The following is a 273,323-nucleotide window of genomic DNA, read 5'->3' as shown; positions in this document are numbered from 1 at the left end:
CGGGATTACTGAGACTTCTGATGACTGCTTTCAGGTGATAATGAATCTCTGGTAGCTAAGAACTGATTGCTTGTGCCAGCCTACCCTCCCACAGTTTTCTTTTTAATTTGCTTTTTGTTTTACTCCACAAGCAATGTAGATAACTGAGCAGAACTAGGCAGTCAGTTTTGCTGTAGAAATCAGAGAGCTCTTCATACAGCTACTCACATGAGCCACAATCATTTAGACAACTTTTGTCTACCAGTTGACAAATCTATCATCCTGATCTCTTCTGTTAAGCAAAACTAACATCTTTTTACTGTTGGCATTATTATTCTAAATAGAACAGGTGTGCTTTTCTGAAAGATGGGAAGCTGTTTCCTCCCTGAATCTCTTTCTTCAGCTTTTGGTACGACTAACATTACAATTAGATTCAGTATTTCTGGATTCCTCACTCATGACTCCATCATTTTAGCCACCTGCATATCTCTGCACTTGTGCTTAATGAACTTTATGAACAGTTCTGGAGTAAGCTGTATTTTTTTTTATTTTTCTTGTAACTGTTAGGTTCTAGAGCATGCTAACCACTTGCAGGCAGGACTTCTCATCTGAGTGTTGCCATTATTTCCTGTTTTCCTGAAGAATATCACACAATCTAAGATAGGTCCATGAAGAAAATTGTATGTAAGACAAAAAAGATGGTAAAAACTTTCTGAAGGTAAAAAAGAGAGAAGCATCTGCATAAGTTAAAATTCCAGCACTGCCAAACGGAGAGCATACAAAGTTCTGGCAGTTAATTAGTTATGTTTTGCAACATGTTTGCTGGAAAACTGAGCAGTGTTGAGCTCTCCTAGCTGTCAAAAACTAGATGACATTGGTTCTGTTTCCCAGCTCAGGGCATGCACCCGAGGTGATTGAATCACTAGAAATTTCTGTGGAATAAGAGTAACAGATAAATTCTAAACCAGTCCTTCATTTCCTGCTAGTTTCATTGCTTAGCATACATAGATGCAAACTGGTTCAGAGAAGGGGAAGAGATAAGTAAAATGTTAATGTTGTCTAAATGCTTTATTGACTAGTCTTCTAGTTTCATGCTCTTTAAAATAAGTGTAATGACCGTAGAAATATCATTTTAGATAAAAGGATGATTTGAACTCACCTTTTTAAAAACCATCAGATTTAAAGTGAGATTGCATTTATAAAGGTTTTACATGTTCACTAATTATACAGTCATTAATTCACAATAATTTGCATTATTTGGAGTATAAGAATTCTGCTTCATATCTGAAGTAATCCGGAAAATGGAATTTAGAATATGTGTTTGCATCTTTAAATTCTACTAAATGTATTATGATGCAAACCCAGCAACCAAACAGCCAAAAGCAGGTATTGGCCTGTAGCATGTACCCTGCAGACTTTGTCTGGTTTTTGTGGCTTTCCCCTTCTCAAAGCTGTGTTTTCTCTTAAAGGCGCTGAATTGAAGTATGGTAGTCTGAGTGCATGTTTCAGGTTTCTCTGAAAATGAAATATAAAACCCAGTTTACTCTCTAGCAGAGCAAGACTGTCTTTCAGGGCAATCAAATAACAGTGCAAGATCTTCCATGTAAAGAAATGTTTTCTTCCATGCTTGGGATTCTGCCCCCTCTGATTCTGCCCCCCTCTGAATCATTTGGTTTTAGTCTCTCAGTGCCGTTTTATGATTTTCTATTTAAACAGTATCTAATCTTTAGAGAAATATGTACTCAAGATTTATGTCAGAGAACTTAATCATGACATGCAGTACACTTTCAGTGGGTGTTGGCACCATTTAACTGATAAAATCCTGCTCTTGAGGTAGACACATATGTAAAGCTGTGCTTACATATATGGCAGAGAGGAAGAAAATTCAGTTTCTAAGAGTATTCAGAAGTGGATTGCTCAGATACCAGTAAATTCTCTTACTATTTCAAAACATAAAAATGTTTTTGCAATTACATGCAAGTTCTATGGTGCTAATTTCAGAAATATGTTCAAAGTGTGAATCTTTATCAGTTATTACCAGGACTAGAAAGTATTTCTTTATTTCCTAGCTAAACAGAAGTTCTAAACCATGAGACATATCCTCTGCTGGACATGGATTTTTTCCTCCAGACACATTCCTTTATAGCTGCACAGAAACAGGGTCACAGTGTATTTCTATTGCTATATCACATCACCATATTGGAGAGAAATGTTGGTACACTGTATTCCTGTGCTAAGGCTCTCTCCTGTGTCTGTGGCTCAGCCCTGTTGGTGCTGTGCAAATACACTGAAGGGAACTCTGGTGCCAGTTACAGCAGAGGCACAGGCAGCTGAATCAGCCCAGGCTAAGGATGATCCTACACAGGTAGGGTTCCAAATGCAATGTCTCTCAGCATTACCTGTAAATCATGATAATTAGGCATACTTTGCTAACACTGCATGAGATGCTATATTAGGCCTTGTGAGCAATCGAGTAAATGTCCTGTCGTTAGCAAGCTACTGCTCCTAAATCTGTGGAAAATGCTAAAAAAAAGGTGTTGGTAATTGTTTCCAGTTGCAAAAGAAAGAAAAAAATACTAAGCATAGCAGAACAGACAGAACCAGAGGGACATGAAATAGGTTTGTAAGAATTCAGAATTCCTTCTCTGCCCCTGGCTAAAATCCAGCATATTCAGGAGAATTACTTTCAGTGTCTGAATCTTCTTTTTACTCCATCCATTGAAACTGTGTATCTGGAAAACCTTCTTGCGACTGTTCTACTATTCAGTGATCTCCGAGCATTCAGAACTTGGTGTTTGAACAGAAGACTGTCAAAGGTAATGGGACTAAAATGCTGAAAATGTGTCTCTGTGATAAAGTCATCAAAGAACTATGGATAAAATTTTGACTATATGTTCTGGAGTTGCACACATGACCTAATTGCTAGGTTTTACCATACTTCTGACTGGGATATCTCCTGAAAACACTGGAATGCGATTATGTTAGAATGTTAGATTATGTTTAGATTATGTCAGAAATTTTTTTTCTCTTTAACCTGTTAGTTTTGCTGTAGATAATGGTATCATTTTAGACTGAACATTTCTGCTGAGCTTTTCCATATAATCACTGTTTATTGGTATTCAAATTCAAACAACTTTTAGAGAAAAGAAACATTGAAATGCAGAGAAAAGTTCAAATTTTGTTTCTTTTACACTCATGACTACAATTCATCTCTCTGTGGCCTAAAATTGAAGATGAATTTGAAAATGTGGCCAGGAAACATTAATGGCTAATAGGTCTGCATGTCTAAAAATCAGATGTCCTTCACCTGAAATCAACTGGCTATTAAGAAACCTGCTCCATTTATTGAAAAAAAGAAAATAGGCTAGACTCACATTCTTGTTAGTGCTTTTGCTTTCCAAACTTAATTTGAGTTCTTCATTCACAAAAATGAAAACTTGTCTTCATTTGGTGTGAATTATACCATTGGGAGAAAAGAGCAGCCAAAACAATAAGAGACAAAAGATTTTGAAGAAATCTGTAAAGAACAGAAACCCAATTTCTTTCACCAATAGGTTTGTTCAATGTATTAGACTTTCTTCAGCTAGACAGAACTAAAATAACAAAGCGTTCTCACTTTTTACTGGCTTGGCTGTAGTAGGTAATCTTTTTGCTCTGATTTTCACCTTTCAAATCAGTATATCCTGTAAGTACATGTAGAGTCTCAGCCAAATGAGAATTAAGGTATCCATGCATACCTCAGAGCAAGGTTTTTTACTGCAGAAACTCTTTTCTAGTAAAGTGACTAACTGTCACTGAGTTTGTTAGCAAAGAAAGGATCATTTTCTTCTTCATACTAACATGATGACTTTCAGTACCTAGATCATTGTACAGCCCCACTAATTTGCTGTGGACTTCTCACGGAAATAAGCACTAACCCCAGGCATGGGACTGCAGGAATACATCACACAATATTTATGATAATTTAGGAGGAATATGATTGCCATTATGATAAAAAGCCAGTATTATTGACTATAATAATACTGCATAACCAAGATCAATCCAAACTTTGCTCCTGAACTGCTGCCACTTTACTAAAGCCTGAATTCATAAAAGAGCTTTTGTACATGACTAGTACAAAAAAAAGTACCTTTTAATTGGGGTGAAGTCAGATTCCTATAGTGCACAAGGAGACCTGAATTCTAGATTATGTGCACGTACAGATCTCACAGCTGTATCACTTGTTTGGATAAATCACCAAAATCTTGAATATATTACCTATGACTAGTGAGTCTGAGATAATGTTGGGCTTTTCAACATATGTGCCTGTAGACTCTTGAACTTTCTCTCTTAAGCTGTAAATGGTTTTATGAAATAGAAAATGGACTTGTAGAAATATAGTCTCTCAAAGATAAGCTTTATAGATTCATGTACCTTTTCCCTTTTCACAGAGTCACAAATGGGTCATGTTGGTAAAGGCCACAGGGTGACATCTGGTCCGACCTCCCTGCTCAAGCAGGGGCATCCCAGAGCACAAGGCATTGGATTGTGTCCAAACAGTTCTTAAATATTTCCATATCTCCAGGTTCTACAACCTCTCTGGTCAACCTGCTTCACTTTTTTTCTATGAAATATTAAATTCTTTGTTAGGTTAAGAGTGTGCAAGTTTATTTATTTCGCTTAAATTTGTTGGTGAAATAAAATCTAAATTTTATTTCACCAACAAACCATGTTGGTTATGTGGGTGGAGTAGTAACAATGACTAAATGGGAAATATCCAAGGACTTTTTCACGGTGACTTCCTTCTTTGAACTTTGTACTTGGAAACAGTTCTTGTCAGTATTTCACTTTCTCTCTTAAAGTGGTAAAAATAACCAGAAGCAGAAATGCTTCTTACTTTCTCTATTGAAAATGGTTTCTCAGCTTCCACGTAAGAAAATATTTACAAAATTTATCTTAAAATTTCTGCTGCTAAATGCCTGGCAATGTGTAAAATCTTAATTCATGCAAAAGGAGAACTTGCCTGCCTGGACAGCTGTGAAGTCAGGTAGCAATGATACAGCATGTATGTTTTTCCCAGACACAAGGAGACCCCTACAGTGAAACATCATAACCTAAAGCTCAGCATTGCACAGCTTTCCATACATAGGATTGCTGAATTTGTAGTAATATATATTTATATGTGTGTATGTATAAAATGATGTCACAACTGTTTGTTTGTTTGGGTTATAGATCATCATTTTCCTGTGATTTGGTGTTCATTCAAACAGGAAAATGTGTATTAGCTGAAAGATATTTGCCAGGTGATGAAAAGCAGAATGTGGAGTTGGGGGGCAAGGGGAATTTCTGAAGTTGTAACTTAGTTAACTTTTTTCAGGCCAGTGTTTCCATAAACTGAAATTCCAAATTTACTTCCTCTTAAATTGCTAACTGTTTAAATACTAGGTCTGGTTTTTTTTGTTTTTTTCAGAGATGGATGACACATTTTCCTCTCAGTTCTGTAGTGCCAAGGGCAACAGAAATCTAGTCATCTACAAACTTGCTACACTGTATTTCAGACCATCAGTTTCTCAGGAGATATTATCAGATTATGTCAAGTCACAATTTCAATTTCTCTTTCTTAAGGTACCAATGCCCTTGTTGCTATGATGGTTTCATGTTTGGCAGTCAATGAACTGATTTTATCCCTATGAAGTGAAAGGTCAAAAATAAGCTATATAAATTGTATTTGTTATAATGAACTTTTTTGCACTGTGAACCCAGGTAGTAAATATTGAATGTGTTAGTATTCCCCCCCCTAAAAAACAACAACAACAAAAACTAAAAAAAAAAACCACCGACCCCCCCCCCCCCCCCCCCGCCCCACACACACACACACACACACATGTTTAGGAAGTTTATTTGATGAAGTCTAGTCATTTCTTGGTGTTAGCAAATTAAATGATAGTCCATTAGCATAGGAAGTCAATAAAGTCTTATTGTAAACACTCAACTGAAGGTTAAAAACACCACACAGGATAAGAATTTTGGCACAACCTTTTTCTTTAGGATCATTTAGGATCAAAAGTAATTGCTGAAATAAGCAACATCTTGAGTGCTTTGGATTGTTTTGTTGACCTCTTTATTAGTTATTAGTTTTTGGTGGACAGCAAGCTGTCCGTGAGCCAGCAGTGTGTCCTGGTGGCCAGGAAGGGCAATGGTGTCCTGGGGTGCATTGGGAAGAGCAGTGCCAGCAGGGTGAGGGGGGTGATCCTGCCCCTCTACTCAGCCCTGGTGACACAACTGGAGTGCTGTGTCCAGTTCTGGCTCCTCAGGACCAGAGAGACACAGAGCTGCTGGAGCTGGTCCAGTGGAGGTCACAAAGATGATGGGAGGACAGGAACATCTCTCCTGGGAGGAAAGGCTGAGGGAGCTGGGCCTGCTCAGCCTCGAGCAGAGATGGCTGAGAGGGGACCTCATCAGTGTCTGTGAGTATCTGAAGGGAGGGTGCCAGTGGATGGGTCCAGGCTCTGCTCAGCGGTGCCAAGGGACAGGACAAAAAGCAATGGGCACAAACTGATGCACAGGAAGCTCCACCTGAACATGAGGAAGAGATTCTTCAGAGTGCAGTGACCGAGCACTGATTGAACAGAAGGGTTGTGGAGTCTCCCTCACTAGGGATATTCATTGAGTCTGGACACAATCCTGTGCCATGTGCTCTGGGATGACCCTGCTAGAGCAGGGAGGTCAGACCAGATGACCCCCTTTGGTCTCTTCCAACCTTATTCATTATGTGATTTTGCTTTCACCATGATTGTGAAATTGCTATAATAATTTGTAAAACCCCCTTCTTCAAAGTATATTTGAATTGCATCACCATGTTAAATGAAAATATCCCTTTATCATACTCGTAGTGCAAACTGACACATTTGAGTCAGCAATTTGGCAGGTAGAATGCGTTTGGTGACAGTTGCTATCTGGCATACTGAAAAATTCATTGAGAGTGAGGCTTAACAAAATCAGTGTGTTTCAAGTCTTTCAGGAAATATCTAAGGGATTATGACTGAAGCAATCTTTTGTGCAACTGCACTTACTGCAAGACAGAAATAACTTTTAAAAATAAAGATTTAGAGGAATTGAAAAGTTTATTTTTCTCCTTGTGGATTTTTTGGGCCACCGGGGATTTGGTCATAATATTGTTAAAACTGATAGCAAAAATCCTCTATTATCTTGTGGGATCAAACCCAAAAGAAAATAGAGTTCTGTGAAAATACCAAACTGATTATACAAATATAGCAAATGTAAGTTATGATAATCTTGATATAGTTGATTTTCTAATAGTAGCTGAGTATCTTTCCCAAGGGCTTTTTTGATCTCTTTGGGGCAAACCAGAGTCTCAAATGTAAAATTCAGCATATATCCTTATTACAGTTTGTCACAGCTGAAAGTCTTAAGTAGAAATAAGGGCACTGATTACTATAATCTATACATTCATCTTCTTTCATCTCCAGTTCTCCTCTGTGAGTGATATTAGTCATCAAATAAGACTGACAACTAATCTTACAAGATTGCTGTTTAATCCCTCAGCAAGTTTCCATTTGATACAATTTCAGAAAAAAAAACCTGGTAAATCTGAATTGTTGTTATTAGATGTCTAGAACTAACTGGTTTTACACAGCCAGAGGCAGAATTATCTTTTTATTCAGGTAAAAATAACATGTTAAATAGTCAGAGTTCTGTGTACCTGCCACAGAAGTATCCCCCTGAAGGATTTAATTCTTCTGAGTAGTGAATTGATCATTTAAACTGAACAAAGGATTGGGAGTTTGCTGCTCAGCATCATAATAGGAAGAATGAGAATAAGCACAACTAGCATTCATTCACATAGTAATCAAAAGCTGTTATTTATTAGGGATGCTTTTGAGCTACTGAGTCAGAAAGAAATTAATTCCCATTGCTAAACCCATGATGTCATTCCAACATTTGTGATCATTGGTGCTAAGAGGGAAGAGGTCAAGAGAATTCCACATGAAAAGGGATGTGTGTACGTTGGGGAGAGACATTTTCTAAATCAGGAAAAGGAAAGACCATATACACAAACATGAAGCAGTTTCCATGGATGGATTTAGCATTGAGAATATATGCAAACAGTGCTATAATTTTTAGTCTGTGTAAAATTATTTTTGATGGAACAACTGCTAATAAGGCTTAGGCTGCACAACTGAAGGAGCAGAATAATGCTTGCAATTGTTCTTTCTAAATAATTCAACATCAGTAGTCACTTTCAGGGAACAGCCTTTATGGGAGCACTCAGAGTGTAGAAATGTCATCTAAGTACAGTTAGAAAGGTTAGAAACACCATCATCCCCATATTGGCTCTGTCAGTGCAGGAGCGATAAAGAACACACAGCAAGCAGGAAACATGTTAAGAATTTACCAGCTGCAGCAACTGTTCTGTCAGAACTTCAGTTTCTCTTCAAGCTAAATACCCAGCTCCTTTTTAAAGGAAATGGTAATGAACAAATCACTTTTGCAGAGAAGTCACATGCAGTGTCACAACCAGTAAAACAGGCTCTTTATCAAATCCCCTCATAAATCTCCTTCCTAACAAGTTTACTTTTGCCCAAGTCCTCATCTGAACAAATTGACTAAATAATCTTTGGGGAAGAAAGATGGGTTACATCCTCTCTTCATTAAGTGTCTAACTTTAGACAGCCTTTCATGTCTTTAAATGGTCCAAAGAAGTGAGCTCAGACCATCCATTTATTCCTTAAGAAGCCCAGTTGTCTGTCATATGCTCCCATCACCTATCTGCAAGTCATATGTGAGATTTGGCCCCCAGACCACCTCTGAACTGCACTCAACATATGGCAAACCCTTTGACAAGCAACTCCTTTAGGCATAGTTTAAACTGTATGCACATAATTTTTTATTTCTTCTTCATCTTATAGAAAGAATTTGGAAGTTGAAGAGTTTTTCATAAGTACTTATTTAAAATAGAGTGAAAGTAGCCATCTGTCTTGTTTCAGTTTTATCCTGTTGCCTTATTAACCCATGTTTTATGCTACTGGCTATAAATACTAGATAGAACAGTACAACTAAAAGGGAATTTAACAGGGGAGATTAGGTAAATAAGAAAAAACATAGCAGTAGGAAAAGTGAAAATGGAAATAGAAGAAAAGACTGGGAGACAGGAAGGGAAAGAAGGGTAGAATGGGGAAAAAGAAAATGTAGAAGCAGTGTACTGTTGTTGCTATTTACAGCATAATGTAATTAACTATTCCATAGCTCCCCATCCACAGAGAAGCTGGAACTATTTCAGCCCACTTTTCATATCTCTACTACTTTGCAGATACTATTAAGCTCAAATTAACATGACAAATGAAAAAAAAAACGTTTATTTCGGAATGCCTAGACCTCACATATGACAAGCCCAGTAGCTAGAGATGCAAATAAATTAAGAAAATTGAAAAGGAACAAGAAAGGCTTGAATAATTGCTGCCAATAATCTGATTAAAGGCTTGAACTCTCTCAGCTTGTACATGTAAACTTGTACTTTGATTCAGTATAAGACTCGTCTGCATGTGAGAACTGTATGATTATATAATTAACCAGAATTGCAGTGATACTGTTACGTCCTCTCCCATACAGGGAGAGTTTCATTCCAATTGCATTTTAACCCCAAGGGAGATCTCCCAAAATCCCCAGCTCAAAGAGCTGCTCTCCCTTTAAAGCCTGGACCAAGTCCAGTCTAAAAACCTATTTCTTTGCTAAACAGTTTGGAGGTTGTGGGAAATATTTTTCCACACTTTTATGTCTTTATTTTTTTCAAAATGAACAGTGGGCTGTTGTTAAGTGGCAGGTGTTCATAGTGGCAGGCATGTGTGACGCTAAGTTTTGTTTTCAGATATATAAAACAATGTCCTATTACCGTATCATACAGACTCTCCAGGGGAGAACATGTACACAAGGCAAAACAGTAGATTTTGAGACTGGTTCTTTAAAAAGGCAGAAGGCAGATTTTACAATTTGATAAAGTCATGGCACTCCCAGTAAAGTAAAAGGAGGTTATATCTCACATCAGAGGACAGAACATCAAAAACTTCTTTTTCCTTCTGCTTACCAGTACAGACAAAATGAACTCTTCTCAAACTGAGAGGGTTTTAATAGGAATGGAATTTCACTGCTGTGCATTGAGATAAAGATATAACCTCAGGCTCCTAATTTAGAGAAGCATGTGAAAGGGATGAAAAGAGGCTAAAATTATCATTATTTTATTGATACATGTTATAAAACACAATATTTTTGTATCCAGAGTAATAACTCTGGGCTGTAACTTGTGGTTTTCCTCTTCTCCATTTCTTCTTGTGGTGGCATTGAGCTGCATGTAAGAAAACTACAAAGAGTACATATTTCATAGGTTGGACCTGATGATCTTCAAGGTCTTTTTCCAACCTAGTTGATTCTGTGATTTCATTTTGCTAGCCTTTGAACCCTTCTTTGCATAAGTGCATGGGAGTACCTAGAGAAACTTACCTGCTTTGGGAAAGCAGAAAATATTTATGAAAATAAAGGCAGCCTTGAGATACTCAAAGTTTGTATTTTTTACTTCCCCATTCTCAGCCCAAGGTAGCCAGTGTCATGTTACATTTCCCAAATATTCAGCAGGTGCAGCTGGCATAGAATAGATAATGTTCCTGAAACATTTTGTTTTAGGTAAAGTAGGAACTGGCCAACTTTCATTTTCCAATAAATCTCACAATTTTCAAGTATTAGTAAGTAGGGAACTGAATATCACAAAGGAGACTAGCAGCTTTACTGGAAGAGCAAATCTTTGGCAGAGAGGAAAGCACCATTTTCCTAACACAGAAAGTAAGCACATCAGGAAAATAAGCAGAGGAAACATCCACTTTTACTCTCAATATAAGCATAATCTTGTGTCTTCTGGAAAAGTGATACACTATTATCCCAGTCATCAGGCACAACTAATTAGCAAAGGCTGTGATGGTAGAGTGGTAGAGTGACACAATTTTGAATAATTTTGGAGTATGCATCTGTTTGGAGACAAAATTTCTGAAATAATACTCATGGAGTCTGGCTACCTGAATGCAGAGGGAATTCTTATGAGGCCATCAAGCTAAATTCTGTGTGGTAAGGTGTGGATATCTGAGTGTTTAAATGTGCTCCTTAAATTCCAATTTAAAGTCAAAATAGGACTCTTACCATGGTCCCCATAATAATCCCATCAGCTGGGATATGAAGACAGTGATCCTGTAATTTTTTCTAATGCAGAGTTCCATGGACAGTGAGACCATTGTGTGGCTGCAGGTGTCATGGCCCTGCACAGATGTTCCCGGGTCCTGGTGCTTCTCCTGGTCTTCTGCAGAGTCCTGTCTCGGCTCCGCTCTCCCTGTCTCACCTCCAGGCTTTATAGGAGGTGGCAGATTTCCAGTTGCCATGGCACTGGTCTTGTGAGCAGCTCTCCCTTCACCACACTGAAACTGCTTTGTGTTATTGGGTGTCAATCTTTTAATCTGTTTGTGTTGCAGATGTTTATAAGAGAAAAGGGCAGAAATTTTCAAAGCAGTGATACATTTCATTTTGCAGTGTTTGTACGACTGAGATGAATAGGGGGTTTGGAGGTTTTTTTGGAGGGAGTTTGTTTTGTAGATTTAGGTTTTATTGTGTTGCTTTGGAGTTTTTTTGTCCATGGATTCCTCGGTGTTTAGGAATGAAATATATTTAGATAGTTGTAGGGAATAAGCTGCACAATGAATTCTGCATGCTCAAAGGTGTGCAAAGAAGACCCACAAGCAAAATAGCAGATGTTCCTCTGGGATGCACAGGCTATGCAAAATCCTCTCAACACTTCTGTCTTTTGTGTCACTACGCAAAGAGTTAGGGGAAAAGGAGCAGGAGAAATGATGCAAGGAAGAAATTAGGATGCCACTCTTGTGTGTGCTCAGAATTGCTCTTTCTGGGGTCAAGAAGGCTGTCAGGAAGGCTGTCAGGGAAGCATGTGAACCTGTGACTACATGTACCCAGTATTGCTTAAAGAGCACCTACCTTCTGGGGACCACAGGCAGTAGCCTGGACTAGAGGTTGCAAGAAGGGCTGCTCAATAGCCCAAACCCCAGTTCCAGTGGGCAGCACTCAGGAAAAGCTCAAAAGAGGAAGTGTGATGTTGTGTCCAAGCTGTTACTGCTTCTGAAGACATGAGGCTCTCATGGCTAGAAAGACAACCAGAAAGAGTTGATGTCTACAAGTAGCACAAGGGACATAAGCTTGTACCTTCTGCAGGCAAGCCTTGGTTAACAGAAGGGGTTGTGTACAGCTGTAGCAAAGTGTGTTTCTCCAGTAGTACTTCTATATTAACAGCAACTATGTGGTCTCCAAGAGCCTCAGTGAAATGATGGAAACAGATGGAACACGTCAAGGTTTATGAAGAGATAATCCAGTTGATCTCCCATCTGTAAAAGATTTTAAACCCTTTAAGTTTGTAATCCATTCCAAGAACATGATGCAGAGCTATCATTTTTCCTTGCAAAGGATACATCCTGTTGTCTGAGGCAGGCAGTCATCATCTAAAGGTCAAATAATTTGTTGGGAATCATCAAGTACTATTCTTATCAGATTTTTACAACAGGAAGTGACTATTATAGGTTTCTTGATTGATGTCCAGAGAGGTGTCTCGCTGCTGCAAGGTGTTTTGCAATTACATTGAATTGTCTACCATGACTCTGAAATTAAGGATTTAATGTAGTGATCAGAGTGAAATTGCTATCTACTGGGAGATCTAATTAGATGACTGCTGTAATAATTTTGATCTGTTTTGTAAACAGCTATGTTTTTTACCCACATGGACTATATGATTTGGGTATGTCCCACAGAAATCTGCTTCACACTTTGAAACAGAATATTTTCATTATTTAAAATGTTTTATTTCATAATTTGTTTTATTTAAGCATTGGATAATATCTTGCCATTTCAGTTTCACTGTTCCTTTTCTGTGTGCCATAGGAAACATAGTCAAATAAGGTATAAAGATTCATTAGATGATGGATGATCACAGCTATAACCAAACCACTGGATTATCATAGAGGTCATAGTAAGAAGTCCTAATCATATTAAAAGAAGTCCAATTTTACAATCAAAGTGAAAGGCTTTGACAAGCTTGACATTTTCCCCTATCACATTATTGATAATAATACTGAAGTATAAAAGGCAAAATACCAATGTCTAGTGTTAATAAATTTCTTTCAGATTTGTGGGTTATATTACATAGGCTTTCTGGTTTTCCATTAAAACCAATAGGGTTTTTTCTTTGACACCAGCAATCACTTGTCCCTTGTGATTTCTCTCCCTGTTTTCTAATCACTAAGCTACCTCACGTGTTGAGCAAAGCAGTGCGGTTACACCATTACTCTGCCTAAGTAAACTGTACATATAATTGAAACAGAAAATGCTCAGTAATAAACTGCCACCTCTTCTGTTATAGAAAAAGAAAAAAATAACTCGAGATACTGTCATTACCCTTGCTAGTGTCATGACTTCTGTTCACAGCTACCATTACATGATGATGATTGCTGCAATTTAACTGCTGGGAAGTTGTGTTACAAGGCTCACATTTGTAGTGGGCTGTTGAGCAGCTTCATAGCACATTTCTTTCTTCTCTGTGACACAGAACAATACAGAACTAGTAGTGCTATTAGTGTAAATACAGCCATTTCCAATAAAGGTAGCATAATAAATGATTCGCAGGCCTGCTGGCAAAGAACTTTCAATTGAAGGCACACAAGTAAATAAAGCACAAGCCAGAAAGGCATCTGCTCACAGGTGGAGTACTTCCCAGAACAGATGGGTTTTCAGGACCATCTCAAAGAAGAAAAGGAAATGAGAATAAGTTTATTTTTGGTTGGTTGGTTAGTTTTGTTTTTTCAGTTTCTTATTAATTGGCATATGCAGTATTTTTCATAAAAATTATGAAAAGGGGTGAAGTAGGAACTGAGCAACTCATTAATCTCTGACAGAGCTGTGAATTTGGAAAAAGGTGAATAAAATAAAAATGCAGATGTATGGTGATAAGTTGTCGGTTTGTGGTGAATTTTCATGTGAATATAATTAAACTTCAGCAGTAGCTCTGGATCTCACGCTTGCTAGTTTATTCAGCATTTTCCTAGATTATGCTCAAGTTCTGAAATTAATCAGAAAACCAAACTATTTCACTGACTTAGAACAAACAGAGCTAAAACTGTGGTGTTCCTGTAGGTCTGCTTTGGTAATGATCACTAATTGAGTGTCAGGGATGCTTCTAACCAAGATTAAGAGAGGATTGTTACATCCCACCTTTATTCTCCTAGTAAGACACACAGTGTATCTTTTGCAGGGTCATAAGAACAACACATTCAATCAGTCAATATGAGAAAATAATTTCTCAGAGAAAAGAGGAAATGTGGGAGTTTCAGAGCCAATGCTGTTTTTAGCTGGGTTAGATAGTCAGAAGTATCCAAGGAACCAGGAAAATAAGCTGGAGAAATTCCCTGGCCACCCCCTATGGGGGCTGCAGTGTGGCATGGGTAGTTTAGGAGGAACAGCCCATGCCCTTCTTTCTTTGGACACCCTGGCAATTTCAGGAAGTAATCCATCTGCTACCTACATACCCTCCTACTTCATCCCAGCTTGAGAACTGTGAGTGAAGAGCAGGATACATGTTTAGGAATTATGATAAGTATTTCTATTACTCTTTCTTTGTAGGTGTTGCACTTTAAATGTCACTAGCATGAAGCAAGTACAACAAATCACTAGTGTGTCACAAAGAACAACTGTACTTTACAATTTAAAATACATAATTTTCCTAATACATTACTTTTGTAGCTATGCCTACTACCTATGGAAAGAAGGAGTTCCCTGGGGGGAAAAAAATCTTTTCAATGTGATGTTGCTTCTGTATTTATATTGTAGTTTGTATCTGGGAAGGGGAGGATACAGAGAAAATATGGGAGAAAGGGAACTATTTTTTTGTTTAGCATGTGGAGGATTTTGCTTTTTTTTTTTGCAAAAGGCCAGTTGTTCATCACAAATGTTAACTATTTCAAAATGCTGTGGACTGGAGACCTCAACCATTTGCCCAAAACACAACATGTTTTAATAGCATTCACACAGTTACTGAGCTTTACAGAAACAGCAACCAGTGCTCACCAGCTAACCAAAAAGTAACCTCTGTACACGGAGGCGAATATAAAGTTTTTCCACATTTCCTATGGGATCCTTATCTCACAGCTAATCACACAGATCAAGTAAAAATGGAATTTGATTGACGTCATTTCACTCTAGAATCTTAATGTGGCCAGAAAAATATATGCCTAAGAAGTTTGCTGATCTTAATTGTTTCTGTGATCTCTTATCTCTATACACCTAAACTGAATAAGAAAAATAAGGAAATATACTCAGTAATATGTCCCAAATAAATTCTGCCTCATGAAAGCTGTATGTAAAGAGTAAGGAAAATTAATTGTCCTTCCCTAAGACAATTTGTAAATGAAGAGGCGGTAATCCTGTTTTGCTATTTTTCAATTAAACTTTCCTTTGTTTGGCACTATTTCTAACATATTGGATGTGGCATTGTGCTGAAGAATGCATTTGTGGTAAGAGGAGCATTAAGTGCTAATATTGTATAAACACAATAGCTCAGCAAAGAGGAGGTAAAGAATATTCTGAACTGGAAGGGACCCACAAGGATCATGTGTTAAAGTAGCCAGCCTTTCTGCTTTAAAATGTTAAAACCATTCTTAGAGTTATAATTGCTATAAAATTAATATGAGATTTCCTACTGTCATTAACCCTCATTAGCTCAACAGTATTTCTTATTTGATAATTAATCCTGTGTACAGTTTACAATCACAAATCCTCTGGTAGTATATAAATGTATTTTACACTGTGGAGTGCAAACTGCAGGAGTCCTCATACCACTTTAAAAAATCTAAATGTGATGCCGTCTGCTTCATCATTTTTCTCAGGGAAGCACTGCTTCTCCATGACCCAGGCAATTCTGTACTGTACTGGGAATTATGGGCTGCTTTACATAGGACACACCCATGTAAGTTTGCAGCCTAGCATTACTTGGGTCTGCATTTTTGTCATGACATTTCTCTTTATTTTTAAGTTTGACTTTTTATTATCAGTGACATCACTTACTGTACTTCCTTGTTTTAGCTGAGAAACTGAAGTACCAATGCAGCCTGGAAAAAGTTGTTTCTACCTTTCCAGGCTGGGTGGGAAGCACAGTCTCACAAGAACAATGAGTCCTATTTTGGTATCCAAAATCACTTAAGTAGGTCAGGAGGAGATCCAAACCTCTGCATTGTATTTCTCAGAATAAGGGAATCACAGACTGGTTGACACTGGAAGAAATCTCTTGAGGTCATCTAGTCCAGCACTCCTGCTCAATCAGGGCCACCTAGAGTGTTGCTCTGGATCTTGTCCAGTTGGTTTTTGAATATCTCCAAAAATAGAGACTCCATAACCTCCCTAAGCAATGTGTGCCAGTGCTTAATCAACCTTACAATATAAAAGTGTTTCCTGATGTTCAGAGGAACCTTCAGTGTTTCAGTTTTTCATTGTCTTTCAGCCTGTCACTGAGCATCACTGAGCCTGGGTCCATCTTCTTTGTACCTTCCCTTGGGATGTTTGTATCCATTGATGAGATTCCCCTTCAGCTTTCTTTTGTCCAGCCGAACAGTCCCAGATCTTCCAGTTTTCAGTCATCAGACACTTCTAGTTGCCACAATCAAGGATTTTTGGGAGTGGCCTCACAATGGTATCACAGCATGTGGAACTTCTGTAAGTCCAGTTTAGTTAAGTATTCCCTGATATGATTCTCTTACAAAAAGGGTACATCTCTCTTGCTCCAGATTTCTGCCATGGTCTCTGCAATCTGAGAACTCCAAAGGCCATCCTCTCTAGTACAGACTGAGCATCATTCAACAATTCAGCCTTTTCTATGTCTTGCATAACCAGGCTTCTTTTTGCAACGGGCCCCTACCTTTTGATCATCTATGCATACTTATACATATACATACATATACTATATATACTTATTATATGTACTGATTAAATGTACTCACCCTTCTCGTCTTTGACATCCTTGCTGCATTAAAGTCCGTTTGGGCTTTTGCTGCCCTAATTCTCTCCTTTGATGTTTGGACAGTACTTCTGTATTCCTCTGAGTTTATCTATCCTTGCTTCCATCTTCTGTATGATTCCTTTTTGTGTTTGAGTTTGGTCATCAGTGCTGGCCTCCTGGCATTTTTGCCTGGAGGCACTGCTTTTGAGTTTGGAGGAGGCAATCCTTGAACATTAACCAGCTATCTTGGGCCTGTCTTCCCTTCAGAAGATCATCCCACAGTACCATTCTAACCAGATCTTTGAAGAGGCCAAAGTCTGATCTCCTGAAGTGTTCTCATCTATCTTCCTTTTTATCCTCCTCACTGGCCTCCAGAGCCTAAGTCCACAATCACATGGTCACTGTGGGCAAGGCTGCTCTTAAAACACTCAATCACACAGAGATCTTAAGACATTCATTCATGACACTTTCAGATTCATATTTCCAAAAAGTCTCTAGTTATTTGTGAATATAAAATACAGCAGAACCTCTTTCCTTGTTAGCTGAGCTGGCTTTGGTTAAATTTTATTCAAAATGATCTTTCAAATATTGACATTGCGGACATATTCTGATTGCTAAAGCCATTCTCTTGTGTGGTCATTCAGATGTCACTCTGGGAGTCAGAGTCACACCATCCAAGGTTTTAGCTGGTGGGACCAAAGCCCCTTTGCAGTGAGTGGCTCCAATGAACCGATGGTGCCCTCTTTGACTCTCTCCACACCTCACACCCACAAGTTGCTGTTCCTGGCTTGACCCTGGGTTCCCACAGCAGAGAGAGACCCCTGGTTCCTCTAAGTAATAAATTGAGGAGAAGCAACAAAATAAGAGCACAATCTGGGTGCCCCAGATATCCCTGAATAAAGGAATCCCTGGCCCTCGCAGTCATTACACACTCTCTTCACACACCCTTCATGTTCTTTTCATGTGCCTCTTGGTCCAATGGTTTAATCTAGTCTGGGGTCCTCTCCCTGTTCACTGTGGCCTGCAGAGGCTCTGGGTGATGGCTGGCATTCCAGGACTGTGCCCTTTGTTAGGCAGGAGGTCAGTGCCTCTTCAAAGCTCGTTGCTTGGGGCTGCAGCTGTTTCCCACCGGCCAGGGCACAACCTGCAGCCAGTGCAGAACTTCAAGCTACCTGCACTAGGTGTGTTCTGCAAGATTGATGATCTAGAGTAAGTTTAATTTCAAGATGTCATGTTAGTAGATGATTGTAATTGTTGAGGCAGATCAAGTCAGTGTGGGGTGCTGGGGGAAGCAGTTCCTGACAGGAGAACTCACCAGTGGTACTCCTTGTCACAGGCAAAGGCAACCAATCTCCAGCTAATTGTCTGTATCTTGCATCTGCAGGACCTTACTTCATGGGACCTATGGGGCTTAAGGAATCTTTCCAAAAATCTGTGTTTAAAATGATTCTTCAGCTAAAGACAGAAATAAAATGGCAGATAAAGGTAGTAAAAAGAGAGGGAAAGTGTCATTTCTCTAACGCAGGAATACATTATGACTGCAGAATGAAAGAACTATATATGTGAATCAAAGCAATATGTGCTTTTAAAATTTGATACAAAAAAGATTAGCTAAGTAAGTCTGAGCCTTTTTCAGTGGGTAAGTCTGCTGCCTCAAGAGAATTCACTGGTGGCCAACAATCCTTCATTAAATAAACCACTGTTGACCTGGGACAACGTTATTGTATTTTACAATACTGATAAGCTTGTCAGGCATAAACTACCCTAGCTGTGTAGGTGCCAAGCAAGTACAACAAGTAAGCAGCTCTTTACTTCTCTGAAAGCAAAATGGATATCCAGATCCAGTCTATAAAAGGATACACTTGAGGACTTTTTCTCATCAGGCTTCCAAGAGGCTATTTTTACAAGGAAAAAAGTTTTTAAAGTAGTCTAGTGTGATGTTTATGTAATCAGCATCAGTTTGTATTACTTATTTTTCTAGTGGTTATTTGTTTTAAAATAAATTTCCTGTTAAGACATGTAATATATTTACGTGAAGATATTTCTAGAAAATGCCTTTTCTGCCCTGGCCCCAATGTTACTTTGATTCTTAGTTTCACATCTGTCAAAACTGACTTATTACAAACTACTCAAATGATTGCATTACTTGGACTCAGGAGGAAAATGTATTTTGCTATTGCAGAAGAAATATTTTATGCGTTTTTTGGTCTAAATAAAATACTCATCTCACAATTATGTGAATACAGGAATTGAGAAATAATAATATGTTTGAAAATCAAACTGGATTAGAACAAACCCTCTAGAATCAAAGTATGGCTCAGATCAAGAAAACTTCAGATCAGGTTATTCAAAGGACAACTTACATATTCTTGTTTAGATAAATGTGAGATCTAACCCCCCCTGTATTTCCATGTGAATTGATACATGCAAGTAACCAAGGTGATCACCAAACCACAGCTGAAATGCAGCAAGTAGATTTATTTCATTAGGTCACTAACAGAAGAGTCCCTACACAGCACTGTGCTGTAGAAACACAGGAAACAGGGTTGCAGGCACAGTTAGGCTTGGTCCAACCCCAGTGGGGCAGGGGACCCACTGCCTGCCCCAGGACACCAGTGGGCCTCACACACGTGCAGCTCATCACAATGCTCTGCTTCTGTGACCACCAAGATTTTTGATCTCTTTCCCAGCAGGACACTCAAGACAGTCTGTGAGAGGCGCCTCTTAAATTTCTGATAGCTTCTATATTATCTCTACAGAAGTTCTGCTTCTCAAAACAGACTGAGGATAATCAGCAGTAAATATGTGAAGTTTCTGTCATGGATATTCTTAACCCAGCCACAAGGTCACTTTGAGCAAACCTATCATCCTCCTCATCAAATCTTGCATTTTTAACCTTTTCCTCCCAAAAATATTCCTCTAGTTGCCAAATGCTGTATTAACTGAGATGAAATATGTTTTCAAAATACTATGTGAAGTGAAGGACATGCGTGAGTTGACACAGGCAGGCAGCCAGAACAACCACAAATTCACGGCTGAAATGCAAAGAGTAAGTTTATTTCATTACTTTGCTAAGCAGGGTGATCCCAAGGCAATGCCTGAGCAGAGACAGTCAAGCAGGAGCACAGGCACTGTCAGGCACAGTCCAAGCTGGCAGGTGGCAGGCAGTGGCTCTGCTGTTTCCACCAGTTTCTCAAGGTCCTGCACACATGTAGTTTACCACCATGCTGTGATTTCCTCACAGTTTTTTGTGATCTCTGAACTTTCATCCTCTTTCCCCCAAAACAGGATTCTTGAGCAGGTCCATGAGACTGCCTCCAAGTCTCTCCTATGCCATCCCTACACAGAAATTCTATTTCTCAAAACAAACAGAAGATAAACAGCATTGGTATAATATATGGGGCTCCCCACACCGTCGTTCTCCAGGCCTTGTCATTCTCAGCTGCAAAGTCACTTGAGCTAATCTACCATCTTCTCATTATTCTTCCATTTTTGACCCTTTTCTCCTAATAGGAGAGATTTTATAGAGTAGCCTTACATTTTGATTGATTTCTTTTTAGAAATACCAAAAATGCAATTGCTTCACAGCATAAATAAAAATCCAGGTCCACAGAAAGTACTGTGTTGGATCAGATCAGTGTTTCAGCTCTGACCAAGAAGTGCTTTAAGTACCTCAAAGGGACACATTGACATGGTTATCTTTGGAACAGTCTGTTGTAAATCATACTATTCAGCAATCTGACTCATGCCCTCAAAATGTGAAAGTTCTTATGTTTTTAATAGTAACCAATCTGCAATGGTGGATGATCATATTATTCATATTGATAAGGGCAGTAGAACAGAACAGCATTTTACTCACTTGATATGGGTGGTAGAACAAAACAACATTTTTTTCTTATCAAATGAAGGGAACATTGTAGCCTTGGAGAAGCAGACAAAACAGAAGTCATGCAAAACGTGAGCAGGATGCCAGCTCAGCTATGCAAGGCTGACAAAGTAGAAGTTGTGCGAAACAATGATATTGCACTTACTCAAAAGCAAAGATCAAGAACAGCCACACTGAAATGACACTATATGCTGGAGACCACTAAAGAAGATCCCAAAAGACCATATAAGGAATTCCAACAAGGGACATGACTCTGTAAAGTAAAGTAATGTATATACATGAAGTAAGCAGTGGTATTTAATGAATTTGTAATTAGCATATATGACAAAAACTGTGTTTACCCAATGCTAGGGCACTCAGTTAAAGAAGATTAAGAATAAAGAAGATTTCTGATTTCTAATACTCCAAACTACATTAGAAAGTTTCTATCTGGCTGATTTCAATATCAATATAAATGCATAAAATCCACCAAATCTACAGCATTTTCTGGACAGTCTCTCCATTCAAATCAAGTGAAAAAGACAAAGTAAATACATCACCTGGCAGAAGTACCTGAACAACTTATTTTCTTTCAGTTGCATGTCTATTTTTTTCTTTTCATAGGATCATAGACTGGTTTGGGTTGTGAGGATTGTCCAAGACCATCCAGTTTCAACCTCAATACCTCTTGCGTTTTCTACCTGTCCTGAAATTAAGAACTATCCAAAACTTACAATAATTTGTAAGGAACATTTTAGGATGTGTCCTACTCCTGCTACATACTGTTAGATATGTCTGAAAACAGGAACAGTAGTTTTGTGTAAGAGCACATTACCAATATTAACTAGAAGTCACAGCTGTGGTGATGTTTCTACTGTGTTCTGAATTCAGCTGAGTAATGTCCAGCACACCATAGGTCAATGACATTAAAATCTACATTTTGAGAGAGAACACTATAATATTAGGTAACTTAGCTGACTCATTACTTTCGAACAGTATAGGAATTATTGCATAAAGAGAAAATCTGTGTTACTTCTATTTCCTCTGTTTTGATCTGGTATGTAGGTGGCTTTGCTCCTTGTCCTCCCCAGGGATCAGCTGGGGCAGAGACAAGCCCTTCATGCTCTTGGAGCACACACCTCTGTTTCCAACATATAAGGTCTGCCAAGATACCTAGAGGCAGCAAAAGAAAAAACTAGGACAGATTTCAGAATTGGCTTTCAGAGAACTACCATCGTTCACATTGGAAATCTCTAAAAGGGGTAAAGGTGTTAATTCTCCTAAGGGGGGGAAAAAAACTATTACAAAGGGCCCAGCGAAACCCTCTAACTTGCAGAAAAGGCATCAGACTGGAAGATGGAACAAACCCTAGAAAGGTGAAGTTTGCAATTTTACAAGCAAGCACGAAGAAAAATTCACACTCTTAAAACTTGCCTAGCTAATATTAGTTATATCATCTATTTTCATTTTCAACTGAGTTGTGTGGCTGGACATGAAAATAGTGTGAGGGGGAATAAAACCTGCAGAAGGCACATTTCTGCAGGCTGTGCTGTGCTGGGATGGCAGGAGCTGCCCTTGGGGTGGTGCTCTGGACTCTGCGGGAGGCACTGCCAACGCTGGGACAGCCAGGGGCTCCCTTCCACACTTGTCATCAAACACATCTTCATCCTTTTTTGTTTTCTGCTCAGAAACTTAGCGTGGTCTCTGGTATAGTAATTTACCGGTCTTTTTCTATAGGTACCTGTTTGGTTAGCAGCTTTTTACCACGATCAGTGGTTATTTGATATGAGATGTACTATTATTGCTGCAAGACTGACTTCTCTGCTCCCATTTGTCTCATTGCTGACAAGTAAATAAATAAAAGAGTCTGGAGAAAATGAAACTAAGAAATACTTCTGTGCAGTGTGGTGCTATGCATGATCCTTCTTTTTGTTCCTGGCTGAGTCATGGAAAGTTGCTCTTCTGTTTGCTGGATGGAGGGGGAGCAAGAACTGAGAAGGATAAGGTTAGCCAACTACCTTTCATTTCAATATGTTATATTTCCTAATTATTTGTAACATTTGCTGGGGGGAAAAAAGCTTCTTTAGAGAACAGACTTTTCAAGTTTTTCCACTTTTTATCATCTCACCTTTTTAGCATTGAAATTCTAATGACTTTGGAGGTAATAAGTGTCAGGTTCCCAATACTTCCCCATACTTCTGTTACATTGCAAAAGCAGGAAATATTGTGTGGGTACAAAGGGTGCAAGAACACAAACATAGTTGTCTAAGCACTCTCAGGCTTGTGAGAACAATAGCATTTCTCTAGACTAACTGATCGTGCTGTGTGTACAAAATGCTTTCTTTGTCTCCTAAGTACCTACAACAAGAAACGGAACAAACTGTTTATCGTCTGAGCATATTAGTGTTAGCATAGTCAATTTTTCTGTGTCAGAGCAAAGCTGCAGCTGATTCCACTAGAAACACCTTCCTGCCCACACATTAGAGAAACAGCAACTCCCTGGCCCAGAATGAAGCCCCAGGTTACAGTTTTCCAGCACAGAGTATCTTTGCAGTTGAGTTGGTGGCAGTTGTTGTAAAGCACCCCATAGACTGGAGGATGTCTTAATTCTCTATCAGGAGAGAGCTTCATTCTACCTGAGTACAGAAACAACACTAATGTTTTTACAATTTTCTGCTTACTTTTGAAGTCTGCCACATTGCCAAAGCACAATGATCACCTTTATTTTGTCATACAAGATTCTTCCTTTCTTAATTAAAGCTTTTTTCAATGTTTTCCTTCCTTCCTTCCTTCCTTCCTTCCTTCCTTCCTTCCTTCCTTCCTTCCTTCCTTCCTTCCTTCCTTCCTTCCTTCCTTCCTTCCTTCCTTCCTTCCGACACTTCCGACACTTCCGACACTTCCGACACTTCCTTCCTTCCGACACTTCCTTCCTTCCTTCCATCCCTCCCTTCCCTCCCTCCATCCCTCCATCCCTCCCTTCCCTCCCTTCCCTCCCATCCCTCCCTTCCCTCCCATCCCTCAGTATTGGCAGACATCTAAGGCAGAAAAGGCTGATCTGTTCATAGCAACTGAATGTGGATACTCATCTTTCTTGATTATTTTTTCTCTAACATCTGAGATCTGATGTACTGGGAAATGCTGCAAGCTTATAAACATTTTTCAGTGTGTCACATTTGTCTGCCTGGGGGGAAAAACGCTTGGCAGGAATATTCATTGAGTACTCTTGAGAACTTCCTCCACTCTGGAATTCAAGATTTTTCTTGTTTTCTTTCCACTGGTGAACAATCCACCCCTCAAATAATTCGTAGATGCTTTTCTATTGGGACAATACAGTCAGGATACAAATTACTAAATGGCTGGGGGTTCTCTCTTTTTTTTAATATGGCATAGCTCTTCTTCATGGCTCTGAGAGCTTGGATTTTCTGATAGGACTAGATCCTGCATTTGCTTTGTCTTGGTTACAACAAGAGCCCCTCACTGCAGGAAACATCCCATGGAGCAGCAATTCTGTCTCACTGCAGCTCTGGGCAGGTGCCACATTAATTCACCCTCCCTCTTACACAGGGCTAATGAAGAAAAGTCTCAGACTCCTTCCTGCTTCAGCAAGGAATATTGCATATATGCAATATATCAATTACCCTATAAAATTTTCTGACAAGTTTTGTCTTTAAAATCTAAAGCCTTTTTAAAGGTTAGTAGATAAACACCTCCAGTGATCTTGGGCAATAATTTAACTTCTGTGCAGGGCACATACTCTGGCATCTCCACAGCTTCCCAATGTCCCACTTGGCTTTTACAAGGTTGTCCCATTTCATAACTGTCTGCTTTTTATCACATGAGCAAGCTGATACATCCTCCTGTTTCCCATCTGGTAAATCTTGCTTTCAGAAAACCACAGCACAAGAAGCATAGTGCTGTTTTCCTTGTCCTTTGGATATGCACAGACAACGTCCTCTCAGTGTGGGTACATGGTGGCCTTGGTGACCTGGCCAGCCTCCAAGCCAAGAGAGACTTAGGAAAGCTTTTGCAGTATAAGTCAAATTAACTGAATGCATCACAATTTCAGATTGATTTTATACTAGTTACTTTGAGATCTTGTTGTGACCATCCTGGACTGCCTTTCACAGCTGTTTTTCATGACTTTTCTGATCTCCTAAAATAGCCTGAGATTTCTTTTCTTTTTTTTTTTTTTATACAAATTCATTTGCTCAAGGAAGTCTGTATCTCAATCTTGTGTCCTTTGCATGCTACTCATGCAAAGGACGTACTTACTTTGGAAGATGGATTTAAATATGTGTAGCAGTATTTTCTCCTACACCTTAAATTATAAATGGTCCTCCTTTGCATGGAAAGGTTTGGCCATCAGATCATGTCCTTGACCCTTTTTTAACCACAGGAGAATTTATGATATACTCATATAAAGATAAAGAAAATGTAAAGAAGGACAGTTCTGCCCTTTCCAAACTAATATCTATGTAATGTTCCTGTCTTTCATTTTACCATTAAATGCATCATGTTTTCTTTCATCTGCTGTTGGTATATTGCATTCAGCAGATTTTGCTATAGGCTAGAAGTTATATCCGTGACATAGGTATCTTCTTATATCCTTCAAGCCAAGTCTCTATTTCATGACATACATGACAAAACCCCTCACCAACTACTGTTACATTGAGCTCAGCAGTGACGTCCCTGTAAATGCAGTGGGAGTTGTTACCAGACAGGCTGAGCCATGCTGGGAGGTCCTGGAGGTATGAGGTGTAAACAGCAAAGAATTTCTGTGTATTTATGGTTTTATCTTGCCACCTAGTATTGACAAACCCTTCTTTCTTTTTTTTCCTTCTTTTTTTTTCTTTCCCTTTCCCCTGCCCCTCCTCAAGACCCTTTGCTACTGACAGTGGCAATTTAAATCTTCTGCAAGTTTGAAAACATAGGCTTTTTAAATAGATTGCTAGTTAAATCAAGATATTACTCTGACTTTCAAGTATTTGAATGCATTGGGAAGAACACAGATTCAAAACTATTTTCTGTAGAGGAAGAAATTATGGAATTAAAACTTTACTTGATTATAAATATGAGTCTATTTTTTAACAGTATGAAGGCTTTAGTGTAGATATGACATTTAAGGCCCGAGACAAAAATAAAGGACAGCAGTAACATCTCATAAAAAAGCAGAGCAAAATGTAAACTGAGAAAATTACCCAGTATTTCAGCAGGTACCTACAAACCAACAATTTCTTAAAGAAAATGCACCTGGTACACGTGACACAGAAGGAACATTAATTTTAAGTAATGCGGAAATTAAAAGGAATTCACCTTTTCAGGGAAACAGAAGAAATGTTTTTTTAAGTTGTTTAAATTAATAGCATAGATGAAGTTAGATTTGAAATTATTTGTTTTCAGTTGGTTTGTGGCTGGAAGAATATTCCACTTAGGTCTAATTATATTTTTCCTTGGGTTTTGTTGCTCTTGAACAAGTACCTCATTATATCAGTCTTAAAAGAAACACTAACAAAAATGAAGGGGCACTAACTTGTGTCATAGAGTTAACTAATGACAATAAATTCACAAGTATGCAGCCAGAGTCCTTTGAGGACAGGAACACAGGAGCACACACCTGTCAGACAGCTGGGCTACCAGATCACAGAATCAAAGAATACACCAAGTTGGAAGGACGCAGAAGGATCATTCAGTCCAGCTCTCAGCCCTGCACAGGACGCCACATGAGTCACACCATGTGCCTGACAGCATTGTCCAAACACTTTTTGAGCTCTGACAGGCTGTGACCACCTTCCTGGGGAGCCGTTGCGGTGCCCAGCCACCCCCGGGTGTGTTTGGCCTGTCCTACAACAAAGGAAGATACAAGAATGGGAAACTGCATAAGGGCTGGATGATCCATGAAGAAAAATAGGTCTAGTATGTGCTAAGCTCTTTTACAGGGGACACATACAAAGCCAGAAGTACTGCTGTCAGGGCTTTCTGAAGGAAAAAGCAACATGCAGGGAAGGCCCCTGATCCCATGCCCCATGAGAAATATGCTGGGACATCCCCTGCTGATCAGATACATCCTCAGCACATCAGTGGCAATCTAGTGTGGAAACAAGAGGCCAGATGTAGCTGGATTCAGGGACTGTTTACTTGATAGAATCAGAGGAAACTCTCATGTGACATCAATGATCCTTACTGTAGAGAGCTACTGCTGGCACATTTTAATTGTGCTGTAGAAAGTCGAAGACGTATTTTGTCAGAAGACACCCCCAAGTGCCCGAGGTTAGGCACTGCATGGAGGCTTTTCTATAGGAGTAGGCAATATATCAATTACTCTGTACAAGGTTTTTATATTGCAATTATCACTGCAATATATCAATTACTCTGTACAAGTTTTTGGCCTTGCTGTAATGTATGTGTTTTTTACAGCACCAAAACAAACTAATGGCATTCCACATTTTTAAAATATGGATTAATTTGAAAACCCTTCAAGCCCCTATAGTTTTCTGAAATACAATTGGGAAAATGGAAGAAAACAGAAATGAAGCTTCCAGGAATTAAGTACTCATAAATAATTCTAACATTTCAGGTTAGAATCGTGTACTTTGACTGTGTTTCAAAGTAACATATTCCTAATGATAGTCTAGCACGGTGTCTATCTACGCCATTCAGTTGAAAAGTTGGCTTGCTTCATTTGGGGGCCCCTACAGCATACTGTACTTTGTGCATGAGGCCTGCAGATGCACAGGACCTAGTTTGACTGAGAAGATCAGCTACTAATTTATTTTACACTCAGGAGAAAAATTATGGTGGACCCTACCAAGGACCAAAGGCCTGTTCAGACCCTTTCAACTTGGAGCAAATCACCCTAAGGTCCCCTTTGCTCCTCCTGTTCTTCTTCCATCTCCACATGCTCCTCTTTCTCCCAGCTGCTGTGCTTTCAGCCCAGCGGGTCCCAGCGCCCGCTCTCTGCTGACCCTACTGCCAGGGCACGGATGGGAGCGCGAGCAGCCACGACCCCTGACCCACAGGCTGCCCCTTGCTCAATGTCCCCTCGCACCTCCACCCCTCCTCCTGGGGAGGAGACTCAAAGTAAAACTTGTATGCTGAGACAAGAATGATTTAATAAGAAAAAATAAAGCAAAATGCAGTAATAATGGTATATAGTCATGATAATAAAAAGGGAAAAAAACAAGTGATGCACAAATCAATCACTCACAACCCACTGACTGATGCCAGATCCTGTTCCTGAGCCCTGATCATCTCTCCCCCTTCTGGGCAACTCCCCCAGTTTACACACTGGGCCTGATATCCTATGGTGTGGAATGTCCCTTTGGGGACTTTGGACCACCTGTCCCAGCTGTGCTCCCTCCCAGTTTCTTTTGTGTATATCCTCAGAGACAGAGCATGAGACAAGGAAAAATAAGTCCTTGACTCAGGATAAACATGTCTTAGTAAACCCAAAACATCGTGTGTTATCAACATCATCCTCAGTCTGGAATCAAAACACAGCATTTCAGCAGCTGCTGAGAGGAAATTAATTAACTATACCCTGGCTGAGACCAGGACATAAGGCAAGGTCAGACTTGCTTTATCTGTATCTGCAATAAGCATCATAAATGGGTTTTCATTTTGTGAATTCTGAATTTATACCAGTTGTTATAATTTTGATAGAAAATTTTTTTCAGGTTAGTTTAATGTGGACAAATAATGTCAGATCAAGAACATCATGGGACACGTTTCTTCCAAGAGAAAGAAATTTGTTAGCTGTTAGGGCCAAACACAAAATGAAAAAAATTGAAACAGCTTAAGAAAACAGAAATGGATTGCAGGCTTGAGTTGGTGAAGTTGACCACAAAGCATGTATTGGGAAAACTAGGGACCTCTTCTGTCTATCTAGATAAGCTTTTGCTACTCTGATGAAGTTAAAAATTAGCATGGCTTACTGTTTGTCTTGTAGAAGTCAGTAACAAGTGTGACATAATACAACTGTCTGGGAAATTAATTTTTCTTCCCCTTGCTGGCTCCACTGGCTGGAGTGATGAAAGATGATTCTGGTAAAGCCAGAAAACACTGTATTTTTACTGAAGGAAGCCTAAACCATGAGCACGATTAGTTTTCTCCAGAGAAACTATCAAATTATTCTAACTTTAATCTTTGAAAAGTTTCCAGATTTTATCTACTAACAGTTCAAATTATCCTTGTAAGTCTCCCTTACCAAAGTAAAAAAAAAAAAAACAAACAAGCAAAAACCCAAATTTATTTGAATTTCTGTAATGTATTACTATTTCACAGTTTGTTTTTTTCTCATTTAAATTCCAATCTCATTTCTCTTTCTTCTTTGTCATAGAAGAGAGGGGAAAAATTCACAATAAACTGTTTTACATCCTTTAGTGTCCATGTTTTTACTAGATAAACACATCCTTTCACAATAATAGAAATTATCCTTTCACAAAAATAGAAATCATTAAATCTATGGGCAATATTGTGATTTAGCTAAAACATTTATATTTTTTTCAATATCAGTTGATGCACAAATGGAGTATTCTGTTTCTTAGCTTCCTGCCTACATTTTGTTCATGTTGCAGGCTTCAGGGTTGCTGGTGTAGTATGTATAGCTAAAATGACTTCATTTTACATTCTCTGATTTGCCTGGCTTTAGAAAGTAGGAAAAAAGAAATTCATCCAGTGTTGTGGAAGCAAAATAGTTAATGTCTCATAGGCCTCTACCAGTCTCCTTACTTAAGACACATTTGCAGCTAAGCGTCTTGCCAGTCAGCAGAGTTTATTTACAAAGGAGTGGATTATTCATAAGAGGAGTAGATAATTTGTAAACAGATGTACTGCATAAACCCTACTTATCTGAAGGAATTAAATCTCTGTTTTAACCTACCAGATCCTGCTTATCTGACACAGTTTTGACAAAGAGGGAGTTGTATAACCTGCATGTCGGGTGTTATCAGCTCTGTGTCTTTCTCCTTCAGACAGAGTTCTTATCAGCAGCAATGGTCACTCTGCCATCCTGTTTTCTCCTATAGCTGTAGTGATAAAATCCTTCTGTTCTAATCTGATCTAAATTGTGTTCCAGTTTTTTCTGCAACAGAGCCTAAAGAAACCTGGAAACAGGAAAACGGTACCTGCTCCTCTTAGCTCACAGGGCCACCAAAGCCACCATGACTTCAAATTCTACCATCTGTGTATCCCCTTTTATGAGCTGTTCTTCTTTCTTGCAGCCTAAAGTATTTCTTTGATTTTTGGTAAGAATGCATTTCTTGATGTGATTTTTTTTACGTGGTTTACAGAGTACTCGGGGCAAGGGAAGAGTAATCATTGATAGTACATACTTCTTTGTATTACATACTTCTTTTACTTCATTTGTTTCCATTCTTTTATTTTCTTTGGGGCCATGTTGCACATATAGCAAGTTATAAATATACAAAAAAATTAGAGGATGGCTTTTGGTAATGTAATGCATCAAAAAGTCTGCATTTTCTTAATGGCATGAGGCAACTTGTATTGAAAGTCTCATGGAAACTAAGATTCTGGGAACATATAAATAGAAAGAGGCCTGTAATAGTAAACCCCTGTAGGACACTGTACTTGCTTATAAATGGAACAGCTTTAACCTCTGGAAAGCAATCTGCTCCCCACCCCATCCTGTGTGAGCAAGGACGATGGCTATGTGATATGGTAGGTAATCTATATAGATCATATTACACTGTTGTTCTCTAGGCGGAGTTTAGAAGCCTTCCGGGACATTCTGAGTATCTCAAAACCTCTATGAAAACTGAATAAACAAATCACAATAACATTTCAAAGTTTGAAGCAAGGAGCAGAGATATTTTTATTTTGAAATAAAATTGATTCACCCATTTGCACACAAATTGTCATATCCACCTGTTTGGAAGCTGCTAAACGTGAATTCCCACTTAGTCTGGAGAGAATTACCTGAGGTAAGGCAGAGGAAGAGAGACTCAGCCTTTGGTGGGCTCTTCACATTTCCACAGTTGTCACTGCCTGGGTGCCCTGAGAAGCTGCAAGTGGATGAAGCTTGATGAAGTTCTTGTGTGAGTGCCACCAGCAGCTGTCAGTCTCATAGACATTTTGCTGGCTTTGTCTTGTAGCTTTTCAGGGAGGTGTGAGTTGCCAGATATGCCTGGAAATGTCTACCCCGGCCATAGAGATCTGATGGGGCTTTGAAACACAGGGATGGGGCCTCGGTGGCAGGTATGAAACATCGGTAAGAAGCAGAGGGGTGGAGTTGGCAGTGGCACTACAGTAACCCCAGACACGTGTTCTTGGGCCACAGTGCTCCTGAAGAGAGCACTGGGTGAGGATGGCCCATTGTGATGTTACCTGGTGCTGGATAGTGTTTTCTCCCAGGTAACTGATGTCGCCAAGGGATGTACTGCTGTTACCAGATGATAAATTCTCTACACCCAGTGAGCTAACACAATGCATATTCTTCAAAATCCACTGCCCTGTGGAACTTCACAATGCCCATTGTGTAAGAAGGAGAACTGGAAGTCCACCAGCCCCAGTGTTCTGCCAGTCTCACTTGGTGTCAGTCAGCACTGGGGTCACCCACCGGTAAGGATCACCAAAAAGACCCCTAGGACAGAAGAAAGCATGCATAACGGGGAAGGAAAATGTGCTCATGATTTTGGGGAAATTATCATATTTATGTTTATTTTGGAAAAATCAATATGAATATGTATGTAAAGTACAGTATATAAACATAGACTTTCCCTAACTCAGCATGCACAGTGTTTGGAGGAGATATCCCCTTGCACATCCAGCCAAGTAAAGAATTCCTGCTTCTTCATGAATACTGGTGTTAAGGAAGTGGGGTTTTTTGCTGAATTTTTTGCAGCACTGACATGTTCCTGAGTGACAGACTGTGATGTTGGCTACTGACTTTCCCCAAGTGATGGATTGGTGCCTTCCTGCTTTATCTGGCTACTGAGTCTCACCCAGTCAATTCTTGAGGGTTGGAGCGTTGAGTGAGGCCTTGGTGCCAGTGTTGTTTGAGGGGAGATTTTTATTGCTGGTCTTAGCGTCCAGCTCCAGGTCCATCAGAGGAACTTCCTCAGCCTTGACAGGTTCAGGCAGCTGAGGCACCCAGGAGTGCCAGGTATGATTTTGTTGTTCCCTCAAAGGGAAATGCTCCCCAGCTGCAGACCTGCATCTCTGCAACTGATCCCAGGCAGATGTTCCCAGACAGAAGTCTTCAGGGCCAGGCTGTGTTCCAGAGCCCATCACTCCATGCCTTATCCTCACCACACCCTCGGCCATCCTGGGGTTTTGCTTTCTTATCAGCCTGCATTGCTTGGTGCAAACTTGCTATAGCTGATGCCTTGTGAAGGCTGACCTAGAGCAGAGATTAGACAGAGTTAAAGAATAAAATAGGTATTTATTAAGAGGACAGATCCACCTTGTGCAGCACAACCCAACAGATCCATGCAGCACAACCCAAAATGGCCACAAAATGGACCACAGATCTCAGGGTCTCACACTTCTATAAGTTTTGGTCCATTAACATGTTGTCCAATAGCAACTTTAGCCCATGAAGTCCCATCCTTCTTGTTTTCTCTCTTCAGTCCACCACTGTTTATGCTCTTGGGCCTGAGATCTGGATCAGCTGTGCTTGGGTCCTCAGCTAAAGAAGCAATTGTTTTGATTATCTACTCTGTGAAGAGAGCTTACTACCCCTAATATGAAGCCTACACTCATGTAACAAAGCAGAGCAGAATCTAAAAATATAAAAGCTAAAACCTGAGGCACCATAGCAGCAACAAGATCCCTCCTACACAGAGTCATAACCCCTCTCTGCGTCCTCCCCAGGGCCATACTCTGCCAGGCCAGGAGCCCAAAAAGTTCAGCAAGGGGGAGGCACAAAGTCCTGCCCCTGAGGACAGGCCCCTCCAGGCACCTGCACATTCAGCTATCCAGCAGGACACCCAGCTCTGCAGACAAAGCCCTGGAGGTCGTGCCAGGCGCCAAGCTGATCATAAGCCAGCAATGTGCCCTTGCCACTAATGATGTTCTGGACTGCTTTAGGAGTTTTGCCAGCAGGACGAAGAAGCTGATCCTTTACCTGGAGCACTGCATTCAGTTCTGAGCTCCCCAGTACATGAGAGCTGCACGTGCTGGACAGAGTCCAGAAAAGTGCCATAAAGATCATCAGGTGACTGAAGCATCTCTCCTTGGAAGATAGGCTGAGCAAGCTGGGATGGTTCAGCCTGGAGAATAGAAGGTTTGGAGAGGATCTGATCAATGTGCAAAAAGGCCTGAACCTAAAAGGTCCTAAAAAAGATGCTGCAAAGAAGATGGAGCCAGGCTCTTTCCAGCAGTGTCCTGTGACAGGAGAATGAATATTGAAGAGCAGATTGGGCATGATTCTGGTAAGTGGCTCTAGCTGTCTCTGCTGAACCAGAAAACAAGATGACATCCAGAGATCCCTTCCAAGCTCAACCTTTGTGTGATTCTGTGAAAGAATTTATGTAAAGAATCTAGTCTAATAATTTCATTTTGGAGATATTAAATAGGAAAATAAGGAAGGTAGCACAGTTCTGCTTTACTTATGCTTGTTAGTCATCTGCAGGACACATGCTGGAATGTATGATACAAGTCCAGTTTCTGCTACTAGGTAAATGACTGAAATCTAGGACTGCTAGGAAAGACTCCAAGCCATTATGCTACGGAATAAATGTTTTCTTTCTCTTCTGCTGATTCTTTTCCAGTTGAAATTCTTCTGTCTTCTCAACCTTACTTTTTACTTCCCAATGTTGTCCTTGTTTTCAATGATAAAAACCACAACCTTTAAAATAATTTATTCACAAGTAACAAAATCACAAAACACTATTTCTGTTATTAGAAAGAAACCAAATCTTCCCTCTGCTTGACCCTTCCTCCAAGCCATTTTCTTCATGTTCTTCTTCTCTAACAGATGAGTCATGTTTTCAGGCTATCTGCTCCATAGTAATCTTCCTCCCTTTTCAGTGTCTTTAATCTTTTTCTCCAGTCAGGATGATAGTCCAATCTTTCCATAAAGTGCCAGGGTACTCTATGACCAGCTCAAAATTATGTCCTCGAAATGGAGTAAACAAAATAAAATATGCATGTAGTATGCAAATTAAACAAAATCCATAACCTTAACTAATGCATTCTAATCTAATTAAATAATGCTGGCTATTATGGATTTAAAAAAAAAAAAAAGACACAGGGAGAAAAGTAATGGCCTATGGATTTTCTAATAACTGAATGCCATAATTATGCATCAGGAAATATTCATATATATATAAAAGATAGGTCTAATAAAAAGTTTAAAATACACACACAGGAATCGAGCCATCCACATGTATTCAACAACCTTTTAAAAAGCTGTCTAGCTTGTACTTTTGAGTTTCAAAAATTAGGAGGTTGGTCCACATGATTTAAACAGTCAGTCAACAGTGTGTATGTTTTCATTAATGTAACCTTATCTACTTCCTCAATCAAGTGCACTGCCACTGCCACAAATATAGTGTCCTTTTTCAGCATTTACATTGTATAATAAGAATGTAAACAGATTTTTTGTATATTTGTATGACTAAACTCTAAAAATGTGTTAATCATAAAAGGCTTTTGTTCCTGTTGCATAGACTACATGACAATGCTGACAACGGTACTGCCATGTTTGCTGTGTACTGTATATACTGTATTTAGGAGCATATGGAAACATCACTAAGTTGTTTCTATTGCACTGAAACAGTAATTTCAACAGATTAGTCCTTTCCCTCAGTACAACCCTATGTCTTGCTGCTTATCGTCCTTTTAAGCATATAAACCAGCAGTGCATAATTGACTTCTTAATCTTTTAACAATTAACTCTCAATACAGACAGCAAATACACTTTGTTCCAAAATGCAGTGTCCAATTCCCTTCCACTCACATGCTCCAACGCAGCTGCAAGGCAAGGAGCTACAGATCTGGGGACCTGTGATATGCAGGGGACAGAAAGGAGTCTTTCCCTGTGTGTCTAGGCCCGCAGTCACCAGTAACACACTCTAGGTGTGGAGCTTCAAGAGAACATCTGCTCTGAATAAACAAACGTTTTCAGACAACCCATGCAACCTTCCTGCAAGGGACACACAGGGGCAGAAATTAACTGATTACATACAGGACGTTAATCAGCATACACAGGAAAAAAGGTTGGTAAGCAAATACTTTCCTTTCTCATTCAGATACTAGAAAAAGAACTGGGTATAAAATTGGCTGAATTATAATACTGGCTTCTATTTAAAGATAATTTCTTATTTTCCATAAAACAATGTCCCATGCATGCATCAGAAATCAAATCAGAGATATCGTTTTGTTTGCTTGCATTAAAATTTTCTGAAGCTCTGCTTCAATCAGAGAAGCATCTCTATCTATTCCTACTAATTATATGGTGATCTTCAAAACTCAGATTTTGCTGCCTATTGGTTAGGTTGCTTTTAGCAAAGGTAGCATGTTGTTTCACTGTAACAAAGCTGATGGATTACTTGGAAGACAGAGTTCTTACCATAATTCTTGGTAAATATTTGAGCTCTCTGTATTTAGAATCCTTCCCTGTTTGTCATTATTCATGTGGTTGCCAGAAAATAATGAAAAATAGTCCATTGTGTATTTTGATACCACTGACTACTTCCTTTTGAATTTTATTTCATTTTCTAAAAAGGCAGTTAAGAATACTTAATAAATACTTTAAAATATCAGTTCTCATTAAAAGGAGATGTTTTCAATCCTTGTGATTGCAGAGGAACAGCTGAAAAGAAAAAAATAAATGGACGAAGAAACCAGAGAGAGTAAGTAAACAAAACCCTGCTTTTCCCTGCTTTCTGACTCTATGGGACAAAAAAAGCCATGACAAACCAAACCTAGTGAGTTTGGTTACCCATTTCAATTAATTAAATTGAAAATTTGTGCTTGCAAATTTTAAAACAGAGGTTGTGTGACAATCGCTCAAAACACTAAGTCTTTTAAAGTACTATTTCCATCTTGCAGAGCTCATACGAAAGAAAGTCTTGTAAGCAGATTTAAGGTCATTGTAGCATTAACTATGAGGGCAGTTACAGAAGGTCTGTTTCTCAGGTATTTCAGAGACATCTCAGGTGGCCAAGAGAGTTAGGACATGAAGGCATAGAGGCCAACACACAGGGCTGTTCACATTCCCCTGGGACTGGAGAGCATCTCTGGATAGTCTCGCTGAACTTTAAACCACTGAATGATTTTTGTGCTATTGCTCTCTCCAGTACATTCCTTGTCTCCAAGAGCTGCCCTTCTTGCACAACCAAAGCTGCAGACATGTCGTAGCCTGTGTCTCAGGTGGCAACTCTGTTGTCCTGTTTTCCTTTTCTCTAACAGAATAACGCCCCATCAGAACCAGGCAAAGAGAAAGGGAGTTCCAACTGAGAAGAGCTGGCAGTCAGTTTCCATCGGATTAATACTTCTTTGGCATAGAATGCTCTCAACAGATAAACAGATTAAGACTAAGGACTGGAAATAACCAAACTGCACATTAATTAAAATCAGGCTAAAGGAATTAATCGAGTTATTTTAAGATAATTGCTCAAATGCTCTTTCCAAGACTTCAGAGTAAATTTACCAAAGACAACATGAGAAAATATCTTAGAGCATCCAAGGCTGGATGGAGCTCCGAGCAACCTGGTCCAGTGTGAGGTGGTCCTTGGCAGGGAGGCTGAAATTAGGTCCCTTCCAACCCAAACCGTCTATGATTCTGTAATTCTTTATGGACTTATTGGACTAGGTTTATTTCTGACCATGCTGAGATAAAAATCTCAATACATGTGCAAAAAAACTCCACTTCATGGAAACTTGGTGAAAATAATGCAAACAAGAGAAAACACAATAAGATTTCATACTTTGACAGACAGCCTCTAAAAAACCCAAATACACCAAACAAGCAAACCATGCTGGAACTTGACAGTAACTTAGTACCTGATATTGTGAGAAGGATACAAAAGGTTTGGTTAGACTGCAAGTTAAGCATGCATTTAATTCCTCCTTGGAAACAACTGGTTTGCATTTACAGTGTGTGATTTTTTTTTTCAAAAGTGTTATGAATTTTGTCTAAATTTGAGAAAACATTTCCTTTTTCTGAGCAGCCCCTTCATTTGGAGTGTAATTTAACTTTCTGTGCACGTACTTTTGTGAATGCTTTGGACAAACCTTTCAAGCAATAATCAAAAGCAAGCTTGGTTGTATTGCCAGAATACTGCAGTCAAAAGCAAGCATCAGGCTTTTCATTCCAGGCATACAGCAGGTGACAACAGTATGACTCCTGCACTGCAGCTGGCTGTGGGACTGTAATCTCTCTCAGAGAGATGCACCCTCTTTCACAATAGTCACTCTTTCCTAAAATTCATTCCTTTTCTATATGTTCTATGTTTTTCCCTTTAATTTTCTTTAGTTTCTGCTCCATAAACATTATTTTGAGCTAACAATTCTAAAACAAGGGCCTTTCCAATCACATTCAAGTGTGAAAAGGGTGAACCAAAACTAATCCTGACACAGCTTTGAGGACTAAATTTTTTTCCCTTTAGCCTGCTTATTTTTCCCTCTATTTTTACTTTGAGTTCTTACTTATAGACCATGACTATTTTGGTAATAGAAGTAATATAAGAATGCTAAAAGAAAGCTAGGGCTGAAACCTAGTCTAACATCATCATCCCTTTTACTTATTTTCTCTTAAGATTATGGGTTTATTGGTTCAGTTTATGAAGTCTGCCAATTGGACTTTACCTGGAGTGAAATTTACTGGTTGATTCATTTCAGTGAATCTTGCATGCTTGCATGTGGCAAAGAAAGCTGAGCAAAGGTTTCCAAGTCATAGACAAGCCATGGCACTCAGGAGGTCTTCTGTTTGTGCCCTTGGCCATTAAACAATAACATTCTGAGAAAGGCAGAAAGGCAGTGAAGGAGCCATATGAGCTAAAACAGAGGGCCTTTTAATGGCACATCTATTGGAAGAATAAACTTGCAGCTACTTCAATTGTTTCTTAACATAGAAAGATGAGACATTTGGCCAGAGAGGTAACACAGTGTAATCAAGAAGATTTCAAGGTAACTAAAAATGTCTCTTTACAAATTGAAGACTTCAGAAATTGATGGGTTTAGAATTTTTGTTTAGAACATTAAAACATTGTACCTCACATGCTTTAACTTCATTTGTATGTTTATGTGCAATTAATGCCTGATGCTTTAATTTCTAAGCTGCTCTTTTAACAATACATTTCATATACTTTATGATGCATACAAGATCCTGCTTTCTGCAAGAATTCCCCTGAATTTTACAAGTATATTAATTGAATATTGTTTAAAATGTAAACAAGCTTGAGGAATATAACAAAAGTACAGCTTGTCAGTAAGATATTTCTAAACTACAGGGTGGAGGTCATCCCATTTAGAAAAGCTTCTCAGATTGCTGAAGTGTTGCTGAATCATAAATTGTGACATAAGACATTTCAAATATTTGTAGTAATCATGGCTGAAACTTTAAAAAGGAGACTGGTCAATGCTATCAATATTATGTTCAAAGGATTTTGTATGATCTTCAAAACTTCTCCCCTATGACTGTTTGAAAATACAACAACTAATTTTTGCCTGAAATACCTTACAGAATTAATAATTTTTATGCTACAAAGGTTGTTTTCCAAACATCAGCTTGTGTTTGTGCACGATTTTTTTTGAGACTGCAGGATGCTATTGTAAGTAATGTAAATAATATAAATATTGCAAAGTTATTCACCAGTTATTGCAAATGCCAGAAAATCCTGTGGTGAAAACTGGATACTTCAGTAGATGAAGAAGTTTCAGAGTATGGTGCCTGCAATTTGTGTATGTTCAGTCTGTTGATCAGACTGTTTAAACTTTTGGTCTCAAATGGTCTCAAATTCTGTCACACCAGAAAATACAACTTAGGCAGCAAAGAACAACATTTGGTGCATCTTACAGGTATATGGCACATAACAAACTTTCATGCTATACATATGATAGTATATGCCTGACATGTTTGTTTCCACCTTTTTTTAGGATTTGCCATGGGATAGTAAAAAAATCTAGACATAGTTTTGATTACAAGTTAAAAATCCTGCGCAATCCTTTATTTACTCTTAACTCCCTTCTTCTCTTTTGTGGATCGTTTATTCTAGTAAATCCCAATAAGGTATTTTAACAGTTCTCAAATTAACTGCTGGAATTGTAATTACCTTGTTAACTTTCATTCTGTGTCATAAAACTCAGTGTAAATTATTAAAATGCATGTATTTTATACATCTGAGATGACTAAATCTATTATTGCCCAGCTCCAAGCATGTTATACACGTGGATTTCAACAGTTGCTGGAGGAATATTGGTGCTGTGTGTCTCTCTGAAGATCTTTCTCCCCTATTTCTGGGCAGACCTGATCTATTTCTTGAGACGGAAGAGGTCAAAGGCAACAGTAAAAAAGTGGGCAAAAAATGGAATTCTCTCCATAACTGACCTTTTCAGGCAATCAGTGGAAAAAAATCCCCACAAGCCATTCCTTATCTATGAAGGGACAGTGTACACTTATCAGGATGTGGAGAGGAGGAGCAACAGGGTAGCACAGGCCTTCCTGCACTATGGGAATCTGAGAAAAGGTGACACTGTGGCCCTGCTGATGGGTAATGGACCTGACTTCATCCATGTCTGGTTCGGGCTAGCCAAGCTGGGCTTCGTCGTGGCCTTTCTCAATGTCAATATCCGCTCAAGATCTCTCCTGCACTGCATTAATACATGCGCAGCAAAAGCTCTGGTCGTAGGAGAAGGTAAGTTCTGTGTTGTGTTTCACTTACTGCTCACTTTCTACTGTTTCCTGCTTTTATCAAACATAGGAAATCAGAGCCCTTCAGAGCTGCAAGCTCTTTATATATACACACACTTAAAAGAGGGGAAGAAAAGGAGGGGAATAATTAATTAAGGAAAGAGATAGTGTTGTCTAAAAAGGAGAGAAAAGAGATAATGTCTACATTTCAAGAGTATAAATCCCATGCAATTAATTAGTAGAATTAAAAGCTTAAATCTGAAATTCTCCAAGGACAAGGTATCAGCAGCAATAATCATGCATCAGCAAGAAAACAGCCTTGGAAGATACTTTAGCATAATTTGATTTCCATTTTTATTTATTCGTTTATGTGGCTTATATAAAACTTCACTTACTACAGGAAGACACAGATTCCCTTTGTGATTTCCTTCAGGTCAAAATACCTGCATAAAAATTTATGTTACTTTATAACTACTTTAAGTAGCGATCCCGAGGTAGCATTGCTTGAAGCAAAGATTACAGTGCAAGGAGCTGCAATTTCATCTCTGTTTATGGCACATTATGCAATACTAGGCAATTTATGCATATTCTACTCCTGTGTTTTCATCTTTTGTACAGGTTGGCAGTAGTACCATAATTCCATATGAATCTTTGAGGGTTTGCTATTTGGTATACGCACCAACTTTTGGAACAAATGTGATTAAATTAAATCTTATATACTAGCATCATCAACTAAGTTCATGGTATTTTACCAATTAAAATAAAAGCCACATGAGAAATATAGGAATCTTGAACATCACGATGATTTTTTCACTGTGCAGTATGCAGGTCTGCTCTCCTATGCCTGTGGTAGGTTTATACAGTGGTATGATATATCATTTCAATGCTAGTAATCAGTTCTGCAGTTGTATTTATTTTAAAAATTACCACGTGTTTTTTGTTTGTTTTAACTTGGCAGATTGTTTAGGACCAATAGAGAAAGAATTTATTTTGAATCTCTTGGAAAATAATGTTGCTGTCTGGATGATGAGCGCCAGTTCTCCTTTCCAGCATGTTCACACCCTACCAGACAAACTAGACAAGGTGCCTGATCATCCTGTTCCTTCTCATCTTGGAGCTGTCACTGACACAAGAAACACAGCTCTGCATATCTTCACATCGGGAAGTACAGGTGAGGATATGTACTAACAAAGTACAGCTGCACCTCTGAAAATTAAGGCAGTATAAATTAAGCAAAAAGACACAAAAAGACAGAACTTGAATTTCCAATTCAAGACAGGGAGGATTGATTTACTTAGAAGCACAGTATACTTTAAAGTGTTTTTGAAATTACATAAGAGTGTAATTTCAGTTACTGAACTTCTACATAAATACTCCATGGCTGAAATTAATTTCTTGAATATAAAGCAAACAAAGTCAGTCTCTAAGAGTTGCTCAGAAAGGAAGAACAGTGGAACCTCTGCTTATGATTCTGAAATAGGAGTTAATTTTAGAGTGGAAGAATGGGGAAATCCATCCACTAGTCAATCCAAACAACTTCATAGAAGTTATTTGTATTGCAAGTAGAAGCTGAGTGACAGTGGCTCTCCAGAGGTTTCCCCATTCTCACTTTCTGGCAAGGGAAACCTGCATGTATATTTGACCTGCACATGCCTGTGAAGGTCGTGGACTTTGTCCCCCAAATGAAACAGACATGGCAGGGGGGTTGGGAATACATTTTACATTATCCCTTCCAACCCTAACTACTCTATAATTCTATGTTTAAATAGAATTACAGGCAGAAAGAGTGAAGGAGCTGAGAGGCTAAGGGGATATACTCATAAAACAGCAAAGCATAGGACAAAGACTCAGAAGAAGAGAATTCTCCGTGTACATTCCCAGCATAATTCTACTTCAGCAAAATTATTAATGCATGCAATACAATTGAAGTTATTTGCTCTTTCCCTTTGACAGGTTTCCCAAAAGCTGCTATCATCACTCACCGCAGGACTCTGGCTGCCTCCTTGGCATTGACTCAGTGTGGTGCAGTTTCTCAGGATATTATATATGTCACTCTTCCCTTGTACCACATCAGTGCTTCTCTTCTTGGCATCAGTGGATGCATTCAGTTAGGTAATATTTACCTTCTATTTACCTTCTAGTGAAGTTCCATTAACTTGACAAGGCTATAACATCTTAATATTAGGTGAATAAGTGCTTGGTAACTCAAATATTATGTTTACCAAAAATCTGTTGTAATTTTATCATTTTTATCATCTCCCCCATTTGCGGACAATATCTAAGGTATATGCACAGTTTTGAAGCTTAGAACATACACTAATAATTGTATAAATCCAGCATAAAATGACTTGAGGTCTGTGTATTGTTAGCATCACTGCATATATTCTGTAGGTTTAACCTGAAATCATCCTCCTACCCTATGCCAAAAGTCTGTAAAGGCATTCACACAGGCATCTGTGGTTGATTTGTAGTGTCAGAAGATACAAATGCATTGTGGAAGCCCAACCTTCTGAATAAGATTGACTAAATGTGTTGTGGAGCTTTTTCAGTCTCTTATTTGAGTAAGACCTACAGAGTTAGATTCATCATCTCAAAGTGAAAAACATGAAAAAGGACAAAATCTCCCCTTCTAAATTTGATAATGGGAGTTATTTGTAGAGAGCTATCAACCAGATATTTGCCAGGTACATCCTCATTTTCTATCATTAGAGTCTTGCCTAGATGCTGGGTTTTGGCACGCCAAGTATATAACTGGAGTGCTTTAAAAGACATTTCACTGTTTGGTTTATTCAGGAACAAGGCAGGCAGGCATGATGGCTCACAGTAACTGCTGGCAAGACTGCTTCTGCTTAACAGAAACACAAAGGGGATGAGAAAATGAGTGTGTGAAGAGGTTTGAGGCTATGAATTTTCTTGGGACAGAAAATGTAGGGTAATGTCTTTTTTAGGTGTTTAGATAGAGATCTGGGAGTCTGGGATTTGAATGACAAAGCTTTGAGGAGGGTGAGGCTGAAGAGCTCTGAAAGGTTTCAAGATCAGGGAGGAACAGGCAAGAGGGAAAAAGAGGAATAGAAAGGTATTCAAAATTTGGAAGGCCCTGGGAAATGTCATACAGGACAAAGACGACTTGGGCAAAAAAAAAATTTTGAAAAGATAGAAATTTGTAAATTTTTGACTTACAACACTTAGGAAGTGATAGGGTGGCAGATATGAGAGGGTAGAATGAAGTGGCTTTTGAAATTGAAAGCTCTAAAAGAACATCAGGGTCACAGAAAAGAAAATAGTTTTGATTCTCAGTTGTCAAGGAACAGAAAAAGGGGAATGAAAGGGAAACAACAAAGACAGCCTGTTTCCTTTTCACCACTTGTCACACAAATAGAGAAGCTGCGAGCAACAATTTTCCCCATACCAAGATCTTTTTTTGGAGTTAAACTAGCTCATGATCAAGACAGAAACAAAATGTTTAGGCTATTCCTAACAATGAATGATCATTAAAAGATTTGCTTTTGTTGCTTCTGTTACTCTAAGGTTTTAGTTACTACTCGTAAAAAGAAACAAGGCTTAGTTGTGCAAGTTTCATTTAACAGATGGATCCTGTTGGAAATAGCTTACAATTTATTTAATTAGCTGAATTTATCATTAACTGAATTAAGAGAATGACAAGTTTTTTCTTTCTTTTTTTTTTTTTTTTTTTTTTTTTTTTTTTTTGTTACAATAGTGGTAGAAGACAAGTGGTTTATTTTAAAGGTTATTTTGAAATTTCTTACCTGTTTTCATCACATAGGAGCGACCTGTGTTTTGAAGAAGAAATTTTCTGCGAGAGACTTTTGGAATGACTGTAGGAAATACAATGTTACCATGTTTTTATATATAGGAGAACTTTGCCGCTATCTCTGCAATCAGCCCTGTGTAAGTTCCATTTGCAAATGCAGCTTTAAGACATAGCAAATCTGAAAGTTAGATGGATTCACTGATTTCTGAACAGTGTAGTATTTTCAATGTTTGATAGCTTTTTACAGCGGTCCTTGTGTCTTGTGTTCATTGCTATTACCAATAGCAATCAAGTTTACACCAGCAAGTGCAGTGGTGACAAAGGAACGAGCCTGGCAGGACAGGACACGTACCCCGACACTCACAGAAGTGCCTCTGCAAAGCCAGGCTTGTTGGCTTTTCATCTGAGTGACCAGCAGGTCACAACAGGTCAGTCAGGAAAAGGTGTAAGCTGTAAAAGCTTCAGCATTCACAATGACCAAAAAGAGTTCATACCAGATTGAATGATTTAACTATTTCAGTGCTCTGCTCCAAAGTAATTGTTTATCAAGAGTGATCTAGTATGTTCAGTATTTAATGGATGATAGTTAATTTTTAACTTTGAAACTAATGAATGAGTTTTTATTAAGTCTTTTTCTTAGAGGTCTTCCAAAGGCACACTCTCTTACATGCCTGTATATCAGATGATGGATATATCTCCATGAAGCCAAAGTACTAACAGTATGGTGCAACCCCCCTGAGATAACAGTCCTAAAGATCATGACCAGGTTTGGAAAAAATTAAAATGTCACCAAACAGTGACAAGTCTGAAAATGCTTACTAAGTAGCAACTCTCACTTCTCAATGATAGCTTGGTTAATTTTTGGGACAGCTCGGTTAACTTTTTAAATTTTATGCTTGATAGTTAGGATATTACTGAAGGGAGGTGACAAGAAGTATTCCTACATACCTCAGAAAACCTCATGTTCAAGCACAAAGTTCAAATGATCTCCAATGGTATTGGTCAGAGATTAATGCAAGGACTAGGAACAAGAAAATATCTGAAAGAATTCTCCAGCTGGTTTGAACAGAATCTTATTATTGGGTGGTCTGGATGTAGGAGAGGGATCAAAGACAAAAAGTACTAAAGGGTACAAGAAGGATAGCTGTTGGCCAGAGCTCAAGCCTATACAAACAAGCCTGAAACACAACTCAAGCCTGGCCAACAGCAACTACTGTATCAGTAGTCCATGGATCAGGAAACCAAAAAGGAATAATTAGCTAGGCCAGACCAGTTGTGTAAAGGTTTCTCCTGCAGGAAAAAGCAATGAGAACTATATTTTCATGACTCAATAACAAAAATTTAACAGAGAACAAATAGATACTTAACTGGCAACTGGTAAGAGGGAAAACCAGAGGTGGCCTGGGTGAGTTGAGGGAGGTGAGGTTGCTAACAGGAGTGGATCAGGTACATCAGGAGCTCTGTCAACATCACGTATCTTACTAGGCTATGACCACATATAACATACAACCAGATGTTATATGCATATATAATATCTAACCTCTACTGTATCACACAGGTTCATCTGCTATGAAAGAAACCCATGCAGGGTAATAGGTCTGGTATGGTTCAGGTCTGGGACTGAACATGCTGGACCTGTTGGAGTATGCTCTACATCAGGCACAGGGTGTCTGCCCTTCCCTCCTTTCACTGAGCATGCCAGGTCTCACAAACTGAGAAACAGCATGGATTTGGAAACTAGGAGGCACTTGGGGATTTCTCCATGTGGACAGAAACTCTGTGACTGAGTATGTCAAAGAATGTTTTTAAAGAGAACCATGTAACTTTTAAATAAAGACATTTAAAATTCAAGGTAGTTCAGGAAAATGTTGCAGATCACACCTGTTGAACCGGGCGTGAACCAAGATAAGAATGTAAGAATAACAGTTTCTCCTATTGCTTGTAATCTGTCAAACTCTTGAGTTTTACTTCAAGTCTTACAGTACCACAAAATACATTAGGGAAAAAATCAAAACCCGTCATTTCATCCTGAAGACAAAGTGTTGAAGAAGGGACAACATTGTGCATGAAGGAAGTCTTCCAGTCAGCGTCCCAGCTGGTTTAAAATTCAGTTGGATTACATACATGTGACCAAAAACATTTATTCCTTCAGAGTTACCATTAAAATTGCAAAAGAAAACACGTTTGATTATGCAGAAGTAGGGAATATTAAACTCCAGTTTCACTGCTGTGTTTAACAGTGAGGTTTGGTCTCCATTACAGTTATGCTGTTGTGGCAAATAATTTATCTGCCATAAAATGCAGTTCTGGATCAAATGAAGTTGTCTGCTAATACATAGTTCACAAAACAATTTTATGTGAATGTTTTTGAAAGTCAAAAGTTTGTGACTCTGCTAAAACATTTCAGTGCAATTACAAGGCAAAGTTCCATCTTTAAATCACCCTAATATTATTTACAAATCAAACATAATTTTACAGTTTTAAAGATTGGAATAACGCTGTAACAAAACCAAACCAACCATTTATTTGATTTGAAGAAACCGTTCCTGTTGACCTGAAATAAGTTTATTTTCTGCTGACATTTAGCCATAACAGTAACTTAATTACTCAATCCCAACTACACCTCCAAAAAAGTGAGGGCTTCTGAGAGTCTTGACCACAGTCCTATGGGCAGGGGGCTGTGCAGTCTGCTCCTATGCCAAAAGCACTTATGCAAGTAAACTTTTGAATAGTTTACCACAATAATTGCATCACTAATACGTAACAAACAACACATTAACAACTACATTTTGACTGCAGATTTTATTATAATCTTTTGATGAATTTGGATTTAAGATTAAAAATGAACCTAATAATATGAGTTATTATAGCTTTGAGTTATTCTGCTGCTTTTTCAGGTTCCATAAGGAACATGGCAGATGTGAAAAATTTTCTACCAAGTATCATTACAAAAAGAACCAACTTTTGTGTATCACAAGTGTTTTCTAAGGCACGATTTTGTTGATACAGGAAAACTTCTCTTTTTGGTGGGAAAGGAACTTCCATTCTATGGAAAATGGCAATTCCTTAAAATCCATTTATTTACAGCTAAAATCTTTTAAACTTTTCAATATACGTCCTCTTTATAGAGTTCATAAGTGAAAATTCAAAGAATTACAGAAATAAAGTTTTCACCCTGCAAAAGCCCCTCAACCTCAGATCAAGATTGCTTTTGCTTTTCTGTTTTATTTTTAAAAAATCAACAACAACAGCAAAAAACCCCATACGGTGAAGTATTTTAGTCAAGGTGGCAGTTCACAAATAAAAATTGTTCTGTTAGAAAGTACTAGGTCAATTTTAGGTATTTAGATCCACTTTTCCCAGCTACAGGATGTTTCTTTTTGTGTCTGTTCACAGAAAGAAGAGGACAGAGTTCATGAGGTGCGCATTGCCCTTGGAAATGGTATTAGACCTTCTGTATGGAAAGAGTTTCTGATGAGGTTTGGCCCAGTTAAAATATTTGAATTCTATGGGTCCACAGAAGGAAGTCTTAGTTTCCTGAACTATACTAATAAAATAGGAGCTGTGGGCCGTGCTGGCATCTTCTCAAAGGTAAGGATTATCAAATCAACCAACCAACAAACCTACCAACCAATTAACCATACAATAACTTTAAAAAAATGTAAAAGGCATGGGAAAGGCAGAAATCGTAAAGAACAGGAAGGAAGAAAATGCTTCCTTCTTTCCAGATACAATAATAATAATAATTGGTTCATGAAAACAGAAGCCTTATTCTTAGCCACTTCCTTGACTCTATTCTCTGTACATGTATTTTGAAGCCACAGTAAATATACACAATGAGTACATAGAAGCTTGTGTACCCAACTTTTCCCCTAAAATATATTTAAAAAACCCCAAACTGTCTGTATAGAAGTGACTACCCAAAGGACTGGGTAATGACAATTCTTATTAATTGCTTACTAATCATCCTGAAAATTCACATATAATAAATGATAAGGCCAGAAACTAGTTTTGATTTGACTTTTTGTATTAATCAGGAGATAGATATTCCAAAGCAAACTTATGCAAATTTGTTCTTTGGCTGCATCTTCACTCATTAAAACTAGCATCACATTTTCTCTGAAATAAGATTAACAATATAAAAAAAAATCAAAATTCTCAGCAAATAGAGGAGAAAAATACTAATTTCAAAATATCTAAGCTATACCTTTACAAATACAACCACTGTTTAAACTCTCAGTGTTTCTACCATAAAAACACCCTGACAGTCCCAAATGCTTTTCCAATTTGTACAGTTTCTGTGACTCATGAACATTATACAACAATGAAATAGTATTCAAACAATACTAAAGATTCAGATCAGTTAAGATCAAGACCAGATTAATGACTTCCAAATGATTTCTGCTTTATATCTGAGATGCCAAAAATGCCTTGGCATGATGATGATAACAACTCTGCAAGACTTTGAATCTTCTAGCAATCTTAACCACGTGGATGGAGGATTGAGGCAGGAAAGACTAATCAGGTCATTAAGTTGAAAGTTTCCATTTGCATCTGTCTGGTGTAATTTTTGAGATGTCTGTAAATTTATTTTGGATTTTTTTTTTTTGTCAGAGAATCATCTTGATTTGCATTCCAGCAATATTAGAAATGGATGGCAGTTTTAAAGCAAAACTGACAATTTGATCAAAGGCACTTTATCCTTTGTATAAATTATTTGAATCTGACCCTACTCTTAGACAAGGGCTTCTTTTTATCAGTAAAGGAGATGAACACTCACCTTTATATGTATTCTTAGTGTTGCTTATCATGATATGAACACTTTCTGACAATTGCCTCTTAGAATACTGTCAGTTTATTTCAGGCTGTCTCAAGTCTTCAAAAGTCAATAGGGACTATTCATTAATTCAAAGCAATTCTTATCCAATCTAGAAAATTAGTAAGAAAGAGGTGTTTTTAAGTATGCCTATGTGCTTTTTTTCTTTTTTTTTTTTAGTTTCTACATTCTTTTGAGTTGTTGAAATATGATGTCTGGAAACAAGAACTTATAAAAGACGAAAATGGAAGGTGTAAGAAAGCACCCATAGGTAAGGAAAAATATTAGTTATCTGTTAACTAACAGATAACTCAATTTAGAGGATGAAATTCCTGTAAGCTACAGATTTTTGACATACACCTAGAACTTGAAAATAGAAAAAATTGGAAAATAGATCCAAACAGAGATCTGTTGCTAATATATGCAATAATATATCCAAATATTTATAAATTAACCCAAAATAAAAAATTACAATAATATTAGAACATTAGTAATATTTGGGACCCATAATATTTTTATTCTCACTTGAGAAGAACTTGTTCCTATTCCTGGAAAAATCAGATTTTTTAGTGCTTCTTTTTTTTTTTAATAAAAAAAAAGATACAGTAATTCCCAGCTATGTTGTGCTCTGAGGCCAGATGTTTAAAGATGCTTTCTAAGTTTCAGATTTAAAATTCTGATGAAGAACAGAAAAATTTCAAATTGTGGATCATATTTTTATGATTAGTGACAAAACCAGATTTATCATTTTAGTACCTAGAGTTTCACAGATTTCCCAAAATCCTACTTAAAATGGAATACTCCACCTCAAAGAGTTGAAGCTCCCAGACTGAAAATAAGGTAGCCTCCTAGCTGAGAATATCCTTGGGAAAAATCCCCAAAACTGAGTCTCACCAAAGACAGCACTGCATTTATCAAAGCCACATCAAATATTCATGTGCCTGTGTACACATGCATGAATCCATCTGCGTCAAAGTTAACTGTTGTGGGGAAAAGGTCTTTAACATCACTGGTTTTAGTATGTAGATTTAATTATCATAGAGATAAAAATCATGAAGGTAGAAGAGGAAGACCTAAATGATAGCAGGTTATGATAATGTCAGATCTCAATGACACACAGTAGTACTGGTCATCAAATCAGCAATTATTATTGCTTATATTTGATAATATAACTTGATATATTATGATATGATATAATTTTTATTATTTTATTTTATGGTAGTAGTACTGGAAGAAAAAAGTAGCAATCTTCTATTTTTTTCTGATAAAATATTATTTGCTGACAATATCCAAATAAAGAAAAAGATTTTTTTTTCTTGAAAAGAGCTTGCTTCCTCACTACAGTCATATTAGAAAGTGCACAAAAAAATATTGCGTTCTCAGTGAAATTGATAAAATTCCCAGTTTCATGACACAACTAGAAAAATTTTGGAGATTACACATAATTTTTAGGTAACTCTGAAGCTGTTGCTGGATGCAATGTGAGATAGTAATGACAGTAAATTCACAAAACGGACTGGACAATCCTTCTGTAAAAGTGACTAGGGGTTAAAGCAACTCTGTTTTGTTTGGTTGTTCTTTTGTTATAAATTATGCATGGTATTTGCAGCAATGCCAGCTCCTCTTCTGAAAGGTAGTATGAGCTTTCATTCTATTTTCCATATGGAGTGTTCAAAAAAATGAAGAGGATTAAATTTAGGACGCAGAAATACGGCTATGAAGAAAATTATTTGTTGGAAAACATTTCCTGACATCTTCTGAAGGAGTAAAATAAATGTTTTTCGAAGATGGAATTATCTTTAAATCTCAGGAGCACATTGAGAACAAAGCCAGTAGTTATCACAGATAAAGAATAATACAAGAAACATGTTTAAAGGGCATTCTGAATCAATTCCAGTGCAGTCAATGGAAGATTTGTCCTTGTTATAAATAGGACTTAGGCAGCAACAAGGAGTGATGCCCAGTAGGGATATGCTTCAGACCACAGAGACCCCCTGATGATCAGGGGCACACATTGTGGATTACAACTTGTTTTGTCACACCAGCACACCAGTGCTAAGGCAGTAGCACCCCTATCCTCTGGAAAACCTCAAAGCCCTCAAAAATCTTAGATACTATATATTTTGCCTCTACACATATTGTTTGACTACCATCACCCTTTTCTAATGACATAAAGATAAAGGATACACAATGATAAATCATCTTTTCAATGGGTAAATGCTTTTACCAGGTAAGTGATGTACAACACACTCCAAAGATCTCTTCCCTGTGGTCCAGATTTTTGGAAGAGAAGGACGCAAAATTATGTTCCCTTTTCCACTCACCCATTTCTTCTGTTCAGGGAAGAACTAAGGAAATGTAGCAATAAGACACATAAAACCGACGTGGCTTTCCAAAGGATTTTTAATATGATAATTTATGCTCCTAATAGCTCACTCTATATATGTTTAGATATATGTCTCCCTCTCTCTATATATATAGATGTCTGTACATGTTTCCCCTTTTCATGGCCTGCAGGTAAACCTGGTCTTCTAGTTTTTCAAGTTACTGAGGATAGCCCATTTTCTGGATATGTTGGAAATAAAGAAGCCTCAGAGAAGAAACTCCTGCGTAATGTGTTTGTGGAAGGAGATGTGTATCTTGACACAGGGGACCTCCTAGTGATGGATGAGGATGGGTTCCTCTACTTCACTGACCGGGTGGGAGACACTTTCAGGTACAGCACAAAGTTAAGAGTAAATCCATGGAAGAAATCACACAGATGCATGCCTGGATGACACAGGTCAGACATGATGAATGTCAACTTTGAAAAATTCCAATATGTTGGAGTGCACTTTGGTGGACTTGATTCCTATCCTTAGTGATTTTGTTTAAACAAATTTGGCACTTCTTGTATCACTGGGTGTTCAAATATGACGGCACTAAACCAGGCAATGATTCTTCAGTTAAGAATGTCGCCCACGTTTAAAGTAGTCCTCTGTCATGTATAGAATAAAACATGTATAAGCTAACATCTATATTAATATGAGAAATTTTTTCAACAGGTGGAAAGGAGAAAATGTTGCTACTTTAGAAGTTGCAGACGTCATTGGTATGATGGATTTTGTCCAAGAAGTTAATGTTTATGGTGTAAGCGTAAAAAGTAAGACATTTCCTATAGTTTAAGAACATAAAAGCAAGAGAGTAATTTCTTACTGTAACTTTTCTGTTCTTGCAACTTCATGCACAAGTACATGTAAGGATATAAGAAGTTTCAGCTTGTCAATTCAGGCTTTTCTACAGTTTTTGAAATTTCAGTTACAGTAAAATGCTGCATTTAATAAACATGACATGCTGAAATTTTGTAATGAATGGAAGAAAAATTTGGATAAATTAAAAATTTTAACAGAATTGAGACATATGAAGCGAGAAATACAAAGTTATGAACTACACAAGACTTCTCTTAGGCTACAGGCTTTCATCTGAAAAATGGTAAGATAGAGTATATTAAAAGATAACGTCTGAAACCACTATCTTATGAGTACTGTCCAAGAACACATAGATTTTTTTGTAATTGGAATGTTCTCAATCACATATGATGCTTCATAAAAATATAAAATATCATGCTGAAAAGCTGTAGGAAACCAAATTACAAAATTTTAAAAATTCTCAGAAGATGACGCCATTGAAGAAACAGGTGAGGAAGACAAACATTTTGTGATGCCGAGTAACTGTTCATTATTTCCTTTGGAGGCAACTAAAGTCTAGTATTAAAAGAAACTAGTCACATGAAGAAAAAGCTGTCAAGAGATAGCACTCAGAGATGGGAAACACAATGGGTTCAAGGAAAGAGGATACATAAAAATAAAATTAAAAGGCCATCATCTGAATGGTTGATCAGCAGGTGGCAGTCATGCAGTGCATGCAAATAAAATTGTGGTCTAATATTCAAACCATCTCTCATTATCATCTGCAGCTGGAGTTGATGGGGGCTCCTCGAAAGGGTTATTGCTACCTCAGGCAGTAAATAGCACATAAAAAAATGCCTCAAGATTCACATCAATTTTTGCTTGCAGTGTCAATAACATCTAGACAGCATGGTCTTCCATATTTCTGTATTGACTTGAGTCTCAAATAACAAACTTCACAGCATATCACCAGTTCAGTAACAGCAGATTCATTTTCAGGAAAAGGAATACCCATATTTTTTCTTTCCAGTGCCTTTAGGCAGACCTCAAGGCTGCTCATTTTTTCTGAACAGGTTTAACTGTGGCAGTTGATTTCTTCCAACTCAGATATTTTCTCCTCTTAAATTTTTTTCTTGTGTTTCAATAAATAGAATGCAGGAACTATGTCTGGTACATAATTTTGAAAAGGGTTTTGTTTCAGTTTGCATGTCAAACATAATTTGATGCCTGTAATTTACTAGGAATCACTTACCTTTTTTGTCACAAATTTGTCTGTGGGACAGAGTACAAAGCACTCAGCACTGCCTTTACAGTGTACAATAGGCATTTAACTTTATATAGAACAAGTAAAGTCTTATACATGTTCATATCCATTAGTCTTTGTATGGTTGTATTCAGGTTCTCTTTTTACTTAATGCTCCCTCTGATTTAATTAGTCATCATATTACCAGTGTTCAGGTAGGAATAAAACCTAGCAGGCAGTTCCAGCTACAGAGAATTCCCAATAAAAAGACATCAGTGACATTTTTTTAATTGAATAAACTCACTGAAAGTAACTTTTAAAGTTCTCAAATACCATGTATAAATAAAATAAGTAAAGTAATAAAATATCATAAACCTAATGAATAAAATATCATATAATTTATACTCAGTGATGTCTGAGAAAACAAGATGGATATATCACAATATCAATTTACTTGTTCTAAATATTATTGAATACCCCCAAATGTTACAAAACGTTCATATATGCTCTTACTTGTCATACTATTTTTCAATTTTTTTTAGATTATGAAGGAAGAACAGGGATGGCAGCTATTGTGCTTAAACGTTACCACAACTTTAATGGAGAAAGACTTTATAAGCATGTTGAGGCCTTCCTTCCAAGTTATGCCCAACCACGCTTTGTGAGAATCATGGTAAGACAATAAGGTGTCTGCCACTTGTATTTATCTTCTGTCTGACTTGAAAATTAGTCACTTCAACCATGGAATGCAGAATGCATTTTACAAACAGTTCAAGTAATTGAAAACAAAAGGAAATAGTACCCTAAATTACTGTTCCTATGATTGCTATTATGATGAATTTTAGCAAATATATGATGAATTATGTTTCTGTTTTGTGTTATGGATCCATCCATACCTAAGAATCCTAGATGGGATTAGTAACTTTGCTGTTGGATTTTGCTTCAAAGTTCTTTAACCAGTGTCTTCTTCTAGTCAATAGAAGACTAAGCAAAGATATGTGTAGCCTTACTCATAAGAGTTCTTCTTACAACGGGGTGACATGATCCATTTCAAACCTTTTCCTGATGTGGCTGTCCTTGAAGTGATTATTATCCACTATTACTGACAAGGCACCAAGGAAATACTGGGTTATTTACAACAGATAATAAAAGTTTTATGGAGATTTCCTAATGTGAGACTTAAAATGCATTCATATGTTTTAAAGAACAAAAGCAGAACGGGGATACCATTCTTTTTTTAACATCCACCTTAAAATACAAGGATTGCACCCCTTGTGAGCACCCCACAGGCTGATCTGCCACCAAGCAGGAGAGCATGAACTGCAGAGGGTAGGAAAAGGCTCCACATTGCATCATCTCAAAGTTTGTAGCTCACAGTTTTCTGCTGTTAGGGGATGCTGAGAGGCAGTTTTACTTTTCCCTAAGTACTGATAAATAGTCAAAAAGGTTTAAATTGAAGAATTTATAGATTGAGAAAACTTTTTTTTTTCACTAACAGATTACTGTACTAAGTAAATGTACCTTCACATGCAGTAAGCATAGGTTATATTATCTGTGGGGCTTCAGGACATATCTGGTGTCTTCTGGGAAAAGCTTTTGGAACAGATCTGTCTTTAGAGTTCCACTAGATTGAGCAAATCTATACAGTGCTCTAAGGTTTATATGTGTGGAACCAACCTGTTTGCATTTATTTGTTCTCTGACTAAATCTTTTTTTAGGTAGCTGAGGAGGAGCCAAAGTAAACAAAGTTTCTAGCAGTACTAATTAACTGATATTTACATGTGTGCAAATTTTTATTAAAGGAAATAACTTCAATTTAAAAAAATCAAAATGAGAAAAAATTGTTGTTGCTTTATAAAATGTCTTAGGGGAGTATAGCAGCATACTTCAGTATATGCTGAACTCACAATTTTCTGTTTGGAAGAAAATTTATTCCCTTTTCTAGGTCCTGAGAAAGAGGTCACCCTAATCAACAGTGACAAATACTTGAAATTCTCATGCAAAATTGGATTAAAACCAAAATCACTCTTGAAAAATTTTCAGTAGTCCTTATGTAGGCTTTTTCTAATATAACTTGCAATTATGGTTGACTGGTTTTGTGCAAATCAGACAGACTGATTTTCTGTTCTCAGTATCTTCCACTTGATTCTAAAAGAATAGCAGAGGCATGGGGACAAGGATGCAAAAACCCAGGGGACTCCAGGGCTCTGTTATGTTTTCCACCTGAGTTTTTTTAACTTCCTTCCAACAAGAACTAAAAAGTGGATCTTTTCAGCATGGGAACTAAAACGAAATGTTCACTGTATTGAAAACACGTATAAGTAATAACAATGCTTGAGAACAGTCTGTTTTAAACTTTTCTCTACATGTAAACAACATTTGAAAGGCGAATTATTTATCTACCACTTCTGCTCAAATACCCCAACCATTGTGTGCAGAACAACTTGTTCATGAATTGGCATTTTAATAATTGCTGTATAGAAACTCCTTATGCACGCAAATAAGACAAGAGGGCATTTAACATTGTCAGGTTTAATGTTTTAAATTAAGTTTAGCAGTAGGAAATCAGAAGAGAGCCAATACCACAAAATCAGTCAGCTCTTTGCAGAGTGAACCACTTGTTCCATACTCTACTGATTTTGTGGTGGACTGCCCTAAGGAAAGTTAAAAGAAAATTGCATATATTGAAACAGAAACTTGCTATCTTGTGTGTTGCTTTAGCATGAAAATTAATAAGAAAAAAATATTAATTTAGATTTAGATTTAGATTTAGATTTAGATTTAGATTTAGATTTAGATTTAGATTTAGATTTGGATTTCACTGCACTTGGGAATCTGATAATTGTTTAACTGAAGAAATTGTATAGTAAATTGTATGATCTATTTTATTCAGTAAGTACATCATAATTTCACTCATATAGACTGAAACGGAATATTGCGCCTTATTTGAATTATTTCTTTCATAGGATGTTATGCAAACTACTGCAACTTTCAAGCATCAGAAAACACATCTGGCAAATGAAGGATTTAATCCAGAAATTATATCCGAACCTCTGTATTTCATGTATGAACCTGCACATTCTTATATTCCTTTGACAAGAGAGAAATACCAGAAGGTGGTTTCTGGTGAAATACGTCTATAAAGCATAGAAATAAAATTAATCTATAATACAGAAAATTTCAGATATACTCCTGAAACCACTTCAGGAGGAGTCACTATGCAGTATTTGTTTTAAAAACACAAGGTATTAAAATTAATCTTATGGTATTAAAATTGGTCACTTCCAAAGATACAGACACATAACAACACCTAGTTATGTGCATTGTGTAGGCTGCACTGCATCTGCTCATATAATTTCCTCACACATGGGCTTACATATGCAAATTTTTATTTCACATTTCTCACTGATTCAAATTATTTTTGTCTGAGCCACCATTATCTTAAACTAGCTGAATATTTTACACACGTACATTTTATTCTGACTCTGCTTTTAAAATTAATAAATAATTAGATCAATAATGTCCTAGGCATTAATAAAGTGAGCCATCAGAAACATAAGCAAAATACTGCACAAGCACTGTATGTAGATCTGAGTTCAATATTTGACAATTATACAATGTAATATTTAATTGTAGTATTTTATGTGATGCTCTACTTCAGACTTTTATGGAAAATAAACATTCAGTGATGAAATATATTTGTAGTATTTAGTGTACATTATTTTCGACAATTTACACCAGAACACAGATTATTTGCAAAAATTCACACTCAATGGTACACTATCTCTTTTTTAACTTACCAGTTGTCATATTCCTGAAGCTGAATTCTCATGAAAATAGGACAAAATTTACTATAGCTTCTAGGTTTTACTTGAAGTGAACATCTAGAAACTCTTAAAAAGAGCTAGAAAGTTTCAAAGGCAGAATCAAATCAGAGAATATAACATTAGCATACCTGCTGGATGTACTTTCCTTGAGTATACCTATCTGGTTTCATTTAAAAATCAAACAAGTCTTCACTTACATGAGGGAAAACTTCCCTCCTGTACAATTCCCTGAACTTGTGTGACCTTTTGCCCGGATTAATAAAATACCTGTACAATAAAGCTAATGCTCATCCCAGTTAGAGCCTTACAGACTTGCATGATTTCCCCAAGCATAAGACTTATTTTTTCTCAGTTTTCAGTATGGGCTATTACTACCACTGCTAACTCTGCTACCTCTGCCATAATGCAGTGATGCATGGCAACTGACCCAAACACCCTTGGTGCCTTGTAGAGCACAGGACACCAGCAGCCCCACACCACAGGAGCCCATCACCTAAGGTAAGGAACAATTTAACTAACAAAGGAACTCTGTTATGATCACAAAGGTCCAAACCCCTTGGTGACACCATGTATCTCTCAAGATCCTCTGCCATTCCACATCACAGAAGTGTGTGTGACAGAAGCAGATGCGGCTTGAGGTCTGGAAGGCAGTAGGTGTGGGCAGAACTGGACAGATGGCATCCAGCACACCAGACACACCTAGGGCACACCAACATCTCCTATGAGACATAGGAGCTTGGAGTGAGAGAAGCAAAATTGTAAATAAAAATCTTTACTTTTAAGAATTGTCCATTTGTGGACTAGGAAGAGTACTGAACATAATACAGGTTTGAGGAAGGCCCAAGGAATTTCAACGGTTTGAATCCATTATGGGACTCTATAGCACCCCAAAAATACTCCTTTCACTAAGACAGTAAACTTCTGATGTCCTGCCCAGTTTCTGGGAATCCTATTATCAAGAAAGGAAGGGATTGGTCATTCATGACTGTTGAATATAGTGGTTTCTCCAACTACTTCTACTGTGGTCTTCTAACACATGAAACAATAGTGCTCACCTAGAACTCTTCTTATAAGCTGACACAATATTTCCAAAATGTCAATAATTTTCAAAACATGACAGAATATTGAGACAGCTGTGAATTGGCTATAAATAAAATACTTGTATTTTTCCTACCATCTAAAGGTTTATATAACTATGCATACATGTAACACTTAAACATGTAGAACATTAAATTTTATGAGGATAAAATATAACTGCCAAATAACTGCTATATAACTGCTGTTACCAATACACTTGATTAAGTTTGTAACATTTACAAAGCTCCAAAAGCCTCAGAAAAAAGTGTCATTTTCTCCCTTTATTTGTATTAAGAAGATGTCCTACAAACTACTGTTTTACTGCCAGCTATTTCTTCTTTTCTCCTTCACCTCTCTACACTTAATTACTTCCCAACATTCATTCTCCAGAAAAGGTTAAAATAGAGCACCAGACAATGATCACATTTACGAGGATCTAAGCAGGAGATGGTTGAGGAATGGGTCTCTTACACCACAAAATTACTGTGGTTTCAAGATCCATACGAAATGTCCCATGCATGTGCAGAGAAGGATGACTACCTATTAACTCTTAAGCATCTAAATCCTTTTCTTCCTCCCCTCTTGTTATCAGTTATTTTTTGAGCTTTCAAAAGTAGTTTCCTCTCATTTCCACAGAGCAGAAAAAAAGGATATGAGAAGAAAACTAAGAAAGTGAACAACTACTTTTGCTACAGAATGTTTAAAAAGTAACATTTTAGAATATAACCCAGTTATACCAGTTAATAAAGTGGTCTTCCATATAGAAGACACAATTGGAGAAATCAATGTGAGGGAAGAAAAAGAACGGCAACATTAAATGAAATATGGCTTTAATGCTGATCATGTACTTACAAGGCTCTCCAAGTTTACAACTCAATCCTATGAGCGGCTATTCCTCTCTGGAAGGGCAAACTTTTTTAATGTTAAAGTCCTAGATCAAATGTTCCACAAAGCAGAATGCAGATTATGCCTGCTAGTCTCCTATATTACTCTGAGCCAAGACACAGAAGTAAGTTTTCATATTTGACAGCTACTAAAAAATGAATTGGGATACTATTCTCCACATACTATAATAAGTATAATGTTATATATTTACTATATATTGTATAATACTAAATTTAAATAAACAGCTGACACTTCAAAATTTATGATTTTTTAAAAGAAACACAAACCATCAACAATCTCTTACATCCAAAATGTGTTATTTAAGACAAGTTCTTTCTTTTCCCTCAAAAATTTGAAGTATCTCACTTCTCTGGTGCTTATGCTACTAAAAAAGCAATGTAGTTCCCTAAGGTATATTAGTCAGGTTTAGAGTTAATGCAAATATATATACATGTACTATTGTATTATCTGGATATTAAAAGGATAAATGTCTCAAACCCTCTCAAAATGAGTTGTTTGTTTTTTTTTTTTTTTTTACATTAACAAAGCATTTCAGTATTTGGTGTATGTTTCTTTGCTACAGTGAGATTCTATAAGGAAATTTTTCAGTTTTATTCAATCACATTTTTTTAAAAAAACTTCACTCTGAATTTCACCAAAGGAAAATTAAACTCCTTTATATTTCCTTATTGGCTTATACCATACTCCAGGCAATCAAATTGTTTTGAAGGGAAATTGAGCATAATAATTACAGCACAATAAATAATTAATGGCACTGTGGTATGAGTTTATGAGTTCTACATATGTCAAGAATAAAACAGATTCCAGGTAATGGCATGTAACAAGAAGCCAAATAACAGATGCATTTCTTGTTATACTTTGGGGCTTTATTACTTAAAAACAAATATCACTACATTTAAAATATAAGAGGCTTTAGAGACTTTCAGAAATAGTCTTTATTACCTCCTTATAAAGGTTTCTTCACAACATGAATTTTCCACTTGGAAGTATGTGTTATGTTAGCAGTTTCAATCCTATAATAGCACACCATTTTCCCCAGACTTTTTGTCTTATTTGGTGTGGCACATGGTAACCTGAACTTAACAGTTCAGTAGCCTGTGTGGCACTTACTGACCCATGCATGCAGTTAATTTTATCTTCACTGATGATAGAAATTACTTTACATTAATTGAAATAATTAATTTCTTTGTAAGCCTTTCAAATCCCATGCTACTTACGTTAAAAATATAAATAAATATGCATACATCTGCATTGGATAAAAGCCCTGAAAGTATAGAGAACAAAAGTACTGAAGGCAAATTTAACCTATCTGCTATCTATAGGGGCTAAACCAGCCACCTAAACTGTGGTATTTTAGTATCCTTGGGATGCATGATGCTTTTACATAACACTGCACACTTCTGTTTCATTTATTTCAGTATGAGCACTTCATAAAAAAAAAACCAAGATGGAAGACTTCGGTAAGAATGTCACAGAGTGGATACTTCTAAATGCTGGTTATGGGACATAAGTGTAGAATTGCTCTTTAGCTTCCTGAAAATTTCAACCTTGAGATACATTTTGAAAGAGATCTATATATAGACAAAAATAAAACTGTTTAAGTATGAACACTGAATTTATTTTAAAATATACTTTTTAGAGAAATTAATACTATTAAATACTGGAAATCATCAGTAAGGCAAAATGAACACATAGTCTTCATACCTGGGTGAATAGCATCTCAGAAAGAAATAGTATTACATCAGAAGGGAGGAATCTAGGAAATTACTACTTTCTCACATTTAAAAATAAGTTATAAGACTTCTACTAGGAAACATTTTACACTGGCATTACATTACTTTTTAATTATTAATTTATAATTTGCTAAATTACAGGGCATATTACACTTCAGGCAGCTAAATAAATCACCAATAAATCACCAATCAATCACTCTTACTTATTTCCTAACAAAATAATTCTGAATTTTAAGGCTTTGATGTTTACTTCCAATAAGGTAGTTGAAGCCATAAAATACACATCTATGTAAGATTAACATTAGGGGATTTTAAAGAATGCTTAGATGTATAGGTTATTGGACATTACTAAAACTATTTGAATGAGCCTCAAAAACTGTAAGTATTTCTATTGTTTCTCCTACATGAAAATCAGACACACAAAGAAACATCAGCTAAAATTGTCACTGAGCGCTTGAAAGTATGACAGGACATGTGCATGCAGAAGGACATATTTCAGTCCACTTAATTTCAAGTGTACTTTGTCCCATTAATACTGGTCACCAGTTGTGGAGATGTTCCTCAGGAAGCAGAAATCTTCTTCTTCCTCTCTTGGATTTGAATGGATGCTATGTGTGAATCATCTATTGAAGGTAAATGGGCCTCTCTAAAAGTTAATAAGTTTTATTCTCACTACAATTTGGAGAAAGACAAAGCATACTACAAATTCTTGTGCTGGGGCACAGAACTGCCCAGTGATTCTGCCTCTTTCCTATTCCAATATGTATATAGGTCAAACTCAACTGTATTTCTACAGTTTTGAACAAAAACTAAACCTTCTAATTTCAAACTTAATGACAAAAGGGACGAATTGATTGTATGTGGTGTTGTTGGGTTTCTATTCTATAAACTCAAATCACAGAACAGTATCACATAACACCTTAGAAATTTGGCAGAATTAACTAGAAGAGTTTTCATTTTCTTGTTCCACTCTTCGCTATCTTAATTGTATTCTTTTTAATGCAGTAGGTGGCCAGAAGTGAGTGAGTGAGTGAGTGAGTGAGTGAGTGAGTGAGTGAGTGAGTGAGTGAGTGAGTGAGAAGGAGTTTGGGCTGTAGCTTCTTATACTATTTTTGGCTAACAATGAACTTTCAGAAAACTTTCCAGGTTGACTTCCATTTTTCTGACTTACAGTAAGGCAACCAAGATTATTTTAGCAGAACAACTGATGAACTGTATTAATCCTTCTGGTTTACTCCTGCAATAGTCAGGAAGTATTTTCTGATCTTTATTGTTGCTTTGCACACCCAGTCATTCACTCATGTCATGTATCTAATTCTGAATTCTATTACTGTTCTATTGTGCAGAGTCTAAAAAAGAGCAGATATTCCTTGTTGACAGGGGAACCAACATTCATTTTTAAAACAGACAGGTAAAACCCATAAAGCAGCAGTAGACATTTGAAGCACTTTTATGAGCAAATGAATAACCTTGTGGTCCTAGCAGAAAAGGCAAAAAAATCTCATAGAATCTGGCTCTGCAGAAGATACCAAATGTGCAGTCCTAGCTTCAAAAAAGAATTGCTGTAGGCACATGAAAGCATAAATGTTTACTCAAAACATGGAAACATGACCATGCAATTCTTCTTCTCCATGTGACTCTTCTGAGTTCTGTCTCAAAAGTGCCTGCAGGTGGAATACCTCCAGCTGTAATCTGGACAAATCTCTCTAGCCACTTGGAGCCAGCTTTCACTTAGGAGGCTTCAAAGAAAACTGTTGCTGCAGAAAGAGGTGATGATTTCCTTTGCTATTAATCTATTTTTAGCTTGTGCTGTGGTAGAATATCAGGGTATGACAGACCAGCATAATTTTTTTCTAGAATGAAAATGGAGTAATCCTGTGAGATATGTTCCTGCACAGAGAAAAAAACCCCAAACAACAACACAAACAATTCCAAAATTTACAATATAAATATCTATGATCAGACTGTGATATATCCTAGCAGAGTCCAGAAAAAAATCATAGCAGAGAAAACAGTACTGATTGAAGGCATGTTTTAACAGATAGAAGATTAGCACAGGAAGTATGGGCAGATCTGGGGACAGAGAACTTAATTTTTCCAGTTCAGAACTGCATAAAATTAGACTAGAGGTTTTGTGTGCTTTCATGGAGGTATCTGAAAAAAATAAAGAAGGTCTAAATAGTGACATCAGACCAAGCCACCTACACCTCATCAGTAATGAGATTTGGAAGGGTATTACTGTCTTCCCATTAAAAAATTCTGTGGCAATTTTCAAGTTTGGTACCTAAGATTTCCAAGAACTATGAAGAGTTTTAGTGCTGGAATAGACTGAATGGGCAGAGCACAACAGTAGCTTTTTAAATTAATTAAGCCTTAGCTCAAGAAATGGCACAGCATGATCAGTTTCTTGGTTTCCAGAAATAGAGGAGATGAGCTGGATGTATGACAAAGTAGTCATAAAGTAGATAAAGTTGCAAGAATCAATGTGGCATTAAGGCAGAGCCTGGCCTGAACAGGACTTTTAAAGAGAAGGTCTTTAAGTTTAGGTGAAAGAAAACCATATAGAAATGCCCAAAGAAACAAACGGCAACCAACAAGAAAGTACTCAGATTGGTAAAACCAGCTCAGTAGCTCTGACACAGTACATTTTTGTCTTTAAAAATACATTAGAGCATAACAATAATCAAATGGAGGGTTCATCTGGAGTAAGTGCTCCATTTATAGAATATGGTTAGCCTCTGATCCATGATTCCATAAAAATTTCAGATTCACACATCATAAACATGTTTCACTTAAAACCACAAGAGCTACAGACTGAAGTTTTTAAACAGAGACTTACAGGATCCTCAAGTAAAGCATGGTAGTAGACATTAGAGCAGAAAAAAGTACAACAGTTCAACAAGACACGAGTAAGCATTTTTCTTTACATAAGAGGTTTTTTTATGCAAGGATCAGGTGCAGGAGGTGCAGATGAGATGAAGTCTCCAAACTGGCAGTCTTTCCATGAAGGCAAGAAACTCTGTTATTAATTAATTAGTTCTCCCACAGCACTTTTGCAATAATCCGTCATACTTTCCTGAGTAAAATTTTAACTGATAAGTTAAAGATCTTTATATGACTAAACCCAGGCAATTGCAGTTTTCTTTAGCAGTGGTTCAAAGGCCAAGGATAAACATTTAACCTTATCATGACTCATTTTCTTTGCAACTTTGTGAGGCTGTTTTGGGGGAACCTCTAGTTATATTACTAGCAGTGATAGCCTGCACAGGTTTCAGTAGAAAAATCTTCTGTATCACAACTGCTCATTCTATGAAGTTTCAGACATTAAAAAAAATGTTTTTAAATAAAGTGTAATTCCACTCCTTTTGTTGGCAAGAGAAGTGTACAAATTGAGGCATTAAAAAATTTATATATGATTGTAACATTAAAGGCTGTCACTTATGAAGCATATTAAGACCACCTGCTTGTGTACATTCCCCTCTGCAGGTGGCTGGCAACTATTACAGAAAATAACAAAAGTTGCTAAAGGAGCAAATATTAAAGGCAGGAGGTAGGGGGCCTGAACTTCACCTTTAAAAAAAATCTATATTTTTACTTGCAAGGTTTTAGATACTCTTGAAATTGTATTCTTCAGCAGTAGTAAATCTATTCTCAATATAACAAGATAAGAAGCCTATGTTATTGCTATTTATTTTTTTAATATTACAACCATTACCCTAACAGGGCCAAAGCTGATTTTAACTGTAATTCAGCTATGCTTTTGGTTTAGTTCTTCATACTCACAACCAGGGTTAAATTTTTAAAACTGCACAGAAATTAAGCAAAATATAAGCCAGGGTAAAGTAGATGAATGCAAAGAAGAAAAATGAGAACTACTATAAATTACATAGATTTTAGAAATCTCTGACAACAGAACGGAGGACATCCAACTGCAGGCAGACACCAGAAAGAGAGGGGTCTTTACTTCAGCTGAGGTTTTGGAGTAAAATGAAACACATTCCTTGAAACTATATTATTGTCCAATATAACTTCAACTACTCAACACTTTTTCAGAGCATGCCAAATGACCAGTGTCTAAAAGGGGAAAAAAACTTCAGAATTTACACAGCAGTGGGGATAGAAGAATGGAAAATGTGAGTACTGCTCAACTCAACATAATTAAGATCAAACATGTAGCTTTCTTAGACTATTCCTTACATTCTTAGAGGCGACACCAAGTAGGACACTCTGTAAGGATTTGTTCAATAATAGTAATGAAAATATATGAAGCTAGAAAATAGTCTCTCAAAGTCTGGAGACAGTGTTAATTTCTGCATCTCACAATGATGAGGTCATCAGCAATCTGCTTTGAGTGCTATGTGTATAAGCAAGCTAAAAATGTTTGTGTGCTAGCACAGCTAGGTACATGTAGAGGCTTGAGAGTGAGTTGGACTACACTCTACCCCAAGGGACATTGAGACAGAGTGGGCTGCTGTTCATTTTAATCTGCTCTGTAGAAAATCGATCTTCAGCAAGAAAGAAAAAAAAAAGGCAAATATAGACAGTATGTCAGGGAGAGAAAGAAGTTATCTAAACTTTTAGGACCTGGCCAGTGCAGGAAGCCTTGCAAGACATCCACATCCTTCCACTGAAAACAGCTAAGGAAAGCAGAACAATTTTTTAAAATGCAGACCTTCTGCTAGAGATCTCATGTGGTTCTTTGTGAAAACAAACAAAAGTGCTCAGTGTGTATTTGAAGGGAAGTTAGATGACTTTTTGTGTTGTGACATTGTCTTTTTCTCTAGGAAAGAGAGTAATGGGGTGTGTACCTTGTGCATACAGATAAAGTTTACTGGGTGAAATGTGCAACTCAGGCTGTTTTGCAGATGAATACAAAGTCCAAGAGACACAAGGATAAGAGGTGACCATTTGGAGGTATTTTCTCCTGTGATTTGTACACTGAACTTTTAACTATTGAACACAATGCGAACAACGGAGAATTTCCTGTAAGGATAGATTGTCATTTGATATTTCTCTTGTGTCCAGCTAACATGCCACTGTACAGTGAAGAAGGCTGCTGCCCAACCTGCTATGGTGACTTCAAACTGGCAGACAGCGCAGGTTGCTTTCACTGTAGCAAAATCCCAAGGTATGACCTTGCTGAAGAGCAGTACTGGCATTTAAGGGCTTTATGGCTGGCTTTGCTGACATTTAAAAATGAAAAGCAGAAAAAAGCCAAACTGTGAGGCTTGCCTCTGCACTATCACCAGAATAGGCCGGGCTTACTTAAAGCTGATTTGTCACATGTCGCCTTTCCTCCTATGTTTTTTAAAACTTCTGTGCTTTTCATAAAACAGTTCACTAGCAAGTACCTATTTCAATGGATAGCAATCTGCATCATCATGCCAAAATTACCTCATTGGCTTTGAAACAGCTACAGCATCTTGCACACAGATTTGTGGAGTGAAAAAAATGTGATTAAACCAAACGGATACAACTGGGAAAAGCAGGCTCAGGCCACACAACCACTCTTCATTTTTTTCTAAAGTTAAAAACGTTTTGTGTTTCTAGCCTAAGGTTAAAAGTGAGCAGTATTTGTGTCCTTGTTAGCTTCTCTGCTTCTGACTATTCTTAACCTAATAAAAAAAAATATAGCTGCTCTACCAACCCCCTTTTCTTTAGCCTTATACCAACACAGCTATGAGAATACAACTGCAGTATTGGAAGAGTAGGACAGTTCCTCCAAAACATCAAAAATGGCATTCTAACCTACTCTACCAGGTCATTTAAAACAAAGACTCCTCCTACTCAACTTCACATAATTTCAGTTTTTAAAACTGCTGTTGCCAGATGAGTGTGTACTATAATACATTCTACCACCAGAGAGGAAAATCCAAACCACTTACTTTCCTACCAGCTGATTTGGCTTTCCTTTTACTTGGAACCACAGATCTGGAGAATAAAGCAAAGCCACAGCTGTTAATAAGAGGCTGAAAATCAATGTTTCCTTCTCACATAAGCAACTACTATAAGAACATGAAGTGATTTGGACTGGAAATGAAGATATAACATATATGGGATAGGATGGCAACAGTCCAATATATTTCAAAATGGACTTCTGGGGGGAAAGAAGATGTGTGTGAATAGGAGGAAAATCAGTGTTTTAGAGAAATTCTTACTACTGCATGGATTTTCTATGCTGACTTTCTTACAGAATTACTGCGTTCCCCAACGCTGATGGTTTTCATCATAATCTTGTAGTAGGTTTCCCAATGGAACTGCATTTATGACGTGACTTCTTCCACCAAGTACCTCCACAGTATTCCTCATTCTACACATCAACCCCTAATTAATCTAAATCCAGTAGTTTAAATAGTGTTTAATCACAAATAGAGAGTTTGAATTTATTGCAAAGTAAAACACAATCCAGAAGTGCACTGGCAAAAAGGACTACTTCTGTCTTCTTTAGGATCTTCTTGAGCTACAGAGAACTGAAAAAAAACCAGAGAGCATTTACAACAGAAATTTTCCACTTGTCTTTTAAAGTGGTTCAGCACTTTCAAACTATGCCAAAGGGAATAAATAACACTCAGCAGGTAATCTACCTTAAAGGGACAAAACAAAGCAATTTTTTTAGCATTGCTGGATACATAATAATACACAAGAGGATGCTCTTTATAGCCCCTTACTATGAAGAACAGAGTCTTCACACAAGTGTATGGAAGTGCTGTTATTTGTTGTCAGTATGGTCCGACAGCCAAGAGAATAGACTAAGCCTTAAAATTGTTCCTTCACATTTCTGACAATAAACAGTTCTAGAGCTGTTAATCATTTAAGACTTATCTTTACAAATTAATTAATTTTGAGAAGGACTAATTTTTAAGCCATGATTCTTGAGTGGATTTTTTTTGTTAGATACTCCTAAAGACCTCATGATCACCCTGTAACTGACATTATTCTGTGGATTTCATCACTGCCCCTTCAGTAACAAAGAGGAATACAAAATCATGTGAAGATTTAGAAGTTCAAAATAAGGCAGTCACCCCCATAAAGCTCTGCCTAAAACTGAAACAACTAACATTGCTAGGAGTGGCAAAGGAAAGGAAATCCAAGACAAGAAGGTTAACTTTATCAATTACAGTTCCTTTAGTAATAGTACAGTGCAACATCATCAACCAAAATACAGCTACTTGTACATAATACAAAAATAAAGTTTTTACTGTGCTAGGAATTATGTATTGAGCTTAAAGAGTGATGTATAACATTTTCTCTTAAATAATATGGTCAGGTACACTCAGCCAAATGGATGTACTAACACACTCTCTTTGAAGACAAACACATAAAGAGCAGTTTCTTAGTTCAGTGTATCCATATATCATTCCTCAGCTAGGATTTGAGAGCAAGCTAAGCCTTTCAAGTTTTCCCTTTGCTACTGTTCTTTATCCATAGCACAGCAGTTCTACAATCAAATGGTGAGTTGAATTTTTGACAGTGGCATTTATTAGCAGATACAGAAAAGTATTATTCAGAACAGCCTAAGGCACCATAGTTTCCACAACAGACCCAAGACATCACTGGCAAAAATCAATTTTAAAGGCAGCTATGAGTGCTCAGCTACAGTACCATGATGAACAACAATCTAATGTTGACAACATTCTCTGGTGACTGGTGTGGCTTCTGTTTATTCTCTAGAAGGAGTAGTAAAATATATGATTTTAATGTTGCTACAAATCTGAAGAATGCATAAACTCTTAGCAAAAAATTTTCTCCTTTTATCTCTCCTTTTTAAAATTTCAATCATCAATCTTGCAAGACAATTCTTTTACAGACTTTTTAGAAATAGTTTCCAACACATTATATAGTAAAAAGCCCACTAAATTATTTCTCTTCTCCTTTAAAAGATAATATATTGTCCCATGTCCCTCTCTCCCAAATGTATTGTATCTGCCTCTGCTATCAACACCACTGGTGAACAATTCATTTAAGCAAAATTAAATTTTCTCCTGAAGTCCTAAAGAGCAAACATGAACCCTTGATTTCCTCAAGATCTCTTCCCTAATAATAGCCCATGATACTGGCTAGAATTTAAAGCAGTATGAAGTGAAACTATCATCTTGACAGCACCACCTGCCACAAAGACCGAATCAGCTACCTTGCTAAAACTCTTCTAAATTCTAGAGTGAAAAGTAGGATTAGAACAGGACAAGGAGTAAATTCATCAAATTTCACTACAGAAATTGTGCGTTCCATATTGAACATTGTAGCTCAGACAGAGAATCACAGCTGATATTTAAAGAAGTACTTTGAATTTTAGAGTATGTCCCATCACATCCATCAGAGGGTGATTCAAAAACTTATGGTTGTGGCAGTCACTATAGCTAATCTGCTTCCATTCACCAAGGGATAGAAAAATTTATCAGAGGAAAAGAAGACTTGGTATTGAATCGCACATTACATACTTTTTTCAAACTATTTTTCAAATTACTATCAACTCTCATCATACTCCTTCCACTAATCCATCACAGAATAGTTAGGGTTGTAAGAGACCTTCAGAGATCATCTAGTCCAACCCCCACTTGTATCCCCATATTTCAGAGTAGGACTGTCTGCAGCTACTTATAAAAAATAATCAATATTCTTTATAGTGTTGATACATTATCTAATAAATCCCCAAAGGTTTTCATTTGTGTATTTATCTACTTGGTCTGCCAAAACCTTGGCTCTTACCTGCACTTAGTGCAGAGTGTTGATGAGATTTTTCTGTGCCTTACAATAATGTCAACCTTGAAGTCAGACATTTTATTGCCAGTGCAGTAAATAACCTCAAGATCTCCCTATGAAAAATATCAGCAGCACATAAAATGCAAATAGGTGTCTCACTACCTATTTTCCTTTAAGATGCAATGAGCAGCAGTCTTGTTATATTGTTTCTGCATCTTTTACGCCTGAACCTTAAAGTTTATCAGCTTTCACACTTTTACTCATATTTTGAAATTAAGTGAAACACCTCTTCAGAATTAAACTACACAATCATGTGTTATCATATATTCAGTCAAGTGTGAAGAAATATAATTCAGATTCTAGCAACACAATGAGCAACAGCGATTTCTTCCATCTCAAATAAACTTAAAATAAATAATTTCAATTAAAGTAACAGCTTCAACCATAACAGCTGTGTAGCATATAAAAAATCAAGAACTATAGGGAATTAATCTTACTATTGTTATCTATCTAAGCACTGGAATTTTCTGAGTCAATCAATACCAACATTTTCTAAGCTAAAACTCAGATCTAAGAATGACACAGAAAATGGGACATTATGGAACATTAGGTTAAGAACAGACATTCTTCATTAAATGAGCTAACCACACCTCATGATTACAATTAACTTTGGTCATGTTCTAAATGTGCTCAGATCTCCAAAGACCTGGTAACATTAGGATACATCATACATTGTTTATCTACAACCAGTAGTACAGCCTTCTAGCTCTTTTGTATGACTAATGATGACTCAACCAAAGAAAACAGAAGTCATCTTGTATGGTTGGTTCTGATCTCAGTCACCTAACAGACATATGACACAAAAGTATCTATGAGAGCAGTGCAAATACAAAAGCTCCATGACAGGGAAGAAAATAAGAAAAAAAAAAAGAAAGAAATAAAAAAAAAAAGAAAATAAAAAGAAAAAAGGCTGTATGGCTTTTCTCAGCGATTGTTTACTATTTTGCCTTCTGGCAGATGAAAAAAATTATCTTCTTTGAGTTTAAGATGTTCTGGTAGATCTAGCTGTCTTTTTGCTTCTTCAATATCTTCCTGAATTGCCGAAATGAGCGCATCTGAAAAAGGTAAGAATAGGAATATTTAAAAGTTTTTCTGTATTCTGAACACAATAACAAGTGAAAATAAGGCATCACAATATATCAAACAACAATCACAGAAGTAGAATGTAACTATTGAAAGGCAGAATTCTCTGCTTTTAAAATCTTTTTTTTTAACATGCTAAAGTTGCATTTATGCCTGTTACCACCACTATCCTCTTCATTTGTCAAAAGACATATTAGCAGCTCTGTTTCAATACTAACAAAACTGCATTTTAAAAATAAATTAGTACACTTGACTTTCATGACAAGCCCATGATTTTAACATTACTCCCTAGACAAGGGAAATAAAAGTGCAGGTTTTTAGTGTGATACATAAGAAGATGTGGGGGTATGTCTTTTTTGGTTTTAAATTACGAAAACATTTTACTGACATTTTAAAGGTTAACCAATAAAACATCTCAGGATGGAAGGAGGTACAGTGAAGACACAGAACTTGCATGAGTAAGGCAAAAAAGAAACTAGTCTGAGGGAGACCTTCATACTGACCTAAGGAATCAAAGTTTTTTTCGGGTCGAATGTATCCAGTTATGACTATACTAAGAATTTCTCCATAAAAGTCTTCTTTGAAGGTGTGGATAATGTGTGTTTCCTAAAGGAAGAGAAGTAAGTGGACAATTACTATGAACTTAAAGAGTTTATTTCTCTCTCTATAAGCATGTAGGCCTAATATCCAACATTCAAATTCTGCTTAAAAGACAAAAAATAAAAAGGACATTTAGTACAGCATGTATAATCCAAAATAAAAAGGCCAGGGCTTTAGTTTGTATTAGGAAGTAGAATTGCATTCTGCATGGAATTAAAAAAATTACTTCCTTAAAAAGTGTTTAAAGAGAAAAGGAATGGAAAAAAAAAAAACAACAAAACCAAAACAACAAAAACCCCCCTAACCAAACAAAAAGACCCAACAAACCAATTAAAAAAACCCAAAACCCACACCCCTAGACATCAGGAGCCGTGCTTCAAAACTTCTCAGAGTTAAGATTTCCAAGGCAGGAAACGTTAGTGTTTCATCAACAAGTGGATACATTAAAATAACTATGAAGATTTTGATAGAAGTAGCTGCCTCAAGGAGAGCTTCTACACCTATCCCCTAAGGGAACTGAATGATAAAATGCAAGAGCAAGTCCAGACTAAGACACAGACCTGACACTCAGAACTTTTTTATGCATATCCAAAACAAGCCAACCCATAGCATCTACCAGCAGAGCTATTATTTGGGAAGCTTTTAACTACTTGCTCAGAAAAGTTATCTGCAAAGAAATTTTTAAGTATGGATTTTCCAAAGACAAACACTTAGAAGTAGAAATTCATGAAGAAATAAAATTGTTTTCAGCAAATAAAAGAGAGCTTTGCAGGAAAAGCACCAGCACTTGTCAACAAAAAACCCCACAGCTGTTACAGCTCAGGATTTGAACTTCTCCATCCTTACACCCTTATATGCCTTCAAGTATTTATGGGGTACCTTAAGCCGCAGCATCTTACGTATCCATTTCATCATTTAAGAGAAGAAGAAATTCATTACAAATTAAGCTGCCCCAACATCTCCTATATGAAATGCAGATACATTGCAGAGAACAATAGATTATTGCTATGTTCCAGCTTATGCCAGGGTGTCATAACCAGTAAATTCTATGTGTTTACCAAGTTCATGCTTAATTTGTTATCAGCAAGTTAAGCTACCATCATTTCAAGTACTATTATATTTTAATTTTGGAAGTAGTTCAGAAATGGTGGAATGGAAGAAAGAAAAACTTTACTCAACTTCCTCTGCATACTCTCTGGTTACAGAGAGCATATTCTTTTCAGAATATAAATATTAAATAGATAACAAATGTATTTCCAATGGTACACAAATTTCTAGATACCATTCATCAATCAAATTCTGTGTATCTTGTTAAAATTAATCCAGTTTTTTATTACAATAAAAATCCCACAAAAAGCAAAATTCTTACCACTGATTTCTTAATATTCTTATAGAAGGGATTCCATCCTATGCTCACAACCATTTTATGCACATCTCCATTTCCAACACAGGCCCATCCATAGTATATACCAGTAGGGATATCAGATGGAAAGCTTTCAACTACTTGCTCAGAAAAGTTAGCTGCAAAAATTTTATAAAGTGTAAGTGACTTTGTGTAAATCAAGTATATAACAGGATCTTCAAGTACTTAAAAGCCAAACTCTGCCTACATACTATTTGCAAACATAACACTGGTGATGATAAGAATAATGAGACGGACCATCAGCAAAGTATAAAACAGCTTCATAAAATTTAGTTGCTGTGGCAACACCAGAATTATTATAACTCCTACACACACACACACACACACTGTATTGTATAGTTTTCTTTCTCTTCTGCAGTAGTAATTAATAAATACATCATACATACAGCCAGAACACATTTCATTCTTAGGACAATTACCACAGCTTTACCACGAGGAAAAACGAGAGGGAAAAAGTCAACTTTCTTCTGCACTATAAAATAGCATCTCAGAACTACTTATTAGTAAAATATTTACTGATGAAATAAACTATGTAGAAGCAAACGTAATCACTGTTTAGTCATCTGTCAGTTTTGCACAAGTTCCCTTTCAGAGGCATCTGTGGACTTGAGATTTCCTTTGAAAACTATGTATTTACAGTAAAATAAAATTTCCTTTTGGCTAATTTGAATCTTCTCTCAAAATTACTATCCTACCCCTATTTCCAAGCTGAATAGATCTCTTAATGCAAGATACCAAACTGATTTGAAAGAATGGTTACCAAATTTTTATAAAAGCTCAACAGATAGGTACAGCTTTCTTTCCCTGCTCCCTAATACCAACACATCATTTATAAACAACCAGGAGAAAAATGTGAAATGTTCTCAGAAACAGATGTGAGAAATCCGGCACTACAAGAGTGGTCTTATAAAGTTTCATGTCTGTTAGATGTAGTGCAACATGACTACTGACTTCAGTGTGTGCTTAAGAACACTCAAAATTTTCTTGCAGTATTCATCTGCCTGCATTTAGACACGTGAAACAGAGATGGGCGATAGGAAAATATATTCTCTGTAGGCCAAGCCCACCTGCTCTGTTTCAAACTCTGCTTTATTCCCCTAAAACTTTCTTCCTTGCAGCGATTCCCAATGCCTACTCCCTTTCCTACTCCTATCAGAGATTTATGCGAAGGGATATTTTCCCAGGCTGCCACACGAGAACGTGACACTCATCTACATCCTGTATATCGTGACGATCACTAGATGAGAAAAGGAACAAATATAAAGATTCAGGGAAGCCTCTTTACAGACGGGGGTGCAGGGAATAACAGAAGGGAAGGTGCGAGAATCTAAGCAGTGCAGGAGAGGGGGAAGAAAGGCGTCGGGAAAACGCTGGTAGGTAATAAGGCAGGGCCGTTCTCGGAAATCGCAAATCATAACAAAAGCTCAGCCCTGCAGGGCGGCGGGGCGGCCGCCGAGGTCAGGCGAGCTTAGTCACAGCGCTGCCGCACGGCTGCGGGGCAGGAGCACGGCACGGCTCCGCCCGAGGGCCGCGACACAGGCCGGGGCTGCAGAACCCCGGCCCAGCCCCTGGCCGGCGGCAGCGCTCCCGGGACCCGGCGCGGACCCGCAACCCCACGGCTGGGCCCAGCCCCGCGGACACCCTGCCCGTGCAGTTCCGGGAAGACGCGCCCTCCGCGCCCGCTCACCGGTGGGGATGCCCAGCTCCTTGGAGCCCCTGCCGAAGCCCTTCACCACCTCCCCGCGGCAGAAGTACGGCAGGTGCCTCATGGCCCTGCGCTGAGGCGCCGGCGCCCCGAGCCCGCCGCGCCGCTGCGCCGCTCACCACCGCCCTCCGCACGGGGCGCTACCAACGACAGGGGAGGAACCGCTCGAGCCGGCGAGCCACGCAGCGCTCCGCGGCCCCTGCCCACCCTCCCGAGTGGACGTGCCCGCGCCGCATGCCCAGTGTGCCCTCCCTCGCCGGGGACGGCCGCGGCTGGGCGGGCGGTGCCTGGTGAGGGCGGTGAGCTTCGCCGTGCGCAGCCGGGCGGTGTCGCTCGTCGGTGGCAAAGCGCCGTGACCTGTGCTCCTGCCCGCGGGGTTCGTCACACTCTGCTCTCCGAGGGCAGCTGGGCCTGGCCCGTCCTGCAGTTTCTTCGATGGAAACTGCAGTGACTGCTGCGACTGCTGTGCTCCCGCTGCGCTCCCGCTGCCACAGCCCGACCCTCTTACCTGAAAGGCTGCAGCTTGCACCCCGCGCCCACGCGTGTACATAGGGATTGTTGCTCCCTTGGTAGCCCTGGATTTGCCTTTTCGCTCAGAAAACACAAAGTGCTTCAGTGCACAGCAGACATTCAGGAAAGCCGCTAGAACAGGTCTTTTTGTGACATGCTCCAGCGAACTGCAGTTCCTTGCTTAAAACAAAAGCAATAATCCAAACAACCAAACCCCAACAGCAAACTAAACTAAATCCAAACAATTTTTACCCAACCTCTGCTTTTAACCAACATGCTCACATCTCCCCTTCTGCCATTACCGTTGCTAGTGCAGGGGTCTCCTTTGCAAAAAAGCACCAAGAGAGCAGTGCTCATTCTATGTTCGCTCCAAGGAAAAAGAAGGGTTACATGAGCATTTCTCTTCCTTCACTTCCTGTCTCTTCACGTTGATATAGCTTATTAATGTATTTAGATGATTAGCACTCTTTTTTCTATTGCCCTGCCTGATCCAACTTAAGTAAATTTGAGGTGGCATGAGTTCAAAATAGTATTATGTGAAAGATATCCATAATCTTGGTAAACTACAGAACAGCCAGCCCAGCAGCAGACGGTCTCTTTGTATCAGTGAAACTATAGGCCATTTGAGTTCTGGAGTCTCATTCAGCACTGCTATGCTGCACAGAAGCATATTTGTGTTTAAACACATAACTGTTATCCAGAAACACCATCCAGAAAAACCCTGAGGTGAACTGGCACTTTCTTCCTCCCGCCACCCCCTTCTAGAACAGTTTCTAATTTCAACAGTTTGATATGAGCCATAAAAATATTTCAGGACTTACGTTTAATTTGGTTTGCTAGTTTTTTAATGTGGAAAAGCAATGTGAACATCTATGCCTTGTGCTTGTATTTAATTATATTCCAAATAAATACCTTTTTAAAATTGGAATTGTTTGGAGAAATGGACTTATATATTATATTATAAAGCACTGACTGTTCATGGAAGCTGTGGACACAAGCTGTTTTATATAAGAAGGCAAAAAAAAATCTAATTGATTTTGCCTCAAACTTATCCTCTTCTTTCCTTCTGTCATTTCTCTTAATTCCCTGCCATCCTTTTCATGATAACATTTAAATTCATTACTTCAGCTTGAGTAGCTTTGACTGTCTTAGGGAATGACCATATGTGTAGCTGGAACTCGCAACAGAATCATGATGGTATGTATGTAAGACAACAAAGTGGAAAGTATCCTAAGTATGCTGCTAGCAGGTCAATTCTGTTCTGCTGTCTCTGCGTGGGTAGAGAATAATGCTGCAAAGGGTGTTTAAAGGTTTTGTAATGGAAGTGTCTTGGATATGAAGTCTAAATCATGAAGTCATTGCCTAGTTGCTTAACTAATGACAGACCATTAACAGTTGACAGTGTGGCCTTACAGCCATTAGCGCTGCTAGTTTATTTTAGCTGAAAAGCAAGAAACGAAAACAAAACCCCTCTATTTTCTGCAATGAGTTCCCTCACGATATTTGTATTCAAGGACATACACATTTGTGTTCTTCCCTTCTTCCCCCTCGTCCCCACGCCTTTTTTTTTTTTTTTTTTTAACAAATCCACCTTTTCAGACCAGATGCTGCTGTTCTTGAGATATCCACACGATGGCATGCAGTGACTTCTTTTTCGGCGTCTGTAGGTTTGGGCCAAAGGTTTACAATCTCAGTAACTGAGAAGACCTTGAGAATTGCTAAGTCAAGGAAGTATTTGTTTAAGAACTATGTGGTTCAGTAATTTCACAGAAGTCTTCCTGACGACTTCTATCTCATTCTCTCAAACAGTTGTAACATGAATAATTTTTATCAGTAATCATGATGGGCTGCTATGATCCAGCTAAAATATTAGCCATCCCTCATACTATGTCCTCATTTTTCTTTTGTTATTAAGTATACTAGATCATATTGGAGAGAGGGATGCATCTTAAGTAGAATTTAATTACTTCTACTGACATTTATAGTAGTTATCTCTACAGTAGAGTTAGTAGACATGTTTCTTCCACAAACATCATCAAATTTTAGTGATGAACATGTCTTTTAGCATTGTCAGTCAAATGAAGAACTATTTGAGAGTTCCAACCTCCAGTGAGAAAACTCAGGTGCTATTTCAGGCAGCTAGGGAAGAACTTCTGTTCCCTTCTTATGCTACTTTAGCTATAGTTATTGTCGGTGAAAAGTATTTTTTCTTTTTTTCTCGAGCCACAGAAACCAGAATAAAGAAAAGAGAGCACGTGTTATGTCACCTGTGTAGAGCCCATGTCAGGTTGCCTAGCTGAACATAAGCATTGAGGACTCATCATACTAACCAACATTTAATGCAGAGTAGAACATACTCTGTTCATCTTGTTTTGCAGTATCACATCACAAGCCTGTGCCAGAGTCCCTGTCTCTTACCTCTGTGCTGCAAAAGCCTGCATTCCTATGCAAGGCTTAAGGTGAGAGCGGGAATATCCTGTTTTCTTCATGTGGTGTGGAAAAATAGCAGAACCGTATCTGCTGGATATCTGCTGGATACCGGAATATTTTAGGGCTGTCCCGACCAAACTGGAAATTCTGGTTACACCAGGCTCAGTGAAATATTCAAGAGCTGACTCAGAAAAGAGTGACATGTAGTAAAACTAGTAGCATTTTAGCCAGTTCCTTGGAAGTTTCCATTCCCAGCATGACAAAACACTCATTGATTCAGGAGTTCAATTCAAGGACGCTCTGGCACTCCTTACTTTTAGTATGCTGAAAACAGGTGATGAAATCACAGATATGTACAAAACACTCTTGCTAGAATGTCTAACAAATACCTGCTTTGAAAGGACTTTTTCTGTATTTTAGTCTGGAATAGAAAACCACAGAAGTTTTCTTTTACTTTTAAAAAAATGATCTTTATTTTTAGTAGTTTGAAGTTTTGTTCTAGTTGAATAGACTACTTTCTTCTAGGAAAAATACCTGCACGTTAGTATGATGGTACCGAGACTGTGTTAGATGACAGTGAAGCAACATTACTATGGATGTCTGTTTAATAAGTCATAGCTGATATTATCTGCTGAACATCTGATAATTACATAAAATTCTAATAACTACCATTGTATGCTAGTAAACTACGTGTGAAAGACAAAACTGGTGCATTTTAGATATTACAGAAATATTACCTAAAAGTGGGAACTTGATGCTTTTTGAAATTTTATGTCAATTCTCAAGAATTCATCCAGCTTTTGAATCCCTATTTCTGGTGTCTTTTCTCCACACCAAATCCTCAGTTATCTCCTTGAAAAATGCAGTGTTGCTTTCAGCTAGCTTCCCATTATCTCTACACATCATTGTATTGTGCCGTGTGGGCATGCTTCATGTTTAGTTTTCAAAAAAAAGCCTTTAAATACATTTTAAGTCCTTCCCTCTTTGCCCATTTTCCTAAAATAGTTTAATAGGTGTCTCAGATTAAATATCTGTAATTAACTGATTAGGTTGGATTATATGATGGCCATCTTAATGGCAGGTGTATTGTCACACCTTTTTTTTTTTTGCAGCCACAGTTGACCCAGATCAAAATGTTTGAAACCAATGTGTCCCTTATTATAAAAGCAACCTTCAGTTAATTGTTTGGCAAAATATTCAGGAGAATCTTATCTATAGAGACTTTGTCAGCACAAAAAATTTAATAAAGGGCAAGGCAGCTCAGGCAGCTTACCACCTTGAAGATAACAAAATGAGATTCTTGTATGTTTGACAGATTGTAGTCCAAAGTATCTTGCATTTCCCAACAATGAACACAAATTGCTATCAGAAGTCTCACAATGGAATGTAGAAGAACTAGACTAGGAATCTAGGTGAGAGGTGAGGAGATGTTTACTGTATTGTCATGATGTTTGCAGATGAATAGATGTTAGGCAACTTGGAGGTCGGCGTCAATGGTGTGCAAGAAATGTAGGAAATGGCATGTAAGAAATGTGTTACAGGATGTAACTGAGATAGATGAGATCTATTAAGAAAGTAATAAACAATGGGACAGGCAATGGATTTTTCAGCTCATTAAATTTAATACCAGGAATAACTTAATTACAGATTTTGGTGAATCTGCATAATATCTGCTTCTCATGAGTTGTAAAGTAAACAAAAATTAGATACCAAAATATCTTCTGACCTAGAACTTAATATGACTTGGCTCTTATTTTCTGCTTTTCGTGGGGAAGAAGAGAAGACAAAGGTGCTAAAGGTTTACAGAAAAAGGAAATCACTCAGAGGGAAAAGCCTGTTAGAAGGGCATAAGCTCAAATTAGAATGAGTATGGAGACAAAAGGAGCAGATATTTGATGTTCATGAAGCTTCTTAATTTTGGGAACACTTTGCAAAATAAAGTAAATCAGTTTGTCAAATCAGTTAGTCTTTACTGCAGAAATTAGTTTCACAACAACATAAAAAATAAAAAGATAGAACCAGTGACCACTGAATTAATTCATGGAAATGCCATGAAGAACAGTACCCTCTCAAACCCACAGAAGATGTATTGCCCCAGTGGTGGGTTTGCTTTTTTTATGTCCAGGAATACCCTGCTTAGGCACGGACCTCTATTGTCTTTACAGAAGAGATTTTGCTAGTTTCAGCCTATGAGGGATAAAAGTTTTTCACCTATGCAGTAACATCAGAAAGAGCAGAAAATGAAAATTATTGTCGTAGTGACTGACATTGCAGGGGGAATGTAATGAAGGAAGTAGCTACAGTGTTTTTCCTTGCGTGCTAATGATAATTTTTAAGATCATTTACTTCTTTCCTTCTCTGGGCTTGCTGTTCCAGCATTTATCACAGAGTAAGCCACAGGTGAGCAAACAAGAAAGATTCTGACGAAAATTTCTCATTGCTAAAAGGAACCTGCAGATTGTAATAATCCTGCTGCCACCAATACATGATGCATGTTCAAGGCATGCCTGCATTTGTGACAGCACTGCCATCTGTATAAGGCAACCACTCCTTCAATGACAATCTTCTTAATATTGCCTATTGAAGAAATAGCCCTAATCATCACTCATGTCTACCACTGCAAAGAAATCCTTCTCTTTTCAAAAGTGCCATTTGAGTGCAAATTTGTGTTTTCTTAACACAGGAAGTATTTGCACAACAGCAATGCAAAACTGCTACCCATAATTTCCTTGATTTTTGGGCTCCATACCATTTGCCATGCACACAATCCCAGTAATCCTGCAAGCAGCCTGTGCGAAACACAACAGAGCTGAGGACAGAAGAGTTAGCCTGCATCAGTCTCCCAAAAATTGCCTCAGTATGGGCAGAGTGCTGTCACTTGTCCTTCATAGTAAGCCTAGCTGGGTGCTGCTCTACTCATTTTCCTAGTCACACCAAAGCTATGAATACAAAAGGCATGTACAAAGAAGAATCCCGGATGTAATATAAGGCTTGCTCTGAATAACACAGCTGGTATGTTTGTTGCTAAATCAATTATTTTGTGGGAATATAATGCTGTGTGCTGCTTCTTCAATTTTCCTAGTTCAGCTGCATCCCAATGCAATGAAAATGACTTATTTTTCTCATTGGTATTTACAATTAAAAATCATTCTTCCCCCCCCCCCCAAAAAAAAAAACACCAAAAATACACCAACAAACAGCTTCCCATCCAAACCAAATAAAACCCAAAACCCCCCAAAGCTCAGATGTCCTTGTTTTAGGACATCTCCTATTCCACTTACTTTCTCAAGGGTATCCTGAGCTGCAGAGGTTCAAAACAAGTTATCTAAATCAGTACTAGCTTTATGTGGAGATGTTCTAACCAGTTTTTCCACATTATTAATATCCCTACCTTCTGCACATGGATTGCTCATTTTGCCCCACACTGTTTACCTTGGCAAAGAAATAGCAGCTAGAACCCATAATTTATGCTACCAAACAGGTTGAGCAGAAAATTCAATAAAGCCTGCTTTACATAACAGAACTAACTACCCTCAAAACTAAGATTTTCATGGCCACCATCAGTGTATCAGACATGTTTAATAAAAAGATCAACATAATCCTTCATTGCCTAAAAAATAAACCAGAGATTCATGAATGCTGTCAACCCTGTATACTTGTACATGTACTTGGCAACCAGAATGTATGAACATGGAACAGATATTTTGTGATATTGCAAAACATTTAATAGTGAGTGAGAAAGGGCACCATATCCTGGGGTGGTTTGAATGATCTTCTACTTCCTTCCTTGACAGCAGAGAAGAAACAGTATTTTCTCACATCAGATAAGTGACTTCAACTATCATTAACTGTTTCTGTAGATAAGTAAGGAAGTGGCACAAAAATACTCAAAATGTTTTACCTGATGCCAAGAATATTAAAAAAAAAACAAAAACAACGGAGCAAACTAACATCCTTTTCTTTTAAGAAGAAATCAAGCCATGGAAGAGAATCTGTATAAATATCTGTTTTGATCCACACATTTGTTTTTATGCCAATTATATAATAAATGTTTACAGCCCATAGTAGGCCTTTAAATAGAATATAAGTTTCTGAATTTGTTGCCTTGTGAAATAACCTGGATTCATAAAATGGTTTGGGTTGAAAGGACCTTTAAACTCCTCTAGTTCCAGCCCCCAGCATGGGACCTTCCACTTGACCAGATTATTCTGAGCCCATCCAACCTAGCATTAAATACTTAGAGGAATGAGCATTCACAGCTTCTCTGGGCAACCTGTTTCAGCACCTCAGCAGCCTCACAGTAAAGAATGACTTCCTTATATCTAATAGATACCAACTGCTTAAAGCCATTACTCCCCATCCTATCACTAAACATTCCTGTTAAGTCACTCTCACCCTTTTTTATAAGTCTGCTTTAGGAATTGAAAGGCCGTTCTTAGGTCTCTCCAGAGTCTTGTCTTCTCTTCTCCAGCCTGATCGACACCACCTCTCCCAGCCTGTCATTCACAGGAGAGGTGCTGCAGCCCTTTGATCATCTAAGTGCCCCCCTTGCATTTGCTACAAAAGGACCATATGCTGGGGGCCCCAGAGCTGGATGCAGCACCCCAAGTGGGGTCTCATGAGAGCAGAGTAGGGGTGCAGAATCCCCCGCCTTGCCCTGCTGGCCATGCTGCTTTTTTTGTAGCCCAGGATGCAGTTGGCTTTTGGGGCTGCAAGCACATGTCGCTATGTCACTTAAAGTTTCTTGTCAGCCAACACACCCAAGTTTTTCTCTGGGCTGCTGTCAATCTATTCTCCTCCCAGCCTGTATTTGTGCTTAGGATTGCCCTGATCCAAATGCAGGATATTGTGCTTGGCCTTGTTAAACTTCATAAGGTTTGCATGGGCCCACCTCCCAAGCCTATCAAAGTCCCTGTGGATGGAGTCCCTGCCCTCTGGTGTGTTGATAACACCACATAGCTTGGTATTGTCAGCAGACTTGCTGACTTAATACCAAATGACCCAGAAGTTTGATATATTTTGAAGAATCTTTGAGAAGCTGTGAAATAACACACAGCATCAGCAAATGCAGTTGCACTTTTTCTAGTCTTCTAGTCCACCACACTTCCCTGTTTCTGACACCTCACTCTCCACATCACTCCTGAATCAACAACTCAAAATCCTCCAGAATGCTGAATTTAGAAACAAAGAAGCAAGCAAATTTTGTAAAGCATGGGGCTGTGACCATTTCCCTGGGAAGCCTGTTCCAGTGCTCAGCCACTCTCTGTGTGAAGAATCTTTTCTTGCTATCCAACCTAAATCTTCCTGGACACAGCTTCAGGCCATTCCTTTGGGTCCACAGAGAAGAGCTCATGCCTGCCCTCTTCCTCTCAGGAAGAAGTTGTAGCCTGCAAAGAAATCTATCCTCAAGTCTCCTCCAGGCTGAATAGACCAAGTGACCTCATCTGCTCCTTATACAGCTTCCCCTCAAGGCCCTTCAACCATCTTTGTGACCCTTCTTTGGACACTCTCTAACAGTTTCACGTCTTTCTTATATTGTAATACCAAAAACTGCCCCCAGCACTGGAGGTGAGGCTGCCCCAGCTCAGAGCAGAGCAGGACAATCCCCTCCCTTGCCCAGCTGTGATGCTGTGCCTGATGCACCCCAGGACAGGGTTGGCCCTCCTGGCTGCCAGGGCACTGCTGACCCACGTTCAACTTGCCAGGACCCCCAGGTCCCTTTCCATTACAGCATCTCATTCTCAGTCTGTCCATACATCCAGGGTTGCCCTGTCCCAGATGCAGAATCCAACACTTTCTCTTGTTGAACTTTATATGGTTAGTGATTGCTCAGACCCCTGATTTGTTGAGCTCTTTCTGCAGGGTCTCCTTGCCCCTGGGGGAGTCAACACCTCCTGCTAGTTTTGTACCATCTGGGAACTTGGCCAATGTTCCTTCCAGTCTTACATCCAAGTAATTTATGAAGATGCTGAAGAGCACAGGGCCAAGGACGGCACCCTGTGCAACCCCACCAGTGACAGGTTCCCAGTCTGATGTCACTCAATTCACTTGAACCCTCTGTGGGCCTCACCAACCTGTGAGCCAGGTGCTCACCCATCCCATGATGGGTTTATTCAGCTGTGGGCTGCACATTTTGTCCAGAAGGATCCTCTAGGAGAAAGCACTGAAAGCTTTACTGAAATCCAAAAAGATTGCATCAACGGACATAAGGGTACTTAAAGATCAAGCTAATTCTGATTTCAGATAAATAATCAGTAGATTAGTTTAAATAATCAGTAGATTTTTTAAAAATCAATTGAACAATAATGGTGTAAGGAAAAATAAATTACAGGAGTACCTCCCTTTATACTTTACTTTTTCACTTTTCATTTTTTTCATCATAACGAAACCACATCAGTTTTGCTCCTGTGGGCTATTTGTCCATGTACATGTTTCCCAGGAATATGGATTTTTCAGTTTCAAACTGGTAAAAAACTAAGTGATTTCTATTCATAAATTCCAAAGCTGAGGTAATTATTTCCTGTGCATTATTTGGTATTATATATAGTGATTTTTATTCAATCAACTTTTGATCCTGAACCAATTTCTGAAGAATCATGACTGATACAGAAAAGATCCTATAACATGTACTTGCTTTATTACCAAATCCTTAATATGTTCAGCATGAACCATCTGGTACTTAATTTTATGACTCTTCACAATTAGAATGTGCAATGCAATATTTTGCTGTGGGAGAATGAGGATTTCTTAAAATCTTTTTTTCTTTGAACATAGCTCTTGCCATGTGTATATACAAAAGGAGTAATAGGATCAATGATACATGCTTGTGTCTTTATTTTTGTGAGAGCACCAGACCAGTTTCCCAGAACTGTCTATCAGTACACTACTTCATACAGAAACCAGCAGCAGTATACCAAAGAAACAAAACTGTCAACTTTGGACCTCGTTCTGAGATTTAAATTAATATTTCTATATTTTTTGTTCAGACCAGCAATTTTCTTGATCATATCTTGAAATATTATTCAGGAAGTGGCTGCAAGAAGCAAAAGTTGCAAAAGATTTGGACACTAATGTCAATGACTGCAGCAATGCAATCTCTATATCTATGCAGAACATTTAATCAGTAAACCTAAAAGCACTTCCCTGAAGAAATAACTTCCTTCTCTATTTAATTCAGGAACTACAGATACAAGAAAATCCATACATAAAGTCCTCTTTTGTCTTGGTTTGCATTAGAAACACATTTTTGCTATTTTTTCAAAAGTCTCATTCCTTTGCTACTGAGAACTAAGTACTGTGTTGATAACAAGAAATTAAACCCTTTATTTTGACAAGGTTCTGACCTGTAACTCATCCTCAAGAGATAAATACCTACTGCTTTTTTGTTGTGGTTGTTATTTTCTTTTTATACATATTTACTTATACCACAAAACACCACTACTTATGTTTATCAGAGCACTACATGATAATATAAGGCTTAGAAATAAAAGGATCAATGGAAAAACCCAGAGATATCCATCAGGAATTTTATCCCTCAGGAAGGTTTACTGAAGCTGCCGGAATAAAAAACCCCAAAATGCGAGAAGTCTGCTTTTTTTCCCACTGGGTTGCAAGGCGCTGTGTTTTGGATTTGTGCTGGAAGCAGTGCTGGCAGCTCAGGGGTGTTTCCATGAGCAGCACCTACACAGTGTCTGTCGAGGTCTTTTGTGCTCCTCACCCCTCAGCGATTTGGCTGGGCAGGCACAAAGTGTTGAAGGGGCACATCTGAGACAGCTAACTCCGACTGACCCAAGGGACACCACCGTTCACATGGCATCGTGCTAAACATATAAACCAAAGAGAAGAGGAATAAAGGGGGCAATGTTTGGAGTGATGGCATTTGAATATCTCAAATGGGGCCCTGCTTTGCCGGGAATGGCTGAACACCTGCCTGCCCTTGGGAAGAGGGGAGCAAATTCTTGGCTTTTCTTTGCTTATCTGCACAGTTTTTGCATTACCTATTAACTGTCTTTATCTCAACCCTTGTGTTTTCCCACTTGTACCCTTCTGATCCTCTCCCCTATCATGCTCTAAGGAAGTAAGCAAGCAGTTAGATGGGGTTTGGTTCCCAGCTGGGGTTAAACTACAACATAAAGAAACTTGTTTTGTCCTGGATATTGAAATTACATTACTAATTGATATATAAATGAAAGTACATGTTCCTCAGACTGTACTAAGGAAAGGTACTAAGTATTCTTGACTTAGAAAGTATGAAACTGTTAGAAGGCATCACATAAGACACAGATTTAAACTTAAGAAAACAAAAAAAAGAAAAGGAGTGGTGAAATGCAGAACATAAATTGACTAGTCTGTAATTAGGACTCCACATGTACCCTGAAGGGCAAAACAACAACCAAACCACTAACTCCTGGGAACATAAAGAAACAAGACAGATTTGGAAACTGCAGTCTAGAAATTCAACAGGACAAGTTTGGAAAGAGCCCTGTGAAAGATTGTATAAAGGTACAATAAAATACACATCCCAGAAATATCCGCCTTTTTGATAAAATTTCTCCATTTCCAAGAATTTACACCATCTTCAAAAGTCTATGGACAACAATGAAATTCCTAATAAAAATGAATTACACTCTTATGCTGCAGTACACTCTAGGAACTACTCAACAAGCAACTGCATCTAGCTGTATAAATAAACTCATTGTAATTTATGGTAATGTGCAGTTTTTATGACTGTGTGATGAGCTTACAGTAAAGTCCCAAAAAGGAAAGAACTCAATCACATACCAGGGGACAATTCTTATTATAGATTCAAGTTACTAAATATACAAGTGAAAGGCAGTCTTGTGTTGCGGGAATTATGCAGCTGCCACCTAGTCCCTGTTAGGAATTTTGCGGATGCCACCTCAACAGGGCTCAGCCCTAGGTTCCTGCCTGAAGGAGACAGGCCACCAATCTGCTGAGTAAATAGCTTGTTTCTTTATCTGACATACAGAGCAGCTTGAGCTGTGTGGTCCAAGGAGGGACCCTCATTCCACACCACACACCCCAGCTATACTTTGGTTGCTGGGCTGACATTTGTCTGAAAAATTATCATGTTCCCTTAGAAATGTTTCCTTGGTTCCTAGACGCATTCTGATTGCACCTGTCACTTTCATCTAGTTTGGTGGTTGCATTAGCTTTATCAAAAGGTTTACTCTCAGAGACGTCTTGCAGCCTAAGGCCTCAAGTACCTTAGCTTCAAGTGCTATGCAAGGCTATTAATCCTAACAATTCTCAACACTTGGAAATACACAGTTTATTATTTCCTTAGGGAATGGAGCACCTAGTCCAGGGATGGAAAATATCAGACTATGAATTTTATCCACAATTGACATGATACAAAAGAGCTCCCATGGGAATACTGGAAAATTCACGTGTTCAGATTTCATCCTTCCGTGCAGTTTCTCAGGAATCACATATACAGTACTTTTATGAACATGTTATATGCAAACTGACTGCCAGAGGGACAGAGAAGGCCATTCTGTTTCCTGCACAACAAGTTTTAGTAAAAAAAATCCTTAAAATTGAAATCTTGATTTCAGCTGATGCCAGTAGAGCAACCATGCTATAAAAAAGGAACCCATAACAATAGAATACAGTGAAAGTCTAACTGAAAACGAATCCAGAAATAACAAAAATACTGTGTTTTTTACAGAATTTACCAATAACATTTCAAGGAACTTTAGGTTCACGGTCCTAAGCTAACATTTATGTTTGGATATGCTGGAAAAAATTGTTGATACAGATTTTTTTTCTCCTGTCTACAAGTAGCAATATGAGACAATATAGCATAAAATCATATTAACTATAGGTCTTATACCAACAGTGAAGCAGCTGTGCCCCTGCAGCCCATGGAAGCCCATGGTGGAGCAAACACTCGCCTACTGCCCATGGAGAACCCCACACCAGAGCACATGGATGCCTGAAGGAGGCTGTGACCCCATGGAAAGAAGCCCACACTGGAGCAAGTTTGTTGGCAGGACTTGGGACCCCACAGGTGGCCCACATGGAGCAGTCTGTTCCTGAAGGACTGCGCTCCGTGGAAGGGACCTATGCTGGGGCAGTTCGTAAAGAAGTGCAGATCGTGGAAGAACTCACAATGGAGAAGTTTATGGAGGACTGTCTCCCATGGCAGGGATCCTACAATGGAGCAGGGACAGACTGTGAGGAATCCTCCCCCTGAGGAGGAAGGAATGGCAGAAACAACACATGAACTGACCGCAGCCTCCATTCCTTGTCCCCTGTCTCACTTGCAGAGGGAAGATAGAGAAAACTCGGAGTGAATTGGATCATGGGAAGAAGCTAAGGGGAAAGGTGTTTTTTAAATTTGTTTTATTTCTCATTAACATGACATTACTCTGATTTAATCAGTAATAAACTTATTTCCTCAAGTTGGGTGTGCTTTGCCTGTGACAGTAATTACTGAGCAATGCCTCCCTGCCCTTCTTCGACCCACAAGCTTTTTGTTATATATTTTCTCCCCCCTGTCCAGCTAAGGAAAGGGAGCAATGGAGCAGCTTTGGTGGGCACCTGGCATCCAGTCAAGATCAACGCACCATACAGCTGTAACAACAGCTTTGATGCCTTGAAAGGCTGAACCTGGAACAGAGACTAGACAGAGTTAAAGGAATAAAGTAGGTATTTGTTACAAGGCCTCAATGGATACACCCTGGGCAGTACAACAGCCTGGCCAGGGCTACACCCAAGATGGACCCACAATGGTCAGGGAAATGGACAACCGGTCACAAGGTTTCACACCTTTTTTTTTGGTCCATTTGCATATTATAGTTAATTGTCTAATTGCAGCTGCAGGTTATGAAGTTCCATCCTCCTTGTTCCTATCTTCAGTGCTCTATTGTTTATACCTTTTGGGCCTGAAACTTTTAATGGTTGTCCTTGGTCTCAAGATGGAAAGAGATTGTTTTGTCTACCTACCTTGTGAAGAGAACTTACTAACACTTAATATAAAGCTCAGAGCTACACACCTAGGCAGCACAGAATCTGAACAATTTGAAAGCTAAAACCCAAGGCATCAGCTTCAATAAAGCGAAGAAGGAAAAATGAAACAAACTTCTCTGGGAAAGCTGACTTGTGAAACCATCAACAGACACTCAAAGGAAGGGCTTGAGCAGACACGGTCTGCAGTCCTTTCAGAAGTCTGCACTTGGACCACCTGTAAGCAATTGTGAGCCCAAGCTCTGAAATCTGTGAAATGTTTCAAAAATGTAAAGAACAAGTTAAACCAATTCAAACATTAGTTCAGAATTCCTGACATATACATACACATAGATCTGCATATATGTATGTACTTATTTATGGTTATATACATAATATCAGTAGTGATTTATTATTTCTTTGGGAGAGGGGACTTTCTAAGACAAATTATAATTTTGATAAATAAGATTTGAAATAGTTCAGAGGGTTGAAGTTTTTCTCATTTGTTAGTGCCTTAGGAGGACCTTGACTGATTCTCCTTCTGCTTAAAATATTGTCTTTGCCAGGCTACACCAGGATGAGCTTTCACCACTCTTGCCAAAGCAGTCTGCAGGAGGAGTTATTCATTCCCCCAACAGTCATGGTAGCAGCTGGTTTGCTTCTCACCTTTTCAGTGAAATCAGCAAGTCATACTTCTTAGCTGGATCAGAATAACAAAAAATAATCTAAATGGTTCAATTTGGTTTATTTGGCAAAGTTGGTGGGATGAGGCGGGAGGCCTCTGCAAGAACAGTTCAGGGGATGCCCTGTATGTGACACAGGTTGTTCCTTACAGTTCCAAGATGGACCCACTGCTATCCAATGCTGAACCTGTCAGTGACACTGCTGGCACCTCTGTGATAACATATTTCAGAAAGTGCAGCAACCACTCTACAGCAGCTGTGAAAGAGAAGAGTGAGAAAAATACGGGGAGAACTGCCCTATGGACACCAATGCCAGCAATGAAGGAGTGGGAGGGAGGTGCTTCAGATGCTGGAGCAGAGGTTCCTCTGCAGGCCCTGGAGAAGAACATAGTGAAGCAGGCTGTCCCCCTGCACCCCCACGGATGACCACAGTTGAAGAGATAAGCACAGGCAGCCCATGGAAGATCTCATAAGGAGCAGCTGGGTGTGTGTTTTGGAGAAAGCTGTAGACAGTAGAAAGCTCTTTCAGGAGGAGGGAGGCTCCTGGAAGGAGCAGCTACCTGGCTATCTACTGCGGAATCCATGCTGCAGCAGTCTATCCCTGAAGGACAGTAGTCCATTGAAAGGACCCACACTAGAGCAGTTTGTGAAGGACATGAAAGGAAAACCAGCACCAGGATGAAGGACTGGCAGAGAGGAGCAGTTCTGGGACAATGACATTGACAATCATCATTCTTCATACCCCTGCAGCACACAGGAGGGAAGAAGTAGGAAGAGTAAGAATTGAAGTGGTGAAACTGAAACTCAGAAGAAGCCAGAGTGACTAAGGGGAAGGTGGTTTTAGTTTTGTCCTTTTTTTTCCCTCTCACCATTGCACTCTAATTGACAGTAAATTAATCTTTCCCATGTTGAGTCTTCTTTGACCGTGACGGTAACAGGTGAGTAATCTCTCTGGCTTTATTCCAATCATGAGCTTTTCCATCTTATTTTCTAATCCTATTCTGTGAATAAAGAAAAAGTAAGAGAGCTGGTAGGCATCTGGCAGCAAGCCAAGGTCAAACTCACCACAGTGGTAAGACAAGAGGCCCCTATTTTACCCAGTGTATGTTTTACAGTAATTCTGGCAACTCAGGGTTGCAATCCACTCCATATTATTTTTGATTCTGTAATTAGTAGTAACTAACTAGTGTCTTGGAAGAAATTTGTCCTAGCATGTGCTTGATCATGCAGTACTGACATAGTCTATTCATATTAAACTTATTTTGAACTTACCTGAAAAATTTGCCTCTCAAACAGTATCAGAATTCTGTGTAAGCAGACAACAAATAAAGTTAAATAGTATTTTCAATATGCATTACACATAGTCTGAGGAAGAAAACATGACCTTCCCCAATGAACTTTAAGCATGAGCCCCTCTTGTCCCTACAAATTAATACTGACCCACATCAGTAGACATTTTGTTCCAAAGAGAAGCACACTACAATGTGCTTTAGACATGGTTTCTTTATTTTCAAACCAAGATAAATGGATTGACATGTCTTCCTTCTGTCAGACAATATTTTGTGTTTAAATGGTTTTGGCAGCTGCAATCATCTTCTTTGGACCTTTTACTTCAGCACACAGTGTTCACATTTTTGGCACACTCCGCCCCCACCCCCAATTTACGCGGAGGCTCAGCCTTCAAGAGTTCGTCTTCAAATTGAAGATTATTTTTTTCCCCTACTCAGGTACGGAGCAAGCAGAATTGGGAATGTAGGACAAGAACATTATGTCTCACAAACTTTACAACAAAGGTAAATGTTGCTAGGGATGTGTACGGAGAAGATAATAAAAATTCCTGGATTGAAGCAACTCTTTCCTTAGAGAAGGCTAATGCAGTAAGATCACACTCTCTTTATGAAGAAACATTCATGCCCTAGCAGGATTCAAAACTGAGGTTAGGGTCTTCTGTCTGTCTGTGGATAGATATTAGGACCTTGCCTCTTTCTAATGTTAGGTCTGAATTATCAGAAGAAATAGATATTTGGGTTACACTTACATGACAGAAAAATTAAGACAAGTAATTTTTTACAAAGGTTAGTAGGGAAGGTCTAATTACAAAATGCTAGACCGCTGCCTGACCTTCCCGAAAAAGGAAGATTTACTTCCTTAAAACTAGTAACTTACAAGAATTAGCAGGAAGCATGAGGTTTAAAAAATTCCCTATCACTTAAACTTTTTATGCAGCATAAAAAATCTAAGGTATTTAGAAACATTTTGTATACTTTGTTTTCCAAGAAAAAGCCTAAAATCCTGGAGACAACTGTCAAATTACAAACGAGATACTAATATCAAATTAGAAAGCGCATCTGTGAGACAGCTGTGCTCCTTATTCAAAATTCATTTAAGCTGTATTCTCCTGCACCGTAACTATGTAAGTTTAGCCATGCACAGAAAACTATTTTTGGAATTTTCTCAAGGTTGTCTGCATGTCCTTGTTTTCACTGGGTTGTTCGTCTTACCTCATCAATCAAATATTCATGCACAAACTGATTTCATTCAAACCAATCAAAATTCACAGCAAAATCGTTTATGTATTTTAAATTTCCCATATATGTAACTTGCTTTTTTTTCACTTTTGTCTTTATTTTGCCTCCAAGTTCCACTTTTTCTATTGTTTTATCTGTCAGTAATTCCAAATTGTGAACAACATACTTTTTTCTTTTGTTTTACAGCTGCCATACAGTCACATCTGTCACTGGCCCGTCACATGGAAGAAAGTGCAGCTTGTGGACCCTGTCATCTTCATATTCCAGACTCAAGGTTAGAAGAGTAAAAACCAGGCACAAACCCATTTCATCTATTTTTTTTTTCAGGAACAGCTAACAAAAACTATCCATAACAGAAACGTAAGTGAAACAGTCCTTGAAATGTCACAAAGCTGCACTAAAAGCATGATGGGTCTCTGCCAGCATGGTCAGCCAAGGATCACAACCTCTGTAATTATGTCAATGAACTCCATATTTTACTTGTGCCAAAACCAGAGAATAACAGACTTCTTAACTTCAGTCCTCTACCTGAAATAATTACACGCAGTAATTACTTTAATGCCCTTCTTTTTTTTCTCTCCATAGGAAGTACTTGTTAGACAGTACTTTGTTAGTGCACCAATATATAGCAACTCTAGTTGGTGGTTCTGCATCAGACAGCTTTGCATCTGTAGCTTTTTAAGTAATTAGGGCAGCGCGGATGGAAAACAGTGAGAGCAAACATCTGCCCCTAAAGCTTACCAAATTCATTCTCTTAAGAATACTGGTGTTCAGCTCTACTGCTTGTACTGCAATTGCAAAACTGTGATCTTTTGCAGGCAGTTTAGCAAGAAAACAGATACTTACATTTATTTATGTTATGATTTATTTTTCTCATTTACATGGAAGCCAAACAAAACACAGTCTCTGTCTATAACCATAAGTTATGAGTAATTGTAAAACATTACTCTTCATGGGGAAAACTAATAGGAAATCTTGCCCCCTCCCCTAGATTTCTGTCTCCTGCTAGAAACTTCTCTTATCATCCTCCGCTGGATGATAACATAAAAGATAAAAGACCATTTGGCATGGTCCTCCATGAACAATCAGAAGTGGACAAGAAGTTCAGGCCTGTAAATAATAGACACGCTAGAAAACCAGCTTTCCCCCCACCCCCATCTGGCAGGAAAAGGGGAAAAAGGGAGAACTGCCAAGCTGGCATACAGCTACAAACTAATTCTTTACCCAGCATGCATATATATATGTGTATACATTAAACATTATCTTGACATGATGATAATTTGAGATCTTGTAGTCCGTTCCTAAAATAAGCTGTCTGATCCATGTGGATGGATCTGATGTGTGGACACAATTCCCTCTTCTGCTGGCAGTGTGTACTAGTAAGAGCCCAGAAAGCTAATCTCATTTTCTGGTTAGCTTTCAGTCTCTTGATCAGTGTAGATGCGAGACCTCTCAATACAATCTCACGATTGCAATGAGAAATGGCCAGGAGACAATTCCATTAAGGGTGTCTCCAGCTGCCAAATGAAGCTGCACGCCAGATAATGCTGATGTACAAGGATTTTTGGGGAGTTCTGTAAGCACTGTTCAAACTGCTGCAGGCTGCACTACTTGGGGTTTTTCAATGAGGCACACGCTCTCTTTGAACTTTCTATTTCCTTGAAATTTAATTTTCTGTTTTCTTTCAAAGTACTTCGCTAAAATAATAAGGGGCTTTCCCCTAAGCTCCACCTTCATCTTTCACAGCTCTCCAAACCCTGTGGACTACGTTTATCGTCAGACAGATATTTGAAGTGACAAAGCGAACAAGAAAGCTGAGATTTCTTCACAATCTGCCTAGACACGTCTTACTCTTCACCGCAGCAAGTTTGGTGCACCTCTTCCCAGCCATGTCTGCTCCCCTTCCTCCCCACCTTCTCTTCCGTCGCTCCATGTTCCCTCACAGAGCTCTTCCAAGCCCACATGCAGCACCAGGCGACTCTCGGGCCGCGCAGTGCCGCCGCAGGAGCCCCGGTCCCGCGGGCCCCTCTCTCAGCCAGGCTGCTACAGCCACCCCGAGCCCGCCCAGCGCCCCCGGGCACCACACGGTGCTGGCTGCGCGGTCGTTTGGGGCTGGGAACACGAGACAGCCCTTCGATCCCATGAGCCGCAGAGGAGTTGGTCCTACGAGCGTTCCAACGTTACCGGTACCGCAGCGTTGAGGAAAGCAACAAGAAGGACAAACAAGCGCTGCCAAAAGCTCCGTGTGGGTGAGCTCGGGGCCGGGCGGGGAGGCAGGGGCGGGAGGCTGGGCGCGGCCGCAGCGCCGGGGAGGGCCGGGCCGGCCGGACCCGCGCGGGGGTGCCGGGAGGGGCGCGGGGCCGGGCGGGGACCGCAGCCCAGGGCAGCAGCCGGAGGCAGGCCGGGGCCGCGCCCGCCGGGGAGGTGGCCGGGCTCCGTGCCTGCCCCTGGGCTGCTCCGCACCTGGCGCTGGGGGCGTACCGGGAGCGGTCCCGGAGCGGGCGCAGCGAGGGCTGGTCTGGAGCATCGCTCTTCCCGGGCGCGGTACCCTGCGGAGCCTCGCAGTATTACTCCGGGAGCCGCCGTATCGTCGGGGAGGTGCTGCACTGGAGGGCAGGGAGACGCATCTGTTGTGTCTCTGTCCTTCCCCCCCCCCCCCCCCCCCCTTTCTTTCCTTCTTTTGTCCCCCACCTCTTTTTTCTTTCCTTACCCCTTTCCCTCTCTCTCCCTCCATCCCCTCCTCTCTCTCCCCCACTCCCCTCCCCCGCCCCCATTTCCCTCTCCCCTCTCATTTTGGCTCCACTTATGTCCTTTTTCTTCTTTCTTTCCCCCGGTCTTCGTATTTCGCTTTCCCCCTTCTTCCCTTGCTTTTTCCCTGTCACACCTTCTTTTTTCTTAGTTTGTTTTGTTTCCTCGCTTTCTGCCTGTGTGCCTTCGGACCTTCCTCCGCTCGCCTTTTCCCTCGGCGGTGCATGCAGGGAGCCCCGGGCAGGCTGGTGGCTTGGTGGGGAGTAACGAGCGATAGATAACAGGGTTTAGGATTCTGATGCTCCTGAGGTGTTGCAGTCGTAGGTTGTGGTGCTTTCTCTCTCTCTCTCTCTGTCTGACTCAATGTGACTGGGAAAACGCTGAAAAAAGTTCTTTTCGGTCAGAATAAAAAAAAATTCAAAAAGCTGTTTAGGAGCTTGTAAATAGTTTTTTGTGGCCCAGGTTGGGTGAGAGGACCGAGAAAGAAGGCTGACAGGAGACTCAGTTGTGCTCTGGCACTTTGCCTTCTTTCAGCGTTGCTGAGAAAAGTGGACTTCTTTGTGGGAAAAAGGAGGAGTGGCAGCAGGAGGGAATTACCATTTTGGAGTCTGCTATTTTAAATTTAATTTTTAATGGAATATGAGGTATTTGACCACAGAGCTGGCAAGAATGAGAGTCAGAAATGGTAGTAAGAGAAGAGGGGACAGAAAATCTAGCTTTTCTGTCTTTCAACTTGAAAATCTTTGTGAAAAATAGTGCAGTGTTTGTAGGTCAAGTTGGAGATCACTTAGATTGCTTTTGAAAGTAGGTGTATACAAAAGAAAATATTTTCTGTCTTCAATGATTAGCTATTCTGCCTATAGTGTATAAAAGTTACCAGCACATGCCTTTCCTACAGAATTTCAGTTATGTGGAGTAATACTCACTTCCTTAGGCCAGAAGAGCCAAAAATTGCTAAAAAACCCGATTAATACCTTTGCTAAGTCTGCCTTCTTTTCTAACATAAACCAAATACAAGGCAAACATACAAGCTAAAGATTTACGGTCTATTTGCTGAAAATACTATGTTCACTGAGCAAAATCCTGCTCTCCAGTTTTGTTTCCATATTAGAAAACCCACTGGTAGCCTTATTAAAAGAGTTAATTTTGGTTTCTTAATAATCCCTCTCAGTTTTGCTTTGGATTTCAACTTAATTAAGTTCTCCCTTTACACTGGTTCATAAACTCCTGAAAGTGGAAAATACCTATCAACCTAGAAATCTTAGAAAAGATGGAAAATGTAGTGCCACAGAAATGTATCCTACCCAGTAGTACAAGTGAAGTAACTTTCAGTGTTAGGTTTACTTGATAGCTCCAGAGACACCACTTTTTGTAAATGCAGCATTATTATACATAGGATAATTGTGGTACTGTTAGAGGAACTGAATAAAACAAACAGAAACCTCATGTTGGAAAACTGTGATGGAGTATCTCAGGAAGTTCACTGATGATTCTTTAGCTCTCTGATGAACTATAACTGTAGGCATTGGCTTTGAAATGCTGGCTTCTCCATAGGGCTAAAGAAAAATCTCAGAATATTTTCTATGTAGTGCTTGAAGAGGGATCCAAGTACTCAAAAATTTGACAGCTTTTTGCTTCTGCCTCCCTTCAGGTTTTATAGATAACCTTTCCTGTCAGTGTGTCTTGTTATGAAATACAGCATTGTCACAAGGCAGCAATGAGCAAAAGTTTTTACGTGGACATGAGGAGAGTAGCAGCTGCTCTCTTCCAGGTGATTATAGGTCCTAGTCTAGAATACTGTGAAAAAACTAGGTGCCTGTTTTACCTTGAAGTAGCCAAAGTGTACGAATTACCTTGAGGAACACCTGGCAGTTCTTCTGGCATGTTAAATTGGCCAACGTTAGTTTAAAGATTTCATTATTTTTTGTTTTGTGATTCATACTTTCAGTGTTAGTTTACCTTAAGGTAAAACCTATCTTTCTGTCCATACTAAGAGTCACAGGCTTCTTGAGGTAGGAACTAGTCACTGAATGACTTTGCCATAACATCTTTACTCTCCTGAGCTGAAATTCCTTACTGTTGGCTCTGTCTGTGGGGCCTCTAAGGACGGACAACATTGGAAATAGTCATAAGGCTTTGAACTGTTCTGCAGAAGGTTTACGTGATACAGTAGTATAAGAGAGTACTAGAAAGGCTAGTAAAACCAACTGCTTTTTCAATTTACAATCTACACAGAGTGTATGTTCATGTGAGTGTTACGCATTTTTTGAAACAGAAATATTTTAGAGCGTAAGATTCTTAACTATTGAATATGGTATCTTTAGATAACCTGGAGGTTTGAATTTATTTTCATCTTTTTTTTAGCTCTGAAAAAACAGTTGTCTACTTTTAGCTACTCTCAGTATTTAATTTCCATGTAGTGGTGGATGTAGCAGTCCTAGTCACGTGTGGAGTTTTGTTTAAAGCTGTCTCCCAAGTTGACAAAGGACTATAAACGCGTTAGGGTTTTTTTTCTGTAAAAAGGGAGTGTATTTTCCCTTTTTTATTGGTTTCCTGAGCAACTCTGAGGGAAAAGCATCTACTCCTGCAGAGTGTTGTAGGACTTGCAGACAACTGTGCTCATATGAAACCCTGCTGCATATGATTTCAGGATTAGGAGTCCCATAAAGGCTTATGGTAAGCCAACTGTGTGGCTTATGACCAGTTCTCATTTTCACTAAGACCCAAGACTCAACACTACCTAACAGAACAAATATGAGTTCTTTGATTCATTTACAGACATACCTACTTTCAAGATTGTGCTGCCTGGTGTTAGGAAGAGCTGAGTAAATGACTTCTGTGTTTGGCAGATCTTTGCAGATGACACTGGAGTCCACTGCAGTCTCTCTTTGTGTTTATGCATGTTTGTGTTTATACAAGCTGCTTACTGCTTTGAAAATCACTTCCTCATCAGAATGAATGTTCTGCCTAACTGCATCTGAATGGAAACGTGGTAATTGTAGTAACTACAATTGATGTGCGTGCTTTGAAGCATTCTGGACATGCCTTGTAAAGTGTTAGGACTTCCCGGCAAATCCATCTCCGTGGCCCCGCTGGCTGGAGAGCTCCCCAGAGGCCGTCTGGTTGGGTGTGTTGGTTGGGCGTGTTGCTGCACTCCTCCTGGCGCGGTGCGAAGGTCCCAGGGGTGGGAGTGGGGCAGCTCCTTCCACCAGCAGCACGCGGCGGTGCCGGAGCAGAGGTGCAGCCGCACGGGTGGGCTGTGCCAGAGGCTGTGGCGTCCTGCCTGCTGCAGCAGCCGTGACCTGTGCGGGCCCTGCGCCCTCACAAGCGTCCTCATCTGTAGGACCAGCAGCTCCAGTCCAGCCTGTCGGCACAAAACCTCCACGCCAGCTCCGGTCTCCCTCCAAGCTGTGGTACACTGTTGTAAAAAGTGTTTTGCTTGGTGCGGGTTTTTCCTTTGTTTTGGAGATTTTGGGCGATTTTTGTTTTGAAGACCTAGGTTCCTTATGGAATTTTGTGTTTGCTAGAAATCAAGCTGAAATTACCTTGGTTTTGTTTAGTCATACCATACAGTTTGTAGACAGAATAAAGAATAATTTTGGCAGGAAAGAGGGAAGTGGGCAGCTAACTCAGCCTTTGTACCAACTTCCTCAACTACCAGCAACGGCTGTAAGTTTCCCCTTTTAATGATGACTGCTTCAGAAATACAGATTTTGACTTGAGGAGAAAGCAGAAAATAAAAAGGAAGTGGGTCACGTATGTAAATTCTGCAGCTGAACCACATTTGAGAGCAAAATGAAGGCTGCCAAATAAAGCATTTCCTCCATAGTCTTGCAAACCATCCTCCACCTCTCCCACAATGGAAAGTGCTGCCTCTGACAAGGTAATTCTCTAGTGTGTGCACTAAGGCTGTGCAGAGGTAAAGCTTTAGTCATGTTAAAAGATCAACTGAATGCAGTCTTAAACTGTTGAGTGTTCTAGGCTCAGTAAGTGTATTAGATGTATTATAGATGAAAGACAACAAATCTTACCCTGTAAAGATCAGCTTTTGTGAATGGGATATGATCAGATTTTAGGAATTTGAAAGTGAGCATAAACAAATAGTAACATACTGTTAAAATGGTCTGAGGAAGAAGCATGCCAGTGAGAGAAATTTACAGGGAAAAAAATTCCACATAAAGATAAGAGCCATGTTAATGTGTAAATGTTTGCAGGTCTCTCATTTTGGTATAATGAAAATGCTGGCTCTGATTATTCTGAGCTCTGAACAATAGAGGAATTGCACCCAGCTGGGTATACAAGGTCTTTCTGAATGGGATTCTTTATCCTAGACTCAACTAAGTATTCTAAAATGGGAGCAGGAAAGACTTCTTAGCAAGCTTTATTCTTTGAAAATTTTAGAAGGTGAAGACTGCCATGGTCAGTTTCAATCAAGATCATCTCTCTCCCTTGGAACAGGGACGGGTTGGTAATCTTCTTGAGTATGTGTTATTTCTCAATGCTAGTGCTCCTATAGAAACTAAGAATAGGATAAAATAATAGTGCCAACAGCCTAAAGAAAGGATTCCAATGTCTATCAGCTAAAGTATCACAAATATTTGAAGTACACTTTAAGTTCTAGAAAAGTCTTAATTTTTAAGTTTGTAGGCAGAATACAGTAATTGAAGGTTAAGCAGTATGACATGCTTCATCCTATGAAACTATATACCCAATGGACACTATCACATATTTAGTCTCCTTCCTCTGTTAATTTAATATGCAATGAATATTATTTTTGGAGGATTAGATTTACTAGTGAAAACAAGCAGGACATCAAGTACAAAAGTGTGTGATAAGTTACAAAGCATGTTAAAACATGTTCTAAATTATGTTGTTGGGTTCAGTGTCACATTGCAAATTAAAAGAGAATTCTGGAATTTTCCTTTAAAATTTTTTTAATTCAAAGTGCAAGACCTCATTGTTAAAATTTCCCTCTCTGTGCTTTCCACTGTAATTGCGTGCTAGCTCACTGGGCTACTTTCCTTAAGTTTTAAATTGTCTTCCAATTTGACTTCACTGTACATGAAAAATACTCTTTGAACAAATGTCCGCCTTCCTTAAAATAAATTAGAAATGTAGGATAAAATACTTAGAGTTGTAATTCTGAAAACTAAGTACACTTCAGAGTAAATAAAACTATGTGATATGATGTTGTTAGTGACAAATTTGTGTCTAGTTTGTGGTCTCTGTTGGCTTGCAATACAAAATATTTGACTGTAGTACTCGTGATTCTCATAGCTGTGCTAGACACTTGTGCAGTGTTCCACACCTTCCTCCCACCTGCTGCTTTGCCCAGTCAGTTTGCAGTGTCATGGGCAAAGTGGTGGACCAATGTGTAGTGTATTACTCTACAGCATTACTGATTAAAAACTCTGTTATGCCATGCCTCAGTTTCTTAAATGCACCTGAGATCTGCAAGTAGCAGCTTACGAGCCACAGTTTAGCAATTAAAACTTAAAATGATACTGGGATAGCTTAAAGAAAATAGGGGGAAAAGGAAATTTTTAACACTGAACAACCTATGGCAAAGCAGTGGAGCTGTGGACACAATACACACTTATTTTTCTTAAACAGAGTTTCTTCCCAGTTTTTATGAGTAGCTGTTATTCTTAGGGCTATTAAAAAAGTTATTCTGAGGCACTATCTTTTTTCTTGAAAGTAGTAAAAGTGTAAGAAGCCTTGTATCTCTCAAGTACTTTATATTTTATAAACTTACAGATTTACGTTTTGGAAGACATTCTCTGTAAACTGTGAGGGCTTTTGCAGTTAGGAGCTGGTTTGAAATTTAAACCTGCACTAAATTATTAGGCAGTGAATTTGTGATTAGAAGTGGCATCTGAGTAGCAGTGTAAGTTATTTAAGGCTATCCTGTTCTTGATAATTTTACCTGCATGAGATAGTACTTTCAAAAAAAGAAAAAAAAAAGACTGAGTTCTGTGATACAGTTCTAGAGTGCAGCTTTCTCAACAGCTACAGCTGTAGCTGCTGCACAACTGCAATGATTCTATTCACAGAGTACTGAAACAGAAAAAAAGGTACTTCAAGAGCAACAGAACTAACAAACAAAAATTATCTAGTGCTTGTGCAGTAAAGTAGAAAATAAAGTTGGCTAGAAATCTTGTTGCAATCCAGCATTGTAGCATGCCTCCACATAAAAGTAATTGCTGAATATTAAAAACAATTATGTTTAAATGATGCTAATGCAATACTGCTGTGCACTTAGATTAGTGCACTTGCAGTGACTTGATAAAAATCATCTTGAGATCCAGGTGGTAAGTATTGCCTTTTACCTTATAAACTTATTTCAGCAATTCAGTAACAGTTTTTCTCTCAACTCTGAAAACTCAGGTGCCCTGCTGTAGTAACTTTTTTTCCCTCGCCCTTCTCATCAGCTCTTCCCTGGTGGTGTTTCTAAGCTCGTATGAAGGATGTTGAAGAGACTGTCTCACATTAAGATCTTGAAAGGCTGCAGGGACTTCTTTGCCAGTGAGAACTAAAGCATGACTGCCATCCAGGAAGTGAGTGGTAAGTCTTAATGATAAGGAAATGTACGTCAACCCTGAAGTGGGCATTAAACATTCTTGTCAAGCTCTAAAGCGTGAATTAACAAGAAATACTTGCTTCTCAGTAGTGTATCTGACTTCAATTTTGTTTTAAATGAAGGTGAATCAGCTCTATTTTCTTACTGAACTTCAGTTTTTACTGTTAGTACTGTGGAAGTTTTATGAAAACTGTATGCTTTTCCCAGTGTTTTTCTATTAAAAATTTATTCATTAATTTTTAATTTTCAACAGGATATTTTTGGCTGAACAATTTAGCTTTCTACTGTCCCTAAATAAAAGTGTAATTATTAATCACTAATTTTTTAAAGAAACCTTTTAGTCTAACAATTACTATCATATTCCATTTTGTTTAGGATTTTTCCTTCCATTTCCCTGAAAAACTTGCCAAATTCCTGAGAAACAAAATTTTTTTCTGAAGCTGTTGAAGCTCCTATGAAGAGAAAAGAAGACATTTTCTTTAGCCCTGCAAAGCTACCTGGTATTTGAAATGCTGAAGAGGAAATTACGGTTTTGCTACAACTCACGCTTCAGGCTTTTCTTGGGTCTAACTCTCATTTTAGTAATAATTTCAGTTTTGAAAGTTAACCAGAAGGAAGACTTCCTAAACCGGAGACATCTGGAGCTAACAAAAGAAGATCCTATTAGCGATGTTAACTGCACCAAGATTATTGAGGGGGATATAGAAGAAATACAAAAGGTACAGCTTGAGGCATTATCAGTGTCATTTAAGAAGCGCCCTAGACTAACAACAGATGATTATATTAACATGACTGCAGACTGTGCCTCCTTCACCAAAACTAGGAAATACATTATGGAACCTCTCAGTAACGAAGAAGCAGAATTTCCAATTGCTTACTCAATAGTGGTTTATCACAAAATTGAGATGCTTGATAGACTTCTAAGATCAATCTATGCTCCACAGAATTTTTACTGCATTCATGTAGACAAAAAGTCTCCAGAATCCTTTTTTGCTGCTGTGAAGGGAATAGTCTCATGTTTTGATAATGTCTTTATTTCCAGCCAGTTAGAGAGTGTGGTATATGCTTCGTGGAGCAGAGTGCAGGCAGACATTAACTGCATGAAAGATCTCCATAGAAGAAGTTCAAACTGGAAATACCTAATAAACCTATGTGGTATGGACTTTCCTATAAAGACCAACAAGGAAATAGTAGAGAAATTAAAAGCCCTTAAGGGTGAAAACAGCTTGGAAACAGAAAAAATGCCTGTTTACAAAGAAGTAAGGTGGAAGAAACACCATGAGATTATTGATGGTAAAATAAAGAACACAGGCATAGACAAACAACTACCACCTCTCAGTACTCCAGTTTTTTCTGGCAGTGCCTATTTTGTAGTTAGCAGGAGCTTTGTAGAATATGTACTAGAAAACAGCAAAATACTGAAGTTCATTGAGTGGGCGAAAGATACTTACAGCCCAGATGAGTACCTGTGGGCAACAATTCAGAGAATCCCTGAAGTCCCAGGCGCATTTTCTTCCAGTGACAAGTACGACGTTTCCGACATGAATGCCTTGGCCCGGTTTGTCAAGTGGCAGTACTTTGAAGGTGATGTGTCCAAAGGTGCGCCCTACCCACCGTGCAGTGGAGTTCACATTCGCTCTGTGTGTGTTTTTGGAGTAGGGGACTTGAACTGGATGCTGCGGAACCACCACTTGTTTGCTAATAAGTTTGACACTGATGTCGACCCTTTTGCAGTGAAATGCTTGGAAGAGTATTTGCGACACAAAGCTCTGTATCTGCAGAAGAACTGAGATGTGTGCTCCAGTTGGGAAACATAAGTACAGATACTCTACTGCTACGTACTTTAACGTGTTACAGCAGTCGTGGTGATGCTGATAAATGGGTATAATGACTCTCACCATGTTGGTCTGGTGCTGCTCATGCCCTGCCTCGTCCATGGACGAGAGGGAGAAAACCTGTCTTGAGTATGCCTTGTGGCACACTGAAGTTTGGAGCTTTAGGTATAAAGTCAGCACGAAAGCCAACTATTGGGAATATTTATTATCTAGAAGGTATAATTAATGGACTTCCTTTGGTTAAACTGTTTTAAGGCATAGAAAATGCATGTTGTTCATGGTTATTCTCAATTATTTTTTTCCATGAATTTAATGAATGCTAACTGGAAGAGAAAGATGAAGAGATGGGGTACAAAGCAGCTGGACTGCACTTCATACTGAATACTAAAAGATCTCAGGAATATAATGTTAGAAGTTATCTAAAAGCTATGCAAAAGGGGATATGCAAAGCCAGCTGTTATCATTTTACTTAGATCTGTTTGCTGCAGTTCTGTTACATGTAATTCTTAATCCTCCTGAAAATTTTGTCTTCGGCATGGAGTATTGAAGAATTCAAATCTTTTGTATTCTTAAAGCACCCTGATATTGTGATATGAAGTTTATACACTAGTTTGTAATTACATCTTCTCAGGGAAACTTCAGTTTTGTGCCTGATGAGATTTAGACTTGTAATTTTCCATTTCTTACTGTATGGGGAGTTTTGCTTTTGTATCCAAAATGGATGAAATTTCTCAAAACTTAAAGAACTGCAGTAGTGTCTAAGTATTACTGGTGTAACTGCTGGTTTCTGCTTTCTGTCAAGCTCAATTGCATTCCAGATTATTTTAACACTAAGTACGGAAAAAAATAAAATTATTTTTTTAAATGACATTGTCTCTTCCTTCAATTGAAGTCCCCTCTGAAAATACCACAAATAATTCCTAATGATGAAGGCCAAAGGTATTTTTGCTATAGTTTTCCATACATGGCTGAAGATAAGCCCTACCTTACCTCCATATGGTCATTTGTTCATATGTCTGTGCTTCTTTAGGTTTAGCTTGCTTATCTGAATTTTAATTCCAATTAGGCCATTGCTTAGTTTAGCTGCTGCAGTGTGGCACAGAAGCTTGGGGATGAAAGGACACTGTGAGGGATAATGTTTTCCTTCTGGATCAATTCAGGTTTGCCATGCATAGTTACTGCCAGCTCTCTCATTCCTGAGATGGCAGTAGAATTCATTACAAGGATTAGCAAATGGCAAAACAGACTAAATTTTTTGTGAACTGTTGCTGCAATTGCAGCATGTGTTTCTTACAAAGGCAGTTTGTTCTGAAGTTTCTCTTACTTACACATTAACATAAGGGACTGCTTGCTGTTGATCATGCAAACAGATAGGGAGGCAAGCAGTTTAATCTGAAATGGAGCCTGGTTTTGCCAACCTCTGCCTTCAGAACCACATGAAAGCTGTTCTGGGAGTCTTCAGAGACTTCCATATTAACAGGTAATTAAAGCCTGTGAGCAAGGCAGTTGAGGGAAATACCCTGTCTTCCCCACCCTCTGACTTTTCTACAAGAATGCTCTTGCAGACAGTTGTGCTTTACCACCTTTGCGTAAGCTACAAAAACGTCACTGCATGTAGTACTGGGAGTGTCCAGGAGGTCATTTTTAGGAGAAAGCAGTTTTTAAGAATTTGCACCTAAAACCAATGTACATGAATATGTTTTGTGATACCGGAACTGCTGACTCAGTTGCGTGAAATCTACTTGTCAGTTAGAGCATCTTTAAGCTACCTCTTTCAGCCAGCTTTGTACTTAGTCATTTGAATAACACCCTGTCTGTATTTCTGTTGTTAATAGTACTACTACTATAGGTGGCAAAGATGCTGCTTGATTGGATGCTTCCATTTTTTTATTACTTCAAATTTTTTATTTTTTTAATTTCTGTTTAGATGGAGTCAAGAGATAATCTTCTGTACAGAAGGAAAAGTAAGAGAGCATAGCTGTTTAGGATATGTTTGCCATAAGATAAGGAAGAATTTCTTCTGGGAAAAGTGAGCTACCAAAAAAAACCTCTAAAACTGACTAGAGAACAGTCACCCTGCTCTGGTAGAATTTAAATGCCCAAGTCACATCCCAGCTTACACCAGCCTTCACATCATGATCCTATGATCCTGTGGGCATCTAGGAGGGAAACTGGTTTGCATTCTGCCTACTGAATAACCCTTTTTTTTTCTTTTCTTTCTTTTTAATTTTTTTTCTGTGGTTTAAAGCTGGTTCAGTTTCTCAGTTCAGCTGACCACTGTTGCTGGGAAGCAATGAGTAGCCACTGAAATTGTGGCTGAAGTACCACGTATGCTACTCAAAGTCCCCTAATATAATTTAATTTTCCACAGCAGAGCTGTCTAAAAGAGCTCAGTGCATTGAAGACACTGCTCTAGTTCAGTCCCCACTTAACACATAAGCATTTTGAGTCGCATTAATAATAACAACAACAACAATTTACTTGGTTTTCTGATTATAACTGTGGTAACAAAGTATCCTGTAATACTAAGGATCACCAGGCTGAAAGCATTTAGGATCAAAGGGTGATTTGATCCCAGAAACCTGATACTTTGGCTTTTATCTCTTGCCTGCCTGAGGTTTGGTTTGACAAGGGAGCATGTGTTTGGCTCTTGCTCCTTCCTATCGAGCACAAGAAAAAATGACAGAAACCCTACAACACTGCAGTTATAATCAAGGTCACCAGCCAGATTACCATTACTTGGTGTATTTTTAACTGACAATTAAAAATTGACCTAGGTCATAACATGAATGCAGTATAAGATGAAAATTAAAGAAGAGGTCATCTACTTCAACACACATGTACTATGCTGATAAGGAGGATTTAATCCCTCCAGATTCTGTTGCCAGTTCTGAATTGCTACAGCAGTCATTAAAAGTAATAAATACTATTTAATATAACTTCTGCCACAATACTTCACTTTTAAAATTTCTATCTTCTTTTTTTGGAAATGATAGTGGTGGTTTTCTTTTAGTCATGGAATAATTAGAAGAGCTGATATTGTAGGGAGTACCTCTTCAGTCAAATAAGGAAAATTTTGTAATGTAAAATGGTTTCCAAATTCCAGCTAGCAATACCATTCATTGTTCGCTTAATGTTTCAGTAATCTAGGTAAGTTTCCACAGTTTTCAAATTATCTTCTTTTCAATGGATCGTTTTAGTGCACTTTAATGCCCTAGACTATAGTGTGATAAATTAACAGTAACCTGCTTTTGACAGACAGCAGCCTTCCAGGTGCCTTAACAGACATGAAAAGCAATAACCTTTAGATTATGTTTTTTTATTTGGAATCAAGCCAGCAGACTTTTTAAGATATACTTACTCAAGTTTTTAAGAATCTAACAAATCTGGTCTTTTAATTTATTTCAAGATGTTACTCTATCTTTCTGGAATATGTATCCTAATTATTCTGTTTTATAGCTGAAAGGAGTTGGTTTTGCATATATTCTTGACATAAAGATAATAGTTTGGATATTTTTTCCTCTTGGTTCTTGGTTCCCCCTTCCTACCTCCTCCCCTTTATTTTTTCACCTGTTTTTTTACTCCCTTCCCTTTTCTGGATCTGACAGTTCTTCATACAGATGTCTGTGCTTGCATCATTGTCTGCCTTATTTGCCATGCCTTATGTACAGTATCTTCTAAGTGGGAAATATCCTGCTCAGTGCCCTCATTTAAATACTGTGACTCTCAAACTGATCTTTGCTGTTGGAGTCTTAAACGTGACTGCATATCTTCTAGGATCTGCCAGTATTTGTTTTAGTTTGTCTGTTTCCTATATCTATAATAGAGCTTGACAAGAAAAAGTTAAGAACACAACCAAATCCTTGAAGTAAAACAGTATAATTAAAAATACATTGTTTTCTTTAAAAAAACTGAAGTTTTTAAAGTTCCCTAAGAAAATTACTAAGTTGTGTAAAAGATGAAAAAAATTCTGGATGGGCCTTGAGCAGATGCCATCTTTTAAAATCCCTATCACCTACTCCAAGACAGGATGCTGGAATTCTTTCTCACTGATACAGATCTAGCTGCGTTTTTAAGTATTTCCTTTGGACCTGGAAACGTAGCCTTCTGGGAGATCTACTCACATACAACTAACAGTTCTTTATTCTGTACCATGAAAACATATTAATCTTGCATATTTTAATTTTTAAAAAATTTTTCAGAGGTGTGATCCTCTTAATTCTCTCATTTAAACAAGTAATATTTCAGAAATCTTTTAGCAGAAAATGCTTAATTACTAAAACCTTCAGTATTTTTGATGAAGGTAGTTTGTCTACAAACAGAACCCTTTATCTCTTTTCCTTTCAGACAACTTGGGGGTGGGGAGCAGAAATATTCATAAGGCTTCGAAGTGTAATTTACTGACTGATGTGTGATAGGGAAAGTGAGAATTGTGGCTTAGCACCAACAGTTATGACTGAGTCTTTAGTACATTTTGGCAAGAGCTGTGTGAATTGCATTAGTGATACTGGAAATAGAGATTCCCCAGTTTTGATGTGAAATCATGTTAGTATGGAAAATGTACTGGAAGAGTGCACATGACAGGTCTGCTGTCATGGTAATGCTCATAATGTCATTTAACAACAGACTGTTAATTCAACGTGTTGCTTTCACTAGGCAGTTAAATTACCCCTTTGAACCACCAGATTATTAGGACAAGCAGGAGTTGAAATGCTGTTGACCTTAATTTTGTGTTAGTCCAAGCCACCCTTTAAGCCTTTTCAAGTTCTGCAGAAATGGCAAACCTGTTTTTAACAACATACCAAGCAGTGATGTTACCCACATGGCATGTCTTTGCTGGGCGTGCAGAACAAGGAGGTGCTCTTAAGAGTTAAAGTATGATAAACCTTGTAAGCCTTGCACCCTGGCACATTCAATTCCTGCTGCTACAGGGGCCCCTGAGAGCAGAGGGGATTTGCTTTTACACCAGAGCAAACCCAGGTGAACCTAAATTGTGACAGTGAGACCAAAAGCATTTATTCTTTCTGCTGTGCCTGTGGCACTGCAGCACTGAGCAGCTGCTGCCTGTGAGATATATAAATCCTCAGCAACGAGACAGCAGTGGGAGAGAAATGAAAAAATAAATATCCAGACTACACAATTAATTTATATCTTCTTCAGGCACTTCTAATAGAAGGCAAAATACAAGTACCACACATACTCTTCCTTCCCTTTCTTCTACTTCCCTCCCCACTAAATTTCATTCAAATAGCTGCTATGCTGGGAAACCCTGCAAACAAAATATTTCTTTGAGATAATGTCCCTGCTCCCTAGGGCAACAGACCTTTGGAGAGCTCTTGTTCTCTTCAAATGACCAAAATCAGAAGGGCCAAAGAGAAACTTCACTTTGTTTTCACAGCAATTACTCAAAGCATTTTCCTTTGCTGGTTTTTAAACATTTCTGCCTGCTTGTGTAACTAAGGGCACAGTGAAGGAGGTTTGTTCCTCCAGTCTCAGTATCTCCAGTCTCATGGGCTTTCTCATTCCTTAAAACACAAGACTTCTCCCACCCTTGCCTCCTTCTGAGTTTCCTACCTTCTTTTCTCCTCCTGCCATGATCTGTGAAGAGAGGGCACATGTGAAAGAAACACTAAGAGACCTTCTAAACATTACTTAGCTGGCCAAGGTAAAAAGTCAAGTTTCAGGGAAACTATTTTCAGATTAATTAGATCTAGCATGTGAGGGGTGTCTCTGTTTCTCAACTTGGTAGCTATTTTTTAGCTTAATTTTTTTAGTAAATTCAGCATTTCAAACCCTCTTAAGAATAATTGCTTTTGCATGTCTGCTTTATATTTGGCAAACTGCATTCCGCTAGGGTTTTATTTTTGACATCACATTGCTTTTACCTATTAATGTATTTAATCTGCAGTCAATATAGAGGACCTGACCTTTGAAGGTTGAATTTTTACTAGCAGCCTGAAGAATCTTCAGAAAATTCTATATCTGCCAGATTGGCAGTGCAGCCATATAATTCATGTACTTCAGTTTAATTTGGATGAAACTATGAGAACACAAACGTATTTCCATCAACTGAGCATCTTTCTAGCATTAAAATAGTCACACATAGCAATTTTTTAAATGTGGGGAAATCCTCCACAAGGCTACTTTCACAATCCGAAGATGAATGACACAGACTGGAATGACACAGTCTCTCAAAAAATTGGAAGTATGCTAAGAGCAGAAAAGACTGAAAACAAAGTGACAGAACAGAACAGAATGACAATCAAAATATCAGAACACTTCACATAGCTCTTTCCAATATGCTACTGTCACCAGTTGCTTTACAGCCAGTGGAGGTTAAAAAGCAAATTTCAACCAGCTGCTCAAGGGAGGGCAGTGATTTAGTGACAGATGATGAGGTACTTGGTGGCTTTCAAGTGAGCTGTCAACCTACCCATGCCTGCAAGCCCGGCTGGTCTGCACCCAAGGGTGCTGAGGATGCTGTCTGGTATCTTCAAAAGGCTGTTCTCTTTCAGCTCTGATGAATCATAGAGACTGGAGAAAGCCCCAAATGGCCGAGGTGAAACAGACGTTGTACCCATCTAAAGGAAGGGCAAATGGAACAGTCTGAGGAACTACAGGATGACTGTCTCATTTTCAGCCCCTGGGGAAAGCATCTCTGAAGCAAGAACCCTTAGGCAAGTACAAGCACACAGGGCAGAAGATGGAGACTGACTAATGATCTGATGATCATCTGTGACAAAATGACTGGGTTTGTGGGTGAGGCAAGAGCAGTAGATGAAGCTGCCCTGGTTGTAGGTGAGTAAGACTTCAGCAGACACGGTGAGCAGCTGGACTGGAGGAGGGCAGCTTTGAGGAGCTGCAGGGAGGTTACCGGGGGCTAGGATTTTTTTACAGTAGTTGCCACAAGTAGAAACAGGAGAGTTTTCAGCTAAAGAAAGTAGGCCTCAGGAATTTCCATGGCAGGGTAACTAAACACAAGCTATCTGGAGAGGCTCTACCATCTCTGTCCTTCATGGACTTCAAACCCTAGTGGGACAAAGCCCTGAGCAACCATGTCTGACCCCAGAGCTAAGCCTGTTTTTTTGGGCAGGGGGTTGAGTTTGGAGACCTGCTGCACTCCATATCATTCCATATAACTGTTTTCCCATATTCTTCCAATAGTTATACAGTAACAAAACCACTCCAGAGAAATAAGAGCCAAAGAAAAATATTTCCAGAGTCAAATAACCTATTACTTACGAACCAAATGTTTTAAATAATATGTGATACCAGAGGTTTGCTGTAACTCATTTTCCCATGTTGCACATGTCCACTTTGTCACCCCCCAAGTATCAGTCCCCACAAAGTCCCAGCATATTGGTTTCCACCTGTTGTCTTATTTTTAACTCAGTATTCCTTTTACAAGAGTACTGCCATGTCTGTCTGGGATTAAATTTGGTCAAATGGTTGCTTACATGAAGACTGTTTCACTCTGAGAGGCCCAGGGTGCGTGCTACATGTAATGTGATGGTATCTCCCCATTACTGGCAGTCACATTTCAGAGGCTCACATAGCCCAGCTGAAGCAGGAGTTTTTTTGAACAATGAAAACATGTAGCACTTTCTGGTTCTGTGGTAACCATCATCTGGCTTTGCTCACACCAACAAATGAAGTCACAAACTAATCCTTTTGCAAGATACAACAATGGGATGATAGGAAATACTTCCTCACTCATTCTTGGAGTGCATTAAGAAGGAAAATGAGTCTGCACTTACTTCCTCACTCATTCTTGGAGTGCATTAAGAAGGAAAATGAGTCTGCACTTGTACAAATCTCACTTTGGACACAAAAAAGAATCTGCACAGGCAAGTCAATCTTATATATATATATATATATATATATCTAAGAAGGTATCTGGCTTTTTGCTACTTAAATATTGTTTAGTAGTTATAATGATGAAGTTGTTACTTCATCAAAGTAGCTGTGATTATGAACTGTAAGGAAAGCAATTCTGTTTTGTGTAATTATTTTCATGTGTACTCCATCCTGCTCCAGAAGGTCTGCATGTCTGGACTTGTGAGGTACTTTTATAAACAACTGCAAGAAAGGCTAGATACTTGCTTGATTGTGTAGCTTGCCATCTCTTTTGACAGAGGCTGATACATAAAATCCACATTATAGAATTTACTATCTCATATATAGTCTAAAAATCCCAAGGAAAATCTTGTCTTGTTGTACATCAGAATATATCAGCAATGGTATTATTATTTATATAAAGGCATTGGGGTTATAGTAGTATAAATGGCTTTTGGCAGAAGGCAGTATTTGGTTAATGGTTGTTAAGTGCTACTCTCTTTAACCACTGGGTAAAAAAAAGGAAAAATAACTCTACCAAAATTATTTCAGTTTCTGCTGAATGCTCTGTGTCATTTGTTGGCAAAGGTAATGGAAGGAAAAACATCAGCAACAAAAAGTGACCATTAAATGGTTTTTTAACATTAACAGCATTGGCTCAGATTTTCTTTCCCATATTTGGTACTGCCAAAACTGTAGGAAAGGACTATGATACAATTCATATTTCATGCTGCTAGCCTTGGCCAATTCTTAAAAAGAAATGAAAGCACCTAATGTGGTACACTGAATAGTTATGTTCAAAATTACATCCATGCCCCACCTCACCTCAAGTTAGAGCCATCTTGTTTCCATCACCATCTTATCTTTGACCTTTGATCCTTCACATGTGCATTTACACATCTCCCATCTGGATCAGCCCATACTGCACAGCTCAGCAACTGATCAGTTTTAAAGTCTGCACAAAGACATATGCTGTAAGCACACTCAGAAGGCTTTCCTTTTCTTCCCCTCCCTGTGTGAGAACAGCACACACTCATTTTTTGAAAGAATGAGGAATACCTGTCGCTGTCTACACAAGAATTTTATCTCTTCTCTGAAGAAGTCAGCAGCTCTGTAATTCCAAGTGTGTTAAAGACAAACCCTTCTCCATACCCTCCACTGCCTGGGCCAGCCCCATGCAGTTGGTAATTTCCCATGCTGGCTGTTCACGAGGTTTGCGAGGTTTGCGTACCTTTTGTGCGTAATCTCAGATAGGGAATCAGGCACATAATGCCAACATGCCTTTGGGAAAACATTTTAAATGCAGCCTACTGTGTACATCTTCACTGATGTTTGCAGATCTTTGTGCAGATACTGCATGCTATTTACACTTTGTGACGGCTAAGGAGGAAGTGTCACTGTGCTTGTCTGATACCACATTCCTTTTGTCTCTCTCTGAGGCTGTGGTACAAACCAATCAGTATCAGAGGCCCAATGCTAAGCTAGAAGGGTGGTTCAGAGTGATGACAAGTCTCAAGAACTGACATCTGAAGAATGCCAGGCAGGAGAAGTCAGGAAAACACAACAAAACAATGCAAATTACAGGAGCCTGAACCCTGCAGTTTCGCAAAGGAAAGTTTATCAACCTCAAAAGGCCTAAGCAAATAAACTTCAGCTGGAGAAAAAAAAAAACAATCCTCACTACCCTGCCTTTTAAACATCTCTAGTTACTAGACAGAAGATCCTCTATCTTTATTTTAAAGATGGCAAAATAAAAATGGTAGAATAAATTTTCAGATTTGGTGTTGAATTAAAATCTGCAAAAAAAGGATTAGGCTGTTGGATAAAATACTCTCAACACTTAAGTATATGTCAAGAGGCCCTTGGCATTTTTCCTCACAGAATTGATGCCAGTGCTGCAGTTCAATATGTAAATCCTGGTTTCAGAGCTGCTCAGTCCACATTATCGCATTATTTCTGCCATAAGAGAGTCCAGCTGCTGGGCAGATTTGGGACTCTGCTGTGATCTAATTCCCGTGGCTCTACAGTGTATTTTATGAATGTTCACACAGTACATTTTTTGTTAGACAGAGAACATCAGCAGAGGCTTGCAAAACACAGTGACTAGGGAAATTGAAATTATCTACATTAACTTAGAGATCAAAAATGTCTTAAAAATATGCTGTGAAAAGCAGAACTAGTGATGAGACTCTGCTTAGCACAAGCACTTGCTTTTTTCCATGGAGCAGGGAGATGGTAAGAAGAGACAGAGGATTCAGCGTTAGATGTGAAGTAGGGAAGTGGCTAGGGAAGCCCATGAAAACCTTGGGAACACAAAAATATAGAAAAGAAAGCAGCCCAGATCTGTTCACTTTTTCTGGAGCCCTGGCAGTGGACACACATTGAGTGGACACATAATGAGAGAAAAAAAGAAGAAAAAAAAATCCTCAGTATGACTTTTTTTCTGGAGTTAAATATTAACATGTCCAGAGGAAGTAAAAGGCAGCAAAATAGCACAGGGTTATTGATTTCAGCGTAAATTAATCCAAGTGCCCTACTGTGGCCAGTGTAAAGTAAACAAATGGGAAGACAGACCACTTCCTCCAAAGAAACTACATCAAAAAAACCATAGGCCACTGCACTAAAAGGCAAGGGAGATTAAGAATATATTTTGTTATACTGAGAAAAACAGAATGAGAAATTAATGTATAATAAAATCATAAATGGACTGAAACTAGAAAAATAGAAAAAACCCCAACAACCCCAAAACCGGAAAACAGGAAGGCTGACAAAAAGAGGAACAGAAAAACCTAGTAAGAGGTAATAATAGTAAAATGGCAGGATATGGTGGAACAAACTGTTCCATTGAAGTTTTGACATTTTAAAAAGTTGTCCATTCTGTCTGTACCCATCCTATCCACCAGAGCAGTGGTGAAGCATTATAAATGACATGATATGGTACTTGTGGGAAACTGCAAGTCTAGACAGGGAGCCCCCTGCACACTGAGGAGCAGCGATTCACACCCCAGCCCCGCTGGGCAGGTGCTGCATGCCAGCCTGGTGGTCAGGCTGTGCTGGGCCACACCGTGCCATGGCACACCGTGCCACACACCGTGCCACGCACCGTGCCACACACCGTGCCACGCACCGTGCCATGTCACACCGTGCCACACACCGTGCCACGCACCGTGCCACGCACCGTGCCATGTCACACCGTGCCATGTCACGCACCATGCCACGCACCGTGCCATGTCACACCGTGCCATGGCACACACCGTGCCACGCACCGTGCCATGTCACACCATGCCACACACCGTGCCACGCACCGTGCCATGTCACACCATGCCATGTCACACCGTGCCACACACCGTGCCACGCACCGTGCCACGCACCGTGCCATGTCACACCGTGCCATGTCACGCACCATGCCACGCACCGTGCCATGTCACACCGTGCCATGGCACACACCGTGCCACGCACCATGCCACACACCGTGCCATGTCACACCGTGCCACGCACCGTGCCACACACCGTGCCATGTCACACCGTGCCACGCACCATGCCACACACCGTGCCATGTCACACCGTGCCACACACCGTGCCACGCACCGTGCCATGTCACACCGTGCCACGTCACACACCGTGCCACACACCGTGCCATGTCACACCGTGCCATGTCACACACCGTGCCACGCACCGTGCCATGTCACACCGTGCCATGGCACACACCGTGCCACGCACCGTGCCACACACCGTGCCATGTCACACCGTGCCATGTCACACCGTGCCACACACCGTGCCGTGTCACACCGTGCCACACACCGTGCCACACACCATGCCATGGCACACCGTGCCACACACCGTGCCACGCACCGTGCCACACACCGTGCCATGTCACACCGTGCCACACACCGTGCCACACACCGTGCCGTGTCACATCGTGCCATGTCACACCGTGCTGCACACCATGCCGTGTCACACCGTGCCACACACCGTGCCATGTCACACTGTGCCACACACCGTGCCACACACCGTGCCATGTCACACTGCCACACACCGTCCCCCAGCACAGCCTCCCCGTGGTGCTGGAGCATCCTGTGGACAGCTCCCACTCAGCACTGTTGATAAAGCCCTGCCTTGTAAGAGGACACAAGAAATTCTGTGGAGAATTTATTTCTTTTTTGGCTGTAGAAATTATGAATAGAGTTGCTTTCTCATTAGGAAATGCTGCAACAGCTTGAATAACTGTCAGGGGTGACTTGCTTGCTCTCTATGTCATAAACAGGGTTCTTGGTAAGAAATACCATCTCGAATGATACTTTACAGGATCTGAGTGGTTTTTTTTTATGGAGATGGCAACAGACCCGCACCTCCAAGGCAAAACCAGAAGCTCTAAAAGGAAATCATTCTAAGGATCTAAAATCAGCACATAGTAAAAAAACTTAAATATAATAAAGCTAAAATCTTTCCACTAACCTCCCCAAAACAACTAACACAATTTCCTCTCACCTGCAAAGTAGTATGTATGCACTCAGTATAAATTACATCAGGCAGTGTAAAAAGATTTGGCAGTAAATTGAAATAAAATCTTTTTTACAGGCGTAAGGGCTTCTCCTCCCTGGAAAGTTAAATTTCTACCTTACCTAAAATGGAACAACTGTTTGTGAAAATCTTTCCTTGTGGAAAATTAATTCAAAATAATAATGTCTTTTTACTTTTTAGAATCTAATTCTGAAACAAGCCCATCCACACTGACTTCTACTAAACAAACAAGTCTGAGATAGCTTCACAAACAGTGCAGATCAGGATGCTCATTTCCATCTGAAAGTCGAAAGAACAGGAAGTTATGCATCACACATCAATCATCTTAAACAATGACGTATCTCTTTGCACAAAGTCATATCCTAGTGTTTTCTCACAAATCATCCATTATCTTGTTTAACCCACAACAGGAAGTCCTCTGGTACTTATGTAGCACTCACCTGGTCTGTTCTTTGGGCCTAAAAGTGAAATAAATTGGATTTTTGCGTTTACTACTACCAGACAGCTAAGAACACTTTTCTTCGTTTGGGAGAACATGCCCTGTTTACTACAGCAATTTTTGAGATATGTAATCCAAACATTTCTGTCATGAGACACACAGTCACTGTAACTAGTATTAGAATAGATTGCAGATACCTCACACACAGTAAATGGAGATCAAACTACTTTATATGTTTATACTGCAAGAAAACAATTTTATCCTCTGTAACCTCAGCACAGGGGCAATTGCAAGATGTCACTCCAAGGTTAATGAACGACAAGAGTACAAAGCAGCCCCAGCAAAGACTTGAATCAGTGCAGGAGATCGCAAAATTCCTTCCTATTGCATACAGACACAGAAATGCACTGTGATAGTAAAGCAGGACTGAGGAACAGTGGTGGAGATGGGCAACACTGCCCTTGTCCTCCTGCTACTGCCAGCTCTGCAGATTCAGCCTCTAGCCTTGGCTGAGGCGACTCTTCCCAGCACAAGGCTCTCCTGGGGCTCCACACACTCCACAGTTTGATGGTGCCCAGTCAGGCACAGGGAGCGCTGGAGAAACACACAGTGGCCTTGTCCCCGGGGGCAGCCACAGGGGACAGGAGCAGGGGACATCCTGTGAAGGACTCAAACGAGGCAGGAGCGCCCCAGGCTGGGGAACAATGTGCTTCATATTTTTTCTGCATTGATGCTGAGTTACTCCTGGTGCGATGGTTAAGATTGATTTATCTCCACTCAAAAATGCACATACCTTGTCAGATTTAGAAATCAGAGAGTTCTAGATATCTTAATAATTAGTTTAAGTGTCAAAATACTTTTTATTCAGCAGAAATTGAAAAGGTTGAGAGTAGAAGTGGGTTACAGCCATCTACTTGTGGCAAGCCAACAACCAAACATATTTTAATTTGTATATCACAGTGCTTTTCCCTGCTAAGCTGCTAATCTTTAACAGCATTGCCACAAGGATTGCAGAGTTGTCTATTCTTGTAACCACAAGTAATGATATGTTAAAACCCACTGAACACTTCTTTAGAAAGGATAACTGACTGACTTCAACAGAGCTAAATAAGATCTGTCTCATTTACCAGAAAATTTTCAAACAGAAGCCTTTTAGCTAACAGGAACCAGGCGCCCTCATCTCACTATTCTTTCACCACTAAAATTTTCTCAAGTTCTTCTATTTTATCTTTATCCTAATTCTTCCAGCATCATGTAGCATCACAGGCGGACATGTGCACTTTTTGCAATGTCAGAATTTTATAAACCTTAAAAACGAGGCATTTAAAAATATAATAGTGCTTTATTTTCACCACATACTTAAAATAATTAATACAATCTTATGCCTTCATTCAGCATAGAGCTGCACAGCAATCCTTATGTCTAGTTAGACACAAACCTGCGCAAACACATACACAAATTAAAAAGCAGGCACAATACCTAGGCAACAAAGAGAGGTTTCATGCACAGTACAATGCATAATTTTTCAAATGCCAAAGATGGTTACACTATTGGTTAAGAAATCCCCAACAGAACAAAGTAACAGGAAGAAGAAATAACCTTTCCCCAATGCCCGCTGCACTGTGTTTTATTTCACATGCAACATTTGATTTCACATACAAGACTGACAGAAGTTTTCCCCACACACTTTCAAGGGACGAGGACATACGAATTTGAATGCTCAAAGCCTGCAAAGGACATTTGTAGGTGAATATGTGTTCACAGAGCTTGCATATTAAGGAAGCCAAGCTGTGATGCAAAAGAAAATCTCCTTTAGCCCTATCCATAGGGATTTACTTGTCTCACCTCTATCTGGAACCTTACTCAAGCAACAGGTAAGTACTGAGCAGCTCAAAGTCAGGCAGTTTTGGGTAGCAACTGAGTAGCGGGTAGTATTTTTGAGGCCAGGTTGTAGAAACAGACAGATGGCAGCTAAGGGATCATCCAACAACAAGGTATCTGAATGGATCTTGCTTTACCGATGTGCATCATTTAGTGGCTCTAATCCAAGGCTAAACTGACAGTCCTCAGAGGAAATACAATCCCAAACCCACAAACATGCCATGCCCTTTACACCTATCTCACTTTGAATCAGTAAGTATCTTCTAGTTCAAACATGTTTTCCTTTCACATTTCTTCAGTCATCTGTTTATTAGCCTTGTTCTGGACACAGGAAACAGCTGTCTGGAACAAACTGGTCTCGGACACCATCTCATCTGTCACCTCATCTGGACTGTTGAGGCCACCTGTAATGCATTTTTGGCTTCAAAAGTCACACTAGTTGGCTGTGGTGTGGTGCACAAGAGGACTTTAGGCTAGCCTAGATGCTACGGGTAATTTTAATTCCACTTGCTTTAACTGGTCTTAAGCTTTTCATCTTCCTTTGTCTTTCCATACTAGTAGCCTCAGAGAACACTAGGTAGCTGAATTTCATTCTTCACATATTTGAGTATTTGCTTATTCCCAGCTCCCTTTCTCTCCCCATCTGGTAATAAATGATGGGAAATCCTGACAGCAGTTGCAATACCTTTGGGAAGTTTGATGGCTATAATTTGTGTCATGTATATTACCCACTTGTAATTTGTTATGATGACTGATGACTTATTCAAAGACCTTCCAGGCTCAACTACTTGCAGTCTAGCACTCTAATACTCACAACAACAGGCTGAACAGAATAGGGATTCGTCCCCTCTCCTGTGCAGGTATATAAAACAATCCTATTTATAAATCCAGGGTAAAGAAGGATACTTGCAGATGTTTTCTACAGAGAATAAGATCAATAATTTGACTAACTCCATCTGGGTAGCAGTACTTTGTTTTCATCAGGCTTTGTGCCATTCATAAACTGAATTACTGTGCTGGTTTTGGCTGGGGTAGAGTTAATTTTCTCCCAGCAGCTGATATGGGGCTGTGTTTTGGATTTGTGCTGAACATGGGGTTGATAAAACAGAGATGTTTCTGCCATTGCTGAGCAGGGTTTACACACAGCCAAGGTCTTTTCTGCTTTTTGTGCTCCAAGCCAAGGGAAGGAAGCTGAGGAAGCTGGGGGTGCCTGCAGGCTGGGAGGAGACACAGCCAGGACAGGTGGCCCAAACTGACCAAAGGGATATTTCAGATGATACGGCATCATGTTCAGGGTATAAAGGGGGGGAAGGAAGGTGGAACAGGGGTATGTTGGGACTGATGGTGTTTGTCCTCCCAAGTCCCATCTCCTGGGGATGGCTGAATACCCACCTGCCCATGAGCAGGGCTGAATGAACTGTTTTGCCTTACCTGTGTGTGTGACTTTTGCTTTCCCTGTTAAACTCTTTTTATCTCAACACATGAGTTCTCTCGCTTTTACTCTTCTGATTCTCTCCCCAGTCCTGCTGTGTGGAGCTTGGCTGTTGACTGGCGTTAAACCATGACAATTACTCTCACAGCAAAAGAAAAAAACCCAAGAGAAGACAGAACTTAACATGACAGAAAAGAAGTATCAATATTAAAGAATTAAGTAAATTTAAAAAAAATTAAGGGCAACCATGAAGAAAGGTCATGTAATGGCTTTAAATTAAAAGAGGGTAGATACAGTTCAGGTATTAGAAAAAAATTCATCACTATGAGGGTGGTGAGGCACATGAACCAGTTGCCCAGAGAAGCTGTGGATGCCCCACCCCTGAAAGTGTTCAAGGACAGGTTGGATACACTAACCAACCTGGTCTAGTGTCCTGTGGGTAGGAAGTAGATGATCTTTAAGGTCCCTTATAACCCAAACCATTCTGTGATTCTGTGATATGTGGACATTTGTGAACTGAGACAAATCTGAGATAAATAATTCTTGCTTTGTTTCTAGTTTTTCCATGACACTGCATCTGGAATATTGTCATCAGTAGATCAGGACAATTTCTTTATCGTATGAAAAAGGTCTTGATAAAGCAGTGGTCAAAAAGAGCTTCATTTTGCAAAATGTTGTTCACTTCCCAGCAAGTTTTCCATGAAGCATCTGACTTGTATATAGCACTTTACAAGATTTACCCCAGATCTGTCTCTATTGAAATCAATCCTATGCTATTTTTCTTTTCATTGTGGTTTTTTTTTTCATTGTGGTTTCATTGTAAATGGAACGTACCTCTGTAGCAGTAATTCCTGTTGCACTTCCTGATGAACAAGTACAGTTCTGGTTTCCCAATATGCAGAAAAGGACCTGTCCTGCATTTAACCTCGTTAATGAAAGCTGAGAAATAACTGTTTTTCTTGGCTGAACATTTGGTTATTAGTTCAGTCCACAAACCATAAGGCATGTTTGTTTAAGGCTCAATGGAGAGTAGAGGTCAGAAAAAAAATTAATTCATATTAAAAAATGTTTAAAGTTTAGACTAATTTTCATGACAGATAGGGTTATGAAAAAGAAAGAAGACCTGTTTGGTAAGTTACAAACCAAGAGTTATCAGGAAATTCCAGATCCACAGATGTTCCATGAGTGCCGGAAGGGTCACTCTATTTTCTTTAACATCCTTTTAGCTTTAAAAGGGATGTAGTAGCTTTTTGTATTTATTAACCAACATTCACAATTCACTTTTTAAGCTGTGGGGAAATGCTATAGAAATGTGCCTATCTTCTTAAATATTTCGTTGATCTAATTTTTAACAGAGCACTCTGTCTTTCTAGGACAGTTTTTTTCAGATATATATTTCCACGAGCAATGAAATTATTTTAATGATAATCTCAGTGCTAGCCATCTGTAACAGATCATTTCACTCCTTAGTAACTTCACTGGCTTCAGTCAGTGCTTCTGAATGCTGCTAAACAAGCTGACTGCAGAAAAAACAGAATATTTAGATTTAGCCAGGCGTTAAATTTTAAGCCACCATAAGTTACTTTATTGTCCTCATTACAAGGTTACTTTATTGTCCTCATTACAAGCTAGTTCCTTTTCTGTACACAAAACCAACTCCCACCCCAAATGGTCACTCAATAGTAGCACTTCAGTCACAAAGCCATCAAACTGGTGATAATCTTGGAAGTCTTTTCCAAGTGAAAGGATTCTGTGAAATGGCCCCTGATTATCTAACACTCTGCAGCTGTCCAAAAAGCTGCAGGGCCATGGCACAAACCTGCTTGCTCTGAGGCTCATCCCAGCACTGCCACTGCCTCCACAGCTGCTGCCATTGCCACATCTCTTCCCACTCCATTCTCAGCAGGGGCAGCAACACAACACCAGACAAGGGCAGTAGCACTGGTGATGCCAGCAACAAGAAGGAAATCATGGACAACAGCAGAGCTGAGGATTGGAGCAGCAGCAGGGGTGCCCAGAAAGGAATGAAACTGAACCTAAATGTGAAATAAAGTGCTATTTAAGTAAGCTTATAATCAGAATCCAGCAAGCTGCAAATGGGCTTTAACATTAATTGTGCACAACATAATATACTACAGTATATTATGTTGTGCACAATACAGTGGTTTTAAATATACTTGTTTATAGCAAATAGCAACTACTTCTGTCACAACTTTAGTAAACAAGAGGCAGTCATGGTGCCCTTCAAGAACAGGGCTGTGTCATGAACCATCCCAGTTCTCATCTGCTCACTGACACACTGGGCTTTCTGAAGTTTTTGTACCTTAATGTGAAACTTTTCTTTCCTAAATTTTTAAAAAACTCCACCTATGTTTCTGCAGAAGCTTTCCTGGATACCTAGATTTTACTTCTAGGTTTAAACCATAGGCTGCCCATTATTTTGTCAGGTCTACTCTCAGTGAAACTGTCTGGAGGAAAAATACATATTTATTATGCACTATTTCCCCTATAAGGGATTAGTCATGGCAAAGATGGGTAGCAATTGTATCCTTTTCAGTCATTTTGGCATCCCACCTGTCTGTACTTACACGCAGTGCCCTGTCATGCTAGGCTGTTCAGGGCACGGCATCACAAACATCTGCCACACGCTGCGATTGTGAACCCTCCGAGGAAACAGGAGAGCCAACCTAATAGCCAGCACTGTTTGGATGCAAGAAATAACACCCAACTTTCTGCTCTGGTTTTGGTTTTGGAATACGAGTTCTCCGTGTCCAATCCCCACAGGATTCAAAACAACCACAGACTTTAAAGCAAGCTGCCTGAATTAGCATGGGCACCCCTCAAGAAATGCTTATCACATTGAGTGAATTCTCATTATTTTTCATCTGTTTTCATGGAGTAGCTCAGTTTTTGTAACTCTCCTTTTAAATATGTTTAACATTTGTACATACCTTGGCTCTCCCAAGTCTGAGACTCCAGCCCAGACAGCTCACTTCATCCATCCAAAGGGAATTCACTGATGTAAAGGGCGTCTCAACTAACTATGATGTGATCCTAAAGTCACTTCTCTTCACTTCAATCTGGAAACGAGGATTCAAAGCAATGCAATTATACAGGCCTGACTAAAATGACACAGACTTTCCTCCTGTCTAAATGAATGTGAACAAGAGTAAAACTGGAGAAAAATAACAGTTCTGTTGAAAAGTCCTGAGCACATGCCCATGGAAACTTTTAAGAGGCTAATAAATAAGACCATCTGAGTGAAAGAGGCTTTTATACTCAGCTTGAGACTGCAGTGGGTGAAACTGATACCCAGCCAAATTAGTATCAGGCACTCTCAACAGAACTGAACTCTCTCATTTCGTAGTAGTTACTACTGTTCTGAAGTAAAAGCTTTAGCTAGTGTGTGATTAATACTGTACACTGATTTGGTGAGAGCACCAAATGAATAAAAAAGGATTTAAAAGGTAATTGTATCTGCCAGCTTGAAGAACTACATTCCACATCTGATGAACAGAACAGCAAACAGAAGACAGGAAGTCTCTGAAGAGAACGCCAGCTAACTGTGGAAAAAATGTATGCATACCAAGAATGTCTGGAGGCAGGTACTGAGATAAGTAAGCCAGCTGAGGCTGCCTTTATGCTAGTGAGCAGCAGCAGTCAGTGGGCTCACCCTCCTACCACAGCCTCCAAGACAATGCACTCGCCTTTTAAAATATTGCTGACTGTTAAAAACAAATTTAGAGCACATTATAATGTGAGGATACTTTGCCACCATGTGGCATCTTCTCTGCATTTCCTATCTTAAACTGGCTAGTACTTAGAAAAGAAATCATCTATGAATGCCAAGAAACCCTAGAATGGATTGTTTAATTGTATTTTCACACTACTGAGGTTACCCCATTTACAGCAAAGAACAAAATACACATGTAACTTTCTAAAAATTATACACCAAAATCCCTGCAGAGACATTTAACCTTCAAAAGATGTTAGCTGTCCACTCCATCACTATTGAAGTTATGACCAGTGTGGCTAGAAAGTAAATTTAATTGGTTATTTGGTCAAAGTCACAAAAACGAAAGAAGCAGCACTCCAGATGTAGTAAACTGAATACATGAAGCAAAACTTCATCCTAGCATTCATAGAAAGAGCTTCTGGTCACCAATATAAGTGTTCACATTTTAGGAAATGGGAGAGGTTAGCAGGTTGTTTTCAGCTGCACACAGTTGCATTGACTCACTCTGATTTTTTTTTTTTTTTTGTCAAGATGAGTATACATATACTAACTTGTACTACTTCTCAGGTACTCCCCACCTACCAGTAGTAGAAATGCTAGCAAAACACTTTAGGGGATGTTAGCTTTTCTATTAACAGTAATAACAGATCGCTCCTCCTGTCTTTGAAATAGAGGATTGTTAATAAAAAGAATGACTAAATTGTTAGGGGACTGCAGTAGGACTAGATGACCACATAAAAATAACAATATGATTCACCTCTGAGCTAAAAGAGTCTGAGTTCACTGCTCCACTTAAGCAATCTCTTCTTAAAAAATGTCAAAGTAAGTCTTCAGATTAGTAGGCAATTTGAAATACACTGTGTTTGTTTATCCAGACTACATTTAATCTGGTGTTAAGCACAGTGCTGTGTTACCTAATTCACCTTTGCTCACTGGAAGTGTAAGCAATGGAACATGGTGGTATGCTGGTGATCATCAAAGGCAGGTACAGCTGCTCATAAATGCAGTAAAGCATATTGCTGACAAAAATGACAAGCTTTTTTACTCCTTGACCTTACTTTTTACCTGAACTTTTTCTCCCACCTTGTTAAAATGCTACCTTAAGGAAAAGAGGAAGAGGAATCCATCCTCCAGAGCCTGAGACCAAGGCAAGGGGAAATCTTGTAATATTTTCACACAGTTACATTTTAAGGTTTTGGCTTAAGCTGTGCTATCCCATTTGTTATGCCACTGAATAGCTACAGACCTACTTATCACACAAAGATTTTTTAGGAATAGTAAGAATAATAATTTTATAAGAATAATAATGCTTATCAAACACTGAGGCCTTCACAGGCTGAATACTGCCAGTGGGTTTGGATTTCCACCAATGTTCCTCTCCCCAGAACAGAAGCAAAAAAATAAACATTAAAGGACATTTAATAGAAAGGGTAAGGAAGCAAAAGTGAAGGTAACACACAGAATAACTGGAAAACTATGCAGCCAGTTTCAAGATGTGAGACTTCTGAAACTGAAAAAAGTCTCACTGGGGAAGGGCGGAAAAACCTGCAACCAGACTTTTCCTAGGGGATTTATGTACCTGTAGAAATTGAGCCAAACAGTTTGAATTCAACACTGTTGCCAGTAGCCACCACGGATTTGTTACTTATTGCAATTTCCCCACCTCATAATGACCTGCTTGTCCCAGGCAGAAACACAGTTCAGCAAAACTTCAAACTTACAGGAGCTCGGTTACTTTTATTAAAACTATTTCCTGAGCTAAATCAAATTTTATCAATACTGGGTAATGTCTCAAATGAAGGTGTATAAGAAAACCTCATATATAAGTCTTGCAATAATATTTTTACTAGGTAACAGACTATTTGTATCACTCAGACCAGTTCAGGACTAGTTTCTACCAAGCAGCAGTTTTCTCCTTCAGGAGCATCGCAGTAACAGGTAAAACAGTCTTTTCCATGTTTCACTGCAGCTGGGATAGAGTATTGCATTGTCAATAGAACAGCCAGAGAATGTAGGTGTGTAAGTGTGCTGGCCCTAGGCTGTTATTTTGCTTATGCAAATAGTTACAACCTCTTGCACACAGTCTCGGAAATGCAAGACCAGGAAGAAGGCTAATCCAGAAGGCCAGAGAGCCCGGGGGGGACGGGTGTGCTGCGGGACAGCGGCAGGAGGACAGTGTGCGGCCAGGCAGGAGCGAACTGGCAAAGAGCTGCTCAGACAAAATGCTCTCTCTAAACAGCAGCCTCTCTGCAGGCTATCTTGGGAAGCAGAAATCGCCCAAGCCTGGTGAGGGAAAGGCATTTGTTACCATAAGCTATGAGCAGAGTAAATTAGGCTTCTGTCTTTCTGAGCCACTGCATGGTCTTGAGCGAGAATTCTTAAGAACAGGGAAAACCACATTCCTTTAAACATGTATTTACTTCTAAACCATGATCTGGCTCTACAAGAAGAAGCTACCAAAAAACAGACCCGGTCAAGTTTTCACTTTTCTTGTTAATATACTCAGAAAAATCTCATCTTCTCAACCTGGGTCTCCAAATGACTAATTTTTATTTTTGATTTTCCATCAGCACCCAGTTTCTAACTCTTGAGTGATCTTGAAACAGCTAACAGAAATGTCTCTCTGATGAATCTGTCTGCTGATTACTGCAGCAGTTGTTGACCACTATGTTCAAAAACTTGTGTTTCCCAAGCCGAGGCACTGAACAGGCACCCTATAACACCTGCATGCTCAAAAAAATGTGCAAAGTCAAAGCTTAATAAATATTAAAAAAACTCACTGGAGACCCATAGAATTTCCAAGTTATTAATATCAATATTCATATCAATATTGATGTTTAAATAATCTGGAGTTTTCTAAACCCATTTAAATGTTTTTAGGTTTGCCCCTTTTTTATGACGCAATTAGACTTGTTTGCTCTCTTCTCCTCTTTCTTTTCTAGCAGGTGTTGTCAGGGATACTTGTGTTGACTTCCTTATTTGTGTTTCTTTACTCAAGACAATGTCCAGGCACCCAGCAAGCTCAGTAATTTACAAAAACAAAATCCTAGGTGACAGCAGCACAACATAACTCAAGATTCTCTCTCACAACTGCTGCTTTAAGTTTTAGCTTTCATATTCTTCCGATTCTGTGCTGCCTAGGTGGGTGGCTCTTGCACGTCTCTATCAGTCCTCACCAGTACCTCTGAAAGGCTGTCACACATCTGCTCCTCCGTGCACGCCACGAGGATTGGCGGAATGACAAATGAAGCTGGTTAAACCAGGTGCCAGTATATGGGCAGGCTCCTTGTGGCCTCCATGGCAGGAGGACACCTATCACGGGGGAAGCTCTGAGCACTTGTGGCCTCCATGCTGCTTCTCCCATGGGAAAAGAGGAGGTCCTGGAGCCATATGGGCACCTCATGGACTTCAGATCTGGATGTACGCAAGTGAAAAGAAACCAAAACAGGCAGACCCTCCAAAGGTTTTTCTTCCCCTTGAATTTATAAAATCTTCCTACAATTCACACTAAGAATGAAAAAAAAAAAAAAAGGCAAATAGCAGTCAGATATTGTGTTACCAGATGGTGAGTTATCACTGAAATAAAGTTAAAACTAAAAGGACCACAGACTCTGCATTTTTGCAGAGTACCTGAAGAAATTCACAAATTTATTCTGTTGGGCATAAAAATGGCTGTATCCCTGGGACAGCTAACCTAACATCCAGCACATCATCAGGCAGCTGAGCAACAGATGCAGATCTTTCAAAACTTGAATGCAACAGAAAAGCTGGAATGCAGTATAATCTTTCTCAACTCTGGCTTTGCTCATAAATTTATGCAGCTATACGTATGCACATATATTTATTAACATGTGTCTACTGTAACACATCATATCACACCTGTTTACCTAGGTGAGCTGTCACCACTCTGTTTCATAATCTTTCAGCTTCAGGTCACCAAAGACTCTGAGAAACCTTCCTGCGCTTCCTCAAGATTCCCACTGCACCACATTCCTACTTCAAGAGAAGGCACTTTAAAAAAGTGCTGTGTGAATCAGAAACATGGAAAAACTAAGCCATTCATCAATAGTAATTACTCATTTGAAGTTGGCATAAAGTTAGGAAGCTTATAAATGGAAGAAGTGCTGGTGAATGGCAACAGGCAAGTAAAAACACCTAATATGGATAATTTTTATTACTAGTAGTATTACTATTTTTACTAGTATATTAGTAGTAGTAGTAGCAGCAGTAACAATAGTGATAATTATTATAATAACAACAACTTACCAGGCTAAGCAAACCAGAGACAAAAAATCCAGAGTAAGCTATTAGGAATGAAAAGAGTGTCTCTTCTAGGTTCTATTCAGCATTCACAAAAAAAGCCCATCTTTTTCCTAGGCTGTTCCTGCTCACATGAGAGGAAAATAGAGAACCAGCTTTGCAAAAAGTGCAGCCGCTGAAATCACAGTTGAAAATGAGAAGGGTATCTAGGCAGCCTCAGATGAGTAATTCTGAGGGGACTTTACCCCTTTGTCCCTGTCTGATTTGGCACAGCAGAGTGCTTTTACCCCCCACCACCTCCCCAACACCACCCACCCCCTAGGACCTGCTAGACTGGGCAAGTCAACAAAATTGGTGACAACATTGTTTCTGTGGGTTCACATCACTAGCCTTATGCATTTTTACTCCCTTCATACTCTGGCAATTGAGAAAGTGCTCCACAGCAGGTACTGAACCTGTCTGACAAGCCTCCCATGAACTGAAAGTTCAGAACACCAACAGCATCTAGACCAGTGTCTAGCTGACCACTGCCCTGTTTAAGGCACAGCATTTTAAGCTAAACATGCCTGAATTCAGATTTAGCAGGCCAAAATTACGTTTATCAGCAGTAGATGGTTTTGAGCTGGCGTACTGGTTTTGGCTGGGATACAAGTTCACTTTCTTCATAGTAGTTTGTCTGGTTCTGTTTTGGATTTGTGGCCAAAATGACATTGATGGCAAACAAATCACAGAACCACAGAACGGCCTGAGTTGGAAGGGAATTTAAAGATCATCTAGTTCCAGCCTACCTGGCATGGACAGGCACACCTTCCACTAGAGCAGGGTGCTCCAACCCCCATCCAACCTGGCCTTAACCAGAGCTGGGGCATCCACCACTTCTCTGGGCAATCTGTTCCAGTGCCTCACCAACCTCCCAGTAATTTCTTTTAGTCACTGCTAAGCAGGCTTACACAGAGTCAAGCCACCTTCTGCTCCTCCACCCACACCGAGTGCACAAGGAGTGGGGAGGGGACGCCACTGAACCCAGCTGATCAAAGGGATATCACAACCTCACCATAAGGCAACAGCAGACAGAGCTGGGGAGAAAATGAAGGAAGGGTTGTGTTCACAGTTTTTCTCTCCATCTAACGTGAGCTGTCAACGAGAGACACTTCTCACAGTTACTGGGTGTCACAGCCTCAGAATAGAGATTCCAAATCTCCAATTACTGAAAGTAAACAAAATTCTATTTTGAAGGAACTTTTTCCAAAGAAAATTGATTCCAGAGAAAAGACCAGCAGCCAGTACCTATGAATCTTTCCTCCTGGGAGTACAGTGACCACCTGGATAGTCTAACCTTATTGGTGGCCCGTGTTCTGGGTTCATCTGCTCAGTAAGTATGATCATATCAGTGATGGAACTCCACCAAAGCCAACTCTTCTACTTAAAGAGTATCAGACCAAGGTCAAGGTCTCACTAATTTTGCTGCTTGATCCTAAAACCTGCAGTGTTCAATTCACTTCTCTCACCATATTGATTTTCTTTCCTGTTCCAGTGGTAATGCAGTAGGAAGTGAGCCAGCAGATAACTGAGGTCTTTTACTGCTGTATAAATCTATGCCATCATATACCACTGTGAGAGTACGCCTCAGGAGATGGCAGCTTCTTGTCTGAGCACTGCTATTGATCCCTCAAGTAATATGAGAATTCTCTCCTGAGGCGATAAGCTTTCTTTTTTTATTATTTTACATCGCATTTCTGGTCTCCATTTTTCCTCTTTGGCATAGTTCATCTTCTATTCTGTCATTTCTCTCCTGGAGCTATTTTCCACTATGAAACACCATGTTCCATATGCCCCCCTACTGCATCTTGCTCTTTCCTTTCTATATTTAATTTGTTTCCTAATTCACACTTCTGACGTCTTCTGACTCATGCTTATTCTGTGCAAGTCACTAAGAAATGTGCAAAACTTGATTTTCTAAATTTGTGCAGCATTTCCCATTTCTTCAGCTTTCTCCCCTGTGCTGTCTACACACTGGCTGAATGAGTTTTATTCTAAACAGAGTGAACACCAGATTAAGCCACTTATCACCAGGTATTCTATAATTTCTTTAAATAAGGAGGGCAAGTAACATTTGGAACAGAGCTCACTTGTGCTTCTTTAAAGCAACAGCTCCAGGCAAACAGGCCTGCTATGCTTCGGGACCTCTCCCCAAGGAGAATCAGAATTTGGAAGGAGACTGGAGCCTCAAGCAGAAAGCTGTCTGTAACCCTACCCTCCCCCAGTCATTTCCCTGACCTGTCCTTCTTTCCCCTAGTTTTTCTTTCTCTGACTGATAATTTTAGCTGTGTTCCTTATTCTTACTTTTTACATCATAAAGGCCAAATTTCACATTAATATTCTATGTGTTCTTTTGGCTGACTGTTTAAGACAATGTTTCTCAGACTTCAAAGGGATAAAGGTAGAGATGAAGTTTTGCAGAGATGAAGTTTTATGGTCTTAATGGCTTAACACAGGTCTGTGCTAGAAAGCCAGCACTTCATTTTGGGAGCCACTCTCTCATGGAGAGAGTCTATTTTGCATACCAGGCCCCAGGGAGCAGCATGGGAAGTACTCTGTGGATTATTTTCCTATCATTGCTAAAGGCTGCTTTGCTTGCTGCCTACTGAAACACATAATAGAGATAAGAAGATAAAACTTCAACATGGCATATTTGAATTTTCTTTTAACTGATTATATTTTAGCAGTGAGTTTGTACTTAAAAAACATCTAAACAGACAATGCTGAGAAGTGAAACAAAGGAATAAATAAATAAATACTGAGAAGTGAAATAAAGGAATAAAAGGAACTGTGGCTTGAAATGCTTAGAGTCTATCAGTTTTTCTGATAGACTAGATACTGTATGAGAAACACTGCACTTTTTCTTTCTGCAGTAGCCCCCCACAGAGGCCACGGCTGGTCAACTCAAACACAACAGGAACCTCATTCTTTGGAGTCAGTATTTACTCCTAACACTGTTCACAGGTCACTACTGTAGTGTCAGGACAGGCACATGGTCGACTGGTATGACCCTCAAAGCATTTAAAAATTATTCCAAAACAGTGCTGTGCTGCATTCAAACTACTTGTTCATAATATATGATATTGGCTTGAAATGACACTTCTTCTGTCTTTACAATCCAAATATGATGTACTATAGTGGTGACAGAGTACAGAGTACAGAGGCATTTTCACACCTAGCATAATTCTGGTTTCAAGACCAAAATCTTCATCCTTTGAAACCAATAAAGACCTTGCTAATAATGCCAACATATATGCACATACTAGCACACAAAATTGATTTTTTTCTAATAACAACAGTATTCATTTAATTAAAAATTAAAAAAAAAATTGCCTTTTGATTCCTATTTTATATAAAAGACCAAGACACTGGATTTTACAAAATGGAAAAAAAAAAAAAGGAGATTGCAAATGTACTTGTAAAATCAGTAAATCAGTCATGTGTGTTTTTCCTTAAAAATACTAATTGCTGCAGGATCAACCAGCACACATACATCAAAAAGCATACAGCACTCTGCACTTTTAAATGTGCTATCATCTAATAAAAGTCTTGAGAGAAGTTCTGTCACATTTCCGCAAAGCTACATTTAAGAGGGTTAACTCAAATGCAGGAAAACAAGGAATAAAAAAAAAACGTGCCAAGCTTAGGCTGTAGTTCCTTTCAGATTATCAAATTTAGCAGGGCAGAGCACAGCCCTACAATTCTACTGCTTGGTCTGAATGGACAAACCAGAGTCACTAAGACTGCTGACAGAATTCACACTATGTGAGCAGTAAGTGACCACTTCTTCTGAAATGGGTGAATGTTTCTAGGAAAAACAAGTGTAAGAACAAAGCACATAATTTTTGAAGAGACTTCAGTACCTTTGCAAAGTAATTTTTTGGGAGAACAGTTTAGTTTGCATTTTGTAGCGGTTGGTCTTTTGTCAAGCAAGGACTGCAGAACTGTAAATCATGACAGCGCAAACAGGAACAGCTGACATTTTGACTTCACAGTGCCATCCTCTGGTCTTCCTCTGAGCACAGGAGATAACTGACCCCGTGGCAGCTGCATTTTGTAATGGGAACAGCGTGCCAGAGGGGTTGCATGACTGGAGGAAAGGGACAGCAAATGAGAAAGTAAACTGCTGATGTCCTGATGCTTGCTGAATTGGCTTCATCTGTGCCAGGCAATACAGGGACACCTCTCTTGTTCCTAGAAATTAATACATTTGGCTGCACAGCCAACACAATCTGACCTGTCAGGTATTCTCACTAGTAGGAAACTGAGGGTCACTTCTTACACTTAAACTAGTAATTTGAAAACATCTGATAAATCTCCAAACATATCAGAAGTCAAAAAACCTATTTTCAACAAGTATGAAAGGTTTGTTTAATCTAACTTCTTTGTCTCTGAACAGGTCTAGGAGCACGCACAGAGCTGCTTTCAGGTGGGTGGCAATTAAGAAGCCACAGTTTCTTCATGCCCTTTAATCTTGTATTTGGAGCCTACTGGACAATGATCAGGATAGCTCCAAAATCAGCCAGCTGTACTTAGTGGCAGTACAGATTGGCCCATTTGACACAGATGTAGAGTGGCACGTGGGCACAATGTACGAGGGAGGTGAGAGGATTCCACGTCCACCAGCAGCTCTGACCCCTTCCTTCAGTGAAGTCAATCAGGTTGTTAACCTGCTCAGGGTGGTTTCACAGTCAGTCTCCTTCTGCCCCATAGCTTTTGACCTTCTGACATATAAGATGGACGGACTGTCTGTGGATTTGATTTTACATAATAGCACAGACACAAAATAGAAAGAAATTTAAAGAGTTCCTTGTGCTTTCTTTCAGGAACAATACTGCTAGTATCAACAAAGCCTGGATTTTAATACATGGAGATGGGGAATAATCCCATGAGACACAAAACTGACTCTGTTTCAGTTTTTGGAAGGACAGACAGAGAATGCAAAATATAACAAAATATTTCTATACTACAAAAAGAAGTGATCTAAACCAATCAAGTGCACCCAGGGAATAAAAGCTTCTGCAATGTGGAGTTGAAAGGAAATATGTCCAGTAGTGGGTTGCAATTCTTTATTTCTGATTCATAGGTATATATATCCATACAATGCTATTAGATATCCTTGTATTGCTTAATCTATAATTTAAGTCAGCATAGGTATTTTAGCAAAAAAATTTGCAACTACTAATTTATATTTCATCTGAGCACTCTGATACACAGTAGAAAAAATCCATATATAAAAGCTTGTATCTGTGCAATACATACTATATTTCTCTTTCAACAAACTACTGATTTAGTAATATTGATATGTTATTGTTAGTATAACATAGAATTGCTTTATCATAACATTAAAAAACTTTTCAAAATATATTAATAAGCAAAGATAACCACACTTTGATCCTGCAATCATTTTTTAACTATCACATCAATGCCCCATTTTGTTTTAACGTGCCATCTGGCTTAAACAAATTCCTTTCATCTCAGGATGCCACCATTATTATCTGCCCATAATAATAATATTAATTTGTAACTTTGCTGCTTAGTAATTTCACACAAAGCAAGTAGAATTAAACTCAACCCTGAGCTGATGTCCACCATTAAAATCACAAATCTCTTATACCCCACATAGGTCTCAAAGAGTGAATGAAGATTTGTGCTGAACTTCTGCTTTGTGGCGAACTTCTCTTCTAGTGGAAACTTTTCTCATCTATTGTGTAACACAGGTCGTGTGGCTTTGTCTTCAGAGGCTTCAACTACAGGTCTACAAAAGATGCAACTTCATGCTACTAAATGCTTTAATAGTTTAGATCTTAATGAAGCTTAATTAGCATCTGGAAGTCGATACAAATATTAATCTGTACATAAAACATTATCCCCAATATACTAAGTGACAGCACTTTTATAAGGCAGACACAAGCCAGGATTCAAATATCTGAGAAAAGGTGGACACTGACAGACTCTAGTTTAGGACAAGGTTACAGAGCAGCAACAATGGTCAGCAGGATTAGGCCCTTCCTTTGTGAAAATTTACAGAACTGACAGAAAGATGTCATACAGCAGACTAGCAAGTAGGACAGAGACACCAGCACAGAGCATATCTTGATTTTCACGTTGGCCGATAAGAAAGCACTCTTCTGCCCTTCTGACAATTCTGTCAGTCTTCATTACAATGGCTGAACAACTATGCTCACCACGACAGACACTTGCTTCACTGCTTGCACACTACCTTGCAAATACAAGACAGAAACTGACAGACTTGGAAATGTGCAACCTCCCCAAAAAAACCAATTAAACTTTTAAATGAAGGACAGAACAGGACTTTCAGTTTAAATCCTGCTGAAAAAATGAAGGCTCATGCTCTACTGACTCTGCTTAAACTTTATGCCCCAAGAATTACTTTGCTTTTTTTCTCTTTCATCAATAATTCTGAACTGAAAGCAGGACTAGAGTTAGACCATACTAATGAGGTGCAACTTATCTTGAATTGTTAAGTCTAAGGATTTTTTAAAAAGTAAAGAATGCACAGATGTAATTCTAGGGCATACAAGAATCTTGTGAAAAAAAGGTAGTATTTCAGAGAGTATGTAATAATAAGACTTCCATTAGGACTTCCCAAAAGGCAGGCAAGTCAGCAGGTTTGGAAAATGCCTATGTGTATTCATTAGAGTAAGGGCAAACATTTGTCATTTTCTTGACTCTCATATTTTTAAAGCTGACAAACAGAGATCACTAGATAATTAACTTGCACACTTCTGTAAAAGAATGATCTGAGAAACTAAAGCTATTTCCCAGTAAGGAGTAGGACTTACTGTAGTATCTTTTTTGCAAATAAATAGGACCCCAGCAAACAAAAGATGCTTAGGGTTTTTCCATTTTTATCTTTTTACTGGTGTGTTCTGTGACACAGACAATAAATACCATTATAAGACCTATTTTTATCTAATAGAAACACTTGGAGCAAAACTTTAACAAATCTTCCTAACAAATGAGTATGGCTTCCAGCTTTCAGCTCCCAGTAGGAAATAATATTTGATTCATATTCAGAGAATTAATAGCCTTTACAATTGGAGACAGGATGTCACTTGAAGACTCATAACTTTTAAAAAAGTGTTCTGGAAGATACAGACTTAGAAAGCAGGAATAAATTAATGCTCCAAGGACTTTGGAATATATGAAAGTAATTTACAGGATTTGCTGCTTTGAGGAAATTATGCCTAAAATAAATATACTAAACGGAATTATTAAAATAAAGTTAATTTCAGTTACTCATTCATCCTCTGGGAAATCTAACAAGACTAATTATTATATTTTAGTATATCACACTTTTCTCTGATCAAACAAAAAAGTCATTTAATGAAGACAGAAAGACTTTCAGACCTCAAGAAACACAAATTCATAAAAGCATGAATAGTTTGTGTTGGAAGGGCCCTTAGGAATCATCTAGTTCCAGCCCCTTTGCCTTGAGCAGGGACACCCTTCAGGCTACCCAAAGCCTGATTAAACACAGCCTGCCAAACTCAAGGAAGTCCTGCATAACTTCTAAAGTTATTTTTAAACAGCAAAGTTGCTGCTGCTCTGTGACACAAGCAAACTAACACTTATTGTAACAACAACTATTGCGTTCAGCTAAGCATAAACATTAATATGCTGAAGACAAAAATTAAAAAATCCCCATCCTCATTGACCTATTCATGAGGCACACTGTTGGTAAAATGGAATCCTTTCAAACAGAAATGGCACTCACAGAGAAACCAATGCTAGATGATATAGCGTTCCTAATGAAAACTGTTTCTGAAAACAACAAAAATAACTAGGACCCAAAATTCTGCTGTTACCATGGTCATAGGACTGGCTCTTTTGGTCTTCTTGAACTGCTGAATGACAGGGGAAACTTATAAACCAAACAAAATTGACCAAATCACTTATTGTACAGCGTGGTTGTGATTGTCTGGGTGATGAAAATCCATGTGAACCCTCTTCTTCAAATGCCTGGCAATGGTGCTTCTTATTTCAGGGTCATGTCAATCCTGTTTATTAAAGACAAAATGACAAAGGACAACAACAAAAAATTAATGAGTGCTCTGAAAACAGAGCTAGTTATTTCCCCAATCCTGAGCTCCCACAAAGTGTATAGTAGCCTTATCTCTCATTTACTTAAATGCAGTAGTGAGAAATAACTTGCATCTTATGTACATCTATGAAAGTACACACTTTAGTAAGTTATGTTACTGTTTTATTGGAATTAACAACTACTTTTTCAGCAATTGCAATTTGAAGTGTATCACGTGTGGGAAGATCCACTGGTGGAATGACACAACAGTGTGGCAGGAATGGGTACTCCTAAAAACATACCTAAGCGTACAATTTTGCTACACAGTGCAAAGCACATGGCATCAAAACTTTAGAAGTATTCTTTAGAGTAAGAAGTTGTCTTCATAAATGGTGCCCCAAGATACAGGCTTCCTTAAAGAATACATAATTCAAAATTTCCTCAAGATTTATGAACTGTTACACAATGGTTCTTCCACTATGAATTATTTCCCAATATTTCTTTTAAAGTCATGGAGAGGTGAAAGGAGTTGAATAAAACAGAACAAAAGGGAGCATGATAATGGACAAAAGCCTTTGGAACAAAATGAAAGAGACAACAGAAGCAAACTAAGTGCTGGGCAGACTCCAGAGGTGCTTCAGCAGAAAGCATACAGAAAAAAAGTCTGTGTAAAACAGCTGTTCTCAGAGTGAAGGGATTTACATAGGATGCTATTTCCTGAAGAAATGACACGACAAATAAGAGATATGATCACTGGAAAACTATTGCCACTTCTGAAGACAGATTCATATTTATGCAGAGAAAATAAATGCCCTGAATTAACATTAATTTGGCCTTAACTATATTTATTTAACATAAATGTAAATTCTCTTCTCATATTGCTTTTTGCTGCCCAGCTTATTGTTTGAGAAAAACAGGAAAGCTGTTCAAGCCACAAAAGGTCAAAATCACGCACAGTCTTCAACATGTCATTTTTTGTCCTTATGTCATCTTTTGTTCCTACTTTGAAAGGCAGTTTTCATATTGACTCATTATAGAATAAAACAGTGTCTGAGAAAAAAAGAGATGAAGTGAAACATGAGTTCAGGAATCAAGAATTTAGCTTATGGTTATAACCTATGTATAAGCTATCAGAGAGTGATAGCTTACTAGAGCACTGCTTGGGTTTTTTTGGTTTTTTTGTTTTTTTAAGTGAAAACCAAAGCTTCAATTTATTTATGCAAATTTTTGCTACACACACTGTTAATTATTTGCCTGTTTATTAATACTCATGCTATTGGTGGAATCTTTTGTTGAGGATTCAGGTTTACTGCAGAGTATTTCCCGCACAGAGTGAGACGGCAGTGATTTCTGTATTTCTACAGACCCATCAGACGGGCAGGGAGAGCAGAGGCCTCAATCCCTCTCCCCTGTGCAGGGACACTGGCCAGGACACGAACTCCTCCTGCTGCAGGGCTGGCTCTCCTGACACGCTGTTCCAGCAGGGAATTGCCAGCGCTCCTGCCTCACACTGCATCTACAAACACTCCCACTGATCAACAGGAAGAGCAGCACTGCAGGGTTTTCCATTTCCATACTACAGTTCTGGAATCAGACAGAGCAACTGCATACCAGGGGACTGACACATTCCCATTTCCAAGGGAACAACATCTTTGAAAGGAAAATACGTAAAGATGCTTGAGATTTAACCAAGAAAATAATTATAAAAGAAGCTGAGAAGCAGAAAAGCAAAGAGAAGGCACATGTTAAAAGTATGGCCCAGAAATCAAAGTAAAAGATAAGACTTTTAATCTTTGAATGAGAATAGCGAGTTTAAAATTTAGGATAATGGATGGAACCATCGTCACTGTGATCATCCTCCACTTTTTCTATCTGTTTTTAATATAATTTGATCAGAATATTCTCGGGCTAGCAATTATATCTCTCTCTGCCTGGAAATGATTAAGGATGCCTCAAATACATTCCTAATGCAACACAAATATAACAAATCTTCAGTATATAACACATACATAAAGTATATAAAATATAAATATAGCAAAGCTTCAATACTTTGTCTGCTTGTACCATGTTGCTCCTGAATATTATCATAAAAGTATTTAGGTCTCAAAAATGCTTTAAGGAGTCTACCCAGCCTCAGTTCCCAGCAGTATGTTTGTAAAGTAATGTTAAAATGTAATGACAGTATTAGGCATAAATTCTTACTCCTGCTCCACTGAAGCCATTTCTGGATCATTTGAGAGGCAGCTAGTTCTGGATACAAGGAAAAAGATGAGTAAACATTTTTTCTGTGTTGATTTCTTTCTCTTTTAAAACATGACATCAAATTTGGGGACGTAATAACTAACTGTAGTGAGTACCTTTGACAGCACAAACACATAAATGTTGTTGTTTTTAGGAATCTAGGGATCTTAGTACCCACAACACACATTAGTTTGAGTAACAAAGTTTTAAGGTATTTCTTTAAGTTAGGGAGGGGAAATGCACTACAGTGATCTCATACATCCAACAGTAACAATAATCAGTGATGCCTCATGTGAATATTTCATTCCCCTTTCACTTGCTACACTGCTGTCTCTACTATTTTAAATGCAATAACAAAAAAGCAACTTTTTTCAAGAGTTCTCAGTGCCATGTGCATATGTTTATATGACAACATTGCATATACAATGCATTTGACAATGTCTGAACAGAAGGGATAGAAGCTGTATTTCAAGGGGGGCTAGGCCTTTTAGTTTAACAAAATAGTCAGGGGGTATCAGATAACGTGAATTTATTGTTGAATTTATTGCTTCTGAGGCAGTGTTAACTCCTGGAATCAAAAAGCAGTGGCCACTGTTTTAGGTATTTCTCTGTAACTGTTTTAGAAAGTGACCTCAGAAGAACTGAAGAAAAATGCGTACTGCAAAAGAAGGAACTTCTGGAAAAAGTACAGCAAAGCAGAAGCTGTAAATTGAAAATCCTGAAGTGCATAAGCAAAAGGAAAGTGACCGGAAAGAAATTTCAAAATTCAAAATCTTTAGTTACAAAAACTGCAAGGGGGAACGCTATACTAGAACCAACAGACACAGACTTCTCCTCAGAAATTTGGTGTACAATACTCACATGAGGATAGTGCATTGTACACTTTCTAAAGTTCTGCTAATGGAGTCATGGACTATGCACTTCTAAAGGGTTTCTTTGGTACTGTACACCATACTTCCACATAAAGTATCTGATCACCACGTGCCCCTGTTTTATTAAGTAACCACAGACAATATAATATTATTATCAAGTATTAATTCCACAGCCTATCCAGCTAACATTGGAAAGACAGAAGAATTTACCTACCTATCTCAACTGAGATACCTAACCCTGATTTAATGAACTGTAAAAAAAAAAATTATAGAAAGAACTACCTCTAAAAACTGTATAAATCATCTGATATAAGAGGAGAAGAGTAGAAAATGTTTAATGATCAATTTTAATTGAGTATGTGAATTCAGTCATTCCCATGACTATAGAAACAATCACCAAAAAACCGCAAAAAAAATTTTTATAGTGCAAGGGTATGATTAGTTATTACTGAGATCCAGCAGTACAAAAGCAGTGAGAGGGGAAGTCAATTCTCCAATGGGACAACTTACACAGTAATCGAAACTACAAGCTGCCTGTTGTACCAAACACAATGTACTACTGCATTCAAGCTACTCCTGTGAAACATTATAATGCCAGGATTCAGCTGAAAGCTATCTTACTTAGCTGTTTCTGAAGCTTCCCTCAGCTCTTCATCCAGTCTGCGTGAGTAAAAGTTATTGATATAAAGAAACAGAGAAGCAAGCAGAGCATAAGAGTGAAGCAGAGCAATAGCAGAGCAAAGAACAAATACAGTACATGCTTTTGTAAGGCACCCAGTATGATTTAGGGCTAACCCTAAAGCTCTTCAGTTCAGTACGATACTATTTATCCCTGTGCTCAACCCACCTTAAATTTGTAAGTCCTTATTTAGCTCACTTGGAGGCAGAGACAGAGAAGCAGCAGGGGTCTGAGGCATGCCCAGTGGACAGAGCTGAAAGCATTCAGTTGCTCTATCAGGTAATATTAAACTAGCTGCAGCCTGGGCCAAGTCAAGGACATTTACAGTTCAGTGAGTTTTATTTGCAAGGGAGGCTGATCTCAACAGCTTGAAGGGGAAAGTAAGATGCCATGTCTTTGCAAGTCCTCTCTCATTCAGCTGTTGAGGTCGCCTGCAGGTGAAAGGCTGTCACACAGATTCACTATATTATGAGCAGCAGCATGGGCTAGAAAGCAAGTTTTACCTCATTCTTCTCTTAATACACTTATCTTCATCATACCTTACAAGATAAGAATGGATGAAGGAAGAGAAAATATGTACACGTTCATATACAACAATCATATAGTATTGTGCTTCACTGAAAACTACCAAGAAAATCACATAACCCAAATTCTGGCATAACACCGTGTACTTTCTAAAGGTGGGGTTTTTCTTGCCCATAGGTGGTATGCTTGTTCTTGGCAATGGAGCAATTATGAAGACAAAAGATGAGTTGTATTTTTCTATAGGAATCTCTCCAAATTTGCAGCAAAAGGGGAGCTATGAACTGAACACTGCTCTTCTCCCTGTGGTTTGAGAATAGCCACTCACAGTGCCCTGAACGCACACTGCCACAAAATCTTATTACAACATCCTGAAATGCTTGCCACCAATGGGTGCAATTGCCATCTTTCCAGGTCTGTCTTTTTCAGCAAAATCATGACCCCTCATCTGGCTGCTGATGACGTGAAGCAGGCACTACCCTAAAACTCTTTAAGTACTAAAGTTTCTTTGGTACTACGGCTGTGATCATTTCACCTTTGGTCTGAGAGGTGAATGGACTTTCTGAACACTTTTAAGTTTACAGGGAAAAAATGTCTGCAACACAGATGTGTGTACTGCCACAGTGCAACAGTAAAACACAGCAAGGAAACAGACAGAAACTCTCTGAGGTTAGAAAAGGTAAGGTTTCTATCAAAGGGAATCATAAGAAACTAAAATGTTTACAGGAATCAGAAGAAAATTTGTTAGGGATGTTAGAACATTAGGGACAACTCGTTGTCAGTTGACCAACAGCCTCTGCTCCACATTCTTATCATCACTCCACCTCTAAAGAAGTTACAGCAGCAAATGAACTTCAGTGAAAGTCTCTGTGACCCCTGATTTTGCAACTGTAATTTACTGTTTCCTCAACTGCTGTTGCCAGACCTGAGCTTCCCACCTGCTCCCTGGAATTGCACCAGCAGCTTGACAAAGGAAATTGCTTTACAACTACTGTGAAACAGGTGTGAAAACTCCTGCCTGGGTTGAGGAGATCTATGACAACTGACCAGTCATAATGGAAATACAATCATACTTGCACATCTACTCTTCAAACTACCTTCTAGAATAGGCAATTCAAAACCTGGGACATTTGCTAAAGAGAAAAATTAAAAATAAAATCCTGAACACAAAGTCTTTTTAGTAATGACTACATGAAAACCATGATTTTTTCAGTCATGCTTTCAGTCTTGGTATATCACTTCTTTTTGTTACTTTCAAGTCTGAAAAAAAGTCAGCTGAGGTGAGCAATGCCAATCAACTTCCTACAATTTTTTAACAGATATTTTCCTCTGGAAATGCCTGCATTTACAAAATCTCTTCACATAAGCAGCAAGAACTAAGAAACTATCTTTCAGCATTTGTGAATTTAACCACAAGAACTGACAAGGCAAGGACCAGTAAACCTATAGAATTTTACTGGTCTTCTATTGAATAGGCTATCTTTTAATTAACATTTCTGCTAAAAGCCCTGCATGACTGAAACTTGAAAACTCTTCCACTTAAATAGAGGTAAAAGTTATGAAAAAATACAGCACAGATGATTCCTCAGGAAAGGCCAAACAATTTCCCCACTCCCCTAGAAGTAAATAGTTCTTGTGTTTTGTGTTTCTGGTATACAGTGATGTCCTGCCACTGCGTTTGACAGTGAAATGTCTGAGGAACAACACACAATAGTTTTTAAAAACAACAGGAAAGTGCTTTCTGTTTTTCTTACAGTCCTTAATGCTATTATCAGTTTGTGGAAATAGTTTCCATTAGAACAAGTACGTGCTACTGTACATCACTTACTTGACAATACTGTCTGGTATATGCACATATTCCATTGGAATCATCTCACGAAGCTCTGCCAACGTGTTGACGTACTGTATCTTACTGCTGAACTTAGAGCTGAAACACAGGAAAAAAGGTATTAATTGACTGGCCCCCAATCTTTTATGACATGCTAAAATCAAATGAAGAAATGTATTAAATGCATGAAATAATTGAACATTTGGATATTCATATTTCAATTACAGACTGAGAGACTGGACTATTAATGTTTAATTACTCAAACAATCCACCTGCCGCAGCGAAAAAAGGCTGATAAGAGGCAAGTCCTGTGAGGTGGGATAACACCTTTTATCATGCCAGTCCTCTCTTAGATAATGGCTCAGGTGTGAAAAGTTCCCTGTGGGGAAGAACCAGGACTTTCTCACGGAGCCTGAAGATATTCATCCCTGACATAACTGGTGGAACACAAACGACTCAGCTCTAACATCTTCGAAGGCAAGGCACTTGGGCAGTCCCACCTGAACTTGAGTGAATATAAATGCAATGGTCTCTGTGTTTTATGGGCTTCCCCCACTCAATGAAGACAGTGACCATAACTTTGACAAGACTGGAAACCTCATCACCAAGAAGACCAGAAGAAGAGGACCAAGCAGATGCCAACAGGATCACAGAGTGATGATATTTTTTCTACTTTGTCTGTGTTTGTCATGCTCTTTCTCCTCTCCTCCCACCCACTCTATTTCTTTCTATCTCTCCCTTGTAATTACTGCTAAATAAAAGTCTGTGCTTCAGCATATGGCCTTGTTTGCACCTTAACTCAGACAGAGTCATCTCTCTAATAATTTTAATAATCATATCTTAATGCAGTTCAGCTGATTATGAGCCTACCTGAATCACATTATTAAGCCAACATCGTAAATTGTACTTCCTACATACCAGACAATGTGATTAGTTTTACAGTTGGAAGGAGATGTGTAAAAATTTGGAAAAGATTCAAAAGTCCCTTACAGACTACTTACATGTAAAAAGAGACGGAAAGCATTACTTGACACAGATATAATCATAAACACAGTTATCAAGGGATTGTGATGACTCAGCATTTCTATTTTACACTAATTCTCAAACACAATAAAACCGAATTTCGTCATTTATTCAGAAGAGCATAGATCTGATTGTGTCTATTCTTACTGCAGTGTCTTTCCATATTCTTACAGCAGTGCCTTTCTATCATGAAATAATGTGTTTATTTCAGCTGTGTTATATGATTCATTTATTGTGCTTATAAAATGATCACTTGGAAAAAAGGCTAAATTGTTCAGAAAACACACTTAAAACACAAGGCTATTTACTTGTCTAACCTAAGTTATTTGGCAAGTGTGAGATTATGAGAAATCTTTCTCATTTGGCTTACAAAGCAATTTTTCACATTTAGCTCTGGTTGTATTTAGGTCATCTTATAACTGCAGTAATAGTGGCAAGCTCATATTGATCATATATGTAAGGGTAGGTCTTGAAAAACAGAGCATGTTCTTTCTATTTACTGCTGACCTGCAAGTACAGCCAGACAACATGAAGCCCCTGAAATAGCTCTGAGCAGAAGGTTACTGCCCCTCTCCTCAACAGAGGTATCTTCCCAGTGATGCAAAGTGAGACAACTCACTTTGGGAACGGGAATACATGAAAGTGCTGTGAACAGTTGTTTAAGCTCACTCATTGTGATTTGTCTCTGTACCCAATTAGCATCACTAGGCACACAGAGTGGTCACATTTTAGATGCAAGAATCACCCACAACTGTCCAGTCAAAGCATGGAAACATACAGATTCTTAGCATTTTATACAAATTGTTATCATAATCTGCAGCATCAGCATTGCTATCTAAACTAACCTGGAAAACTGTAAGCCAATCATAAGCTTCTAAAGACGGTGAGAAGGGATTAAAAAATCTTTCAATGGGTAGTTTTTTTTTCCTGAGGATTCTTCTGGGTCCACTAATTCCACTACAGCGACTGATTTCTAATTCCTTCATGTGGGAGTCACTGCATGGGCATCCCAGACACAGTTTCTTTCAGACTTTAGGGAAAGCATGCTGCCAATAGTGGTAACTTTCCCTCATTTAAGTGTTTCTGTCAAATGCCAAGCATGTTTCACCACTTGATGAACCCCTTTGAAATCTAATTTCTTACCTAACACAGCTCAAGTAATTTTTGGCATGAATATCAACAGGGATTCTAAAAGAGTACCTAAGATATATATCTGCTATCTCTAGTTCTTTAATTCTATATATTCAAACAATGCTTTCTCAGTCAAGATGGTCCCACACTCCACTTAAGTATCTTGCCAGTTTTTGAGGAAGAAAAAAGATAGAGCTGAGGTAGAACTGAGGGTATCTCACACTCAGCCACTTACCATTTTGTTGTCTTTCAGGTTTTTGATTTCTACTGTTTAGCCCCACATCTCAGCTGATATACAGTTAAAATTATGTTGGTTCCTTCAGCTATCTCACTGAAATCTCTGCTTGCCTTGTGGCCAATTAATTTCTCACTCTAAAATTCCCACTGTGCCTGTCATGGGTTCAGGGAACAGCTGAGGGCTAGCACACTAAGCTATAGTCACTGGCTTTCAATCCAATCAAGTTTTATCTCCTTACCTCCTGAAGAAAGGGAAAGGAACTCATCATGTTCTTCTATCCTTGGTAAGGGTCCAAATATCTCGTCATCCTCCACAAAAGTCATACTAGCCATGTGTCCTGCCCACCTTTTCAGCTTCTATTTGCCCTTCACTTTCTTCTTGCACCAAGACTCAATCTACCTGGCCAAGATAGTCACTAGTGTTTCTTGTTCCACACTGCTAATCTGCTTTGCCAAACTATTTAGAGTGAACATTTTCTCCTGTTTCGCAATGAAAAACCTCTCATCACTGCTGCTTAATATAGCTACTTTGAATAAATGACTAATGAATTGAAACAGACATGACTTTTATAAAAGACCAAACTGTCATTTATGGGAGCAAATAGGATGGCAACTGAAATATCTCAGATATCAAATACAACTCAGCAAATCCTCCTAACTACTGTTGATAATTCCAAGTATTGTTTCACTTTTACTCTGGTATTCTGAATAGTAACTTTCAGCTTGGTCTTTAAGACAGCACATCTAGAAAGGAGCTCTGTTATGACATTCTGCCTGCAGTACTTTGGCAGCAATGGGACAACACATGTGCTTCCCCAACCCCATGTCACTCCATCAGGACAGAGCACCCTGGGACTGCGATCTCCACAGAGATCTCCACCTGCAGAGTCTTCACCTGCAGACTGCAAACAGAACTCCCCGAGATCTATCATGACACGAGTCATTCTGTGTGGCTTTTGTAGCTGAAGATTCGTCTCTTGCCTGAAGCAACTCTTTTTCACTCGTACCACTTTGCTCCCCTGACTGCACACTTGCCTATCCTCTGCAGTGTGAGATCTTTGAAGTTGGTGACTTTTTTTTTAATTGTTCTACTAATCAAATCATTAATTTTGACAGCATTAAACATTTTTTGAATCCAAATGCATTCAAACACCTCAGGGTGCAGACAGTTCCTCTCGTATGAGCTATGAGCAGTAATGATATTTTAAAAACCCAGAACCACAGCCTAATCTTGTTCTGCAGCCAGATTTTTTTAATAAGGTGATTATAATTACATGCAGTCCCCTTTTCTATATGCCTTTTATCTGGATTCTGAACAAAGGCTATTTTAAGGAACTGAATTCTCAGAACATACACATACAGGTTTAGAAAACCATGCCTATGACTTCCACAACTAGATACTCATACTCACATAAATCACTTATTTTTCCCTTATTTCACCTTCGGAAAGCGAAATTCAATTTCCAAAATCCCAACATGAACTATAAAATGAGCACTATTCAGCAAAAGATTAACAGCCACAGTTAGATGATTTAGGGTTCTTATGTATTCTCAAGGACATAGAAAATCACAGGTATTTGCTACATACCTTATAAAAGGTCGTGTTACAGCCAGAATTGTCCTGATAAACCATGATGGATGAACAATTATAAATGACTTCAAATTCTTCCGTAATCTAAGTAACAAAAGCAATAGTTTCTTAGCAAAACAGAAAAACCACAAAAGATAAAGAAAGATCATACACTGTAAACCCTGGCATACAGGAGCGTTACAGAAATGGACACTATTTAAAATAATGGCTGTGGATCAGACAGGAAAACACTACTTACCGTCGATCAATCATCTGATAACATTTTTTCATCCAACCCAATCCAGGCATCCTTCTTCTTGGTGTTGCTCCATTCAAGTAGACAATCATATAGTCTTCAGCTACCATCAGCTCTAAGGTACTGATTACATATCTGACAAAATGCAGATGTCAGTGAGCATATACGGTACACTACGTGATTGATCCCAAACTAAATCAGGCAGTTGGGAATAAATGAAAGCAGATTGAACATTTTATGACAAGATAGGCTTTTCTTTTCCTTTAAACAAAACCAAACGTTTAGCACTGATCACTATGGTACCTGTAGACACACACAGCTAGAAAACCACAGTCTCACCTGTGCCTTCAAAAATATGTGGCTTCCTCACAATAACAGAGTTCTGTAGTGAGTTTTCAAGTATCACTGGTGAATTTGCTTTTTCTTAAAAAGTAATTAAGTCAGGAGATTTTGCAAGGGAGAACATGGCATCCTGTGAAGTCCTAGGAACTTCTGAAATTAACACTTGAGAAACTTCTATTCACTGTTCTAATCACCAATTTTGCTCAATACAATAATAAAAGGTGTCAGAAGATACTTGTTTATATTTCATGTGATCCTTATAGTCCTGCTATCGAGTCTGTGACTGCAAAATACAAATACTTTGACACTCAAGCCCAAGAAAACCTGTCCATCAACCTGACATCTGATGGAACAGAGCACTCCATCACTTCAATCACAGTGAGCAAAATACTCCCAACACCTGTTATCATACAGTGCTCTTGGGACCAAATGCATTCTACCTAGAGAGCACACTACTCAACTCATTCAAATAAGCAGACAGTTAAATTCTTGTTGGGGACTACCTATGCAGATGATCCACTTAGATGTCCCTACTCCATGTGGGAGTACTCCTGATCATTACAGGAATGTTCAAACTGTTCTCTCTACTATCCAGCCTCAAGGCATGCCTACGTAAAAACTAGAATGCAAAACCACAAGTCACACCTTAAAAACCTGAATGCCTCAGTGCACTCACTACAAAAGGCAGCTCTATCCCTAAGCATAATGGCACCTTTCAGAGCTGTATGGGAATGCCTCACTATCTAATCTGACCCTTAAATTCCTTAGGATGCAATGTCATTAGAAGAATTGTAGGAAATCTAGTTCTCACCAGAGAGTGGTATTTTACCTGGGCATTAAGCAGGCAAAATTAACTAGACCAGTTCCATGCATTTGGTAAATGCCATCCAAATCCCTCCCCCCTGAATGCACTCCACTGCTCATTCTTACCTTGCAGTTGTGCACTCCCTGCTTTTGCCTCACATTTGTGAAGGCTTATGTCTAACAGTGATATAGGAAAGCAAGGGATTGCATGGACATTCTGATGCATGAAGCCTCATTTAATAGCTACTTCAACAAAGCTCCTATTTGACAGGTTATAAGATTATCCCTTCCCACATGGCAGAACATCTAGTGCTTTAAAGGCACTTCACACTGAAACATACAAGTTTCTAAGTGCAAGTGTGTAAGTATGTATTAAAATATGACAAGACTTTCAGTTATGGAACATGACAGTCTAAAAATGTCAAGGGAGCAAGACCTCCCTTGCAAATTATACCTATCTAATAATTTCTCATTATCTTATAATAATGGCAATTTCTTCATTATTTGAAAAGATGGACAGAAATTTTCTCATTGACTAGAACAACTGCCTCACCCAGAAAGCAAAGTGCTGGTTTTGTTTTCAAAGTGTAGTTTTTCAAATTGAGATTATTTAAAAAAAATTTTATCTGTGGACTAGCTTTAATTTGACTTCCAGGCAACCACAAATTAAAAAGTAAATTTTTTTAATGTGGTTCTGCACTATCTACAAAAACTGCTGTAGAAGATGTTTCAAGCATTTTCACACAAATTCATCCCTTCAAAGACAATTTTACAGAATTAGTTAATATAAAAAATAGGAAGAAGATAACTGGAACTGTGAAAGGAATTCAGATGGGAAAGGAGCTGTTGAGGACAGTTGTTAATCAGAAGCTAGAGGTAGCTTATATGCTACCAGAAAGACGCTGTATAAAAAAAGATATTCAGTGGTTTGCAGGTCTCTCCAGATCCCTATCTAATTCAATAGTAAAGAATTACCAAATATTTTAAAATATCAGTTACTGTATTTTTAGCAAACTGTTGTACTCTCTCTCTTTCCATGCAGACCTAGAACGGAAAGAAAGAGTTGAACTTTCTCCTTTTTCTTCTTTTCTTGGAGAGACCCAACTGACTACAAGACTTAAAATAAGCTGCAAGTTCACAGTCAACATGAACTCACATTTTTATTACTACTCCAGAAAGTGACTTACAAAATTGACTTCAGCAATATACTTAAGCCATGTAGACAAGGCTCCTAAGGCTTTCTCTGCAAAGTTAATTTCTCACCAGTTCTATCTGAACAAGGGTCTTGGGTGAAGAAAAAGAACAACTATTGAATGTCAGTCACGGTTACAGTCAGCTTTGTTCCTTACTTATCAAGTTAAAACCACTGAAGTAATTCCTTCTTCTCTTCTAAATCACTGAGCATTGTGTGTATCAGTTACTATAGATCACATTGCATTCTTAGAGGCTCAACCAGGCAAATGATACCAGTTGTTCTGACCACAAACTAAAACACTGAGTCTTGATTTTCACACATAGAGACAATGTTAAAGGCACTGGGTGCCAACAAGTACATCTTCACAGGCTGGAATATTAAGCAGACCTGGGTCTGTGCTCTCAGTGCCTTCTAAGCTGCAAATGGCTTTAAATATTACTTACTGCATTTTAGCACAGAAAACATTGGAATGATTGATTTTTTTAACAGCTGTAAGTGGACATAGCTGCAGGCACTTCAGGAGAGAGTTGCCTTCAAAATTTTGGGCTGCCAAACCAATTGCTATTAGGAATACTTTTCCTGTGATAGATTTGGGGTTATGTATCCAAATTTGTGTCCTGCCCAACTGGCCCCTGCCACTTCTAGCTGAATCAGAAGCAGCTGGAGTCAGGAAGCATAGTTAGAGATGCTTGTGTCACCAATTGCCATTTATCCTGTTTTTAAAAAGCAAGTGTCAAAAAAAGGCCCTGTAACTCCTAAACCAAAAACATGTTCAGGGATACATCATAATAATAAACAATGAACAGTGAAAAACTGTCTAAGCCCCTGCTGACTGCTCTCAGCAAGACCTGGAAATCATTAGTGAAATTGTGTAAAGACTGTAGCCCCAACAAGGTGAAGATATCGCACTCCTTGGCTTTTAGAGAGATACTAACAGTCAGATTGACAAATGCACCTTAATATGGGAAGGTGAGTAGGTAAAGGATACCAAAATAATACCCCACTGGGCAGTTTATCTAAAACTGCTTTTTTCCTTGTCACTCCCCTTCTAATGGCCAAAATTACCTCTTAAGGAAAGACAGGTTACCTCTCACTGCATTATTCTGAGTACTAACTCAAAAGACTTTGTCACATTGCTCACATATCACTCACAGGAAAAGATTTTCCATGACATAGTTGTAATCAGCTCGACTGCTGTCTGGCAAGAAGCATGCCGCAAACACAATGATAGCATTCAGACCATCACCATAGTACCCTGTGGAAAAAAAAAAAGAAAAAGCATTTTTATCTTTTCCAAAAGCTTTTAACAGGATAGTTTTTTTAATCCTGTAATAAAGCCACTATGTGTACTGCTGAAGCATCCCAGAATGCTTCATACTGAAGGTTTGAAAATATATGAACTATTATAAAGTGATAAAGAAGTTGGACAGTCAGCTAAGCTGAATCCTTAAAAAACACACACACCACAACTACTAGTAAACTTTTTATAGTGACTAGCAAAAAAACCCTCTAAAGCTTCTACTTCCAGTTCATTGCAAAAGAGTATGTTCCTGTTTCATGATAGATTAATGCTGATTAATTGCCTCCACAACGCTTTGCAGCTGCCATGGATTTTCTGTATGTATCATAAATAATAAATAAAAAACATTCCTGCATTTAAGTTGAAGGTTTTTGCTTAAAGGATACATGCAATAAGGAGGGGATTTATAAAAATGCCGTAGGAATGGCTGTAGGTAGACAGCACTAGTGATGCAGAGACAGAAGACAGATATACTCAGAGAACATTCAAAAACCTTTTGAGTCTAGAAAAAACAGACACTAAGTGAAAGATTATAGTATTTTTGAAGGAAACTTCAATTCCCCTCAGGAACATGTTTTTATGACAAAAATTAAAGGCTTATACTAACACTTAAACAATCTTTGCAAAAGGAGATTCTAAGACTTTTACAGTGCTTTCTGGATACTGGAGAGCAATATCCAAACCTAACTAAAGTGCTTATGAAATTCAAGTCCTGTTTTCAGCATGTATTCTTATTCAGCTAGATTATTTGGAATTGTGTTGGTTTCAGCTGGCAGAGTGTATATTTTCTTCACAGTGGCAAGCATGGGGCTGTAGTTTTGATTAGCACTGAAATCAGAGGGCTGATAATACAGAGATGTTTTTATTATTGCTGTGCAGTGTTCACAAAGCACCAAGGCCTTTCCTGCTTTTTATACTGCCCCCCCACAACTCAGAGAGCAGGCTGAGGATCCACAAGAACTTGGAAGGGGACATTGCCAAGACAGCTGACCCCAATTGACCACAGGGATACTCCAGACCATACGGCATCATGCTCAGGAGAGGAAGAAGGAGGAAGTAGCAGGGGACATTTGGAGCAATGGCCTTTATCTTCCCAAGTGTTTTGTGTGATGAGGACCTGCTCTCCTGGAGATGGCTGAACACCTGCCTGTCTTTGAGAAGTAGTGAATGAACTTCTTGTTTGACTTTCCTTGTGTGCACAGACTGTGCTCTATGTATTAAGCTGTCCTTATCTCAACCCAAGACTTTACTCATCCTTACTCTTCTGATTCACCATGTGGGAGTCAGCAACTGACTGTGTGGGGCATGGCTGCCAGCTGGGTATCAACAGCAACAGGCAAAAGCAGTATTTCTCTCCCCCTCAGGTTTACAAATAGGGAGAACATTTCCTTCCTTCCATAAATTTAATAAAATTTATATATAAATTTTATATATAAAATTTATATATAAAAAGACTTTATAATAAAGCAATCTATCCAGCTCAGGAATTTGGCAGTAAGAGCACATTATGGCAGGTGCATCCACTAAATTACACAGCACAGTTTGCAGTTCATGGAAAGCAAAACAATTATGTGCAGATGCTAACTAACAACACACAGAAGAAAAATCCACAGACAAATCTAAGCCCTTTTTTCTCACACATGCTTGAGGAGAAGGAATGTTCATCCTAGGGACAAGTGTATTTTAATTCATCACTAAATGCCAATAAAAGCCATTTGCCCAAAATCTCAGCCTAAAGCAAAGAAAAAGATCTCTAAGAAATTTCCCCATCAGTATATACTAAAGACAATCTCAAACCTAGGCTGCCAAATCTACTCTCCCCTTTCCTACTTTATAGCTACCACCTAGGTTCTGCATTTGCTGTTATCTGTCATTTGGTAGGGAGGAATGTGTTGGAGAATTTTGCTCAGACATGGCTTGAAGGAAAAAAAAAAGGGCCATGAAAATATACAGCTGATGGAAAAGTAAAAGGCAGCTGTGAGGAGCAAATTCTCAAAGCCTGTTTCTGTAAACAACAAAGTTCTCAGGCACGTTATGCAAACAGCAGAAGTTCTCAGGTTGTTTTTAATAACAAGTAAATATCTGTCCTTGGATAAGTTTTGGGAAAGCAAAAGTGACAAACATGAAGGCCTTGAGAACCATTCATATCAGGGTGAGAAAACAAATCTTGGTTTCAATAGGAATGTTCAGTAGATCTTTGAATCAAGAAATGCTTGATTTGACTTCCTATTGACTAATTTTAGTCAGAAACTATTATTATTCTTGAGATTAAAGAAAAGACTTCCGGCCCTCTAAACACTCCACTGAAGTACTGCCAAAGGAACTTCATATGGAATAGGCCTTGCTGCCATAATGTAGAAACTGTTTGAGTTGTCCAAAGCTTTCCACATTAGATGCATCAACATGATTTTGTTTCCTTGTATTCAGTCTGCCACTTCATAAATACAGAATTTAATCCAGTCCTTAACTTACTTTGATTTGCCTAGATATCAAGAAAAATTTCCAGTTTAGCCAGCAGCAGGCTGAAATTTATTGTTAGATCTTATACTGTTTGTTTTACAATGACTAAGGCTATTGACTAATAGCAATACAGCCTTCCAAAAGTAAAAAAAAACCCTAAATGCTCTTTATCTTGCATTTGTGATCCAGCAAAACATCAGACATTTAAAACTTGAATTCATATTATTTCATACTATGGGAGTAGAGCTGAATTACCTAGGCTCCCATTAAACACTGATTTTCACAAAAGCTGATATAAACATAAAATTCAACAGTAGTAGGAAATATACAATTTTTACTGCAAATGCATATTGACTAGTTTACAGCACACAAAAATATATAAATAAACAACATTAGCAAGGCCCAAAAGTATTTTGTGTTTGTTTCCTAAATTAAACCATCTTGGTATGTTTGCTAAATTGCATCTGAGGTGTCATCACATTCACAAATCTTTGATGGTAGTGGGGTAGTAGAAAAAGAGTTGAGCCCTAAAAATCTTTAATAATTCTGGTTAAACCTTCTGTACATGAATAGCTGTAGCCTAGCATTTAGCTGCTTTTAATGTAAAAATTAACCATCAATTATTTATGTAATTTTACCTTACATAGGCTCAACACTGAAAACATTTTAACTTCAACATTTTAATATCTTTAACTGATGCTACAGACCAACAACACTGTGAAAAAAGCATCGTCATATAAACTCATAAATCTTACCTCTGAGATGCTACACTGCCTGTCTCAGTTTTTGCAGGAATAAAACTCATCTTAATACCTTGCTATATACCAAGCTAATACCTTGCTTAACAGACAGCAAGGAGTGTCCCCCAAAAATACAGAATCCAAAGATAATCCAAATCTGAGACACCAAGGAAAAGGCACTTAAGAGTAATACTTACCCATCTGAATTAATTTACACAGACGTGTACTAGTAACACTGAAATTATGAATTCTCTGAGGACGACAGGAAGCAGATAAGCAAATGAGAAAATATAGCAAGCACATGGTGCCATTTTCCTCCTTTTCTTTGATATATTATTTGATAGTTATTATGCTGCTGACAACTATAAATGGCAGAAAAATAGCATAATGGGGGTAGCCATATGAATGGAAGCCCCATTGTTTTTCTTTTGCCACTCTGCTTGTTTAGATCTGCGCATTCACATACATCATTCAATAAATCACAGAGCATTGCACTTCCTCACACAAAAGGTTTTGTCAGAACTCAACAAATAAAGTTTTCAAAATTTTATTTTGCTGTAAGTCAAAAGCTTTTTTGCTTGTCTCAGACAGTATTTTACCCTACAATGACCAGACGGCTCCTGACACAAATATGTCAGTATTTGAAAGCAGTATGCTGCTTCCAAAACAGCTTTAAATTTAAAATTCTTATTAGTCATTGCCCCATTGAACTTAAAGCCTGGCTGACTTCAGCCAAAGCTGAAAAATAAATTTTCTCTCCCCTTGTCAATATGATAATGGAACAAAAAATAAATCATGATCAATAAAGTATGAATTTTTTACATCAATTTTAAAAATGCTTACAGCTGCTCCTACCTCCATGAGAAATGACCTTTTTGTATGGTTCAATGACTTTCATATCAATTCTCTGTTCTTGTTCTCCAATAACCACTGTTCTCCATAACCTGTTGTCCTCTCGCTCCTCTTCAGCAGAGTACTCAGGGATTGATTCAGACTCCTCCTGGGAAGCATCTTTAGCAGCAGTCTGCTCTTCTGAAAAGGGGAACTGTATGTATTACTGCCTCCTGTTAAAGCTCTAAATATTTTTGCTGTTACATACATTTGAGATGAATGACTGAAATTAACTGCATTTTTACTGTACTGGTATAAGTAAGAGCAGAATGACACATATTTGAAGTATACTGTTCTTTCTTAAACATTATTCTGTCTCTGCAGTCATAAGAACAGAATTCAAATTGCAAGTTAGTACGGGAGGTAACAGTAAACAAAGACAGAGTGAGATACATAATGACATACACAAGAGTACATAAAAAGCTGCATTCTATTTGAAAATACTAAGATCTATGAGAATTAAGAATAAACTCAAAGGAGCAATTTTAATTGACAAGAACTGAGGAACACAATGTTTCATAGGAGCCCTCAAACCTTTCTATGTGTTGGGTTATCTACAATGTGCCTCTCTGATTAAGGCTTCTTCTTCAACTACTACTAATACAAATTGAAGCATATGATCCTCAAAACACACTAGTTCATCATAATAATTAAAAAAGTTATCTATGAAATCAAAGGAATATGATAGTATACTATATGTATACCACATATACTACATAGAAGGTACAGGCACATATACATACATGTACTAACTATTACTTTGTAAAGCTGAATTCTCCAATAAATCCTACCAATCATTTCACCAGATCTGTAACAAACACCAAGTTTCTCTAACCTGAAAAAAAAACCTAAAAAAGATAGGTTGAGCACAAATTTACTGTTACAATAGGACTAACAAAGTCTGAATTTCTACTGCTGCCTGTCTTGTATTTTCTGTCCATAATACAAAACATTATTACAGAATTATACTGTATATAATATATACTATATTATAGAAGATGCCCCTCTCTGAGGTAGATTCTCTTGTGTGCAATGAAATCTGATTCTATAAACAATTCTCTACTTCAACTAGTTCCTGCATGATGGAATTCTGAAAGAAAGGAGGAATATTTCAACCTCTTTCCTCATTGTCTAAGCAGCCAATGAGTTAAAAACACACTCAAATAAAATTGTATTAATGGTTAAAACAGGGATGGAAAATCAAGAAATAAATACATGTGCAAAAATAGTGTGACCATGTAAGCCTTTTGTTCCCTAAGAACTCCAAATGAGTTTGAGGAGATCTAAGGTTGGAAAAAAGGACAGTCTGAAAAAAAGCGGGGTTTTTCAAGTATAGTATTTCAAATTGCTTTAACAGCTGTTGCTCAGCAGATTATATACTGAGGAACTGAAGAATCTATTCATGCTTTCCCAGGGCACAATGCTCATGATGTTTAACAATAGCATTCAGCTTTGAAATACCGCGTATTCTGTGACACTGGGAATAAGCTTACTAAATGCATAACCCCACTACCTCCAAACCCAGGTATCTTAATGCAATTTTGTTGTCAGTTTTACAAAGGTACTGTTGGTAGCAACAGGAAAATTACACGCATACAGTCAAGTTATGCAAACTTTGGCAGCCCATTCCTGTATCCTGTATCCTTATACAGGGTCTCCACAGGACACTATTATGCAGCTCAGGTACTTTTAGAATAGACAGATGGGATTATCAACACAGCCTACAAAGACTGTCTGGTCAGCTGATTCCTTGTGAAATACAAAGAACATGACTGAGGCAGAGAAGTCTAGCTGGCAGAATTATGAATTATTTTTTTAATAGAAATGGTACTAGACTGCCTCTCCCTGATGAAATAGCTCTCCTTTACTGCCTGGAGTGTTGATTTTGCAGAGGAAGATGCACCAGTGTGAAAATCACAAAGGAAATAAATATCTAATAAATAAAATAATAACCATTCTTACTTTACAAATATGCAGATTGGAGGGAAGGCCTTCACTGATACTCATGTATGGTTTTCAGAAATGAAATTTTTATGTAATCTAAATCAATAATCATAAAAAGCACATTTCAGAGACTCGCATGGCTTGCAAAGGGAATGTTGGAATGTATGGTATTAGTGACTAAAAGCCACAACCCGTGAAATTGATGATCAACTAATCTCTGAACAAGTCAGGTGCTAGTTCAAGACAAGTATTTTAGTATTTCTGCTCTCATCTTCCATGCATATTGCAGTTGTGATAATTGTTCTTCACCATTCATTTGAAAAAATGGGTCTCAGTATTAACTTACAATACAAAGACATTTTTCAGTGATGAGGTGAACTCCTGAGCCATGGTAACAGTCTTGCTCTTCTCAGTTGTCTTTTGCAGTTCAAAGGGACCTTCAGCAGTCTGATCATGACAAAAGTCACTGTTCTTTCTGGTCTCAGCAGATATGTTTTTCTCAGTGTTTACTTTTCTGGGTTTGGCAGCAGTTATAAACATTGAACTGTGGGAGATTACTGGTAACATCAAGATGAGTGCATACCAGCTAATAGTAGAGTACAGGAGTACAAAGAAAACAAAGGCTATTTACCATGCAAATAAGCCATTCTGCACCGGTTCTTATGACTATAATCTTAGCTATCAGATTAACATTACACATAGCCAACTTCTTTTATTGCTGGCTTATTTTGATAATTTTTTTTTGGTCTTTTCTATTCTATTCATGGTTCATCTCAGTCGAAGATATTTTTACTATTAACTATCTAAAACTACACAATTGTATAAATGTCACCAAAACCAGAGGGACCCTGGGCTCTTCACTTAAGAGTTTGGGGAAACTGGTCTAACTTTAAGAACCAAACAAATCATCACATTTAGAAAGCAGGAAAAAAAAACACTGGAAGGAAATTCCATCAATACAACTGCTACCAAAATCACTGGAGTTAAATTTAATTACCTGAGGGTTTAAAGGAAACATCTGTTCTACTGCAGACAAGAGACTTTTTCTCTCACATGGTAGTCACAACAGTCAAAGCATGTGAACCTCTGTGTGTGTGTTAGCTTTAACCTTCACTGTAAAATCTTCTAACTATCAAGCAACTCATCATCACACTCTGCATCTACCCATAAGGAAATCATCCTCCTCATGAGAAGTAACATTAGAGATGCTAATGCACAATAATGCCTCTTTGCCAATACCACTTAAAATAATGCAACTGTTCTTGTATGCTCCCTCCAGGAACCTCACTTGCATTAGGGAAAGTAAATGCATGGGAAAATTCAGTCTGAACTGATCCATTTTTAAAGTTTCTTTCTGCTCTTGGCTGTAAAGTGTTCACACTTGTTTTCCCCTCAAATAGCTTGTGTACTGTTTGTATTTACATCAGCAATTAAAATTCTTACATGTTGATGTTTTATAAGGTACTAGCAAGGAACAGGACACGAATATCCTTCTGAATAAACAGAAGAATATTACTTAACACAGGAGGAATAAAAGTTAAAAAAATAGGAGACAGTAAAAATACCTAAAAATAAAAATGCCTAGCATTGATGAACCCTACATTTATAATGTAGACCATTACCTTGTCCAGCGTATTCAAAAGAGTCAGCTTCATCAGGAGTGTCAAGGTCATCTACATTAATGTCAATTTCATCGGGTGTATCCAAATTATCATCAGACAATATAGACCCTTCACTCTGGTCCAATGAGAGATTGATGTTTGGAGCAGTGAGCTTTATCCTTCTGGGCTGGGAACCATTAAGATCAAGCGAATTGGGAGGTTCTGAATAAAAGGAAAAAAAAAAGAATAAAAAAGAGAAAAAGAACTGTAGCTACTTCACATACAATTAATCTCCCAGGTACTCAAAAACTACCTTTAAACACAGTGGGACAGATCAATTCTAGTAACACCATGACATTTAAGACCACCCAACACAAAATACAAATATTAGCATTAATGTTTAATGAAATGAAACAAAAATCTACAGGAACAGCAAATGTAGGTCAGAGCTCTTAAATTATGTTAAATCCTGAAACACTTTTTTGCAGTCATCAGATAAAATAAGGTTTTGAACATGCTCTGACCCACAATATTTAAGAGCTTGAAGGGCAAATATAAATAATTTGAGTTATGAATCAAGACATTGCTGAGTTCTGGGAAAATTTGTATGAGTTAAAAGCCATTGTAAGTATTTATTTTCTTATGCATTCAGTGCTGATTTACAAATACTTACATGTTTAGCTTTAATCATATAATACCTTACTCAATACAGTAACAAATAAAAAAAATCTCTGAGTCTCTTAATTAGTCTTAAATAGAAGTATTATTCAACAAGACGAGAGCTCGATATACCTTTGCTCCTCGCCTCTGCCTTGTATGGCACATTTCAAGTTGTTCTGCTTAGTTCACTTAGACAGAGGTCAATTATAAAATAAATAACTCAGACTATTAAAACTTTACAAGGACTAAACAAGTGGTAACAATGCCCAAGAGAAAATGTCCCACTGTAATTATCATTTCTCAAGTGAAGAAGAAAATTGACTAAATAAAGAAAACTCAATGCTTTTTTCTTTTTAACATTGAACTGATTCTTTACCAGCACAGAAATATCATTCTCACTGCATAATTAAACGCCACAGGAATAAGATACAATTAAGAAAATAAGCAAGAGCTTTTCTCACCAGGTCTCATCTCCGCAGAACTGGGGCTTTGTACACCCTCAGCTAAGGGAATGTCCATCCCCGCATCCTCTTGTACCAATCTGAGAGGTAAATACAAAGTAAGATCTTAAAGAGATGCACAGATCCTGATCTTATATAGAACTGAAATTTCCTCCAACATAGCCAGTTCAGAAGCCTGAATAAAAAACTGATGTTGCAAACAGCAATATTTCTCATTTTACATAAATGAAGATGGTCTTCAGTTATCAAGCTAATGCAAGACATCACTGCAAGGAGCTGCAGCTACTCTTCGTAAAACAGCACATTCCTAACTGTATACACAGTTACTGTACAGTAAAAATGAGTAGGTTTTCCTTTTTTGGTATTGTGAATCTTACAGCAATTCTGATCCAAACCAGTAATACTGATACAAGTAATCTGTCACACTGAAAAAGTTCAGAAAGTAAAAAAGGGAGAACCAAAACTACATAAAAGATTTTCAAAGACTAAATTGTTGCAAATATCTTACCTAGACCCCATTTTTAGGAAGATACTAAGAAATTATGTTTAACATACACAGTACCTACACACACACATACATACATACAAATATAAGACAAGGAAAAGGCACTAAGTGGTGAAAGTAGCAACAAAGATAGTTAAATGTTTAAAGAAAGTTGACTTGAACCGTTTTTATGTCTACTTGTTATTTAAATATTTTACTAAATACTTGCTGGAAGAACAGTTCAACTGTAAACAAGACACAACATTTTAACACTTTTAGCAGCTACCAAACTATCTAAAAATGTATGACTTCAAGAGAGTTTCATTTACTTTATCATAATACTTGTAGTACTTTATTCTGCACTACTGTTCCGAAATCTGTTTTTTTTTCCCTCACAAAAGCTGAAGAACAGGCTCTTCTCTGAACTTTGACCAACAGAACTGTGATGAGATCAAAGCTAGTAGTTTCCCTGCAATAGCATCAGCTAGCTATGTTTTGAATTATTCAAGTGACTCAGCTGAACAGATCTGAATAGGTGTGGCTTACTGCTCTTGCAGTTTCTTCCTGCCCACACTTTCCCAATGAGGAGGACTACTCTCATTATTTGATTGTGTCCAGACAAGACCCTTTGGTCAATCACTGTTTCAAAGTGGGAGTATAGTTTCTGTGATTTATAGTAATTTCATATAAATTATATATAAATGTGCATACTTAGGGCTGCCAAAGGCTTCACTGTGCCTAAATTGAAATAGATCTTTACATCAAGCCCTGTGAAATCAAATTCCCAGTACAGACCAGCAAATTTTTTGATGAGGCCAGAGAGAACACAGTTTTCTATGAGACCATAGTGAACACAGTTTAAAGCTAAGGTCAAACATGTGTGTGCTGCTCAGCCTTCAACTAAGCCTTGTCTCTCAATAAAAACTGATTTTACTAATTTTGATTTTATCCCCACATACTGTATAGTATGTCACTCATAAACACAGAGATGAACAGCCTAATGATTTTTACAAAATCATTTACAAAATTATTTTTATCAATTCTGGAATATGTTTAATCACTGTTAAAGAAGGCTTAAAACACTTTCTCTTAGGATACACAACAGACTAGTGAAGAAATTTGATGAAAGTATCCTGTTCATTAATAAAATGAAGGCATAAATTTCCTATAAGGTACCAGTTCCTTTTTCTCCCTTACTCTGTACAATTATCTGTATTCAGAAGTACTGACTACCACCACAACTTAAATAGATAATGTAAATAAATCACTGGAATCTTTGGCATTTTTTTGTGTGCGTGGTTTTTATACAATCTGTAGTAAAATATGTGTAATGAAGTCTGATTCATTCACAGGAACTAACTAGAGAGAAATCTTAATTAAAAAGAAGTGCTGTAAGTAACAGCTGGCTAAGGCAAATAACAGTAGTGGAAAGGGTGTGGGGAGAGCATGAATATTTCTAACCCATTTTAAATTCAGATTTGGATTTTATGTGAGGCTTTATTAACCTTTTAAAAATAAAACCATGAAGAGTTATTCGACTAAACCAGCTCAGGATTAGTTAGATGACGACTTATGGGTACTCAAGGGTTTATATTTTGGTTGGAAAGAATACAATTTTGATACTGTCATTCAAACAATTAATTTGTGACATTTCTTACAGCTTTATCAGACCACATGGCAATTCCTTACCTGCACAACCTTTGGGAATTACTGGAAGAAAATATTTGAAAGGAAATATTCAAATCTGTGTGAAAAGTAAGGTAGAGCAGGACAGTGACATTTCAGGCTTTCTGTATTAAAAAGAGACATTTTTCTCTGTATTAAACTAAAAAATTGTTTAAGAAGTAGGATTATCTTTCCCTCTGTATGAAAAGAGCATGACTGAGTTTTATATACTCTATGCCTACAGAAACAGTAACAACTATAATCTGAAAGAAAGCAATTTCCCACAAGTAATTATTTCACAAATTTAGAGCTGCGTAACATTTTTGCAATGCCCAGAACAGATTTATCCTAAATAATGATGTTTCTAGGATTACCTAAGGACTGCTTTTCTCCCTGTGGCATCTTCTTTTTACTTTTTTTTCAACACATATGTACTTGAATTGGTATTGTAGCTTTCTCTAGGGCCTCTTACACTTTCACAACAAAATGTTGAGGTATTTTTCTTCTTTCAATGGGACCACTGCAGCTGAGTTAAACGAGAATTTTTTATCATATTTGTGAAGAAGAGTACATTTCTAGGTATTAAAAGCTGCAGGTGAAACACTTGTTTGAATTTCTTATAAAATTCAGCTACAAGCAGTATACTCAAAAAATATCCCTACTACTGGATTACAGTTAAACAGCATCAGAATTTGTTGAAGAAATTCTAACTTTATCTTGTTGACACAGTCTTTAATGTCAAAAATCTGTACTGTTCATACTGGGTTATTAAATTTGGAAAGTAAGACTCTCTGGTCCTACAAGAACTGGGTCAAAGCAGGAATTTAAACAGTTCAGTTGCCAAAAGCATTGCTGACACTAGGTTCTCCATTTTATCTTCAATTACATAAAATGCTATTGCCTTTCAGAAGCTTTTTAGCACAGATTAGGTTTCCTGGGTTTTTTTGGTTCGTTATTTTTAATTGTGTCAGGTTCTTATGTACTGTCAAAACCAGTCAACATGCTTTTTGGAGAAGAGAAAGTCTGCCTTGGGAGCTAGTCTTATTTTTCCAAATCCTTTGTGCTTTACCCAAAGACATTAAAGATTCCTTGCCAGACACACAGACACACCTTAGGTTCAGTGAAAGTTCTTACTTTTCATATGCCACAGTCAATATTTCACTCATAAATTAACAGACAATACAGGCATATTTAAAATGGTATTTAAATATCTGTGATATTGTGCCCCAACACATGGCTTCAGAATTGCCGTTACAGAGAGAATGAGGAGCATATGGATAAAGATTGTTTTCTACAGACACAGTTTCACATTTTTTGATGGATTTTGAGAGCATGTTCTGCTGAGCAGCTCAGCATCTTGCAGAGAAACTTCTGGGTGTGCAGAAGCTTGCAACAGATCTCAGCAGGAACCCTAGCAATGGAAGTCAGACTCCAGAAACTTTAAAATAGGCAACTGCCTCCTCTTCCTTTCCCACAGACTACTTCATATGCTTTCAAAATTCTGGCTTATAAACCTCCTTGCCTTGCCATAAGGGTGCAGCTTGGAACATGAATGATGTGGATAAAAATATTAAAGAAAGATATATTTTTTAATCCCCTTTTAATGAATGCTTCTATTGAAGAAATAAATTAAGTTACTTTAGAAAGTCCATTCTATTCAGGTATGATTTACTGGATTGATAAAAAAGGATCTCAGAACAGAGGTCAAAGTCAATTAAGGTTTTTTGTGTCATAAATGACTTCTTTTATGTTGTACACAGACCAGTCATTTAAGGATCAGCTGCACTGGGAATCAAGTTACTGATTATTTGCTCTGATATTCAGGTCTATGATCTTGTTCAGAAGCAGCTGAATCCCCCTCGTTTCTCAAAGGCAGATCAGAGACCGATACCAAATTCATTTGAAAGGAGGAGACGCGGGAGGCTGAAATACTTTCCTTTCCCTTTTTGGTTCAGACATTCTAACAGCTCAATAAATTAATAAACTTTAAATAATTCTTAACGCCCTCTCAAATCAGTATTTCTCAAAATTCAAGTTATCCTTCCTGACTTTTCTAGGTACAGCAGTATTCTGCTATTTTGGAAAGAGCAGCTTTGAATATTCACAGCAATATGTCGTAATCCCTATGGGCTGTGTTGCCTCACCCTTGTGTCATCTGTGATCTATCACCAGTTTCCCAAGTTGCTCTGCAGCTATTATTATCAAGAAGTTAATTTCTTTAGTCTAAAACAAGATATTCTTCTAATGCACTGCTTTGAATAAATACCTACAACATGCAAAAGAGATCAACATTAATCCAGTTGTGACTGTCACCACAATTTAGTCAGCAGCTGGACTTCAAAATGTACAAATTTTCTCATTTTCTTTACTCATCATTGCAGATGTTTCATCTGAAGTGGAGCCCACAACTGCCAGGCACTTTTCCTAGACAAGTAAATCATGTTTCCTCCATGCTGTTCCCTTTATGTAGAGAAATAAAGTTATTCTTAAATTTTCACAAGATTCAAAAGTTTTTTTATAAAGTTTCAAAACATGATGAATCAAAGAAATAACATGGATGAAATCACCTTTGTGCATATTAATACATGATTGGTTTGGATACTAAATGTGAAGAGGGGAGATGAAGTGCAGTGGAAAGGTTATTCAGAGGTTAGGCATTCAGGCTTTTTTCATCTTCTCAAATTCCACATATTATGCAGGTATACTCCGGTTTTGAATGAAGTAAGAGTCCTGCTGATAGACCACTTTCTCACTAATTTTGCAGAAAAATTGAGCTGCATTGAAGAATAATGCAGGAAGAAAAATCATAGGTACAAAAACAAGTAGGGGAACTTAAACTCATTGAGTTACTTTTGCAGCACACAGGCAGCACAAAGTTCTTCTCCTTTGAACCCATCCCATCCCCACTCTGTGACACCACCCTTATGCAATTACTGAGCCCAGGAAAATAGAAAGGAGAGCTTGAGGGACTGGAAATGAGAATATTTTCCTTGGAAGGTATGAAAAAGCCCTTGGCATTTATCCAGTAATGCCTCTACTGAGTCTCAGCACAGCTCTGTCTGAAAGTGCTGTAGCATTAAGTGTTTTGCCAGAGTATGCAGTATCTTGCGTAAACCCATCTCTGGCCTGCTTGATGGGTGTCACATAATTTTGATCACCCCACCTGGAAGATGTCTAACTTTTTGTAGACAAAACAAGAATTCCTTCCTACTAAGAAGCAATGAAAAGCCTTAGAAGAACCTAAAGCAATCATTCAAACACTCCACCAACTGCAATTTACATCAAGAATACGTTTACACAAAATGTTTTCTTATTGCTCCATTCCTCTTCAGTTTACAATTATGGAAATACATACAAATTTAGAGCCAAAATATGTTACCAAATACAGGATTTTATGAGGGGTGTTTTGCTATCACCCATCTCTGCAGCTACCTTTCATGGTTTAAGCTGAGCTGGCAGCTAAGCATCTCAAAGACACTCACTTTTTGCCATCCCAGTGGGATGGAGTGGAAAACACAAAGTTAGACTTGGGGGTTCAGTGAGGAACAACACAATTGCTCAACACTCACTGAGCCATGCCAAACTCCATCCCCGAGCCAGGATCGGTCCTGGTTCCCCCTTTGCTGGGAACTCCTCAGACTGTACACAAGGCACGATGTTCTGCGATAGCTCGGGTCAGCTGTTCCAGCTATGCTTCCTCGTGGCTTCCTGTGCACCTGCTTGCTTGCAGGGCATGAGACACCAAAACTGTCCTTGACTTAGGGTAAGCATTACTTAGCAGCCTCTAAAACATCAGTGCGTTATCAACATTATTCTCATACTGAATCCAAAACACAGCACCGTACCAGCTGAGAAAAAATTAACTCTATGCGCCAGTCAAAACTAGGACACTACTCCAACATTCATCTCACCTGATATAACAGAACAGCAAAACCCATTCTGTTAGCACAACTAAACACTTCACATATTATTTAATTTTTAAAAAAGAAACTGTTTTGCTGTTTCACATTTATATCCAAACAGCATATATTTTGCCTTCTTTCATAGACTCCACACTCGTGGCTTGTAATTTCTGCACCATTTCTGTTCAGAAAAGATATTACAGGTTTATAGACCATCACTAGAACAGCATTTTTAAAAAGAACAGCAAATGTCTATTTCCTGCTTTTACTACTTGGAGTGCTCAGAGAAGAAAGTCAGTCTGTCCATCATCTTCCTGTTATAGATGTAACTCCATAAACTGTTATAACTGAGATGTGTTATGTCCGAGACCCTTAACACTGCTGGACTAACAACAAATCCAAATATTATCCACATGTGTTTGAGTTTTGATGCTTGTCATCCCTGGCTACACAGGCAGCAATGTTCTGCAAAGTCAGAGAAATGTTGGACATACTTCAGTAGCAATTGTGTCTACAGCCAATAGGAGATGCTTTAAGAAATACAGTGTTAATATTTGAATTTCAGAAATAACAACTGACAAAATACTGGGCTTTAGTGTGAAGAAACTTTGATGAAAATACACAAGAAGAAATAGAGAAAGAAAGCAAGAACATCAGTCCCCAAAAATCCAAATGGATTGTGCACTACGAGATAAAGAAACCCATGAGCATATGTACCCACTAAACCCAAAATTACTTCCTCTAACTAGTCCCCTGCTACAAAACTTTCAGACAATAAATAAGAATTTATGCAGACACCTATTCAGAGATAAAAGAGACTGCAGTGTGATTTTTTTAGGTTCAGCAGAATTAATGATCCCTAAACTGCAGAAGTGTATGCAACAAATCAAAGTGACATACACTGTGCAAGATTTAGTCAGTATCAATCAGAGATTATGTTTCAGCTCTACCCATATACCAAGAAAATGAGTGTATTGGAAGGAATCCACTCCAGGATATCTAAGACTATAAAAAAGTAATTACTTTTACTCACAGCTGCGTAAAATAATTATACTGTATACAGGTGACTTGTAAAAATGGATTAATTTTATAACCTCCCAAGACCTGAATTTAGCAACCATATGTTAGAAATTAGCAGCGTTTCTATTGCTATTTATTTTGTAGCTCATAATCACAAATTAGTTTAGGAAAAATCTATAGATTGAGCGCTATAATTTATGCATAGCACGAGACTTTTATTCCCACATCTGTATGAAAAGGAAAAGAAAATAAAAAAGCTGTGGTGGTTTGTTTGAGCCAAAAGGTTTATTAATCAAACATCTGTGCAAATGCTAACTCATCATTGTCATACTGCTTGCTGCCTAGTAGATTACATGCTCATAATCATATTTTACAGAAACGTATGTCATTTATGAAAGCCACAGAATAAGCCATAGCTAAGTATTAGCAAAAATCCTAAGTTCCTTGATTTTTATACTTCAGTTTTCAAGTGCTAATATTTTGCTCCATTTTCAGCATGGGAGTTGAATGAAAAGGCTAGGCATAACAGTAAGAGGCAATATTATTTCTATAGAAAAATCCTTATACAGCCACAAGATTTGAAAACATGTTAAAATTCTCACTTAGAGCCACTGAGTACATTTTTAACCATTCTTTATTAAAACATTTCCTAGTTGCCAATCAAATTCATTGTTTAGTGTCTGTTTATATACCCATCTTTTCCCTTGTTCCTCTTTTTTAACTTATACTATAAGCCTCATTTTATTCCAGGGAGCCTGTCATAGTGGTAGGCTCTCCTGGCTCCTCATATCAGATTAAGACTGCTAAAAAAAAAAGTTGGAATTCTTAAGCATATGCTGCTGCTTTCACTGCTGCTAGGTGGGCACACACTGCCTGTCCTGACCCTTTGCCAGCTCCCTCCCTGTGTCCCAGCACAGGAGAAACAGGAAAAGCCATGGAGGGATGCAGAAAGCCATGAAGGGACAAATCCAAGTAACAGGGATAATGGATTTCACTAGGCTATTTCATCAACCTTATGTACATGCCCATGGATCAGGCAGGCCTATGGAACAGATCCAGGGCTCCAGCCTTCTTCAATTATATGTGACTTCCAGACACATGAAATAAAAATGCATCTTAATACAAAATGAGGGAAATTGGAAGTTCCAAACCTAAATGTCTTGCCGACATGGGGACTTAGAAATGCAAGCCAGACTGATGCTGCCAGCAGCAGATCCCAGTCTCCAAAACCACATAACAATTTCATGGCATAAACAAGGACAGAAGGCAATTCTGTAGGTCGTGCTTTTGGAATGCATGCAAATAACAGCACTGTCTCCAACTAGGCCTCCTACAGAGAAATGCAGAACCTGCTGGGTTACTAATACTACCATTTTAATAATATTCTCTTAAGGCAATATTCTGTGTGCAAAAGCAGAGAGTAATAAATTCTAAGGCAGAAGTAACATATCACTTAACACCTATTTCTTTGCTTAGCATTGCACTTGTATACCACCATGTAGTTTTGCCCTAAGAGCAGGGGTTGTTCTCTGTTAGGTGCCTAGATCAGTGCTCCTTAATCTTTACTGTAACAATGGAAAATCAGCAGAATTAACAACACAAAGTTGGGGAGTTTATGTGGAGTTTATGGGTGCTCCTCCATCAATATTGAAAGATCACAAGGTCCAGCAATATGCTGTGTACGTTCAAAGCAGTATTAGCATTTAGAAAGCATGTTTCTGATCTCTTAAGAGATGTTGTTAGTATTCCACAGATAATATTTCACATATCTAGATGATTTGTTAATCAACAACCACTCTTGAACAAACATTACAAATGCAACATGGTAATGCCAGCAGAGAAAGCAGAAATTAAATCAATCTGATTCAAAAGATCCATAAGTACAACCTGAAAATACATTTTCTTTTTAAATGGTATTTTTAAAATTTATTAAGATGCTAGGGACGTGATTCCTACCTTCCACTCTCATTGAGCAATTAATTATTCCCTGAGAAAACTCAGGTTTAGTTCCTAACTTTTAAACCAGTTTCTCTTCCTGAATGTGTGGCTCACAGTGACCATTTTCCTGCCATACTGTCCTGTCAGGACCTATCAGCAGAATACCTGCAGCTCCAAATGATTTAACTGGCATATCAGAAGCACTTGAAAAAGCAGGGTGCACCTTCTACCCAGTGCAGCCATCTGCACTTTCAGGAAGTATGCTAATGATTTGAGAGCAGTTAACAGGGGAGAGGTTGCAGGATCAGAAGCCAAAAAATCTTCAGAAAGTTTTATATTTTATACCCCACTGGATTTGTCTATTCTCGACTGCACTTGTGGAAAATCCCCTCCAACTATAACAATCTACACTGTATCATGCACATTTGTTTGCAAATGAAAACATGCTAAAATGCCTCTCACTGCTCTTAACCATTATTCAAAACCATTAGTTCTGAAACTGAGCTAGTACCTGAACTTCAGTGGCTATTTCTCTTTACCACTCGGTTTTTCTGTAATATTGGCAATTTCTTGCATTGCTTAATGGACTTGGTTCTCTGCACGTCCGGATGATGACATGTACAGGGCTGATGACACTAATTACCATCCTAAACTAGGCTAGAACAAAATGCTTTGACAAAGCATCTTACAACAGCTGAAGTATCTCTTGACCACAAATGCGATGATGACTTTTAGAGCTGCTAATTACAAGAACTCACTTAACATCAAGATGCATAGATTTTTTTTTTTTCATCCATCCATTAAAACATTAGCATTTTTCTAATAATCTTCTGATTTCAAGATCAGCTTTGGATAATATGTTGATAGACAGGAAAAGATACCTGGAAAGTTTTTTTTTATATATTGTATGACTTCTATCTTTTTTTTCCCCTCATACTGCTTTTCTCTGGTCCTATTTATCATCTCATTTCCTATCCTGAAAATATTTCTATTTCCTCAATACCTTAAATATTGTGAAATTCTTTGTCTTTTTTTCTCACATCTGTGTCACTGTACTGCCAAATGTCTATCATCTTGTCCACATAACTGATTTAGAGTGTTCAATGTTATTGTAATTTAGATTCCTAGGTGACCTACTTAGGAATAACCAACAGCTACATTTTCCCAGTCTTGGCTATGGGTGACCTAAAGAAAAGGCTCTGAAAAGGTGTTAATGTCAAACTTACTGCCCCTCAAAGCTGCAGTTGTTGGACATGCAATTAATAGCAGGGGAATTTAATTGACAATGCAGAATACGGAGTGGGAATTTTAGCCAGAAAATTTAAATGGAAATTTCCTATAGAGTGTAAACTGGTAAGTGAAATGAATTCCTATCCATACTGCGAAATTATCAGCTTGGGAAAAATGAATAAGTCCCAAACATGAGCCAGGGAAGGCTCCTAATCAGGGCACACAAGCTCTACAGAAGCAGCTAAACTGGAAAATATGCAAGCTTGCTCTGGGCAAGAGGTTTTAGGAGCAGGAAAGATTGTTAGACCCTGCAGCTGGCAGGCCTAAAAGGCGTACGCAAAGAGAGATGGGAGATGCAGAAAGCCACCAGTTATCTTCAGAAGCAGAACTCTGTCACTGAGTTGGAAGTGCCACAAGAAGCAGCAGGAGGATAAAAAACAGCCCAAGTGTGGGAAAGAGGAGTAATGTCAGTCATAGCAAAAATGCTGTGAAAGAGTCAGAGTGACAGGAAATGCCAGACTAAGTAAGTAATATTCAGAAGGAGAGAAAATGGGGCTCCTTCATCCTCAACATGGCACTTACATATTGCAGCTAGGGAAATACATAGACAAGGTTAGCTACATGCTCTACCTTCAACAAGCCTGCAACGTCGTATTCTGCTGGGCTACAGGCCAGCAGACAGCTCTTTAGAGTCTGCTGCCAGTGTGTAGGACAGGTTTCACCTGATAGCCTAAAATAAAAAAGTCCCATCTGCTGCTGTCATAGGTTTTTCACAGGTGCAAGGCTGTAGATAAGAGCACAAACTACAAGATATACAAGAACTAATAAAGAGTTAATTCTTAAAATCCTGTAACAGCGAAACCACTTTCTTCAATGCCCAAAGGAAAAACAAAGTAGATACACTATGAAATCTGTCAAGCAACTGGAATGTCACTCCCACCTTCCCCTACTTCAGTATTATTTGTTGTTGCAGTAGCGCTGTCATTTTCTAGGTATTTTTACAGGACGTGATAGGAAGTGTCTCCAATACTGAAGACACTACAGTGATTAAAAAAAAAAAGCCTTACCAATTCTCACAGGTGCGTTCAAAATCATATTCTCACCTACTCGTTTTCTCTTATTAAGTTTGCAAGCTGCAACTTTTGCCCAAACAAAGACTGGAGCTTTAAGACAGCGGGTTTTTTTTCATCTGCCTTTTCCTACAGATATATATACAGATTTACAAGCTGTAAATAAAACTGTTCTCTGATTATTGCTGAATTCTATACAGAGATGCCACAAAACTGCAACAGACTGCTTGCAGCAGGACCTAAGTTTTTAAGTAGTGAATGTATGCAAAAACTAGATTTGTCTCTAACTACATGAATTTTCTACTATCCAGATTTATGCAAACCCAAATAAAAAAACCAGAACTAATCAAAGCCAGGAAAGAAAAGGCTACTTTAGATCTTTATACATCCCTACCCCACATGAGATATCAGTGAGGAGTATTGCTGAGAGTGAAAGAATGAACATGGCAGCCCTGGCAGAAAGAAATGTTTCACATGGTAAGGATTGGTGTGCATTGTTCCCTGCTCTGACCTCCACAGTTATTTTAATGCCTCCTGATAGTGCTGCTAGTGCTGTGCGCATCCTCCCTTTCTCAAAACAGCTTTGCTTTCCAAGTAAATATACATAAATCCAGAAATTACATCTCTGCCGGCCCATCCTTCCCTTCCCCAGCCCCCTTCAAAGAATTCTGCTGAAGAAGGAAACAAGCCTGCACACATTTCCTTTCAATGTTGCTTTAAGTAGTCAATACTTTTACATTCTATATATTTCAATGCCTCCTGTATATCACTATCATTCCTATCATTCATGTGCTTACCATACTTGGAACTGAAGAATATTTTCATTCCTTCGTCACAGACAGAAAAGCAAGTAACTGAATGAGCTGAATCAAGCTCCTATAATTAAATTTGCAAAAAAATACTGCCTGCACAAACCAACTTTTGCAGTAATTGAATTTCTTACCACTGAGATTACTGCTGCATCCTTCATCAGTTAACCTTCAAAAATTACATATACTGTTCACTGCAACATTTTAAGAGGACATTGCAAAAAATTCAAAAATCATACGCTTCAGTTGATAGGGAAGAAAACCCCGAAACTGTAATGCCAAGTAGCCTACAATGAGAGCTCTGACAAACAGTGGAGCTACCAGTAATTAAGCACTTCTAAAAGCAAGATATATGCGGCAATGCCCTTTCATCCTTTTTTCCCCATTGTATCCGCAGAGCTAGGCAAAAAAAGCTGAAAATAATCCAGCACATTAGGTGATTGTGCAGTGAAGTTTTGTTTTCTAATTATAAAAGTCTGTGCTCAGACAAAAGAAATCCTTCTGAACTGATGTAAGCTCCTCTCATAAAGAGCTGCAACAGAATTAAAATACAGCTGCCCTGTTTTCAGTAATGAGGTCCAGAGCGCTTTGCATCATGCTGACTAGCATTTACCCTTTTTCTGTCTGAAGTAACTGCAATAAAGAGCTGTTAATCAGAAAATCTTCTGCACATCTGCCGCTTGGAGCCAAGAGATGCTTACCTTCTGAAGACTCGAAAAGGCCTCTCTGCTGCAAAAACAGTAAAGATGCTTCACTGCTGCACTTCAGCATCCCTCGTTCCCTAGCAGTTTACTAGGAATACAGATCCTCCACCATTTTCTTGTCACGTGGGTAGTGGTACTGCTAAATAAGGGTGATCACCTGCCTTCACACAGCAGCTACTGGGCTTTGCTTACAGGCGCACTTCAATGAAAGCAGAGCTGTGCTTCCGCCGTGAAAATTACAATTCTTTTTCACATTCCCTGTGGCGCTTCGTCGGAACATCATCAAACTTTGATGTAGTGAGTGAGCCGGCGGCAGCAAAAAAGCTCCCTGCTGCTTCATTTCACTGCCTGAGGAAAGCTTATGCTGCGACTGCATGACAAAAGTTCCTTTGGATCCAACTTATCTCAGCCCTCATTTCTGTTTGCATTGATGGCTATAGAGTACGTGCACATTCAGACATGGTTTGCATAATTTTTTCAGTTTGCAATTTAGCAATGGGAATGCAGGAGCAAATTTAAACAAAAAAAACCAAAACACCAACAACCACCAGTTCAGAAGGCACGGCAGATTCTGAAAACACAAACTACGTGCAGCAGGAAACAATGCCCACAGCCTGTGGTCCTGATTGTACTTCTTACAGAAAGAAAGGATACTTCTTCCCAGGCAGTGCAGTCTCACAGTCTCATTTTATAAAAATCTACTGTGAGCAGGGTCCCTAAAAAATCCAGGTTCCTCTCCAAATGCAAAACAAGTCCCCACAGCAAGGCAATAGACCCTAAGACAGCCTAACCTTCATCTGGTTTCCCTCTTCATATTGCACAGATCCTCCTGGAAAACAATGACAACTGGAGAAGATTTCACATCAGACTGCTTAGCCAGAAACAGTCAAAAACAAAGAAAAGCCTAACCTAATTTTCTCTTTTCAGTACAGCTCCATGCACAGCTACAGCATAGTGTATATTACAATTCAGTGGCTCCCACCTTGTACTTCATGGTATTAGTAATCCTACAGAGAAAGGGGTCATTATCTGCCACACATGTCCTGGTAAGTCATTCCTAGATGGTATTTTAAAGGAAAACAGATAAACACAAAGCATTTCAAGAAATTTAAAAATCATCACCAATAAGAAAATACACTTCCAAAGAGGACAGTGCTGCAGACATGTCATCTTTGATGTTTCTGTCACCTAGGTGTACGTAAAATTTCCAGTGATGGTGATGTTTCTTGCACTTTTTCAACTGGCCAAGATTTATTTCACTTAAAATCAAAAGTCCATAACCATTAATCATGGACCCTAAAGTCCATAACTCCCGGACTTCCTGTATCTAGGAAATAAAGTTATGAAGTATTTATGTACAATAGAAGTCATTGGTAGCAAGATTACAGTGAAGCTGAGAAATCAGTAATGTGGCAGAAAACAAGGTCTTAATTCTCCACGTGCAGAGTGCCACAGAATATTTTTTAGATTTTAGGATGCTATTGAAGAAGCTTCCCTGTCTGACCACGCAGGAGCCATTCTGGCAGTCACACTCACAGCACCTGAGCTGGGACCCCACACTCACACGGTCAGACCAGGTTTCCTCACTGGTGCAACCCCACGCTTTCCATAGCACAGTCTCAACCCTTAAAATAACCTAATCATGGTGCAACAACAAAAGAACAGCTTGAGCTGGGTGCCTCTGAGGAAGGACCCGAACACAGCAATCTCTGGGCTTTTATGCCCTCACAGTCTGTGCGTGCAAAATTCTGGGGTCACCCAGCAGCATCATCAGCCCCTGCTGTGTCTTTCAGTGTCCAGTCCCTTGCTGGCACAACATTTCCCCATGGTGCCCTTCGCTGTGCAAAGGCCAGAACCAGCTCATGGACAACTCATCCCTAGCAGATGCTCTGCTGGGACCACTTACCTAACCGAGGCTCACTGCCAAAGTCAGGTCTGTGTGAACAGGGTTAAGGTTTCAAAGCTTGTTAACACTTCAGGCTAAAGTCTCTTGTCATTGATCACACTGATTGAAATCTATAATTAATTAGGTCAAAAAACAGTGGTGCTTTTAATAGTGAGAGATTTTTTCATCAAACCGCTAAACCATACTAACAAAGTCCAAGTCTTCTTGCTTTAAGAAAGTGGCTCTATCAGGCCAATCTCACAATTTAATTAAAATTCCAGTACAATTAGTAAATAATAATAAGTTGTGGTTTTTTTCTCTTTTGAAGTTGTTTTTCAGCCAGTGAAGTGCTGTTCTTTTCCTCTTAGCAGGTTTTTATAAAGGTCTTGATATTTGCCATGTAAATATTAAACCTGTTTTTTACAAAAATGAGATCATCAGTACCTTCCTACATGCAACCCTCTCAGTTGTTGCTCCGTTACTTACATGTTTGATTTTAACCTTTCAAGCATGGTCTTTGTGTTAAGTCAAATGTCGCACTTTGTGCTGCCAAGTGGGAGACCTAAGTTCAATTCCCATTTCAAGTCCATAATTTTGTAGGTCAGCAGGAGCTGGAAACATAACTGAACCAACACTCCTGGTCCCCAGAGTGCCTGGAACTCCTTTCCAGTGGATCTGGCCAATTAATAAACAATCCTGATAGAAGTGAAAGATGGCAGCCCCGCAGGTTTCCAAGAAAAAAAGGAAATAGGTATTCAAAGGGAAGTAAATGTTACCTTATTTTTTTCTGACAGCAACAAGATTTTCAAGTCTTTAAGCTATATACAGCATCCCTGGCTGTGCCCAAAGAAGAATAACTGGCATCCCTGGCATCTCTAATTCACTGCCTTATTCTAGCTTTGGGATGACAGAAGAGACATTTTGAGAAAATATTTGGTGAAATCTTTAGTCACTGGAATCAATGTGAATTTCTTCCTGGGTACCACTCTGTCAGTATTTAATTTCAGTATTTGCATGATATTGACTCAAATAATTAACAGCTTTGAGATTTATTTGTATTTGGCTAAGTCACAAAGACAGCAGAGTCATCCCAGAATTCTTATTAATCTTGTAACACATATTTTTCTTTAATTAAATTTGATTATCTTTATTCACTGGCAAGCACAGGGGAGTGTGATGAAAGCAGGCTTTTCTATTAATAAAACACTGGATTGCTTCCTCTACTGGGCAATTTTAATAGCCAGCAGTATGGTAGTGGTCAAAGAGGGATATTTCATAGAGAGGCAGTGGAAGAACTATCTTTTCCAAAACATCATTATACATGTGAGCAGAAAATAATTATTCCTGTTACTTTGAGAAAATGCTAAATGATAAATGAAGCTTTCTTTTGAAGTCTTATTCTAGCAGGTTAAATACATTGTGGTAGTTCTTCAAAGGAAATTTGTTTTCTGCTTAGTTTTCCCACCAGTTTTCTAAGCTCTTCATCAAACTTTCAAAATATCTCTGTTCTTATGTCTAGTGTTCTCACTGCTTCTTGTACCTCAAGTCAATACATCATTTAATAGTATTTTATTCAGCTCTTTCTAACTCCTTCTAATAAGGAAAAGGATAATACTGTCCTACAACAAACCTAAAAGCAAGAATGATCTGGTATACACAGCCACTAAAATACTCTGAGGAATATGCTGGTAAAAACTAGCATAGCCATCTGCAGCGTTCTCCCTCTGCCTCCTGACCAATTTATCACCACCAACCTTCATATAGCTCTGTAAGACAAGACACCTTCTATCAAGCACAAAATTACCTCCCATCTTCCTAAATTTTACTGCTGGCACACCTCCAGCCAGCAGCAGCAAAGTATGTAATCCTGCCCACCTAACATGCTGTATAAAAAGGCATTTCCTTTCCAGAAAGACTGACCTTAGTAATGAGCTACCAAATCTTTTTTACTTTTTTTAGGAGTCCAAAGAAGCTCTAGGGTTTGTTACTTTCGGTGTTTGTGTATTTCTGAGACAAGCTGATGTCTTTTCTCCAGTGTTTTAATACCAGTAAATAGCCTTATTCTTCACTCCCTGCTGAAGCTTTTCCTTGCAGAAATAGAACAGGAGAGGATGGAAGAACTTCACCCCTAGCCATAGACTTCTTTAAAACACCTTTGAGAGTTGATATGTGTCACATTGGGATGAAGGGCAGTGACTAGCAAACATAGATTTTAAGGCACTTCCTCATTCTAGTTTTTGTTAATGCTTTCTGTTGCAAAAACCTTAATTCCCTCTGTGTTGGAATACCAGGCTCTTTCTTGCTCCAAGGTCAGGGCAAATAAATCTAAGGAGACGTTGTTTTTGAAGTCTGAGTCTGAAGTTTATTATCCTTATCTATCATAAACTCAGGAGATGTGAGCTCTCTCTAACAAGTCAAGAAAGTGAGTTAAAGTGGTGTCTATTCAAGGCTATTTAAGTCCCAATTATCCAATAAATAGTTCATATTATTTATGCTTCTAACCCAATTATGATCACCCGAAACCCACAACGCAGACATCTTTCACCCAGTCAGAGAAAACCACCCGGATTCATGAAGAAGAAGGAAGAAGAAAGTGCAAAAAAGATAACTAACCCACACGCAAAATTCTCCATCTTGGCTCCCATATATCATCATATACTAAAATCCCAGATCCAAGTTTTGTCACCCAGTGAGATCACATAATACTATCCAAACTACACACAAACAGTTTCTGTGCTGTCACTCAATTTTTGAAGCCTTTTCCAAGGTGTCAGGTCAAACAAGGTTTTTACTTGGCACCCTTAAATTCAGAAAGCTTGAAGTTTTCAGCCATCAGAGTTCCAACATCCCTTCTCTGTAACAGGCAATTTTATTAGAAGAAGTGGCAGACATCTGCTGGATGTAAGCAGAAAACAATGCAAACTGCATCCTTCACAGACCCTTATTCCACTACAAAAGGAACTTACTTCAGCACAGTACATGTAGGAACCTTTTATTTTTTTCCCTAAACAGGGGCATATGGATATAAAAGGGATTATAAGACATCTACTAAGTGCCTTCATAAATTAATTCAGCTGTTCATTGGCTGGGTTTGAGTTCGAATACAAATGATAAATTTCTTTATTTTTCTAAGATGATAGAACCACAGAATGATTTGGGTTTGGAAGGAACCTCAAAGATCACTTGGTTCCAGCCCACTTGACTGGGGAAGGGATACTTGCCACTACATCAGGTTGCTCAGTGCCCCATCCAGCCTGGCTCTGCACACTTCCAAGGATGGAGCATTCACAGCTATTGTGGGCAACCTGTTCCAGTGCCTCACCACCCTCACACTAAAGAGTTTCTTTTCATCCTACTTTGATGTAAATCTTTGGCGGACTCAGAGCCTGATGACTAGCAACATCAGGTGCCTTCCAGAAATTGTACTGCAACAATCAGAAAAGTCTTAGTTCCTTCTCTCATGTGGTAACACCAGTATTCCTTCACTAACCTCCACAGACTGGCAGCTCTGCTGCATCACATTATTTTAAACTTCACTGGCCATGAAGTTTATTTCAGACTAAAAAGTCAAAAGCTGCATACTGAGTTATGTTTTAAGAAGGAACTTCTGGTTTTAAAACTGTCAATTAAACACATTAAGAAAGCAGTTCTAATTACACACTTCTACCATGTCAGTTGCTAGTTTTTCATCTGTTTATGTAACAGCTCTCATTAAACGGGCATATCATCTAGAAATAATGATTCCCGTATGTGTATCATCATAGTATTTTTTTGTGTGTTTGCTTTGGTTTCAAAGGAATCAAGGGGCCTCTGCGATCATGCTGTGGGCATGCACAGGGATGGCTATGCCTGTTCTCCTAGGAAGCCTGAAGTCTTTACCTAACTGACCAGAGAAATAAGCTTACTACAAGTTTATTGAATATCAGCTACCAAGCAGAGAGGAAACTGAGGGGAAAAACACATTGCAAAAGCAATCTCTATTACATACAAAATCCTCACAGAAGAGGATTTATTACTTTTAATAAAATTAATGCTGGAAGAAACTTCCATTAAAGTTTACAACTTACCAAGAAAAAATCGAACAGGAAAACTTAAACCCAAAGCAAAGGTATATTTTACTGGTTCCATGTTCCCACAATCAATTGTCAATGTGGAAGCTCAATAAGTTAGTTACTTTGCTTTTCTGGGCATCAGTATTAGTAGTGTAAAGGACAGACTTAGCCACTGCTATTGACTTAAAAGGCATTTAGTGTTAAACAACTTCTAAGTAAGACAAGAGAAAAGACTAAACTAGAAGCTATAGTGATGACATATATTCTATACTAAGAATTATTTTATCTTTTTCTTGCAGGATGCACCACATTCCATCATGCATTTAAATTTTTATTGAAAACACAAGAACATTAACATGTTCCAGTTTTGGATTTTAATGTGGGAATTACCCCAAGCAAATACACTAAGTTCTAAGAATAATGAATGTACTGCATGCAAAATTCCAGTGTGAACTATTGTTGAGTAGTACTTCAGGATTTGCCAAAGCTCCTAAAAAACAGCAGAGTTCTCAAAATGGATATAGCAATTTATAGCAATAAGATGTTTACCCACCCATATAAATTTATAGCATATAAATGTTTTTTCTAGTACCAGTCTAAGTTCAAAAATCAGATTTTCTTCCTGAGGTGTCTAAGAGTTATCTGCATCAAAGTTATCTCAAGTTGAAAATGTGCTGGTTTACTTAAAAATCATTCTAAATTAGGTATCTAGAGTTTTCTTTCCCTCTCTACATCATGGGAATTAAGTATGACAAGTCAAATCCCTAGGATGCTGCCTGCATGTAATTAATCAGTATGACTTAGACTGGGCCAGCATCTGCCTGGTTTTAATTTAAAATGCTTTATAGGAGACAGAGGAAATAACAGACGATTTCTTCATGTCAGATTTGCAAGCCTGCAACTAGCCAGCACCTCTAAACAGCTCTTCCTGTTTTCTGTCCTAGTCATTACTGGCTGTGAGCAGAACTGGTAGGCATTTCACGATTTTAAGATTTTTTACTAGAAATGTATGGTTTGTCAAGAAAGAATATTTCCTAATTGAAATTAGTTGTTTTTAATTAACTCCCAGTGAAACCCTGCAGGGGTAACACCAGAAAATGGCTTCCAGGGCTAACAAACAAAGCACCTCCAGGTCAAAGGACATCTCCTTTTCCTAGATTTGCAGATCCTCAGCCATGCTTCCACACAAGAACATGGACACAAAACAGCTACTTGGAAATTTTGCTTGTTTGGCTTCTCTCAGATTTCTCTTTTATAGGAAATTTCAAAATTGACACTTTTCCTTCTGGCATGGAATTTAGAAGCTGAGAGGAGTGGGTGTGACAGAAATGTTGTGCCAACCCACCATACTTTGGCTAGTTTCAATGTCAAGCACTTGATATTTGGTTTACTTTAGGCTCTACAGGTCTGATGAGTACTCGTCTTCTGTTAACACTTCTGAAAATTCCTCTGTCCCTTGATGGTAGCCTGCTGTTTGCAAAGGAAGAGAGGTCAACAACAGAAGCACCCTCTCCAATACACTGCAGTAAATGGCGTCAGGAGGGCCACCCCTCACCCCATCTGATGGCACAGCAGAGTCACTTGGCAGGAGGAATACTGCCAGCACAGAGACTGCATGTCCACCCAAAAGCAGGTCCACACATACTCACTCAATCTGCTTCAATCACCAGTTCACTTCCAACAGTCATAAATGCTCCTCTGCTCTGACTAGAGCTTGAAAATAATCACAAAAATCACAACTTTCTTTCATGCTTTTCCTTCCTCTACAAGCAGCATGTTTTTCTGACTCTGGGCCTTGACTTCCTCCTTTCTTCCTTCTCAACAGTTTCGCATTGGGCAGAGATAGTAGTTCACTTCAATCCCTCCACAATCTCATCAGTACCTGGCTTGGGCCTGTATACCCTGGCCATATACTGTTTCATATTTAAAAGTAGGTAACACAATCAGTGGGACTTCACAGAAGGAAGACAGATTTATTCCTGCAAGAACGTAACCTTTAAGTCAATTGCAAAACAACCCTAATTTGGCTCATATCAAGCGACAAAGAACCAACAATCTGTTTACAGAAAGGAAGTAATACACTGATAGTTAAATAATACTTTGCGTATTTCAGACTTGAAAGTCTTGCCATCTATACATAATGGCACACACCTCAATGGCATAAGTAACAAATGAACAGATGACTTTTGAAAGAAAATAGGTTGCTTTTTACTTACCCTGATTTTTGACTCAATTCTCTGTCACTGCTGAGAAGAACCATTTCCTCCTTCATTTCTTGCGCTGTTGCTACATTATTCCCAAGCCTCTGTTGAGAATTTGCTTCCCATGTGCTATCACCACAAACTACCTGCAACTCTGATGTTCCTGCAATGCCTGAACTCACATTCTCAGCAGCCAGACCATCTGAAGGAGAACAGCTTTCATGTTCAAAAGATTTCTGAAGGGGAGTTTCTACCTGAAATTCTGTCCAAGTGTCAAGAATCATTTCCTGTGCTACAACAGATGCCAGTTCTTCACCAGGATGTCCGGACCCTGATTCTGGCATCTCTGTCTTGGCAGAAATTTCTTCAGGTGATATGCCACTTATTTCATTTTGTCCCAATATAATCCAACCGTCATCTTGCCCACAGCTTTCCTGTGATTTCCTTTCACCATCCATCTTCTGATGCACAGCAGAAGGATTTTTCTCTTCTAAGTGAGCAGTGTCCCATTCAGTCCCACTAACAAGATGATCTTTGCTTTCATTTGAAATGGATATCGCCTGAAAAGCATCCAAGGAGCCTGGTGAAAAGTCTTCATGAGATTCTTGAAATGCAAAATTAATTCTGCTTCTTTCAATGGTATCATTTGTTGCAGGTGTTTTTTCTTCCTCAGTAACAAGGATGTAATCCATCTCCAGTGAAGGTGGGAGCACCTGCATCTTCACATCTTCTTTACTGTCTGTACTTTCCAGTTCAAGGCTCTTGTGGGAATTTCTCAGCTTTTCTTCTCTACAAAGTAGGGAGTCAGTGACAGCTTCTAAAAGAACAGGCAAAGAGAAACTCTTTTTAATTTCTGAATTACTGATTTAGTCACCATAGTATGCTTTAATCAGTACTGTGAGATAAAGCTCTTTTCATTTTGCTTTGCTCTGTTAATGTGTACTTGAATTTTATAACATCATTACCATCATTATTGTTAAAGGTTACACATTAACACGGCAATCATCGCCAAGGCACAAACAATTCAGTGTCCCATAGGCTAGGCCCTGTACAAACAACAGAAATTATATTACTACTTCAGTGTTCAAAAGCTTTAGATTGCCTGTGATGCCTAAAGTTTTAGCTTTCATATTTTCCAGATTCTGTAGTGCATTAGTATACAACTCTGAACTCCATATACAGTGTCTGCAAGTTCTCTTCACAGCTCAGTTAGACAAAACAATCCTTTTCCAGCCTGAAAACCAAGGACACTGTTACAGCCTCAGGCCCAAAAAATGTCAACAACAGCAAACTGAGGAGAGGAGTGGATAGGACTTCATAACCTGAAGCTGTAAGTGGACAATTAACCCCAATATTAAATGGACCAAAAATTTTTACATTGTGAAAACAAGTGACCAGTTGTACATTTTGGATCCATCTTGGGTGCAGCCACAGCTGGGCTCTTGTACTGCCCAAGATGCATCCTTTGAAGGCATTTTAATAAATACCTACTTTATTCCTTTAGCTCTGTCTAACCTCTGTTCCAGGTAGCCTCTCAAGGAAGGCATCATCTGAGAGAATGACACTAGAGCTCTTTCCGCAATAATGTTCTGCACATTCGGGAGACACACAAACTTCTCACTTCACTCAAAGCCTCCTCCTCTTAGGCTTCATAGAAATACTTCCTCCTTTCTCTGTTCTATGTATTTGCCCTGGAAAGCAGATTTTCTTACCATCACATGATCTTCTATCTCCACCTTGTGGTGACTCAGGATCGGTTGTTTCTTTTTCAGATTTTCCTGTCAAGAAATCAGAATGTGGGGGAGTTACTTCAGCCAGGGAGAGCGATAGTACTGAGGTGCGATTTTCCTCAAGACACTCTGTGGATATCTCAGACACCTTATGTTCAGTCATCAGGATGCCCTCTGCACCTTCCAGAGGAGCCGGCAGTGGCAATTGTTTTTCCAAAGAAACACGGTCGTAAAATGGCTGCTGTAACAAGAGCTCACCGTTTGCATTCTCACTGCTGCCAGAGGGTTCAGCATCGAAAGATGCAGAGGATGGAGGAGTACACACCATTGGTGATTGGTCATTGGGTATCTCCTTAAGCACAGGAACATAATTTTCTATTACAGCTTCATATTCTTTTGCTGTGTCATCAAACAGCTCATTATTTGAATCAGATTCATCACCTTCATTACCACCAGGTAGAAAGGACTTGGGAAAGAGTGTCCGTTCATCCTCTGACTTCCCTTCTGCTGCCTCACTGCCTAGCAGTGTCAGTATGTTCATTCCACCACACGTGCCTCCTAGGCCATTAGTCACTGAGGCGTCCCTTATACTATGTTCTATCCCTGTGTCAGAGTCATCCACACATTCTTCTGACCTATCTAGCTCAACACCTGTTATTGCTGTATCATCAATACCAGAATATTTTACAACTTCACCCAAGGCACTAATTTCTATTAAGCTTTGTTCTTCCCTGTCAGGTTGACTGAAATCCATGGGAAGCAAAGGCATTTGAGAGGTCACTATTTGAGCTGTATCAGTTGGTGCTCCTTGATGGCTTGCATTAGTGAAACTTCCATGGAACATGTCTTTCACATCTAAGGATGTCACTTTTATAACTTCACTGGCAATTTCAGTTGACTCAACAGGGTCAAAAACCAGCTTATTTTCTAGACTGTATTCTTCTGGAATTGCAAATTCAGGAGGCTCCTGAGGATTTGAAGAGATACGCTGATAGAATTCACTGGCCTTTACTGGCTCATAGTCCTGGGGGCTACCATTTTCAGAGTGCATCTCATTCTGCATTACTAACTGACACTTCGAGTCAAAATCTGCCTCTTTATTCACATTTGATTTTGTATGAATTGGCTGACTGTCTTTGTCTTCAGGCTCCACTGCAGCCTGAGAAGATGGGATAGAGGCATGCTTAACTCCATATTCCTGGCACACATCAGGACTGCTTGATGACTCTGAACCATTGTCTTGGTCACAGTGACTTAAAATATCAGGATTTTCACCATCTGATTTCAAAGTGACAATCTCCTCAGCATTAGTCCACAGGTCAGGTTCCACTGAAAACTGCTGATTACTTCTTTGTGTGTTATCCTGTAAAATATCTGGGATAAGTGCAGTTTGGGGAACAAATATATTCCATTCTGGGCTTGACTTTTCTGCCATTTCAAAAGATAAGTCTTCTACAGTGAAAGCACCTGGCATGGAGTTGTGCGCTTCTACTCTTTCACACTTGTCTTCCTGCTGTTCTTGAGGAGTGAGACTTGCATTTTCCTCATTGTCTTTTGGTAGATCCAGTACAGTGATTACTTCAACTGGTATAGCTTGTTCCTCATCTGAAAAAGAGTTTTGTGGAGTCAGTTGATTTTCCTGATCTGTAGAAAACAACTGCTCTATCAACTCCCTTTCTTTTTTATCCAGTGTGAAAGAATCAAATCGATTGAACTGTGAAGTGTCTTCATTTATCTGACCATCAGGACTATTGATAGATTGTACTAGTCTTTCGTTTTCTTTTTCATCAGCGTACAGGGGGGCAGGTAGATTTTCATCATTACTTGTATCTGTGAAATGTACTTCTGTTAGTTCTTCATCTTGTGAAGGTAAGCCACAGGAGTACTCTTTACTATTTCCTAGATGATTTGTTACAGAGTGACGTGAACCAGAATACTGATCTTCCAATTGCTTTTCTTCACAAGGTTGTGAACTCCACCAATCTGAACTGTTATCTAGAAAATCAGATGTTCCTACTGTGGATTTTGGATTAGTTCTTGAATCAGCTTCCAATGACATACTCCACCTATCTACAGCTTTTGAAGAATGCTCTTCTTTATCGCCAGCAGCAGAAGTCAATGCAGGATCTTCATTCACTTGATACAAATATGAGTCTTCCCCACTATCTGCTTTTTCATTGAAACTACTCACCTGAGTTACTTCATCAAGTGTTTCACAGGGGCCAGTAGTAGGTTGAGTATGATCAATAAAGCCAACAGACCCATCCTCCTGCAATATCTTTTCGGCTTCAATTGTTTCAGAATTTTCACTGAAGGTGCTTACAAGGACGTTCTCTCCCACCTTAGTTTTTGCACCTAAACTGTCTTCATTAGCTTCAGGACTCGTTGCATTGGACTGGTCATAATCCTCTTCATTTTCAGCTGCTTTGTGCTGTTTGTTTTCACACACTGAATCTTCATTAATCAGTTCTGGACATGCCTCTGAATTCTCTGAATCCTCATTTACGTCAGGACTTGATAAAGAAGATACAGTATCATCATCTACATGGGCATTCCAAAAATCTAAGCTTTTAGGAACTTTGTTCTCTTCACCACTTGTTTCAAATCCTTCTTCATATTCATTCCCAAATTCCTGCTTTTTAAAGGAATCCGCAAGATTTTTATTATTTTTCATCTCCCACACATCCCTGCTTCTTTCATGATGACTAGCAACTGGAAGATCTCCCCACACATTCACAGATGTATCACTTAAGTCAGGACTTGTTCCACTTGAGTGTGTATAATAATTTATTGAATTACTCCACATATTATCTTCTTCCAAATAGCTTTTGATCTGTGTATCTTTTGAAAGACTGCTTGTGGTATTTGCTATTTCAAGGACTTCGCTTGCCTCAGGACTTGTTCCAGGAGACTGCAAATCTTCACATGGCTGTGAATCCCAAGCAGTTTGGGGAAAATTGTCATTAAGCACTGCAAATGGTTCTCCACAAAGATTAGTAGCAGGTTCTACATTTTCAGAGTTTTCATTTCTCCCAGAAGCTATTTCAAGTGAAAATGAATTTTCCACCACAGACACATGTGTAATATCAGGAACACTAACAAATCCAGAAGGATTTTTCTTAAACTCATCTGTGAAAGAATTTTCATTGGTCTTCATCAGTTCTAAGCTATTTTTAAAAGATAGTAAATCAGAATTACAAATGTCTGGAAGGTTAGGAGTCACTTCATGTAAGCATTCTTGCCCTTCTCCCAGAGGTTCTTGTGGTTTATCCATCAAAGGAATTGATATGGCTTGGCCACTACTATTATTTCCAGAGTCATCCCAGACACCTGAGCTTCCAGGTATTTTAGCAGAATTATTCTCAGGATTATCACTACCCTTATGAGAACTTTCAGAAGTACTTTCCATCTTGGGACTTGCTGCATCCTCTGTCACTGTAGCCTCTTTTCCAGCTTCCTCAGAAAGCAGCTGTGACATTTCACTATAATTGTAATTTTGTGGTAAGAGGTCATCCAAAAATTCATAATCTCTGCCTCCTTCAGAAATACTTGAAGATTCTAAACTGTTCTGCAACATGTCCCTTCTCTCTTCCTGGTTAACTGGTTTACTTTGATTGGAAAATGACACATTCTCTGTGATTAATACTTCCAAACTAACACTATTTCTCCGTTTTTCTGGGGAGGTGGCAACTTCAGTTGTTGGTCCATTTTCTTCCAAATCTCTTTTACCTGAAGATTCATTGCCCTCTTGCACTGGTTTATTACAAATGTCATCAATCATCTGCTGCCCACTTGTCACATGTGTTCTCTTACGTTCTTCTCCTTCCTTAGCGATGACAGTGGCATTATCCCAGCTTTCCTCACAACCCTGCTCACTCTGTAAACCCCACGAGTCCAGCTGGTGCACGGAATCCTGAACACCCAGCTCTTCATCAATACTGGCAGTGGTTTGTGCTGCATTCTTACTAAGTATCTCACTCCCTAAGTCACATATGTTCAGATCCAAACCATTCTCATTTTCCGAAGTTGGCGCAGAGGTGTTTGTGTCTTCTACAGGAACACTGCCCACTGCTTCTGCCTCGTCAGCTGCTCTCTGTCCAGTATTTAATTCATTCCGTGATGGCGATAAGTCATTCACTGTTTGATTATATGCCGGTATTACTCTTTTGCTTTCAGATACAGGAAAGTTATTTTCACTGCTACATGTTTCAGTTGAAAAACATAGATCAGCTGTTTGTTCTGAATAAGGGCAAGGTTTAGCAGAAGCAGAAAGAACTGGCATTTCAGAATTTCTTTCTTTTAACTGGGTGATATTATTTAGGGGAGTGTTCCAGATATCTGTACTTCTAGTATTTGAAAAGGGCATATTGTTAGGAGATAACGGTTCCTTAGTTGATTTCTCAAGTACTTTTGACTCAGCCAAGTTTGTGTTCATGAATTTACCAGTAACCGCTCCTTCATCAAAATCCTTGTCCTCATTTTCTCTTTCATCTTCCACATATGTAGGTGATATATATGAATCAGATGTTGAATAATTGGTGTCTGGTGGAGAAACAACTAAATCTTCCGCTATATTTGATGAACTAAGATCCGAGTTTTTATATAAGAAGGTGTCCTCCCAGGGCACCACTACTTCTGTTACTTCTTTTCTGATGTTTTTATCATACATATTCCAGGTATCTATATTTTCAAATTGTTTTGGTCTATGTTTAGGATCACCAAATAAAGGTTTTTCCTCCATGTTTGGCTTGGCATTATTTTGCATATTGTTGAAAACAAAAGTTCTATTTTCAGATTTTCCATGATCTTCTATTGAACAATACCTTCCTTTATCCCAGACTTCTGGATTTTCAATTTCATTGTCCACTGTGATTTCTGAAGAATCTGATAAACCTGTTTTTGATACAGCCCATTCCTCAGGAATATTCACTGATTTTAACTCTCTATCTAGTTTGGGCATGTTCCATACATCTTCTGAGGATTTACCAGCATTTCCTTCATCAAACTCAGTCCAGATTTTGTAAGAGCCTCCAGCTAGCTGCCTACCTTGTCCTTCACCGCTACACCATGCATCTGACATCACAGGTGTTGGTTGGCTGACCTTCCACAGGTCTGTAAAGGTCTCCACTTCTTGCTTTGTCTCATCTAAAGAAGCAGTTTGCAAACATGAATGTTCACTGTTTTTCTCTTGATTCTCATGGTTCCAATTATCTTCTTTAAACTGATTATCCCATAGACCTGCTTTCATATATTCCATTTGCTTTGGCTGTTTTTGGAGGAACACAGAATCTGAGGCTCTTCTATCAGTATGTTCTCGTAGCAAAGGACTTTCTTTAGAATCTTTCCATAAGACAGGACTCTGAAATACAGATTCCTGTTCACTTGAACTCCATGCATCAGCATTTCTGGAATCTAGATCAAAGCCATCCCACCAGCTGCCATATCTAACACGAGAAGGAGAGTAATTTGTGCCCTCTATTTCATTAATTTTTTTTATGACATCTTGTGAGAAAATTAAAGGCTGCCCATTATCCAGTGGTGAAGTATCTACAAGACTATTCATAGGAGTTGGTGGAATTTTTGAATCAGCAGATTTCAACGCTTCTGGTGAAGAAGAATCACCTTCAACAAAATCAATCAAACTTGAAGTTTTCTCACACATTCCTCCTGGATTCTCATCAAATTCAGCCAGATTGTCTTCCTCAATTTTTGTCGTGACTAAGTCAGTTGAATACTTTACTGTAGCATTTTCTAAGAGGTTTGTCTCATCAAGTTTTTTCTTCAGAGTGAGCTGATGCCCTTCTGAGGAATCACTATTGAGAAAATAGTCATCTGCTGGGGAACAATCCACAGAACGAGAAGATGACTCAGATGGAGCTGTAACCATGGGCGCTAGATCAAAATTGAAAAGATCAAAATTATCGCTATTGCTTCCTGACTGAGACTTTTGCTCTTCAGCTACTGCTCCTTCAGGAATAGGGCTGTAGGAATCAAAGCCAGGCAGAAGACTGTGATGTGAAGCAGCCCCTTCTGCAACAGGGCTGTCATCACTAAGAAAAACAGAACTCTCCTTGGAAGACCGGCTGCTTCTAATGGTAGCCAAGCCACTGTCTGGACTTACAAGGTCTACATTAACATCAATGTGGGCTTGCACAGATCCATTTAGATCTTGAGGATTTTCTATAAAATTGGCAGAACTGGGCTGTGGTTCTACATCAGAACCATATAACTCCATAATACCAGAAGATCCTTGTGAAAGTGGAGCACTTCCAGCAACAGCTTCAGTAGAAGAAGTTCTACTGTTTGATACCATTTCTGGTTGCCTTCTATTTATAACTTCCTTAATTAGAAGAAAAATTTGATCGCAGGTCACCGAAGAATTTTCTTGATGATAAATGAGAATTTGGTCACATTCACATTCTAGAGGATTCAGCTCCAAACAAGGATTCTGACATTCTTCTAATTCACAGCAGATCTGTTGAAAAATGGGTTATTTCAGAAGTCACTACAGTGGACATAAGGCACATATTGACTACTTCATCATGTAATACAGCCATACCTATCTCTTCCTATTAACATATTGCTTGGCCATTTCACTGTAGCATCCTTATTACAATCCCCAAATAGATGATGCATTACAAAAGAGGATCAAGACAAAATATTTGCTGTAAGATTGGTCAGAAATTATACCACTTGACTTTTTGGTTCACTTCTGGTTAGAAAATCCAAATAAAATGTTTGGCTGTTTCCTTGAGAAATCTGAGTAAAATTCATGCAATTAATTTGTGAATGTACTTCTAGAATGGGGTAATTATATTAATAAAATAAATAAATGCATTTATATTGGCCTTGAAAACCATGGAATCACTTAGCCTCCCAAAAATCATATGTTTTCAAGACTGACAAAAAGGTTCAGAAAGTTGCCGCTGAGATAGTCTCTTCCATCTGGGGATAAATATAGTTTTTAAAAATGGAAAGCATCTAGCTCTGGAAAAATGTACACAATAATAATAATTTGTTTTGATTTCAGAGTTTGAATTCTTTAGGAATAACATATACATATATGAGTTCTGGTCTTTACCACTTACAAGGTGTTTGCTTATCACTCATTGCCAAAGACACATTTGTGTACAAACCCAAGTCAAAACTGGGGGAAAAACCATTATAACTGAATTGAAAATTCTTGCCCTTTCAGTATTTCTCATAACCTTTTTCTATTAGCTTGGTCTGAAGCAATAATAAATACCACAATCTTTCATTCTCTTACCATATAAATAATGCAGCCATTTCAAATAGCTGCTAAGTTGCTGGTCAACTGTTGCTATGTTTTGAAGTCACTTAATTAATCAACATCTTGATATAGACTACTTAAAAAAACCGCAACATTTTTTTTCCAGGAAAAACATTTGATTCTTTTTCCAGGTACTTACTTGATTGCCTAGCTCTACATTTTCCGAGTATACTGCTACTTGTTGTTTTGTTTGCTTCTGATCTGACAAGCAGTTGGCCAAAATGACAAGTACATCAAACCCATATTTATCTATGAATGCTTTCAGATCACCAATGAGACTCCTGTGTAATATGCAGTCCTGAAAAACATTAAAAAATTAAAAGAAATGTCAGCAACTTTTCTGGTTCTTTTCATCCAAATATGTTGTAAAAATAGCTGTAAATGTTAAAAAGCATCAGCAGGTCTAACAAGCAAGAAAAATCCATTTCACTCATCAAAATAACCATGTACCTAATAAAAATCAAGAACCAGTCCCATAGCACAGTAATGGAAGAACACTAGCATACTAAATGCAGGTTTTGCCTTCCTAAAGGAGGCACCTTCTGCTGGTGAAACATAATTCTTACTTCTTCCTGCTACCCGGTTTTGCAACATTAATTAAAAGCACTCCAAGCTCTAGTGTATACCCATGATAAAGAAACTGGGCAAAGGGAGTAGGTGACTCGCATGGATGAGCATGGAACTTCCACTAAAACTCAGACTCAAGAAAGAAATATATGCAACGTGGAAGAAGGGACAGGCCACACACGGAAGGACTCCAGGAACATCGAGTTGCAGGGATACAACAAGGAAGGCCAAGACCCACTTGCAACTGAGTCTGGCAAGGGACATCAAGGACAGCAATAATGGCTTCTACAATTTTATCAGCAGCAAAAGAAAGATTAGGCAAAATGCAGGGCCGCTGCAGAATCAGATGGATGTTCTGGTGACGGAAGACACAGAGAAGGTAAAATTACTGAATGTCTTCTTTGCTTGTCTTTACTGTTGAGACCAGCCCTCAAGAGTCCCAGACTTCAGCAGTAAGAGAGGAAGGCTGGAGAAAGGAAGGCCTCCCCTTGGCTGTCAAGGGTTGGGTTAGAGATCAGCTAGGCAGACTTAACACCTTAAATTCATGGGATCCATCCACAGGTGATGAGAGAGCCTGGCAGATGTCCATTTGCTGCTTTCCATCATCTCTGAAAAATCATGGAGAATGGGAGAATTGCCTGATGATTCAAGGAAGGCCAATGTCACTCTTGTCTTCAAAAATGACACAGAGACATGGGAAACTACCAGCCAGCCAGCCAGCCAGCCTGCCTCACCTCAGTTCCTGGAAAGGTGATGGAACAGATCATTCTGGAGACCATCAAAAAGCATACAGAAGACAAGGTCATCAGGAACACAGGAACAGTAAGGATGGATTCGCTGAAAGCAAACCAGATTGGATAGACAGATAATCTGATAGACCTCTGTGATGGCATGGCAGGATGGGTCGACAATAGGAGAGCAGTGGATGTTGCCTACCTCAGCTTCAGCAAGGGTTTTTTTTTTCCTGTAACATCCTCAGAGGTAAGCTCAGGACATGCGGGTTAGAGGAATGGACAGTGAGGTGGATCAGGAACTGGCTGAAGGCAGAGCTCAAACAGTCATGATCAGTGCAGCAGAGTCCAGCAGGAGGCCTGCAGTCAGTGGTATTGCCAAAGGATCAGTACTGGGACCAATCCTACTCAACTTGTTTATTAGTGACCTGGAGGAAGGGATCAAAGGCACCCTCAGCAGGTTTGCTGGTGACTCCAAACTGGGGGCAGTGGCTGATCCACCTGAAAGCTCTGCTGCCATTCAATGGGACCTTGATCAGCTGGAGGGTTGGGCAGAGAGAAACCTGGTGAGGCTCAACAAGGGCAAGTGCCAGGTCCTGCACCTGGGCAGGAACAGCCCCAAGTGCCAGCACAGCCTGGGGCTGACCTCCTACAGAGCAGCTCTGTGGAAAAGGACCTGGGACTCCTGGTGCATCACAAGCTGCCCATGAGCCACCAGTGCCCCTGTGGCCAGGAGGGCCAACGTCATCCTGGGCTGCATTGGCAAGAGTGTGGCCAGCAGGTCAGGGAGGTGATCCTCCCCCTCCACTCAGCCCTGGTGAGGCCATTCCTGGAGTGCTGTGTCCAGTTCTGGGCTCCTCAGCACAAGGGAGACAAGGAGCTACTGGAGAGGGTCCAGTGGAGAGCCACAAGGATGATCAGGGGTCTGGAGCTTCTCTCTCATGAGGAGACACTCTGGGAGCTGGGATTGTTTGGTCTGGAGAAGACTGAGAGGGGATCTCACCTAAACATAGAAATATCTCAAAGGTGGGTGTCAGGAGGATGGTGCCAGACTCTTTCCAGTGGTGCCCAGAAACAAGAGAAGGAGCAATGGCCATAAACTGAAACACAGGAAGTTTCACCTCAAAAAGAGGAAGAATTTCTTTACACTGAGGGTGGCAGAGCACTGAACAGCTGCTGGGGAGGCTGTAGAGCCTCCCTACCTGGAGACATTAAAAGCCCGCCTGCACATGTTCCTGTGTCACCTGCTCTCGGTGACCCTGCTGTGGCAGGGGGCTTGGACTGGATGATCTTGAGAGGTCCTCTCCAACCTAAACAATTCTGTGATTCTGTTATACTGGTCTATTGCTATTTCTTGAATAAAACCCAGGTTTTTGTTAGAAAAATAAATACTTAATGAAATTTGTCATGCCAATATTTCATCTAAAAAAACCAAACATTAAAACAATAGTATTGAGAAGCAAAATTCACAAGCTAATTTAATTTTGCAGTCCTTCATATGTATCCATGATGATGTTACCCTACTGCAACTGCAACAGATCCCCTTGTTCCTGCTCTTTGAATTGTGCAAATATTAAAAAAAAAAAAAAAATACACACACACACAAGTAAGAACTGAGGCAAAGTATTTTTATATTCCTTGTATCAAAAAAGTTGTCTTCTTTCACACACACCCCCACCAAATACACAGGAGGTAAACTTTTGTGTTTCCTATTCTCATTAATACTTGGACTAGCCCACTTACATAGGACTTGAAACATAAACCATACATCACCTTTCTCAGCTGAGAACATAATGCACAAAGTATAAATATCTTTTTTCAGCTCTCATTTCTGATAACTAGTGCTCAACAAAGACGTAGAAATTTCAATTTCTCCTTTATGTTTCTGCTGTTTGTATTAAAATAATTTTTTGTCATCTTCTAGCCAAGACTTCTTTTGATGCTGCCAAGCTACACTGGCCTTGAATAAACAGCAGTTCATCATGAACACGGCACAAGTGTATGTGCAGACTGGCACGTTATTCTCCTGCATCGGTCTCTTACCTAATAATTACTGTTTTGATTACAAATATATAAACACAATTTATTAATCTACTCAACTGTGTCCACAAAATGCATCACCCTCCAAGTTAAACTTATAAAGAAAAATCTTGTTTGTCAAATGCTTTGGAAGTAGATTCCTTTCTGCAACTAGAGATTAAGTTTCCCGTTGATGTTTGGATAGCACCTTAAAATGAAGTTTATGTGAAATTCACACAGATTAATGCACCAACAGTCAGCTGCCAGTTTATTGGTGGACATTCATATGTGAAATCTGAATAGAGAGTTATGATGAGGAATTATTCTGAAAAAGCTTTGAATATCTAAACCAGTAAAATCTTGTGAAGACACAAGTACTGGGTAGATTAGAAACAGTTCCAAAATGTCCTTGAGCATGGAAAAGTCACTTCAATTATCCCATTACTAACTGCAGCTGGAACAATTAAAATCGATTCAAATAAAAAAAATCTGAACTACAGCAGATTCAAAACCATCTAAAAATTCCTGATAACTCACCTAAACAATGTTAGTTTATTCTTTTAAAGTAGTACCAGCAACAAAGTTCAGATACTCCCTTCCCAGGCATTCAAACATTCAAGTAAATAATGACAGTTGCAAACAAGTCTTAAAAACTACAAAGGCCATATACTGAAAGACATGATAGATATATGGACTCTCCTATGAATTTTATAACCTAAATTACCAAGAACTTATTACAAATGCTTACAGAAAATGAAAAATTTCTTTCAGAAATGAAAAACTGCAAGTAATTTCAACAGTTAAGCTAGTACATCCCAAATTAATTACATCCATTTAAAATATGCTTTTGATTAATAAGTATAGCCTGAGATATACTGACATAGCTAAACAATGACAAAGGTCAGTTAACTGGTCATTTTTATATTCTTCTTTTCTTGTACTAACATGTGCTGGCTGAAGTATTAGGTAATATTCACATAGTATACAGCAGATAAACAGTGTACATAAATATTGTTAGCTGTTATAATGTTGTTATAATGCCCTCTAAGTATCTTATAAACAAAAAAATGAATTGTTAGCATACTTGAAATATATGTACTTGAAATAAACAGAATCTAGTAGTACATATATTTTGCATAGTTAACAGCAGTGTAACTACTGGAGTAATTTAGTGTCATAACACGTAATAAAATGGTTCTTTTGTCTAACGCACATAAATAGCTTCTGCTGTAACACAGCAATATAATGTGCATTCTAAAATTTAAAAATATTTTTTGTATCAGTTAGGTGAGCAGAATGAGAAAGTTGAAGAAATCCAAAGACTTTTGAAGGAATTTTGAACATGAACTATTTAGTAATTATGTATTTTTGTTGAGAAATACCATTTTATGTAAGTTCTATACTGTTGGGAAATTTCTTTCTCGGAAACTGTATTTTCATTCTTGATTCTCAAGAATTTCTTTTTAAGTTTAACAGATAATGTAACTATAAACATGGATGATCCTTTAAAAGAGGCAAAATATCAAAGAAATATCTGAAGAGAATCTTAACTTCTCTGTCTCTTGCAACACTGATTCATGAAATCAACAGCCAATTACCCAAGTGATCACTGCAAGTGTACATTACACACACTTCTGACTCTTCTAAGCTAACTGTGTCAATATTAACCTGACCAAATTAAGAACAAACTGTCTCTTTTGTTCTTCACACTTCTCACATGGGGAGCACAATATGGCTTTTGTCAGAGGTGCTCCATCATTTTGGCTCAAGGAAACTGTCAGTACAGTTTGGGATTCGTTATTCATGGGCAGATACCCTGATGAGTCTAATGAAGCCTTTCTGCTGACAACTCATTTGCTAAAAATACCCAACCATCACAAAATATAAATGAGGAATATCGTATCCCATTACAATTTTCACAACTGATGCAATTATCACAATACAGAAGTCATACATACTGCTACTGCATTCTCTTAATATTTCATGGTCGGGACTTCTGCATTCCAGTTTATTTCTATGTGATCACTGATAAAACTTTATGACATATTTAAATTGCAATATAATAGGGTAAACACCAAAGATACAGCACACACGCAGAGCTAACAGGCTGTGTGCCATTTGTTGTAAATCCAGCTAATTACTAGAAGCCCCCTCCTTTTAAAAAAAAAAATTTAAAAGAAAGACAAAAGAGTGCAGAAAAATACTCCATTTTTCATAAGGTTTTCAGGTAAAGGTCAGTAAAAACTGAAAGAACAGTATAAACAGTATGATGTATACCACACTCCAGAAAAACAAACAATCATATTTTTTGTTTTATCTCTTTTTTTCTTCTATCAACACCGCTGGTAAAAATGCTCTATTAAAAATCCCTACCTTCTCTGTAAGGAAAGACTGTATTTTTCTATCATGCATTTCAATGTACCAAATAGCAGCTCTTCTGCACAATCTTCTGGAAAGAACAAAAACAGGAGCAAAATCTGCTTTCCTTGTGTCAACAGTTTCCAAAGCCAAAAAAGGTATTAGGTCCTAAACTAAAGAGTAGAAGAATGGGCATCTTTGAGCCTTGTTATCTTGCTCTATGACTGACTACCTAAGTGACACATTCACCTTTAGGTATTCCAAACTTAAGTTGGAATGAATTTGAACTGGAAATACTATAGCATTGTGGAAAGCTCATATTGAATAATGCAATGAGTGCCTATTTAGCACTCACATCCCTTAGTACTGATGATGGCTGTGTTTTTACAGTCTATTTCATTAAAGGCAGAGTAATAAAAAAAAAAAAAAAGAAAAAAAGAAAGCAAAGAAAAAATAGGAATTCCTCTTTAATAAAAAAAAATTAGTAAGCTTTGTTCAATTAAAGTATGTTTAGACAGGTTCATAATGGAAAGAGTGTCTTTTCTACAGCATTGGTGCATTTCATCATAGTATCCTAGCAAAGATCCATTCTTTATGAATTCAGATTGCAGCTAAACAGGTTTTACTTGCATTTGATACAGGCACAAATTCTGTATATTCAAATTCAGGCTTGTCCATTTTAACCTGTGTTTAAGTAGAACTTACAAAGACTCACATGGTTTTTGTGCATTTAGCACAGCACATGATTTCTGGGCAAGACTGTGAAATCTCAATTCATTCATAAAACCTGAGGTAGAAAAATTTTGCTTAGGTGTACTGCCAAACTGCAGTTTCATTATTCCCCATTTACAGAACTAGCTGAGACAACTCTGAATTTAGCACCTGGGGTACAGCATCTTACAGTATCCTAAAATGCATTCTGATATACATGTAACATAAGGATATCATCACGGCCCATTTGGCTTAAAACATTCTTCCTAGAGTTGGAATACCTACCTTCAGTGTCTATCACTGCCACACACCTAAGGAACACAATTTCTTATCCATAAGCAAGGCAGCCCCGCATAGGTGCTGAGGTGTAAAACCAAGTATGAAATACAACAGTGAAAAATGCTCCCCGGCGTCAGTGGGGTTTGTGCACACGTACTCAAAATACATGGCAGCTCAGAAGGGCTGGAGATGAAGCCCTGTTAAGGCACTGCCACTACTGCACAACATAAACATTGAGTGCACTAGCCTAAAGACATTAACAAACAGAGGTAACAGTCTGCACACTCCTGTGTATCTAATCATAGTATTAGAGTGCTGGGACCTCATTATCTAGAAGAAAAAAAAGTTTTGCAGCAGTACAGGAGTCAGAGAATATCAAAGTACATCATGCAGTCTTGTGTAGAGATGAAAGTACTCATTTATTTCCATCTCTAAAGGAAGAAATTCAAAGTGCTTGTAATTTGTCTCATTATTAGTGGATGTTTTCTGTAATAGGAAAACCGTGACTGATAAAGATAAAGCTTCCAGTTTTCTGGTAGTTAAAGGGTAAGTAGTTTGGACTTGCTAAAAATGCAAAGTAAATTAAAATATATAGAAGTAATTTTCAAGTTTAACAGCTTAAATGACACCTTCCTTTTCAATCTGTCTTTAAAACTCTACCTCTGTAAAACAAGTGAAGGGACCAATGAGAAAACTTACAATCATAGCAGTATGACTTCTGGTCCAACTACATAAGTATAGAGAAATGTACTCCCTCCAGATAATTTTAAAGGTTGAAGAAAACATGATTTTTTTTTTTTTGGTGAAAGTACATGGAGAGGAAAGTCTTTTATTTTTAAACCACAAGTATACAAAGCCTAAAAGTAAAGGCAACTGCTTATGCACCATACTTATAAGCAAGGACTCCTCACAGAAAATATGCACGAAATATGTACAAAATTAAAATAAATATCTCCACACTGAAGTATAGCATAGTTTATACAATCTAATAATTATTTGCCTCAAAAATTTAGAGGAGAAAAAGAAGCATTATTTTTATTGATCAATAAGCTATGTGGACATAGCCTGTAATACACTTTTTTTATTCTCCTTTATATTATTCTGTTTTCTGATTCTAGGTTAAGAACTTGCATCTTATTTTTCCATAGCTTGTAAATCAATTAAAAAATACTGAAAAAGACACAACCTATCACTTCAGTTACAAGGTTCATTTAGTCACATACAATATTTGATTTCACTGTTGACTGATTAGCAAGGGGTAACAAGCAAAAGGCTGAATAGACAGAGTGATGAATTAAAACATAAGAAACATCACAACTATACATATACTGACCAGGAGCTGTCTCTTTTAGCCAGCTAAGTCTCAGGTGTAAGGTTATACATAATAATTCATACCTTACAAAATAATCCCCATGCAAACATGATAATGCAAAAACACATTTCTGGCTGTCAAGAAAATTTCTGGCAAAATTAATCAACCATTCATCCATTCAGGCTCTTTGCATATCCTTTTGTCAAGGAGGGAATACTAAGAGATTTCTTTCCTCTTTCACGCGCTCATTGCAATGGTTTGTAAAATCCATCAAGCCTGAGTTGATTTATTGAACTGTCTCTTAGCTCAGCAGTGTAACTATAGCAAATGAACTGGTAACTTCTTAAAAAACAGCAGTGATTCAACAATATCTGGTTTATTTGACTCCTTCTAACTTCAGATTAGCAATTTCTTAAAGGCACTAACTTGCATTATTTAGTACTTCCAGCTGCAATTTTATACCAACACAATTTTGTTTGTACTGCCCCACATTTTTAATATTATGTTTTGACATTTGACAAAAGCATTTTTGATTTATAACTGATGTAAGACTCTACCTAAATCTTCACATCTTCATGCCAGCTAGTATGCTTCTATTGCTACTCAGTAAAGCTTTCAAATTTAAATATAATACTGCTGTGTACTATTATGTGAGCCATCTCCCTCATTAGGCTATGAATACTGAAAACTAATTACCCCCACCTATTTCTTTAATTACACAGACAACTTTGCATGCATACTCAACTGTTTTTGTATTTATTTATTCCCATCCCTAGTAATGAGAATTGTTATAAAAAGTAGTTAAGGCACAAAAGACAGAGATATGCCAAGCCATTTGAAGCACATGGATTTTATTGCTACGCATCGTCCATTGAACCCCATGAAGCACATTTATCACTCACCAGCTTTGCATTTTTCTTCATAAAGATATATGACCTTTGCCTATTAGATTTCATTAGCAGGGCACCATACAAGGCTCGTCTGCAGATGACAGGATAGAAAGCTAAACAACCTCGCCTGAAGGATTTGTGAGAACAAGCCCATCTTCAATCTTTGTCCCTGGGAGGCACTTCTAACACCTGCCAACCACAGCACTATCATCAGAAAAACATTTAGAGATTTATCTTCAGGCTGGTGATTATAAGAGATAATTTGTTTGGAGTATGGATAAAGTTGGTCTAGCATAAACAAACTACAAGCTCAAATTATACGACGAACCTCATTAACTATTGATTTAACCACTGCAAATCCATGAACAAATGTTGTATCAAAATGTTAATTCTTCATGAAAATATAATAAAAAACAAAATGCCAAGGCAGGATGGCAGGCTATTTTCAGTGCACTTTTAATGTTTGCAGCTTAAACTGGAAATGGAGATTTGCTTTTTTTATAACATGGACAAGACTATACTATAGTGATTTTCTCTTAACATGGAGTTTTGTCTGGCAAGAAGTGCTAGATCTTTTCAGTTACTGCCACTATAGAGGGATGAAGGAGTGTTTTCTCTCCAGCTTTCAGGAACACTTCTTTTGTTTTGAGACAGCAAGACTAGATGAACCATTAGAAACACCTTCAATAGCAAGAAGATAGAAGTATTATAAATGGATGCCATCACAGCCAGACAGACTGAAAATTATATATTCATTGATACTTTCTATATTACAGATATCACACATATCCTATGTTCCACAACAGGAAAGGCCTTTCTCCTAATCTTTGAAAATTATTTAAACTCAAGCTTAAAATAAACTCTCTCAGTCTTCAGCCAATAGTATATTTAAAAATAATACAGCTGCATTATTCCTGAGGTCTATTTTTGAGGGGGAAAAGTTGGGGCTTTTCCTTCTTTCGTAATACAGCGGCATTCAGGCCTGTCCCCTCTTTGGTAACAGAGAGAAAAAATGCTGTCAGACTTCCTGCTGTAATCCAAAGAGAAGAGCCACAAAATATTTCCACCTGATGTTGGTGGAATATGGCCTAGGAGAATTCCACTGCACCAGCTCTGACAGCAACACAATTCGTTAATATGCCCATCCTGAGAGCTCATTTGTGCAGAGAAGGTAGAAGGAAACAAGCAGACCTCTTACACTCCAGCAGTCTAAACAAATAATTCAGTGTGACTTGCACTTAATAACAAAATATCAGTACTTTTAACACTATTATTACTGTAGAAACAGCAGACATCCTTTGAAAGGAACTCAAAAACTTTCAGGTAAAACATTCAAAATAAGAAGAAATTGTGAAAATATTTTCATGGGATGACATTATCTCTCATTACTAATAGCCTCTGGACAGGAATGGTATTGATTGCAAAATTATTAGTTTATCAGTAAAAAAACTAAGGCAAAATGGCATAATCTCCTGGGGAAGACAGTGTTCCTGACCCACCAACATAGCCATTCAAAGTTACATGGCAATTTTAGCTTTTCCTTTTACTTTTTACCTGTTTTTTCCCTTGTCAACTCACAATGTTACTTCAGGAATAAACCATAGTTATTTAACTATTAAAGCCATTTCACTCCATATATATAGACAAGAAAATGATGCTGCAAGATAATTGATAAAAAATGTTAAAAATCAGCTGATAACACATCTAAAGAGCCATTTGTGCAGAATTCAGTTACATCACTTCTAATATATTCTAAGTTGTTAATATGTCATTTTTTGATTGTTTCATCAAATTTCAGTAGTCAGTGAAGTTTTCTTTTTCATCTAGCTACATCTTTGCCTTTCTAAAGCAGCTGTTTGATTCCTCACAGTCTTTTGACTGCAAATAATTTTTCTCAAAAAATTTACTTCTTTCATTAATGCTCTTGACTCCAAAATACTATTTTCTCCTACAGGTTTTCTTCCTCCAGTGCTGAAAATTCTTGACTTACATAATTTTTGCTTTTGCTATTACTTGTCATGAACACTCTTGTTCCCACTTTCAACTTCTCCTTCCTATTACCCCAAATCTCTCTAGATGCAAAATACAGTTTCACACTGAGGTACAATGCTCTTTAATTACATTTCAGTCTTTTTTATACATTTATCCTTTGGTTCACAACAAATGCTCCCTTTCTGCACCACAGATCCACATTTTGAAAAACAGTTTCCCTTCATATGGGAAAATTCAAACAGTAATTATTATCTTTAGATGTTCAATTTGCAAGCCTGAACAAAAAGGCCTATTCAGAATTTCACAAACTAAAAGTTAATGGAAATCCTCTCACTGACTTCACAGGATTTGGCACATGCCACATGTAAGAATTCTCCCAATCATATCCGTGGTGATATTCATAATATTGCATAGGAACTCAAATTTAGCAAAAGGCCCTTCTTGGAAGTAAAAGTTCCCTGCTAAAAATTTAATTTAGAAATGCATTTTCAATTATTTTGATTAAGTCACTTTTGCACTGTATACTAAATCACTGGCACTTTGGTTGACCACCCATAGTGTCAATATGGAGCAACTGTCTGGAATACAACTGAAGACAAAAAAGAATTCTTCATTCAGTTTATCTCCCTGCTGTGGGAAGCTGAACACCTTCCTCCAAAATACATGAACAAACAAGGATCAATGTATTCCCAGTGCAATTGGCTTTAGCCTCATCTGCAGTGAGCCTAACTAGGAACTAGAAATTGAACAGAGATGGTCAAAGGCTGTACACCAAACTTTTCCACCCCCAAAAAATTCCAGACAAGAGTAGCAATTCAGTTTCTTCTAATTAATTTAAGTTTCCTATGGATTCTTCTAATAAGCACTTACAGTTATGCAAACAAAATGCCTTTAGCAACTCGTTTGTTAAACAGTCAGCTCCTTCAGAAGAGAAAACAGTCATTACCAACAGAAGCAAAACAGGATAAAACAAAGTTTTTTGCTGATGCCTGCCAGGCGACTCACACTTGTTTACCCAAGGCTGAAGTTAGCTGTGGCACGCTTGTCTCTGTTTTACAGTAACTAAGAGGACAGCTTTGCTACTGAGATGGTTCTATTTCCTGAGAACCAAGTACAAGCTTTCTGTAAGGCTGCTTTTGGAACTACAGAACCAAGTTCTCCAACATACATGTTTTCTTCAGGTTGTATCCTTCAGGAAGGTATTCTTTGCTCTCTCACTAGACAAACAGAAGTGAAAAATGAGATGCAAAGCAAAAGAGTACCCTAAAATTTACCTGAAGTAACCACTCAGAGACACAAGACTGCTCTGGGGATTCTGGCATGTAAATCCAGTTAAACAATCACCCAAAAGAACTGGAATACATTTCATATTGTTCTAGTTCTACTTGATACTTACATGAAATACTCAATGTTTAAAAGGAATTTTATGACTAGGAGTTTGTCAAAAAATAAAAAGGTTTTTTTGCCGATGAACAATAACACGGGGATTTTGTTTGGGTCAGTAAACAAAAATGTGCTTTAAGCTTTAATATTACAGGAAAAGTGGCATGCAAAATCATTTTGTTCCAATACGTTCAGCAGCCAGGTCAATTAATTTCCATAATCTTCGGCTGTATCAGTACCGCCCCTGCAGCATAACACAAGTCTCAAATGGGCTTTACCAACTTACTGGCAATCACACCATGTGCACTAGTGACTCCAGCTAGCACAACTGGCTCTGCTCGCACCATTACAGCCTTCTTCCATTAACTTAAATCTTGAGCCAAGACTAAACATGTGCTTACTCTCTGCATCATGACTGCAATCACTCATGGAGACTGAATCATCTTTCTAACACACTAGTAGGTACTTCTCAGCAATAACGTATTATCAGGACCATGTAGTAGATGCTAAGTAATAAGGAAAAGGCTCTTCTAACAACACTAAGAGAGTGCATCATTTAATAGTGTATCTGCTACATTAATATAGTTTTAGTCCCTTGCAACTGTGTTAAGAGTAAACAGCAGTAACACAGACCTACAGCTCCCTAAGGGAACATACCAGTATCATAACGCTTAAAAAAGACGTAACTTAAAACATCCAAATTGCAAGACACAATGGTCCAGACCTAAAAGAACATAAAAGGCATGGTCTTAACCTCTCTTTATCGTGAATCACAAGCCCTGATGTTTCTCCGTTAAACAAAAGGAACTGACCATAGTCCTGCTGTATTCTTCACGAGAATAATCTTTTTACATGTAATGTGTGGTTTACCTTCACCACTATGCATCCACCAGGAAGAAGACGGAGAGTAACGACAGGAAAGAGTACAAGACACAGAATTCTTTGCCAGATCTTTTAGCAAACAGCTGCTCACAGGTATCAGGGAAGACAGAGAGGATATGATAAAGAAATGGAGAACAGATATAAGGAGAAGGACAAAAACAGGGTACCCTTTAATTTGGCTCATGAGTTGATACCAAAATAATACTCGTAGAGAATTCTCTGTTAGGTAGAGTTCATTGAGTAAACATTGAAAAATACAAGGTAGAGGAAGAAACAGGAAAGCAAATATGTACAATAGCAAGTATTACGCAATCTGAGTATGAGCATTACCAATGAAGGGAGCAGAAAAGAAATCTTGATTAAAAGACATTTAGACCTGATTTAATCTTCCTTTTTCACCCACCAGATGGTGCCCTTGCAGCATCCACGAACAAGCTAAGTCAATCTCTACTTCTGTCTACAGTCACCGACAGGTCATTCCCTGTGTTCTCATACCTGGTTCTGAAGGGACAGTTTAGCTGTATCCCTGACACTTGAACTGTTCTTAAAAGAGGAGACTTTTCAGATAGTTCTTGGCATACATATTTTTCAAAATCTCATTAGAAGTCTGACTAATTTTAGTAGCAGCATGATCTACAGGCCATACCTACCCCTATGACAGCTGGTATCCGCTGTGGTGTATGGATCTGTGAGCAGGAGAATGACAGTTTGGCATCAATTAGGAGAGCACACAAACTCTTAGAAAGCACTGGAGATTTATTTTGTTGCCTGAAACATGGTTTCTAATCTGGAAATACTTCATCTCTGCAGAGCTGTGTGTTTCTCCCACAGTGATGGAGAAAGCTTTGCATCTGTTCAGGTTAATGTGCTCCTGTTTCTCTGCTGACATCTAAATTCAAGGATACACAGCATTCTTCAAAGCTTGATTGGCACACAGAAGTAAAAAGTGTACTCAGTGTTAATCTCCTAGTCTATTATTACTGTCTTTCATAATCTACATATATTTTACAAAATTCTTTAGTAAGAAAGGCTGTCAGAGCAAATGATGCATCAAATTCAAACAGGCCATCAAGATTGCTAATGGATTTTAATAGCAGCTATTACAGCATAATGGTATTTTCCCAACAGCTGTTTGTTTATAAAATTTTCAGTTTACAAGACCTTTATGTCCAATCCCAGGAGACATCCGTCAATTCATTTATAATCATTTGGTTCAACCTACATGTAAATGCTGTCTTATTTGCACTGGGTGTGATTGTATATGTGTAGAAGACATGAGCAACTACCACAGCAATGAAAATGCTGGGGAACTTCACAAACTAAACTAATTAGTGTGTGCCTTTTGACCTTAGCAGCAAATTAAAGTGCTTTACATGTTTCTTTCTTCCCACTCCTGAACAGCTCATTGCAACTAAGGAAGAGCTGCCTGGATTACAGCCTATTTTATGTCCCAAACTGACACATGATTATTTGTTTAGTTCCATGTAGCTGCAGCTGTTAAAGATTTTAGAACATAGCACATAACTGGGCATAACTGGAGCAACTGGCCAGCAAACAATGGCTCAATGTGGCCTGCAGAAGTGGCAGAGAAGCATTAGAGGAAAAGTATCTTGACAGGCTTACAAAGCTTGATCTGATCTGGAAAACCTATCAGACACAACACCCATAAAAGCATGACTAAGATTTTTTCCCAGGTTTCTGATGATTTGGTTTGGTTTGGTATCCTGGGGGCACTTTTTGGTTGGTTTGTCGGGGTACTTCAGTGTACAAGTACATATTTTTTGGTATCTACTAGACACAAAATCAAGGAAATTTGGACCCTGGCATGCTCTTTCTATTGAGTCATATTCAGAGACGAACTGTGTGAAATCAGTGGGATTGAAAAAAATTATTCAGAAGATAACTAAAAATGGGAGCTAATTATGAACTGAGGAAAGAAAAATTGATAAATTTATTGAATGAGATTTTTTGATGCTGCACACTTAGAGATGGCTGTCTGTCCAGCTCTCTTCATGATTCTCAAGCTGCCTATGTAATATAAATTTCTGAGTAAGAGTTAATACTGAAATCTGGATAAATGCCTTTAGTATGTTTACTAATGGGTAAGATTTTTCTAGAAACATCTAGAAGTAAATAATTTTGCTTCCATGGTGTTAGCAAATACCCTACTAACAACAAGCAACTGAAAATTTTTAAGGATATAGGACAAGACAGAAAGACACACACTTCACCTTAAACACTGCCCTCTTTAAACAGCAGATGGCTCTAATTTTCCACAAAAGAAGGCTACAACTAAAATTTTCAGCCAGGACTCTCATTTCTGTCATACAGGAATAGAGGAGTTATTAGGCTGCAAACAGGATATGGATAAACAAGCTGTTAGGTGGGTGCTATTTGTGAGCAGCGTTAGGTAGCCACCCTACAAACCAGCAGTCTTCATCCATACAACAAGTACTGTCCTGGGTAATTAGCTTATAGTAAATGTCAATTACAGCAGGCTCTGTAGATTCAGATTCTACATCTGTGCCTGCTCTGTAGTCTGATATGCACTTAAACATCTCAAGCAACAACTGAAATTAGTAAAAGAAGAATTTTTTTTTTCTTGGAATGCCTTGACATTTATGGTGCTTTACGTGAGATGCACCATCCTTTCCTCCTAGTCATTTCAATACCATACCATGACTCACCATTATTATTCGGTTTACTCTGGTTTTTCACGTCCATTCTGCACAGCAGAGTTATTAGCAGTAATTTTTATGGCAGAAGAAGAATTAAAAAAGTAAAAAACAAAAAAAATGCCTCCCAAAAGAGTTATGGTCAGATCTATGGACACGGAGTTGATATGAGGAAATCAATTAGAAAACACAATCTAAATATGATGAACTAAAAACAAAAGTACTTTCTACCTCCAAATCAATACAGTAGAAGAGCTGGGCTTAACAGAAAACCACCAGTGAGATTAGACTGCAACTCATATTTATAAACCAGCTGGCCAGAACTGTGGGGGACAATAAGAGAAGTTTGTTCAAATAAGTAATGGCAATACGCAGCATAAAAATAACATTGTCCCATCACAGGGTAAGGATGGTTATCTCACAAACAGGTACATGGAGAAGGCAGAGATGTTTAATGCATTCTTTGCCTCTGTCTTCAACACTGATGACTGACCAAAGGGGTCTCAATGCCCTGAGCTGAAGGATCATGACTTCAAGAACAATCAATTCCCAATGGATCCTGACATTTTGAGGGACCTCTTGCTCCAGCTGGACCCCTACAAATCCAGTCCTGATGGGATTCATCCAATACTTCTCAAAGAGCCGCTGTCATTGCAAAGCCTCTCTCACTGATTTCTGATCAATGAGTTTTGGAAACCCAAAACTCTGAAGTCCCAGCTGACTGGAAGCTGATTTTCAACAAGACCAAGAAGGAGGACCCTGGAAAACACAGGCCTGTCAGTCTCACTTCAGTGACAGGTAGTTATGGAGAAGATTACTCTGGGGGTATTGAAAAACACCTGAAGGTCACACAGTCTTTGGTCACAGCCAGCATGGCTGCATGAGAGAAGCTGCTTTATCAAACTTGATATCCTTTCATAACAAGGTAACCCACCCAGTCGATCAAGGGAAGCCAGGTGACTTAAGCTTCCAACACTGTCTCTCACAGGATCCTTCTGGACCTACTGTGCAGCCTCAGCTGGATAAACACATCATGGCGTGGCTGAGCAGCTGGGTCACGGGTCAGGCACAAAGGGTTCCAGAGAGTGGGGTGACATCAGACTGGGGACCTGTCACCAGTGGGATTCCACAGAGCCCCATGCTCGGCCCTCTGCCCTTCAGCATCTTCATAGATGACTTGGACATGGAACTGGAAGGAATACTCAACCAGTTCCCAGAAAACAAAAAAGTGGGAGGAGCTGCTGACTCCCTCAAAAGGCAGGGAGACCCTGAAGAGAAACCTTGACAAATCAGGGGTCTGGACAATCACTAACCATATGAAGTTCAACAAGATAAAGTGCTGGATTCTGCATCTGGGATGGGGCAACCCTGGATGTATGGACAGACTGGGAATGAGGTGCTGTAAGCAGTGCCATGGAAAGGGACCTGGGGGTCCTGGCAAGTTGAACGTGGGTCAGCAGTGCCCTGGCAGCCAGGAGGGCCAACCCTGTCCTGGGGTGCATCAGGCACAGCATCACAGCTGGGCAAGGAAGGGGATTGTCCTGCTCTGCTCTGAGCTGGGGCAGCCTCACCTCCAGTGCTGGGGGCAGTTTGGGTGCCACAATACGTAAAAGGATATAAAGCTGTTGGAGAGCATCCAAAGGAGGGTAACAAGGATGGTGAAGGGCCTTGAGGAAAAGCCATATGAGGAGTGGCTGAGGTCACCTGGTCTGTTCTGCCTAGAGGAGACTGAGGGGAGCCCTCATTGTGGTCTACAACTTCCTAGTGAGGAGAAGAGGAGGGGCAGGCACTGACATCTTCTCTGTGGTGACTAGCAGGACCCAAGGGAATGGCCTGGAGTTGCGTTAGTTGCAAAGTTTACGCTGGATATTAGGAAAGGTTCTTCTCCCAGAAGCAATGGAACAGCTTCCCAGGGCAGTGGTCAGAGCACCAGCCTGAGAGAGTTCAAGACACATTTGGCACATCTTAGGCACAAGGTGTGACTCTTGGGGATGTCCTGTGTAGGGCCAGGAGTTGGACCCAATAATCCATGTGGGTGCCTTTGAACTCCACACATTCTGTGATAAAAACAGACACATCACCTAAATCCTGACTGATTATCCATAACTCACGAGCATCATACTGGAAAGAGTCTATTTTTTGATGGGAAAGTTACCTGTTGAGAACAAGCAGTGATACTTTGGCGAGGTCTCTGCAGAAAAACTTAAGGAAAAAATACTGACTCAAAATGGTATTTTCGCTGTTTGTATGTGGACCCTCCTACATCACACAATGACCACATGCCTATGAATATGATAGGCACTGAATATCTTTGATTGGTTTTCACTGAGAAATACACAAACACATGGAAGAAATATTACTTACCTGGTAGTTTTGGAACTCTGAGAAATTTGGAATTGATCGTCTATGATCACAGCATTATTTAATTTCACTGGATGCCATAAAAATGAACATTGTCTTAACTTATCTGAAAAGTGCACAGTGTATATGCAGGTGCCCTCATCTTAGTATGCCATAAGCTTCCCAATGTCTTAATTTTTCTTTGTCTCATCTCTGATTTTTCCAGAAGGTTTGTTCAAGTACTTTGCAATAAATGAGACATATTCTGAGATATCATCACAAGCAGTCTCTGCATTAGCAAGTTAGCAAAGATTATAGAGTCTTCTGGCCTATCTGTCTTGAATTGGCATGACAACACAGTGACTGGTGAATTTTCTACCTTTAGTCAAAACGAAATGTCAAGTGCAGCAAAAAATATGACTAAGAAAGCTTAAGAAAGCTAAAATAAGGGTGTGATGGGAGATGAAAGATGAGCCCTCTCCACAAAGCTTTCTTTCAAAATTCTAATACCTTTTCAAAGTGAGAAACTGAAAGCACAGTAATTAAAGAAAACACCTAAAAGTTAGTAAAGGCAACAGTCAGGATTGAGGTCTCTACTTTTGTTTGCTGATAGAGCTGCTTGTGGAAAGAAACTTGTTTAAAAAAAATCTAATGTATAGCTATACGCACTGCGTATTTTATACATATGGTATATAAACTCTATATATACTGAATAGTTCACATTTCTAAAGTGTCCATATGCATGTATGTATTTTTCAAGATAGTATATTTGTACATAAACACAGACACACACTAGTGCTTGGGCATTTCAATTCAAGTTGACCCAGTACTGTAAGTAAGTAAATATTCAGGGAATTAAGACTTTCCAAACACTGTAATTCAGAACATTGTTTAGTCATATAATAAACTGTGGGTCAGCAAGTTTATTTATATTAGAGATGTTACAATGCAATAGTCAAAAAGTAAAGATAAGCAACAGAACACTAACTCATTTGTGGTAATTTTTAATTTTAGAACTCTGGGTAAAGGAAAACCTATAATATATTCTAGACCATATTGACTCAAACTCAACTGACTGATATCACTGCTATGGAAAAGCACAGCAGTAACCACAGAAGTGAAATTTATGTAAACAGTCAAAGAAATTCAAAGCTAGGTAATTAGATATAAATACAACTTTTGAATTGTTAAATACTTTCTTCATAGTGTTTTTCTCACAAATTTATAATAAATAAGTATCTACACTCTCAGTTCTGGCAGAGCTCTGCTAAACACAGTATAGACATTTGTCTTTGTAACAAGTATCCTGGCTGATGTGCTTCACCGAGTACTATGTTCACACAAATCTGGTTTTAAGGTGCAGCCTTGCTCTGACACAACCACAGCAGAAACCAAGTAGTGCCTGCAACAGAAACTGTTTTGCAACCGATTTTTTGATTATACAATACTCAGCCATCTCAATTATATCAAGAAGTTAGAAGACTTTTTAGTTTAAATTGCAATTTTAAAGAACTCTGAGTTCTTAATTCTTGCCACTGTTACATGCTTTCCATACAATATCAAAGGTATCCTGCATTCTCCAACCCATGTACCAAGCTGACCTAAGGAAATGTCAGTTGAATAAGAAAACTAAGAGATTCTAAAGAGAAATTGAAGATATAAAATATCAGAGAGATGACTACTCACAAACAATTTTCAGCTCTTCATTATTTGTAACACATCAGCTTACTCTCTTAATAGTTTCCTGTACAATAAATGAAGGGAAGGGAGGGGGAGCAAATACTCTTTGGAGTTTTCCTTGCATGTTCCTTTTACTTTCACTGTTGAACAGAATAGTATCCAAATATATCATACTATATACATACAGGAATGCTATCTCTTCCACACAAAATACATAATATTAACTTATTCTTCTATACAGTATTAACTTATTCTTCTGTACAGTGCATGGTATTTCCTTGTACTACTGAACAAATACTGCATTTCTTGCTGACACTGATGAGGGAAATAAGAATTACGTGGATCAGATACACACAGATGAGAATATTAAGAGAATACTGATTTTTTGGGGGCTAAATTTATAAATCATTATGTGATCTGTCAAGATTAATAATGATCCATAAGAAAAACCTTCCAAAGAACTAGCATGAAAATTGCGTATTACGTGATACTCCTCCAGAGTTTATATGTCAACTGTTTTGCCTCAATAGCAAAGAATTTGTCTATTCTACAGTCAGAAATATATGTAAAGTAAAATGTTAACATAAAATTTCTGGTAATGCCAAACAGATGCATAGCTGGAGCAAAAAACATAATGCATTACTTGCTATGGCCATGACAAACTGGGAGCCTTTAAAAGGAACAGACAACTTCCACATTTTTTAACACAAAGCATATATATATCCTGTTGCCACCAACAAGTAAGCTAGCCCATATTTCTGTGCATTGGATTTCTGCTAAATCCTTGCCAGTTATTTTTACTGATCGAATTATGCACTATTTACTTAATTATTAGAAACTACTCCTAAGCCATTCATAGGACTGTCTAGTGAGTTGGAGGTAATCTACCTCTGCTTTCATCAAATGAATAAATATAGCTATTTAATTTTATTTGCACTAAGCTTTATTTTAAGAGGGACACAAGGACTGGTAACTAATAATCCTGATAACTGATAACTCAACCCTCAACTTCATGGAACTTATAAATGCTGAATAAACATTTTTTACAAGCCTTTGTCCTGTGTTCTCAGCAAAAGTGCCCTCTTTTATGTATCAGTGGAATTTACAATATCTCATAACTACCTGTCCACTTACTAGGTCAGATTCTGATTTCAACTGCATCTCAGAAGATGAGAAAAAATGGCTTCAAATGAGTTAATGTAAGTCACTGGAGACAATTTAGATTGGAAAATACCAATACCAATGCACTGAAGAGATACCAATTTATCTAACCAAACATATTTTCAGATAGAATGAGTTTCCATGTCTTTCATGCTCCTACGTTTTTTACTCTGTATTATTTGAAGAACTGTTAGTATTGATTTACTTCACATAATTTAATGGAGAAAATGCTTTCTAGAGCACGATATTTCACCAGAGAATGCAAAACAATGTCTAGAATCCTAATAAATACTGTTATGTCTGAAATGAGTTATCTCAGTAGTGACTTGGGCTCAGATTTATTGTACAGTTCATCAACTTCTCAGCATGCTGGATAATGAATGTTTCATTTACATTGCTAATTGCCAAGCCATGGTTCCTTCAACCTTTAACCCTTACGCTTTATCACATTATCACCATATGTCAATATAATTGCATTCAACATTCCAAACAACTAACTTTTTCATGAGGTCAAGAGATTCTCTTTTTTAAAGCTTTACCAGTGGGAGATCTTTAAAACTACCAAGAAAACCAGTAGTATACAGACAATGGGAAGCCAAGACAATTTTTTCTTCTGAAAAACTGCTTACATCTTCTGACCAAAAATAAGTTCTTTTCTGTTAAAATCACCATTTGCCTACTGTAACTAAATTACACACAGTTCTGTGAAGAGCTTCACCTTTACTGTCTGTAATTATGAAAGACTATTAACTAAATCCTAATATGAAATATCTTCTGTATCTGCCTGTGCTTTTTTTTTTTTAATCTGTGGAATTATGCAGTTATTTCTACATCTTGATCTTCATTCTGCATTGTCCCAAAAATTAAAGCATTTTACTGTAAGTACCATTCGAGATGCTGTCTTAGGCTATGTCTGTGTTATAAAAGCATTGCTACTCGTTTCTTACCTTTATACTTTCCCTCAACAGAAAATTGGGCTGTATCTCATCTCCAGAATATGTTAACTTACTCTGCACCTGCAAATTCCTTTCTTTCTGTTGACTTTCACCAGAAATACTTCCTTCATCCCTGAAACATGCATTGTCAATTGCAAAGTTCAAGCTAAATCATACACAAAAACTGTTCTGGAAAAATATTTTACTACTGAGTGTAACTGAATCAGTTTTACAGCTTGTATAAGGTAAAACTTAAGAGAGCAATGTGCTCCTGGTTGGTAACAGTTACACCAGCAGAGACTCTGGCCTTTCTCCATTTCTTTGGAACAAGAAACTTTGACAAGACACCTTTTTAGAACAGTTCTGAAATACAGAAAGTTAAAAATTTATTTCTCAGTATTTGAGTCAGAAATTCAGATGCACTCTCAAAGACAGAATTAAGCAAACTGCATTAGAATAATGAAGATGGGTAATGACGAAGATGAAAGACAGTGAGCCTAATTCATCTTCCATGTAGCAAAACTTTCACATTACATGGCAGATAGGTCATATGTCTCAGATATATCTGGTGTATATGCATATATATCCACAGAGACATAAATGTATGGCACACTTTTGTATGGACATGCAGCGCCACAAATGAGCACCCCCATCTCTAAGGAAAATACTGTGGCATAATCTTGAAGCCCACAAGCTGGTGGAAGCTTCAAGCTGGTTTATATCACACTTACACTGTTTTATATCTTTATGTTCTGTACCACAGCAGCTCACTCCCCTCTACTGCCATAAATCCTTATTTCTTCTTTGACTCTTGCAATGTCCTTTCTGACCAAACACCAAATCCATGAAAGCTCCTTTCTGTCAGTTACTTTTATCCCTGACTTCTTCTGCAGGAACCTTGCTTGTATTCTACGCCAAGAGCACTACAAAATAATAACTGCATTTGAAAATTTTGAGGTATAACAGAATTGCAGGCATGAGCCCTCAGTCCATCTTGAAGTTCATATACCACTCCCTTGCAACTTGCATGTATTAAAAAAAAAGTTTTAGCATACACTGCTGTTAAGATAACCTTCTTCCCAAACTGCAGATAATCCCTTTTTAAATCATCTGCAGTATCCACCCAATAAACATCTATTTATTAGAGTTCAACTGATCATGTTCCTGGATGTCACAGAAAAGGACTGCTTCTGCTCCCTGCTGGCTTGGACAAGACATAACCTTCTGATTTACCTATACATAAAACATGAGAAAAGCCTGGCATCAGAACTATAAACCCCCTTTGAAGTAGATTAAGACCAGAAATGTATGTTTTCTTCAAAGTGTTTCAATCCATTAAACGTATATCAAAACATTTTATAAAATCAAATTCCATGTTACCACTGAGAAATGAATATTCCCTCATGCACACCAGCTGAGATACAACGTAAGTATGTCACTCCTAAGTATGAGGAACTTTCAGCAGTATATGCCAAACAGTGTGTCCCTAGGAGATTTAAGCACGTGATTATTCATTTCCAGCTGCTTCTGTGGAGTCAAACTTGGTTCTTATGCTTTCAGCTAACATTATTATCACATTTTGTGAAGGACAGTGACATCAAGCACAGGTAATCACTGACAGCGCACAGGGCCATTTGAAACCATGCTTGTTTTCTTCGTTTTAATGTGGATTAAAAAATACAGCCAAATTATATGTAACTTTAAATGTGCTCAGAATGTGAGTTCATGATGACTGAGTATACAATACATGAAGGATCACTCATCACTTAACTAACTTTAACTTCCCACCTACTGCCAGTTGACACAGGGAACTAAATTAACATTGTTCTAAAATAGTTTAAGGCATAAAATCCAGAGTCCCAAACACTCTGAATACCAGTGGCTCCAGACTTCAGCTGATACGTGGAGAAATTTAAATGCATAAGTAGTGAAATTACTACTTTCAGGGTTCTGTTCACCTGGGCATCTTTAAAACCTTACTTTGAGTTTAACAGTTACACTGCTAGTACTCCAAGTCCACAGTAAGAGAGGCTGAGGCTTGGCTTCTGAGTAAATATTGTTTATATAAAAAAAAAATTCCATTACCTCAGAGGATCTGTGTAACTGACTGAAACACTATAAGCAATTAAGCTAATGATACACATTATATACATGAAGGAAGAATTCATAATAGATGATAAAACAACCAATGCTTTCTATTATTCAGGTATCAGTATTTATAGATTAGCTTGCGGAGAAGACCAACAAGACTCAGCACACTAGAGCAGTACAAAATACCCAAAACAAACAGAAAAACAAAACCTGTCACTCCAATTAACTCCTACCCATAAGAAGGAACAAGGGGAAATCAAATATAACTGCACACACTAATACACAAGCCAAATACACAACCTCGATCACACCCACAATCTGTGGTGACTGTGCTTAGACAAATAAATGCAAAACTCTTTCACTGGATGCTGCTATAGTGTTTTAGAGTTTTGCATTTATTTGACCTAAATACCTCCAGATGGTGCAAACTAACTATTTTATCTTGAACACATGGGAGAAATGTTGCCTAAAGGAAATTGTACCATGATTATTCAATGTTCAACGCACATTTTTCTAGATCAGAATCATGAACAGTTCTGAATTATCACAGAATGGCCTGGGTTGGAAACAATCTTAAAAATCATCTAGTTCCGAGCAACCTGCCATGGGCAGGAACACATTTCACTAGACCAGGTTGCTCAGCCTCATCCAAACTGCCCTTGAACACTTCCAGAGATGGGACATCCATGACTTCCACAAGCAACCTGTTCCAGTGCCTCGTCACCTTCAAAGGAAAGAACTTCTTCATAGTATCTAACCTAAATCTACTCTCTTTTAGCTTGAAGCCATTTCCCATGTCCTATCACCAATTACAATAAGAAGTGCATAATGGCAGCCATTTCTATTATTGGGACAAATGCATCCATTTATGCTACTGATTTTCTTTTGCTCAGATATGCCTGCTCCAAATTTAAAACTGATTTTTTGGGGGTATTTTTTAATATAGCAATGCAGACCCACCTGTGGGGAAAAAACTCTTTCTTTGGGCTGGAAGCACTGATTGAAGAGTGGTCACTTGGGTTGCTGCTACATACAGGGCCTAGGGTGGACCAAGCTCTAAAGAGTCCTTGAAGGACAGTAATTGCAGTGAAGTCCCTAGAGAAAAAGAGAACCCACACCGAGAAAGAAAGTATGTGCACAGTACTAAGAGAAAGCCCCAGGAGCTCACTGGAGATTGGAGGCTTTCAAAATATTGATGCTACATATTTCTATAGCTGTGGCTGAGAAAAAAACATACCATTTTATTTATTTTGTACCTCCTTCTGTGTCTGAACCGAATCCTAGCAGTGGCCCAGAAGATGAACACATTCATTTAACTGGTGATCCTCTTGCAGAGGTGCAGGGCAAAGCTAAAGCACCCCACACCAAAGCAAGAAAAGCAGTGTTTTCCACCAACTGCCCTTCATGGAGAAAGCACAGCCCTGGGGCAGCTGGCAGCATGCCAGACCAGAGTGAGGAAGGGATAATTTACACATTGCCATGCAAGCTCCAGCAAATCAGTCTCATGGCAAGAAAAGTGCAGCATTTCAGTCTTCACAAACTCCCAGGAGAGTGGGAAATACACACATGCTCAACTAAGTACCACAGCTATATGGGCTGAACCTGAATAAGCTGATTTCAGTTTTAAAAAAATGGAATGATGGGAGAACATGAATATTTTCATTGCCTTTTTTTCTGTTCACTCACTGTGTGTTTACCATAAATTAGACCTGCTGAGAGTGTAATGCTGAGCAACCCATATGGCAAATACTCAACTGAGAGATGTGAAAGGAAAATCACTATTTTATATCTGAATTACATCTAGCCTGTTTATTTAGAAAGTCTTGTTTAATAGAAAATGTTCAGAAGCAACCCAAATAACACTGTTTATATTAGAAAGAACACGGTAACATACCTTTTAGACCAAAACAAATATATTTTCAGAAGAATATGAAATGAAATATGAAAAGAATTACACTTAAATCAGTATTCAGTTAAGAGTTTTGGTTCTCAAATACAATTACAGAGGTTCCTGGTTGTACAGTTGCCATTTATTCAAACTCATCCTCAAATTCTTCTCCCAATGCAACAATCTAGAACTAGTCTCCGTCCATGGTGTTCTACCAACTGTAGAGCTGACCTAACAGTTCCCATTTAAGGTACAAAATTAATCTATTTCAGCTTTTTTCCTTACTAGACTGTGACAAACACTGACAAGGAAATAAGCATCCACAGAGGGCTGTCATCCATGAAACCTAAAAACAATCAAGTTCTGCATGTGGAATTCAGGCACAGATTGCTGACCACATCTCTCTGGCAATCTTGCTGTAGGGAAAATAATGAAGAATGGAATGCAGATGATTCATTGTTCAATCATTCCTTGTGGACCTTGTTCACTCTTACCTTTCTTTTCCTCTAAGTCTAGGCCTTCCCTTCTCCCCCCTGACCCCCATAAAGGACGGAGAGAAAATCAAGTGTCATAAAATTCCTCTGAGAATGTGACTAAGGCAACAACAGCAGCAAGATGGGAAGGATAATATGCAGCCAAGTTACAATATATCTACCAGTGACATTTATCTTTCTGTAGAAAGTCCCAGAACCTTTAACAGATACCAGCTGATCCATTTTGTTCGTAAAGGTAGCTTCCAGGGAAGGAGAGACTTTTCCCAAGAGTTTTAGTTGCTCATGTAAAGAAGGAAGAAAATCATCCAAAAATGAAAATCGATAACTTATCAGGTTCTCTGCTTCGTTTTACTCCCAGTTCTATAATCCTGTCTGACCTGAGCCACAGAACAAAGTGGCCCGTATTCAGACATATTAATTCTTTCTCACTGAACTGAGAGAACTCATCCTCCTGAAGTGTGAAAAGGTTGTATAATAGCTTTAATGCAAAAACTGTGATTTTTTTCATAATTGGGGAAGATAAAATAAACAGCTGCTACTGTTGTGCTTTGGCATAAACTTAGTGGCCTCAACAGGTTCTTCCTCACCAGTCTAAGAGCTGTGGTGTTTGTATTCTGTTTAGAAGTAAGAATTCTGGAAGGCAGACACCCAATAGGCATAAGAAATTCAGACACACTGAGATCTACATGATCACAGCTGAATAAAGTACCCTGTTCTGCTTGCAGCTTGTCTTTTTTTTTTTCAGTATGAACAGTAACAAAAACTATCTGGCTTTGTACAACAACCCAAAAATTATGTTACTGTGACAAATGAAAATCTCTCCATCCCTGAATTTCTGGTCAAAGGATCATTTTTTTAAATTAACCACAAATCACAAGTAAGTAGAAAGTTACAAAACTCAAAATACTGAGATTTATTCTACTGAAAAAGTAATTAAGAGAAAAAAAAAACCAGCCAGAAAAACAAGAAATGTAGACCTTCCTACATTTTTTCTTTCTTTTTGTAATTAAATTCAATCTGCACTAAGCAACTTTGCTTAAAGATATTGTTTCATTTCAGAAATGTAGCAATTTCAGGACAAAAAGTGTATGTTCATGCACAGAATTTCTTATGGAGAAAATAATAAATGTCTTTGTCATGCAATTAATGCAAGATTACCCTGAAGGAATTTTCATTTTATTCTTTATCAAGTCTATATGGAAAAAAATGGCAAGAAAGTAAGATGTTGCAGTCTCACAACATACACAGGAGTTCTGAATGTTGGTTTTCCTGGCTCAAAGAGTCTGCAGGTCAGACTTAATATGTACTGATTTAAATACACAAAGTATTTAATGTACCCAAACAACGCCACTATGAAGTTGCAGAAGAAATTACATTTTTTAGGGAATACCATTCTTGCAGTGGCTTTATGATGAAACTACATTTGGGTGGAGATACATAGAAGCTGTGAATAATTCTGAATATAGAAGTGGTGATCCTTCTGAGAAAATGTTATATGTCTCCAAGAAAGAAAGGACTTTAGTATACTAGTCTTTAGTACAATTAGTATTCTCAGCTAATTTGAAAATCTGAAAATTCAAATAAGGGCTGAAGGCTTTTAACCTGAATTATTTTGTAATTTTTAAAATCTCTGTATCATAAATAAAAGATACAAAAATGCACATAGAATTAAATAAACCCTGAAGTTTCTGGTTAAACGAAACACTTGACTTCAAGTCCTGAGAGTGTACCCAGTTACAGAGTGAAGAAAAGGATCTTTCCCATCATCAACTAAACAGAGAACACACGTGCATCATTAAAATCTTTCAGAGCACTTGATCTGCCTAATTCCAAATTCAAAAATCTTCCTACATCCTAAAACATCCAACAGTTTCAGGTCTGGGCTTCTGATATGTAGTAGAAGGCATAAAATTCAGTGGTGCATGATAAAAACATAGGCTATTATAATGTTTAAAAGTATTAGGCATTCCTTTATGTTACAGTTCAGAAGATGTTTTAGGACATGCTTTGCCAAATGGAACAAGAGTAGTATTTCAAGACAGATCAGACAAACTTCATGGAATTTCTGCATCAAAATATCACTATTCTAAATAAACATTACATGATTTCAGAAGTGGAAGGATTTTAAGATTTTTACGTTAAAAACAGAAAGCAGTCACCAAGCAGAAGATTTGTTTAGAAATACACTGTATCTCCCTCCACATCTTATCCACAGAATTGCTGGCTTCTGTAGTACCGGAACACAAACACTAGCAAACTCAAAATGCCCTTTTATTTACAGCTAGAGCTACAATGTAAAGTTGGATCAACAGTCCAACATTTTAATTGATTTGTTTCCCATACAATAGCAAAGAAAAAACAAAAACTAAATAGGAGAAAATATAATTTCTGTAATATTCCTATTGTCATCCCTAACTATTATCAGTTATTATATTCTTATGCATTACAGCCAGATTTTAAAATATTAAATGTTTGCGCTAGGTTTTACACTGCATTTTTTTAAGTGCATTAAATTTCATAGAAACAACTCTTTATGCTGAACGTTTCTCAAAACAGCACCTCCCGCTGTCAATGTCTATGCCCCATAAGCAGCTAAGCTGAGTGCTACTGACAAGAACTAGAAGAGTATACAAATGATAAATTAGTCAGCTTTGTATAAGTCAGAAATACAGGCCAATAATGATACGGAAGATTATAGCATTTTACTTAGCTGAAAAATAGTGCATATTTTACACTGTATTTCATAAAGAAAATACCTTCATTTATTTAAACACATTTCATAAATTATACAAAATAAAACGATTTATCTTTTTGAACAATGTGCTTATGAGCACAAGCACATTTTTACTGTAATGTTAGTAATTGTTTCTACTCATTCCTTTGATAATTTTCATAGCTATTTTACGTTGTTTATTAACTTTTCAAACAAGACTGAACTAAGCCATTAAAGGCAAAATTGTAAATGATAACTTGGACCAAATTAGAGCAGATTCCACACTAATTATAACCAATGACATCTACCCAATTTATTCACACAGTGAAATAAAAATAAAATCCTAAAAACATGCCATTGCGCACCTTGCAGTGATTCCACTGTTTACGTTGCACATTTTTTCAGCGATACTTCGAGTACAAAAAATCATGCTTGTGGCTTACTATCTGTTATGACAGTACTATAGAATAAAATAATCGAATATAACTTGCGAAAAGGACAGTTGAATAAATCAGTACGTGCTGATTTGAGAAGATTCATAAATGTAATGGTCTTAGCCAGTTTTACAAGCTCACATTTTTCTCAAATCTCAAGAAACCATAATAACATCCTACATGACTTCATGCAGAAGCATCTCATTGACTGGGGGAATGTTAGCTCGTATCACACCTTCTGAAAGGAATCTGATATGAAAACTATAAGCAATCCTACTAACTCCTGTAATGTCATTTTTGCTGCCATTTGATTTCACATACTCAATTAGGAAGCACTCTTTTGAATCACAGAATAACAGGTAGAAGAAATCACAAGGATGACATAGTCCAAACTTATTTGTCAAAAGCACTCTTAACAATGTGGTCCAACACCCTGCCCACTCTCCAGCCTAAACCTTCCAGGTTTTCCTGCAGCATGGCTCTCCCTTGCAACGCGCTCACTTGATCCCTGAGTGATTTTAAGTGCTCTGGATGACCACATATGAAGACACCAAACAGCATTGGGCCCAACACCAATCCCTGGGGGACCCCACTTGTGCCAGTTCCCAGCTGGGGAAGGAGCCATTTACCCCCACTCTGGGTGCTGCCTGTGGGTCTGTTCCCCACCCACTGCATGGGCAGCTTGTGCAGACTGTTACACAACAGCTGCACAGGAAGTTGTCCAGCAGACTTGTTACACAACTTCACCAGAAAGCTGTGGGAGACCTTGGAGAAAGCCTTAGAGAAACACAGGCAGACCACGTCCACTGCTTTCCCCCATCAATCAAGCAGGTTACTTTGCCCTGGAAGGCAGTCAGGTTTGTCAAGCACAGTTTGGCCTTGGTGAACCTGTGCTGGCATTTCCCAATCAGCTCGTTCATCTGACTTGAAATGAATTCTACCAGAAGGGTTTGTGTCATAACTTTTCTAAGGCCTGTAATTTCTTGGGTTCTCTTTTAAGCACCTCTTGCAGATGGGGGTGACATTAGCCTTCTTCCAGTCTTCTGGGATGTCTCCTGATCTCCACAATTTCTCTAGGATTATGGAGAACAGCCTCACAATGACTCCAGCCAGCTCTCCAATACTCTTGGGTGGACACTGTAAGGTCCTATCAAATTGCAGGAGCCAAGTTCCTGTAATAGCCACACAGCAATTTTTTCTTCCCTGACAGTGGGTCTTGTTTGCATCAACACAGATTTTTGCTTCCAGCGTCTAGGGTCCAGCTGAGCTGGTGGCAACAGAGGTCAAGGAAGTGTTGAGAACTTCTGCCTTCTCAGTGCTGTTGGTGACTAATTCACTCCTCCCATTTAACATTGGGCCAGCAGTGCCCTCCTGTTTCTCCTTGTTGTTTATATACTCAAAGACCCCCTTCTTGTAGTTTTTGACATCTCTTTCAACTCAAGCTGAGCCTTTGCTTTTCTAACAGCATCTCATGCCCTGGCAATGTTCTTGTGGTTCTCAATAGATTTGTAACTCCCTCTCCATCTTGGTGTGCTTCTCTTTTGGTCCTGAACAGACTCAGAAGCTCACAGTTAAACCAAGAGGGTCTCATGTTCTACCTACTTCCTTTCCTTTTGAAGGAGATGACCTGGTTTTGTGTTTTCATGAGAGCTATCTCCAAAAACTCACAGCAATCGCTAACTCCTTTATTCTCCACGGAAGCTTCCCTTTCAATTGAGATCTGAGCAAGCTGAAGCTTGCTCTTCTAAAATCTAAAACCTATGCCTTAGTGCTAACCTTCAGAGTGCACAACCAGACCCCAAACTCCACAATATTGCTTTGAGATGACCCTTTTAACCTTGACCCAGAGGCATTTGATAGGGCTTCCTATGGTCACTGTAGCTGATTTCTGTACATCTGAGGTTCTCCTTAACTTAAAGTGCCAGTCCCCCTCCTCTTCTTCCCTGACTCTCTTTACAAAACAGCCTATAGCCATCCGTCATATTCCTCCAGTCATGGGAGTTGTCCCATCATGTTTTAGTTACTCCCGTGATACCCTAACTTTTGGACTGGGTGTCGAGCTCCTAGTGTTTATTCTCCTGGCTCTGCACATTTGTATAAATGCACGTGAAGTGCCAGGTCTCGTTCTTATCCTGGGAGGCAGCTAAGGAACAGTTGTCACTGCTCAGTCTGGCCTGGTTTATTTCCCAGTTGGCTGCAACAGCAACCACTCAAAACTACCACTTAAACGGTTCTCCCCACCACATTCTTTTCATATCTTTAGAGAAGTCACTATAGAGAATTCAGCTTGCCTAACCTCTCCACGCCTTGGATTGTACTCGTCACAACTGGGGTACTTTGGATGACCTGAGGCATCAACTGGACAGCCATTGTCCTCCAGAAGACGGCAGTCTGATGTTTAAGCATGAGTGTGGTATTTACATTAATGCACGTGTGGCTGCATTACTCAGTTATATGAGGTTATGACTTTAGCCTCTTAGTATTTCTGAAAAAGCAAGTGAAAGTATGTTTAAGCTTTATGTACTATATATGTTATAAATTTTCCTAAGGCAGATATCACACACTGACATTTTAAGACCTTAATTAAGGTTGATTTATTTACAAATGGTATGTTTTCAACTCTCAGAAATGATGTATTTAATGTTTTATTTTTAAACACAATTAAAAAATAATATATAAATATATACATACTGCAAATGTAATACAGATAACAAATTCATTTAAGCCCATTTATGCACATTAGTGACACACCATGTGGCAGAAAGACTAGGACTACAAGAAGACCCCGTGGCGATTTATTTTATATTAAATCCCTAATGGCCTCTTCTCATCTTTACAAAAATATGCACAGAAGTCCAGACTATGCAGCCATTGAAATGAATGGTTATTTATTTGCTAAACGAGAACCCTATGTTTAATGTTCCTTAGACATAAGGTAGTCTGCAAAAGTCGCATTCCTACAGCTCTATACATCATTTATTTTACATACCCTAACTTCTCACAACAGGCATCAGAAAAATACTTTTGAACTGCATTGCTATTGTAAGTTGCTGAGAATTTTGTTTCCAATTCCATTACTGGAAGATTAAATGTTAACATGTTTACTTGGGGTTTGCTTCTTGTTTTGTCTTTTGCATTAAAAACAAATTCATGGACCAATCTGCCATTTAAAATACGCTTATATTTATACCAAGAGAAAAAAAGTTCCCAAATACACAATACATACACATAATCATTATAGACAGACAACAGAAGTTCAAATCTTCAAAGACATATATTGTAATCTCACTTATTCAGGTGTAATGGTCCACCTAGCACTTGTTTGACATGCTTCAGCTAAGACAGAGGTCCCTGATTTGCTTTACATAAATATTAAAAACATCACTTTTCAAAATGCAGAAATAAACTGTCCAAATTATGAAACAGTGGCATTTCTTACTAATACTACAAAATAGCTTTAAAAATAAAATCTTTCTCCAAGATACAACTATTTTTTCATAGGAAGATGATACACCGTGCACCCAAACACTTCTACATTTCTTAAATTTCTGTTGCTGGAACTGCTACTGTAAGTTCCTCTGAGGCATAAAGCCACAATGGGGCAAGTTGTTACAAGAGATAGAACTTCCTATTGGTACTATCCCAAACTCATCTGGACTATGGACAGCCAAGCTTTCCACAGTAGCATGAACATGCAGGTCATTTTCTTGAGGTAACAACATGGGTGACAGCAGCCTTCAGCGCAGCTCTGACATGTTCTCTAAGCTTTTATAAGTGGCATACAACCCCCACTACCTGGAAACTGCCTTTATGAAGTATGTGGAAGCCATGGCCAGAGGCATGAACCTCAACAGACCTTCAGAACACCCCCTTGTCTGCCGCAGTCAGTAGCAGACAGTCATAGAACTTGTTTTCAACTGAGTGACCTGCTTCCTCAGGTGGTACTTCATTTTCTATAATCACAAGTTCTGTGAGCAGTTAGAATGAATTTTCATGAAGAACAGAAAAAGACTTAGTCCAACAAGCATATCATTAATCTATGTTATAATGAGCCATTTCAACCGAACTGAACATTCCTGAAACCTCGATCATTCTCCCAGTGCACTACACTTACAAAAGCAGAGAACAGAGTTGGCTTTACAACAGAAATATTTATTTCCCAGGAATAATACTACTTTCCCAGAAAGCCACATTGAGAAGACAAATCTCATTTCCAAGAGAATTCTAGCAGAGAAGCAGCAAAAGATACTCTAAGGGTATAACAAAATGTAAGAGAAATTAACTGTAACACATGCACTGAATTTTGCTACAATATCTTAGGAGTAATCATGATTGTGACTGGGAGAAACTTTCTAGCAAAGGCTACAATAATAACTGTGATCTGGGCAGTGCCACTTTTATTTCGTCCTTCTCTTCAAAAATAAAGTGGTTACATATGTAAAATTCAAGCAGCATACATTCTGAGATCCAGTCACTGTTGACACAGGTCTGATTTACAGCTTCAATACCACCTGAATCCAGGAGAGTCAGATCCAAAGGTGATTATCTCAACAAATGCAAAGCTGCATTTGTTGAGATAATCACCTTTAGAGAAACCTAAACACATTAGAGAAACCTAAACACATTTACACAAAATGACTGCCCTACAGAAAGCATTTTAATGGAAGATACTCTTGCATATTTGTTGATTATTAAGGAAAAAAAGTGACTTGTGATACTTCTGAAAAAGCAAAACCACAAACACACCAGAGATTCAACACCTGTTGCCAAGCCTGCGCTTCATGTTTCCTTAATATTTAATCAGGTAACATCTGTGGAGCACTTTAAGAATGAACAACAAACTACCACTATCATTGCCGAGAAAATTGTGAATTCATTAAAGTCTGTGTATTTTGAGCTCATAACAGAATTCTGAACTGAACAGAAAGATCTGGATGGTTTTGTCATTCATTTTCTTGTATGTATTGTGCTTCTGACACTGGATGAAGTAACTACATGTGATCCCTATTGCTAACAAAACCGAGTAAAAAACCATCTTTTACTGGCCAAGCACCAAAAATTGGGGTGTTTTCATTTCAACAAAGAGCAGTAATGTAGCAAATGCAAAACACATCTCCATCCCAATAACTTTACAAACATTATACCTAGGAAGAAAAAAGTAGTTGCGCTCCTGAAAACTTAGTCCTCTATGGCACAAACTATTCACAACACAACAATAGAGCAAAAAGCAAAGGAAGGTACCTGTCACTTCCAAAAGAAATCCCACCAGAAATACTAGTAATAAAATTACTTCACAGACAGAGACAAAAAATCATCTATCAGTAAAATCTGTTCAGTTTGTTCTTACAGGCAAATGAATTTCCTCTGCCCTCCTAGCTATGTAAGAAAAACAACTATGAAGCATTTATTGCTTGACCACCAGATCTTAAGACTTCTTTGCCTACGTAAGTCAGCATCAAATGTTACACTTCACTGAAAATAGGCTGAAAATTTGCCTACTCTGAGAACTAGAAACACCTACTCTTGATAAAGCCGAATTGTAAGATCCAAACAAAAGGAAGACAAGATCTGAGTTACAATAATTTGAGCATATAGAGTTGCAAAGAAGAGGTCAGACCAGATTCGCCTGGAGCTTAAACCTGTGGAGCACAAGGTCTGTATTCTACATAGTTATCCAACATGATTTAATGTAAAATAAACAAAAAAGATTATGTAATGCTAAAGCTAGCTCCTAGCTCCATCCACCGTTAACTGAAACTGACTGAGTAAAAGAGAAAGATGTAAAACAAAAGATGAGGATTTTATTAAGAACTTTATAAGATCCCATTTTCTCTTTTGGGGATTTATCTTACAACACTCTTTCCCCATCCCCTTTCCACCCAGCCTCAGCCTAATTTTTAGGATCAAATTATGGCTCATAAGCAGTGTTGTTTTGGTGGCAAAGATTGCTTAATATTGGAACAACTAATTGAAAACTAACAGATTCTACTTCATTTCTTGAAGCTTTGCAACCTAATTTGCTTTCTATATTTCAGTATGCAAGCAGAAATCTATGGGTAATTATTAGCTGGATTGTAACCAAAACTTGTTCAACCACAGAAGCATCTTATTTTTTGTAAAATGCATCACAAGACATATACTATAAGAAATCTCTTAGGACATACAACACAATAACTATTCAAGAGATTTTTTTTGCAGCATTTAATATTAAAAACAAGTTTTGATTTAGTGCAAAAGTAGATGAAATTTCTTTTACATTTCAAATACTTCTGTATACATGACTTTCATGAAAATGAAGAGACTGAAAATTACACACATATACTTTATAAAGATGTTTTTGCTATTGATATTTTCTTCAGATCACTTAGGTTTTATTACTAATCAATATGCCTGTATGCAAACTTCAATCAAAAATAACAGTACCATGTCTAAACAGAATCATGTCATTGTTTAGTGATCTAAGCATTCTTATTAAAATAATACTTTAAAATAAAATCCAGCAATATGTAACTCTCTTCAGATCAAGGTAGAAAGCTCACACCTTAAATTCACCCAAAGGTTCCAAATTGTTTATGCCATTGTTTTTAACACACCATAGTACAATCTAAAGGGAGGGAATAATTATAATATCATAATAATGGAAGTCAGATAACAAATAGCCAATAGTTCTCTCAAAGTTAACTAAATCACTAAAAATTCTGCTCATACTGGAAGAAAATATTGGGAAAATAACTTGTTCACATTCTGTTTAAAAGAACTATCTCCATGTGCAATAAGGCTGTTAAACATATTTCAAGTTTCTCCTACCTCCAGTGTCATGTACACAGTGCTAATTGCTACTTTGATTTCTCCATCTGAAATCTCCTTGAGATCCTTGAGCATAACCTCCTCAATGTTCACACCTGTTTAAGAGAATAAACAAATTTCCATATATACAATTATCTGCAGCTGACAGATGCGTAAATTAAAAACACAGCTTAGACCTTAATCCTGAACCTTCTTTCTGTATTTCAGGATGTCATATGAGAAAATTAAAGGTAACATTAATATTTCAATGCTTAATGTTTCTAGAGGGATTTTTTTAAGAAAGGAAGAGATTTAATGGAGGATACACACTAACAACAAGTATGAAGAATTAAGTCTACTGCAACACCTGTGTTCTTGTGTGAACACTGAAGTTTTTAAGTGAACGTAATTCCAGCTGATGATAAATGTATAGCTAGGCAATTTCTATGGCCTAATATGAAATCACAAATATAAAACTACTTCTGAAATAATTAATATATTGTAAAGCACCTGTGGACTACAATGGTGTTTATGAAATATTCAAAAGCAAGGAACTTAAGATACTCTGTAAACACAGACATTCAACCTTTCTTGACCTTCTTCATGAATTGATAACACCAATGGGTTTTCCTGATTTCCTTCAAATCATTCATTCTTTCATTCAAATCACTAAGTATATGTTTATGTACCATAGAAACATTATAATCAGAAATAATGGTGTAAAACAGGAATTGCAACCAGACATATTGGTATGTTTAAGCCCAATATATTGAAAATCCAAGTGACTAAGTTTCCCTCATTGGATGTGTTTTCCTAAAATGCGACAAAGATTCTCAAAATAAATGCATATTATGTAGAGGAACATAACTACATCACATTACTGCAACACAGACACGACAACCAAATGCCTACGTAAAGAATGCTGCAAGCCACCTATGTCAGTGCAGGGCAACAACTAAAACACCTACCAACCTTCAAGGTACAGCAGTTTAACATCCACCACGTGTTTGTACAAATTATTTTCAAGAGGGAAACAAATACCAATCTGAGTCAAAGAAATTAATCCTTTCATTACTGTTCCTGTATAGAGTCCAGCTACTCCAGCCAATCCAATGACAAGATGAACATTTACGCATCTGTCATTTAAAAAATTTTTTATATAACCTACAAACTTTCTGGGGGGCTGCAACCTATTGTGCCTTAAATTAATTCAGGCCAATAAATCATGATTTCTGCCAGAAACTGAGAAATATTTTGGCTGCATTGTCCTAATATTGCCCCAAATAATGAGTATATTAGGTAAAATACTTAGTAGAGGTTACATCCTTCAAGGGGCTCCTGAAACTCAGCAGCATCCTACTAAAAGAAATGCCACATGCAATATATGTATATGAATATACAGTAAATATGTGCCTTGTAATACACAGAAAACAGGAGTTATAAGCCAAAAAAAAAGAAGAGTGCATGACAGTGCCCTCCCCATGCCTCATGTGATATACATAAATTACTGGCAACCAGTACCATGCAGACTACACCCACTACATATACTTGTCCAAGTTTTGCATTTGATATTACAGAAAACATAATGACAAACAGTACTAAACTGTTTTCCCTGGCAACTGGCAGAACTAAGAACTGACTTCCATAAAAGCCACTTTCACCACTACTTTCCAATCTAGACTGCATACAGTTCATTCCTGAATTCTACTGATTGAGTAAAGGAACTTAAGAGAATTCATGTGAAGCTTTATACACCTGAACTAAATTACCCTGTAATCTCACTGAAAGAAAAGGCAAAGGAAGCAGCACCTCAAAATCTGCCCTTATCTACCAGACAGGGCAGCTGTCTCAGGCTGATGGTCTGAATTTCAATGACTACTTTCTGCATATGGGCAGATAGAGAGCAAATAAAGAGCTTGAGTCTGCATGGACCCTGTGCTTACCTGATACATCCAAAAGAGAATACCCCTAGGAATTTAATACTCACTCTTTGGTAAGAGCTTGGCAGCCAACGCCAGTAAAAATTGTAAGAGTTATTGCAACCATTTTTTTTCAAGCTTTCACAGCATCTCTTCAAAAGCCTGCTAAATTTTGAGTTCAAACATTGCCACTTTAGATCACTCAATACTTCTACTCAGTATTTCAATCAGAAGAAAGGAAAAGAATTGCAACTTTCCTGCTGCTTCCTTAAACTGAGTCTGCTGTCAAATTGACTTCAAATATACACAGCCCTTAGTAAATCTGGGCCATAATACAAAATCTACTTCTACACAACGTGGGCAATTGCAATACAATTTCTTCCCATGGGCTGACGCACTTTTTATGACCATGTGAATCAACATAAATTCTTGATGAACATACACTTGTAAAAGCAATATGTAATATGAATTGTTAACTTTATCCATAAAAACAATACAACATCATTTATGAGCTAAGTAGTTCCTCAAAAAAAATCCCAATTCCATGATTTAGAATGTAAGGAGCTTAATTTAAAATTAATATACAACTTTTAACTGTCAATGAAGATAGCATGCTGCACCTATTTTCACCACACACAATAAAACAGTATTCTGATACAACTACACAAATAAATTTGTAACATGTCTGAAAAATGGAAGGAAGTTGCACTACCTTGGGTGTTAAACTGAGTCTCCTGGAGAGCAGAGATAATTTCCTCTCGCGGGGGAAGATCTGGAAACCTTTCCTCCAAAACTGACAGTACTTTCTCCTGGTGCTCGGTCATTTTGTCAGCTTCCAAAGACATGCACTTGAAGAGAATACTCCCTGAAACATTGATAAGACAAAGAATCAATGTCTCCTGTTGATATCAAAGAGGTACAAGATGATTTACTGTATTGCTTCTTGGAGGTTACTTCTTGGCGGTTGTTGCTACTGAGAGTTCACTGAGAGTTTCACATGGAAACATCTTCCTAACATGAAACCCCTAAATCAGAACTGGCTGCTGCCTCTTCAATGCCTCTGCTACAAGAAACTGGCTGGTGGCAGTGTAGCCACGGTGTGCAGCATGCTTGTACGTCAACGCGGCTGTGCGGCACAGCCAGCAGCAGCCAACGGCACACCAGCCTGTATCCTCCTCTCTCCAGGCATCAGACCAAGTGCTGCTGTGTTTTGAAACACAAATCCACATTGTCAACCACCCTTCCACAGATGCGTCACTGAACTCCTACAATGGAGTTCATTCGGAGGACAAAAGGAAGAAATACTTTACTGTGAGGATGGTGAGTCACCAGAACGGGCTGCCCAGAGAATATGGGGATGCCCCATCCCTGGAAATGCTCAAGGCCAGACTGGACCAGGCTGCTCAGAGCATACCTAGAGAAAGGTATCCCCATTCATGGCAGTGGTGTTTGAACTGAATGATCTTAAAGTCATTTGTCACTGTGATGTAAATAACTCTGGATAACTCTTGTCAATGGACACACCAAAAAAACACCAATTCAGACAATCAAAATTTTAAAATTTAAGAGAAACATCACCCAGTAAACAACTTCAGAGTGATTGGAACTGCCCTACAGTACAGAAGTGAGTCATGTATTTTCAGACAACTGTGTGCTGCACACTAAGTCACCCTTTCATTCCCTGGAGACTGGGATCCCATTTATCAAAATACCTAAAGACAGTGTTTGCTTCCAATCACTCACAGTAAATTCAGGATAATAAAATCTTATAGTTCAGCCTTGAAATAATTTACTACTTTATGGTGCACAAGAATTTCAAACAAGTGCATGATTTCATTGCACCACGCTGGGTCAATGAGCAACGAAGTATAGTAAGTGTGTAAGACAGTTACTGCAAAACAAAGTGTGTAGGCTTCAGCACAGAGAAAAAAAGTGTAAATGAAAAACCTTGACACTGCCACCTTGACACTGCCACCGTCAATCTTACCAGATGAGCTAGGATCCAAACATCTACTATATATTCATTTTCCTTTTCTCCTACAATATCATATGAAATAACAAGAAGCAATTCTTCAAAATTCACAAACCACTTGCAACAAAAAATAATTGTGCCATGCTAGGTAAACATACCCTTATTAAACAAATCCTGTGTGGACTAAACAATAAATAATGCTTAATAAGTCAAAAGCTGCTCCTCATACTAATCTCTGGAGTTAAACAAAAATACATGAAGTTCCATTCTTTGTCTCTATAACAGCTATTGTAACTGCCAATTTTCTTTTAATTCACTGCAGCTCTTTATGTCAGTCTTTCAATCACCTTAAGACAATGCTCCTGCACTGTTAAATAGTATTAAAAAATAAATACAGACTGCATGAAAATCACGCATACTGATCCCGACTGATATTTCTAAATCTAGGTACCGAACATAACAAGCAGATTTCAGATTTCTACAGGTAAATAACTGAAACATAAAGTATCCAGATATCTATACCCATTATCAAGGCCTGGTTTTCAGTCCCTCTAGGAAAAAAGTTTCTCAACCAGCAGCATCCAGAACAATTCATCTAAAACTATCCCTCTGTTGTTCAACTCCATAGCAAATAATAGTGCTTGTGCTACATATATAGTCTTGAGATACATTCCAAAGTTTCCACTTTTCTAGGAAGGAGTGGTGACCGGAATGATTGAGACACCCCACAACATGGTTTCAGTCAGCACAGAGCTACATCTGGATAAATGGCAGCTCAGGGACCAGGCTGCATAAAGTATTTTAGCAACAGCAATTTTCTGCTTTTTTTCCTTCCTCTAGAAACAGTGAGGGAAATTGCTCATGCACACACAAAGGAAATGGAGACTCCAGAAAAAGTGCTGTATCTACAACATGTGCTCAAATTCATCACGTACTGGAGCAAGGCTGCAGAATATCCTGTAAAGCCCCCCAGTAGTATAAGAATGACTTAGGCAGTCTGTCCATCTGCACAGAAGCTCCTCGGGTACACAATGTATTAAACTTTTACCACAGTTGTGTGTGCTCCAGGGAATGAATATTTGGGTAAGACCAATACAAACATACAGGAAAATGCAGAAGAACAAGAGGTGTGAGTTGTATATCCACCCACACTCACCAGTCTGGAAGTCAACATGATGTAACCTTCATTCACAATAGGCAGACACCTTAGAAGGGTTTCGAAAAGGCTCTGATTTTGTCATTAGTCACACCAAAATTGTAGTGCTTGCAACTGACAACTTTTCTACTGGGATGAAAGCCAGAAAAGGATCATTCTCAAATTACTAGGGTGTCAGCAAGCCCCAAGATCAACATTTACTTGTCCTTTAATGCTATGATCAGTCTTCAATACTCTCCTCATCACCAGGAGAGAATGGCACACCTCTTCTACCCCAGGGAGCCTCAGCATTCCTGTGAGGGTTAAGATTCCAGGTAGTTTAGAAAAAGAGGTCACTTAAGTTATTTTTGCTTGACCAGAGGTCATAGTCCATTTAGTCATGTGCTATCTTATAAATACCTGCTGTAAAAGCAATACACAGTCTCGGAAATCTCCTGCAGATTTTACTGAGTGTTGGTGCAACTCCCCTAGGGCTTCTGAAAGCATAATGGTGGCTGCTCTCTGCTTACAAGCAGAGAAAAAAATATAATAGGCAATACAAGATTCAATATTATTTCTTGTGTACATCACACTTCACTACATTTTTTTTTTCTGAAGAGGTCACTAGAAAATAGGCTAAGGCTCTTAAAAATGTGCATTTTATTATTTTTTTGCAAAGCAGTTTGGAAGCGAAGCATTAGTTTTGCCAAAAGCAATTGCTGTGCATTAATATTAAACATGATCTAATGAAGGCAGAAGTCGTTTTGGGAAAACATTAAGAACAGCACAAGCATCTCCTGAATTATAAGTTTACGGCTGAGAGAAACAGTACAATGAAAATATAGGCATTTCTCCTGTCAAGGTTTTGTCCCATAACCTGTAAAAATAAAGGACAGGAAAGAGGGAAAAACCATGAATCCTTTATGGAAAGTATACTTCAACACTCCTCACACGCTAAACCCCCCCCCCCCCCCCCGCAAAAAAAAAAACAAACCTGCAAATCAAAATTGTAAATATATCCAAGTAAGCAATCTTTACTGTAATTAACAGGAATGCAATGAAACTGGAATAAAACGTCACTGGCGAAAAGAGAGGAAAAGCACTGCCTCCAAAAAAACCTGCTTTCATATATTAGAAAGAAGTGTCAGTCCAAGTAAGTGCCAAAATGATCCTTTCTTCGGGGTATATATATTAAGGACACATCAGTGCAGGAGCATGAGAACCATCTGATCAATGTACAAGACAGAACAAAAAAAAAAAATACTGGCCTAATTCCCAAAGTCCTTAAAAAGGCATTTCTTAACATTTGTCTGGGTGGCTAGAATAACAAACTAATCTTCTCTACTCAAAGTCAGACTGCCCCAACAGGGCTTGAAAAGACCTCAACTATGCAGCTCATCACTAGCAAAAGATTCACATTAAAAAAACTGCAGACGCTCTTGCTGGAAATCTGTCTATATTTACATGTTGTGGTTTGCACCTTGTGGCATCCTTCAAGGCCTTATACAAATAAACATAAGGAGGCCTCTTTGAGAGTGCATTGACCCAAGATACCTGACAGTGAGTGCTTAGAATAAAATCCTTGCCAGCTGGCTGCAACAGAGAATGTAATGATTCAGCAGTTTAATGGATCTTGAGTTTGGCAACAGTCCCCTCATAAACATCTCTTGGGAAATAAAATAATACAGGCCCAGGACTCTGGCAGGTTCTGTAATTGTTTGCTTCTGGCACAAATCCAGGGACAGCACAACTCTAACTTGAGGCAAATATGGCTATACAACACTGATTGTCCAAGCAGGCTCTACTCAAAAGCCCAACAGCAGAATAAGCTTGTATAATGTCTGATAAGGAGAAAAAGATACCAGAAAAGCATTCACCTAAAAAAAAAATTATCTTTAAATATAAAAATGCCTAAATCAGTAATGCTCAGTTTCACAGGAAATGTCTTTTTTCTTGACTTGTTTTTTTTTTTAAACATGTATATAACATCTGCCTTTTTATTGGAATTTAAAAACTGCTAACAAACTTTAAGAAAAAAGAAGTTTCAAAAACAGTTAACAAATTGAGCTGTCTTGGTCACCACATGATAATTATTAAAACATGAGATTTTCTTTTATCTGAAAAGTCTCCTAGCAAAATACTCACTGGAAAGTCAGAAGCTTAAAGAAGGCTTCCCAGCTCAGAGACTCAGACAACAGCAGTTTATGAAAATAAAATCCTAATTCTTAGCACTCTAACTTTTAATTTAGCCTTCTGTTCTGAACTTCACCTGATGTTTAGACATATTAACTATATACACATTTACACTGGAAGTAACATAGCAAAATATGAAAAACACAATAGAACCTTTTTGCTGCAACCTCTGTACCAGTCCCTGAGCTGCTGGGAAAAGTAGAAAAGCACCAAGTCTCAAGTGCAGCTGTGTTTTGTTCCCTAGGCTTTGCCAATCACTTAATACCATGCAAAAAAAGGTATGCAGGGACTTTTTATCCACTAAGTTCCTCAAATTTGCTCTACCAAATGTAATAATCAAAATGTAATTACTCGTTGATTAAAAAAAATTAGAATTAGCTACTATATTTCCCAAAACTGTAAGTGCTATCTCTAATGCAAACACTAATAAAAGCACTTAATTTTAATCTGGATACATATTATAGGCACAGAACTGACACAGGCACATGGAGTACTCGAACATGTTCTTGGACATTATTCAGACCTCTCCCTCTGACTCTGCACTAACAAACAAGTATACTGATATTCCCTAAAAACCCTTTTTTTGTTCTGCCTCCAAAACCAATTATTATGCTTGTTCATTTGCTTAGACTCCTGGAGAGCTTCTCAACAGAAATTTGGAGCTTACAAAAACGCTTCATGGCAAGTTAACTAAAGTCTGTTAGCATGGAAAGATACTGTCAAGGCAGGCTAAATGCTGTGCTACTGTTAATGCTTATTCTGTGGAATATTTTAAAAAATTAATCTTTTTGATTTCTTATAACATGTTTATTAGTTATCATAGAGATGAGTACAATGATTTGTCAAGATTCTCATTGCTTCTGAAGTCTAAATGTAGACAAGTTTTTATAATCCTCCTTAAACATACCCACATTAATTTCTTAAAAGGACACTTAGCAGTTTCACATCATTAGAACTTAAAACCCATAAAATTTGTTGAAAATTATTAAAGCACAGTTAATAACTTAAAAGCACTGACTGTTCTTTTCAACACCTGTTTTATTTCCAACTGGAAATTTCTATGCAGCAAATGAACCAACAAAATTAATATAAATTATGAACTTCCAAGACAGAGAAGAAAATAATAGTGATTGTTGAAGCCCATCCCCACTTTGTGCTCTGCTGGGCATACACTACAAAAGAAAAGGAGAACACAATGCAGATTTGGTAACACTGTTTTTAAACAGCAAAAGTTTTGCATCATGCCATTAAAATATCATTCCATAAAAACAGTACAACCATTGGAAGGGAGAAGCTTTAACTTGTAAATATTAGATTCCAATCCATATTGTTGTCCACAATGCCCCTGGAATCAACGAACTGCACAGCTTTTCCAGCTACCCAGCTGGTAAGTAGACAGCTTCATTTAATATTCTTGTCTAGTGATACAGCAAAGACCTCTCATGCCTATTTTTAAATGCACATTTTTAATATTCAATATAATGCTACTCTTTAACAAACTCTTTACTCCCTGCTTCTTTTATGAAGCTTCCTGTGGTCTTTAAAGGGATTGTTAACCAAAGAATGGATCACACTCTTTCTGCATGAGCAAATTCAGAAACACTCCATTAAACCTTTCAGTATTTAATATAAAGAGTAATCTCTCACCTCTGAGGAGATAAGCCAGTTGCTGAGTGATTAACTCTGGTGCCTCCTGAAGAATCTCTTTTACGACTAAAGAGGAAGAACATGCTTGTAACTCCAGGGTCTTGTCACATTGCTCATCTGGATTGATGACTTTGACAACAGCTGATTCCAAACTTTTATCCTCACTATCAAGCAAATTCAGAAGTTATACATATATTTATCTTCATAGCTACATAGACAACTCAGTAAGAAAGTGCAACATATTTTTTTTTAATTCTGGACTCTGACAGCATTGTTATAGCTACCTGAAATCTGCTATAAAGCCAAAGGATGTCACAGAGGTCCTAAATCTGTGATTCTTAAATTAAGTGTTCAGTGTTCTTTAACTGTTTGATACATCACTAAGTACAGCATGTACTAAAAACTATTGAAAAAAAGTATTTCTACATGTGCTGAAAACAGCCGTCATTATATGAAGGAGGTTTAGGATCTTCCCAACTGAATATTCTGAAAACTTACAAAAAATTTTTTTCTTTTTTTTTTTTGCATTTAGATACTTTATGTTTCTGTTTACAATAGTAGTAACCAAGCCAAACTAATTTTCATAGTAAAATACTAATTGTAATTCTTCAGAAGGAAGAAAGAGGTAGTGACAGTAATAAACATAAAGCAGACCTACGGGTAATTTTTGCTCTGAGGAGTGAATGATGCACTAAGCTGACGGCACTTAACACACCAACAGCTATGACATCCACACATATTTTTTCCTTCAGATTTTCCCTACTTTTACTCTAATCTATAAACTTCTCAGAGTACCATGGATCTACAGGATGCTATTTAATGAATGTCTTAAATGAAATTCTAAGGAGAGCTGGAAGTAAAGAGCATCCTTCACTCTGGGGAAGGCAGGCAGACCATTATAAAGAGGCTCTTCATAAAAGATTCACAACGGCCTTGTAAATGGTCCCTTTTAAGGATGGGTATCCGGACCATGATCTTCCCGACATCAACTCTGAGCCTTTTGAAAGGCTGTAGTTGGTAAAGACCACTATAATCCATCAGCCATCTCAACAGCACATATCCTAGTGTGTGGGCACCTGCAAATCCATTTAAGATTCTCAAAGGAAAGCTAACTAAGAAGCAGGAAAAAAAACTCTGATCTCTTATCTACTGGCCACAGGAAACCTCCAGACTATTTAACTAAATTAAAATATCTAATCTAAGAGGTGTGAAAACACTAGGTTTTTAAAACTGGAAGTTCCACTAAAAGTGATGCAAAGATGACTGTTCACCTTGTTACAGTTACTCAACATAAAGGGAGACAAAATACATTTTAGGTTCCTTTTTTTGGGTCTGTGTTAATATAGCGATATCAATACTAATACAGAAAAAAATGTAATTTTTGAAACAGCTCAAATTCACATAAGCCACCTTAGTGTATGTAAAACGCAATACCTTGTCAGCATGCTGCTGTTTACAAGCGTTAAAGACAATTTCCCATCAGCATTCAGCTGATGCAAATTGATTTCATCTCGGAAGATATGGAATGACTCTGGGATTTTCAGCTCGTCCAAAATAAATCTTGTCTCAGTGAAGTAGCTGAAGTCTTTTCTTGGTATGTTCAACACAGGTAAGCAGAGAACATCAGGAGGGCTGACCTGTAACATAGGTGTGCTTTTGTGAGAACTGGACCTGTCTTTCATAGGGATGGTATTTTAACAGAGTAAGCAATTAGGTACAGCCTAGATTTTCTGTTTCAGGTTTTCTCCCCTTCACTTAGTTAAAAAAAAAAAAAATAAAAGAGGTATTTCACACTTTTTTCCCTTCACCTGTCACTGTTTGCCTCTTAGAGAGTACCTGGGAAACCAGGAGAGGACAAGGATAAGGAATGAAGAACAGGACTGATTTTTCTCATGTTATTCAATAAATCATCTAATAACCATTCATTCATTTTTGTATGAAAAGAAATGTTGATGATTTATCTTTTAAAAACTCACAATAATAAAATCACTGCTCAGGAAAAATATTTTTACAATTCACTTAACAACCTGGAAAAACTGAATTAAGACCACTCAGTCCAATTTTTCCATTACCTTGTCGAGAAAGTAGGCGTAGGCCAGGGTAGAAATAAGTGAATCCAAATCACAGGGTTTATTCCCAAGAACCACATGGACTTTTTCCACACGTTTGCTCCTGTTCTGTAACATATTAGAAGACAATTGCCGTAAGTGGAAATGATGAGAAAAAGTCAAATGAGAAAAGTTAAAAGGACAAGTTAAATATTAGGCTTTGTACTCAGTTGTAGCATTTTTCACTGCTAACTGAAGGAATGGACTTCCTGTCCACAGGAAGGCAATTCCTTGGCTTCAGACCTCCCAAGAAAGCCAAAAACTAAATTTCACAAGACACCATAGTTCAGAATCCAATGAGGTCTGAATCTGACCGAAGTCCCTCTCACAGATAAGTAACAGATAAGCAGCAACTACATGTACACACGGAAAAGCTTTTCAAAACATCTCACAAATCCATTTAGAAAAAGTCCAAAAGAGTGTAGAGATACACAAAAAAAATACACAGCAAATAATACGCAGCAAGTTGTAATTTTAATTTTACCCTTTTTTCTTCACTTAGCTGAAATCAGTAAATAGACAAAGTAACCTTTCATCCCGAATTTTCAGAAGCTGAACACAGTTGAAGTACTATGAATTTTGAATTTTTCTCACTTAGTAAAATGAAGAGCCTTCTAAACAAGAGGAAAAGAGAAGACAATCCTACTGTATGAAAGCAAAGTATTGAAGGGAAGAATCTACCTTCTTCACAATCACACACACAAAATATAAGACTAAGTTTTTCTCTTGTGCACATCATTACTGTCAAGCTAGCTGCATGGAAACATCACAGTTTATTTACTTTCAGTGTTTCTTAATTGGTGAAACATATGTGACTGATGCTAAGAGATGTTTCATAAACAAACACATGAAAGTAACCATTTTTGTTGTGGGCATGTACAGGCTGATGTACTTTCTGCTATTTTAAACTGGAATTCTGGATATCAAAATTTTAATTTTTCAACAGAAGCATGTAATTATTACATTACCCTTAATGATTATAAATGTGCAATACTTGTTAAGCTAATGTTTTTTCTCTATGTCTAATCTTAGGTCTACCTGAACATATGGAATAAACTTAGGTTCTCTTTCCTTTAATGGAACGCAGCCATCAAAACAAATTTGGGTAATAAATCCAGGAGACAGTCTCCATTCCCTATATTCCCTCCATTCGCAGGAAAGACAGCTTACTGAAGAATACAATGACTAGAACAGATATGTTCATTTATGCTCTAAGTCTTCACTGGCAACCAACAGTCTCCATTAACTCCTTTCAATTATAATTTTTCTAACATGTTCTTCTGCAGCATGCATTTCTGCTTGATTTTCTATGAAACAGAACAAAAATAAAGCTCATGAGCTCATCCTTCTTTTAGTACCCTCTCAGTAAAGAATTTCTTCACAATACCTAATCTAAATCTGCCCTTTTCCAGTTTAAGGCCATGTCCTATCACTACGCATCCTTGTCAGAAATCCCTCTCCAGCTTTCCTGTATTTCCTCTTTAGGTAGTGGAATGCGGTTCTAAGGTCCTACTGCAATCATCTCCAGGCTGAACATTCCCAGCTCTCTGAGCCTGTCTTCCTAGGAGAGCTGTTCCAGCCCTGAGACTGACTTAACAGATCTCCTGTGGATATGCTCCATCAGTTCCATGTCCTTGCTGTGCTGGGAGCCCAGAGCTGATGCAGCCCTGCAGGTGGGCTCTCAGCAGAGCAGAGCAGAGGGGCAGAATCCCCTCCCTGGCCCTGCTGCCCACGCTGCTCTGGATGCAGCCCAGGACACAACTGGCTTTCTGGCATGTAGCACACATTGCCAGGTTATAACCAACTTTTCTCCAGAAACAACCACAAGTCTTTCTCCTGAGGGCTGCTCTCAGTCCCTGTCCACCCAGTTTGTGTCTGTGCTCGGCACTGTCCTGGCCCCGGTGCAGCACCCTCCATCTGGCCTTGTGGTTCATGAGGTTCACCCAGGCCCATCTCTCAAGCCTGCCAAGGTCCCTCTGTGGTAGTAACAGTGACGAGCAATACCTTTCCCCCACCTTTCCTGCTTTTCTATTCAGTGAATTTGTTTCTCTTCTCCTTCCCTTCTTGCAGATCCCAAATACATGATTTCACCAATATTTCATTTCCCCATGTGCAGCTAAATAAATGGCTTTTTAGCATCTTATTATTATTTAGTAATAATAAACCTCAAAATACTCTCCACTATACATTGTGCATAAATGCAAGTAGGCCATCCAAGCATACTGCTTATCTTACATGTCTGAGACTGGTTCCTCTTCCACTGTCTCAGATACAACTAGTTTGCTTAGTCCACTGCATGCTCATCAGCCACCTTCAGGAAAAGCAGGCACACGTATGTAAGGCTTCCTATCAAAGGTCTTTCCATGCAAAAACCTTGGCAGAGAAGATCACAACCCAGAAGACAAAGATCCATAAGCCTAGTAAGGCTTACCTACAATAGGACTAAAATCTGATTACCTCCTGCAGTTATCACAGCTCAACCTGAGAGGAAACATGAACTGTCAAGTTCTCTAAGAATTACAAAAAATTTGGAGGTTAATGATGAAGCTAGAACTCTTAAATCAAACTACATAAGAGATCAGTGATTTCTCTTCATGATGATGAGTTTTTGTTTAGCAAAACTAAAGATAAATTGTAAAATGCACAAGCACTGGATGACTGGGATAAAATGAATTAAAGAAATTATGTGTAATTTTCAGATGGCATCAGTCAGGATAATTCAATTTAGATCAGACCTGCATAGATTAACATTCACTTACTGTGCTCAGGAAAGAAATTTATAACATTAGTCTACTTCTTAAAGAGATCTGATTCTCAGATATTTACTATGAAGATGCTCTCATATCTGTCTGGTTTTGTTGTCTATTAATACATAAAAGCATTAGTATGACAACTGCATCTTTATGTAAGTGCAGTAAAAATAGCATTTACTGGTTGCCATCCACATCAAAAGCTGATCTATTCAAACATACTGCAATACTGCCAATTTGTAAATATTTTGATCAGGACATGTTAACTGCAGTGATTGATCAAACTACAATATTCCAGTCAAAAATTACATTCTCTCTACTTTTTTTCCTTCTGTTAAGAGAGAAGCTGAAGTGATCTTGCAAGGTAATAAACACTGAAGACTCATCCTAGTATAAACAGGAATGCCTACAAAATGCTCAATGTAGCTTTTTGTAGCCAAAAGAACCTTTTCCATTTCCTCCATATACATTCACACCCCCCACCCCACATACACACTGCACAAATACAGACTCAACAGCCACACACAGAAAGCCTTGCTTTCTGAGTCATTATTTGCTTTTTGCTTCAAATTTCACTAGTTCTGTCCTTAAACTGTAATGAAATAACTGCATTTTACTGCATGGAATGGGACAGCACTTGTCAAGCATAGCAATTCTTTGAAGAAGAAACAATATGGCTTAACACAAGCAAATTAAAAAGAAGAAGTTGCAGAACCACACAGCCATATACAGTGTCAGATACAACGCTGAAAACTTTTCCAGCCTTGTGGCTGAAGCACCAATCAGAGAGTACAAGCTTCACAGACACAGCTTTCCTGGAGGTGCACAGGGAAAAATCCCAACTGTCTGGACAAATGCCAAGATAGCAAAAAATCTGGTTTTCAATATTTAAAGTAATCAAATCACATGAAAGAGGATTTCTGTACCTGAAATTGTACCTTCAAACCAGAGGTACAATTTATTCAGCAGCCATTTTGGAATGCAACTTGCATTTACCTTATAGTAACAGGCAGCATTATGCTTCCAGCAGCCTGAGGGCTTTTAACATGATTATGCATCTCTGTTGTCAAAGAAATGGTTTTAAGCCAAAGCAAAGTTAATTTAACATTTCGTGCAAAGTTCCAGTTAGTTAAATACTCCATAAGTCTTTTCACAAGAAAGCTTTGGTCTGGAAAAAAATAGATTCTCTCTTATTCTAAAAAGAGATATAGGAAAGAATCCTTGTTTTCTCCCATGTTTGAGGTCAGTCGAAAAATTATCGCATTTCTCTGCACCACAGTATCCCATTTATCATGTACAGTATATGACACATAGTAATCTAAAGTACTAGCTGTTAAATACCTGGGTAAATAAGGATTCTTCCCTAAGGAACAGAAGTGTAGTCACAAAAATTTCAGGTGTTACATGTTTTAATCATTACTTATTGAATATCCATTGTACAGTCTTGCTTTACTACAAATACAAAAAAAAAATTACAGCAAACACCAATACCACCAGCAGAACAAAATATAAAACATAAGGGGAATTTTCTAATTCCACACCATCTGCTTTTGTGTCGAAGACACAGCCTTACCAGTAAGATAACCAAAGGCAGAAGGATCAAAAACTTAACACCATCCTCAGAGATGGTTGGATAGGCATAAAACTTTATCTGAAATTTTGCTTTGAATGTGATACGGTAAGATAAGACTATGATTAGTCCATAACAAAGACTAGGAGAACTTCTTCACACCTTAGCTGTTGTATATATAGCACTTGTACATATAATTTATCCAATCATACTTGCACTCTGAACATGAGTGCACTTCCCACAGCAGGTTGAATACAGCCTTATGATTACATCTGCTCTTCTGAAATTAGTATTTTAAAAGCTATATTTAAGAGTCAACCTCTTCATAAAAGGAGGAATTTTATTAATTTTTATTTTAAAATGTTTCTTCCCAAAATCACAAAATTCCATAGAACTGTGACGTTCCTTCAAAATTTATAATGGAAATGAGGCAGGGTAGCTATCTGATATGCCAGCCAGGCAAGGAAGTCTTATCTTTAGATTGTTCCTGGAATTTCCACAGCACAGGAACTCTCTTTTCCAGTCATTTCTAATCACTGGCATGGTCAACTACTACTGATGAGAATGCAGTTCAGTATTTCTGCATTACCAACAGGCTCTGACTAAGAATTCTGCAGGCAGACAAACTCAACACTATTCAAGAAAGAATTCTGAAGAACCACAAACATTTATTCCTTTTCCATTTTTAGTTAATTTTACAGCCTGTAACTGTAGGCAAGTCTGCTCCCCTTGTTTTTGAAATACCTCCTCTCTAGCTTATTACATACATTCATTCATTCATATTGCAAAAATCCAGAAATGAACAATGATTTCTACATCAAGTTTTCACTTTAAAAAATCAAATTATGCATAAATTTTATTAAAATATAAAAAAGAAGAACTACAGAACTCAGAACATCAATCAAGATCTTGTTGGCTCCTTTTAAAATTAGATTTATTGCACCAATTGGTTTGGCATTGATTTTTCACCATGTTTTGTAAGCTTTACATGTTCACATTCTCCCGCTTCTACAAAATTTTGCCTTCAGGTTCAACGTTTGAGACAGCACCTCTACTAGATCATGGAGTGTACTAGATCATGAATTTGGAATATCCAGTAGTATGTGGTTTACAAACTGAATCGTACATGGGTTACATATATGTGTCCACTTGCACACACATTTTGGAAGTCTGACTTTGACATCATATGTTTTGATCCCATCTTTGCTGCTATATCAAGATTAAAAAATGCTTTAAAAGTCATTAAGTATGTTTTTTCTTAGAGAATTAGAGAAGCTTAAGTTTTTATGATATAAGATAAACAAATTGATAAAACTATCTAATTTTAATGGCCTTAAGCTCAGTAACAATATCACATTACTCCTCCTCCAAAGACAAAACAGGACATGGTGTCCTATGGCTGAAAAAGGAAAATGTTCCCAGTACAATGATTATTTAGCTTGACTTAGCAGTACCTCAACCGTCTGTCAATGGAATTCTCTATGATAGAAGTTACTAAAATAAAAATCAAAGTCTCCTTTCATTTATGCTGCATTAATTCATTTGTTTAAATTAACTGTCTTACACAGGATTAGTGCTTTCACCTAATAACTGAGTATACAGCACACAGAAATTCAGCAAAAGAGCAAGTTATATTCCTATTCCAGGACATTTTCAGTGCTTACAGTCAGTCACAGCAAATCTTTGAATTTCCATTTCAAGCTACATAACTCCTCTTCCTACTTCCTCCCCACCTGCCACTCTACATGCAGAAGTGAGACTGGGATGCCGAATCTAGTTTAGAGGACTTGATTATATTATCTCCCTTAGGAATTGTTTGGCTTACTACAGGACCAAACAGTTCTTTGAGCTATTAGGCACAAATCACTTAAAAGGAGGAGCACACTTACCCAAGGAGCAGAGTGCCCCTCGGGTAAATATATCAGCTCTGTGGTGCATCAGGAAGTGACAGGTGGCAATAAACCCCTACCTCATACAGTGTAGAGGCTAAATAAATAATACAGAGCAAAGAAAGTGTATTTGAGAAAAATTTTGATGAAGGCAGGGGAATGCAATCCAAACAAGGCAGTTAATTTACCTGCCTCTCACAGACTTAACATCTGACCTTGGATTGTTTTAAGTTTAGCTACTTCTTTAAAAGGAAGGAAGCAACTCTGCAACTGAGAATGAATTTACCAAGAGTCAGGCAGCACTTTAACACTGAGTTTTATAGAAGCCTTTGGAGTCAAGCTTCATCTCTCTTAAGTTAGTGTAACCCTTAAGTGATGGGCACCAGGCTGAAAATGAAACCATAGCCTGAAGTAAGCCAACAGCTCAGTAGAAGTATCATTAGTGAGCAAGAAAATCATAGCTGGAAGAGATGACCACACCAAAGTCGCTTCCACTTTCGCCTTTTTAGTTCAACAGGTTTATCATATCATAATTCTAAAATGTCTTTAGTTTTTTACCCATTCTCTGGTAAGAGTGATGCTGAAAAGATGTCAGTTTTTGTTTTGGCTTTTGTTTTGTTTCAGTTTTTAACTTCAGCATCATTTCAGTTGCTCTTTCTTATTCCACACTGAAAACCAGACACCTATTCCCTACAGCAGCCAGTACTGCTCTGCTCTGCCTCCTCTATACATCACTTCACAAAAACTCCTTTATTATCACTGGCAGCTTCTTTCTCCATGAGGTAATTCTATCTGAAAGATAAATATTTGGTTGATTTGATGTTTGGTTGATATTTTTGAATTCTGAGCAAAGAATAAAAACTGTAATACTGTGCTTATTAGTAAAATGGCAGTGCACTCAAAATAAAACCTGACTTTTAAAAAAATCTATTTTTTTATTTGCAATGTTATGAGAAAAGAAACACATGCTTCATTATGAGAACGCAGTTTTTATTCACACAGTAATTAGTTATGTCTATATTGTTTAGATCTCTGAATTGTCCTCACTACGACATTAATATCAGAGCCACAGACATATCAGAAATGAGAAAATGCACAATTACATTCCTGTATTACTTTTAACATGCATATGATTTCAGTGTAGGGCTAGTCACTAATAAAATTAAGTTGCTTTAATGCCTAATGCTCCCTTTTACACAGATGACACAACAGCAATAGAAATTTTTAAGTAGTTTATTTAGCGAGTTCATCTGGGTTCACGGTAGGGAAAGAGACTGTATGTTACCTCTTGAACACAAACGCAAAGGATGCAATACATACATCATAAATATCCACATAGGGAGTGAACCTCTTTCTGTGATCATCTGGGCTGCGTCCAAGTGTCCAGTCTGCTCATGAAATCCAAAGAGGTCATTAATACAATGACCCACAGAACACCTCTTGGAGCAGTCTGAAACCACCTTTATCAATTTGCCTTAGCAAAGAACCCAGATCAGATGTTCACCATGATGCACCTCCCCTTCAGCACAACCAAAATCTATGTCAATACTATTGAACTAAGACCCTCACATGGGGTCTTCTCAGTCACTCATGATCCCCTCCTTTTGCACTGGCCATCTTTCTTCAGAGCAAATCCATGCAAAAATGTGCTACTGATGTCTTCAATGCCAGACATGCAAGATTAGGGAGCTGATCCTCCATTTCATTTCACCATCTTATACCACTGCATTTCTTCAGAAGTCACTAAGCCTAGACATATCAGGTTATTTTGCCTCTACAGTTCCTACAGACATTGCTCTTGTGATGGCAAGTAGACTCCACAGAGCTTTCAGACTTGCTCTCCGGTGACAAAGTATGTTTCAGCATACACATTATCAAAACCTTTTCTGAATCAGACTTCCCAATCTATCCCTGAAGCATTAAGAAGACATTTAAACATATTTCCTTAATACCATTTGGCTCACTGCAGATATTTGCTGTTTTAAGCACACTATTGACTGCATTAAATAACCTTATAATCACATTTAAAGGCTTAGTGATATAGTGCCACCAATACACTAAAATATATGATAAATGCAGTCAGCATTTTCCATACCATATGCTTGTAAATGTTATTCTGCAGGGAACCAATTAAAACTATAGAAAATTTGGAACACAGACATATGGAACAAAACAAAGCAACTTATCTTGTCACCATGGTGCTTGCTCAGTACATCGATTAGGGAATGGTGATATTATAGGACAAACAAATGTCACTTTAATTAAAGTATGCTGAAAGGCAATATACAATAGCAATCTAAAACATTAGTTTTTGCTGTGCTGATGTTAGTTTTCCTTCTAATTAGATAAAGCAGGTAAAATACACTCCTAAAAAAACCCCCACAAATATTCCTATTTGAAGTAATGCAACAATAGTCCCAATTCCATTAAAAATCTTCCTCTTTTAATATTCAAGAAGAAAGAGGTAGGAAACTGAAATGGAATGTTTGGGTTTCAGGAAAAACATTTAAAATACTGCTGAGGATATATGATTTTTCAGGGAAAAAATAAGTTTACGCAGGGACTTACAAGTTTTTCTCTGAAAATTTTGTGCATCAGGGAAAACAGTGAATCTAACCCTTATAATTGCCTATCACAATTGACAATGTAAAAATAGTAAAAGAACTAGAAGAAATAACAATCACTTTAAAGCAAAAAGCTATCAGGATGTAGAATCATGATTACTTCCCAAGTTGGGAAAGATTGGAGGAAATATGCTCAAACTTGCATTTCCCATTCCTTCTTGCCCTTCAGAGTTCAGCACTGCAGTAGATAAAGTTTCACAAGGCACCACAGTGCTCATAAGAAAGATTACAAAAAGAAATTAAGAATCTTGAGGTCACATATTTTGGGTAAGACTCCTGTCTTACTACTCTTGTATTGTGCCCATGACACCCTGAACTGATATACATGTGATGATAGTGAAAACAGTATTTATGATGAAGATTATTATTTTCCCTCTGAAACACACCTCCATTTTACAGTACTTTGTCTGACATAGAATATATTCATCACTGAGCCATGTTTTTCATTTAATGCACAAGAACAAGCAGTAGAAAGGGGGGGAAATAAAGGAATTAAGTTAATTCTGCAGTCATCAAGTAATGTTCCAGCACAGCCAAGATCTGTCAAGAGTCACAATACAATAAACACATCTTCCTCATATAGAATTATTGGCAGATTGTCACTAACTACAAAAAATCCCCACCTTGAATGGAAGGAAAACTGCAGTAATGGCAAACAGGATATTGATTGCAAGAACTCTTATCTATCACAGTAGTTCAATTTTATCTCCTAAGATATATGGTATAGAGAGATGAACCATAGAATTAGAGAGCATATAGAATTAGAAATTATCTTTACAGTAAGTATATCAATTCCTGCTTTAGAAGTATGGAAAATCTTAGAAAAAAACACTTGAAGTGTAATTACAAAGAAAACTAAAGCACTGTTTGTACTATAAAGCTATAAAACTTTTTTAAGGGTATCACATTATTTCAGTTAATAAAAATTGATAATGAACAGAATACAAGAACTACAAACACAAATTGAAAGTTTTTTAATTTAAGATTTGGCTCAGTTTCATTAATTTGCATTAAGATTTTCACAATGTAATAATTAAAATTTTATTAAGCAGACGGAAACAGGAGACATAAATTGATAAATTCACATATGAAGAGACATTAATGACTGATTAAGACATTGTTCTCAATGATTTTTGCTGAATCCTCTTACTTAACATCAAAAAAGGGTAATTCATCATCCCTAGCAAATCTGCTGCCCTAGCTAATTCAGAAGACAAGAAATATTTTAAAAAATATTACAACAAACAAAGTAAATTTCATGAATATCTCAACTTTCACCTTTCAATATCTCCTAGTTTTGCATTGAAGATACTATCCTGTATCTCTAATCTATGAAAATCACTGACATCTGTGTCCTCTCCCACAGAGGGACTTGCTAGATTTTCTTCAACAGTCAAGGTCTTGGTTTTCAATCAAAGACGACACTGTCAGGAAAAGAAATTTCCATGGCTCTCTATGCCTACTGTAGTTAAGAACAAAGGTAAGGAGAGGTATGTAAGCTAGCAAAGAACAATCTTCTTCGCAGGCTTGGCTTACTTCCAATAAACCACAGAGCTCAAAACTGCTTAAACTCTGATTCCAAGTGTAAAAATATCCAAGGTACAACATCCTTCCCAGCTCTTAAGTCTCTGGGAGTGGGAGTAAAAAAACCTTCAACCAACTAACAAACAAACAAAAACCCAAAACAAACAAAAAACCCACATAAAATACCCAAATGAACATACCAAACCCCAAAAACCCAACCAAACGAACAAAAACATACCCAACGAACAAGAACCAAAACAAAACAATTAACTAAAAAACCCACAAACAAAACCAAAACCCCTATGTCCATAAAAGGGACATATACAAGCTGAAATACTTATGCACACAGCTGCTCACAGCATCCAGGCTCAGATTTTCCAACTTGGAAAACTCTGAGGACACTGGTAGGGGACCTAAAGTTGTAACCCCACCTCAGCAACTAGCAACACAACTTACTCCAACTCACAGACATGCACTCTGTGCCCAGAAGACAATTCCAGTATTTCCAGTCATAAGAATGCTACAATTTAGTTCAATTTAGTGTGAACTAAAATCTCTCTGTATCCTGTGTTCTGTATCAATGAGTTCAAGATGTTAAAGGGATTCACTGCCCTTGGAGATACTGACAAGCATCCAGGTAAACATTTATCAGGACAGGAGCAGTGGTAATATTAGAAACTGGTGATGATTTCACAGCTTTGCAGCGTAAGGTCACTCTCTGCTCCCAGTCTGGTTTTTTTTTGCTTATTATTTTGACTTAGTTAACTGCATACATCTCAGCATATCAGAGGACAATTACACAATATTTTGTGTAATGTAGGTATTTTTCACTGAAAGGACAAATGAAGTAACTACATGTAGCTTCCTTTCCCTTATTTGGGAAGCATATGCTGGCCATGTACTGCTGTTGAAGCAGTATCTGTTCACCATTAATGGAATTAGGAAAGTCTGTTAAAAATAAACAAAGTGTAATTCTTTCCTTTCTTTCACCAACTAAGTAGAACAATAATTTTTCTTAGCATCAGCCAAAGAGGATATGGTACAATGGCAATGTAATTACATTCAGTCATATTTGAACATTTAATCCCTAGCTGTAGACAGAGTTCATATATACAAACAAACATATATATTGCCACTTCTGAATAAAAATAGCATGTAATATCATAAGAAACCATTCTGACTTACAAGAGATTTGAGATACTCTACTACAAGATTACAACACATTAGTAAGCTGTTTAAATTTATAGAAACCCTCAGAGGGTTGGTGATTTGAGTCATCTATTACACACAGCAATATATGAGAAGTAAATATTGAAAATGAGGCCTACTTATAAAAATAGACTGCTATGCCTGTCTGAGGAGATCCACACTCACTGAAACCACATGAATTTTACATTCCTATGATTTAAAGGCCATCCTTACAAATACATTGTTATGGTGTCCATTAATTTGGGGAATTAGGATGCTAACAATTCTGGCAGTTAGTATCACAAATAGCACCAAAAAAAAAAGTTTAAATTTTATTTATTTTTTAGTTCAAACCAGCCTGTATCGTTTACCAATATCAACATATACACATGTTTTAATAAAAGCATGACTTAAATAACCTGTTTTGTTATGAAAGGTATGCTGTGAAGCATTTGGGCTATGTAATATGCTTAACATAACATCAGCAAAAAAATCTGCAATTCTTATTCTGCTGGCAATTAGTCTGTGAAGTCAATGTGATACAAAGCAATATTTAACAATAAGATGAAATGCCAAATGCTATTTAAAAATGTACAACACTAGGAAAGTTCATAACATAGTTAAATGAAACCTACACTTAACTGCTCCTCATAAGGAAATTCTCTTTTCAGCATAAAATGCTGAATTTTAATGGTTCAGAATGGAAACAACATTTAGAGAATGCAGTACCAAATATTTAAATCACAAGAATTTTTAATAAATATATAACACCTCAGAAAAAAACTGCCGTCAGTTTTGGATACATTGGAATACTTTGCAAACAGTAGGATATAGAAGACAGATATCACCTCTAAGTAATTCCTTCATCCATCTGGTGATGGATGATACTAAGAGAATGATCAGTACCCAAAAATTAAACCAGCAGAGTCTCTGTATAAACATTCTGGAATGCAAGGGGAAAAGGGGAGGAAGGAAAAGGGGAGAAAAAGTATTAGGCGCTGCATGACAGACCACCCTGCCAAAAACAGAAATAATGTTATGGCTCAGCATGGCCTTCCTCATAAACAACAGAAAAAACTTTTCTTGCTGCAGATCACTCAGCAGGGGAAGCTATGCGCACCAGAGATGACAGAAAGGGGAAAACTCATCTCTCTGGGACTGGAAACGCCCTATTTTCAACTGACAGTTGATTCCCTTGGTTTACATTGTGCTCTGCCCTCCCAGTACAACTAATTTATGCAGGTGTTTGTGTAAGAGTTAACAAAGAAAAAGACCTAGCTGCTAAAGCTCAGTGAGTTTGAGCTATTTTAAACTTAATGTATATTGATTTATATTAATTCAATTCCCTCAGAAACATTTGCAATTATGTCAAGTTGGAACACTCTCTAACAATAGTAACCAAAAAATGCAGACGAAGACCGGAAGTATAGTGGAAATAAGTTTCCATGATTCAATTTAAGTTTGCAAGTTTATTTAGACTTTTGGCAGAATGAGAAACTAAATAGGACACTTCTGAATTCAATGAATTTTACCATTTCACTTTCACTTCAGTCTTTTTCGAAGTTTTGACTTATTAGTTGCTATGGAGTTCCTGTTTCTGGAGGGGGAAAGGTGTACAGGGATATTTTTGCAGGAGTTTTTTGTTTTGGTTGGAGGTTTCTTTGGTTGGTTGTTTTTTGGTTGGGGAGGGGGTGGTGGGGAGGGAGGGGATTTGTGTGTGAATATTCAGTCCCCAGCCTAGACCCTGTCTTACTCAGCAATCATGTCAAATAAGGTCGTATAATTTCCAGCCATCTATTCTTAATTTAAATGTGTCACACCATATTCTTGCTCAAAACAGTAATCAGTGTTAACGAACAGGAGAGAATGGGGCTCGCAAGTACCCAAGCATTTCTGTAAAGATGCAGAAAGTGCAAGGAAATTCCCTTGCCGTCGTCTGTTATCTATTTCTACAGACTTCTGCTTATTTTTATTACAGAAGTGGTTTCTAACGCTCAGTGCAGACAACATGCTCTTCTATCACATACCAAACTAGTTCACATCAAATTATCACAAAAATGAGTTACTTTCTAAACATTCAGCAATGTATAAAGGAGTCCTCAAAAGAAACATTGCGGAGATTTACTCTTCAAAAAAAAAAAAAAGGTACATCCGAGTAAGGAAGCATGCCACTTCTGAGCTTCTCTGGGCTGTTACAGATGAACAGTCTATCAGGAGGGCTAAATATTTTAATGTGAAGATAAACAGTCTTACAGCTATAACTGTCTCAATGTCATCCCGTCACCTACTGCAGCTGTGTATTCTGCTGGGATCTCTGAGGGATGGAGCTAATCCTGCTCTTCCTGTTAAAAAAATGACAAGCCAGTTGATTCAAAGTGCTTTCTCAAGAATCTGTGATGCTCTGAATCTATCTGTTAATTACATACTTACTAATATTCAGGCTTGAATATTAGTAATATTAGGCTTGAATATATGCAAGAGTATATAAAACTATGATCACAAAGAAACCCGATCTATTTTAGATTTTGTGGAAGAGCTTGAAAAAAATTGTTTACAATACTTCTTTTTGTTTCAAAGGAAGACATAAAAGCTCTCCATATTTCACAGAATCATAAAATCCTTTAATATCTCAAGTTGGAAGGTATTCATGGGACTATCAAGTCCAACTCCCTGATTCTTGCACGACTATCCGACACTAAACTAGATGACTAAGAGCATCACCCAGACTCTCCTTGAATTCTGAGAGGCTGTGATGCTATGAACACTTCCATGAGAAGCCTGTTCTGATGACTGAGCACCCTCTCTTTAAGGAAAGAACCTTCCTAATGTGCAGTCTGGACATCCCCTGGCACAGGTTCACCCCATTTCCTTATGATCTATCACTGCTCACAAGGAGAGATCAGCAGCTCCCCCGCCACGACTCCGTGTCTTGCTTCAGCCTTCTCTTCCCCCAAGCCAGGCAAACCAAGTGACCTCAGATATTCCTTTGAAGCCTTGCCCTTGAGGCCCTAAATTTTTCCTTCAAATCAAAGTGAAAATAGAGCATTAACAGTACTTTATTTCTTTAACAGTGTTGGTCAGAAAATCAAAAGCTATAGCATGCCATATGGGCAAAAGGAAAGCCTAGTTTCCTCCTCCCTTAAAGGTGCAAATTTACCGAAGAAGTCAGTGTTTCTAATGCGTATCAAAGATTCCAACTTGACCAGCCTTATTCAGTAAGGTCTCTACTCCCACCACCGCAGGAATTTTCTTGTGTATCTCAATAATGTTTAGAAACAGACTCCCTTGGGTTTGTGCTTCTCTCTATGTGTCCAAGTGACAGAGAATGTGAGTGTACAAGTGACCTACATTAAAGCGGTAACTTAATAATGTGGACTAAGTGAAAACTGCTAGGGCTGAGATGCCAGGTTGGACAACTACACTCAGTGTTTGCAGCCTCTTTCCATCTTTCTCAGTCTTACCTTCTTCGACTATCATAGATAGTCTCTTCCTAAAGAATCTATGCAGCCACTTTGGAAACATTAAAATCCAAACCCCTGCTTTGAAGTGAACACCACATTCTCACAATGCAATAGATCTGTAACAGAGATTTTCATGCATCTCAGAGAGATGCTTACACCTTACAATGCCTGGAATTCAATCATTCTCTGAGTTTTTAAACTGGACAGAACACATCAGATTACTACTCCAGCTGTAGCTTCTGATATTTTACTGTGGTTCAAACAATTACATGACATATAGATGTATAACCACTTCTGATTTATGGAAGCAGAGAGCAGATTCTGCTCCTACAGACTGCTATTAATTCAGTATCAGTAATTACTATCTGGTTGGAAGAAAAGCAGCTAAATTCTAATCACTACCTAATAGGGCAAGGAACTAGGTTGCTTTTGCCACAACATCATCGAGTAGCACTGATTTGGGGTCTAAAAATTCGAAATATGCAAAGACTTAAACAAATTCTAACTAGTTTAGAAGGTAAGTAATGAAGCACTCAGTTAACAACGGAGGACATATGCAAACAAGCAAAGCTAGAACTATGTAGAATGTCATTTCACATCTTGTTCAGCATCTTTGCTTATTTTTCAGTGCAGCAAAATGCCAAAGCAGGTAGGATGATCTGCGTTTTTAGCAAAAGACAGCATGTTGTAAAGTAAAACTTAAAGTGGCCATTCAGAAACAATCACATCCCAAAAGGTTAATTTATCCTAAAACATAAGATGTACAACAAAAAGCATCTGTAGCTCATTCGTTGGCACAGAAGGAAAAGGCAGACTACACTACCACCAGCACTGATGAAGAACTACAAAGTACTTATACTGCAGTGTTCTGAAATCTTTGAAATTCACTGAGAGGCTATACTAATTTCATGCACACTGTACACTCCTCTACTCTTAATAGCAACATGGCAGTATCATAGTTCTGCCTGTTGAGTACTGTAGTGCTTGGAAAGGACAATGAGGAGAAAGAAAAAAACAGGGCAAAGGAAAAACTAAATAAAAGTGTGCCATTACTCCAGCCTCTTTGGAAAGTACAAAGTTGAGGAAAAAAGGATACAAGAACCTAAATTCACCTGCTTATTGCTGTTGACATGACAAGAGAGCATTTTTGTATTTAGGGTTCTATTTTTGCATACCGAGGCCACTCTCTTCAGTTTTACTCAGTGTAAATGTAAAAAAGATGAAATGATTTTCAGTCAAGCAGAGTTCAGTCCTCACACTTACCTAAATTTAAAGAAAAATATTTCTTTAGATCAGTTCATTTTCTGTATCAACTCTAACTTTTGTTTTACTTAGAATATGTAAACAGATGATCTTTTCAGGCCATGAGATTATAACATATATACACATGGGGCAAGGGTGGGAAGTTGATGTCTACTTTAATTGGTTCTTCCAATGAAGGCTCAACACCTTGACATTGAGACAGGGCCATACCATACCACAACTATTCTACAAACTTTGCAAGACAGATCAAGCAAAATATGTCTGACCCAGCCTCAGAACTCTTCTTCCACTGCACAAAAGGTGACAGTTAAAAACTGTGCAATGATCTTTATGATGTTAACAAATAGCTAATGTTAGAATTTCATTCATTTTCACATGTGATTTAAACAGGATATAAGCAAATGTCTCTGGAACTCAAGGACTAGAATTCCAGTCTACACCACTCACTTATGCCTGGAATGAAGGCTTTAGTGCATAGCTACACCACTCCAATCAATGAAACCATTTTATTCTTGTCCTAGGACTGTCAGTGCTGAAGTTCTAGTATGCATCAAATTTTCAAGGAAGGGAAGGCATCCTCACAGTAGCATGGAACTGCCTTTATGTAAGTTTATGCAGTTTGCATTTTAGAATATGCAGAAAGCAAAGAATCATACAAAAACATCCCATACCTCCTCCTTTCATGCAAAAAAATAAATTTTATATTTAAAAGTAGCCAAGTTACAAAATTTTAAAGCTGTTTGCAGCAGATAGTTTATCTATCATCAGCCTCTACCATCTCATCTTGTCACAGAGAGAAATGCACAGACTTCCTTTAGGGTGGTAGAGAAGTAGTGTATCATCTCTTTACCACAAAGAACGCCCTAGTGATACCATTCAGTCTCCAAACCCCTCACAGATTGAGTAATTCATTCTGAATTTTAAAAAAGTTTGTTATTCAGGTAAACTTGAATTACAGTACTTTTGCTAGTCAAAAAATTACCGCACATCCTATTTCAACTAAATCAAGAGAAAAACAGTCAAGTCCATCTTTACAAAAATAGAAAATTTTGTTTGCTTTCTGAGCTACAATTATTTAAATTGCATGGGTATTGCCATTTTTATGTTAGCTGATTTTTTTTTTTTTAATTTAAAAAAATCAAAGAAGGACAGAAACAAATCCAAAACTAGAAAGAGACTGGAAGTGAAATGGGGGGTTAAATAGTATCTGGTCTTTTAACTTTATATGGCTATTTACTTAATTAAACACGAGCCCTCAGGAGCCCTCAGACTAACCGTTCCAAGATTTCATATAGTCCTAAACACCCTCTTACAGACACTATACTCAAGATATCACAAAAAAATCTGTTCTTCTGAGTAATGTGACTGCTAAGGATAAAGTCTCAAAGAGATTTATCTGTAAGAAAACTAACTAAACATATACAAAACTTATGTGGACTGCGTATAGGCATCATGAAACCCAGTAGCTTACTTTTCCAGCAGGTTAAACCATCACAGTATTCCATGTGACTCAGCTGTAACACAGGCAGGCCTGCAAATGACTTTCACTGAATGCTGAAACATTTTCTAAGTCAAAGAAAGGCTGCTTAATCAACTGGTTATTTGCCAACTGTCTATATTTAGGACTGTCCCTGCAAGTGTTCAAAAGTTTACCATTTATCACTGCTTCAGAAAATGACAAATATATTCCAAGCAGAATTCCAGAGGAAATCTGCTTCTCATCAAAGGGAATTTTTCCTCTTTCCCATCCCACTGACTCCAGATCAGCATACAAGGTTCACCAAGCAGAATATGTCTGTCTCTGTAGCCCTCCAGATTCTAAGTCTCCACATATATCCAGGATTTACAAGAGCATGATAGTAGCTGAGAAAACAATTCTGAATTCTCTTCTTCCTTACCAGCTCCTCTTTGATAAGGATTTTGTAATCACTACTGTACAAGTGCAAGGAAGTATTTATTGAGAATTATCATTTTTTATGCTGTGTAGCACAATGTAGCACAATGAGATTAACCATTAGGGAAAAGATTGCTACAGCAGGATGGTGTCTCACAGGAAAGGGCTGGTTTAGCAGCTAACATGGTTTCTTAGCATCAGGGGATGCACATGGTGCCACTTCCACACACAAGACTAAAACAAAAACCAAAACTGTGCCAATTACAAACAGACATGAACACAATTATTGCAATCAAAATATAGCAAGATCAAAATTTCCAAAGTAGAACTAAATATCATAAAGGTAAATCATAAAGTAGTACAAAACAGGTATACTGCAAAGTCAAACTGTGCTCTAGACAGAATTTGTTATAAGGAGGCTTAAGATTAATACATTGCAGCTAGAAGGAAATGTACAGAAGCAGGTTATGACTGTGCAAGATGGAACTGGGCCAGTGCATTAGGTCTATTAGGCCTATTACACATTACTCAGTTACAGTCAAATGACTCAGTAAACAAGGAAGGAGAACTATCTGACGTCCTCCAGATGTCATAATTTTCTGAAATCTTCCTAGTCTTTTCACTGTCCATTCTGTGTCCTTACTGTGCCATCATCTATTTGGATCTTGTTAGAGCAAGTGATATCATAACTGTTTGTTAAGGATCTGTCCAACTGGTTTTTGGAACAGACTCCCTTCTTTGAAGAAAAAGAATATAACAGGAATGTTATGATGTCATTTAAATCCTAAGCCTGACCTCCCTCAGGACTCCAGGCTGGCAAATAGGACTACCATGCTCCAGTCCTGCCCTTTCCAACCTATTCACACCTTCCTGGCATAAACACAATCATACAGTCCACCCGAGCATGATTAAAGCTGAGGCTTTACTCCCTCTCCTTTTACCATACCTCTCTCTCAGAGGAGCATAAGTCACAGATATATAAGGAACTCATGAAAGTATCATACCTATAACTCCAGCCTGTAATCCTGGCATCATATTCAGTTTAGACACTACTTATCTACTGCAAAGTCCTGCAGGCCTGTTTAGCTCATTAACCTTTCCTGCCTACCCTCAGAGCTAACACTCCGCCTATCATGGCCTGATGGTTTAATCACATAAACATTATTTGTTTTCAGCAGAAGTAGCCTACCAGCTTCCTCAGCCATGCTGTGGAAAGCCTTCCCCTCCTACCCTGACTCTGACTCTGCCTATACAGACCTCCCTCTTCACACCCTCCTTGCTCCAACACTCAAGAAAATGCCTCAACAACATCTTGAAGCCTTTTCAAATCCTTCTCTGCTTCATCTATTGTTTCCTATTCAATTATGAAACACCAAGTTTTTACTTCAGTCTATAGCAGAGGAACAGAAAGAGTAGTCAGATTTCATTTTCCTGTGATGCTGTCCTTATGGTTAAAAATATGTTTCCAAACATCAGCAACTTTCTGGTTTTTTGTAACTCCTATGCAAAACTGCCATTTGCTGAAATGCTAACCAATAGGTTAGGAAACATAAAACCAACTATTACCACCATACTACTATGGATTTATCTCCTCAATCTAGTATGTCCGACAGACCCCTAAGATAAGAACTGAACCGATTTTTTAATTAAGTATTTGCATGTAATGTAGCACAGCAGAATCATGGCCACACTTTAATAGTCGTGTGATACCCTAGGAAATACCCTACCACACTGCACTGAAATGCCTTTGGAATTTATTTGGGTGTAGAACAAAATATAAAGTATGTCAGCTACAAATGCAATGATTCAACACCACAAAAGCTAACCAGGGCAGAGTTTGACCTAATCATTACCAATAAGGTATGCTTCACCTATCACTGCACCAGAGATGGAAGAAAAAACAAGGTATGTAGGTAATTGTTTAAAAATGCTGTTTCTATCATCCTAAAGCATGAAAATCCATGGGGGGAAAGCATCTTTAATTCTCAATTTCTGCCATGTGTTTGTAGTCTGTCTGATTTTAGTAGGAACTGTAAAAGGCCATTAAATTACCCAATATATTTTCCTTACAATTACATGTTGCTTTTTAAAGCAGTTTTACATATGTTCCCCCAATTCAGATTTTATTTTGGTTTGCTTATATGCAGAGGCCTTCTCTCACTCCTCTGTGAAACTGTCTTCCATGCTAACAGACTTAATTTCTGTTAATATATATTAATTTCTGGAAATGTACTCTTTATTAAGCTTCTGCTGACTGTTTTGCAATTACACATTTATACTCATGTATGTGAACAAACTATTCCTTCCTTTCTTTGCATTGCTTCTAGCAACCTCATAGATCCAGACAGTTCTCAGGTCTCAGTGCAGCAGTAATTTAATCCAGTTTTATGTTTAGTTCATTTTTTTTTCTTGGACATCAATTCTTTAAATAATTTTCTTATGATTCTCTGAATTCTTTTCCAGTTAAGAAATATTTCTGATTATGTGGTTCCCATAAAAGAAGGGAATATTCCACTTGAAACTGTAGCATGGTAACAAAAACCAGACTTTCAATATTACTGTAACTGCTCATAACTTTGCTTTGTTTAAAAATTTACCTCAGAATTATGCTGGTGCAATGTTTACTCTTTTTTCCTTATTACTAATAAACACTGACTCCATAGTTGCTGCTGCATGATTTCTTCTGACAGATTTAAGTAATAAAATGTTAATCAGCCATAATACTCCAATTGTGCAACCATTTTAGGTGTATGTACAACTTCTATATCTGAGTTTTCCAACTGAAGTCAATATCATTACTCATACTCTTTAATTCTTACATAGCATAAGTGCCTTGCTAAGTGGAGTCACGTCTTGTGTGCTGCTGGATGAATGCACAGAAGACACATGAGAGGGTAAGACTTGATTCCCTGCCTAAATGTTTAAAAGCTTTTTTAGTCCTCAGCTTGGATATGTTCAGCAGTTTCTGGGAAAATAACTTCTGCTTCACTTGTGTAGTGTTTCTCACTTGCTGTAAAGCCAAAACTATTCCAACTAAATCAAATACTATTTTCAAAGTAACCACTGCCTATCATTGATGAAAGAACTCCAGATAGGAAAATAAGAGGCACTATGAATAAGCATGTAAGTGACTCAGCTTGTTTTTAAACTGCGGTCACATAAATCTACTCAAGTCATGCCATCATCACTAACTGTTCTTTGAACTTCTGTGCCTCAGAAACAAGCACAACATTCATTTTTCATATCTATCAAAGCAGTGCCTTAAAAGCCTTTTTAACTATTCTCAAGGGCATCTCCCTGGTCAAGGGCCTGGCCCTCAGTTATCTTCTCCTCAGGCTGGAAAATGTCCAGTAACACAGCCCAGTATTTATTTGGGCACACCTGTCTGGGGTCATAATACCCCATTTGTCCAGTGTGTACCCTGCCAGGTGTAGCATTCATACAGCATTCTGTTCTCTTTTCTTGTATCAGCAAGGGAATAAAATAACTTCAATTTTTAGAGGGTTTGGGGTTTTTTCCCAAATACTGTTAACTGCTGAAGATGACATAGCATTTAGAAATATAATTTCCCCAGCTAATTTGCTATTCTCTGCAGGAGGAGGACCATCTTTCAATTACTAGTTTGAAGCACTTTGCTGCAGTATGTGGTTATCTCAGTATCATCAGCACATTAAGCCTTTCTGGGGCCCATTCTGTTCTGGACTTCCCTGAAGCCAGCATACAAAGCATTAGATTCTCCATTAGGCACAGACCTAAAGCAGGGAAAAAGCACTCTCTGGCAGTCATTGTTTCAGCATCTCTCAGAGGAAATTCTGTAAATTTGTTTTTAATTTTTTTACAGCTTCTTTCTTGACATATTCCCTTGATTTAGCTTCTCACAGTCATTCCACTTCACTGTAACAGTCTGAAGCATGTAAGACTACTTGAAAAATACCTAATTTAAGTACCTTCCTCAGTACATAGTATTCCACGTCAGAGAATTACTGAGGAAGTACCTTCTGAATGTTTAGTTCTCTATTTAATTGACTTTAACATCTTGATAACTGCTCTGATAACCAGTCTGAAGCTACACCATTGAAACCTTAAACTTTTGAAAACTTTTGTTTTCTTGAATAAATTATACAAAATTTTATACTGACTGATCAGTAACTCTTCTCCATCTGTATGATTTGCCTGTACCTGAAAGAGTCGAATTCCAAGAGATTAATAACATAATACAGTGGGGAAAAGACAATGTTTGCAAAGTATGACATTTTTTGTACAAAATTGTTTTAAGTTAAGTTCTTAAATAACTCAGTAAGATGCAGAGAAGGACAAGCAACTATTGTATTGGATCTTCCAAAATACTACTGAAAAATTTCCTACACACCAATAAAGAAACAAAATCACCCAAGAAAAAAGGGCTGTCATCCTTTCATGACATACTACAGAACTAGAAGTTCAGGAAAAAAAAGACAGGAACAAATGGTCAGTTCTTCAGTGAAGAATAACCACAAAAGATTATCCAAAAGAATACGTGCTATGGGCTGTTTCTCATATCCATAAATAATAAATAATATTACTTCTAGTAGGAAAGGCAGGCAAATTATGAGGTAGAAAAAGCTGCAGACAATACTAGATGATTTAGGAGAGTTAAATCTGTAACTGGCTACAAGAACTGCAGAAAAGACTCATGACACTGAGGGACTAGGGAATAAAACAGTAAATGGAATTGAGAGCCAAGAAGTGCAGGCTAGGGAAAATGTGAGAAAACAACCCGTCTTCATTTTTAACTGCACTGAGGTGCTGTACACTATCAGATGAGCTTTTAAAAAGGTATTTCTCAGCAGCAAAAACATCGTGAATTCATGTCACATGATACTCTGAAAGCATCAGAAAAATGCGTTTTGACAGTAAAACAGAATAAGTAGGATAGCAAGAACCCTTAAGAAAATGAAAAAAAAAAAAAAAAAAAGAGAAGACAAATGTACAACTGTCAGTCTTTTATGGTGTTACAACTTAACTTGACAGGTGGTTCTGGGCTCCCCAGCTTTCAAACGGTTAAATAAAATCTTCAGAGAAAGGGCACAAGGATGAGCAGAGTGATAGACTTATGCTCATGTATGAAGAGGCAGTAGAAAACTTTAGCTTAAAAATGTCTGAAAGCAGACAGGGAGGATATGGTACTACTTGATTAAAGGCCAGAGAGAAAGTGAAATAAAAATATTCACTGAGGTAGAAGCATCATAGAAGACACATGGAAATTGTCAGGCAATTTATAGCAAACAAAGAGGGATATTGTTGCTGTCAAACAATGCACAGGATAAAACTGTAAAACCCACTGTCTCAGGGATTTTGTTGAAGCCAAAGCATAAAAAAAACCCAAGCACATGACATAGCCAAATGTATGGAAGATGGTTCTAGCTGTGGCTAACATGTTAGTTCAGCTATACATTTTGATCTAAGCTTTCAGCGCCTGACCAGCCCGTGTATTCTATGGTTTATAATCTCCCTCTAGATAAGATGGAATGGTTTAGAAGGATCTTCGATCTCATCTAGTCTCACCTATTGTCTCTTTATTACTAGACTTACCCAAAAACTGGAGAAAAACCTGCAGAACTGAACCAGAAATGTGGAAAAAATGTCAGTATAGCATTTCTTATACCCCATCATGTATTGCCTTCAAAACTTTTGCCTCCTTGGTTTTACATACATTATACATAACAACTTCAAAGATTGGTACTGGAAATTTCTGAGTGTGTTTTACAAGCTACAAAAGCAAAATCCATTTTTTTTTAAGAAGGAATAGTCTAGTTGAGGCTTTATTATTAATAGATAATACATAGAGAATTTTCCTCTCCAACAATCGATGAAGGTACACAATACAAAGACTTAGAAAACAAAAAACAAGCATGCCCTTTGTGCAGCACAGTCCGAGGCTATAATTTCCTCTGAGCGGATAAATAGCCTTGATTAATGTTGTAGCTGGATCCAGACCCAAATGAATGACAAAGCACTTCCTGTAATAGGTTACCCTGCATGGTCTGGAGCAACTGCTCTTCTGGAGAAAATTTTCCTTTACTCATGCTGAGTAACAACCACCCAGTCCGTGCACTGTAATCTGTTTAACCTAACAAGAATACCTGTGGTGTGAAATGCCAGCACTGTGACACTGGCATCACCAGGCCTCTCAGATACAACTGTAGGCCTTTTGGCATCTTCAACAGATATGGCTGCAGTAGCACAACACACAGCAGCTCCTTCCTCCTTAGTCATTCACCCTTGCACAGTTTTACCCTACATCAGTGTTAAAACAAAGACTGCTCACTGCTTGGCCTCAACTCAGCCTTTGGCTACCAGCTGAGAACAATTCTCCACAAAAGGCCTGACCAAGCTGAAAAGAAAACACAACATCAGCCTCTCATGTTGCAGAATGCAAATCTTTAATTTCTCTGGGTTACTCTCTTCAGGCCTGTACTGTACTACCGCAAACTGGCAAATTGAAGACAACCTATAAAATTTATGGATCTGTTCTGAACTGAACACACCAGTGCTCAGCTGCTTCACCTCAGCCATTACCAGCTGACATGCCCATACATGGAGCCAGAAAGTCCTGCCACAATACCACTCTTGTAGAGGAGGCCTCCTCCAAAACATGTCTTTTCTTCCCACGATTTAGAAGGCACCAAGAGGATTCTGCATTTCTTTTGAAAACACACTATAGGAATATAAAGATGCTCCTGTAGTGTGTTCAGTTGCTGTGCTCCTCCCTTGATCTAAACGAAAGAAATAATTTTATCTATTCTCCATGGGCCTCTTTCAAGTTCTGGTTTTCTAGACAACTCCTTTCTGAGTATCAAAAGCTATTCAGAAAGATTAGCACAATATTTGCTTTTAGAGGTAAGCAAATCGTTTTTACTGCTGCCACTTACTAATGGGAAGCATTATAGTTGCACAATTAGCGTCCATCAAGTAAGACTACCTATGATGTTCTTGAGCAGAAAGTTTGTCAAAACTACCATTTCCATCTCAAATTTTCTAATACATGAAATTCTAAAGTGAAAAATGTAGTAAGAATTTGTAACTGCACTGTGCAGTGTCTTTTAGGAGGGCTACCAAAACTACAACTGTTTATATGAAAACATAAGGGAAATATTTTAAAAATTCCTAAAAGTACAGTCTAAAACAACTTGTGTTGGCATGTGACCAGAATTACACACTTCATGTTTATTTACCCTCAATATTTGCCAACACAGTTAAATATTAAGGAAGCCACCAAGGGATTCATTTTCTCATCTCTTTCTCCACTCCTCTAAAAAATTAGTTGATTCACTGATTTCCAACAATGCATGCCAAGAATGTATAGTATAACAAATCATCTTTTACCAATCATTTTAGATACAGAACCACGTTTGGCAAAGAAGGAACATCTTGGGCTTGTGATTGCTCCCTCTCCAGAGATTCTTAACAGATCTATGAAACTGGGAAGGCCCTACAAGTACCAAATACCCAAAGACACAGGATAAACCCAGTCCTACTCTTACAACTGAATATTTCTTATAGCTGAATAGCTAGTGGGCATGCAAGCTACGCCTGAAAGGTAAGAAGGCAGTAAAACCGAGTTTTGCAGAGGAAATCAAAATGGAAAATGAGTTGGCCTAAGACCATGCCAGTCTTAAAACATCCTACTTTTGCAGTCCATATAAGGGGGGAAAAGCACACCCTGTCTGGGGTAGATTAACAGTCCCTGTAAACAAAATAAATACTAGGCAGTTTCTGCACAGCAATACCAACACGCTGTTTGAGAACAGGATCTATTTACCTCTGTGATTCCTACTATGGCATTAATGACCGATGACAACTGAGACACAATTATGATGCTGAACCTTGGTAATCTTTGCATATTGCAGTTATTTAATACCTTCCTCACCCAAACTTATCCCCTGTTGCTAGTGCCGTTTAGAACACAGAAATAACACTTCCTCAGCGACTTCGCGTATTATTCCCCTCCCTTCAACTACGCAACTTGATGCATCTGAAAGTCCCAAGAAATGTGCAAATAATCCTGACACGGCACGCTGACACCTCCCTCAATGCCTGTCAGATACGGGCTCGTGGGTTCGTAAAGCACAGCGTTATTTAGAAGGAATTCGAGGGCAGCAAGGTGTGAGAGAAAAACGCACCCCCAAGACACGCCGCAGCCCGAGCCGCTGCGAAGGTCACCAGCCCCATCCTCCGCCCGCCGCCCGCCCGGGAGGACCATAACACTGCCCCGAGAAGTTTCGGAGCGCACCCGCGGGCGCCGCACCCGGGGCTGCGGGGGCGAGGCCGATGGCCGCAGTCACCGGCAAGTCGGGCGAAGTCCCGCGCCCGCTGGCCCCCGCCGTGACTCACCAGCCGGGACTGGGCGCGCTGCAGGAACTCCTCCATGGCTGCGGCCGGGCGCAGGGCAGACAGGAGCGCGGCCGCGCTGCCCGCTCCGCGCTGCCCGCTCCGCGCCCCGGCTGCCCCGCGCCCCCCGCGCTGCGGAGCGCCCGCCCCGCCCCGCCCTGGCCGCCGCGAGCGCTGACGTCAGCCCGTGCCGCAAGGGCCGCGCGGAGCCCCGCGGAGCCGGGACCCGGGCGGGCTCCCTGAGCCGCGCCAGGCCCTGGGCAGCGGCGGCTCGCCCTCTGACAAGGATCCCTGACCCAAGGACGGGGCGCGCCGAGACCCGCCCGACTCAGGGGCTCCAAGCAACAGGCACCAGCCGGTGGCTGCTGCGGTTCGCTTGGGCGGCGGTGTCTCAGTTCCCACTTCACCCCTAGTAAGACTCATCAGTGAAAGGCTGGAGGGCACTGGGGTCAGAGGCATTGACCGCTCCGGGGTTCCCTTCCCGTGGTGGCAAATGTCTGGAGGGAGCCAAGCAGTGGTTCAAATTGCAAAAGAGCCGGTTAGATTAGATGTTAGGGAAAAACCTCTCTTGAGGGTTGTGAGGCACCGCCCAGGGACTTGCGGATGCCCGATCACCGGAGGAGTTCAAGACTAGTTTGGATGGAGCTCTGGTTTAGTGGAAACGTTCCTTCTAAACCCGGTTTAGTGGAAGGTGTCCCTGTCCACTGCAGGGGAGTTGGAACTAGATGTCCTTTAAGGTCCCTTCCAACTCAAATCATTCTATGATTCTATGTCTTTCGCAGTCAAGCCTCAGTAAACCGTGCCCTGTACCTCAAACCTAGGATCATTTCTAAATATTGTGCCCACAGTCACATATCATATTCAATTGAACAGCTCACAAAGGAGCCTTCTGTCATAGGAAGGGGACCAGGACACCAGATGGCTCATCACAGGTCCAGTTTATTGAAGAAAGCATCAAACACTTATACAGCAAATAAAAAGCTTATGAATATTCTGTAAGCCAAGCAATCTATTGGTTAAACTATACCATTAACTCATCTTCATTCCTTTGGGCCTACATTCTCTACTTCTCACGTCTCGCTGTGTATTTCTTTATCATACTCCGCTAGGCCCAAGGACACGTTATCTTTGCAGGTGCAAGATTGACAATTAGCCACAGCTTTGTACTTTTCCAGTCTCTTTTCAGCTAAAATTCCCAAAAGCCTTCTAGGCTAGAATCCACTTCTTAAAGAAATAAAGAGAAACGTTGAAGAGCTGGAATCCAGTCCTATAGAAGTGAATGGGAGGTCATGCAATGAGTGCAGAGTAGACCAGAAAATGAGCTGTAGGGTTTGCGGCGTCTCCAGTGCTCTCACACCACCAGTATTCCCCACAGTGTGGGGGTTTTTCCCACTCTAAATAACTAACCTGAATAGTGCAGTTTTATTATTCCAATCAAGTTGTGCCTCACTGAGGAGTGAGTGATGACTAATTGTTAATAAATTCAGAGCTATGAGATCTGGGATTTTTCTCTCTTGTGTATTTTTTGCAGCTCATGGAAGATATTACTGTTGAGAGCTTAAAGCTCTTGCTTCCTTATTAACAAACTTTTTCTTATAATTGTAATTTACTCTCATTTGATTTGTTAATTCTTCTATGACATCTTGCAGATCCTGTTACTGTGTTTCCTGCCATAATCAATCTGCTCTGCCTAGTCATATGTTCCAATTGGAAATTGTTCTGGGGAACAGAAAAAATAAACCTTCATCTGCATCATAACCGTCTAAAACTGGAAGGTAAATTTTCATTACTTGAGTAGATAAATTACGTGAAGCAAAGTACTCTAAATGACAGTGTTCTACAGGAAAAAGATAATTTCTGTTTCATTTACTGGAATATTTCTTCTTCTGAAATGCATTTGTCTGTTTGCTCATTGATTTATTTCAGAACTCTGTCTGAATTTGGTTTTCTGGTTGTTCTATAGAAAAGTAGGTCTCCTGAAAAATTACAGATTTTGCACAACATACTGTCATATATGTAACTTGAAATTGAGGTTTTACAATATAGAAATTGCTGTGTAACTTGGGATGCAAAGATGAGATTGACTTGGAATTTATTGCCAAGTAAGAAAACAGTATGCCCTGCACAAAGAAAAGCAGTAAAGTATATCTCTCACTTCAGTTAGGTCTGCAAAACAAAATTTACAAAATTTGTAACATGACCTAAACTGAAGTTTGGGAAACTGATGCTTAAAAAGTCATTTTTGGTGCATATGTATTTAAAAAGAATTTTTAAAAAGCACCAGAACAGCAAATAATTGAATGAAGAAGCAGAATTTGCTAAATAGGCAGGATAGTTGTGTTCTTATGCCCCATACCAAAAGAACACTCACTCTTATACGCTGTAAATAAGATGTGTTGACTAATTGCTTCTCTGTACATCCACTGAACAGTGTGTGTAAATATACCTCTACATTGTAGTATCCAAGTGGTCCTTCACTGAATCTAGAAGAGCCGTGTGGATACTTTGTGATCCCCATGTTGGATTTCCAGACATGGCCTCAGTACAGCTGCACGGACAACAAAAGAGAGTGCACCTGAGCTCCCTGAAAACATTAGGACTAGATAGCTTTTGAAACTGCTTTTTGAGTTACTTTTTTGCCCCCATAATTATTGTATGAGTTACATATTGAATAATTAATTATTCATGTCCTATTGTGCAAAACCATGGACAGAGTACCAATGTCTGTATCTGTTTAATATTTAATAGAAATTCCTAAGCCTTATTCTCCTCTTTTCTACCCCACTTCTAGCCACTAATTTACTTCCACTTTACTGAAGGGTAAATTAGAGGTGAATCAGGACCCAGTTTATTTTTTTATCCTCATTCCTAAAGTAGCTAAAACCCTTCACAATCATCCAGAGGCTCTTCCTAAGGTGTGTTCTTCATTTCATGTGTGCAACTCATCTACTTACTAAATCTGTGGGAATCATGTATGTGTCCCAAAGTGAGAATTTGGGACACATTCATAGAATCAAATTATTGAAAAATAGACTTGTTGAGCAATACTGGGGTTTGACTTGTTCATAAGCACATTTGCAGTAGGTCTTGTCACACTGAAGGGAATTAGGCTTCCCTTCCCTGAATTGAGAGTTCAGCTTTGTGTGTCTTTTTTGTTTTGAAAATGGAAATACAAATAATGTCATACTTCTTCAGAGAATATGGTTTGGAAGTGAATGGTTCTCTGATCACATGGCAAAGTTCATTTTTTAATTTCAACCATTATTCAAGTATGTGTAAATACATTATTACTTTGCTATGCCTTTTTGCTGCTTCCTAAAAGCCCCTGTAACTCCAGTAATGATGAACAACATCTTACACTTCATGTTCTTCTAAAACTCCTTCCATTTTCACTATGGTCATCCAGGGAAAAGTAATTTGTATGATACACCAAATATCCTAGTAAAACCTTATATCCTCATACTTACTGTGTGCTACCAAATAATACAGACTTTTGTGATATTTCATAGTTTCTGTGATTCCTATCTATTTTATTTATTCTTCAGGCATACTGTTCAAATCGTTCTATTCTATGTAATGGAGAAGTAAAACCAGTGATTACACGTCTCAGAGCAACTCAGAACTAAACTCTGTAACTCAGTTTAGCAGTTTTAAGTTTACCAAGGAAATAGAAGAGCTGTCATGATATAGCCATCTAGCGGTCTAGTATTTCTATCAAAATGTATTTGTATGATAAACACTTCAATAATTATTAACAATCATTTTCATGTTAAATAAGGCTGAGGTTCCCATTGCAAGACTTTTTATACTACCACAGTAAGAATAAATAGTTCCTGCCCATGGAGTGAGAATGTAACATAATCATTTTAATAATAGCACGAAAGAAGTTCACAGCCTCAGCTCTTGTAAGAGGATATTATTTAAAAGTTTGAAAGGAAGCAGGTGATTTTACAAATTACTGACAGACTAGTTCTGCAGACAGCCACCCAAAGAAACAAAAAAGGACAAATATAGCAGCAGTAGTCTGACAGTCATTGGCACTGGCACTCAAGCCATTTTACTTTCAGAGTCACTATGATTTCCAGGTACACCTATGAAACTACTGACTTTTTCTTGAAGAATTTTACCAATATGTCCCATCCTTAGAATCACCAATTATCCAGTCTTTGGTGTCAAGTGTCTTCACTTCCTGTGTTTAGTATTTCCACAGTTTTTCATAGGTCCCAGGGTCATAGAATTGTTTTGTTTACCCCTTACATCATCAAGTCCACCCATTAATCCAGCACCAGTGTGCACCACTAAATGTGTCCCTAAATGCCACATCAACAAGTCTTTTCTCCAGATTAAACAACCCCAGCTCCCTCAGCCACTCCTCACAGGGCTTGCACTCCACAAGACCTTTCACCTTCTCTGGACGCTCTCCAGCCCCTCCGTGTCTGTCCTATAGTGAGCGGGAGGCTCAACACTGGATACAGAATTTGGGGTGAGACCTCACACGAGTACAGGGGCTATCCTTTGCTCCCTTTGCTAGTCCTGCTGGCCACACTGTTGCTGATATAGGCCAGGATGCCATTGGCCTTCTTGGTTACCTAGGCACAGCTGGGTCATGTTCAGCTGCTGTCAACCAACAGCCTCTGGTCCTTTTCTGCTGGGCAGCTTTCCAGGCTCTCTACCCCCAGCCTTAAGCACTCTTGCATGGTGTGCTGGTGACCCAAGGACAGGGTCTGGCACTTTGCCTTTTCTAGCCTTATACCACTGGCCTTGACCCATCGATCCAGTCTGCCCAGATGCCTCTGTAGAGCCTTCCTGCCCTCAGCAGGAATCACTCCCACCCAGCTTGCTGTCATCTGCAAACTGTCTGAGGGGGCACTCAGTCAACCCCTTACCCAGATCATGGACAAAGATATTAAATGGAACTGGATCCACTACTGAGCCCTGGGGAACACTGCTTATTACTGGTTGCCAGTCACCCTATAAAGACAGACAAAAAGAAACCATTTCATGTATCAGAAGACCCTTCTCCAAACATGAAGACTATCCATCAAGAATGCATAAAACCTCTATGCTGTGAATGCCTCCTTTCTTTCTTTAGTGAAAGTGAGCATGACAATGAAGGCAATGAACTCACTGTCCCTTTTGCACTTCTGGTTTGTCCAATGTAAACAAAATAGTATTAAGAAATTTTGTTCTCCAAAGGATTACTTTTATTCAATTATTTCATTTATGAAAATAAATTTCAAGGTAAAATAGATTTCAAGGTAAATTTAAAGGTAAAACTTTATGACATGCCCTATTTCTTTTGTGAAATATTAGTTATGGAAAAATGAAATTGCCACTGCTTTTCTTGAGGGACAAAGGAAGAGAAAGAAGCCATGCCTGTCTAGAAGATGACTTCTAAAAGTCTGATACAGATATTTGTTGAAATTTTCAAAGACCAAATGCACTAACCATATTTTAATTGTGAATAGCATATAGTTCCTGTGTTACAATAATTGTCTGTTCTGTTCCTCCTTGCAAAACTGAATAAGATACCAGAGTGTGCATTTTTGAGCCAAGGCTAGCTACTAATTCAAAGCCAAAAAACAATATTGAATCAATATCAAATGTACTTGGAGGTATCCCAAACAATGGATGATTGAATGTCTTTCTCTGTGTGAGAAAGTACAGGCTGAAAGTGGACAATAGAACTGCCTGTTTAGTCCACTCCCAAACTACAGTTTGTAACAAATAAGCATGAAATTAAGTGTGAGAAGCCAGAATCCAGATTCATTTCCCATCAGCACTATGTCGATGGAAACCAAGTTCCCAGGTTGTTATCAAATTTCAACAGAGCTGTATTCTAAGCCAGGTTATTATAGAAGTTAACCTTCTGTGCTGCTACCTCTTTCTTACACCACATATGCTGATAATTTAGGCAAATTCCGTGTGTCACGTGCATACATCCCCAGCTGTACAAATGATCAGTCTACTAAATGACATTATGTTATGTCATGTGCACAGCCTCCGTGTGGGCTACTTGTGTGAAGCTAGTCCCAGGTCAAATAAGTAATTCTGGTAGATGGGCTCAGTTTAAGCTATTAACAAATCTCCTGTTCATTTATCTCTTGGAAGTTAATTGAAGGAAATTTATTCCTATTACGCTGCCTTATACTAGTAGTATTTAAACTAGACAGAAAGCATGATTCTAAGGGTAATCTCTGTCAAAGTAGGGAGCCAGGGCTTAAGATACTTGACTTAAATCATTAACACCGTTTGCTTCCCATGTACATGGGTCAAAGTCCTCAGAAGTTTAAGGCTGCAGTGAGCATAAGGCATTTTCCAGTTAACTATAAGAAAATTAGAGTAAACAGTACATCAAACTTTTGCCATATAGATTGCCATTGATCAACTGCATACAGTATGGATTTGGAGATGTTTAGACGTTCACAAGGGAGCATACTTACAACTATTATTTTGAATACAGATAAAAAGGGAGTAAGAGTGACCCTCAATTGACCCTATAATTCAAATTATAGAAAATAACATGAAGAGAATCTTGGCTCTGTGGTAATAATTGTGAAATACATTACACTGAATAACATAGTCATTACTACTTGGAAACCAAAAGGTAATGTAAGAACTTCTTATTTTGCAAGTTGACCAGAATGTGCAACTGCTTATCATAGACCAGCTAGAAGTAATTTTTAAGGCAGAAATTACTTAATTAGTAGAATGTCATGTTATTACTTTTAGACAGGTCTTCTCATTCCACAGACAAGTAACATAGCTAACTACAGTTACATTACTAAAAAGAATACCATGTTATTAGAGTGAATACAGTTCTTACCTTGGCCTTTGAAATTCATACATACTTAGCAAATTCATAGGACCTTTGCTTTGCAGACAATGCCGAATGTTTAGCAGATGTTCTGATAAGAAAAGTAAGGCTTGTGAGTGGTCAGTTTCTTTATCCTGCCCACAACAGGGACATTGGAACATGATGATCTTTAAGGCCCCTTCCGATACAGGCCATTCTTTGATTCTACAATACTATGAAGGTCCTAAGTAAAAGTATTCTATATGATTAATAAAGGGTAATAAAGGATATTTTATAGATATTACCTCTAACTTTTGGGGTTTTTAATTTAAAATGAATTCAATTTTTTTAATGACACACAAATGCAACAGTAGAATTACAAAACTGATAGTGATCTGAAGGTGCGAGTGAGAGGAATTCATGTGTAGTGGACAAAAACGCAGGCTATGGCAGAAGAGCACAGAACTCAGAATGCAGAGTCTTTCCTTTGAGTCTGAGTTATAGTGGGTGATTCTGTATACCTGTCATAGTTTTTGCCAGGACCCAGATGTTTTTCTATACCATCCCATGCCTTTTCTTGCTCAGTCAGTAGACCACGAGACTCTTAATCCCAGAGTTGTGGGTTAGAGCCCCAAAGTAGGCAGCAATGTCATGGTTTAGGAGTGTTACTCCCTAATCCAATGCCATACCCAAGAGTGTCCAAAACCAAATGCCATCCTCGCTCCCTCTTTCCCCTCCCCCTTCCCACTAAGGCAGGATGAAGTTGAATTGGAGGCACAAATGCTGAGTATCATTGCTTGAGATAAGAACAATTTACTGAAAACAGCATTGAGATAAGAAACAGCAACAATATTAGTAACAAAAATTTATTACTTTTTCATGGAAACAAAAACTACCATTTTGGACTATTTTCTGTTATTTTTGATTTATGTTTTTATGGATTATTTTGCTATTATTAAACCAATGGGATTAATGCCAAGGACTTGCATTTATTTTCTGTTTCAATAATAGTATGTCTTGTATTCAAGACTCTGGCTTTTCAACTCTTATAATTCATACTGTAAAGATAACAGGCTTGGCCATTAGTGATCATCAGTGTCACTGCTAAGAAAAGATTCATGTTGGTCTTATTTATGAAGGGAATCAAAATATGCTATTATGTTCCTAATTACTTTGTTTATTCAAACTCCCCTACTTACCCACAGTACGAGTAAAGTGCAGACAACTGTTGTAAAAGCTTCCCTATGCAGCTCTGGAAATGAGGTTGTCTTTCACCTAAGGACACTCTATTCTCATAGAGAAAAGAGTAGAATAAATGTGGATCTTTGTAGTGTGAGGTAAACACTGATGTTGGATACATGAAGTTGCGTTAAGGATAAGAGCTGATGAAGCAGAGAAGTGTCTAAGAACTATGGTAGATCATAAAATGTTCTGTTCAAGTTTCTCCACCTGGGCAAATATATAATTACAAAAATAAAATATTAAAAGCAGTCAAACAAGCAAAGAAAACTTTGTCAATTTTAATGTATATATCCCAGGAAAAAGATATTTTAGAATATGAAAGAGTACTTTATTCATTTCTTTCCTTTAGAAGACAAAGAACACTAGTATCAGAATCTACAAACAGGTTTGATGTCAAAAAGACATCCCTGGAGAGATGAAATAAAAGGCTTGCTTTGCTGTTAGGCAGCACAGTGGCAGAAACAGAAAAACACAAACTGTAGAACTGTCATAAAGCTTATCACAAAAAATATCAAGAAACAAATATGAACGTATGCATATTATTTTAAGGGCATGTATTTAGAATATTTTTTAAGGTCTTTACATTAATTTAGTGTCCATTGACTATATGTTTTGTGCTAAAGTATGAGCAATGTGTTATTATTGATTTTAAGCATTGATAAGCAGAGACCACTAATACAGCTAAAAAGATCACATTCTGCTCTCTTCCCATGAAGCCTACCTTTTGTTTTCAGGAAATAGAATTTAACATGCTTTTTCCAAACCAATTCCAGAAAAAACACTGTTAAAAGACTCCATTAAGGTCTTGATAAACAATCTATCTTATTGTTTGTTTCAAAAGTTTAATGATTATCCCAAAACCCTTTGAAAATATAAGGCCACTTGTTTAGGCCACTTTCCCAAGGGAAATTCATAGCTGTGAACTGACATACAGTCAGTGATATTTTCAGACGGATAGAATACATTTTGTTAGCAATGTTGGTCTATGATTTTATGTGAGTTTATTTGCTTCAGGAAAGAGGAAGACAATCCAGGACGCTCTTATGACACAGCACCTCCCAGTCTAAGCCATAAACTCAGACACAGTGAAATACGCTGGTTATTGGAAATAGAGAATAGTATTTCTATTCTCTATTCAGAAACAGAGGATAAGGAAGCAAAGTCTAATTAGTAAGTCTATACAAAGCTCTGGTGGGATAAGATTGCCCTAATTTTTTGTGGAAGTAAGGAAAGAGAGGTTAAGGGGATTATGAAGGAGTAAAACAGTACTTAGGATCCTCTAAACCCTCACTTGTAGTGTGTATAATGAAGATAGAGCAAAAATTCAGATTAGAAGTTGTTTCCTTCTCATCTGCTACCTGCATATAAACAGTGACTTCATAGTCACAAAATAGTTGCAATCATAAGATTAAGATGCAAGGCAGTTAAATATATACCACAATAGGTTTTCTGAGTGCTGGGTTCAGTCTATTTACTTACTCAGTGTGCAATTCGATTCACTCTAGTAGGAACAATTTTTGTAAGAAGTATTTACATTTACAGCCTGGAGAAGATTGTAACATGCATGTAAATTGTATTTTTTTTTAAATGGCAATAATTACAGTAGCACGTGGAGGCAATACTGAGCCTAAAAAGAATTTTGGTGGCAAATTGCACTGCTGTAGAATAAATAACAATAAGAGTGATGTGTATGGGAGGAATAGACTAATCAGTGTATGAGGATGTCAGAACTAATTAATCTTTGAATTAAGAAGCATAAGCAGAATATGCACATATACTTTTATCATGACCCCCTGAATGCTTCTGCATAGATATCCCTTTTACTCTAAGAAGGGAAAATTATATTTTACATTACATTTCTTTTCTCCCTTCAATGAGGAAGAGTTTTGTTCTTGCACCTGAAAGTGAAATAACTCACCAAGACAAAATGGCAGTGCTTTCTCAACAACGATTTTTCTTTTTTTAATTTTTTTTTCTTTTTTTTTCTTTTTTTCTTTTTTTAATAAAAGATGAATGACTGCTTCTTCTACAGTCATGAAAATGTTCTCCACCCAAATTACTGTGGGCAAGATTTCCTCCTTCTTACCTATCTTCATTTTCTCTTCAACTCTACAAATTGTCTAATCCACAAGTGCATTTCTGTAGAGCAATGAGGAACAGAATACAGGATTAACCAAGTGCTCATTTTCAACTGAGTTCAAAGATGCTGTTGTGCTTTATGACAGCCAAGTTCCCATTTTTTAATTGAACTAAAAGTTGGTATTGGGTACTGTATCTTCCTTATAGTGTCTCAAAAATTAGTTTTATATACTGATTTCCTTTGTTAGCATTATTCTATCTTCCCATGTTTATTGGTTTATATGTGCATGGCACTATGAAGAGAGTCCTAGAAATTGCCTCCTTTATAGTGATTATAGCTCTTGACAAGTAATTCCTTTGGGATCCTTTCCCTTGATAGTACATAGCTCATCTAATTGTACCTTACAACAGTCACTTCCTGAAGAGCTCATATTTATCCAGAATGTTGCAATTCAACAATGTGCAGTTGTTGAAGAGAAGAAATATTTGAACTATGTTATTATAGGCAGAAAAATGGTATTTTTGTTTCACAGCCCAAAGCTTCTTTAAGCAGAATCAGAGAAAGGTCATTCTTGGAAGACAGCATACAGGCACCTTGATGCCTCTCATTGCTTACAGTCCAGAGCTTCCTGTAGGAAAGTAACTGTTTGTAATCTGAGTAAAAGTAAACTAAGTCAAACTGATCATTTTATGAGGGCAAAACTTCTTTGAAGCTGCTCAACTTTGAATTAATCTTAGCAACTGTTTTTTTCTGAGGACCATTTACTGAATTAGTATTATTTGCTTCAAATAGGACACAGCATAGAAGAAAGAATACACTATTGATTTTTATAGCAAATTCTCAAGACACCCAGGAATTATTTGCTTGGTGGGAAACTGAGCTATCCATTTCCAGCTAGATTGTACTTCTCCTCTAGCTCTCCTTCAGATGGGTAAGTCCAAGGTAGGGATGAAGGATAAGAGGCTAAGGGATCTGTCTATATAGAATTGTTTTCTACCTTAGAGAGCTAATTAAATATAAACTGCCTTGGGCTTTTAAGTGTCTTCAGAATGCCAAAGTTAATGTCTCATTTCATATCTTACTGTATTTCTTTATTATTCTACAAAAATGTTTTAGTTTACATAGAACAGGTGTTATTTCTGTAAATGGTACCTGTTTGGAAATGATTCTGATTTAACTGACAATAACCAATTTTAACACTTGGTGATTTGTCCTTCTTGCTAGTAACAGAGATAACAGTAGTCATCAGAAAAATTATCTGGCAGGTGTTATCCTTTTTTCCCTTACCGACACGGAGCTCTGACAAAAGGTTATCTCATTTCTTCCGTTTACTTTAATACATGAGAACCAATATTGTCTCGAACCCTTTGTAAGGCTCAGATCTCACAAGCACACAAACTCTAACATTTCTTTAAGTCCATTGAATACGTGTTAGGTTGAGCACATGTTTTTATATTATTTGAACAAGGGCCTCAATTCCCAGTATTGTTTGCTGAAGTTACCTACCCTTCCGCTTTTACTTAAAAATATTCATCAGATGTGGGAAATTATGTCAAAACATCCAGGTAATGTGTTTTAATCTTCCTTTTGATATATAAAATAACAGTAGAAGCTGCAATAATTATCACTTTCACCATATAAAAATTGTACCATAATATCTAAGTTTGGCATGTCCTTTGACTGTAATTCTCCTTCCTTTCAAATAGAAGAAAAACACCAATGTTGGCATTTTCGAACTATCCATGTCATATTAATCTTTCTGTCTCAAGATTTCCAAAGTAGAAGTAACAATGCCATACATGATGGAAGTCCAGGTAAAATTCGTGAGAAGTGTATTTGTCTCAGAAATGTGAAGGGATAGCAATGAAATAATTTTTCAGTGGATAAATTAGGGATAGTAGACTGAAGGACTCATTGTCTTTTTGGCTGAAGGACATGCTGCTTGTCTTTATATTCCCACTCTAGTGGCACACAGCATTGTAGACCTTAGAGATATACAAGCGGTTTCATGGGATTCCACTCTGGCCACCAGTGGATTAATTAACAAAAGTGATGAAAGTTAATTTCTGCTTCAAGGCTCAAAAGAAGGGCTGAGATTTTGATTGAAAGATTAAAATAAATGTTCTCCATATTAATTTTAACTTTCAGAATAAGTTAGCATTGACTTCTTTGTTGAAAGTCTCCTTTAGTAACCTGTGATAGAAGACAAACAATTCGTCTGTTTGACTCCCAGCAACTATTGGAAACAAATAATGATATAAACATGAATAACTAGAGCAAAACTAGTTAAAATGGAAAATCTAAGGTATTTAA

General features: G+C 38.3%; 4 protein-coding genes across 8 annotated transcripts; 2 read left to right on the top strand and 2 right to left on the bottom strand.

Annotated features, from left to right (window-relative positions):
• The first annotated feature begins 34,866 nt into the window (after positions 1 to 34,866).
• LOC132086483 (long-chain fatty acid transport protein 6-like) lies at positions 34,867 to 56,477 on the top strand. The gene is made up of 12 exons (XM_059492198.1): positions 34,867 to 35,101; positions 35,690 to 35,737; positions 39,257 to 39,742; positions 40,697 to 40,909; positions 41,692 to 41,850; positions 43,523 to 43,647; positions 46,907 to 47,101; positions 48,507 to 48,597; positions 50,844 to 51,042; positions 51,371 to 51,468; positions 53,279 to 53,409; positions 55,703 to 56,477. The coding sequence occupies exons 2-12, from the start codon at positions 35,716 to 35,718 to the stop codon at positions 55,877 to 55,879; spliced, it is 1,896 nt and encodes a 631-aa protein (XP_059348181.1). The 5' UTR covers positions 34,867 to 35,101; positions 35,690 to 35,715; the 3' UTR covers positions 55,880 to 56,477.
• A 10,903-nt stretch (positions 56,478 to 67,380) lies between these two features.
• On the bottom strand, positions 67,381 to 74,015 carry RFK (riboflavin kinase). Its single transcript, XM_059491869.1, has 4 exons — positions 73,833 to 74,015; positions 72,092 to 72,243; positions 70,626 to 70,728; positions 67,381 to 70,094 (listed from the first exon to the last, which is right to left on the bottom strand). The coding sequence occupies exons 1-4, from the start codon at positions 73,912 to 73,914 to the stop codon at positions 69,964 to 69,966; spliced, it is 468 nt and encodes a 155-aa protein (XP_059347852.1). The 5' UTR covers positions 73,915 to 74,015; the 3' UTR covers positions 67,381 to 69,963.
• A 19,085-nt stretch (positions 74,016 to 93,100) lies between these two features.
• GCNT1 (glucosaminyl (N-acetyl) transferase 1) lies at positions 93,101 to 103,000 on the top strand. Of its 2 annotated transcripts, none has more exons than XM_059493127.1 (3): positions 93,101 to 93,221; positions 100,152 to 100,284; positions 100,676 to 103,000. In XM_059493127.1, the coding sequence occupies exon 3, from the start codon at positions 100,810 to 100,812 to the stop codon at positions 102,088 to 102,090; it is 1,281 nt and encodes a 426-aa protein (XP_059349110.1). In that variant the 5' UTR covers positions 93,101 to 93,221; positions 100,152 to 100,284; positions 100,676 to 100,809; the 3' UTR covers positions 102,091 to 103,000. The 2 variants fall into 2 exon arrangements, with proteins under 2 accessions (XP_059349110.1, XP_059349109.1); XM_059493126.1 differs by lacking the exon at positions 93,101 to 93,221 and adding an exon at positions 93,340 to 93,570.
• A 28,331-nt stretch (positions 103,001 to 131,331) lies between these two features.
• Positions 131,332 to 234,423, bottom strand: PRUNE2 (prune homolog 2 with BCH domain). 4 transcript variants are annotated; one of them, XM_059491885.1, is made up of 19 exons: positions 234,324 to 234,423; positions 233,686 to 233,888; positions 232,252 to 232,415; positions 226,017 to 226,169; positions 223,407 to 223,501; positions 187,204 to 187,362; positions 179,756 to 186,248; positions 178,059 to 178,860; positions 157,084 to 157,163; positions 155,984 to 156,184; positions 152,382 to 152,558; positions 148,179 to 148,281; positions 144,689 to 144,820; positions 144,448 to 144,534; positions 140,469 to 140,567; positions 138,622 to 138,657; positions 138,061 to 138,099; positions 136,529 to 136,576; positions 131,332 to 134,303 (listed from the first exon to the last, which is right to left on the bottom strand). In XM_059491885.1, the coding sequence occupies exons 2-19, from the start codon at positions 233,694 to 233,696 to the stop codon at positions 134,282 to 134,284; spliced, it is 8,901 nt and encodes a 2,966-aa protein (XP_059347868.1). In that variant the 5' UTR covers positions 233,697 to 233,888; positions 234,324 to 234,423; the 3' UTR covers positions 131,332 to 134,281. The 4 variants fall into 4 exon arrangements, with proteins under 4 accessions (XP_059347868.1, XP_059347867.1, XP_059347869.1 ...); XM_059491884.1 differs by lacking the exons at positions 136,529 to 136,576; positions 138,061 to 138,099; positions 138,622 to 138,657; positions 234,324 to 234,423 and having other exon boundaries at positions 233,686 to 233,876; XM_059491886.1 differs by lacking the exons at positions 178,059 to 178,860; positions 179,756 to 186,248; positions 187,204 to 187,362; ... (3 more) ...; positions 233,686 to 233,888; positions 234,324 to 234,423 and adding an exon at positions 169,903 to 170,029.
• Positions 234,424 to 273,323: the final 38,900 nt, after the last annotated feature.

Source organism: Ammospiza nelsoni, chromosome Z (assembly GCF_027579445.1).
Source record: "Ammospiza nelsoni isolate bAmmNel1 chromosome Z, bAmmNel1.pri, whole genome shotgun sequence".
Taxonomy (NCBI): Eukaryota; Metazoa; Chordata; class Aves; order Passeriformes; family Passerellidae; genus Ammospiza; species Ammospiza nelsoni.
The sequence above is the reverse complement of the archived record's forward strand: the minus strand, read 5'-3'. Positions and strand labels throughout refer to the sequence as shown.

What these genes read in the sequence shown, in the direction of transcription:
- LOC132086483 (XM_059492198.1), top strand. Translation starts at nt 35,716, where the DNA reads ATGGACGAAGAAACCAGAGAGA. An exon ending in AGCTCTGGTCGTAGGAGAAG is followed by an intron (nt 39,743 to 40,696) that starts GTAAGTTCTGTG and finishes TTAACTTGGCAG; the next exon opens with ATTGTTTAGGACCAATAGAG. An exon ending in GTGCTGGCATCTTCTCAAAG is followed by an intron (nt 47,102 to 48,506) that starts GTAAGGATTATC and finishes TTTTTTTTTTAG; the next exon opens with TTTCTACATTCTTTTGAGTT.
- RFK (XM_059491869.1), bottom strand. Translation starts at nt 73,914, where the DNA reads ATGAGGCACCTGCCGTACTTCTGCCGCGGGGAGGTGGTGAAGGGCTTC. An exon ending in GGAGCTGGGCATCCCCACCG is followed by an intron (nt 72,244 to 73,832) that starts GTGAGCGGGCGC and finishes AAATTTTTGCAG; the next exon opens with CTAACTTTTCTGAGCAAGTA. An exon ending in AGAATATTAAGAAATCAGTG is followed by an intron (nt 70,729 to 72,091) that starts GTAAGAATTTTG and finishes CTCTTCCTTTAG; the next exon opens with GAAACACACATTATCCACAC.
- GCNT1 (XM_059493127.1), top strand. Translation starts at nt 100,810, where the DNA reads ATGCTGAAGAGGAAATTACGGTTTTGCTACAACTCACGCTTCAGGCTT.
- PRUNE2 (XM_059491885.1), bottom strand. An exon ending in TTTTGAATACGCTGGACAAG is followed by an intron (nt 152,559 to 155,983) that starts GTAATGGTCTAC and finishes TCCCCTTTTCAG; the next exon opens with AAGAGCAGACTGCTGCTAAA. An exon ending in TGTATTAAGAGAAGAATGAG is followed by an intron (nt 138,100 to 138,621) that starts GTAAAACTTGCT and finishes TTACTCACGCAG; the next exon opens with ACTGGATGAAGAGCTGAGGG.